Below are 242,995 nucleotides of genomic sequence, written 5' to 3'. Positions count from 1 at the left end.
TGCCTGGAACAGAGCCCAGCACACAGCAAGTGCGCAGTAATTATTTTCAGCGAAGCAAGAAGAGAGGGTGCTCAATTATGTTCACTGTGAATAAATAAAACTGTAAGTAAATAAATGAAGACTTCTCGACAATAGCCCAGTCCACACAGCCCCCCCCCTCTTCTCTCAGGAGGTCTCAGCATTTCCTGCTGACAAAAAAGGCAAGTGTGTGAGTCTGTTTTCTGGTTTATCTCGGCGGCCTTGGCTTTGTCTCTGAAAGCAAGGTGGTTCCACAGCCGCAATGGCTTCCATGCAAAAGGGACTATCAATCACCAAAACATCCCCGTTCGCTTTTTTATGTCTCCCATGCTTTCTACATAAAAGTACTGAACATTTTTTTTTCTGGAAGATTAATTCCTGATGTACACACACGGCAAATTATTAGGGAAAGTTAGAAATGGCTGGTGCCAAATCCTGATTTGGGGGAAAATAATATATGGGTGGATGAAAATTGCCACATTTGGATTTGTGACTTTCGCGTCTCTATTCAATACGAGAGCAGTCTGTAGTTTTCCTTTCTGAGCTCACTGTATTACCACTAAGCAAGGAGATTGTGCATATTTCATAAGATACATTAGGAAGCTTCCATCCTTTTCTCTGCTGTGGAGGAGTCTGCATTTTGGGGTTATCTGTCTCATGAATGTCTGAAATACTCCAGACGTAAACCTACTAGGGCCCGGAGACTTTCTTTGGGGAGGGAACTCTTTGAGAGTTAATGTGTTACTTGGTTTTCTGCTTGTTTTAAAGTCAATTTCAGTAATATAATTTCTTGGAAATTGGAAAGCATTGTGTCCATCCAGATTTTCAATTTTATTAGCCTAGATCTCCACATGGAATCCACTACTAATTTTTAAAACCTTCTCCACGATTACATTCTATTTCCCATTCCTATTGCTGTATGTTTGTTCTTTTCTTCCTTTTTAGATTTTTTAAAAATAGAACCTGAGTTTTCTTTTTAACCTACAAAAAAAGTTAGAATTGTAGTAAAATATACATAACATATAACATATAATTTACCATTCTAACTTTTTTTGTGTGTGGCATACACAACAGAATTATATTTCTCCCAGTTCTGGAGGCTGGCAAGTCCAAGGTCAAGGTGCTGGCTGATTCGATGTCCAGTGAGGACCTGCGTCCTGGGTTACGGATGACCATCTTCCTGCTGTGTCCTCACCTGATGGAAGGACATTCTAGACCATTCTGAAGTGTACCATCCAGAGGCATGAAGGACATTCACATTGTTGTGAAACCACCATCCATCTCTAGAGTATTATCATCTTGCAAAGCTGAAACTCTGTACTCCCTAAACCCTAATTCCCCCTTCTTCCTTCCCGTCAGCTTCTGGCACCCACCGTTCTACTTTCTGTCTCTATGGATTTGTCTACTCTAGGGACCTCACATAAGTGGAATTATACAGTATTTGTCCTTTTGCGTCTGGCTTATTTCACTCAGCATAATAACCTCAAGATTCATCTACATTGTACCAGGTGTCAGAATTTCCTTCCTTTTAATGACTGAATAATATTCCGTTGTGTGGATACACTACATTTTGTTTATCCATCATCTGTCACTGGACTTTTTGGCTCTTGTGAATAATGCTGCTGAGGACACAGGAGCACACATATAGCAGCTCATTTCTGTAGTTCCTGTCATGGGGGTGGAGGGCGCAAACCAAGGAGTTCCCCTCCTGGCTCCTTGCTGGAGGAATCAGGATTAGGGAACCACTGGTTAGCACAGACCTTATTATCTCTTCCACGAGGAGAAAATGAGGCTCAGGGAGGACAAACAATGCACCTGAAGTCACATAGCCAGGAAGTGCAGGAATCAAGGTCTGACTCAGAGCACCAAGCGCTGCTTCCTGGACACCTGACCCCTTTTGCCCATCCCTCCCTGCTGGCGCCTGCTCAGTGACAGGCCTGTCGGTGGCCCAAGGTGATCTCGGAGAGGAGAGAGCTGCCCCTCAGTGCTGGGTGAGCTGGCTGTGGGAGTTTTGAAGCCCATTTTGTTCATTACAAATGAAAAGCAGATGTGATTATAAATGTAGTGCTTTGGCTGCCAGCGCCGAGTGGAACAGGGCCCCTGTGAGCAGTCACACCAAATAAAACATATTATTTAGGAGTGATTGGAAGGCAGACGAGCTGAAAACATTGTGCACGGAAGGGCTGCTGCTATCTGCTCACGAGCATCAAAATCACTTTCCCCAGGCTCGAATGTGGATTCACATTTCGGGCAATTTCCCTCATGGTAGCGCAGCTCCGTCAGTGGGCTCGGCCTCATGGACATGCCATTTCCTGGCCAAGTGACTTCCAGCCCCGGCACAGAGCACAGACTTGGTGGGGTTCGGCTTCCCCAGTCAGCCCCACGGCTGCCTGTGGAGACGCCATCTCAGAAGCAGCACCTCAGCACCTGAGACTTGTCTTCCCAGTTTCTGTTGGGATGAGAATGTGGGAAGAGCCTAGACCACATGCATTGGCTCAGTTCTTACTCTGTGCACCACAACCAGCAGGCTGGGCCTAGGAGCAGCAGAGCTGGAAACTGAGGCTCAGAAAGATTAAGGTGCAAGTCCAAAGTCACATAGCTCCCCCAAGGAGCTCCTAAACATTAGGAAGTGCAGTCCCGTGTGGTACCGGCGCCCCTGGCACAGACGCGTAGAGGGAGGAGGCAGAGTAGCACCCCAGGTTACGGCACATGACCTAGGGAGCTCTCATGCCCTCGGAAGCCAAATCCTAGGAGAGCTCCTTTGACTCCTGCATCAGAGCTCCCGGCCAGGGGTCTGAGGCATGGCTGCATCCTGGGGCCTCCTGCTGTGAGTGCTGGCAAAGCTTCCTTACGCTGTGGGTAGAGGAAGGGCTAAGTCTACAGCTGAAAGGAAAAGGAAAGCTACAGAGGTTAGGAGCCAGCAGCCTGAGGTGTCCCTGACAGGACAGGGAACCCAGCTCTCAGAGACCCAAGGCCAGGAATGGGAACACAGACCCAAACACCAGACACAGGCATTTGACATGCATTTATGAGCACCCAGCATGGACCAGGCCCTTGGAGCTCACGCGAGCAGGATGTTGGTGTGGAACAATGATGACAAATTATTAACCAGGGCTTACTAAGCACCAAGCACTGTGCTGAGCACTTTGGAGAGATTCACGCTTCAGTCCTCGTGAGAGCCCGATGGGGAATGTGTTCATAAGAGCAGGCTAACTACCTTACCAAATAACCCCACGATGAGAACTCATACCTGTTCATATCACAGGCCAGGGGTGTCGGGTGGGGCTCTGCTCCACACAGTCATTCATGGGTCTAGGTCAGAGAGTGGGAAGCATGGTGCCGGCAGTGTTAGGAGTCAGGCCTAGGAGTTGGCATCACTTCCTCCTACATTCTGTTGGCCAGAACTCAGTCACGTCGTACCTATAGGGGAGCCTGGGAAGAAAAGGGAAACGGTATTTGCCACTGGTAGGAACCATTAGTATCCAGTTTTACACTGAGAAAACCAAAGCTCAGAGTGGTCCTGCTGCCTGGCTGGGAGGGGACAGAGCTGGGATTCAGCTGCAGGCACTCTGACTCCAGGAAGCATGTCCCCAACCATCAGGCTACACTGCCTCGCTGGAATTAACACTGAATTAAACAAACTAGGGCCCTCGTGGGGGCCATGTGTGTTGAGAGTGACGGTTCTGGCCTCCACTGCCTGGGGTCATTTCCCTGACTCTGCGTCTTACGAGCTGCGTGACTTTGGGCAGATCATACAACCTCGGGGCCTCAGGTTCTCCTATTCCTGAAGAAGGGTCCTGGCCTTTTCCAGGCCCTTCCCTGCTATCTCCCACGGACAGCAGGGGCAGGAGAGAAAGGTCGGACAACACAGGAGAAAATCAACCAGCACCAGGGAACCTGGGTGGACAAAGGAGGAAGAGGGGGACTGAGAAGTAAGTGCCCAGCTTGCACCTCATCTGTGATGGTCCTCGTCTAGTGACACTGGCACCAAGGTGGCCCTTTCTCCTTCACACACTGGCTGGGGGGGGGGGGTCCCAGGGTGGATATATTGTCACTTGGCTGCCTCAGTTAATGGTGCTCTGTATACCAGGGTGCTCTGTGAGGGCTCTCCGTGGGGGACTAGGAGCTAGTTAACCTGTTTATTCACCCAACAAACTCTGGTTGTGGCCCACAAGGGCAGGCCCTGTCCTGGGCCCCAGAACCCACTGATGAGTAAAGCCAGGCCTGGGCCCCCAGAGGGTATGTGGAAGAGGAAGAGAAAGCAAGGGAATGGGAAGAAAAAGACGTCTAATTCCCTCTGCTGCTTCCTCTGTCACTAGCGTGTGCTTTTAACAAAGCCCATCCCATCCACCCCTCTTGCTCAAAATGCTCTTACGCCCTCCCCCCCCCACTGCCCTCCACATGATGCCCCCAATTCTGCAGGTTCTGGCCCCACTGCACTTCAGCCCCACACTTTTCAAACTCCAAGCACCTACCTTGCTGAATTACATGTGCTTCTCGGAACATGTTGTTTCTCGTCCCCATGTATGTTAGTTGCCAGGGCTGCTGTAACGAAGTCCCACAGACTGCAGACTGAGTGGCTAAAACAACAGAAACGTATTGTCTCCCAGTTCTGGAGATCAAGGTGTCTGCAGGGTGGCTCCTTCTGAGGGCTGTGGCGGAGAACCTGTTCTGATTGTCCCCGATGCTGCTGGCAGTCCTGGGTGCTCTTTGGCTCGTAGATACATTGTTCCCATCTCTGCCTTCATCTTCACATGGCCTCTTCCTCTGTGTGTGTCTTTCTAGTCATATTGGATTAGGGTCCTTTCCTACTCCCGTTTGACCTCATCTTAATTAATTACATCTACAACAATCCTATCTCCAAATAAAGTCATATTCTAAAGTACTTAGGGTTAGGACTGTAACATAGGAATTTGGGGTGGGGTGCGGACACAATTCGACTCATATAGCATCAGCCTTTGCCTGTGTTCTTCCCTCAGCCTGGAACTCCCTTCCTGGAGTTGTCCAGCATGCAAACATCCATTTGCTTCCAGAAGTCAACCTTGGAGAAGGCCTCGCAGTAGCTGAGCTAAAAGGGACTTTCTCTCCCTTGTGCCCCACTGTCCTTGCACAGCTACTGGCCAGCACGTCATACGCTTTGTACCAATCTGTCTGCCTCTCCATCTCCCCAACTCCACTCAATTTTCATCGCCTCAAGCACAAGGATGGTGCCTTACTCTTCTTGGTGTGCCCAGCACCCTGGCAGGACCGGGGCATAGGAGGCGGCCCTGTATCAATGCCCATTGAATTAAGGCATGAATTGAGAAAGAAAAAAAGAAAGATGAAGGAAAAGATGGGAAAGATGGAGAAGTGTGAGGAGTGGGGCAAATCAATGACACTTGCCCGCTCTGGCCTTCCCCTCTACTGGGGAGACGTATGTGGTTCCCCTGGTTCTGCTAAAACCTCACGAATCAACACTGTCTCAGGGCTGGATTTTTCCTAGTGGATGGTCGGGGTGGGGTGGGGGTCCCTGGGGCTCAGGTAGCAGAGGTGGGGGTGGTGCAGTGGCGAAGGGAAGCTGAAAATTGACAAGGCCAGGCCCCGCCTCCCACAGGAACAAACCAGAGTCCTTAAACACTCCCCAAACAAATTGATGATATAAATCTGGTTTTGAAATAATAACAACAATGATAAAGAGTGATCAGATGCAAGAGCGAGGGAAAAGGGGCTCAGCCAGGCCCCTCCCCTGGGACACCAAGGGGGGAGAGCACACGGAAAAATTGAAATTAGTTGTGACAGCTGAAATTCTCTGCTCTGCAGACGACATTTGACAGGGTACTTAAAAAAATAATAAGAAAAGGGAAAGTGGTTTGGGTCGCCCTCAGAAGGGGGAGGACGGGGGATTTCAAGTGACACAAGACGCATAATTCAAGCTTCTTAGATTGCAAAAGCTCTTCTTACCTAAGGGGCCTGCTGCCTTTATTTTTATCCAAATGGCTCAATTACCGCAAAGCCCCACAGAGAAAATTACGGATGTTTGCCTCTATTTTTCTCCTCTTGTCTCGACAACTGTAGATATTTTGTTTTCCTTCTTTCTCTTGCTCTCTCTCTCTTTTTTTTTTTTTTTTTTGGTGGTAGGGGGCTAAAGAGAGAAGGGGAGTGTTCAGATGGGCTAAGGGGCCAAAGGCTTTTGAATTGCTGCTCAAAACCCGCATCTCTCTCTTTCACTCCTCCCCTCACACACACAATCTTCGGCCGTATCACAACTCATCTTTGTGTGTGTGTCCATTTTGACATTTGTCCTTTCTGTCTGCTCTTGCTGTCCCTTTATTTCACTCCAGCCCCCCCTCTACTGGGGTCTTCCTCCCACCTGGAACTCCTGCTTGCTACACTGGTGGTGGCAGCTTCTTTGGGCCTCCCATCTGCCCAGCAGGCAACCCCTCCTTGCAGCTCTCCTTTCATCTCAGCTATTTCCAAACCCTGCAATAGACACAGGGAGATGCAGAAGTGCCCATTTTCCAACCTTCTTATTGGGTCTCTGGGTGTCATTTTCAGAATTGGCGCTCCGGGGAGCCGGGCCCGCAGGCTGCTGTGTTCATACCCTCCCACCTGCCAGGTGACAAGTCTAAGCCTCAGATTCTGCTGTAGGTTCCAGAAAGATCTCTTTGAGGGGCTCTGGGTCTCCAACGAACGGTGTCTGAGTATCAGGCCCCAGGACCATGATGCGTGAGGATAAATGGGGGAGGGACACCTGTCAATTCATTTTATCTCTACTCACCTGTGGGTTTGTGCCTCTCTCCAGCCCACTTCCCTGACCTTGGTCTGGGCCACCCTCACCACCTGTGCCCTGGACAAGGCCTAAGCCCCCCTTCCCACCCAGTTCTCTCTCCCCCTCTGGCCCCTGCGGTCAAGCCAGGCCTCTCCCTTTCCTAGAACTCCTTCTGGCTCATTGATCTTGGGATACAGACTGAATCTCTCCCCCAGGCCTACAAGGCCCTGCAGGTCCAGCCCCACCCTGCCCTCCAGCCTTAGCACAAATTCTCTTACTCCACTCCCAGCTCCTTCTCGCCCTCGGCCTCTGCAACTATTGATCCTTCCACCTGGCTTCCTCTTGGCCTCTCTCTCTTCAACCACCTCTCCCTCAGCCTCAGGTATCACAGAAATGAGCAGCCCTTTCTCAAGGAGCCTTGCAGGTTACTCGACCCCACCCATCAGGCCCGGCCCTGTTCAAAGCGCTCATAGCCCCTGCATGGAGGGTAATATACAAAAATATCGAACAATATGGACCGGGTCCAACCAATCAGAATAGATGCTGGCTGCAGCCCTGCGGGTCTCCCACGTTGGGCAGGCTTTACCCCTGGAGTTGGTGGGCATGCTGAGGCCTGTGCAGTGGGCCCCAGGTGAGGTAAATGGACACAGAAGTATTCCAATAGTTTAACCATCGTTGCTGCCAATGACAATTGGCTTCCCTGTCCCTGTCCTCCACAGGTCTCCACCCACTAGTGTCGATGGAAGAAATGTCCAAACCTGTAGAAAATTTTTATGAGTTTGTTTGAACCAAACTGACACAGGGAGCAAGATTTCAAATGCTCCGGAGAATAACAGCTTTGCAGTTTCTTTTATGTATTTGAAATTAAGGAGGGAACGTAAGGAAGATTAAATGTAGATGGGAGAAGGTGGAGTTGGATTACCGCATTAGAAGGCTCACTCTGAAAGTATTTCAAAGGTGTGTTAACTAGATGCCCAGAAACAATGGACAGGGCTGGCTGGAGAAAAAGATAAGCCTTTTACTAAAGAAGTTATATGCCTGGGGCGGGAACACCCATCAGAACTTGCCCAGTGAGGCATCAAGGATCAGATCACTTAGTGAGGTCACTTTCCATGGAAGCCCTCTTCCGTCAACACTAGTAAGTCTTGGTTTGATGTACGTCACCTCCGCTACCTGCAAGACCCCTGCGGGCAGACTGTGTGTTTCCTGCTCATTGTTGTATCCGCAGGGTGGTGCACATAGAAGAGCTGTGGGCAGACTGAAAGGCCCTTGAGACAGGGCCTTACTGAAGACCCCTGACTTCAGTGCCCTCCTAAGTCGTAACTTAGCCACGTGCAGGCAGCCAGTGGGGTTTGAGTAAAATCCATGTGGACCATGACATTGGTGGGGCACACGCACACACTAGGGTTGTACTTCAAAGGCTTCAGGGTCAAAGGGCCTAGATGCAAATTCCAGCTTCAGTGCGCTCGCGCGCGCGCGCTCTCTCTCTCTCTCTCTCTCTCTCTCTTTCTGTGACCTTGAGCCATTTAGGGAGGTCCTCTGAGCCTCAGTGCCCTCACCTGGAAAAGAAGGGAGGACAAATGCTAATACATGCAAATTACTTGACTCCTTGGGCCTGCATGTGGCATTTTGATTATAGATTTAGCTATTTTTCTTATCCCCTTGCCTTCCATAGTCTAAAGGGACCCCCTGGGTCGATCCCTGCTTGCCCTCCCAATCCACTATCCACATCTCCATTTTCTCAACACATACTTACTGAGTGTCTGTTTTTTTCTGAGTATGAGGACACAGCAGTAGACAAATCAGACCAAAGCCTGACCCCTATAGCTATTGTCCACTGAGCACCTCCGTGGGTTGACAGCTTCCCACAGTGTCTCTCTAACTCCTCGTGTCTCTCAGCAGTAGGAACTATGATGGTCTTCCTCTAACAGCTAAAGAAACTGAGGCTTAGAGGACTTGAGCAATTCTTCCAAGGTCACTCAGTAGCAGAATCTGCACTTGAACTCAGGCCCTTCTGAAGCCAGATCCTGAACTTTCATCTGCTACCGTGTTCCCCCAAAATAAGACCTAGCCACACCATCAGTTCTAAAGCATCTTTTGGAGCAAAAATTAATATGACTGGGTAATATAATACTGGATATAATACCGGATATAATATAATACTGGGTATAACATAATATAATACTGGGTCTTATATTAATTTTTGCTCCAAAAGATGCTTTAGAGCTGATGGTCTGGCTAGGTCTTATTTTGGGGGAAATACGATAATCAGGCTACTCCTTTGCCTAATCCTCCTCAGTAGCTTCCACACTCCTGCAAACCCAAGCATCTTGCAAGTCCTGACTCCACCTTCATCTTCTCCCCCAACTCTCTCCTGTGTCCCTTGAGCCCTTTCTCCCAGGCTTGGTGTTTCCCTCCAGCCACACAGATCCTTCTAGTGCTCTGGGACTGCCTAGCCTCTGCACGTGCTGTTCCCTCCACCCAAAACACCCTTCCCCTCCTTTTGGTGTGGTTAATATTCCCTCTCCTCCTGATCTCAGCCAGGCCCAATCTCCTCAGGGGTGTTCTCCTGTCTCCCCAGGCTCTGAGAAACCTCTCTTCATGCCCTCCTCAGGCAGGGCTTGCCCCATCCTGAGGCTGTTATACTAACCACCTAATTCCCCCACTTCCCTGTGAGTTCTCAAGGCAAGTGGCTTCGTCTTCCTTTTTCAAAATTACATCCTGGGTGCAGAGTGCCAGGGCCTGGCCCACAACAGGAGCTCAACATATATTTGCCGAGTGAACAAATTAACGAAAAATTGCAGAGGTGGCTCACCTGGCTTCCTCTCTCACCCAAGCTGCGAAAGGGAGCAGTAGCCACAGAAACATAGTGGATGTTTTTCATGACAAATGGGCAGCTAAAAGAAGCGGTGATTTTCATAGAAACTGGCCGTATCGAGGGAACACGACTCAAAATGAGCGTTCCACTAGAAAAAGTGTCTAAGGAAATTTTTCCCCCATGAAAAGAAAGATGTGAACAACCCCCACGGAAGATCAACGAGCTCCCTGTGCAAAGAGAACAGTCCATAAAAGCGCCAGTAAGCTCGTGCTTTGTAGAGAGTTTAGAGCTGTGAGGTCCTGCGCTCCTGGACAGTCTCTGATCGTGGGACCCCATGGGGGTGCCTGCTCAGCTTGATCAAATCGGGGCTGCAAACTGATGAGCTCCCCAGTCAGACTTACCAGAACACTGCAAAGCACGCAGCAGCTTGCCTGTGCTAGGGCTGGGGACGCGTTCCCACCGGGGCGGCAGGATATCTCAGAGGTGCCCTGCACAGCGAAGGGAGAAGACTCCAGAGGTTGTCTCGCGGTGGGGGTGAGAGCAGAGATGTGGGGGGAGCACAGGCTTCTCTGGGACCCCCCTCAGCCCAACCACCTCCAGGAAAGGCCACAAACCTCCACGATGGGAGCTGAGGATGGGACTGGGGCTGCTATTGAACTTGCTGGGAGGGAAAGTGGACCCCACAGGCAGAGCCTGAGGTCGGGAGGGCAGCGGGCCTCATGCTGCCCTGGCTCAGCCTCTAGGGCCCACATCCGGGACTGGAAGTGACTGTCCACAGCCAGGGGCAAGGAGATGCCAGCAGACACCCATCAGATCTCAGAGATAGGGCACATGATCGGATCGGGAAGGAGGGACAGCAGGGGTCCCTCCGTGTGGAGTCCCAGGTGTTGAGCTCACCAGATTTTCCTACAGAAGCCAAGATGGGCCGGGACCAGGACAGGGGTCTTGGCCAATCTGTGGGTCGCAGCCTGTAGGTCCCCTGGGCCCCATGGTGGAGTCAAGGGAGTGCCCAAAAGTCTTCTTCTACCTGGCTCCCACCTGTGGACACAAGAGCACCAGCTCCTTCCTCTTCCCTCCAGCACAGCCTTCATCCTTCCCCTTCCTTAGAAAGGCTTCCTGGTCTACCTGAGGAGTTGGGCACCTGGGAGCACACAAGTGGGAGCTGGGGCTTAGGGGTGGGTGGACAAATACCTGGGAATACGCTTCCCAGGTATTCACAGCTGGGAAGCACTCACTGGGAGGGTGGTTGTAAATGCAGGCTCCAGAGCCACAGGCCCTGGGTTTGAGTTCTGCCTCCATTGCTTAGTCGCTGTGTGTTTGGCAGCTGACCTCATTGCTGAGCCTCAGTTCTTCCATCTATAAAAGGGGTGAATGTGAAGATTCAGTGAGATACTGGGTGTGGGGGGCTTGTCACAGAGGAAGTGCTGGGTCTTGGTCTCGGTGGTAGCTTCTGTGGTCATCACGGTTCTTTTTCCAACCTGGGAGACTGTTTTTGGCAGCCACTACCCACTCAGGAGCTGACACCTGCCCTTAAGAGAACTGGCTTAAGGGAACTGAGTAAGGTGATGTCCAGTCTGTGGTCATAAGCATAGATCATGCCCAAGGTCAAGGGCCAGAATTTCCAGACCCGGAGAACGGAGACACTTGTGCAAGTTACAGGTAGAGCTGGGACAAGGACCAACAGATCCTGACCCAGGACCAGGACACAGCATCCAAGATAATGCCAGATGCGTAAGAACTGCTAAACACACCCTCTCCAGAGCCTGGGGCAGGGAGGGTGGAAAGTGGGGCTTAGCCAAGGTTTTTGAACAACAAACGAATCATGAAAATCGGTTATGTCACTCCAGTTGAAAACTGCCCCCAACCTGCAGGAGCGGTTTCAAACATGTTTGCTGCAGAACCATTCACATGAAATCTTACACCGAAAACCTAAACATACAAGCAATGAAAGCTCAGCTGCCCTGTCTGAGACCAGGGTGGGGGCTGGGAGCAGGGCCTGTGCTGGGGCCACCTCCCTTTGGTTTATTTTCCTCCAGGTTGCCAGGGTACCCTAAGGAACCTCTAGAATTCCAGGGAGCTCAGTTTGAATTGTCAGCCTACAGCTCAAGTTGAAAATGGCTGAGCAGAGCGCACAAGGTGTATCATGATGCAGCCAGCTGACCACCCCACTCACCTCACCTCCCAATCTTCCCCTACTGCAACCCCCCAGTCACTCAGCCGAAGCCCTGGTTCTACTGTTCCACCCCAACTGACTCATACCTTTGGCTCCTCCCATAAACAGTTCCCTCTTTTTCCAATGCTTTCCACCATTTCCACCTATCTAAATTGTATGCATTCTTTAAAACTCAGTCAAGTATTACCTCCTCCAGGGAGCCTTCTCAGAACCCTGTGGATGGTTTTACTGTCCTTCCTGTCCTGGGAATACATTGCTGAGAGCCTTTATAACTTTTTTGTATGACCACTGAGTTGTGCAAGGAGGCAGTCTCCTGTACGAGCTCAGAGCTGGGGCCCCAGCCTCCAAGAGCTGGGTTCAAATCCTGGTTCTCAGCTCAACCGCTGTGGTTCCTTGGGCAAGCTTCCTAACCTGTCTGAACTCCGTTTCCTCATCCACAGAGTGAGACTAATAATGCCCACCTCCCAGGGTTGACGTGAGGCTCAGATGAGATGGTGTGCGCAGAGGGCTTGACCCAGTGTTCAGCACATGCCGTGCATAGCAGCTGCCCTTCCTGCAAGGGCCTAGAAAGTCCCACGTGGGACTAGTAAATGTTGGTTTGGGGCTACAAAGAGATAGAAGCTGTGGATCTGCCCTCAAGTTGCCGACAATCCAGGCAAGAGAGCAGAAGTCTAGATGTAGAGCAATTAAATCACACAAGTTAAATGCACGCATACAAGTTAAACACAGGGCAAGTTCATCTGGCGGGGTCACGTGTCTTGGCCGCAAACAAACAGATGCTCAATAATGTTTGTTGACATGAAAAGAATAGAGCTCAATGGCGGGACAGAAGACCTGGGCTGTAGAGGTCTAGGAAACATTTGTGGGGAGCCAGAATCTGAGCTGGGGTTTAGCGGTGGGCAGGATGTGGATGGGTAAGGAAAGGCACCCCTGGGGCTGGGGGCGCTGGAGCTGGGGAATCCAGGCAGTGCTGGGGGCAGGAGGGAAGTGCCCAGTTTTGTAAAGGGGGGGCCTCTTTATTCCAGCTCTGCTACAAACTACCTGCCTGGAGGCTGCTTCAAAGTCCATTCATTGTCTTTCTCTTGTCTCCCCCTTTCTGATTGTGTGGATGTTTTCCATAATGAGCATGTGTTTCTTTGAAAATCAGAAAAAGCAATTAAGTTATTTTCATTTGCAAGATTTTTTCCCCCCCTTTAAATCACATTCACAAAAGACAGTTAAAAATAAAGTTTACAAAGAAAGAACAGAGGAGGCTTCAGAGGCAACTGATGAAGGGGGAGGTAATTACACCAAGAACCTGGGAAGAATGAGTTATTTTGACCAATGGTTCACTTTGACTTTGAACTTCCAAAGACAAAGCTCAAAGGGAAGCGGGCAGACGCAGGAGATGGGGTGATAAAAATAACTCACGCTTTGCAGGGCAGAAAGGCGGAGCTAAGGAAGCCGGAATGGTGACAGCAGCTCCAGTACCCTCTCCATGCCCGCTGGGGAGGTGCCAACACTGTCTTCTCAGAGGAGATGACAGAATCCAGGCTCTGAGGGTCTGAGCATCACATTGGAGGCCCAGGAACAGAAAGCGACAGAGGTGGGCTTCAGACCTGACCTGCTCAGACCCCTGAGCCCATGTATGCCAGCTGTGCCCATGGCTCTCCCACCTGCAGCATGACCAGCAGACTGAGCTGTCCTCAAGTGCAGGAGCAGGAGGGTAAGGACTTGTCACCCTCAGTGCCACCAGCCTGACAGCTGTGACCTGCTGCTGCCTGGGCCTCCTTAATGGAGTCCTGATACAGTGCTCTGGGGTGACAGTTGAGCCCAGAGATAGCAGGGTGCGTGGGCACCTGGGTGACAGAAGGGACAGGCCACCAGCAAACCTGTAATCCTCTGGTTTCTGCGAGGCTGCTGTGCTTAACCCCTGCTTCTCCAGGCTGGGCAGCGCCCACACCAGCTGGGCCAGCAAGTGAAGGAGGGGTTCCCAAGAACCAAAGTTTCCAGAGCAGGGAATACCGGCTTCTCCAACTTTCCATCTGAGGGAGTACTGGTCACTTCTGACACTCAGCCTGTGCCTGTTTGGATGGTCAGAGCAGTGGATGGAGAATTTCCTGCTTCTGCTCTCGACCCCCACCCCCCAACTCCTTCTCCACCTGGAAGCAAGGAAAGGGTCTTTGAAAAAGAGAAATCAAGTGAGATGGCCTTGCCTCTCTTATCCTTTCTGCCTTTAGGAAAAAGCCAAGCTTCTACCATGATGCGAAGGGTCCTTCTGGCACAGCTCTTGCCATTTCTCCTCTGGGCTCTTTCTGGTCCTCCAATTCAGCCCCACCCCAGGGCCTTTGCATGTACCATTCCTGTCAATTGTGATCCTATCCTGCTTCTGCCCATGCCCTGTGCTGGCTCTATTCTGATCTTCCAGGTCTCAGCTGCTCCTACTCTGATTCCTGAGAATGGGTCAGGGTGCCTTGTTTTGGGTCCATCCAGTCTCAGCTCTGGAACACTTCATAAGGCAGCCTTTGGGAGCTGGAAGAGACCTTAGAAGCCAGAGTACAAACGACTCATGGGGTGGATGGGGAAACTGAGGCCTAGAGATGGGCAGTGACCTCCCTGTACAGGGTCCCATAGCAATTTGGTGGGAAGCTAGGAGAGAATCCTGCCCTCCTGGCCATTCTCCTCCCCACTCAGGAGTGCCCCCCATCCAGTGACCGCTGCCTCTTGTCTCCTGGGGGAGCCTCGTGGTGCAGAGGCAGGGGAGGGAGGCAGCTCAGCACCCTTCCCCCAGAGGTAGGCTTTGGCGGGGAGCAGAGGGGCTTCTCCTAGAAGTGCAGCCTAAGGGCCACGTCGGAGGCCGGCCTCCCCTCCCCCAGGCCTCCTGTCAGCTGCTTAAGCACAATTAGCCAACAAGTGGCTGTTTTGCGGGGTTACTGCTGATGTGTTTTAAGTGGCTTTCTGAGTGGGAAATATTCAGAAGGAGAGTCAGACAGACAAAGGGGAGCGAGTGCATTAGGTTTTATCGGTCTGTTTTGCACATATCTGACATCACTCTTTGAAGCAAGTTCCGTTCAGCCCTGGGAAGATGATAAAGAGACAAGAGGGAGAGTGCAGACAGGCAGACACACTCGCCCGCTCGCACGTGCACCATCCAGTCCTCCGAGTGGAAGCATAATGGCCGAAGACATTGGAGCAAACGGTCGGACAGATGGGGCCTGCCCTGCTCCAGAGGGGAGGCTCTGGCGGCAAAGAAAGTCTTCAGGTGAAATAGAATAACTGAATTAGCTCACCATTGTGTGGTGAGAGGGTAATGCGTCTGCCTCTTCCTAATGGCTGCCCAGTTGCCAGAGAATGAAACCTCTTCTGATCACGCAGCCGATCCAAGGACAAAAGTCCTGAGAGAGATGGCAGAGGGAATGGGGAGGAGGGAGGCCAGAGGAGGGAGCCGGCGGAGGGAGCCCCCACCTCAGCTGAGGCTTGGACAAAGGGCTGGGCTCCTCACCAGCCTCAGGCCGGGGAGTTTTGTTCTAGGTTTGGTAAATAGTGAGCAAGGAAGTAGCTACTTCTGGAATGAATGCTGGGGCAGGGCAGGGGGTCCTGCAAGTGGGGAGGAGCGTGGCCAGCCGGGCAACCCACACAAGGGTGGACAGTGGGACATGGCCTGGAGGTAGAGCAGCTTTCCTCAGCCTCAAGTTCAATGCAGCCATCTAAAGAGAAAGTTCCCCTTTCTCTCTAGGCCTCAGTTTCCACTTCCTTAAAGGGAGATTTCATTTAACTCATTGTCCATCCATACATCCATGTATCCATCCATCCACCCACTTCCCATCCAATTATCCATCCATTGAGTCATTCACTTAATAAGTTTGTTTTTGTTTAAGAAAGGTTAAAAATATTGTTTTGCTGTGCATAGGGTTTTGAGTCCCTGAAGCTGACACGTACGCGTACTTTCCTACCTCCACTCCTGTGATCATATTGAGCTAGCGCTCTCCTCGGAAACCCCCATTTCTCCATGCTTGCTGATTGACAGTTTACCTACTTTCTTTGCCTGTGGATCTTGCCAGGGCTTGGTTTTAGGCACCATTAGGGCATGCAGGCTTTACTCTAGGGCATGGCCCTTATTCCTAAGGGGGAAACTCTTTGGATATCAAAGCTGGATGCCCATGACGTTAATGAGGTTTCCTCACTGGCTGGACCAGAACTCCAACGCCCTCTAGCACTGCTTGACCTCTGGTCTCTCTATTCCCCCATAGCAGCTGCTCTCTGGAAAGACCCAAGCAGTCTTGTCCTGAGAATGCGCAGCTCAGAGCTGGACCCACGGCTTGCTTAAAGACCCACCCCTGTGTAGCTTTCTCTTCTCCAGCTCCACAGATTCCAGTTGTTTCAGCAGCAGCACATTCTGACCTCTGCCTCCCCAGCTCAGTGGGATGACTGTTGGGCAGGGACCCCAGCTCTGATCTGTGCTGGGGAAACTGGCGCCAGGCAGAGTGGAGGTGACTGTGGCTCACCTCACTGGTTTCCTTTCTCTCAGGGATTCTAGTCTTGTGCTGCCTGATGACAGCTGCCTCGTGTACTTTGTCCAGCTTTATGGGTGTTTACGGTAGAAGGGCTAGTTGGGTACCCATTACTCTACCATTGCCAGGAGCCGGTGCTCGCCAGCAGCTTTATTCATTTGCTTCTCAAAATAATTGTTCTTTTGGAATCCTCTAGACCTACAGAGAAGTTGCAATGTTACTCCAGAGAGCTCCTCGTTACCCTTTGTCCACTCGTCCCTGTCGTCAATGTGGAAACATGGCATATTTGTCAAAACTGAGAAATTAACAGCGGTATAACATCATTAATTAAACTACAGAATTTAATTGGATTTCACCAGTTTTTCCATTCATGCCCTTTTACTCTTCTAGCATCCAATCCAGAATCCCACATGCTTGCAGCTCTAGTTTCACAGTCAGAAACCAGAAACTCAAATATCTGTCAACAGAGCACGGGTAAATAAACCATGGTAACTTCATGTCATGAAATACTACGCAGCAGGGAAAACAAATGATTGATACGGGCAACAACGTAGGTAAATCTCACAGATGCAGCGTTGAGTGAAAGGAGCCTGAGGGAAAGAGACAGCGTGTGAAGTTCTAACTGATGATGCTATCGGGTCAGAGAGAGACCCTAGGGTGACCCCCTGGCCCTCACACCCTATGTAATCCCCTCCTCCCGAGTGTGGGTGGGTCCAGTGATTTGTGTTTAGGCAACAGAACACTACGAAGTATTGCAGAAGTAAGTCCCAAATCAGTTTGATTTTGAGTTCATCCGAAGGGTAGGCCAGACTTCATCCTGTGGAAGCCTTGAGAGAGTCTCCTGCTGGCTTGAAGAAGCAAGCTTCTGTGGCCAGAGCTGCTGATGAGAAGGTCACATGGCAAAAGGAACTGAGTAGATTCTGCCAAAAGCCATGAGATCTTGAAAGATAGCCCTGCACTCCAGAAAGGAACGCAGCCCAGCTGACATTTGAGCAGAGAAGCCATTAAGCCCAGGCTCCTGACCCAAGACACTGTGAAGTCATAAACCAATGCTGTTTCAAGCTGCTAAGTTTGTGGTCATTTGTTATGCAGCCATAGGTAACTAATGCACCATTGGAGGATGAGAGACTGGGAGGCGGAGTCGGGGGCTCCTGGGATATTCCATACCTGGAGGTGCATGGTGGTTATGCAGGTGTATTAAGTGGTAAAACTTCATCAAGCTGTATAACTTACTGTAGTGCAGACTCTGCTCCTGCTCCCCGCATAAGAATGCAGGACATGGTGAGGCCAAAAAGGAACACCCACGGAGCCATGGATAGGGGAGTCATACCACTATAGTCTCACTGGCAGCTGGGTCAGAGACACAGGAAGCAGGAGCCACACGATCCACAACCTGCCGTCCGCTTCTCTGCCAGCCAACCCCACTTGCTAGCTGCAATCCGCGCTTGCTAGCTCAGCCATGGCCATTATGTCAGTGGTCAATGGCTAACCGGTAACAGCTGATGGCCAGCTAATAACCAAGCCAGCACCTTTCCATGTGCGGTGAGAGCCTGGAAAGTGCTCTCTGGGACTCTGTCCCCACAGTAAACTTCCTCCCTACATAAAGGCTGCTGTTCTTTCTGGGGGTGAAGAGGTCTGAGTGCAGGGTGGCTCCGTGCCTCTGGCCTCTGCCCTGGTGTGTGTTCCAGCTGACCCCAAACTGTCCTGGGATTTGGTTTTGGCTGTACCTGGAGGCAAAGGCAGGGACTTCCACTCTGGTGGCACGCTGGGTCCACAGTGGTGCTGTACGAAGGCTGTGGGAGAGGCAAGCTTGGCCTTCAGAGGTGCCAGTGATACCCCAAATACCATGCCTACCACCTTTGCCTGCAGGAGAGCGCAGAAGTGCTGAGCAGGGAGATAGTGCCCCCAGGGGAAACTGGGGACCTCTTTGAATTGCCTCTGGGACCATGAGGAGCTCCCCAGTCTCGGTTTCCCCATCTGAACCTAGGTGGCTCGACTTAGTAATCCCAGCTCTTGCAGGCTTGTCTCTGAGACATTTTGGTGGAGAGTGGACAGCCCAGAGATGTACTGGGCCCATGTGTGCATGCAGCTCTCACTTCAGTGCCTGTCACAGTGGGATTTTGGGAGAGGGGTCCTTTTCTGCTGTCCTAACTGGCCCACATGGGGCTGCTTTTCACAGCACCATTGATGAGCTAAACCAGGGAGATGCATTACATCTCCTCTTGAGGTCAGGGGTTGGGCAGCCCAGCTGGTAAATCGCCCTCGGGCCGTGTTTTAAATCCTTGCCCTGTGTTTAGGCTGCTTGGGGCCTGGCTTGGGAGCAGTGAGGCTGGGGGGAGGCTGCTGAAGTTTGATATGGCTCTGGGGGCTGGCGGGGGCAAAGGGCTCCAGCCAAGGGAGGGACAAATAGATCGATGGGAAACTGCCATGACCTCATGACCTCAAGGACAGCTTCAAACCATGTTCTTAACATGCCCTAGTAAATCTGGGGGAGAAGGGTGGATCTGCCTTCCCTGGGGGGGCCAGGGCTAAGTGGGAAGTGAGGAAGGGGATGGCAGGGGAGTGAGGGTCCATGGCCCAAGAGGCTAGATGCCCAGCATCCCTTGGCCACCGTGGGTTTGTCTGGTGTCCTTTGTCATCCTATAATGGGGGCACACACATCACTTTACAGTTTGCACTGAACTCCCCATGCCTCGTCCCTGCTGGGCAGCCTCTGACAAGGCAGGTGTCATGGACCCACATAACAGTGGGGAAAGCTAGGTTCAGACATGGCTCAGGTGGCCCAGCTTATTTATTTATTATTATTGTTTTTTTGGCTTAGCTTTTGAGGTGAGCTTTTGAGGAAACACAAATGGGTTAGTCTGTCTGGGGGGATGAAATCGAAGCGGGTCCAGACAGGTGGGGGCAAGGCCACAGAGGTGTCCAGGGACCAGCTTGGTGCCCTAAGGAGCCACAGGTGGGTTTCAGCTCAGCTGGGGGAGGTCGTGACATGATGCAATCTGTGTTCCAGAAAGCTCACACTGGTCACTGTGGGGGCCAGCTTGTGTGGGGCAGTGTGGGCTGGCGTGACGGTGACAGCTTCCCTCCCAGCTCCCACCACCTTCCCAGCCATTCACAGTTCCCGGAGTCTGACAGACCCGGGTTCAAATCCCACCTTTGCTCCTGATTTGCCGGTGGATGTGGGCAAGTGGCTTCGCCTTTCTGAGCCTTTCCCCCATCCTTTCCTCTATGAATGTTGCGGGTTTAGCAGCACCTTGGAGGTCGAGCAGGAAGTATGGCTGCCATTATTGTTCCCCCTGCCTGCGGCCTCAGCTCTCCCGGCCTCCAGGCTTCTCCATCTGCCTTCCGAGGGGGGTGCCAGAAGAAAAGACAGCTCATATGCCTGGTGCCTAACCCAGATGGGCTGAGGGCACAGGCACAATGCAGGGTTTAGGAGCAACTTCCCCTCTGCTCCCCCACTACCCCCACCCTGCGGCATTAACTGTCCTTGTTGGACCCTGCACAGTCCCCTGGGGAGAGGCACATCCAGAGGTGGGCTGGCCCGGGGCTGTCCTGGGCTTTGCTATGACTGGCCCTGCATCCAAGGGCTGCCCCGTCTCTCTGGGCCTCAGTCATTTTGTACAATGATTGGTGTTTTTCAGAAACAACAGGCACACCTGATGGCCACAAGGTGATTTCGGGTTTTGCATATACTAAACAACATGGGACCCACTGTGGTCAATGCCGCTGAATTCTCTTCCTTCCCCTTCTGTCTATGTGGGGAAGACAGCTGGTGTCACTTTGTCTTTAGTGCCTCTTTGAGACTCCCCCTAAACTCATTTTTCTTTTTTGTTTGAACATCAAGCATTTTTTAAAATTGCGGTAAAATACACACAACATCTTTAACCATTTTTAAGTATGCAATTCAGTGGTGTTAATAACTCACTTTTTAACAGAGAGCCAAATCCCTTAAAGGAAAAACGGTAAGCGAGTAATGATAGTAAGTTGGTCCCCTACGGGTGGCAGATGGATGACCAGGTGTTCCTCCCAATTCTTTTTTGGTTAGTAAAGTTGCATAGGTTTCAAGGGTACAGTCCTGCAGCACATATCTACATATCACATTGTGTGCTCACCACGCAGAGGCAGTTCTCCTTCCATCACCACTGTCGTGCGGGGACTCAGCTCCCGCTCCCCGCACAAGGACGCAGGACATGGGGAGGCCAAAAAGGAACACCCACGGAGCCATGGATAGGGGAGTCATACCACTGTATTCTCGATGGCGGCTGGTCGAGACACAAAGCAAACATCCACCAGTACCCAAATGAGGACTCTTCCTGCACCCTAGTCTCGCTGGCGGCCGGGCGAGACCCAGGAAGTAGGATCCACATGACCCGCAAGCCACAATCCGCTTGCTAACCACACTTGCCAGCCACAATCCGCTATCACTTTTCTGCCAACCAACCCACCCATCAGCCTAGCCACGGCAGTTATGTCAGTGGTCAATGGCCAACCAGTTACAGCTGACGGCCACCCAGCCACAGTGGATGGCCATCTGATTACAGCTGACAGCCATCTCATTACCCAGCCAGCACCTTTCTATGGGAGGCCGAGAGCCTGGAAACTGCTCTCTGGGGCTCTGTCCCCACAACAATATATTTCATTCCTCCCAGTTCTTACATCGTTATGTTCAAAGCCAAGGAGAGAGCTGACGTGTCTTTTGCACACACCTGTTGTTGGCAGGTGGGCAGACCCTGTCCAGCTGGGAGGCCTGGCACTTGGGGCCTGGGTTCTAGCATCAGACGTTCCTGGGTTCGAATCCTGGCTCTGCTTCTCACCAACTGGGTGGCTTTAGGCAGCTATTTTAACCTCTTTGGGCCTCTTTCCTGTAAACCGGTTCTGCCACAAAGGGTCAGTGTGGACATTAGAGAGAATCCCCAAGGAGGGGAGGCTGGCATCATCAACATTAAGCAAGACTAAGAAGGGGTGACAACGACCCCACGCACCCCGGAAGAGGTTGCTCAGTAAACACTGGCCTTTCTGATATTTCCTCTTTCTGGTTCTCATTCTCTCCAGTCTGCCCAGTGGTGGCTTAGGGCGTAGGTCTTTCTTGAAGCTCCTTTTCATTTGGAAAGCTGCTCTCCTTGACATTTGTTCCCAGGACCAGAGAAAGGGATTGGGGAGCAGGCCCAGGAGATCTGGTTACAGGTGGTCTGGCCTTACCTGCATCCTTCCTCCCACAGGGCGCGGGCTACACAAAAGGCCATGTCACTGACCACTGCGATTGAGTGGCCAGATTGCAGGGAGGGCGGCTGTGCCTGTGGAGTCCTCTTGTTTTCCTTTGGGGTGGGGCTTTGATCAACTGCTCCCCCAGGGTAACCTTTTGTCCCTGGCCTCTCTCTGTGGCTCCAGGAGTCAGGGCTGTGGCTGCTGCCTGGTCCCGTGTGCCAGCCCTGACCACCCCCTTCCCAGTAATCTGGCTCAGGACACAGATAAAGCCGCCTTTGAGAGCTCCATGCAAGCGGCTGCAGGGGGCCTGGGGAGAAGAGCTGGGATCCTCAGAGCGGCCAGACAAAGAAGCCTTGTTGGCAGGGCTAAGAGGGAGCAGGGACCCCCTCCCTGCTGAGACCATTCCCCTCAGGGGCTTTCAGGGTGCATGGGGCCAGCTGCTCCCAGAACTGGGGCCATTGGCTTCACTGAGCCCCAGACACAGGAGGACAGAGCGTGGGTAAGGCGGAGGGGCCTGGATCCCGAGAGCAGGACTGCTGGGTTTGTGGGTGTCCTAACTGCCTCTCCTCAACCACAGTTACCAGTAGTTTCCTGATACTCTTAGAATAAACCCAAGGTCTGTGACACCTTGGGTAACCTGGCTGTGCCCCCCTTCCCAGGCCCTCAATTCTCATTCTCTCTCCCTCTCCCTCTCTCTCTGTCTCTCTGTCTCTCTGTCTCTCTGTCTCTCTCTCTCTCTCTCTCTCTCTCTCTCTCTCTCATGCCCACTCAGCCTCTTTTGGTTCCTTGAACCTAGCGTCTTACTCATGCTGTTCCCTCTGCCTGGAAAGCCCCCCCAGAGCCTCTCACATGGCTGCCCCCTGCTCACCCTCCCTCACTCCCCGATCCAATGGCCCCCCACCTCAGGTCCCATTTACTTCCCTCAACCTGCCCTCCAGTGCATGGGGGAGCTGTGTGCTTCCTTTACCTCATGTCCCCAGCACCGAGAGCAGTGCTCAGTGCTTGGGACCCATGCAATAAATAACTGTCCAATAAGCGTCCCTGTTCCCCGAGGGGGAGTCACAATGCCAGGGGAAGTACTGGAGCCCACCTGTGTTTTATTGCAAAGCTTTTCTAGAGCCTCATAATCTCTCCCCCACAGTTGTACAGTGTCACCCTTGGGCCACTCCCACCCCAAGAAATGGTGAAGGGGCCCCATACCCCTATCTCTGTCTCATCCCCCCTCACTCATCCTCAGAGTGGTGCCAAAGGGCTGGGGGCTGCCTCCATCAGAGCCAGGGCCCAGGACATCTGTCTTCATGAACAGGGCCTGGCAGGGGCAGGGCAAGGCCCAGGGGAAGACCCGGGAAGACAAATGGGAGATGGGGGCAGGGCCTGTGTGTGTGCGTGTGTCACATGGACATAAATAAATGATCACACCACACGCAAACAGCAGGAGTCCACACAGAGCTTTCCCAAACCTCAGGCAGGAGTCGGGTCAGCAGGTCCCAGATGGAAAGGCCTGTTTCACAGCCACTTCATTACTGTCTTAACTGAGTAGCTGGCTGGGTCCCTGTGAGCCCCAGTGGGGGGTGGTTCATGTCATGATTAGTCACAATTGGTGTCTGCCCCCACCCCAGGGTCAGGGTGTAGGGGAGGGATTGGGGAAGAGAGTGCATGGGCTGCTGGCAGAATCTCCATAACTAGCAATAAAAGAACAACAATTCTCACTTGTGAGCTGTTACCAGGTGCTGGCCCTGCTTTAAGCTCTTTATGCACAGGATTTATTCTTCAGGACAGCCTCCGAAGATAAGTACTAGTATTGGACCCATTTTACAGATAAAGAAACTGAGACTCACCTGAAATGATCGGCTTCAAATCCAGGTCTGCCTGAGTTCTAACGGCTGTGCTCCCAATGTTACTGTGGCTGGGCAGGGTGCCCTCAAGGATCCCGGCAGCTCTGGCCCCCTTCCCCAGGGAGGGTGGTGAATGTGGCTGGTGTGGCCGAGTCTCAGTCCGCACTGCCGAGGTCAAACACAATGCAGGTCCTTAGCCCGTCCAGGTCCTACTGAGGCAGAGTGGGTAACGAGGAACCTTCGTGGGGCCTTTTATCTGGCCTCCCGTTCGGTAATCGGTCTCCATCGCTCCTGTGGTTTTCTTCTGTCAGTGGACATCAGAAACAACCAGGTAGCTTATTAAACAGGTGGATTTCTGCGTCCTAGACTCAGGATCCTTTTAACAAGAAACGCTCCACCCCAGTGCAGACATTTCTCGGTCGTTTCAAAAGTTACTTGGGAAGTCAGCCCAGAGTCTTCTCAGATGGGTCTGCCCAAGTGTGCCTGGAACTCAGACAAGTGGGCTGGAACCACGTCTCAAGTTCTGTGGCTTTCCGCACGAGGAAGATGCTGGAGGGGCTTTTGCAGCCTCACAAGTTGTAAAAAGGACATTTGAAAAAGAAAGGGAACCTGAAGGTCGTTGAGTCCAAGCCCCTTGTTTTACATTTGGGGCAACTAAGGCCCCAAAAGGTTACACAACAAGTAAGTGGTGAGTCAGTTCAGCAACTTCCCCTGACGTCAAGGTGCTTGTGGTAACAGGTGTCTGGGATTCCACCACCAGAGGGTCGGTACTGACTGCCAAGTTCCCAGAAGCACCAAGGAAGGCTTTGTGTTAGCTGGGCTGATGGGTTCCCAGGGCCTGGAATATAGCAGCTGCTCAATAAAGGGTTTTGAAATGTGCCCTAAGCAGTGTCCACAGCAGTGGGAAAGATAGACGCAGCACTTGCTGTCATGGGGTCCATAGCCTGTGCGGTCTCCATGGCCTGTGAGCCAAGACAAGGAAGTCTGGGCCTCACTTCTCCAGGAGAGGAGGCTGGTTGTCTTCCTCTCATCCCACTATGCCGACACCTCTGTTTTACTGATCCAAGGTCAGATAGGTGACGAAATGAGTGAAGCTGGCTGAGTGTGAGGCATTAGGGAGTGGCAGGGACTGTGGCCAACATTGATGGCATTTGAAATCTAGTGTTTTCAAGAAGCATTGAGCCAGCCAACAGAAAACCCTTATAGGCCAAGTTTGGCTCATGGCCATGGGTCTGCCACAGCCAGCATCCTGTGTAGGACTGGACTGGAGACCAGAATTCAGTTGTGGCTCCCTCCCAAACGAGTGTGTGACCTTGGGCAAATCACTGGCTTCAGTCTCCCAGTATGTGCTCCGAAGGATCGGGTCACAGTCGCCTCTGAGGCTTTATGCAGGAAGTTGCTGGGAAACCGGGATGGGCGCCAGCATGCCGTGGCTGCTGTGGCTTTAAAAGTGCCTCGACAGCCCCCGTGGCAGCGGTGAGCCGCACAGGCCACCTGCAGAGCCCGCCACAGCTGGGAAGATTAGTCTCTTCCACTAGACAACACCCATTACAATGTTCCAATAGCTATCACTTCCGCTAGGAGAGCTGCAGATGAGATATCGATTGTGCAGACCCCAGGCGAGCCCTTTCCCCAGCCTGAGAGGCGTGCAGATGAGCTCTGTGGCCGGCCTGGGTGGCCAGGGCCCCGCAGCCTCCTTCCCACAGATCCAGGTGAAGCTGACAGCGGCCCCAGCAGGTGGGCCGGTTTAGGCTGGCCCAGGCCTGGCCTCTGAACCTTTATTCCATGTGCTGTTAGCTTTTAAGAAGGGTAGTTAGAGAGAGGGGTATTTCACATGTGTGTGAAAGTGGGAAAGGATGGTCAGCTTAGAGCCTCTCACAGGGATATCTGGCTGGGCCATGGGGATGGGGGAGAAGCAAGAAGCCAGGCTGCAGTTGGGAGAGGGCAGCCTGATGCCAGCATTTGGGTGGACAGTAGAAGCGTTGGGGTCAGGAAGGAACAGATCTCAACTCCACCCTTGCCCCCTTAAGACCTTGCCTCCTCCCCAGTCAGCCTGCCTGCTGGCAGCTCCTAAGGTCTGCTACTTCTCCCTCTATTCAGGCACTGGAGCACTCAAAATGGGAAGACCTGGGCCCTGGGGGCAGGCTCTGTGAGAGCAGAGGCTGTATCTGTCCCCTCCCTGCCCATGCTGCCATGCTGCCCCCAGCCAGGTCTGTGCACATTGCCCATGTGTAAGCCGGGATACCTTCGTAGAAATCAACTGAGTGAAAGAGCAGAGGCAGGTGCAGCCTCCTCCATTCATTTATTCATTCCTCGCTCAGGAATTGCACAGGTCAGGAAGCAGGCACAGCCCAGAGCTCTCATCAGACAAGCAAGACGCCTTTGCTGGTCACTGCCATCAGAGCTGTGACAGAAAAAGCCCAGGAAGCTTTGAGCTTTCTTATTTGCCCAACATGCCCCCATCAATTTTTTTAAAAAAAGAAGGTGTTTTCCTTCTCTGTTTTAACTCTATGATTGCAAACACTCTCACCATGGCACCAGGGAGCCAGCTTTCTGGTGCACTGCAAAGGTTCCTGTCTTTATCTGAGTGGTGGTTACACAGAGGATCCAGAAGGGAAAATTCATTGAGCTGTCCACCTGAGATTTATGTGTGCACACTGTGTGTACATACCTGTGTATGCGTGTACATGTGTGTATGTGTACATGTGTACATGCATGTTTGTGTGTACGTATTTTGTGCCTCAACAAAAACCCATTCCATCTTCTGCCTTTGAATAGGATTGTTTAGCTTCTTCCAAAGAGGCAGGAGGGGCCTGAAAAGAGGGACCATGATGGCTGGTGGCTGGGGCCCCTCCGCATCTCCCCAGCCCCAGAAAATGAGAGGGGCCTGAGTTAATTTGCTCAGCTTGCCCTGCTGACACCCAGCCTCCCAGTACCTGACTTCTCAGGATCCCGTCCTCTCAGACATGAGAAACCCTGCATCACGCAGACAGGAGCTGGGGAAGAAGGGCATTTAGAAATAATAATAAAATGATAACCAAGATGGGATGAGAGAATCCATTCATTCATTCAACATGATTTCATTGCAAGCCTCTTACCTGCCAAGCCCAGTGCTGAATGCCGGGTGGCACAGCTCTCGGAGCGCCTGTAGTCTGGAAGGTAGATGGAACCCATCGCACGAATGTCCAGGGCTGGGCATTTAGGGAAAGCTGAAGGATGTGGTCCTCCGCCTCGAGGGCCAAGAAAGTGGCCCTTGTCATGGCCGAGGGCTCATCAGCTCAGAGGCAGGGCTGCCGATAATAAAATATACCCAATTGCCAAATTGTCACTTTCTAACAAAAAAGTTGAATTGTCACCCAGGCCAAACTTACATCGACAAAGCACTGTTCCCTTGCAGACAGGTTACACAGGTAGACAAACCATGGTGGGAAGCCAGGAGCCCTGAGGCCCACAGTGGCTGTATAATGAAGGGTCCCTGCAAGGTGGGCACTGCTATTACCCTGATTGTATATAATAGCTGAGGACCTTGAGGCCAATCAGAAATACTTAAGAAGTCATCCCAGGTCACCGGTTAGGAAGAGGCAAGAATACAACTCAAGCTGGCATAGCCTCACCTGCACAAGAAGGGTTCTTCTTCCCCCTTCTTCCTTCACCATGATGGTTGTGCGGCTCCCCGCCTCAGGGAGGGGAAGAAAGGGTCTTTTGAACTGTCCACGCAGGGCACACGTGGAGGGTGTTTTCTTTGCCTGACCAGTTTCTATGACATGCAGTGTCTCTCACGTTGTGGAGCCATGACTGAGACCTGGCTCTGTCTCTGATACGCCTCAGTGGGTCCTCCAGTATCCCTGGGAGGAGGGGCCCGTGATGATCCCATCCTGCAAACGGAGATACTCAAGCTCAGGGGGGTGAAGTCCTTGCCCAGCTTCTCACAGTGAAGGGAAAGTCGCCAGGATTTAGGACAGGTAGCCTAAGTCTGGTCCCTACCTGCCAGCCCCCTTCCCACCTGCCTTCCTTTGCTCCGCTCTGGCTGGATGCCTTCCCCACCCCCTACCCCAGCCTTGCTCCTAATCCATACTCTTCTCAATTTTTCATTTAATATTGGACTTTTTTTTTTTCCATGCTTACATTAAAAAAATTTATCTTAAACTTAAGCTTTATTAAGATATAATTTACATGTCATACAAGATTTACTCATTTTAAGTGTATAATTCGGGTTCGTTATGAAGCCCATCAACAATGTGGAAAATTAATTATGCTATTATGTTAAGTGAAAAAAATGAAACAAACATGAGGGAACACTTTGTAATCAGTTTGCATTACATGCATGAAAACAAAGTTGCATATACAAAAAGGACTAACAGGGAGCATGTGAAAAAACGTATTAACAGAAATATTTTGGTTAGCATGTTGGAGTCAGAAATGAATTTTTTCCCTAAGTTTTTGTAATTTTCAGTATCACTCTGGCTGAGCCCAGGAAACAGTAGGTGGGAGATACCAACACCTGTATCTACACCATGATATCTATTTGCATTTCCTGATTGACTTGAGAGCTGAGAACATGTCTAGAAAAAGACCTCCAATGTTGGGAGTGACCTGATTCAGATATACCCAACCTTCCCTGGTGGTCTGGGGACAAGCAAAGGCGTCTTGCTTGTCCGATGAGAGCTCTGGGCTGTGCCTGCTTCCTTATAGCTTATAGTTAGGGTCTCCCAAGGATAGGATCCACCTGGAGAGAAGGCGGAGCCTGTCCCAATGAGCTAACACACGCAGTAGGATCTGCGAGCTGGAGGACAAGGTGGCTCTAGTGGCACCTAGGGGCGGTTGGATCGCCAACCCAGATCATTTGGCTACACCTGAATGCCCGGGTGGAGGGGGGCTGTGTATACGAAAAGCTGAGGTCTAACATCTCGGTGTGAAAACAACCCTACTGTAGATCCCTTAAGGTGTGCTTTCCTACCCACTTCTCAGTTAGTGGGGTCTGAAGAGCAGGGGCAGTGGCGTGTCAATGTTGTGGGTAGTGGCTGCAGTGATATGACAGGAGTGACCAGGACATGAGTGAAGGCAGGTACCGAACGGCAGCGAGACTGGATTGTAATGGTTCCTGAGTATTGGTGGTCATTCCTTGGGCTTCCAGAGCAGGGGGGCCTCTGAATTGGGGTCAACTTCCATGGTAAATTCTATCAAATATTTAGGAAAGAGACATTACCAATCCTGGACAAGGATAAAACACATCCTTTTCTTACTTTTAATCTTTTAAAAATGGTACTTGACTATCTAAAACAAATATAATAGCAGTGTATTGTGGGGTTTTGTAGAAGTAATATGCATGACAACAGAAACACAATGTGAAATGGTCTAAGATTGTACTGTTTTGAGAGTCTTATATTACATGTGAAGTAGTCTATTAAAGGTAGAGTGTGGTAAGCTAAAAATATGTACTATAAATCTTACCATGTTTCCCCGAAAATAAGAGCTAGCCGGACCATCAGCTCTAATGTGTCCTTTGGAGCAAAAATTAATATAAGACCCGGTCTTATTTTGCTATAAGACCGGGTCTTATATAATAAATATAATACCAGGTCTTACATTGATTTTTGCTCCAAAAGACGCAGTAGAACTGATTGAATGGCTAGGTCTTATTTTTGGGGAAACAGGGTAGAGAAACCACTAAAAAGGCAAAGAGAAGGATAGCTAATAAACCAACTACTGAAAATAACTAGACCAGACAAAAGGCAGGAAAATAATTTAGAATGTGGAAATAATGAAACCTATGAATAGGGAAAGGTTAAGTAAGGGGGTATCAATATAATGGAATATTATGTAGTTGTTGAAAGTGTTTAAGAAGTTTTAATGATGTAGGAAACTGTTTATGATATGTTAAAATTTTAAGAGCAGGGTGTGACACCTGGCTCTAAATTAGTTTAACCTAAGAACTCTGCAAAAATATTTGTAAGTATAAAAAAATATGACTGAAAAGAAATACACTAAGTACAAGCAGTGTTTGAAACTGGGTGGTGAGATGATGGGTGATCATTATATCTATAGGATTGTTATTTTTAAAGAAAGACGCAGCCTAATGCAATGGTTAAGGACATAAAGACATGAGATTTTGGGGGTCAGCCGGGCCAGGGTTTGGTCCTTGGCTCTGCCACTTTCTGAGTGAAGTTGGTAAATCAATTTCTCTGCATCTCAGTTGCCTCCCCTGCAAAATGGAGATAAAAGCGTCTACCTCACAGTATTGTTTTAAAGATTCAATGAGATAGTTTGAATAGGGTGTAGCCATGTGTCTGGCACAAAGCTCATAGTCATTGAGTAATTCATTTTTAACTTTTATAATCAGAGAACGTTTTAAAGACATAACTTTTGAAAGAAATCCTCATTGACAAAGGCAGTGGAGTGGAGGTCAGGAGCAAGGTAGGGACCAGAGCAACCAGCACTCAAGTTTTCCCAGTAAAGACGCTTTGGGTTGCAAGTAGCAGTAACCTTCTCACCAAGCTTAAGGCCTAAATCGTAATTGGTTATGAGAACACCAGGGTGTCTCAGAGAATCCAGGTTAAGAAATGCCACCAGCTTCCATGACACATAAGTAGGATGGGAAGTGGGATTCCAAACCCTGGACCCATTCTCCCCTCTTGCTTCTTTCTTCTTCCTCTGCCTTTTCAGGCACAGGGCATCCCATCATGCCTAAGTTTACTTGTCCTCACTTCTGGCCATTTTTCCAGGTGTAATTCCTGGGAGTGAGATTCTGATGGGCCCAGCTCTGGTCAGGTGTCCAGCCATGGTCCAATCAGATATGCTCCAGGGGGTGGAGTCTTAGTACAAACATGGCTACTTTGGGCCCAATTTAGTGAAGGAGTGATGGAGGAACCGTGTAGGCCAGGTGGACATCCAAAGTGCCCATTAAATTGTGCTCTTTCCTCCTCTCTGCTCAGGTTTCATTCCTTATTGGGGTTCTTGCTCCTCACGTTAGGCTACTTAAGGCCACTCAGCCATGTGGTCAGTCATGGCCACCATTCCTAGGCGTTCACTGTGAGCTGCAGGTAGGACAGCTCCCAAGTACGTCCCCTAAACTCTCCTTGGTTTCCTTGGCACATGTCATAGGGCCACAGTTGGTGACAAATGCCAGGTGGCTGGGCTAGGGTTGGACCCAGGTGGGCACTTCTGGATTCCCTATTTTTTTGCTGGAGGAGAGAGGGGTTGATTCTTCCAGATAAACAGATTCTCTGGCAAAAGGTGGCCTTCGGGATCACTTAAATTAGAAAACACAAAGGTTGGTCTAAGAAAAGCACGATTGACTACACACACACACACACACACACACACTCTTACCCCTGTCTCTGCAGAAATAAAGAAACAAAAGACTCATGTGTCTTTTTTTTTAATTGTCATTTTACAGCTCCCCACTGTATCCACCCCCCACCCTTCCCTTCACTGACCACTTTTGCAGGCTACAGGAGACCAGAGAATAAAGCTGGGGCCTGGCACCCCCACGACGCCGCCAGCCCCGCCCCGGAGAACAAGTCACAATTACAAATTATCACGACAATTAGGGCCTGTACTTGGAGATGGGCAGAGTGAGGAGGCCCAGCTCCTCATTGTCAGCTGGTCTATTTGCCAGTGGCCTTGCTCTGGAGGCGATGATATTCCTTCAGCCTGTAAACCAGAATCAAAACAAAGAAAAATTAACAATAACAACATGCAGTCAGTTCAATTAATTCAGGCAGAGCTGGGGTGGCAGGGCAGCTGTTTGTTAAGATGTGTGTGAAGTTGTCTTTCTTTCTCCCTCTATTCCCTCTCCCGCCCTGGCCCCTCCTGCCCTCCAATCAGGATAATGTAATTAATTTATCTTAGGGGGAAAACATTGCTTGTCATTGATGAAGACAAAGCATTTAACTGGCAATGGGAGAGATGAAGAGGCCATTATGAAAACCCAGTGTGTTTGGAGTCATTTAAAAGGGTTTATAGTCATACAATACAAACAGAGAGCACAGCAGGCCGGGAGGTGGAGGTGACTGTCGGAGGGGAGAGTGCCCGGGAAAAGAGACTGGCTCTGGACGAAGATGGTGGCTGTGTGCCAGGGCAAGTGTCAAGGAGAGCAGAGAGGCTCTCACAACCTTCTTCCCAACCCCAAGCCCCATGAGAAGGAAGTTGGTAATTGAGACCCAGCACTGGACAGACAGCTTTCTGGACTCAGTGCTGCGGCTTCCTAGCTATTTGACTGTGGGCAAGTTACTTAAACACTCTGAGCCTGGTTTTGGAGTTGCAAATTTGTGTAAGAATTAAATGAGACAACTTAGGAGATGCCTGGGAATGGCTTGGTCTACAGTAGCTGCTGGCATAAACGACCGTTTGCTTTTGGTGCATGCCAGCCTCAGGGCCACGCCAGGCTGAATATGTGCCACCAGGCACTGTGCTCTACCTGCATGTTTGGGTCTGGGCCATGTGCTTCCTTTCCACAAACGCATACCAAATTTGCCCTGTACCTATGAGGCGGGTACGGTTAACAGCCCTACGTGGGATTCCCAGATGTTTGGAAGGGGTCTGAGACCACACTGCAGTTAAAATTTGAACCCAGGTCTGAGTGGCTTCAGATGTGTGCCACCCCAATGGGCCATAGAGATCCACGTGGCTAGGATGGTTTCTAGCTAGACCTGTAGCTCAGGTATGGTGACATGAAGGCGGGAGCTCCCAGGTGGTCGTCTGGGAGGTCCTTCTACCTCTCCACCATTTCCCTTTTGAAACTGCCCAGGAAAGGTCTCCTCGTTGAGACCCTGCAGCTGGAGAGGGTGGCAGTGAATGTCAGAGGCTAAGGGAAGGACCCCAAAACCTGGAGCCCCAGTGGCCAGGATCCTTTTGGCTGTCACAAGTGTGCCTTCTGGTCCTGCTGAGAATGGGAGCAGGCTGCGTCCAAAGCAGGCGCTGAGGATGCCATGAGGAGAGGGGCTGGAAGGTGGGGCTTGTCTAGGGCAGGGTAGCTCAGAGTGGCCGAGGCCCCAGCAGAATTTGTTCCCCTAATTTGGGGGGTCTGAGGACCCCCCGGGGCCCAGAGTTTCTCACCTCAGGGCATTGATGTTGATGAAACCAGTGGCATCGATTGGCTCGTAATCGCCCTGCACATTCATGCTGCAAGGAGAGAGTAGAAGTTGGTCAGCATTCTGGGCTTTGCCCTTGGCACCCAAGGGCCCTCTGGGGCCAGGGACAGCTGCTGTATGGATGGGCACGTCAGGTTTCAGCCCAGCCAGTGCTCACTGGGTGGTATCTTCCTATGACCAGAGCACTGCGTAGGTAAACTGAGGACAAACATCTGAGCCATCTCTGCCCTCGGGGCTGTGGGGGCTCCAAGGAGTGATTAGGAACAGCTGATGATGTTCAGTGGCTGAAGGCCCGGGAGGCCAGGGGGTGCACATGGGAACAGTCTTGATTTTTGTCCCTCAGGCTACAGAGCGGCCTCCAACATTCAAGATTTACCCACTGTGTCACCTTTCACCTTGTTTGTCCAAAAAGTGAGACCCTGTCAAATCCCTCCTCAAACCCAGGCACTGTTACTCACATCATTCATTCATTCATTCATTCATTCATTCATTCATTCAATACCTCCTACCTGCCAGGCGCTCAGGAAACAAGAGCAAGACAAGAATGGTGCCCACTGGGGGGAGCAGACATAATCATCCATCTGCCTTCATTAATTACGACTGTGATAAGCTCTTTGGACAAGTTCAGGGCACTGTGGTCTCAGATCTGACACCACAAGGCCACCGTCCATGCCCCCGGAGGAAAGGGGGTTGCTCCCCCGTTTCTCATGGGCCCCTCCTTGCGCCCAGCCTTGAATCAGCCCCTTGTCCTCATGTCTGCCAAACTCCAGCCTCAGGACATAACAGTTTCCAAGGTTCTCGATGACAAGGAGGTGGCCTGTCCCCTCAGGAGCCTTCTCCAGAGAGGTGAGACCGGGGACAGGATGGGGCAGGGCAGAGGGAATTTGCTGTTTTTCAGCTACCCCGAGGCTGTGCTTCTGACTGGCTCTTTGTGGATTGTGGACTTTCTACAACAAATGGGGTCTCTACATCCAGCTGCCCCAAAACTTGCTCAGGACTTGGGCTGCTGCTCCTCCCCTCCACGCCCTCCCCCTGACCTTCATGGGGCCCTGAAGCTGGCGCATGGTATCCCCACACCCTCACCCCGCCTTCCACTCCTCTCCACCTCACTGGCTCCTCCAGTGCTCAGGTAGGTGAGGCCACCAGCAGCCGACCAGCAAGTTTCCTGAAAGGGGACAAGATGTCCGACTTCAGAGGGACTGCCGCTTGAGCTCTCACCGGGCAGAGGAAAGACTGGGCCAAACTAAAACACCGAATCACTTTTACAGACCTTGTTTGGAGTGATAATCCAAGCTTAACCTGACCCCCTTACAAGCACACACAAACCGTGAATCAGCTAAGGACACTGGCCTCTCTCACTGTCTGAATGCCCGGTCCCCTGTGGAAGGGCCCCGCCGGGGAGAAGACAGGAGCCCCTCCCGCCTGTGCATATGTCCTTCCGCCTCCATCTTTCACGTGTCAAAATGAACTCTCCCACCCCCTCCCCAAATGGGCCCTTTTGGACTGCCCCACCAGACTGCAAGGTGAGGCCCACGTTCAGGGACAGACCTGTCCCACGGGCTGCCGAAATGTTTCCAGAGGTGTTTCTCGGGAACTGAAAAACCTCTTTTTAAAACTGGTTTGGGGTTGGGGAGGGGTGGGTGGAAAAAGAGTTTACAATGATTTTTTTTTTTTTTTACCTCCCCTGACGGTCTACAGAAAACCTCTGTGCTTTTATTTTTGTTCATTCGAGTGGCTCTGACCTGCTCTATAATTACGTTACTTTCTACCTACTGTGCCGCGGCATTTCCAGTTCTGCTACCTCTCGCGGCTTCCTCGCTGGTCCCTGTGACGCTGTCACTCAAGGGCTTTCAAGTCAGCGATGTAGAAATCAAAAAGAAAAGGGAAATGGTCGGAGACACAGTGAGAATAAATGCTCCTGCTTTTCTCTCTTTTTTTCCCCTTTCCCTTTTTACTTTATTCATTTAATCTCCCTGAGTGAGACTGTAAGGTTTAATGAAGGGTTGGGCAGATTATTAGAGGCTGTTGATTTGGAGGGGGAGGGAAGAAAGAGCCAGAGAGAGAAAGAGAGAAGATAATTTGACATTTACCCCGACTGATCTAAACGGATTCGGTTATATTTATGGCTTATAAAGTGTTTAGAAAGATTGAAGTGGGGAGAAACTCAACACAGCGAAGAGAGGCAAAGAGAAAAATAATATTGACTGCCAAACAAAACTTGTACTTTAATTCTCAACTGGCCTCCAGGAGGGGAGAGCTGGCCTCAGCCTTGGACTTGAGTCAGTTGTGGCTGTCTGTCCCACAGGGGTCTGTCCCCCACCTCTTGTTTGGCCAGGTGACCTCCAAAGAGACACCTTGCTCCATGGTCAAGGCCACTCTCTCATTCACAATGCAAACACAGGCACAGCTAATAGGCAATTGCTACCTCTGACCCAGCCCACCAGGCCTCTCCTATTCTCCTCGCATCCTTCTCAGTGCCTTGGCCTGGCCCATCAGTGAGGAAGCCCGTCAAGGTTCCCGTCTTTGGCTCTCTATTCATCTCACTGACTCTCCCCTACAGTCTCCTCTCAACTTCAGAAAACATTGAGATGTCCAGCGCTGTCCAATGTCCTCAACCCACATTTTCCTCAACTCTAGACTCCTACATCCAATGAGATAGTTCTCCTAGCCTACCTCAAAGAAATCCCAACCTCAAGAGCATGAGCTTACCTCAAGAACATTCCCTTGGCTCAGTAATTGACACCAAAGTATACCCAGCCGCTCATGCCAAAAAAATCCAGGTGATTCTGGAGCTTTCTATTTCCCTCTACATCAAGCCCTTTTTAGTCCACCTCCTAAATATTTGCCAAATCCATCAACCACCACCTGGTTCAAGCCACCACCACCATGTCCCTGGGAAGCCCTTGTTTCCACCCTTGCCAGCTCCCACCTTGCTCAAACCCATTTTTCAGAGCAGCCAGGACTCTCGAAACACACAGATCCAATCACGTCCTTCCCTTTAAGCTCTGGCTCCAGGACCCTCACACGCTGGACCTTTGTCCCTCAGGTTCTTGTAGTGCCTGGGATGTTCTGGCTTCTTCCAAGGCTCAGAGCCTCTGCACATGACATACTCTTATCTTTTGGGGATCAGCTCAAAGAAGTTTCTCCACACCCCAATTATTATACCCAGCCGGAGTATCCTGTGCCTCCTCATAGCCCGGTGTCACCCTTCCTAATTCTCCATTCAGTTGATCGTTTGATTGGTGCATTTCTCCCAGCTAGCCTGAAGGCTCCCCAAAGGCAGAGGTGGTGTCCACACTCTTCCTGACGGTCCCCCCACTCCCGTGCTCTGCACAGGACCTGACGTGTGCTCAGGCACAGCCTTGTGGAGAACGCCAGTCAGCAGAGCCGCCGGACACGAGGACCTGCACCAGCAGTAAGACAGGTGTGGGGTGCCTACCTCACCAGCTCTTCATTGTAGAGGGACAGTGGGGACTCCCGGCCAAGAATGTACACCTGGCCCTTGAGGACGGACACCTTCACCTTCCCTTCCACATGCTCCTGGGACTTGGCGATGCAGTAGCGGACATACTCACACTCAGGGCTGTGCCAGAATCCTGTGGGGAGAAAAAAGTGAGAGACCTCGGGGGCCACCCTGCTGCTGGCCGCGGGCCGGGCCGTGGGGGGACCGGGGTTCAGGAAAGGCACCAGTGCTACACCCCATCATGGCCTGGGTCTGCCTTGTCCACTGCTGAGTTCCGGCACCATGTGCACTTGTAAACGGCCACATCAAGGAACAAGCCTGAGGACCCCTCCTGTGACCTCGAGGGCTCCTGTGGGTAAGGAGGTGCTCTCCCTTGTCCCTGCCGTCCAGTCAACCCCCCAAGGGACGGGAGGAGGGGCGCTAACTCACTGCTTCAGGCCACAGACATCCAGGGAGCACCAGGGACAGGCGCTGGGGACAGTGGTAAAGGGACCCCGTCCTTTGTCCACAGGGAGCTCAGTTTTACGAGGGCAGCTTTTCTGGGTGAGGAAGTGAGGCTCAGGAAAGTTGAGCAACTTCTCCAAGATCACACAGGCTGCAGTGGGGGGCCTAGGTCTTCAGTTGGCCCAAGTGGAAACAACTCTGCTTCACATGATTACCTTGGAGCTTTCCTGATTATGTTTGGAACATCCCATCGGTGCATGAGGTGCCTGAGACATGGGGTACCTCCCTACCCCCATGCCCTGTCCCCAGCACTGGCAGGCTCAGACCTGTGGACAGCCTGCTCCATTCTAGTCTCTGCTGAGGGGCCGGCGGGCAGGCTGGCCGGGGTTGGGGGAGGGACAGGACTGCACAAGGGGTAGGGTTTCTCTGAAATGGAGCTGGGAAGGTGAGCCCACCTGGGCAGCTGTGGGGCCAGATGGCTTGTGATCTCCTGCCCTGATAAAGGGCTAGGTCAGCCCCAGGTCTGTGGCTATTGTTGGAGGCCCAGGCCTCCAGGGGCACCTGCTGAAGCTCTCCGTGGGAAAGGGGAGCAGACCTCTGGGATGGGGGCTGGTGGCTTGCAGAGGTGGGGGAGGGCCGGGCAGGCAGAGAAGAGTTTGGGTCCTGGCTCTCCGGTGACCTGCCATGTGAGTTCACATCCCAGTTCTACCTTGACAAGCAACCTCTAGGTGCCTCAGTTCCTCATTTACACAGTGTGATAATATACTAACCACTCGCCGGGGGTTGTGTGCATTCAATGAGGACGCAGGCTAAGCTCTGAGCATTTCTCATTTGAGATTTGAACATGGCCTCCATCAGGCCTCACTATATCCAGGGAGACAGACACCCAGAATGGCAAGAGCCTGTCTGAAGCCACTCAGCCAGATCTTAAAGTGCGCAGGTCCAAGCGAGTGCTCCTGACTCCATTCCAGACCCCGTGGGCGGGGACCCTGATGGCCCCCACCTCCCACCGTGACCCTTGTCCTGGGCTTAGCCATCTTTCTGACTAAGTAGGGGTAATTATATTGTTAAGTCCCCAGGCTGGAAGACAGGCAGTAGATGGAGCCAGAGATAGGGGGACAGAGACCCCTGTGGGGGCACCTGGCCTGGGCTTTATCCCAGGATCTCCCACCTCGATCCCTCGGGGGTCTGGAGCTCAGATTTCTTTTCTAAGCAGACGCAGCTTGGGGTGGCGGACAGTGAGTTTCCTGTGCAGACCCTGCGTGTCCCAGGCCTGTGGATGTGCTGTAGGTGGGGCTGGGGCTGGGCCAACCACTGTCCTAATGGGAATGACAACCCTCTGTGTGAGTTGTACATTACACCCATTTTACTGCTGAAGAAACTGAGGCAAGGGGAGAGCAGGTGAGCTGTGCCCACTAAATGAGATGGGTCCTGAAGTTGGGGTCCTGCCAGGATGACCTTGTGGGGGGGCCAGGGTCTCTCAGGATAGAGGCTGCTCCTGGAGGTGGGGAGCCTGTCCAGTCTCCATACAGGTAGACCAGGAAATTTGGGGGTGAGAGGACAGAGGTCACAGTAACCAGGACTGGGCATCTAGGACTGGGGCCAAGGCAGAAAGGCTTCCTTGCTTCAGTGGTCCAATCTGTGCCCCGAGACCACAGGGGGTCCGAGGAAGCCAGGTGTCACGGCAGAGTGACGGTCTATATCACTGAGGAGCTAGACAGACCTGGGAAAAGACTGGTGTCCTTTACAGGAGGGGAAACTGAGGCTCAGGGAGGAGACAGACCTACCCAAGATCATAAACCCAGCCAGAGGCGAGGCCTCTGTCTCCCTCCTCCATGCTTGGAGACCACACCAGGCATCCGTGGTTATTTCACACAAGCTGGACTAGAGTTCCATGCCCGACACTGATCTGGATGCTTTACAAATAATCATGTATTCAGTCCTCACCACAAGACAGGCAGGCTTATGATCCCCACTCTTCAGATGAGGAAACTGAAGCACAGAGAGGTTAAGTAACGTTGTTCAAGCTAACCCGTGACCTATGACATTTATGTGAGAAATCACACCGAGCAGCCCCTCTGAGCTGTGGGGGGACAACAGGCTGCTGCCTGAGGCCGAGGTTGACATCTACGGGGGCCTGGACGTCAGGGGAACCTGGACAAAGTTAGTATTAATAGTAAGTACACAGGATAACCCTCCACCGCCCTCGCTCCATCTCTTCTCCTTCACCCTGAGGTTTTATTTCCTTTGAAACCTCCTAATCACTGTAACAAAGAAGCAACACGGGTGGCCTAGCGTAGAGGCACCGAGCCCATAGCCAGGGTCCAAGCTGTGCCTCAGATACCCGGGGCTCCCCTGTGCATGCTGCCAAGGTCCCTTGATCACCCCTTGTAATGGCCCATATGACCTTCCCTTCCCTTAGGATTTTTTTAAAGTGGCCGAGAAGTTGGCTTTTGAAGCCGGCCTGTCCTGGGCTCACAGCCACCGCTCGGCAGCTATGAAACCTTGGATAAGTGTCTTCACCTGCCTTGGGCTCAATTTCCTCACCTCTGTGCAGCTGAGATTAGGTAACACCCGCCAGTGCCCAGCTCAGGGCCCCACAGCAGGAGAGGTGGCAGCCATGCTACCGTGGGAGGGAGGCTGGCTGCCTGCCCCTGCTCGGCTTCCTTGGACACCTGAGCAGAAGCAGCCCCGCCAGGTGCTGTCCCCTCCATTGCAGCCTGCCATGTCTTAATGACTCTCCCACTTTGTAACCAAAATCCACCTTTCAGCGCTGAAACCCCGTGGAGTAAGAGAGTCCGCAGGAGACAATGGTATTTAAACACCTGTCTGTACCTGGAAAGGGGGACTCTGTTTCAAAGCTGCCGGAAACAATGGGAGGGAGAAGTGACGCCAGCCAATAACCAAGAGTCCTCTTAAAATCCCAAAATGAGTTACCATGATTAGGAGTTTCCAAAGGAAAGAGATCCTCAGGGTGGAGGACAAGGGAACAAGGTGAGGGCAATGGAGGCCAATCTCGGGAGTTATTAACATTAACTTTCCCGGGGAGTTATTAACATTAATTTTCCCGGGTTCCCCTGACGTCCATGCCCCCGATGTCAAGGTCGGCCTCAGGCAGCAGCCTGTTCCCCCAACAGCTCAGAGAGGCTGTTTGATGTGATTTCTCAAATTGGGGAGCTATGACTATTAGAGAGCAGGGTCAGCAAACATTTTCTGGAAAGGCCAGATAGTATTTTGGGCTCTGTGGGTCATGCTGTCTCTCCCATGCGGGGATCGAACCGGCAACCTTCGTGTTATTAGCACTAGGCTCCAACTAACTGAGCCAACCGGCCACCCCCAACGACTAGACTTCTGGGAGCTTAGAAGTAGCCACAGATAACATGTACATGAATGGAGCATGACTGTGCCCCCCAAAACCATCTGTGGACACCGAAATTCGTGTAATTTTCCTGTCATGAAATGGTATTTTTTTTAAAAATTGCCCCCAACCATTTGAACATATAGAAATTAGTCTTAGCTCATGGGCTAAATTATAGGCTGAATTTAGAGACCCCTGTTAGACAAGGTGAGGGATGGATTTGGAGTCAGGAGACCTAAATTCCAACTCTGTGACAATAGGAAAGGCACGGAAGCTCAGTCTCCTCACGTGTCAAATGGGGAGCCACATGCACTGCGTGCTAAGGTCATCCACCAACCATTCCATGCGAGGGCTGGCCATGTGTCTGGCTCATGTACTGCCCAGGCGTGGGGCTGAGTTCTTGGTCATGGCAGCCTTCCCCCTGCTTGAGGGACTTCACATAGTAACTCCAGGTTCTACCTGATCTGGAGTCAAACCCAGTGAGGCCACTTCCCGTTATGTGACTTTGTACAAGCTCCTTCCACGCTGAGCCTGTTTCTTCATCTGTAAAAAGAGCTGGCTGCAGCTCTCTTAGGAAAGTTGGGAGGAGCCCCTGGGATGGCTCGTGTCCCCACAGTGCCTGGCACTGGCACCTGCTGGATAAAGGTTGGTTGCCCGGGGGATGACCCGTGATGCATCTTTAGCCATGCTGCAGTCTTACAGATTGCAGGTGGCAGGTGCAGCGGCCCCTTGGGGGAACGGCGCTTTTCCCTTGACGTCCTGTGAACAGGGTGGGTCCCAGCATCTCCTCCTCGCTTGCTCACCCCGTGTCCCCACTTGACCCCATTCAACCTGCATCTTTTGGGCTCTGGCGGTGGGAGGGATGGAACTGGGGGAAGATGCCGATTGGTTAGGGCGGGGCGGGGGGCAGCTGCGGGGCCTACACACCAGTGTACACCAGCTCGGCGAATTTCAGGCCCAGGCCTTGTTTGATTTTGCGCACTTCCCGGTCCATGGTGAAGGCCTCGATGTCTAAATGAGCGTGGTAAAGGATGGTCCCCGCTGGGGTCTCGTAGATACCTAGCCATTTTTCCAGGCAGGGGGAAAAGGAGAAAAAAGAGAGAAACGCATGAAACCCAAACTGTCAGCAAATGACAAAAAAAAAAAAATAAAAAAAAAAAATAATGACTCGTTTGACAGGAGACAAGCCGGTGGGACCCATTCACTCCCAGCTTGCTGCAAAATGCATCTGTCATTATGTTCATGCTGGGGCCACGACAGTCCACTCTGCGGCTTGTGGAGAAAATGTCTGGATGCCCCCCTTTGAAGAGGCCTGCAGACGTTAGAAAATGACAGGGTTCGGAGCTGCTCCCCCTCCTTCCCAACACGTGCCCACCGGCCTGCGGCTGAAAACCTGTAATTAAACCGACTACGGTGGAGCCCAGGGCCCCAAATATCCCTTCCTTCCTTCCACCGGGGAGCCAGAGGAGGGGCGGCTATGCATACACATACACACATGTGTACACGTGTGCACACGTATGCCGCCTTCACCAGTGGCTCCCCTGCAGCCATGCCTTTGCAGAGAAATCCTGACCGCTGAGGTGGAGGGCTTGCAATCACCTGTGCCGACCCCATTATGCAGGTGGGAAAACTGAGGCCATGAGAAGGATGGAACTGGGACCTGAGCCTAGGCCCCGAGTCCCTGACCAGTGCTGTCTGTGGCACTGTGGGTCAGTGGGTGAAGGGGGCCCAAACCCATGGTCTTGCTGAATACGCCCTCTGTCACCTCAGGTTCAGTTCCTTCATTTGCTAAACAATCTGCCAGGAAGCCGACCTGGAAGGAAGGTCTGAATAGTAGCACCACGTGACATTTGAGGCACCAATTGCCATGCACACACGGCCAGACTCCCTCGTGGCCCAGCAGTGTGGCCTCTTGAAGAAAGTTCAGGTGAGCCCATACAGCTGACCTTGAATAAACCTGCTCCGTACTCGTGTCCTGATGGAGGAGGGGCAATAACTGCCCCCGTCCCCATGAATGCTACAATGAAAGGTTCCTTTCTTTCCACCACATAATGTGACAGCATTAAAGGGACAAGTTTTCAGTTATCCTTAATATGGACCACCATCGTCTTTCCACACTGGTTGCTCTTAAAAAAAACAAACAGAAAAGATCTGCACACCCATGTTCGTGGCCACATTATTCACAACAGCCAAAAGGTAGAAGCAACGAAAATGTTCATCAATAGATGAATGGATAAATAAAATGTGGTATATACACACCATGGAATATTATTCAGCCTAAAAAGAAGGAAATTCTGACACCTCACCAGCATGGAGGACGTTATGCTGAGTGAAATTAGCCAGCCGGAAAAGGACCAATACTATATTCCACTTACATGAGGTCCCTAAAGTAGAGAAATTCAGAAACGGAAAGGAGAATGCTGGTTACCAGGGCCTGGGAGAGGGGAATGGGGACAGAGTGTCAGTTTGGGAAGATGAAAAAAGTTCTGGAGGGATGGTGGGGATGGCTGCACGGCAGTGTAAATGTACCTAATGCCACTGAACAGTACACTTTAAAATGGTTAAAATGGTAAACTTAATGTGACCGGTATTTTACCGCAATTTTAAAGATCCTTTTAAAAAAATGCAAAAACCAGAAAGGAGATTGTTTTCAACTTGAAATCCAAAGGGGACGTGGGCAAGACTGAGTTGGTGTGATGAGCCAGAAATTTCATCCTGACAGCTTTCCGCGTCTCTCACCTCTAAGTCTGGGAACCACAGAAATGTCAGAACTCGAAGGCAAGGCCCGTTAGGATCACCCTAGTGCTGTGTTCTCCAACTTCTGGCTGCAAACCCAGTATTCAAACAGTCGTAGGCAGAAGCCCAGCATATAGAATAGCTAGCTCAGGCCCAACTTGGGGGAGCAGAGGCCCCTCTGTAAACCCTGGGCTCCACCAAGCAGTCCTTAAAAGACTGATCTGGTCCAACATGCCAATTTTACAGATAAGGAGACTGAGGCCCGGGGACGGAAATGACTTGCCCAAGATGCCCAGGACGAGCATATGGGTCTCCCACCTCTGTTCCAGGTTGCCCCTTAGGGCCTTTGGCAAAGGGATCAGGTACTCACTGAAGAATGAAAGGAAGCAAGCAAGTCTGGGGTGCTGTGGCTGGGAGAAAGGGCCTTTTCACTGGGGTTCCGGGGTTCCCTGGTCTCAGGGGACGTATGTGTCAAAGAGACTAGGTGTGGATATGACTACAATGAGCCACAGAAGAGCCTGTCCCATTTCACTTGTACAGCCATGGCTGTTCTGAATCCAGCTGTGACCTTTGGGGGAAATGCCCTCCCCAGCAGGAAAACACACACATCCCCAAGTGTATGCAAGAGACCGAGCCCTAGATTCCCTAGAGTTCCTCAGGCCCTCACTCGGCCTCATCCTTACTCTTATAAACACAGTTCTAATGGGCTCTGTTTCTGCAGAGACGCTCAAAGACATAACCCAAGAAAGGGGTGAGAAAGGCTGATGGAGGTGGAGACGAATGGATGTCTGAGAAAAGCCACTGCTGGCAGCATGAGGGTGGGGGTGGGGGACATGGAAGACCTATGAAAACAAGCAAGAACTCAGCACCGGAGTTGTTGGGGCCACTCTTTGGGGGCAGCATGGCACCACAAACAAGTGGCTCCCGATGGTCCTGGACCACCAAGAGAGGCCCGACTGTTCAGCAGTCTATTTATAAAGACAGGTGTGTGCAGAACATCTAGAAATATCTGCCTCCATAACGGCAGAAATAACTACAATGCTAAAGCGGTCAGTTTTCAACTATCCTAGAAACTATCACCAAGAATAAAATAATCTCCCAAGAGTCACCTATAGCAAGATCATGACAAAGGCCTGCTGGTCTTATCCTGGCACATACTAGGCATTCCGTATTTATTGGATGGGAAATGGATTCGTTTTGCCACATTTTGGAAAAACCCAAAGAAACTTTTAAAGCCCGTCCTTATGTCAACACAGACAATAGCAACAGCAGCATCCAGGGTAGACCAGTAGTAGGAGCCGCCCACCTCACTTGCAGCCCCAGGGGACCTGGCTGCTTCCCTGCTTTCTTGTCCTTGGCTGGGCCAGTTGTGGGGCTGGGTCCAAACTGCATTTGCAGGGCCAGGGATAGGGACCGGAAGTCCCACACAACTTACACCTTTACAGAGAGTGCCCAGCTTTGCTGTGTGACCTGCGCCTGTCACAGCCCCTCTCTGAGCCTGGGCAACCTGTCTGGAAAATGAGAAGATTGCAATTGCCTGCGGCTTGGCCTTCTAACCTCCACCTTCCTGAAGGTAAGCACCCAGACACACTGTCCCCGCGCTGCGGCGTGCAGACTCATGGTTTCATCTCTAAAACACTGTAGCCTACTCCCAGTATCACCTCCCAATCGTCCAGAGAGGGAGCAACACCGGTGGTGTGTAGGGTTCGAGGAAGACATCTGTACTTTCCAGCGAGGAAAGGCTACGGCTTGCCCAAGAGCCTGCTGCTGGCCCCCCAAACTCCGAGAAGAGCAGAGTGCCTGGTGGGCACAGCCAGCTGCCCCCTCAGCCCTCAGAACCAGCCTTGTGGCTGTCAGCCATCCGAGGCAGAAATAGGAGGAGTCGTGGCCCAAGAAGAAAAGCTGCAGCCATGAAACACACCAGCACAATTAATATTCCTGCTCCTTTTTTTAGAAGGTGTTAAAAGTTAATTGTGACTGATCAAAAAGCTTGTTTTCAGGTTGCTGCTGTCGTGTGTGTGTGTGTGTGTGTGTGTGTGTGTGTGCATTTTAAAGATCTTCTCTCTCCTTTCCACAGGGGTAGGGAGTAGATGATTTCTGTGCATTTCTTCTTGGGAAAAAAAAATGACTTAAAAAAAAAACAGTGACAGAAACCTGATGCTAAAAGACTAGGGATTTGGGGCTTTTGACAGTCGGCATACAAACTACTGCGCAAAAAGGAGGAGGAAATGACAGCTGAGTCTCGGTGTCGCTGTGGAAGAGACAACAGACATCTTCGGAGTGACACACACAGCAGCTCCAAGTGTCTATTTTCATCTCCCTGTGTTTACAGGAAAAAGACAGAGGTGTCAGCAGTTCTCAGTGGAGCAGCTTCAATCACACCATAATTACTGCCAAGGGGAGGGGTGGGGAAGAAGGGCAAGGAGCTGGGGGGGGGCGGGGAGAGTGGACCAAACACGAAGAGGTGGGGACCAAACCAGCTGCTGCCGCTGAAATTCTTCTCATGTGTTCCTGAGGCTGTGAGGCTAGCCCGGATTGAGCAATTTGGCAGAATTGAGTGGGTCTGCCAACTCAGCCGGGGGTCACGGGGTGGGGGTGGAATGAGGGCACCTGGACCAGAGGCCCTGGTCCTTTGGGAAAGCAGTGTCCAGAAGGAGGGATTTGGAAAGGCCCGGGGAAGGGAGGTTGGCTGGAGCCCAAGGGCTCCCCTGTTAGGTACAAGGGCCAAGGAGAGAGGTGGTTGCCATGGTGATGGGAAGGCAAGTGATGGTGGGACGCTAACCACCTTCTATGCCCCTGGTGCCCTGCAGGCCCTCGCTGGGAATCAGGGTGAGCCTCTGAGGCTGGCTACCCCAGGCCTCTGGGAGTGTGAATGCTTCTGCTTCACAGGTCTCCCTCCACTTTTCATCTGGAAGGTTCCATTTGTGCAAAGCCTCTGGTGGGTGGGTAGGTGGGTAAATGGGCAGGCACAGCCCTTGTTCCTTCTTAGCTAGAAAGTAGAGAAGTAAGGAGGAAGTAAGAGGGGAGAGGAGAGTGGGAGAGAGTAAAAGGGAGAGTAGAGAGAAGAAGAGGAAGCAGGCTGTGAGGAGGGGGGAGTCAGTGGAGGAAGAGGGCAGCAGGGGCAGAGGTGAGTCCTGAGAGGCCAGACTGGGAGGGGAGGACGGAAGGTGAATGCAGGACGAGGGCTGGCTCGTTCCCTGCTTTCCTCCTGCTTGCCCCCCTTTCCTCCCCACTGATTTCATTTACTTCACTTAATTAGCCCCCCTCCAGAGTTAAAAAGATAATGTGATAATGACGATGTGAACAGCCACAATACAGCGAAAGCTACTCCATCTGCAGCTTCCCCAGCCCCCTGCCCCTCTGACCCCATGGCCTCTAGTGTCACTGAGCCGGCCACCCCAGACCCAGGGCACTAGCACTGCCCAACTCCCTAACCTCCCCCCCGAAAAAAAAACAAGCCCTTAACGAATTTCAATTACGGGCTTTGTAAAATCAATACAAATGACATATTCCCTCGTACACTGAGATACGGACAGACAACAGCACCTTCCTGCTCTGGACTCAATATAATTGGCAATTAATAGCTTCTCCCGTTACTGTGGACTTAATAAAAACCTCTTTGTGGGGGAATCCATAATGCCCCAATGGATTGTCTCACTCTTTACTTTCTTACTATGAATTATTGGGAGTGGAGAAGTAAAAATAAGATATCACCGTAAAATTAGGAAGCGATTTTTCTTCTCTCATCCCCCAACCCACAGCACCTACTGTGGGTCAAGAGCTCTCCGTAGTTGGTCTGCACACAACCCATTTCACAGTGAAGAAGCTGACCCTCAGAGAGGCCAAGCTGCTCTCCCCGTGGTGATGGAGCCAAAACGGGGACTCAAGCCTGGCACCAAAGCCTGGACCCTCTTCACCAGCTTCTCATGCCTCCCCAGGTCTCCAGGGGCTTGGCCCCCATCACACCCGACCCACCACCCAACTGGCTATCCGGGGTGCCTCCTACCTTTTTCTACCACTCCTTTGCCCCACAAAGCTCCTGCTTCACCCTCTGTATTCCACATTCTACCAATCGAAGCCTATGTACTCCTAACACCACCTCCAGGATGTCTTCCCAGAATAGCCCAGTCCAGGCCTTTCGTCACTACCTCCTTCAGTTCAAATTTGGGTGGCTCTCCCCACCAAGCAGAATGCCATTTCACAAAGCGACCTAAGGCCAGTCCTTATCTTTCCAGTAAGGGAAGGCAATTCATTTTCACTGTAAGTGCCACTCCTAATTGATTGGTAGTGACTGCATGCAGCACTGAGACACATCCACAATCAATTTGTGATGTCTGCCACGGGCGGGCGAAGGAGGAAAGACAAGTGCCTTAGCAGACACCTCTGAGCCTCACTGACAGCTCCCAGAGGGTATAGGCTGCCTTTGTCCTTTCAGCACTCCCCTGGGGCCACAGTCATTTATGGGGCACCTCTACGGCACCAGTTCCAGTTATTACACACAGGCTAGCACTGGACCAGCCCACTCCAGACTTAAGCTCTTATCCTCTCTGGGTCTGGAGTCAGTCCTGGTCCTGCCAGGGACGTGCCTGTGACTTTGAACCTCGGTTTCCCAGTCTGTAAAATGAGGATACGGGTCTCTAGCTCCCCCACATCCCTCCCATGTTTGCCTTGGATGCTCTACATTGAGCTGGCTCCCAAGGGCAGACTAAGACAAAGGGACATTTAATCAGATGTTAACAAAGGTAAGAGAGGATAAAAAGGAGCAGCTAATTAGTAATATTGTGCTCGACAAGGCCTTCCCCAGAGTTTCAATTAGGTTGTTTCCATAATAGCTGTGTTGAGAAGAAACACATAAAAGAGGCCAAGGACTGGCTTCCCGTCTCTCCTCCCCACACCTTTTGAGATAAACCCAAACAGGTCAGAGCCTGAAGGATCAACTCTATCCCCCGTGCCTACTATAATGCACTTGGGAAACTGAGGCCCGAGCTGCTAAGTCCAAAGTCATGGGCAGGGCAGGGCAGGGCAAACGTGGGGTGAGAACCACAGCATCTTGCCTCCCGCTCCAACGTCCTTTTCCAAAAGCTGAAATCTGGCCATTGGCTCTCTCTGGATTTTGGAATCTTAGTGAAAACACCCTGAAGGATTATACTTTGGCCTGGTTGTGTTTCGTTGTGTTATCTTTGTAAATTGACCCTAAGCAAAGTGATTTAAACACCTGTCAAAACAGGGGGCCTCAACCCCACCTCCAGTATTTAAAAATTCAAGTGCCCTATTCATGGGCTCTAACTGGTGAAAACTTGTCCCCTCCCTCTTAGAGCTCCCCACATAGCATTGCTATATCATAGAACCACAGGGAGCTGAGATCCCCTGGGGCAGATGGAGAAACTGAGTCCTGGAGGGGAGTGTGCGGTCAAGATGATTTGGGGAGTGATTGACAAAGGGAATCACAGGACTCTGACTAAGAGAAGACAGAGACACCTGCTTGGGGACCAACCTCTCCTCTCTCCTGGCCCAGCCAGAGGCAGACACAGGCCTGGCAGCCTAACCAAGGGGGCAGCCCTTCTACACCCAGGTAGAGTCCTGCCCAGCCCTAGAAAAAGGCCGCCACGCGCTGGGCCATGCCTGACCCTGGGACAGGCCCTCAGGCCCTGGCCACTCACACTGTAGCCCACAGTGCCCACCGCTGGCAGGATTCCCCTGCCAGGCCAGCTCAGCGCAGCCTCCTCAGTGCAGCCCCAATGACCATGACCACAAAACTGGCCCTGCACAGTCTGCCACCAAACCTGGCTGACCCACCCGGGGCACAGCAGAGCATGACCTCCTCTCCTCAGAGCCCTCGGGACAGCTCTTCTCACAAACACTCTCAGAAGCCAGTGGCAAAGGGCCGCCCATCCCCACCGCACAGGAGGGAAACTGAGTCTGGTGGGGTGAAAAGATGCCCAAAGTCACTGTTGTAGCACGGGTGTCACAATGCCCGAGTGGCACAGGGACCTCAGGGGGCTCTGGGAGCCAGCACACCTCGGGGGTGGTGAGCACTCACCTCGGGACTTCATCCCAATGAAGCGGTTCTCCACAATATCAATGCGGCCCACGCCGTGCTTGGCCCTGTGGGGAGGACGGGTCACTCGGAGTCAGGTGCTGCCACAGGCCTGGTGTCAGATGCCACCCACTCGGCTGCCACAATTTGGGCACATCTGTGCTGTGCCCACCCCAGAGCCTCTTGGAGGACACCAGGCACCATCTCAGGATCCAAGACTTAGAGGACATCTGCGCTAGGTCACCTGGTCCAACCACCCATTGTAAAGGTGGGGAAACTAAGGCCCAGACAGGGAAGGGATTGCCCTGGTCACACAGCGAGTTTAATTTACAGCTTCCGTTACCTACGTTCTGGGTCCTTTCGTGGTACTCGCCCTAACCACTGCTCCTCTTTCTTTCTATCCTGGTCTCAGTTCCTTTTTCTTTCTAGCCTGGTCTTAGGAAGCCAAGCCATCTCTAGGGGCAGTGGACCCTCTGGGGCTGTTACCTTCCAGGGCTGAGGGCCACCAGACCTCTCCTAGCAAACCAGGAGACATCACACCTGTGGGCTTGTGCCAAGGCTGCCTGTGGGACGCAGGCCTATACTCCTGGCCGCGAGGCCACAGGCGTGACCATCAGCCGTAATGGGCAGGATCAGTGACAGTGGTTTCTGACTGGAGACTGGTTTCCTAGGAGGCAGGCTGGGCTGAGACACTCACCCGATTTCATTCAGGTACACGAAGAGGTCCATGGACGTGCGGTGGGTGGTGCCATCCGTGATGTTGGTCACCTTCACGGGGACCCCTAGGGTGGTAGGAGAGGGCATTGGGCCTCTGGGCCGGAACTCAGCGGAGGAGACTGTGCCTGCCACCCCGCCCTCGCCCTCCACCCGCAACGCCTTAAATGGATGTGACAGATATGGGCTCCAAATGAGTCCCTGAAAAGCCCTGTGCAGGTTGAGGCCTGCTGGGGGGAGAGAAGGGGCGAGAAAGCCCCCCAGAATGAAAGGGAAAATGCAATAAAAACGCTCTCCCCCACCCTTCCTATTCTCTTTGCCCCTTTTGCATTTAGGGGCTGTGAAATTGGAACCAGGCCCTGAACTAATTGAATTTCACGCTCCACCATTGTCTTATGCCGGGAGCACCTTCTGTCCCACCAGTTACCCGGGGGCCGCCCGGCGGAGGTGCGGCTGAGCTCGCGCACACACGCTCACACACACACACACACACACTCACTCACACACAGCCCCCTGCCACGTCTGTCAGGCGGACCCCCGTGCCCCCGACCCTGTACCCCAGACCCCGCATGCAGCCATCTGATTAATGGGGGTGAAATGGTGCCCGCTCCATGAATTCTGAGAAGTCGGGTCTGGGGTGGCAGGAGGGCAGGAGGGAGGCGGCCGCTTTGGGAGGAAAGGGCCGAGTCAAGGGGAGGGTGGGGGGGCAGTGGGTGGGTTCGGGGTTGACTTTGAATAGCAAGGGGCACTTTCTCGAGCGGTGTGAAATGAGCAATAAATGTATTAGGGGACTAACAAGAGAGCTGTAACAGTGACAAAGAAAGGCTGTTCAAAGTTGGTGGCTAATCCCCCACCCATCTGCCCAGCTCATTACCATGGAGCCAGCGATCGGGTGCCAATCAGGGCTCAATAGCGGCTTTCGAGTCTTTATTAGCCAGGCGCCGCTTGGAGGGGATTCGCTCAAGGTGCTGTCAGCCTCCTCATTCTTAACCCCCATTTCCAGGGGTTTTATAACTTGGTTGTAAATTGCTATTAAATGTAAGTCTGCCCAATAATGAACCATAAGCCCCTCTTGCCACCCCCTGCCTCTCCCCTCCCTTCCTCGCCCGCCCCGGTCCTATTATCGCCTCCTTCCCCGGCCTTGGATGGGGCCTGCCCCAGAAAGGGGCTGACATTGTTGGTGCTGCTGCCAGAGAAAGCCTCTTAGCCTTTAAAATAGTTAATAATTAGATTAAAACTTCAAATAAATTAACTAGAGGATGAATGGAGAGGAGTCAGAGAGGGTTCCTCCCATCCATTTTTTTTCTCCAGACAGTCCTGAAATCATTAAAATGGATCACGTCTCTTCTCTGGCTCAGCCTCGGGGCCACCCTATTCCTGGACCAAAGGCTGCCAGAGCCTGTGTCCAGGACCCGCCATTGCCGCCTGCCCACCTCCCAGCCCTCACTGCTCTCCTGGGCTCCTGGGGGACCTTTGCGGGGAGCTGCCTGGGTCGTCCCACCATCTTCTCAGAGATGATGCCCAAACGGGCCACATGCCCATGAACCAGGCCTGGCTCAGACAGAATGGGCACAAGAGGGACTTAATTCTCTATCTGCCTTTAGGGGCTGAGACCAAGGACACTTAGGTTCCCAAGTGATGTGAAAGGCAAGAGTTTGAACAGATGGGGAGTGATGAAAATGTCCACTGTCTTGGCCAGGCTACTGGGAAGAGGCGGGTCATTAAAGTACAAACAGCCTCCATGCCCTCATGCCTAGTACCACTCCTTCCAGGAAGCCTCCCTGATTTCTGCAGCCTCCTGGAGAGGTCCTATCCTTGCACACCCCGAGCCTGGTCCTGCTCCTCCCATTACCAGGCGTGCCTTGCCTTCCCCTCTATCCTCCAGGGAAGAGGTGCCCCTGGTGCCAGGCTCAAGGCTGGGCACCCAGAACAGGCCAGCAAACACTCCTTGTTGATAGCAGTGAGAATCAGGAAATCAAGACACAAGCAAGAGTGGGGTTTGAACCCCGTGGTGGTGTGGGGTGCAACGGAAAGTAGCTGAGGACTACTGAGGCTTTAGCTGTGGGTTCAGAGGAGCCCCTGAGACCAGCTCTCCAAGTCACCCCATTTACTGAGCACTTCCTGGTGCTAGGGCCAACACTTCCATTTAGATCTCATTCTACACCATGAAAGCACGAGCCAGCAAGTGCTGTGTTATCCCATTTTACAGATGAGAAACTTGAGGCTCAGGCAAGCTGAATGACTTCCACAAAGTGCCAGAGCAGCCAGAAAGTGGCTGCTTGGACTGGAATGCTCAGTCTTTACCTGGTGCCCAGGAACTGGTGGATGGCAGCTGAGGGTGCCTTCCTCCAAGGCCTGGAGGCTTCCATGGGTCTTGCTTTTTGGGGCAGGGTGTGGTGGGGAACGTTTGGAGCCCCTGCCTGAAGTCTGGCCCCCAGGAATGCAAGAGGGATGCAGACGGCTTGTGCCCAGGCTTCTCGGCAAGGAGGCAAAAGGACTCAGGGCCCCAAGAGTCCACTGCCTTGAGTCCAGGTGGGTGGGCACCTACCTTTCTTGAACTCGATCTCCAGAGTGTCAGGGACACTGGGGGCTTTGGCTGGGTCCTGGGTCTTAGTGTAGAGGCCTGGGGGCGCTTGGTTCTGACAAAAGACAGAAAGAGGTTGAGGGCGGGGTGCTTGCTCAGAGCTAAGCAGGGCTATGCCAGTCCCTGGACACCCTGCTCCCCACCTCCTGCAGAGATCTGCAGCCCTCTCCAGAATTGGGGGGCTGCTGGCAGTGCAGGAGGCCTCTTACTCCCCAGCCCATGGCCAGCTCCACTTGCCAGGGGCCTGGAAAACAAAGGGCTCAAGAAATCAGACAATTTTTCCCCTCAACTTGATCTCATCTTTTTCTTTGACGCCCCCACAGCTGGAGGTAGAATAGCAGGAGAGGAACAAGTCAGGCAGGAAAAGTGTGACTTTGGAGGCAGAGAGGCGCGGGCAGCAGCATACGGAGGGCTTTCCGGGAGTGGGCGCACACGCTCTCGCAGACTCCCAGGACTGGGGTTTATTCTGCACGGACCGCAGAGCTAATGACCACACGTGACCAGCAGGTGCTCCAGCGAGCCGAGCCGTCCCCGGGGTCCCCAAGGTTAATACTCACAGGGAGAAAAGGGAAGAGCAAAGCAAAAACCCATTTGAGAACACATCAACCTTTATGTATATTTTTTTCTTGGGCGTGTTGGAAAATGGGCCTCTCGTCTGGATGCAGTGGTGGAGGGGCTGCTGGCTGCCTGGAACGCTCCAAGTTCCTGCCCGCCTTTCCAGCCCCCACCCCACCAGGCCGTGACTTGGCCCCTTGCCACGGTGGGGCCTCTTGGGCCTGACTGCTCAAGTGCCCCCCTGGCCCCCGCCCCGTAGACACCCCAGGCCCAGCTGTTGTCCACCTGCTGATATCCTGGAAAGTGCAGTCCCTAAATCTTTGCTTTCAAAACTCTGCAAATATTCACATGCCACTTCCATCTGCAGTTTCTTTTGCATTCTTAGCAGCCCTGTTTGGTAAGAAGGTCAAGTGCTGTTACCCCATCTACAGACGAAGAAATAGAGGCCGAGGGGCAGGGCCTGTAGCTGCAGCCGTGAATTCTGTGCGGGCGTGGACCACTGGACACAGGGCAGGGGACCCACGAGGCCCTCAACAAACACGTACTGGATTTCAGAGTGATGAAAATTACCCCGAAGTCAGGAGTCAAGACCTTAGGCTGCGGGGCCTTGGGCAAGTGGCTTCACATCCTGGAGCCTCGGTCTCCTCATTTGTAAAGCGACTACCTTACTGTTGTAAGATAGTGCTGTCGACTCGCTTACAATGTCAGTATAGAGACAGGCTTTCTGTTTTTTACCAGACATGAAAATCACCCACGAAAATGCCAGGGAGGCTGGTGCAGGAGGGGAGGACAGCTGGATGGACTTCTGGGGGTGCCCCTCGGGGACCTGAGGGCTGTCAGAAGTGCTGGATCCCTCACCTGTGGTCCCTTTGCCTGTTGGCTGGATGGAGGGGTGGACGACTATCCCAGTCCCTGCATCCCAAAAAAGCCCTCAGTGCTGGGCCCACAGGGACAGTTGGTGCTTCTGGTTCTACTGCTGAGCTCAGACAAGGGCTAGGCTGGAGGCCCCCCACACCTCCAAAGTGCTGTGTGACTTGGGGCCAGCCACATCCCTTCATCTGTTTTTGTTTGTGGGGTGGGAATAAGGACCCAGAACCAACCTCAAAGACAGACCCAAGGAGGAGGAGCGTCTTTAAGGAGGACCCCCACTCTGATGGCTTCATAGACCAGATAGAAAACCAAGGACAAATCAGTGGCTGGTTCAAATCATACTGCCCGACCCCACCAGCATGGGAGCCAGCCCTGGGGACTCTGCATGCCTTGTCCAGCAGTTTTCAAGCCCCTTTAATAAGCTGAGGGCCGAGAAACAGCACATACGATGTGATCAGAGACAGCGCAGCATTAGCCATGGGACAAGCACTGGGGGGTTTCAGAGAAAGGCCCAGCTCCCCAGTCCCCCTGAACCCTTCCAACCACCACATTCCCTGGGCACACATGGGTCCGAGGGCCATCCTCAGCCAAAAGGCAAAGTAAACCTGGGTTTGGGACTTCTGGATGACCGACATGACTTTGCAGCCCCTTCCCCACCTGCCTGGGACTCCTCACTGGTCCCTCAGCCCAGGCTGAGCTCAAACCAGGTGCCAGCGCTGAGCCCCTCCACTCGAGCCGGCCTCCCTCCCACCCCCACCTGCGCTGTGCATGACCCTCCGTTTTCAATTTGGTGCTTGTCACTTTTCTCCTGCCACACTTCTTAAAGAGCCCCAAATGGGATGAGAAGGTTTGCATCTGGAAGAAGAGAGGAGGTGTGAGACCCCACAGGACAGTGTCCCAGCACCAGGAGGCAGCTGTTGGAGACTCCCTCCCGATACCCAGACAGCATCGATTAAATAAAACAACTAAATAGAAATAAAGTGACATTTGCTTTGCATTCCAAGATGGCTGGAGCCTGCCTTTTTCACTCTTCCCCACTAAGAGCCCAGTTCAGGTGACAAATAGTTTGTTGAGTATCAATACCATCTACTTATCTATCCTCACAGGAGGGCTCCCTTCCTGCGTTTCTGGGGGGGGGGTGGTGTTGGGAAGGGAGGGAAGAGAGTGAGAATGTAAGAGAGAGAGAGAGAGAAAGTGAGAGAGAGAGAGAGAGAGAGAGAGAGAGAGAGAGACATACACTGGGGGAGGGGGGGCGAAAGAAAGCATGGAACAGGCCGAAGAGGAGAAATTGGAAGCAAATGGCCCATGAACTGAACCATAATGTAGAGGCATGATCGATGCTGCACATGGTTTATTCATCCATCAGACATGGCGGCCGGCCCTGAATGGACTCCTTCACTGTGGGCCTATGAACTTAAAGCAAGTAAATTTCTATCTTTCTTCGCATTAGCTGCCTCATTGCCCTTCAATCAGCCCTCATGGAGGCAGAAAATGGCTCCACCATCTGCCTTCAAACCCTCCCTTCGGCAGGTCTCGGGGCTTTTTTGGGAGAGGGGGAGGAGGCTTGGTTCCCTTAAGCTCGGTGTCCCCTGCTCCTCGGGGGCTGGGAGGCTCAGGGCTCAGCATTTCTCCTGGGCCCCTAGCTGCTGCCCCTTGGTTCCTGGGCTTGGCGGACAATTGCGCCCCAGAGATGAAAGCCTGGGGGAGCCCCCAGTCGGCACAGGCACCCCCGCCCTGCAGAGGGCAGGCTGGGAAAGAGCGGCTAGACCCTGCGCTCCTAGGCCTGGCCCTGCAATCCTCAGCGGAAATGAGCTTTTCACCCAGCCTAGCCTTTCCTGCAGGATGAGAGGGCACCTTGGCCCCTTCCTCCCAAAGATTCTTAGCAGGCCTGAGGAGGAAGGGCAGGACCCCCAGCTCTATGACAGTGGCCTTGCTTTGTGCCAAGGTCAGGCCAAGTGGCTTTTGATGACCCAAGAGGGAGGTGCTGTGGTTTCCCACTGTGTGCATGAGGAATCGGAGACTCAGAGAGGTTGGGTAACTTGCCCAAGGTTGCAGAGCAATCGAAGCAAAGGTGGGACTCAGACCCAGGTTTCCAATCTCTGGGACCCAAGCACTAAACTTCCCGCCTTCATCGGATGGCAGAATCCTTAAAAAGGCACTCTCTAGCACTTACTTATCCGCCCATAGCCCTCATTAGATAGGAGGCTTGTCAGGGCAGGGGACCTATCATGGTCACACAGGGAGCTGTACCCCAGTACTGCCAAGGGGTGATTTCCCCTCTGGCCTCAGCTCTGCTCCCCCAGTCCTGAGGTGAGAGCCCATAGGCTGCTTGGAGAGGGATGGGGAAAGGTTTCCCAGCATGCTTGGGGCCTGCAGGCCTGAGTCCACCCCACCTTGAAGCTGCTATGCTCTGTTTAGCTTCTCCCGCCCTGCTTGGCGCTGAGTGACTGGCTAATTAGGGGTGGTTGGCCTGAGTGTCTCGGGGTCAGCAGAGCATGAACTGGAAAAACCTGTGGCCAGCAGGCAGCAGCCTCATGGGGCCATCAGCCCCCAGGGGGCAAGGGTGCCGGTTGTCTTGAGTGACACATTTGGGCTGAGGGGGTGAAGGAAGTGGGGGGGGGCATGGGCAATGGGGGAACCACAGAGACTGGAGGGATAGCTCCTGAGATGGGGTAACCTGGGCACTAGCCCTACTTCCTTGCTGGGCCTTGGTTTCCTCACCCATAAAATGAGGATGTTCACAGCCAAGAGCCAAGGACGGTCAGCGGGCGAAAATCCTAAACCCCGGCCTGGGTCCAGAAATGGTCACTGGCACGTGTCATATTATCACCAACACCTACCAAAAGGCCTGGTCCCTGCAAGGAGCCAACCCCAGACCACCGGCAGGGCTCCAGCTCTCCCCACCCTCACCCAAACCACCTTGGCACCCTCCCTCCCCTCCAGCTGGCCTGCTTGGATCCCCAGGCCCAGCTGCCTAGCACCCATCCCCCTGCACACTTCTTCCTTAAAGTCAGACGAGCAGCCCATCCCACCCCCAAACCAGTCACTCACTTGGGTGTGGGGCTGAATCAGGACATGGAGACACATTCCCTCAGGAACAAAGAGATTTTTCTCTTGCCAGGATAGATTTCACCCTGCCTCCCCCATGTCCCACAGTGGGCAGAGGGAGATACAAAGGGAAACCCCCCAGGGAGAGAAATCCTAAACTTCAAAAAGGGCCGAGGCCCAGCCCAGGCGGCTGGGATGGGATGGCCTGCCTTGCAGGCGTGGGGCAGAAACCCAGACAAGTGGGTCCTGAGGCTCTAATCTGTGCTGCCCCCACCCAATTGAGGCAGCAGCCTGAGAGCTGGTGAGCACAGGCTGGGCCCTCCCACAAGTGTCTCATCTGCCTAATTGCTTCTTTATTGTCTCACAATCACACACTCTCTCTCTGCTGCTCTGAAATATTTCCTTCCCCTATTCATCCCAGCAGCAATTAGAAAAAGAGCACAGGGAAGGGGGGAGGATTTTAAAATGCAGCAGCAGCAGCATGGAGTGGGCCGCCGGTGGGAGGCCCTGTGGGGAGGGTCCAGGACACAGGCAGGGCTCAGCCCTAACCCCATGCCCGCCCCCCGTGAAATTTCAAATTAGGCTACAAACACATCAGACAGCATGGGCGCTGAGCAGCTACCACCAAAGGTGGCCTGCTCGGAGGAGGAAACAGAAATTACCTTTGGGTTCTCCAGGATTCCAGCCTCGTAGCTGCAGAGGGAAAGGGAAGACGGGGGGTTAGTAAGGGAGGGGAAGAGAGACACAGCTGTGCCTTGACACACTCACCCCCCAACACAGTCTAGTCTGCCCTTTTCTCTCTGCCAAAGCAACTGCTGCCAACCCTGCCTGAAACATTCTGGACCCAACAGTTGGCTGTGGGAGCTGCAGGTTGCAAAGAAGAGCCTGGGGCTCCACATCTGGAGGGCCTTTGCACATGCTGTTCCCTCTGCTTTAAAAGCTCTTCCCTGTACCCTGGCTGGTCCCTCCTCATCCTTGAAGTTTTAACCTCAAATGACACTTCCTCAGAGAAGCCCTTCCTGATACCCCAGCCAAAGCCAGGTGCCCATTTTCTGCCCCTAGCCCTCAGCAGAGCTTCAATGAGAGCTGTGAATAAGTTGGGTATGACGTGGTCTGTCCTCCCCGAGGCCCCCACTGCATGAAGGCAGGGTACACTGCATCCTGGCCCCATGGAGGCAGGCATTCACCAACGTCGGGCAGAACTGTGGACATCTCTTACCTGATGTGCATGAGGTTCTCGTCCATGCTCCATGGGTTCTTGGGGGTGACTGGGATGGGGATTCCGTGTTGCTGCAGGTAAGGAGACACAGAGCAGGAGTGAGGCAGCTTGAAGCAGACGCGAGGGCCAGGCCCAGCTGCCTTGATTTTCCTTCAAGGTCGCAGATAGCCCCCAACTCTGGGCCCCATGCAGACAAGACCCTGCTGCCACTTGGAAGGCCCACCTTACTCAGCCATTGGGATTAAAGACCAGGCTGGTTCCCTAGGTGACCCCCGGACACCTGACCCCCGCCCCCCGCCTTGGTTGGCATCCAGCACGTTCATTATACCCTGCTCTCCCTTCCCCCCAGCTTCCCAGCACGGAAGGCAGCTCAGAGGTCCAGCCTGGACCCTTTAAACCAGCAAGACTGGATACTGCCCCCCTTTTCAGAACCTCGGAGCTCCTGGCCCATCTGTCCTGATGGGGCTTCTCCCTGACTTGGCTCAGCTTAGCTCATTCCTACGAAGGAGCTGCTGTGTTTCCTTCAAATAAATTAGACTAAAACTCTCGGGGGTTGTTTTTCAAGCTTCACTAGGAGACAACCCACATCCAGTCTAGAATTTGTATGCTCTTCAATTTAAACCACACCGACATATAGGAAGACCTCATTTAGAGGCTGCTCAATGTCAGGGGGCCACTTGTCTCCCCAAAGTTGCCCAGTCAAATCCACACACTCGCCCTGTGCTCTCTCCAGGTAAAGGGGGCCCAGCGTGGGGACCTGTGCAGACCGGGAAGAACCCCGGGTGTCCATGCTCCCTCTTCCCTCCTTTGGCAGCTGGACTGAGAAACCAGTGGCTGGTCCTGGAGCCCGTGTTTGGGGGGGGGGTTGGAAACACTCTTGCCTTCTCTTTCCCACTGGGCCTCTGGCAGAGACGGAAGAAGAGAAAGGAAGGGAAGGGAAGAAAGAAAAAGCAGGAGAGGCAGCCCCTCTCAGCAGGGAGGTACACCCAAAAGCCAAAAATAGCCATAGTCCCTGACCAAAGAGATTTTTGTGTCCCCCTCCCCTCTGTCCTGAGGTCCCTCTTCCTCCGCCCCAAACAGAAAACTCCCCTTGTAATTGAGTACAGAAAATAAAACCACCTTCCACGTGCACACAGGACACTGCCCTGCTTTCTAATGCCCTATCTTATATGCTGGCTTTTTAAAACAAATGTTAAATATAAGGACAGTAAGAAAGACGGGGTGATTCTACGTGTTTTTCCCTTGGACGGAGGACTTGGAGGGAGATGGAAAGTGAAGCGAATGCCTGTTTTTTATGAGGCTCCTACAGCACTTTCTGGCCGTGGCGACAGTCGGGTCTTAAAAGCGGTGGTTTTCAAAGCCTCATTGATTTTTGTCTCAGCTCAATCAGATCCTGCCTGGCTCTGAATTTTGGACAAAGCCTGGCTGCTGCTCAGTTATTCTGGTCATTTCCTGGGTGCAGAAACACCGCCTCGCTCTAGAAAGTGCTGATTCCCCGGAGCTCAAGCCTGACACCAGCCTCCAAGGGAGAGTCAACCGCTGAGGGACCCGAACTGGTTTTCCCCCCTGGCAAACTTTCCTGTCCAAAAGGCGATTTGGGATAGAAGCTGAGTGAAACGCCTTCTCCCCCAAATCAGGGAAGGACAGAAGACACTCCTAAAATTCATCTTTTCTGGGGAGACCAGGAATGGCTTTGTTTGGGAGTTTAATGGTTACGAAGGGCAATGTTTGGGTCAGCCCTGGCCCTCCCTTGAACCTCGACTGCAGGCGTGAGAACGTCGACAGGGCAGAGGTTCCAATTCATTCTTCTTCAAGATGAAATGGGCTCTATATTCTGTATGATCAGGGAAAGGAAGGGGAGGGGGGAAATAGCCTTGCCAACCCCCTTCTCTTAATAGCTCTGCTATTTGACAATTTGTTTGGCAACATATGGGCTTGCTCTTGTGAAGTCCCCTCTTAATAATAAAACAACAGATGGCAGAGGAGTTCTTTCCTTGGAGCACTCCAGGTCTTAATGGGATGCTGGCGGCAGGGCAGGGCTGCGTCCCTGCCTTGTCCCCTGCCACGCGGCACCTTGGCTGCAGCCAGAGCTCACAGCCAGCCCTGGTGACTGCTATTTAAAAACCTGAGCAATTTTCTGGTGTGTGCACCGAGTTGCTTTCCCCCCTCTGATTGAGGCTGTTTGTCAGGGGCTGCCATCGAGTCGCTAAAAAGAAAGGGACCCTGGGGCGAGGCTAAGGATCTTGATGCAAAACTTCTAATATGTTTTATTGCAACTTGTACTTCAAAAGGGCCGGCTCAACACAAGCTTTTGTTGGCCACTGCCGCTCGGAGTGCCTACCTGTTCCTGGGAAAGCACTGGGGACAATTAGCAGCCAGGTAATTGAGGGGCAGAAAACGGACTGCTCAGACCCCAGGCTGTCTCCTGAGTGACACACACAGCAGAGGGAGCAGGAGAATGGGAGGCAGAGGGGGCCCGGAGCCCTCTGGCTGAGGCGTGAGGCAGACTGGGGACTGCCCTCGGAGAGGCCCAGGCAGCAGGTGCCGTAGTGGGGGGGCCAGCCAGGACAGAGGTTCCACCCCCCAGGCATGGCTGCTGGTCCAGACAGCCAAGGAGAGATGTGTCCCGAGGGCAGTAGGCAAGGGCTGGGTGGCGCTGTGGGCTCAGCCTTACCTTCGCATACTCCATCAGGTCGCTGCGGCCCTGGAACCGGTTGTAGAACTCAGGCATTCTCCAGGGGGCAATGACCTACACATGGGGCAGGGAGTCAGGACTGCGGGGCCTGCTGCGGCTTCTCCGCGCCCTACAGCTGCAGCGGTGGCCTCTCTTGTAAGGGTCTGGAGACTCCAACGGTTACCTGGAGGAGTCCCCTGCTGTCCCCCCTCCCCCCCAGAGGATGCAGGCCACGGGGGGGGTGTGGGGGGTGTGGGCGGTGGGCAGTGGGACTCCATTAGGCAGCGAAGGACAGGGCCTACCATACCAGGGGTGGTTTGGAGCTCTATGGTTTAATGGCCATGTGTCTCCAGGCGGGTCCCCAACTGAGACCCGAGGGTTTGAACTAGACAAGCTTTAAGTTTCCCACTAGCACCCCTGGTCAGAGGACCAGCACCCCCTATCACTGGGTCCACAGAGCTACAGATGCCCGGCCTGGCCTTGTTCTGGGATGTAAGGCCCAGAGGCCACATTCATCATCCCCTAACCCACTTTGCTCGTTCATTTCTTCCACGCCCCACAGTTGCTGTAGGTGCGGAAGGGACGGGACCCAGCTCATTCCACCAGCCTGGGTGGGCGGGGGGGGGTGTCAGGAACAGGTCCTCAAGATGAAGAGCCCCTACTCACCCGCAGAGCCAGCCGGGACTCTGCCTCTAACACAACAGCCCAGATGGGGGTGAGATGTCATATAGATGGAGATACTGGTGTGATTTCTGGGCTGTGGAGCTGATGGGGCTGGGGTGGGGTGGGAGAAGGCCCCCCCAGCCCTAGAATGAGCAGCCCTGGACCAGGGCACGGAGAGTGCCCGCTAGCTTCCTCCCAGCTCCCAAAGACCAGCTTGGACCCCTGCCCCCAGCCCCTGGGCTTGGCTTCCTCAGATAAAAACTCAGAAAACGACACCGCCCCCCCATCCCGCCCCAGTCCACCAGCCTGCCACAAGTCAATAAGCAGCTACTGTCCCAGCTATGTCTGAGGGCTTCTCAGCTGCCCAGCGTTTAGGGTCAAAATGGATCATTAGAGCTCATTACTGCTCACCTCCAGGCCACTCTTGCCCCCAAGCAGCCGCTGGCTGGTTAAAAGGGCAGAAAAAGATGGTCCATTTCAGAGAAAAGAAAATGGAAACTTCTGAGAGCTCCTTGGGGGCTTGGGCAGGGACACATCTTCCATAGCTTCAGCCTGAAGCTGCCTCTGAGGAGCTCAGACCCACACCTGTGCTGTCCACTATGGCAGCCACTTGTGGCCACCGAGACCGGAAACGAGGCCGGTCCCAACTGAGAGGCACTGCACGTGTAAAGCACTCACCGGGTCCTTTTAGTACAACAAAGAATGTGAAACACCTCAGTTGTTGTTTTTTCTTTTTTTACGTCAATGAAATGTTGAATAATACCCTTTTGGATATGTAGGATTAAATAAAATATTATTAAAGCAATGTCACCTGTTGCTTTTTATCTTTTTTTTTTTTTAACGTGGCCGCAAGAAAAATTTAAATTACCCTTGGGGCTTGCATTTGTGATACGAATTATATTTCTACTGTTCAGCCTGTGCACTGTGTGCCTGTAGGCTGGCCCAAGGCAGGCCCTGAGTGGGCACTCAGTGAATACTGAATGAATGAATGAATGAATGAATGAATGAATGGAAGGCACGATGAACACAGGCTGGACAGACCCGACATGTGCTCTCATGCCTGGGTGGCATCCAAGGGCAGAGGTGACAATTCCCCAAGATCCTGTGATTCCCATCCCAGGAAAAGATACAAGACATGGGGTGTCAGGTCTCAGGCAGCTGAGAGGAGGCAGGGCCTTAGCTGGGTGGCCCTGGCCAGTCCTCGGAGCGCTGTCAGCAGCCCAGAAATCAGCCGGGCATGTCCCAGAACTGCCCAGGCCTGTACCCAGGAAGCCAGACCCCAGAGCGCCAATAACACTGGCTGAAGGGCAGCAATGTTTTTCTGTCCAGCACCCTAACCTACCCAGACACCTGGACAGCAACTGTGCAAGGACAAATGGAAAGGGAGAGAACTGCATCCCTGTAGCTGGTGTGAGGGAGGGAGCTGTCCACGGGAAAGAAGGGCACCACCCACCTGGACAAGATTCAGGTGCACACTGTTCCCGTCACTGGAACCTCCCAGAACCCTGTGCCCTGCCCCCAGGGGCCTCAGCACCCACTGCCTGAGAGGAGCCACATCTTACCTTAATCTGCGGGGCCAGTGAGTAGCAGGTGAGCTCAAACCGGATCTGGTCATTCCCCTGGAACAAGAAACAGAGGTTGTGAGGAGCCACCGAAGGGGGTGGGGTGGGAGGTGGGGCAGGGGTCGTGCCCGGTGGTCAACAGGATGACGGCTGCCCAGAGCAGGCCTACTGGATAGTTCTCTTCTCACACCTGTGCTCACCTCCAAGCTCACAACCTTCCGAGGTGGCTACTACTATTAGCCTGTTTTAAAGATGAAAATTGGGCTTTCCTGGGAAGCAAACGCCAACTCCTGCCCCACAGGTGTAGTCAGGACCCCTGAGTACAGAGCTGAGCTGTGTGGGCGGGCAGGTGTGAAAAACAGGTTGCCCACGTGCCCAGCATGTGTGGCAAATGCCATGACTTTGTGTGTGCACTTGTGTGTGAACGTGCGCATGTGGGCAAGTGGCAGGGTGTAATGTGTGCACTGTTGAAACACAGCAGAGTGGGGTGTGCGCACATGTATGTGTGGGCATGTGGCAGGATAGGGGTGTGCTTCTCTGGGAACATGGCGGCCATGCACTTATGTCACCATGTATGTGCACACGTGTGCACACGTGTGCAGGGCTGGGGCCTGGCCCCACTGACTCCAGGCCCTTCTCCAGGCAGCCCGGAGCTGCCCACACCTCATCCTCTTCCTGAAGTTTCCCCATCTCCACCTGCCCCAACCCAGAGATCAAGTTCAGGATTTCTGCTCCATGGTGCTGTACACCAACCCAATTCCATCAAACTGGGAATCCTGACTCCTCTCTGAGTCTCAGTTTCCCCATCTATACGATGGCTGGTTGGAGGGAGGGCGTGGAACCAGGTGACCACTGAGGGTCCCTCTGCTCCTCTCTACACAGAGAGGAAAACTGAGGCCCAGAGGTAGCAGGGACTCGTCCAAGGGCACAGAGCCTGGTCCAAGCCCAGGTACTGGGCTCCTTGCCCCACCACCCTGTGTGGGTTGCCCCACCACTCTGCTCCTGTGTCCTCTACAGTAAAGCGACACCGCAGTCAGCTGTGGACATCATCCTAGACACTGCTGATGATGGGGAGGAGGTGGCCCCAGCGCTGGCCTCAGCCACACAGCCCAGACCCTGAGAGACAATGGCTGCCAGAATCCTGCCTGTTTCCCATCAGCTCGGCAGCCCGGAGGGAGACTGAGCGCTGTGGAAATAACACAGGGACCTTTCGCCTACTGTGAAAACTGCACGGGCACAGCGAGCCAGCGGTGGGAATAACATGTTATTTTCCAAAGTCTTGTCAGGCAACGTGGAAATACAGGTTTCAGCCCCTCTCTGCGGGGCCAGGAGCTGAGGGGAGGAGGCAGCTCCTCTCTGATATCTTCCGGGGTCACAGGCTGCACCGGATCAGCCACCCCACTCACCCTCTATCTAATCCCTTCAGTGAGCAGCTACTATGCACTGGCTGTCACGCAGGAGAGCCACCGGGGGCAAGTAGGAGTTTAAACCTATTTTGCAGATGAGGGAAGTGAGGCTCAGAGAAGTGAAGTCACTTGCCCAGGGTCACACCGCCAGGAGGCAACACTAATCCTAATAGCTCACATTCACTCAATAGCTCTGTACAAAACGAACTCATTGAATCCTTACGGCAGGCCCCTGAGGTAGGTTCTATTATCACCCCAGCTTATGGACAGGGAAACTGAGGCACAGGTAACACCTGCCCCGCGGCCCATGGCCAGCACGGTTCCTAGAACAGTGGCGGCTATAATAAAAAGCAGGCTCATTCTGTAAGGCACGTGATCTAGTGTTGCATATCCTGGCGATTTCCCCCACGGCTTCACGTTTCCCCAGAACAATGGCAGTTTGTGCCTCCTCAGACAGGCACCCTTGGCTGGTATCTGCCCATCCGGACCCACCATGGGGACACCCATCTGTTCCAGAGCCAGAGACCCTCGCAGAAGCCAAACAGGTTCCCTTGGTTCAAACTGGGTCCCAGCCAAGGACCGAGGCCTGTCTGGTCCTTTTACTCCCAAATCTCAGGACCCCAGGCCCAGGGCCACCCCTGGCAGTACCCGAGGGTGCCGGGGAGGGGGCAGAGCCGTCACTCACACCGTGTGCGTCCACATGCTGATACGTGTGTAAGTGTGGGTGCGGCACCCGCCAGGAGTGGGAGGGTTGGGGGGTCGCCCATCTGTTCCCAGGCTAGCCATACAGATGGCGCCATTTACAAAACTCCTGCTCCTGTGCCCCTGCCGGAGTCTCAGGCTCATATTTCCCGGCCCCTTCTCCAAAACTGGTGGGAAGGAGGAGGCCGCAGGAGGGCCACCCCAGCTTCTGTGCAGCTCTCTGGTGGGGAGAGGTCAGGGTTTCAGCAGGGCATGGAGCAGTGGACCTCATCTTGAGCTCTGCCAGGTGCCACCGAGGCTGGGCCCTGGGAGGGCCCTCCAGGCCTTGGCACAGGCTGTTCCTGCAGCCTTCTGTACCCTTCCCCCTTGGTGCCACTGGAGAACTCTTGCTTCCCCGATGTCTCCGTGTCACCTATTCCTCACTTCTGCTGGGTCAGGGCTTCCAAGTCTCCGAGCCCATCCCACGCCCAGCTGGACCGCGTCCGCACGCACAGAGGAAAGCAAGTGCTGGACAAATACTTGGTACATGGATCGAATTAACAAATGCATGAAGGTGACATCTGTGAGGCTGGAACAAGAACTCCCGAGGACCTGCTTGCCTCCATGCCCAACTCAGGAGCCAGAAGCTGGGAGAGGCCAGCGGCTGGCTTATTCAGAGGTCAGAAGCTCAGGACTGGCCTTGGAGATCCGTGGCTGCGGGGGCCCCCTGCTGTCTGCTTACGCCCCAGCTCTTTCTCTTCTTTGTGAACCCCTAGACCAAGTTCTGCCACGTGTCCCACTGGGATCTCCCTCTGGGGTTGACAGCCTCCCACAGGCCCAGCCCCACACAGCCCTGGTTCTGCCTTCTGGGGCCACAGGGCCTCATTTGCTTGCTCAACACACCCACCTCCAGATACGTAGTCACTGATGCCAGCCCCCAGCCAGCCAGACCTCCAACCCCTCCCTCCCCGCCATATCCCTGCCTCAGACTTGACAATTCTCTGGACCACAACACAGGCCTTTCTGGTCCTCCCCACTCAAACCCTCAGTTCTGGAAAATTGTCTCCAGAAGCTGTTGGGGGCTTCCTTGGATTCTGTAAATAGGGGGAAATTGAGGCACAGAAGGGGAAACAGGTACAGGTGTATGCCTTGCCCATCAGCCCCTAGACGAGATGGCAGTTCCCAGAGAGCACTGCCTCCACTCCCCTGTGGCACCACCGCTGGTCTTAGAGGTACCCAGTGATGTTTCAAGTCTGACTGCTCCTCCTTTGGACACTGAGCATTAACTGCAGGGACATCCCCACTTCCCAAGGGGCCAAACAACCACCGCAGAGGTTGTTGTGCTCAGAACCACAGCCCTGCAGGAACAGGGAGGGGAACAGAGGACCCTGGGTGGCCATCTCCTTCTCCAGCTGCTTCCTCCAGGGTCAGCCCATGAAGATCTCAAACACGAGTCTCTAGTACCCTCTGGTGGCCAAATGGAGCAGCGCACACGGCTGCTATGGCTGTTACCGCAGCACGTGGGCTATTCTCTCAGTGGATCCCAGGAGCTATTCAAGCCAGGGCCAGACCTAACATATACCCACCCAGTCACCCTACCAGCCCTGAATGCCACCCATCCTCAGTCCTGACGGTACCCTTGGAGGGACCTTCTTCAGGCAGGAGCCCTTCCAGAATCCTGATTTCCTGGTCTCGGCTTGAATACCTCCTGGAACAGGGAGCTCACTGCTCAGCTCATTTTATCATGGATAGATGAGATGGCTCAGAAGCTTCCTTATTCTGTGCTGACATTGATTCTTATAGACCTTCCTCTACCGGCAGGAGCCCTCAGTACAGGTCTGATAATCGTACAATTCGGGCACTAACCTTTCATCGAGCGTTCACTACATATCAGTCCCATGCTGAGCTCTTTATTGGAATTGTCGTACTCATTACTTCTAACTGCACCATGAGCTGGTTCTATTTTACCTCCATTATACAGATGAGGAAATGGAGATACACGGCAGGTGAAGTAATACCATGTGAAAGGGGGAGAAGCCAGGATCTGAAGCAGCTGTATGGGCCCCAAACCTCTGGGTTCTCCTGCCCCCTCTCCTACTATCCTCAAGCAGAAGGCTGCACACACATCTCTGCCCAAACAGCCCAGGTTTGCCCATCTCTCCCATCTGATTTCTCGTCACCCTGCTCAAAATATGCTCACGACTGGGGTGTTAGTGGAAACAACCACCAGTCCCCTTCCATCATAGGCCTTTGCATAGGCGGTTCCCTCTGCCTGGCACACTCTTCCTGGACTCCGTTATTCATTCTCCTAAACTCATCCTTCAGGGCTGTGCTCTGTAAGACAGCCTTCCCACAGCCCCCTGCCCGCTGTCCCCACAGCTCCCCTGGCATGGACACCTCAGCCGTCTTATTATGTACCCATTAGCCTAACCCTTGCTAGGACACAGGTTCCCTGCGGGCAAAGAATAGGCCCAAGAAATTCAACCCCGTTGCCATACCCAGCATGCGCTCCACCACTTGCAGAAACCAGTACAAGCTTGCTGACCTAGTCCCCAAGTGAATGAAGGCATGTGTGAGCTTTCAAAGACACTAACCACCGCAATGGTCATGGCTGTTTGCAAAGCCACCCTCAACTCGTGTCTCCTCCATCATAGTCTTAGCTGCAAGGGGCGCTATGGCTCAGTGAGCCAGGACCTGCTCCCCCTACCACTGCATCGACCAGCCCTGGGGGTGGGGGGGTGCCGGGCTACGGTTAGCACATGTGTGCTGGCGAGGTAGTGAGTTCCCCCTCAGTGGGAGGTTCAGTCTTCTGACTGTGGGGTTGTTAAGCAGCCATACCCTGTACCAGTAGCCACCTCCTGACTTTGAAAGCTCAGGACTCAAAAGTCTTTATGATAACATCGCCTGACGGTTGCCAACATTGTAGGACTCTCGTTTCTTCAGCACTGCCACCCGTGGGACAGCGTGCTGAGGGCTTTCCTGCCTTCTACCTCACAGGCTCCTTCTTCAGCCTGCACTGGTACACGCAAGAGTGTGTTGCAGGGTCAAGTGTGTCCCCACAACAGTTAAGTTGAAGTCCTAGTTCCCAGTACCTGAGAATGTGACCATATTGGAGACAGGCTCTCACAGAGGTAATAAGTTAAGATGAGGCCATCAGGGTGGGCCCTCATCTAGCCTGACTGGTGTCCTTACAAAAAGAAAAATTTGGACACATAACCAGACATGCACAGAGGGAAGGTGACATGAAGGGGCAGGGAGAATGCCATGCGATGACTAGGGACTGGAGGATCGGAGTGCTACTTCTACAGGGGACACCTGAGCTACCGGAAACCAGGAGACAGGCCTGCAACGGTTCCTTCCCTGGAGCCTCCAGAGGGAGCACGGCCCTGCTGGCACCTTGGTTTTGGAGTTCTGGCCTCCAGAGCTGTGTGACAGCACGTCTCCGTTGCTGAAGCTGCCCAGTCTGTGGAGCTTTGTTACAGCAGCCCGGGGAAACTGAGGCTCAGGGAGGGAAAGGGCTTGCCCAAGGCCACACAGCTGGGATTCAAACCCGGTCTGTTTCTGATCCTTGCCACTATATTGCATGGCAACACGCTCTGTGATCTTGGCAGTGGCGATGTCCCCACGGCCCAGCCTCAAATTTGCCAGGTGGGGTGACATTGTTCCGACTGCAAGTGGAACATACACATGGAGTCACTGCTCATGGAGCGCAGAGCGTAGCTGTCACTACCCCCAGATATTCACTAAGACGTACCACTAATATGCCTCTTATTCAGACCGCACAGGCCAGTCTCTCTGCTGTGTACCTGACTGTTCTGGGGGGGATCCTACACCTGCTCGGGGGCCGTCTGCCCATCACTCGGCTGCTTGTGTCCCCCTTCACAGCCCCTGCCTGCTTCTCCCTCCGCCCAGCCCCACCCCCGGCACTGTCCACCCTTTGCCTCACCTTTCCTGTGGCACCGTGGGACACATACTTGGCTCCCTCCCGCTTGGCGATCTCCACTTGTTTACGGGCGATGCAGGGCCTGGCCAGAGAGGTGCCCAGGAGGTAGCGGTCTTCATACCGTGAACTGGATTGAACGGCAGGCCAGATGAACTCCTCCAGAAACTCCTTGCTGACGTCCTCGATGAACACCTATGGGGAGAGGAGCTCGTGGGAGGGAGGCTCAGCAAGGCCAGGCCCAATCAGAAGGCAGAGCCCGCAGGGCCTCAAATGGCCAGTGTCTAAGGCAGACGCTGCTAATGGACCCTGGCAAGCTGTACCCTCCACTCTTCCTCCTGCATCCGTAGTAGACATCGCTAATCAATCCCAGCACACATGATGCTGGACAATTAAGTTCGCGAACTCATCCTAGGAAAAGTTCTACATATGTCATTGCTGAATATCACCACAGTCACCTTTGAAGTCCTCCCCTTGGGAAGCTATGCACCGACACCAGCACTCAGTCCACCCTTCAAAGCAATTTTGGAGCTCTTTTTCTGGAATGGCCACCAGACCTGTCATCGTATTACCTTTGATGTCCTGAAGGTCATCAAAATGTCTTCCTTTCAATATTTCCTTTATCTTTGGGTAAAGAAAGACGTCATTGGGGGCCAGATTAGGTGTGTAGAGAGGGTGTTCCAATACAGTTATTTGTTTACTGGCTAAAAACTCCCTCACAAACAGTGCCGTGTGAGCTGGTGCATTGTCATGATGCAAGAGCCATGAATTGTTGGTGAAAAGTTCAGGTCGTCTAACTTTTTTATGCAGTCTTTTCAGCACTTCCAAATAGTAAACTTGGTTAACTGTTTGTCCAGTTGGTACAAATTCATAATGAATAATCCCTCTGATTTCAAAAATGGTTAGCAACAGCATTGCAACAAGTTCACGAACTTAATTGTCCAACCTCGTACAATTCCATTACTCTCCGTCCTGCACTCAGGGCAGACATCACTAATCAATCGCTAAAACAATCAGCTAAAACTAGATGTGCTTTTTTGTTTGTTTGTTTTTTAATTGGGGAACAATGTGTTTTTCTAGGACCCTTCAGCCCCAAGTCGAGTCGTTGTTCTCAATCTAGTTGTGGAGAGCACAGCTCACTGGCCCATGTGGGAATTGAACTGGCGATGTTGGTGTTATGAGCATTGTGCTCTATCCAACTGAGCCAACTGGCCACCCTAGCTGTGGTCTTTAAGTCCCTCCCAGCACTGCATTCTGGGCCTGAGACGAAACTTAATTGCCACTTAAGTTCTAGAGAGGCAGATGGATGTCATCTGTAAAAGTCAGGTGTGATTTGTTCCTCCAGGGGGCAGCTGGCAACTGAAGATATTTTTTGTTTTCACAACTGGGGGGTTGGGTGAGGGTTCTGTCATCTACTGGGTAGAGGTCAGAGATGCTGCTAAACATCCTACAATGTGCAGGATAGCCAGCTGCATGTCAGTCAACAGTGCCAAAGTTGAGAAACCCTGATCTAGAAGAATGGTTCTCAAAATGTAGAACCCAGGGGTCCCTAAGACCCATTCCGGGAGACTGATCAAAACTTTTTTTTACAATGATACATTCATTATACACAAAAGCAACAATGGGTGAAAAAGTGCTGGCACTTTAGCACAAATGAGCTGTTGTTCTTCATGCCTTGCTTTCACAGTGCTGATTTCATTTAACAACAGTCTTGAAGAAGCAGTAAAAGTGATTACTTTTGTTAAATCTTGACTCTTGAGTAGGAAATGTGCTACATTCCAGAGTGAGTTACAAGTGCCCTGCAGAAGGAACTTGTTCTGACTTGGGTTCCAGGGACATCCCCACAGGAGCTGCTCACATTTTGTACTGTGAGCCCATGTGAGCAGGGCCTGTTCACCATATGGGCCCAGCACCCAGCACGGGGCTTCTCGCCACAGGATTAGATGCTCAGTCATTGCAAGAACTCAGCTGGACTTTCCTGATTCTGTTGAATCGGTGAAAGGATGGGTGGATGGACACAGAGATAAAAGAAGGATAAATGGGTAGGTGGGTGGGTGGGTGGATGGATGGATGGATGGATGGATGAGTGAGTGGGTCAGTGGATGGACAGAGAGATAAATGAGGGATAGACCGGTGGATGGATGGATGGATGAGGAAGAGATGAATGGGGAGGAGGTTGAGTGGCTGGGGAGGCAGGAAGTCGATGGCACTTACACTGAAGGAATTGCTTTCATACTCTTGGAAGCAAGAGGGCCAGTTGGAAGGGACGCACGGGACAAGGAACTTGGGGACAGGGAGGCCCACTGCTGCCTCCACCATGTCAAAACCGCACTTCCAGCCCCAAACCCCACCTCCTATCGGTACCTTCTTGGCCCCAAGCTTCAGTGCCTTCTTCCTGGCTTCTTCAAAGTCTTCCACTTGTCCGATGTTGGCCTGAGGAGCAGAAGCAGAGGCCCAACCAGTCAAGGGGCAGAAAGAAGAGGGTGAGGAGACTGTCACCCTCCCGGGGGGAGCCAGCGCAAGTGCTGTCCACACACACACAGCAACCCTCAAATGAGGGAGGGTCCATTTGATAGCCCAGGTCGCAGTGAGGAGAAAGGGCACAGCCCGGGGTCTAGAGAAGATGGATTGTTTCCAGGAGCTAACACTTGGTGCTGTTGGGAAGCATGCTCAGTGGGTTGAAGAACCAGCTATGTCTGGCCCTGTGAACAGGGCTGCTGGGCCACACATGCGCTGTCATGGCCTTGAAGGCCGAGCCATTCCCTTGAGCCATCTGTCACTTCCTGCAAACTCCCCAAAAGCCAGGACAAAGGTTGGCTTGTCAGAAACTGCCCACCCCCAGCTTGCTTCCCGAGCCAAGTACAGCCACTTGACATCTGAGCAGGCGGGAGGCACAGAGTCCCCTGCCCGGCCCTCCCGGCTGCCTGGCGCTGCAGCCCAACCTCGGGTTCCGAGAGCCCCTGTCTAGACATTGATGTGTTTTCTGCTGGCTGCACCCTGGCCTGCTGCCCAGACCTGGGCCTTGCATTCTGCCCTCCAGACTGTGGAATCCTCCCAGAGCCCAGCTGCCAGTGCTCTTCTGAGGTCACTCAGCTTTTACACCTGCCCGGAAGTAGCCTAGGATCTGTCCCATTGTGCTGCTGACAAGATGATCCCCTGTGGCTCTCTGCATCCACACACAGCTGTGCCTCTCATGCACCAGGTGACTGAGCAAGGTGCTGCCCCTCCCTGGGCCTCACGCTCCCCCACCTGAATGACATGGGGACTGGATGCCGTTAGGTATCGAGTATTGGCTTTAACTTCAAACAAACCACTCTTGGCAACAGCTGCACTTCCACCTGTGCAGAGGACCATCATTACTTCTTCTGGGAACAGAACGTTCTTTCCTGGGACCTCTTTCCATACGGTTGGAGGGGAGCAAATCACATCTCTTTCTCACTGCAGGGGTGGGCCCATGACCCAAGACTAGCCAATCAGAGCCCGCCAAGACACAGCCATCGTGACCAATGCATGGTAGGCCAGTGCGACTAGCCCTGGGCCCTGCTGTCGGAGCCTCTGGGGAAGCTCTCCTTTCTCTGGGAAAGCTACATTCTGATGGTGTGCACCTTGTCTGCTCTGTGGAGAGGCCAAGGCTGAAGCCAAGCACAGATGGAGACAGATCTGGATAAGCACCTGGATTTGGCTTTGCCTGAAGCCATCCTACCCCTGGACTTCTCAGTTACATGAGCCAAGAACTGTCTGTTGTTTTTGTTTGTTTGTTTGTTTTCCCTTAAGCTCCTTTGAGTGGGATTTCTAAAGTTTGCAGCCAGGAGCCCTGAATAGCACCGCCACACGGAGAAAGTTTCTGAGGCTCTGTCCAGCTTCAGCAAAAGTAGAGCTGTTTGGATTAGGGACATCTGTCATGGACCCTGGGTGGGAGAGTGGCTTGATACATAACCTGTGGTCTGTGGCCTGTGACCTGTTTGTCATTCTATAACTAGGTGAGCTCCAAGGGCTCTGCCAGCTCAGCTGCTGTAGGAGTCTACAGTCTGCTGAATTACTGGGGGCTGACTAGGACTCTAGAAAGGTAAAGACGGCTTTCCAAGGTCTCCCGCAGGCCCGACCCCAGGGTCCCTGTCCAGGCAGGGACAAGCTTGCTTCTGCTGTCCCCTTCCCATCACCCGCAGGAGAGCTGGTCTCCTCCATAATCTGGGGACATCCAGGGTGCTCATTTTACAGAAGAAAGTGAGGCAGTACAATGAGCAGCATTTTGCTACAGTTCAAGACAGGCTTGGGAGAGTGACAGTAAGCAGATGGGCAGGCTGGACGGGCAGCAGGTAAAAAGACAGACCAGTGCCCTGGTGGGCACCTGCTCACCAGGTAGGCAATGACGTCATAGCCTTGTTCCTTCAGCCACACGAGAATGCAGGAGGTGTCCAGGCCGCCACTGTAGGCCAGAACCACGGCACCTTTGCTGGACATTGTCTGGAGGGAGTTGGGGAAGAATGTGAGTGACAGGGCAGCCCGTCCCCACCTGCCAGCCTGTGCAAACAGCTCCCTCCTGGCCTGGCCCCCAGCCCCCACCTCAGCCTTGGATAGCCTTATCCCCTGGACAAGCTGCCACTGGGGACAGGGAACAGGATGTTCACCATCATCAGAGCCAGATGAGGAGCCGTTCCTCTCTTCAGCCATACCCCTTCCACCCCACTGTACCTGGGGACCCCGATCATATTGCGCGCGTGCACGCACACACACGCACACGCCACACTGGGGCCTGGGAACGCTGACAGCAGTTTAGAGCTGCCAGCGAGAGGCATGTCTTGGAGCCAGTCCCCCACCACCTAGAGAAGGCGCCTGAGGCTAAGCTGTTTGGCCAAGGCCAGGGCCCGCGGTCCTGAGCCTCCAGCAGCCCACACACCCCAGTAAGAACTGCTCCTTGCTAAGCTCGGACGGTGCCAGGCAAGGCCCTGGCGGCCTTACCTGGGTCACTCTGCACCCCTATTCTAACTCCATGAAGTGGGTGTTGTCAAGCCCGTTGGGGAGGCAGAGACAGGGGCTGAGAGAAGTCAGTGGCAGCTGAAGGTCAGAACACATGTCTGCGTCTGGCTCCAGAACCTGGGCTCTTCCCAGAACGCAGTGCCGCTTAGGTGGACTAGGAAGTGGGGGCAGAACCCCTGCCCCTATGTACCTCTCTCTCCCAGCTGGGGCCCCAGAATACCTTCACACATTGGGATTTGAGGATCTTTTAAAATGCAAGTAGCTCTGAGAGGGGAAACACAGAGCTGAGCACCTCAGTGATCTCAACTCTGAACAGGACCAGGTGGGAGGAGCTCCAAGACCAAGCTTCCAGTGTGCAGAGGGAGAAACCAAGGCCCAGAGAAGGAAGAAGACGGCAGAGGCACAGTGCCTCACTGTGGCCTGCTACAGATGACAGATCTGTCCCTCGGCAGCAGATGTGCCATTTCCCACTCTGTCCCTCTCCTCAACCACAATGAAGCACTTGCTTGAGGTCATATGGTCAGCAGGTGGCAGGGCCAGATTTGGACCCAGGCCATCTGGGTGGGGCCCCAGCATCCCACATTTCCAGGGGATGTGCTTGTGTCTGGTGGGAGCATTTAACTGCAGTCTGGCCAAGGTCAGGGTCCTCGCTGGACACTATTGGGAAAGGCTGTGGCTACCTCTCCACAGATCGACGAGAGCCCAGGAGGGGCACCCCGTCATCACTACCACCATGATGCCGGTGCCTGTATACTGACAACTTTCCATGTGCCCAGAGGTGCAGAGAGGTGAGACCCAGTGGCCCAGCTCTGTGAAGCAGAGCCTGGACAGAGCCCGGCCATGTGATCAGAATACACATCCTCTGTGCAGTCCCTGACATTTCACAGGCACGCCCCCAGGGCCCACACACCCCAACTGCCGTTGGGCTTGGAAGGAAACACCTCTAGGGACAGTGAGGTTGACGGGGGGTGGGGTGCTTCTGATCAGTGGCCACAGCTTTCCCCTCCACTAGCCATTCAACCACCTGCCAGGACCTGTCACTGATGCTGGGCTGCTGGTGACTCACCAGACCCTGCCCTTGGGACCAGCTTACAATGCCCACGGCAACCGCAGCCAAGCAACAGGATGAAGGGAAGGAGGTGGGAGGAAGGCAGGAAGGAGTCAAGGTAGGAAGTACCTGGGGTTGGTTGGAGCTGTGGGTTCCTGGCTTCCGGAATCTGAATCTGTCTTCACTGCTCAACGAACCACTCTGCGGAATCAAAAGCTGCTTAGCTTCCTGGCACAGCAGCACCAGCCTGGTGGTTGGGGGCGGGGGGTGCCAGAGGCCCTGACCCAGCCTATGCAGCTGCTGGAATCCCCTCTGAGCAGCCTGGCTGAGCAGGGAGGTTTGGGGAGGCGTGTTTGGGGGTGGAGCGTGAATCCTGTGGCATATTTTTAAAATAGCTCTATTAAGGTATAATTGACACACACTAAACTGCATGTATTGAGGGTGTCCGATTTACTCAGTTTCAGCGTATGTCTATACCCGTGACACCAAAACCACAATCAAGATAACGAACACGTCCGTGGTAAGCTATCTGCCATTGGTGTCGTCCCCATTTTAGGGACAGGAAAACTGAGGCTCGGGTTAAGGATCTTGCTCAAAGCCTTGCTTGGCTGATAAGTGGTAGAGCCAGGATTGAAACCCAGATCAGCTGGGCTCCCAAGTACAAGGCTACCCCTGTCTAGGAAAGCGCAGGGAAGGGAAGCGCTAGAGCCAGGTGTGGTCTGCGAGACGCAGGTGGTTCTGACACCCCGGGGTGGCTGGGCTGGGCTGGAGACAGCGAGAGATGATGCGGGCCCAAGGTTCACCCAGCTCTTAGAGTCACCCCTGCTCTGCCACCTCCTAAAGGCACCTAGAGCCAAGAGGGTGGGCACCCGAGTCGGGGAGGGGCAGTTCCATGGAGACAGACCCACCACCTGTGCCCGTCCCACCTGCGTCAGTGACCCCACCGTACCTCATAGGTGGCTCATCATAACACGTCACACTGCATTCTAGCTCCCCCGCCCACTGACCCAGAGCCCTAGAGACAGGCAGTGCCTGGCACGTGGCAGGCACTCAGCACAGCACTGCCCATTCTACTGTCTGGAGGCCAGCTCTTCACCTACAAAAAGTGAGGGTTAAAATGCCCTCAAAGCCTGGAGTTGCATGCATGCTCTTGTCCAGAAACTAGTGAGCCCTCCTGTCTGCAGGCTGTGCGCTTGCGTGGGCACGGAGGACCTCAGCCTCCGGGTCTGAGCAGTATGAAAGAATGCATGCACCTGTGAGTGTGTACCTGAGGATGAACGTGTGTATACCAGCACGTGTGTGTGCACACGCATAGCGTGTTTTGGCCTATGTGCATGCACAGAGATTAGCTGGGCGGGTGGCCTGGGAAAATGACGCAATCTGACACTGGCATCGCTCCTGCCCTCCCAGCACCTGGTGAGGCTCCTCCCCCAGCCAGCAAGGCCCCTGCGGCAGAAAGTAAATGAAGGAGGTAGACAGGGAGAAAAAGGGAGATCAGCCCCAGTCCACCATGGGTAAAGCACAGTGCCTGGGTCCTCCAGACCTGGGTTTAACCTACTTGAGCTGCTCATCAGCAAAACAGGGGTGAGAACAGCCCATTCCCCGCAGGACTGTGAGGGCTCAGTGAGATGCTGGGGGAAGGAGCCCAGAGCTGGGTCCCAAGCCTGTGCCCACTGAACTCTCCTACCACTGCCATAGCTGACCTTGGGCAAACCCCTCCCTTGCTCTCCGGGACTCAATCTCACCATCCACACAACAACCTGAAAACCCTTCTGGTTCTGACACTGGGCTGCCTGCTCAGGGGAGGTGTCTAGCATATCCTGGCCGGACTCAGCTTCCCCCGATCCCAGACTTGCCCCGACCCCACCCTCCATGAAGGGCCCAGAGCAGGTTTCCTGAGGTCTCAGTGCCAACCCAGACTTCCTTCACTGAAAGAGAGTTTCTGGGAGGAGGGAAGAAGGTGGCCCCATGCCAAGGTGCCTGCCAGCCGGGCCTGAGTTGGCAAGGCAGGGGGCATTCTCCATGGCCCCAGCCAGAGTCATCCCACCAGCTTCCAGTGGATGGACGTGCCAGGCCTGGGCACTCGCTCAATGCTAAGAAAACGCATGCACTCTAAAACGTCAAAGTGGGGACGATGAGAAAAACAGATACTATGTTCGGAGCCACACATGCGAGACTATAATTACCACTTGAGGCTCAGAAAAGTTAAGTGACTTGTCTAGGCCACAAGCCAGGGGATGGCAGTGCCATCTGAAACCCATGGAACCCAGGCTAACTGCAGAGCACCGGCCCTTTACTGCTCTGTAGCCTATACTCTGACCTCTAGGAGACCACAGATCATCTCCTCCTCGCTTTACACATCTTCCAGAAAACAAAATTCCCCATGAATCATTACAAATCAGTATTCTGTATGTCTATACGTCTGAGCTACAGCCTGGTGAATGCTCTTCTGGAAGCCCTCCCTGACACAGTAACTCAGCTGAGCTAGGCTCATTACAGTTCTTAAAAGCCCTAGCTCTACCCAGGCCACAAGAATTCTCCTGGACTTTGGGGTTTCCCCATTCTAGGATTGTAGCTCCTGCCCTCTTTCGTGTCTGCACAGCTGGGCTGCAATTCCAACTTTGGCCAGGAGGTGCCACTGTCAGGATTCAGCCTGAGCATTTGCTCGACAGACTACACTTGTTTCATCTACCGGTTCTTGGTGAGTCACAGACAGGTTTTCTTCCCAAATGACAGGTGAGGAAGCTGAGGGCAGGAGGCTTGCCTTAGGCTCCACACTGCGCCAGCTTTCAACTGTGATTCCTGGGGCCTGAGAATGAAATCAGGAACACTGGGCTCTCGTAGGGCCACCAGCACTCCAGAAAGCCCCCTCCACCCAAGGTTGAGGGTCAATTGGGGGTCTGCCTTGGCTTAGGAAGGTTGAATCTCCAGTTTCAATGAAAACGCCCTGAGGTAGGTGGTAGGAAGACTAAGTAGATCTCACACGCAAACCCTCTCCTAAGAGCCCTTGCTTATGGGGAGAAGAGTGCATTCATTCCTTTGTTTATTCTAGTAACATTGAAACACCTATGGATGCCTGGCCTATCCCAAGTCTGGGGAGGGATCCCACCCAAAGGAAGGAGGCAGCCAAGGCCTGGAAGATCAACTTTGCCCAAGGTGTTACGGCAGCAATCGGGAGTCTCAGGCCCTGAATTCCCCCAGGTTATTTAGTTCCACATAAGTGCCCACAGGCAAGAAACTGTCTCGGGGGCTTGTGCTCAGGGGGGCTTGTGCTCAGAGGCCGGCATCTGGCTATCCTGGAGCCTCCCAGGACCCGTGGGGCAAAGATAAGATGGGCCAGGGGCGAGTGCGGGCCTGGTCCCCACCAGAGTCGGGCTCCTGGGGCTCTGGGCCCGGGAAAAGGGCTATCATCAGAGCCTACATACTGCACAAGCCCAGAGCGGGCAGGCAGCTGATGGGGTCGCAGGAGAGCTCCGTGGTGAGTAGGGGCCGCCGGGGGCCTCGGGGCTCAGCAGGCAGGAGGCATCATTCATTCCCTAGCAGTTAGCAGAACCACAATGACTTTTCAGCATAGCACACCGGTGGCTCCTCCTGGGACAGCCCCCCCCCCCCCATGGAACGGGAGGGAGTTTAGAATGGAGACTCCTCCGGTTCCAGTCCATCACCAAACTTCCCTTCCCCCGTGTGGCAGCTTCTGCCTCTACCATCTCCCTGCTTCACCAGAACCTAAGGTAAGAGCGCAGGGAACCTGTCTCCTCTTCCTGCCCCAGCCTGGCACCAGCAGGCTAGCCGCTCCCCAGACTCAGTAAGTGAATGGACCCAGGCACTGCTCACAACAGTCTGCAGAGACCTTCCACTGAGCCGCAAGCCTGTGTCAGCTCTGACAGATGGAGAAACTGAGGCTTGGGGAGCTGGGAGGCTGACCCAAGGCCTCACCCAGTGTGCCCACCTTCTGCTGGCCTCCAGAACCTGCCCTCTCTGTCACCCTCTTCAGGCGTGGGCTGGGAGGGAGGGGTCAAAGTCCAGGACCTATTTGATCCGTCCCTGGGGGGAGGACACGTTTGTTCCTGCCCAGATGTGCAGCCAGACCGCGAGGCTCCAGACGAGACGCCCCACTTCGCAGAGGTGTACACTGAGGTGGCGGGGTCGCGGCGCCTCCTCAGGAAAAGCCCAGGCAGGATGGGAGAGGAGTTTCCTCCATTTCACAATGACCCTCCCTCCCTGCAAGGCGCAGCCGCCCTAGGGGCCAAGGACAACAGCCACCCGGACCGCGAACATTTCCTGCGGAGCGGCCCCTCCCACAGCCCCGAGCCCAGCGCCAGCCGGAAACCTGGCACCGCTGCGGGGCGAGGTCACTGGCCCCACCTGGGCAGGGAACGCAAATCCCCTTCAGGAGGCAGAAGGCGACTGACGCCCCCTGCAGGGGAGGGAGCCCTGTCACAGCCCAGGCGCTGGGCGGGCAGCCCCGGTCTAGGAGCCCGTCTGCCCGGGGTAAACTGAGGCTCGCGGCTGTGCGAAGAGCCACGGCGCACAAGCCCCGTGGCACAGGTGGGTGGGACTGTGGTTTCATCCAGAGAAAAAGGCAGAGACAGCGCCAGCGGAGGAGGAAGAGGCGAGAGAATCGGGAATACGCAAATCCAACTGCCAAGGTCTCCATTTGGGGGTTTCGCGCCATAGAGGAAGCTGGATCCGAGAAGGGAAATCCAGAAAGGACTTCGGTCCGCGAAGGGGACAAATAACCGACCTGCTCCCCAGACCTGGGGCTCGGCCCGGGACCCACCCCGTGTCCCAAGGTACCCAGGAATCCAGCCGCCAGACATTTGAGCAACAGGAGCCCGGGCGTCGCACCCCTTCCCTCCCGTTCACGGTAACTCAGCTGCGAGCCCCGGTCCCCTCCGCTTCCTCGGCTCGCTCTCGGTGGGACTGGAGAGAGGGTGACCTAGGCTAGGAGGTGGGACGGGGACTTCTTACCGGAGCCCAGGCAGCGGTGGCAGGTGGTGGAGCAGGGCCGACTGCGGCGCGCATCCCGGGTTATAAGCACAGGGCCGGGGGCAGGGCTCGTGACCCGGGACACGTGGAGGTACGCGCGCGACAGGCCCCGCCCCCGGGCCCGGCCCCCTAGAGGAGCCGCTCAGCGTTCGGGGCCACCGGTGGGTGGGCAGAGCCGGCCTCTCCCACCCTCCTTGCTCCGCGCCCTTTCCCCCTCCTTCCCTCCACCCCACGGGTTACACCTCCCTCCAACGCTTTCCTCTCACTGCTGGCACACCCTTCCGAAGGCGCTAGCGGCGCGAGTCTCCCCACCCTGGCCTGGGGGACAGGCGGCTCCTCTGGGCGCTGCAGGGGCTGGAACCCACACAACTGTCAGGGTGACTGCAGCGGCCCAGCCAGAGACTTGCAGCTGGGCCTGTGGGGAGCATGCAATCGCTGGGAGGCAGGAGTACGGAGTCCCGTACGCCCGTGTGTTTCATGCCCACTTTTGCTCGGTGCTGGTCTTTCTGCAGACCTTGAGCCCCCCCTTACTCCCACACCTGCCCCCGGGGAGGCTGGAGCCGGAGCCCAGTGTATGGGTGGGAACACCAGGGTGGAGGTCTGGGTTTCATCCCAGTACAGGACTGGTTTCTGGCTGTCTCCCCAGAGCCTGGCACCTGACCAAACTCCCGAGGGCACCCAGACGGGCTGGCTGTGGACCCATTGGGCATCAGGGAAAGTTGGGGTTCAAAGAGGTGAAGCTTCTTGCTTCAGAAAGAAACAGGGAGTTGTGACCCGGGGCTGGCCTTCAGAAGGTTTTGTGAGTTAGAAGTTTCCCAGTCTGGCTTACAGGCCGCAGAGCACCGACCACCGCAACCACAGCCCAGTAAAAGCACAGGCCCTGACCGGTCCAAGGCAGTCCCACACTTCTCACTGCCTCCTACTCCCCAGCTTCCCACGTCTTCCCAGCCCTGAACCCCTGGGAGGTGGGATCCCTAAGGACGCACTGCTGGGTTTGTTATTCAGCTATCTTGGAAAAAAGTGTGAGGAGAGGTGCTGCTAAGGTGGCAGCTCTGTCTCAGGCCCTTCCTGCAACCGGGCGGCAACCGGAGATAGGGGCTGAGGCTGCAAGCTGGGGGAACCTTTACTGCCTGCTGCAGAAATGGCTCCAGCCCAGGGGACTGTCGCTTCCTGACACACAACCACTGGTGACATGAGGGGCAACCAGATCCCAGCTCTCCTGAGAGGAAAACAGGGACCCAACTGCCAGCAGGGGCCCTGCCCACTGGGCACCGGGGTGGATGTTTGCCCAGAGGCAGAGATCAAGGTGAGAGTAGACTGGCAGCTCCTGGATGAGCCATTTTCCACCTCACCCCTCCATGTGTCAGGTGGACACCCGCACGCCCCCAGCCCTCACCCTGCAGAGCAGTTCTTGGGCCTAGGGCTGAGGTGAGACCAGAGGGAATCCCCCACCTAGGGCTCAGCCGCCACGGCTTTGCCTTTTACTCATACCTAGGTCAGGGCTCTTCAAGGAGCCTATCCACCTCCCGGGTAAGTGACCTTGGGTGGTACCTCGAAAAGCACCGCAGACCCTGGCCTGAGCAGGTGAAGAAACTGAGGCACTGGAGTCTGAGATGTTCATGTCTTCTAAATATATCCAGTCTGCCCCTTTCCCTCCACCTCCAACTCTTCGGAAGCAAGTCTGCCATCCTCTTATTCAGAGAAACCTTGATAGCCTGCTTCTTCTATGTCCCCCTCCCATCCTTTCTCCCACCGACAGCCAAAGAGTTCTTAAAAACGTGAATCAGAACAAGTCACTCCTTCTTAAAACCCTTTGATGGATCATTTTTCCCCCATATTGATTTCCAGTTGTTCTAGCACCATTAGTTGACGATTTTCCTTTCCCCACTGAATTACGTTGGCATATTTGTTGAAAATTCATTGACCATAGAAATGTGGTCTATTTCCAGTTTTTCTCTTCTGTTCCATTGATCTCTTTATTTATCCTTATGCCAATATCACACTGTCTCGAATACCATAGCTTTATAGGAAGTCTTGAAGCCAGATGATATCTGTCTTCCAACTGTGTTCTGTCTCAAAACTGTTTTGGCTATTCTAGGTCCTTTCATTTCCAAATAAATAGTAGAAGGCTTATCGGTTTATATCAAAAGCCTGTTGAGATTGGGGACAGTAATAAATCTATGTATCAGCTTGCGACAGAATGGATACATTAATAATAGTGTGTTTTTCAATCCATGACATTGGTATAGCTCACCATTTATTTATATCTTTTAAATTTTTCTAGCATTAAAAAGACACTTAAAACTGTTTATTCAAAAGTATTGATTGCTATTTACTTGAGCAATGGGAAAGAAACCCAAACAGTTGGCTCAATCTTGAGTGATCCTCATTTGTGGTGGATTCAGTTTTTCCCTCTAAGATAGTGTTGAAATATATGCCCCTGAGTGTCACAAAACAGCTCCTTTATTTGTTGTGAAATCCCAGATAAGACTGTTTTAAGGATATAGGCTAGCAGAACCCAGAGCAAAAGAGCTGGAGTTCCATTAGGTCCCTGCAGGCGATGAGGGCTTCTAAATGGAGTCGGTGGGGACGGACATGCTCTAGCTGAGGAAGAAGGTGTGGCTGTTATGGGAATGCCCTGGAGTCTGGCATCAGTGTGAACAAGGTGACCTTTCATGCTAGAAGAGATGGGGCTTCTTGGGGTAACAGATATGGCTGCTCCAGAGCCCAGCTTTGAGATGGACATTTTATTGGACACCTTGGATGAATTGGCAGGTGGAGGCCTATTCTCAAGCAAAGGCCTGAGTCTTCTATTTAGAGATGAGGAAGGAGGAAGAGCTGGCAGTTTGGGGCGTCTTTGATGAGTAGTACAAGTCTTCAATTTCAATGGGAGTGCTGAAAGTTCCATCTTGGCTCAGATGTCTGAGCCATGTTTTATAGTTTTTATAGTGTGCAGAGTATAGGTCTTGCCTATCTTTCGTTAAATTTATTTCTAAGTATTTCAAGCTTTTTTGATACTATTGTAAATGAGATTTAAACTTTTTATTTTCCAATTGTTTGTTTCTAGTATATAAATCTACAATTGATTTTTGTATATTGGCCTTCTGTTCTGCAACCTTGCTAAATTTACTGATTAATTCCAGTAGGTTTTTGTAAATACTTTTGGATTTTCTAAGATATTTCTAGACAGTTGTCCATGAATAGAGAAAGTTTTCCTTTTCCTTTTATTATCTTCGTGCTCTTTTTTCCTTGTCTTACTGCAGAGGCAAGGGCCCCCAGTACAAAACTGGTGAGAGTGGATATCCTTGCTTTGTTCAGGATTTTAGGGGAAGTCATTCATTCAGTCTTTCACCATTAAGTACGATGTTAGTTGTAGGTTTTACATAGATGCTTCTCATCAGATAAAGAAGTTCATTTTTATTCTTAGTTTGTTAGAGTTATAATCATAAGTAGGGGCTGAATTTTGTCAAATGCTTTTTCTGCATGTATTGAGATGATCTTATGATTTTCTCCTTTATTTTATAAATGTGGTGAATTACATCAATCTTCAGGTGTTGAACTGACCTTGTATTCCTGGAATAATTATATGTCAATAAAGTTGATTTTTCAATTTGTAAGAAAAAAACGAGGAACTTTGAGTTAAAAGACACATAATCAATCACAATGTGCAGACCTTATTTGGATCCTGATTTTTTTTTTTTTAAGTGTAAAGGAAATATCTTTATGAGCAGTTGGAAGTTTGAACACTGAAAGGATATTTGATAATCAAAGGAATTGCTGTTGATTTTTTAAATGGGTAATATGGTATTGTAGATATGTTTTTTTAAAAAAAAGATTTTTAAAGTTTAGAGATAGATTCTGAAATATTCATGAATTAAAATGATTTTTTAAAAGACTCTATTGGTCGCCCATCACTCTTAGGATCAAACCTGTGGAAGGAAGCCACTGCCCTCACCCACCGCTCTCCAGCTGCACCGGACTGCTTGTAGTTTCTTCAATGTGTTGAGCTCTTTCTTGCCTTACCTTCCTTGCACATAGTGTTCCTTGGAGAGACCGCTCTGACCCCTTCCCCTCCTCTACCAGAGGAGGCCCTTATCATATCCTCTCTCTCATGCTGGCATGAGATGGTAGATGCCTGAAGTTTCCAACAAGAAAGTGGAGGAACATGATGGCTTTTGTCCCTTCTCCCTCTCCCCACTGCTGTTGTCTTAGCTTAGACCACCATCACCTCTCCTCTGGGCCTCTGCAGGATACACCTCACCTGTCTCCTTACCTAGGCTCACCAACGCCTTCAACCCACCCTCCACATTGCAGCCAGGGTGGCTTTTTGAATGGTTGGCTCCGGCTTTTGTGGCCACTTGTCTGAACTGCTGCAGGGGATACTCAATGGATGTGATCTCGTTCAATCCCCAGCAACCTACAGACATAGCTACTGCCTGTGCACCTGAGCGTGGAGGAGGCCCCTCTCAGCCCCCACTTCTCCCCTGTCCTCAAGGCCTGTACACCTGCAGATTGTGGAGGAGCCTGGGTGTGTAGAGACCCCAAACACCTCGCCCTCTCATGGTTGGCACCAGAAGCCACTTTGCCACTGCCCAGGCCTGGGCTCTGGCCCCAGGAACAGAGCGTGTCCTCTCGGCTGGACCCCAGGTTGCCAGTCCCCACCCAGTGGGGACACAGAGTCCAGTCGTTGGGTTCTTGGAAAAGCTGCATCACAGAGTTTAATGAGTGACCCGCAGGCTTGTTTTCCACCTCTGACGGTTCAGAACAGCCTCAGAGGTCAGGTGGCATCAGGGGGCTGGGCGGTTGGACAGGGCCCTGGCCAATAAAGACTGGCAGCTGGGAAAACAGACATGGAAACACCCCTTGAGCTAGCTCCTGTACTGGATGACCGTCCCTGTGGATGTGGGTGGGGTGGGGGGAGCACCAGACTGGGTTCCAGCAGTCTGGATTCAAGGCCAAGTCTGCAACTGGCCTGCCTGCTGCAGGACTTTGAGCAATCACTCCTTTCACAGCCGCTGTAGCAAAGCTTCAAAGGGGGAATTTAGGAGAAGGTGGGGGAGGAGGGAGGCGGGACTGAACAGACACTCCCTTGGCCACGCCCCAGTTCTCCAATCTCCACGGTCCCTCCTCTTCATCCTGTTCCTGGCCCTCCCTCTCTTCCCCATCCTCCTTCCTGAATGCAGGCAGGGCAGCCCAGACCCTAGAGCCCCTGGACTATGGAGTCCTACAGGCCTGGGCTGAGTAATTTCCCCCTCCAGGCTGTGTGACCTTGGACAAGTGGCTCACCTTCTCTGAGCCTGTTCCCTCATCTTTGAAATGAGCATACTATTATTTTTTTCTGGAACTACTGGGGTTCCAGTATGAAATAAATTAAATAAACTCAGGTCCATAAAGTACCAGACATTTAACAAACGGTTGTATTATAAACACAAAGGGCCAGCGAGAGACTGAGGAGAAGGCAGGAAAGAGCAGGGGTGAAAGAGATGTCAGCCCCTCTGCTCTGGAGGTCTCATCTCTGCAGTACCTCAGCTGACTTTCTCCTAGGCTGCAAAGTCCCTGCATCCATAAAAAATTAACAGCCCAGCAAAGGGCAAGGTTCGTAGGTCACGACATGAGTCCTATGGCCCCTAAGGCTGCACAAAGGGGGGGGTTCAGTCCAAGGAAGAGCCTCACAGTTGGGCCTTGGAGGAATGGGTGGGAAGGCCTGGGATGCCCTGTCCCTACTTCTTCCCTTCAATCTCTCCTCCACTCAGCCGAAATTCCACCATTAGTGACTTCTATGGTTTAAACCACCTGTTTTCATAAAACCTGCAAGCTAAGAATAGTTTCTGCATTTGTAAATGGTTGGGGAAAAATCAAAACACTATTCCATGACCCGTGAACATTATATGAACTTGAAATATAAGTGTTCCTAGAGTTTTTTTGGAACAAAGCCTCACACATCCTTTCATGTGCTGACCCGTGGCTCTGGGCTGTACTGGCGAGGGGAGCATTCTCCACAGAGACTGTCCTACGAAGCCCTACATGGTCAGTGTCTGGCCCCATACAGAAAACGTGTGCAGACCCCTGCTGAAGAGAAACCGGCTTTGAACTCAGCCATAAAAAAGAATGAAATCCTACCATTTGTGACCTCATGGATGGACCTAGAGGACATTATACTAAGTGGAAAAAGTCAGAGAGAGAAAGACAAATACCATATGATCTCAGTAATATGTGGAATCTAAAGAACTAAATAAACAAAACAACCAAACAGAAATAGAGTCATAGATACAGTGAACAAGCTGATGGTTTCCAGATGGGAAGAGGGATGGGGAGGGTGGGTGAAAAGTGGGAAGGGATTAAGAAGTACAAATTGGCAGTTACAAAATAGTCATGGGGATATAAAGTAGAGCACCGAGAATATATTCAATAATATTGCAATAACTATGTATAGTGCCGGATGGGTTCCAGACTAATCAGGGGGATCACTGCATAAATTATATAAATGTCTAACCACTACGCTGTACACCTGAAACTGATATAAAATAATATTGAATGTCAACTGTAACTGAAAAAATACAAACAATAAAAATAGAAGAAACCAGCTTTGAAAGTGGAAGCGCACTGGGGAAGATTCAGTTGGGGCTGTTAGAGTGGAGTCAGGCAAGTGGCCAGATCATGTCCCTTCTCTGAGCCTCCCTTTCTCCACCTGTAAAATGGGCACAGCGATTTCTTCTCTCTTTGCCACAGCGTTGCTGGGACCCTCTGATTATCATTCACCCCGACAGGGAAATAACTCAGACAGCAATCTTCGTCATCACCCAATGAGAGAATGGGAATGCTAAGGGGGCAGTTACAGTGTTACACTGAGCAGGGAGGCAGGGAGAAAGGATCCCTCCTCTCCAAAACCACATGCAAAAGAGAGCCTCTTCCTGCCAGAGGCTGTGTCCAGGGGCAACTGGCAAGAGAGCAGTCAGTCGCTGAGGCAGGGGCTGCTGTCCAGCCCACGAGGGCAGGGACAAGAGGAGTGGGAAAAGCAGTGCTGGGCTTCCTGAGTCTGAGACTCAGACCCTGTCCCAGCACCCTGATGGCACGCCACCACACATGGAGATATTCTAATCTTGTCCCTCCCCAGCTTACTTCCGTCAAAGCCAAAGGCCCACAGGATCTGCCCCAACCTGCTTACCTTTCTGATCACACCTCCCTCTTCTTCCCCCCTCCCCCCCTAACTCCCACATCTCCACCTGCAGCAGCCACCCTCCCTCCCCTCCAAACACCTTCCTCCCAGAGGGCCCTGGTATTTGCTGTTTCCTCTGCCGGGAAGGGAACTCTTCCTTCAGATGTCTGCATGGATTCTCCCTCACTTTCTTCAGGTCTTGGCTGAAATACCACCTTTTCATGAGGCCCCCGTGACTGGCCTACTAAAACTCGGCCCCAATTATATTGCGATAGCGTGGTACAGTTTCAGATAGTTGCTGGAATTATTACGGTGATCACCTCTTTAGCTTAGGGAATATAATCAATAATGTAATAACTCTGTATAGTGCCAGGTGGGTACTGTTGAATAATTATGATGTATACCTGAAACTAATATCATATTGTATGTTAGCTGTATTTTAATAAAAATCTTTTTTAAAAAAAGGCCCCTAACCCCTGCTCCCCACATTCCCAACTTGATTTTTCTCCCTTGAACCCCCCTCACTAACTGACAGGTACACATTTCACTCTTCCTTTTCTGTTTATAACACTTTGCCATGAGAATGTGAGGTCCTGAGCGCAGGATTTTCTGTTCACTGCCTGGCACATAAGTAGGACTTAATAAATCTTTGAGGGATGAGTAGTAAATGACTGAATTTAATTAATTCATTAAAAACAATTAAGAATTATTCTTAATTAAGAATGACCTTTGCTACCATATATTGCTATTGATGTAATGCATTTCATTCATTTAATTCTCCCCAAGACTTTATGGGGGGTGCTACTGTCATATTCATATTTTTGGATGAAGAAATTGAGCCCAGAGAGGTACCTGGGCCACCCTACTCACATGAAGCCAGAGTGCTTATCCCCTACTCCAGTGCTCGTGAACCACGGGGGTGGGGGGTGGGGGGAGGGGGGACTGGGGGGGTGTGATGTCCCAGCAACAGCCCCTCCTTACCAAAGCAAAGAATTGGACGAAGAAAATCGAGCTGGTAAAAGAAACGTTTTTATGGTATACATACACACACCGGGTCCAGGATTATAGAGCAGGTGTGGGCAGGTGGCAGCTCCTGCTGTCCCCACTGGGTCTGCCCCTCCCCTTGGGTGTCCTGGGACTCTGTGTCCCAGCCCAGGTCCCTCTGGGACTTGCAGCAAGCCTGAAGGAGCTGGTCAGACATGCAGGCTTCTCCCAGCGCTGCCTGCCGGCTTTGCCACCTATGGGCAGCCTTTGTCACCTGCCCACAGGGAGTAGGGGGGTAGGGTCAAGGCTACGCGCAGAGTCGTGTTTGCTGAAGTCCGGATGACGCACGGAGGTGGGAGAAGATGACGTCCCTTGCCACAGCAGGTGGCGTAAGCAAGGGCAACCCTGTCCCACCAGCAGCCTGGCCTGGGCGGTGAAGGGTTAGTTCGGCTCCTTTCTGACCCGCCTCCCCCCCCAGGTCGCTGGCCCAAAAGCTGCTGCCAATGACCGTGCCTCTCAGTAGGGGTAGGGGGACACGGAGATGAGCAGGACGAAGACACTTTGGTGGCGCGGCGCCATGGCGCGCACAGTGAGCCGATAGAGGCCGGCGCGGGTGAGCGCGCGGCGGGTATAGACCGCGCCTTGGCCCGCGCGCAGAGGCCGCAGAGCGAACGGGCTGCGTGGGTCAGGCTCGAGCACGCCGAGTTTGGTGTGGTTGGTGGGTACGCCGGCCTCGGAGAAGGCAGCCAGGCGGGCCACATCGCGGTGCGCGCGCACGCCCAGCGGCAGCGGCAGCAGCTTGTACTGCAGCGTGGAGGGGCCGCCCGCGCTGCAGTCCTGCGAGCAGCGCCGGAAGCACGTCCTGCAGGAGGGTGGATGCACCATCTCGGGTTGCCATCCCGCGCTGCCCCGCGCGGCAAAAACCGGAATTCACCCCCCGCAGCCCCCGCAGTTCTCCCACCCGCCTCTGTCTCCTAGCACCCCCAAATGCCTTCCCTACAAGCGCTGATGTTAGCCCATTTTAGAGATCAGCAAAGAAGGCCCAAAGAAGCCAGAGGCCCAAAGAAGCCACAGACGGGCACCTTCCCACCGGAGCAGATCCCCACAGCAGCCTTTCCCAGCCCCTCCCTCCCCCCAGGACAGCGAGCACACGCAAGGCAGCATAAAACCTGGAGCCCTCCAGGTGCCCCCAGAACCTCAGGGCTGAGTCACCTGCTCTGCATTTGCGCACTGGGGGCGGGGGAGAAGAGAAAAGGGGGCTCAGCCTTGCAAGGGTGCCCCACCCCCACCCCAGCGCAAAGCCTAGGGCCCAGGATACCCTCCCTAACCGCTGCAGGCCTAGCTCGTGTACCCAACGTCCCCACGTCTGCGTCTTTATGAGGGTCTGTAGCCACAGTGAGTGGTGCGGTGGAAATGTGTTTCTTGTGTATGTGTCTGCGTGTGTCTGGGTCCTGGGGTTCTGTGTGTTTCTGGGTGGCATTTATGTATCTGTGTGCGTGTTTCTCTGTCCGGGGTTTTGTGTGTGTTCATGTGTCCCCATATGTGTACATCTTCCACACCCCAGTCCTCTCCCAGGTCTGGCTTCTCTAGGCCCCCAATGCTCCATGCTCATGCTGACCTATCACGGTGCAGGAAACCTCAGCGCCCAGGCAAGATTACACCCAAGTGGCTGCGGGCAGGTACTCTTCGTGAGGGCACACTGCCCTGTGAGCATAGGGGCCCTGGCCTGGACGTGGCGGAGTGGGCCCCACTGGTCTTAGGAGGGCCTCTGCCTGAGACATGGCCTGGAGGAGGGGTCCAGACACACACGAGCCGGAGTGTAAGCTGCCCAGCTCCCCAAGATAACATGCCACCCTCCCCCACCCCAACTCCGCCCTTACCCTGGGCTGGAGCCCTGCCGGTAGGTGGCAGGACATGGTGTATCCACACACTGGTAGCTGCCTCGGGTGTTAAAGCACATCTGGCCGGGCCCACACTCGATGCCATCTTCCTCACACTCGTTGATGTCTGCGAGGGCAAGGTTGGCAAAGAGAAGGGGGGATGTAAAGATGGAGCAAAGGGAAAGGGCCGAAGGCGGGACTCAGCGAAGGCATGGCGGTGGGATTACGTGGGAGAGAAATGCCTTCTGAGGGTCAGGGTGGTGGGCAGCCCCTCTCTGCTTGTCCCCAGCCAGCCTGACCCATGATGGCCCAGCCAGCAGGCCCCTAGCGCCCCCCCCCCCACTCCCAGGGCGTGGTGTAGGGCCCCCTGGAGACCTCTGAGCTGGGTGGAGAGCCTGGGAGAACTGAGGGCTGCCCTTGGAGCCAGAATGCCCATTGCCCGTGGGCAGAATGCCCTCATCCTTGTCTGCCCCAGTGGACAGCCCACTCTTTTCAGAGGACATTCACTGACCCCCCACGGCAGAGAGTGAGGGAAGGAGACAAGCGAGGCGGGCCTGATTCCCGCCGTCCAGCAGGGGAAGCAGCATGGCCTGCCCAGCCTGGGAGCACATTAGGGAACGCGTGCTGACTTGTGAGTTAGAAGACTTCACTACCACTACAGCCGCCTTGCTGTGAGCGCTGGCTCTGTGCCCACCCTCCACATGTCTCAGCCGGCAGTTTAGGGGAGGACTGTGGTAACTGCATTTCACCAGGAGGCTGAGGCTCACAGAGGTGAAGTAAGTTGCCCAGGGACACAGAGCAGAGCGACGGTCAAGCCCTAGAGCTTTCAGAGGCTGCCCAGGCAATCTCTTAGCTCCTGCTCGGAATGCATGCGGGGCCCAGTCTGGCTGTGGGCACTCCGGTGGGGGGGTGGTTACTTAACCCCTCTGAGCTCATCTTCCTGCCCCGCCCTCACAGGAGACGGTGGAGAAAGGACTGGAGAGAGTGGACTGGGTGAGGGAGGCCACTGCCCACAAAGCCCTGCCCCCGGCCCCTCCGGTGTATGCGCCCCTCACCCTGGCAGTTCTTCCCACTGGGGAGGAGGCGGTAGCCGGTGGGGCAGAGGCACTGGTAGCTGCCCTTGGTGTTTCGGCAGGCATGCTGGCACAGGCTCCGCACATGGCACTCATCCAGGTCTGGCCCCGGGCATTAGTGGGGGAGGGGGTGATGGGGACAGAGATTCGTGCTAAATGACAGACGCCCGGGTCTGTGGGCGTCTGCCTGCCCTGGGGCTCAGCACAGGCCCAGGAAGTCCCTGATTTGAGGGAGCCACCCCTTCTTCCTGCCCTGCCCCACTCAACCCTGGATTTGGGGGTCAGGAGCGTCCCAGGGCTTGAAGAGAGTAGGGAGCTCCGCCCTGCTCACTTCACATTCACCAAAGCCTTGGGGGAGACCCTGCTCCCAGCACAGAGCGCGCTGTCCAGGCGGGAATGCTGAAGCATGTCGGCCCTTGAGCCTATCGCCCCTTCACCTCTCTGCAGCCAGAGGGCTGTCCACCGGGTCTGGAGTCTGTCCCTGGCCCATCGTCCCCATCCCCACCAGTCTCTGTTCTGTCTCATGTCCATCTGGAACAGACTCCTCCCCTCCTGAAAATCTCCCTCTCCTGCTTCACCTCTGGGCAGTGTCCTGAAGTCAAATGGTCGGGAAAACACTCCATCCCGCTCTTAGAAGCCCCTTGCCCATTAACATAGCCAGGGCTCCAAGACTCCGTGTATCAAGGAAGCAACGCCCACCCTGCCTGCGAGCCCCGGATTTCTGAACACTGAGCACGGTGCCCACACACCCATCCCAGGAACCCGAGACGACATAGTGGGATGTGTCCCCAGTGGGTTGGTGGGGACTCAGCCTTACCCGTGCAGACTCCGTTCTGCCGGATGAAGCCAGTGGGGCACCAGGCCCGGCCCATGCTGCTCAGGGCTCTGGGGCCTGGTCGGAGGGAGACCCAGGCGTGGTAGGAGCCATTGGGGATGGGGGCGCGGGGCCGCAGCCAAGGCACCAAGGGGCCCCGGTGGCTGACAATGGTCACATTTGGTCCTCTCTGCTCCAGCGGGGTACAGGCCTTGCCATCTCGGAGGAGGGTGTGGCCGGGCGGGCACAGACAGCGGTAGCTGCCCTGGAGGTTGTGGCATTCGTAGGCACAGGGCCTGGGCAGCTGCAGGCACTCATTAATATCTGGAAGGAGCAGGGGCCAGGCTGCATGTCGGGGTCTCGCTGCAGCTGGCCGGCCTTCCCCAGAATCCAGCTGCCTCACCTGCTGCACGCAGGCCTGCCTCCAAGCCTTCCCTCTCCTGGCACACCCCAGCCTCCTCTCCCACTCCAGCCTCTATTGCTCAAAGAGGCCTCACCCCCTCCCCCAACCCAACTCTGAGCCTCATCCCAGACCTAACTGTGCCTCAGACCCCGCCCTTCAGGGTCCTAGTGAGGCTCATCCTACCTCCTGAGCTTCTCTGAGACCCACCCACTTCTCTCTACCCTCCTTTTGGGCTCCTTAGGAAGGTGACCTTGCAGGGGAGGGGCGAAGTTTGGAGCGGACAGAGCATGGATCCAGGCCCATGGTGAGCATGCAGTCAGCGCTGGCTGCCCTTTGGTTATTCACAGAATATTGCCCTTGTCATAAACACTCCTTGCCCCTGAGCCAGGGGTGCTGGCCAGGGTCCCAACTAGGGGTGGGTGCCCCCATACCTAGGCAGGGCAGGCTGGGGCCCTGGCTCCAGTACCCTCTGGGGCAGCCGCAGTGGTGCCCGCCTGGGGTGTTCTCACAGATCTGGTTGTAGTTACATTCATCCAACTGCTCCAGACACTCATCCACATCTGGGGAGACAGGGGCATGGCAGGGGCAGGGCTGAGCTCAGAGCCCCACCCCCAAGGTGCCTCTCCACCTCTGAGCCTCATCCTGCCCGCCCCCTTCTCCGATGTCAGTGCCACCAGGTGGAACGCCAATGTTTGCCACCACCCTCCCAATTCTATCAGCTTTGCAGGGTAGAAAGGTTTTGGGTCCAAAAGAAGGAAGAGGTTTTGGAGGCAGAGTTCAGGGTATGGACCGAGCTCTGCCACATCTCTTGGTCCTTGAGCAAGTAACTCTATCTCTCAGCCTCAGTTTCCTCATCTGTAAAGAGGGGTCAGGATGGGATCTTTTCATGGGGTTGTGGTGAGAAAACTGGGTCCCGCATGTAAAGGGTCTAGGAGCCTGGGAAGAGCTAAAAAAAAAAAAAACCAATGAAGATGGAAGGGAGGAGAGAAGGAAGGCAGCAGGCGGGAGAGCCCCAGAGTCAGGAGGCTCTGAGGGCCCTGCAGCCACTAAAGCAGGATGACTGCCTGTCCTGAGCTCAAGAGCCACAGTGCTTTTCCCTCTCCATGCAGGGCCTCTCTCGGAGGAATCAGGAAGACCTACGATTGTGAAACCATAGAATATTAGAGCAGGAAGGACCCTACAGGTCACCCATCCAGGGTGGCACCTACCGTGTTTCCCCGAAAATAAGACCTAGCCGGACTATCAGCTCTAATGCGTCTTTTGGAGCAAAAATTAATATAAGACCCAGTATTATATTATATTATATTATATTATATTATATTATATTATATTATATTATAAGACCTGGTCTTATATTATAGTAAAATAAGACCGGGTCTTACATTAATTTTTGCTCCAAAACATGCATTAGAGCTGATGGTCTGGCTAGGTCTTATTTTCAGGGAAACACGTAGATTTCATCTGACAGGTCAGTTGCAACTGATTCCTGGTGGCTGTTGGAGAAGCTGTGTGGAGAAGGATTCAGGGGCCTTCTCTAGGCTGGGCCACGGCCCAGGAGGGGAAACAAGAGAAGTGGCAGATGTGGCATATGGCTGCCATCCCTGACCTGGTCCACCTGCATCAGACAGACGCCCAGCCTGAGGCCCAGAAGGGAGACCGTTGTCAGCGGGACTAAGCTTCCAGCAGCTAGGCCCCCAGGGCTCAGACCTCTTGAGCCCAGCGCAGGCTCTCTCCCTGGCCTCACTGCACTCCTTCTGTCAAGAGAGTGTCCATTTCCCTGACGGCCTAGCGTCCTAGTGACACACAGCACCCCCTCTGCTGAATCCCGCCACCAGCTGGGTTCCCAGGAGTCTGGGCAACCCCACAGTGTGCCCCTGTCACAACCGGCCCTATGAGCGGCCACTCGGAAGCCAGGCCCACAGTCAGGGAGGCAGCGCTGGGCAAAGGCCAGATCCCAGGCACACTCATCCACATCTGGGGACGACGGGGACAGGGGCTACATGGACGCGTGCCCCCAGGCGCCCTCACCACCTGACTCTGGCCCAGCCTCCCCACACAGGTTTTGTCCCCAGGGCCCAGCCCTCCTGCTAGCTCTGTCCACCAGCTCGGGACCCCCAGAAACACAGAGTCCACCCCAAGGGAGCCGAGGGTGGTATCTAATGTGAGCTTGCAGACAATGACCCACGGGCTCCCAACAGAGACGTGGCAGCACCAGGTCCCACTGGTGGGAGTGGAGGGACGCTGACGGGCAGGGGTGGTCAGTGTCTGGACAGTGTCCCAGGGTCAGGTTTCTTGTCTAGCAACTCCACTGAGGGGACGTGTAGACCAGCGGGGCAGATGGGTGTCAGCTCACTTCCAACCCCAGTTGACTAGAAATGGCCGCTGAGTGTAGGGAAAGCTTCTGAGGCTGTGCCTGGGCTCTGCAGCTACGCGGGCCCTGAGTACATGATGGTCTCGTGTACGTCTTTGGGGGTCCCCATCACCCCTCAGTACTTGACCTTTCCCATCTGTGGCCCTCATCACAGGAAGTTCCCAGTGGGAACAGGGCATCAGAACCCCCAGGCTGGCATCCAGTGCCCTCAGGAACAGACTGTTCCCTGAGTGTATGCCCCCCATCCAGGGTCCTGCACACACCTGGGCCAGGCTCAATGTGTCCCCTCCACTGGGCGCTCCCCCCCACCTCTGCAGTTCCTGTCGTCCCTGGCCAGGGCAAAGCCAGCCGGACAGGAGCAGGAGAAGCGGCCAGGTGTGTTATGGCAGGAGTGGGAGCAGGGGCTGGGGCCGCCGGAGCACTCGTCCCTGTCTGGGGGGTGGGGAGAGCTGGTGGTCTGCACGCACAGGACGCTGCCAGCTGGCCTGACAGCTCGTCCATCCCAGGCTGAGAGGCCTCCCTTGTCTATGCCAGGGTGGGGAGAGGGTGCTCACCCACACAAAACTCTCCCTGGGCGTCCAGCTCGAAGCCTTCCGGGCAGCTGCCTTCATTCTCTTCTGCAAGGCAAAGAAGACAGGCCCTAAGGACAGAAGACGCCCGGGGACGAAGAGCAGCCCTGGCCATCACCCACGCTCATTGCTCCCTCCCGCCGGCGTGGCAAGGCTGAGGTCCCCTCCGCCAGGGGCTCAGCCCGTCCTGGGCCTGGCTGGTGCCCAGTGAGTCCATTCCCACCCAGCCCAGTGTGTCAGAGGCTGTGGGTCACGCCATGAGGGGCTCATGGGAGGCCAGCCAGACCATGGATGGTAGACAGGAGAAATCATAGTGACAAGTACAAGGCAGGGGGACCACACATGTAAAACTGTGCTCCTGAGGATCCAGAGAAGTAAACGTGGCCACCAGCTGTGGGTAAGTGAGGGCATCTGACGGGGGCAGCAAGCCCAAGCCAGGGTGGGGGCAGACTGTTCTGGAGATGGGATGGTAGTCAGACTGCCTGAATTATCGGAAGGACGGCACCCTTAATAAAGCATTCACTGGGTGCAGGGTGAGGGTTTCAGAGACAGCACCCTACTCATAACACCCTGCAAGGCAGGCCTGCCATGCCCATGTCAGACGGGCACATGGAGGCTCGAGAGGGCCAGGGCTTTGCCCCCAAGGTCTCACGGCCAGGAAGTGAGGGTCTGCCTGACGACAAAGCTGTGCTTTTACGACTGTCCCATGTTCAATGTTAAAAACATGTTGGCACCTCAAATAACGGTAACAGGCATAATTTTAGCACCCATTGGTTGAGAATATATGGCTTGTTCATGCGAGTCTCCAGGGGTTCCAAGAGTGGCTGCCATCCCCCTAGGTGGGGGCTCTGGTGCAGGTAACCTTAGGAAGAGGGTGGGGTATGAGTCGTCTTGAACATCAGCCTGGGGGACAGGGGTTGAACCTCCCTTTGAGAACCTGCAGAAAAGCTCTGGAGGGTTTGAAGAGGAGTGGCCCAAAGAGCCACGTCCCACTTGGGGTGTGGATGCATGGATGGGAGCAAGGAGGTGAGCTGTCTCAGTCCCGAGTCTCTGTCCGTGATCAGGGGACGCAGGCGTGGGCTGGCACCTGGGCTTTCAGCGGGGCAGTGCGGGGAGGAGACAGGACGGGCCCTCACCGGCTTGCAGGGCTGTGGTGAGCTGGAAGCGCAGGGCCTCCGCCTCGGGGTCGAAGGCCGAGCTGACAGCGGACGCCCGCAGGTGCTGCACCAGCTGGGGCTGGGGGCCGCGGGCCGCGGCGTACTGGATGCTGTGGTTGCAGCGCAGGGACAGCGGTAGGCTGCCTTGCAGGAAGCGCTGCGTGGAGCCCACCAAGAGCCGGCCGGGCCCTGTCTGCACATAGTGCTCCTGGAAATCCTAGAGGAAGAGGAGGAGGGGAGAACATCTGGGTGTCAACTTCCAAATGACCTAGGACTTGGGACCCTGCCCCCTCCCCCCATAGGATGCTGGGGGATGCTGAGGGAGACCTGGTGGGCCTCTCAGCTCTCCCTCCAACCAGCTGGGCGGCTTTGGACGGGTCACTGCCCTGTGGCGTTCTCACCTATGGAGTGGGGAGGACAGGTGTCCCCGAGAGGCTGGGCCCAGGGGATCTTCCCACTAATTCTCCCCGAAGTCCAAGGACAAGCCTGCCCCAGCCCCTGCTGGGGTGCCAGGAAGGAAAGTGGGCCTGGCTCCTAAGGGATCGTTGTGGGCAGGACGTCCCATTCTGTCACCCCAGGGCTCACCCCACACCTGCACTTGAAGATCTGCGTCAGCTAGGTTCTCGGGGACGACACCATTGATCACCACGTCGAGGAGCAGGAGGCCATTGGGATCCAGGCCCCGGGCCACCTGGGTCATCGTGAGCAGCTCCCCTGCAATCCATCCCCGTCCAGCCTGGAGTCACCACCAGGGAGAGGCCCTGGGCTCAGGCCCCGCCCCACCTGGCCCACCTCGGGGGAGACCCCACTCACCTGTGGCAAACTCTATGTGTGACTCCTGCCGGAAGCTGCCACCTGTCAGCGAGTAGCCGTTCAAGGTGTCTCCACTCTCTCCGGCCAGCGCCCAGTAGATTGGGGCAATGGTGACCACGAGCACCCGCATGAGAGGCCCTGGATAGGGTGGGGCACAGGCCAGGTGAGGGCCGGACGCTGACGCAGCCAGTCTCCTGCTGAAGGTCCTTCTGTGGCTCCCTCTTACCCCCCGGAGAGCTCAGCCCTTTCCCTCCTCACCCATGCTCAGTGCCGAGATGACCTGGACCAGCTATTGGATCAGAACCTGCCAAGTGGTAAAGGCCAGTATCTACTTCTTGGAGGAGTTGTGAAAATTAGCAAAATATGTTTATATAAGGAAATGCATGTAACTGGTGGATATTCAACTCAATTCCACAAATATTGAGGGCTACTGGGCGACTACAGAGCCTGGGACGCAAAGACTGTCACTATATCCTCATATGCTGGAGCGAGTTGAAAATAACCAAGTCTCCTGCCTTGCAGACCCCTTCCAGAAGAGCGTGGGAGAAGGAGGAGTGTTCTAAACCACTGACTTTGAAATAAAGAACCCCAAGTTGCCTTGGACATGGATTTTTCAGAATGTCACACAATGCCCAGCCCTCCTCCTGGGGTTGGTGGGGACATTGGACTAAGGAAAGGGAAACCCCACTCGCTTGGGGTCCTGACAGCTGAGCTTCTCAGCTCAACTGCGGGCTCTCGGAAGAGAGATGTCGGAGAACTGAGGTTCAGGGGAGCCAGCTGGGCCCCACACATGGGAGCAGAACCTTCTCAACCTCTCCGCGCCTGTTTCCACTAAACACAGCCTGGCCCACCTGGCTTGGGGCCAGACATTTCTCCACGGCTTCAGCTCCTGTAGCTGGAAGAGGCACCCACATCTGGGCAGCATCTTCCTTCATTCACTCTCTGCTGACAGCCAGCTCTGACTGACCCCCCTACCCCCAGCCAAAGACCGCACACTGTTCACACAGGTTTGTGGACCACGGCAGCCTTGGAGGAGCTGCTTTTAGGAAAGACCCTGCCCTCTCCCTGCTCTGGACCCCCACGAAAGGAAGCAGGGTGCCCTGGGCACGGCGAGGCAGCAGGGTCCATTACGACAGGGTCTGTAACATCCCTCCAGAACATTCCATTTGCTTAGGACATGCTATTTTGTGAATCTGTGTGCAAGTGGACATTTCTTGGTTCTCTGGGCCTTCCAGCTCATTTCACTCTCTCTGTCTCTCCCTTCCGGTCCGTCGTGCCCACCTCCCTTAATCATTACTGGTGATGCCTTCACTTTTCTAACGGTGGAAGAAAACTTCACATAGCAGCCTGTGGCTTCCAGTTCATAACCTGACCTGTGTGCACACAGTGTGGTCATTTCACACGCTCTTGGTCTGAGTTTCAATGCAGTCATTTTGCTTTGTTGGGGGTGTGGGGTGGGGAGGAAGTGGCCTGTCCCCAAATTCACTTTGGCTTGGACTTTGCTCTTAGAGGCGGTTGGATTTCCTCTGGGAATCAGGCCAGGAGCAAGCCTCAGAACACAGGTTTTGTCTCCTCCTGGCTCTAGCACAGGTTGGAGGGTCTCCAGAGATAGGAGACTCTGGTCCACTTACCCACGCTCGCAGGGATGTGGCTGATACTGCTTTTGATGGTGGTGACCCCAGAACGTGCCTCCTGTTGCACACTGGTGTTGAGGGTGGCCATGCCAAGCTCCTGGCCATTGATGACCCCAATCACGCTACCCTGGCCCCCCCGGGGCTCCTCTGGGAGAAAGGAAGAGAATAACAGTGATACTATCCACCTCCATGACCTCAGTATAAGCAGGTACTGTCACCCACTTCACAAAGGAGTAATCTGAAGCTCAGAGAGGCAAAGTAACTTGCCCAAGGGCACACAGCTAATGAGTGATGGCACCAGCTTCGAATTCTGGCCCTGCCATAGCCTTCTTGGAAACTTGGGCGAGTCAGGCCCCCAAGCCACACTTGAGTTGGCTTATCTATAAAACAAAGACGTGGGATCACAGGTACGCCAAAAACCTGTTGGGTTCTAAGATACCAGGAGCCCATGATGGCGGGGGCTGCTGGGAGGACGAGGGTTGAGGGGCAGGGCACCAAGCCAGAAATTGAATGCCACCACCTGAACGACCCCTTTTCCAGCAGTGGCCTTGTGTCCCGCCGTCCTGCAGCTGTCCTGGCTGGGGTGGGCTGGATTTCCAGGAGCCGCCAGGCAGTCTGCAAGCACATGTTCTTGGGCACTAATCAAATGGAGGGCATGGGCTTGGGGGGTTGCTTCCTCTGGCTAATGGGCCAGCTGTCTCATTTGGACAGATGGCATTCCAGGGGGTGAAAGACAGAAGCTAGCCTGCCTCTCCGTTCACTGGCTCTCAGGGGAAATTAGCAACAAACTGCCCAGGATCTGTTGAGAAAAATAACATAGAACATTGTACTGCCAGGACCCTAAATGGATAAATCAAGGGGCTGGTTAATTTTGGATTCCAGGAAGCAATGTCATTTCCTGCAGCCCATAACTGGGGTGTGATGAAATTTGATGCCCATCTGGGATGTCTCTTGTCAATATCTGATGCTCTAGGTTTATGGCAGGGACAGGAAAAGGCCACTGAACCTACCCCTAGCTTTGTAATAAGGGGATGAGTAAGGAATTGGGAGCTGCAGATAAGAAGGCAGCAGCATGGCCCCTGGCAACTTAAGAAGGGGATAAAAAATTGGAGGCCAGGAATGACAAGCCACTGTTGACTTTCTCAGACATGGGGTGACTTGTCTCCCACCAGGTCAGGATGCCCCACCACCAAGGCTGAAGGTAAAGGAGGGAGAGAGATAAGTCCATAGTTAGGGGGCCTCAAAACTTTTACACACCTTCTACCTGGCAATGCACCTGGAATTTACCCTACAGAAATATTCAGGCCAGCACACAAAGATATGTGCTACAGCGTGGTTTTGAAGGGGGAACTGGAAAAAAACCCTGTTGCATATTTAACAAATCCAACAACAATTAAGTTTTAAAAATGTTCCTATGGAGTGATATGAAACCATTAAAGAAGTATGGACTAGGTTTATGGCCATGGAAGGTTGTCTGAGACAGAGTAAGTAAGAATGGCAGGTTGTAAAGACAACCTATAAATTCAATCTCATTTGTAAAAAGAAAAATGTGTACCTCTTTACACTCAAATAAAAAAAGTGCAGAAAGATATACCACAAATCATAATTGCCAAAGCTATTTCTGATAATTGAATCATGGGAAGTAATTGATAATTACTTTTTCTTCACAGATTTTTCTAAATGATCTGGCCTTTCTACAAATAACATACATGAAGTAAAAAATAATTGTTTCCATTTAAAAAGTAAGAAGGCCGCTAATGTTTTTAGGGGTGTCCCCCTAAAAAGAGATGCAGAAGTCCTAATCCCTGGACTACAGACTATGACCTTATTTGAAGATTGAGTCTGTACAGAGGTAACTAAGTTAACGTGAAATCAGGAGGGTGGGCCCTAAGCTAAAATGATGGGTGTCCTAAAAAGCGGGGAGTTTGGACACACACATGCACACAGGAAATGCCACATGAACATGAAGACAGAGATGAGTGATTATTTTGTAAGCCAAGGAAAACCAAACAGCAAACCACCAAAGCTAGGGGAGAAGCATGGAATAGATTCTCTATCACAGACCTCAGAAGGAACCGACCCTGCCGACACCTTGATCTTAGATTTCCAGCCTCCAGAACCATGAGACAATAAATTGCTGTTGCTTAAGCCACCCAGTCTGTGGCACTTGTTATGGCAGCCACAGGAAATGAACACAACGGCCATGTTCAGAGCTCTGTGGTTTGGGTTGGGGGCTTTTCAATGGAAGAGGGTAAGAAGTGGCGCCAAGCTCTGAAATGAAGGGAGGGTCTACTCCGACCTGCTCCAGAGACAGCATCTGTGGTTGGGTGTCAGAGGACCACTGAATTTCCAGAGTTGCATGTGTTCGTGTTCTAGCCCTGCCTACAGGACAGGAGGAGACCAGGGGCCAGAAAGGGTCCCACAGTTGGTTGGTAGTGCATTTCAAGTGGGGTTTCAAGTGACAGAGTGTCAAGTCCCAGTTCCAATTAGTCCCAAGGTGCTGCCTGGAAAAGGGTTCTACGGAGAAGGAATCTGATGTTGTGTGCGGTGATAGATTAGTGATGTCTGCCGTGGACAGGGATGGAGACACAAAGTCACAAATATGGAGTATTTACTTCATAGAGGCACAGAAATAATATTCAGTGACTTTCCGCTAGTCAGTGTGAGTCACTTTACTGTGGTTTCTCAGGATAATCGTTTTCTCAATTTTAATGTTCGGTCTGACCCAAGGGAGAAGGGAACTGATTGAGGAAACCCGAGATGACAGGGGTTAGTAACAGTAATCAGCACCCACCACAGCCAGGAAAGCTTGGGACAAGCACTAAGCCACAGACTTTTCATAGCAACCTCATGGAGTCCCCTGTTTCACTCTGCCTACTTCACAGAGCTGTGGAGTGTCCACAGGGAGGACACATATCTGTGCCAGGTAAGCTGGAAGAGCCAGGGTCCCCTGCCCAACACAAGCTGCAAACACTTAGCATCTCAGAGCCTCAGATTCCCAATGGTATAGAGCAGGTTCAATAAGATGATGATGAATGAGCCCCTCCCAGCTCGTTCATTTGAAGTTTGTGACTCTAAGTAAAGAGAAGACTCAAGGAGCTGGCAGGGCAGTGGGCCAGGTCCCACACAAACAAAACTCAAATCCCCATTTTGCAAGTGATCCATCCTCTGTCCAGAAAGGTCTGGGCAGGGATGCCCCATACCTCTCACAGCCAGGAAAGCCCGGGCTGTGGCAGCGCCCAGGAGGTTGTGAGCGACGCATTCATATGTGCCTGCGTCGCTAGTCTCCACTCGCTGCAGCCACAGGCTCCCATCTGGCAGGGTCTGGAGCCGCCGGCTGGCCTGCAAGGGCTGGCCTGCACGCAGCCATTCCACCGTGGGCACTGGCTGTCCAGTGGCCTGGCACCGCAGGGACACATCATCCCCGGATCTCACTGTCACATCCTGAGGCTTCACCTGGAACACCGGGCCACCTGTGGGTAGCCCCAGGGCAGTTTTTAGGAACATTTTATTATTTTTGTATATTTAAGTGGTACATGTTCACTTAGACAAATTAAAAAATATAGAGGCAGAAAGGAGTATGTATGCATGTTCACCAACAGACAAGCATAAGATGTCACCGCATACCTTCCCCTCACTGGAGACTAACCTACAGCGGAATATATAAATACACTTTGGTATAATCCCCATAGTGGAAAAGCATACGGCGACGCGCATGAATAAATGAATTCCACGTACAATCTCCCCAAAAATGACATGCTCCAGGAGCCTGACACAGAGCACGTAACACAGGATTCCATTTAAGTGCAAGTCAAAGATCATTCGCCCATGTCAGCTTCCCTCAAAAAACAAGCACAGCAATTGACAACACTGTCAAAACCAACAGTGCCGGGGCTCTAGAAATCAACTAAAGGGAAACAAACAGAACCATTTAACCATGAAGACTTCTGGGAATTTGGGTAAGTGTGGGGTCTTCCTGCCAGGGCTGCTCCCCGCGCCCGCCCCACCCCACCTTGGTCATCACAGCAGTTTTGCTCTCACAAGGGACCGACTTGATTTGCAGTAGCGGATGGAAGTGTACTCTGAGAGACCAGGGTGTTGTCAGGGAAAGGAGCAGGACCAGTTGGAAGCACACGGGGAACTGGCACTTCTGCCGGCTTGAGGTGGTGGCCCTGGGTGAGGAGACCAGGGGGCCCACCAGAAAGTGAATGAGAATCTAAAAATGAGGGAGCTGTGGACGATTTGAAAATTGCCTGAAGTTTTTTTTTTTTTAAACATCTATCATACCTCAAAAAAGTGGTTTGAAAAGCCAATCTTAATGAATAGTAAAAGTTTGAAAGCAATTATAATTGGTGGCATTTATTGATTGCTTACTACCGTGTTTCCCCGAAAATAAGACCTAGCCAGACAATCAGCTCTAATGCGTTTTTTGGAGCAAAAATTAATGTAAGACCCAGTCTTATTTTACTATAATATCGGGTCTTATAATATATAATATAATATAATTAATATGAATAATATAATATAATATAATATAATATAATACTGGGTCTTATATTAATTTTTGCTCCAAAAGACGCATTAGAGCTGACTGTCTGGCTAGGTCTTATTTTCGGGAAACACGGTATGTGCCAGGCACTGTGTGCTAAGCATTTCAGCCTCACAACTTCTTCTGACGCCTGTTCTATCATTAGGCCTATGATATAGATAAGAAAACGTAAGTACTACAGAAAAGAATTAAACGATTTGCCTAAGTTCACAGAGCAGATGGCCGATCCAATAACAGTCCCAAGTGGACTGAGTCTGGAACCTTCCCTCTTAAGCACAGGATTGAAGCGCGTGTGGCTCCTTGCTGTGTCAGAGCCTTTGCACTTGCTGTTCTTCCTGCTTTAAACAAATTCACCCAGATTGTCGTCGGATGCCTCCTTCTCAGCAGTCAGACCTCAACTTAAATGTCACCACATCAGCAAGGCCTTTCCTGATCACCCCCCAAAATTGCCTGACCTGTGAATTACTGCACAGTCACACTCAGAGGCATGGATGGGGCCTTGTTTTCTTTGTCTTTAATTTTCAGCGAGTTTTGTTGTGATGTGTCTGGGTGCAGACTTCTTGCAGTTTATCTCAGCTGTTTGAGTTTTGCTCAGCTTCTTGGATTTGTAGGCTTATGTCTTTTGTGAAATATTTGGCTACTCTGAGTGTCAGAGAGTGCTTTGTAAACTACAAGCTGCTGGGCAGATCCAAGAGCTGTTACTATGATCTCAACGATAGGTTTGAGTTTTGAATAAATGGTCTCCCCAGACCTGGTTGTTGGCTCTCAGGTGGTCATTAACCCCGAGCTGAGTCCCCTTATACCCTAGGAAACTTTGCACAGGACTTCAATTCTGTGTTCTGAATATGTATTTGCAAAAGGATTCCAAGTCCCCAACCAGCCCTGCCTCGCTGTCCTCTGTTCTTATCAGATAGCCTGGGTGGCTGAAGCCATAGCTCTCCCCTAAGCACCCACTTCACACTGTCCCCATGCAGGGCCCGGGAGAGGGGAGGGAGACTTACTCTGCAGCATGACCACCAGCACTTTTTCCACTGTGCCCAGCTCATTCTCTGCCAGGCACTGGTACTGTCCCGCATCGTCCATCTGCAAGTAGGCATAGGAGGGGGAATGCAGTGCTCAGGAGAGGAGAACGAAGGGGAAGGGAGCAGCTCGGGACAGCTGGACAGAAGGGCGGCTGGAGCAAGACCCATTTCACAGGAAGCGCTCAGAGCCTAAAGTAGCCAGGGGCTCGTGGCCTCCTCACAAGGGCTCATCAGAAGGGCCTCGTGGCCACTTGTCAGCAGACGTCCAGAGAGAATTCAGTCCCTTTCACACCAGGAATCTGGAGGTGGTGGCGACTAAGGGCATGGACTCGCTGCCCTACGTGGAGTCGCACGCTGCTAAAGCGTGATTTAGACCTGTCTCTTCCGAACTGTGCACATTGAAGTGTTATTGCTCCAAGGCACCTTATTTGGGAGTCCTTGAAATAAGGGTTCATGATTGAAAAGCGTGAGAAACACCGAGGTAGACAGCAGGTATCTGAATGGCACGCTTTCCCAGGCCTTTTACTGGGCCTGTGTGCACCGCCAGTCTCCGGAAGAGAGATGGTTTGCAGCATTTCCCCAGCCTAGTGAGAGGCAAGCTGTTTCCCCAGGCTATCCGTGACGTGGACAGTCACGAGACTCAGGAGGAACACTGGCTCAGATTCACTTCAGAGGGGCAGCGCTGCCATGAGCTGGAGCTGGGGGCAGCCTGAGGCCACTACCATCCACACCCAGATGACATCCTGGGAGCTGCTCCCAAGGGACCATCAGGGGGCAGCAGCATGCCAATGTAGATTTGGGGGTCAGACCCATATAACACTGAATCTCGGCTCCACTGTGTACCATACTGAACCCATTACTAGGACATCATCATGTTTCTGGAGCCTCAGTTTCCCCATCTCTAAAATGGGGATAATAACTGCTAGGATTATTGTAAGCATCAAATGAAATCATACTCATTGAGTGTGAGGCCCAGAGCCTGGTCCACGGTAAATCCTCAGGTCACAGCTGCCATTATTATTGCTGCTATTACTACCATTCCTATGATCATTACTATGTAGAGACAGGCTCCCAAACGGGCACCGTCAAGGACCCCTAACACGAGCTCGACAGCACCGAATTGTGGATGTCTGTATGACCAGTGGGACTTGGGACATAGAAAGGCAGGTGAGTGGGGGTTGCCGCAGTGCCCAAGGAAAGAGCATGAAGTGGGAGTCAGGAGAGCTGGGGTGCAGTCCTGCCTGGGTTCTTACTGTTTGTGGGCCTCTCTGAGCCTCAGTGTCTTCCTCTAGAAAATGGGGCACTCTTACCTGTCCGCCTTGCCCTTGGGATTGTTATTAAAAACATTGACTGGCATTACCCAGGGGCCAGTTACTCTTAAATACCTGGTATGGGGTCATCTCACTGATTTCTCACTGTAAACTAGTGAGGTAGAAACAATTAGTAGCCTCGCTGAATGCATGGTGTAATTGAGGCAGAGAGGTTAGGTCACTGGCTGGAGGTCACCCTAGTTAGTGCCGGGCGTCTCTGGGTAACAGGCAGGAAAGGGCTCTGCAGACTGTAGAGGGTGGTGCCAACCTAAAGAACCCTCTTGAGCAATCACAAGAAGCCTAGGGTTGTCCCAGAGGGCCCCACCCAAGGTGCCAGGCCCCTCCTTGCCTCTGTCCTGCGGATGGTCAGCGAGCCATTCTGCAGCCGGTGCCGGAGATGGCTGCCCTGCAGTGGGAGGCCATCTTTGATCCAGCGGATGTTGGGCACTGGGTCTCCATGGACCACACAGTCCAGTCGGATGCTGCCCCCCACAGGTCCCACCAGGTAGGAGAAGGCTTCTCCTTGGAGGACAGGAGCCTCTGCACAAGGTGACATCAGACAAGGGGTCAGAAAGGAAGTGCCCTTCAGGCTCAGCCTCCCGTAATCCTGTCACCAAAGGCCAGCCTGCCAGACCCCAGGGGCCTACAGAGGCTCCTGCTGGCCCAGCATGGCTGTGTATAGCCAATGCATCATGGATGGCAAATAGCTGCCATGTCGTGGGTCAAGTGAAACAGACTGGCAGCAGCTGCCAGGAATACTGTGCTGAGAAGGATTTGAAGCTGAGTGGGAACAGTGCTGTGATTGATTAGTGATGCCTGAGACAGGCACGGAGGGAAAGCTGTGTTCTGAGTGTCATAGTGTCTGAATGTCATACACCCGCTGTCATAGATTATCTAGCTGCAGAGTACTTGCTGGGGACTTTGGATAACAAGGAATCCGTGATCATTAGAACACGTCCGTTGCACACAGCAACCCTAAGATGTCCCTGATCCTCACATCATGCAAAGCTCAAACCACGCTTGGATTCCTGCACCAGTTTCCATCCTTCTTGCTTTCCTGAGGCTGACTCTACCAACAGCTGCACTGGTGTCCTGGTGCCTGTGGCTGCTCATTGCCCTCAATCAAACCCCACCCCACCCATTCCCGACGTCGAGCAAACTGAGTCATGGTGTCATCCACCGAGGGTTACTGTGCTGCTCCTGACTGAGCAGGGGACAATGGGTGGGCTGGCAAGCTTCATACATTTTTCTGCCAGAGTGCCCTGGCCCTCAGGCCCACCTCCCACACTGGTACCGTCCAGATGACAGCAGAGCTGTAAGCTGATCTGTCAGATCTCAATTCTACCTGTCGCTGGGTCACGTGGGGAGTATAAAAAATACTGATGCTGGGGTCCACCTCAGAGAAGCAGGTTTACTGAGTCAGGGCAGAACCTGGGCCTCAGTATTTTAGAAAGTCCCAGAAGATTCTAACGCAAAGCCAGGGTGGAGAAGTACTAGTTCCGAAATCAGGAGGCCAGTTTCACAAACTTTCAAAGAAAACCCAATAGACTGAGTTCACGAGAGAAAGGCCACGTGGCTCACGCCCTACCCTTCACATGGACAAAGCTGACCGCCTGCACGCGGCCCACTCTGTTCTCGGCCCAGCAGGCGTAGGTCCCACTGTCTTCTCTGGTGACTGACTCCCGCTGCAGCGTGCTGCCCCCGTCCTGTTCAGATACCCCCTCTGTGGCGGAGAAAGAGACATCCCAGGGGGCTCTGAGCCCAGAGTGCCAGGGACCTCCTGCCCGGAGTACTTAGCAGGTGCTAAGTACTCAGGTGCTGAGTACTCAGACTTGAGGACCCAGCAGGTGCTTAACAAAGACACAGAAAACAGGTGGCTCTTCTCCCTAGTGAAAGCCTAACCCAGGGGAGGCACAGGCCATATTGGAGGATATGGTTGAAGAACCTGTCCTTTTTCATTTTCAGGTCCACATCGTGAGTCTGATGAGTGGACAAGGGTTGGCTTGGGGGGCCTGTTAACACGCGCGTCCTAATGAAAGCATCCTGCCCATAGGACCCCTGTTATCTCCATTTTAACATGAAGAAGCTGCGCTCAGAGAAGCTGAGTCGTTCACCCGCACTCCCTCCCCACGAAATACGGGGGGAAAGCCTTCTCATGGCGTTAGGAGGGCCTGAAAAGATCATTTTGCAGTGATTTTTTGGTTTAGTGATTCAGCAGACATTTATTGAGCACCTACTATATACCCTGCAGGTCCTGTGCCTCCCTAAATATTATCTGGGGCCCAGATGGAGAGACAGAGCCCTCAGGAAAGAAGTTTGCTGAGGGGCCCACAATGGGAACAGCAATGCCGGGCCGGAATTCAGGCCCCTCTCCTGGTCCTGATGTCTCCAGGGTTGAGTCTCTTTTGCAGGTGGCTTCTTACCAGGTCTGATACGCGACTGGTCACATTATGGCCACATGTGGGTTTGCACAGGGCCAAGCCTGGAGACCCAGAACCCAAAGCACCGACTAAAACCCACTTCCTCTCCACTAGGTTGGGGGGTCCCCACCGGCCTACCCTCCTCTACCTCTCAGGGTCCCAGGTGCCCATCCACCGGCCCTCCAGCAGTCTCAGACCTGTGACTGGCCAGTCATTGACAGTCCAGCCAATGCGGGGGGTAGGGCTGCCCCGGGCGGCACAGCGAAGCCACAGCCTGTCCCCGAGGCTCAGGCTGCGGTCCCCAGGCAGGGTGGTGAAGACAGGCAGTGCCAGGATGGTGAGGTGTACACGGCGGTGGGCACGGCCCACAGGGTTCTCAGCTGTGCAGGTGTAGGTACCAGCGTCCTGGCTCTGCAAGCAAAGGGAGGGGTCAGCCTGAGAATTGCCCCCACCCCCGGCATGGCCCAGAATGCTCCCGGGGACCCACTCTCCTGTAGGTTCCCATGGAGCAGCCAGCCCAGGGAGGTGAAGTGACTCGCCCAAGGTCACACAGCTAGCATACAGCCTGGCTTCACCATTGTACCACTGCCTCTCCCACAGCCTTCCTGTGGCTCTGCAGCTTCATAATCTCAGCCCTGACCACGCCACTGTAACAGGTATCATTTAACGAGCACCGACTGTGTGCCCGGCCCTGCGCCAGCTCATCCATGCTCACAGCATCCTGGAGGCAGCTCCTGCTTCTGGTGCCTTCTCTGACAGGAGAAGTTCCACGGTGCTTTCCAGCAGGGCCAGTGCACTCACCACTCCACTACCTGGCCTCCTGTGCGGCAGGGTCCCAGGTCCCTGTGACCCCCTCCAGGTGAGCCCACTGAGCAGCTGCACGTCTGTCTAGAGAGTGGCCCGTTTTGTAATCACAGAATCTGATCATTGCTGACGGGGACTGGGGTTGGCGGGCCCAGGTCGACATCAACATGAAGTTGAGAACAGCCGGGTGCAATCTGGGATCACAAGGTTGTTGCCATACCCCTGCCCCGGTCCAGCTCCCTCCCTCCCCCTGGAACTAGTCATGAAGGTGCAGGTTCAAATCTTGGGTCTGCCTCTTGGGAACAGCGTGTCTTGGGAACACTGGGTATACTCTGAGGCTCAGTTTCCTCATCTGTGCTTTGGGACAATAACACCTATTTCCCCAGGTTCCTGGGATTCAAAGCACTCGGCACAGAGCATGACAAACGGGGTGCTCAGTAGATGTTTGCTGTGTTACCACTCGTATGATTCCCCTCTGTGCTCTGCGGGGCTGGGGCCTCACCTCCGAGTTCTTCACCAGCAGCTCCCCGGAAGGCTGGATGGCGAACTTGCCCTTAGCTCCCGACACAGGCTGGCCATCTTTTTCCCAGGTGATGTCAGGCTTGGGACTGCCACTGGCCATGCAGGGCAAGAGGGCGTGGGAGCCTTCGGTGGCAGACAGGTCGGGGAGACCAGCCTTGATCATGGGAGGGACTGTGGTGACAGGGAGGGCCACTCAGGGATTGGGGCTGGCGTGGGGTGGGCTGCCCCGGCTCCCATGCCTTTGGCACTTGGCACGCCCTTCAGCCCCTTCTTCTACCCCTGTCTGCTGCTCCCAACAACTCCCTGGTTTGGACAATTGGGGGACTCCTGAGTTTGGTGAAGCTGTGACAGGGTGACACCACTGCACACACGTGTACACACACACACACACACGCACACGCACACACACGCACACGGCTAAAGCTTCGGGAGAGCCCTCCCTAACCAGGCTCCTGTTGGGCAGCCTCCAGACCACAAAGCTCGTGTGCTTCCCTGCTCAGGGGATGAGCTCCACGGAGGCAGAGCGCAGGTCACTGGAGGGACAGACTTGGTGACCAGCAGCGATGCTCAGGCCACAGGGAAGAGGCGCCCACTGGACAAGGAGGCCCGGGAGGAGGCACGGAGCCAGGAGCCCTTCTGGACTCGTAGCTCAAGTCCAACCCTGCTGTACATGGCCGCCTGCAGGGACGGCCACTGAGACACGCACCAGAGCAGGCCCTGGGGTCAAAGCAGGTCTGAATATTGCAGGACACCTTGCAGATTTGGGGCCAGTCTTCTTTTTCTCTGGGGATAATGATTGGTCAAACTAAGGGAAGAACATGTTTAGCTATGTGTGTGTGCAGAAGGGACAGAAATGGCTATTGCTACTGGAACGCCAAAATGAAGGTAGGATGACCAGAATAGTGTCCCACAAGGGGCCGGGAGAGGCAGACAGGGCTGGAGTTGTTGTCCAAAGCCAGACCTCTGCACAGAATGATGATGATTGTCCCTCAATTCCTTGCCGAACCACAAGCAGTGCTGGGGGAGGGGAAGACGCAGGGACATGCCCCACCTGGGCACAGAGCCAGGCAGAGAAGAGAGGCTCTCGGGAGCCTCAAAGCCCCTGGCTCACTGGGTCCGCCTCAGCCCCCTCCCCCCCACAGGGCCCACCTTGTACCACCAGCCGAGTTTTGCCCACGGCGTTGCCTGCGCTGTTCTGGGCGATGCAGAAGTAGTTTCCAGCATCCTCTGGGCTGGCATGGAGAATCCGCAGCTGTCCACTGGGTAGGACCTGGGCACTGGCTCCTGGATTGGGTGGAAGGAAACCGGGAGCCAATGGCTGGGAGGACAGGACCCCCGAGAAGGGCAGGGGGCCTTCTTGGGCTATTCTGTCTGATCGGGCAGCAGGGGACTCGCTGTGGTCACAGGGTGTTGAGGGGACAGAGTGAGCGCAAAAGCAGGACTCAGAGCCCAGCCCGGCTGTCCCCTCCCCGACCTCCGAACCCAGCCACCGAGTGCTCAGGTAGACTCGGGCTCTGGGTGGTGAAAGGAGGCAGAAGGTGAAGAGGGCGCAGGGGCCTCCTGGACCTCCCAGCAGGAAGGAGGCCCCCAGGCCCGCAGGCGCTGGCTCAGCAGAGACTCACCCGTGGGGATGCTGAGCCCCTCCTTCTGCCAGGTGATGCTTGGCCGGGGGACGCCTGAGGCCTCACAAGGCAGCACCACCTCTTCTTCCGCCAAGGTCCGCACCACGCTGGGCAGTGGCTTCACCATGGGGGAGGCTACAAAGGAACGGGGCTGCAGAGGTTCCTGGGCACGCCTTAGCACCCAGGCTCCTTGAACCAGGGGCCCTACGAGCGCTAAAGGGAACGGGGCTTCTGGACACCTAGGCACAGAAGATGCAGGTTGGCTGATTCTTCTCTTCCAGAGTCCCATCAGGGAGTGAGCTCAGAGGCAGGCTGGGCATCTGGAACCCCAGTCTTCACCTCGCTCCCCAGCTCCACCTGCCTCTAGCTCTCCACCCACTCCCCTGCCCCAAGGGCCATGGCTGTCTGGACCAGAGGACCCGGGGACCCTTACCTTGCACGGTGAGGACCACATGCTTTCGGGCCATGCCTGCAGAGTTGCGGGCTGTGCAGGTGTAGTGGCCGGCGTGGATGGGGAGGGCCTGCCTGATCTCCAGAGCACCTGTGGGTGAGAAAGGGGCATGAAGAGGGGTCAAGGGATCAGGGACAGACGTCCTCAGTGATGAAGCTGGCAGGGCTCTTACACCCTGGTGCCTCTGGTCCAGGCCACTCAGTCTGCCTCCCGGCCCATTTGTAAGCAGCATGGGGAAAGCTGGGTTCTAGGCCTGCCTCTGCTCCCTGCCCAGAGCATAACTGTGGGCAAGACCCATCCACTCCGAGGGCCTCGGTTCCCCATGTGCATAATGAGGAATCAGACAAGATGGTCTTTAGACCCTTCTAGCTGTGATGTTCCCCAATCTGCCACTGCCCCGCCTGGAATCCCTGGCCCACCCATCACTCCCCAGGCCTCATCCTGCTCTTCTTGCCATGCTCTGCTCAAAACTCGCCTCCTCCAGGAAGCCCCCTGGATTACTGCTGCCTCTGTCCTCCTTTTGCCCTCTGTCCTTTGGCCTTGGGTGCTCAAAGAACACCATTTTAGCCTTCCCAGACCACAGGATGCTTCTGAGCAGTTAAGTAAAGTGGTTTCTGAACTGTCCTCCGGGGAGCCCTGAGGGCCTGCTAGGTGGGCAGGGGAGGGAGGCCCACTGGACTCTGGACTATCCCACAGTCCCCATCCCAGCCCCAGATCCGTCTGGAAACTCAGCTGTTTTACATGTTGGGACTCCCCATAACCACTTGTCAGAAGGAAGATTTCTACTGCTTCAGAAGCATTTGAAAAATGTAAGTCTGGTCCGTGGTCATCAGACATTAGGATTTCACTAACTAACCAACAAATAAGTTCAATTTGACTCCTCATGAAGTTGCCAGCTTTTATTTTGATAAACAAAGACATTTTAAAAGTCACCATCTACTATCACCTTAATTTTGTAAAAGAAACTTTCAACACCAAAATATAAGAAAAGCACAATTTCAGCACAAAGGACAATCCTTCTAATGAGATAAAACTCGCTTTATGGAAACCCACACACAGCTATTATTTCTCTCACCTTGCCACAAAGCAGCCCTGATTTGCCAACTAGCATCAGGGAACCACTAAAGGGTATCAACATTCTAGTGCCTGGATGGGGGTACAGTGGCCCAGAGAGGGCAAGGGGGCGCTCCCAGGTCACACAACAAGGGAATGGCGGAGCCAGGCCTGAACTTTCCTCTTGCTCTACCACGTGGCCCCAGTGGGCTGCTTTCACTCGTCTACCCAGTTCCCTTAGTCTGCCTTCAGCAGCAGCTCTCTGTGGTTCCCCCTTACTTACCGGAAGGTGAGACACGATAGCCGTTCCCCCGCACCCCCAGCTGGGTGCCCGCCTTGCTCCAGGACACTACCGGGGCCGGCACGCCCATGCTATGGCATGTGAGGACCACAGGCGCCATCTTGGTCACAGTGAAGTCCGTCTGGTCATCGGCAATGGTGGGAGGCACTGAAACGCAAGACCAGGCTGAGGCCCCAGAGAGGTCCTCTGGGGAACACAGAGCCACGGGCCAGGCAGATGAAAGCCATAAACAGTGACTGAGACCCAAGGTGACATTAGTGACAAAGGCCCAGGGAGGGAGGTGCCACAGAGAGAGAAGTCATATTCGTTCACTGAGGAAACGGTTTTTGCTGGGCATGGGGATAGTTGTGAACTGCTGTCTGTAGTGATCCTGCCAGGCAGCCCAGGGAGCATTTCACTGAGAAGGGAGCTGGTGGGAGCTTAGAGTGGGAGGGGGGCATTTAACCTGAAATCTGAAGAAGCAGGTCATTAGCTGGGTGAAGGGTGAAGGAAGAGTGTTCATGGCAGAAGGAACAGCATGTGTGAAGGCCCAAAGGTGAAGAACAAAAAGCTAAACAGTGCGACTGGATCCCGGAGCGGGGCAGGCCATGGGGTGAGCTGAACCTGGGTGGGGGTCACTGGAGCCAGCCCATAGGCTACCTTGTGGGCCCAGGTGACACCCTGCATTCTATCCTGAGGGCAGTGGGCAGTGGAGGGAGGGATTTCAACCAGGGTGATGACAGATATGGGGTCAGATATGGATTAAGAACATTCTGGATTGGGAAGGGGCCTCTCTTTCAAGTTCCTATGTGCCAGGAACTGTCCAGGAGCCTGGGTTATGTCTGCGTGGGTGGGGCAGGATCAGAGAGGGCCTCTTGGAGGAGGTGGTCCATGCAACACAGCAAGGCTGAGAGGAACCAGCTCAAGTCCTTACAGGTGGAGACAGCCCAGGAAAGGAGGGTGCTGCCCACATCCCAGCTTCCTCCTCTGTCTCCCGCCCCAACTCACCGTGGATGGTCACCCGGTACAGCCTGCGGGCCTCGCCCACCTCATTGCTCACCACGCACTCAAACTGGGCTGAGTCCTGGGGGCTGGGGTTTGCAAGGAGGAGGGCATTGGAGGGCAGGAACCTGGGATGGACGGACAGACGGTTGGTTATTAAGTGTCTGACCTGGGCTGACCTGAGACCAGCCAGCCATGGCCTCCTTGCCTGGGGAATCTGGAAGTAGTCTCATGACTACTTCTCTTTCCTGTATCTGGCCCCCAGCCCTGACTCTAGATGTTTCTTCTAGAAGTTTCCACCTCCAAAGTTCTAGCTGTGGAGTTTGAGGGAGATTTGCATTTTTGTCCCTGTTTCTCTATGACCCTGCATGTGTCCCGTTCTCACCATCTACGACAACTTCGCTAACGGCAACCATATCCAAATCCCTAATCAGAACCCACTGCGTCCACTGGATATGTGCATTAACCATAAAACTCCACGATGACCTGGCACCTAACACAGCAAATATGTGGTGACTTCACTGGTGAACTGACTCCTTTAACGCTCCCCAGTGACCGTTCCATGATCAGCTGCATTTGAGAAGCGGGGAGACAGAGTCTGCTGCAGGGGCCAGGGGTCCCGGCTCAGCCAGCATGAACTTGAGCTTCCACGTATGTTTTTAAACAGTGACTGTAATGGTTCTGAAGACCATACATTTTCTGTTTGGCTGTGTGTCCCAAATGTCCCCACCCCCTGTCGGGCATCTCAGTGGCCCACAGAGGTCGGGATGCAAGTTCTGGTGCTGGCTTTGCTGACAGCCCCAAGTACGTTCCTGCCTTGTTTCTGACCTGGGTCCCCCTCTGTGAGATGGGCGTGCCCTTCCACACCCCAGGTGTCTCATAATACTACTGGAAGGACCAGCTCAGTACCGGTAGGCGCCCTGCTGCAGGCGGAAGTCCAGCTTCTGTCCGTCCTTCCACCAGACCACGAGGGGCTTGGGGGAGCCGCTGGCCTCACAGGGCAGTGAGGCAGCGGTGTGGGCGGTCAGCGTCAGGTTGGAGGGGCCGGGGGTAATGGTGGGAGGCTCTGGGGAGACAGCAGGGGTAAGGAGACAGGATGTGGGACGGGGGCCAGGCCAGGGATACTCCCCCCACCTTCAACCCACCCCCAAAGAAGCAGAGGAGAGGAGGCAGGAGAAACTTCCCGAGGGGATACCCATAGGCTCCCAAATGTGGGGCAATGGGGCCTCTGCTCACTCCTGAGGCTGGTGTCCCCCTAACCACCTCTCCTGGAATGAAGTCTTCCAGGGCAGAACTCCCCATCAAGCTGCCCGAGGCCAGGGTTCCCCAGGCGGCCTCCACCCACGTAATGGGTTGGAGTGGGAAAAGCAGACTGGAGCGCTTGGTTCAGTGATTCTGAAGCTTGTCCTCCTTTCAAGCTTTTTACATTGTTTGCTTATTTTATCACTCAGTCAATATACCAGTATAGTAGTAAGTAGATGTAATGTTTGCATAAAAAATAAACATGCGTCTTTTGAGTATGATGTTGAAAACTTTTTACTAATGGGCTTCCTGTCAAAACCATTTGGAGACCATTGCTCTTGGCTCCTGATAACTAGAATGAGCCAGAAACTAAGCAGAGCCCATCCCAGACAGGGGGTAGATGCTGAAAGCAAGGCAAAAACCTTCCCTCATTCACCTACCGAAGACCCGGAGGTCACGGCCTTGCCGATCGGAGCCCGCAGAGTTGGAAGCCAGGCAGAGGTAGTGTCCAGCGTCCTGGGCGAGAACTGGCTGGATCCTCAGGGAACCCTCGGGCAGCATCTGCAACCTGGAATGGAGGGAGGGTTTGCCATGGAGGCTGCAGACCAGGAAACCTTGCAAGGGGGCTGGGCCCCTGGTGGTGTCTCCAGCAAGACTCTCCCTTCTGCTTCTGGCTCTCCCAGCAAGAAGCTGCTAACTCAGGAGTCCCGTATCCATGAGGCAGAGGTCAGCGGGGTGACTGCCATAGGCAGCAACCCGCACCCCAACCCAGCATCAGAAAGGGCAAGAGGGGCTGCTTCGGCCTCCCATGTTCCTACCTGGGCCCAGCCTCTCCCCAGGAGGCAGCAGCGCCCCTACCTTTCCGAGAATGGCCCCTGGATCTGAGAACTGCGCCTTTCCAAAGGTCCTGTCTGTTCTGTGTAACCTAACCCCCAGCCACAGCCGTTTGAACTGGGGAGGAACACGTCACTCAGGCTGGGCCAATGGAATTCTCTGACCTGGGAATTTGGAACTGGGGTTCACAGACAGCTCTCTAGGTTCTGCAGGTTGTGTGAACTGAGGAGCTCTGACCTGGGGTGCCAGCGGTGGTGGGGCATCTCTGGTGCAGAGAAAGAAGTTGTAGAAAATTGGTGTGTGTGTGTGTGTGTGTGTGTGTGTGTGTGAGAGAGAGAGAGAGAGAGAGAGAGAGAGAGAGAGAGAGAGAGAGAGAGAGAGAGAGAGCCATAAAGCCCATATACACAGAAACACAGATTAGCAGCCAAGAGTCAAGCCAGCCAGACAGACAAGACAGCCAGCCAGCCACCAGGGCTTCTCAATGGCCTTATCAGGTAGGCATGCCTGCCCTTGGGCACCGAGAAGGCCCACGTCCAGATAACAGTCACCTTCCGCCCCACTGCCCGGGTGGGTTCCTGTTTACCCCTGCAAAGAGGTACGTGAGGCCCTGCCCAATGCCCTCCCCTTCCAGGCCTTACCTGGGGCCCCCAGGATGCAGGGCGACCCCGTCCTTCCGCCAGCTCACCAGGGGCCGGGGTGCACCATCCACCTGGCAGGGCAGCAGGGCTGTCTGGTTCACAGAGGCATTTACTGTGGGTGGTCCCGACTGGATGGTGGGCACGGCTGAAAGAAGAGCACAGAGGGAGTGGGTGTTGGGAGGCTGTCGCTCTGAGGGGGGTGGGCAGGGTGAGTGGGAGGGGGCCCACTCACTGTGGATCTCCACATGGAAGGCCATACTGGTGCTGCCCGCGGCGTTGCGGGCTGTGCAGCTGTAGTCACCGCCATCGGCCATGCTCAGGGCCTGCAGCTGGAGGAACCTGCCTTGCTCTGGGAACTGGGTGTGGGCATCTGCCTGCAGAGCTCCCCAGGTTGGAGAGACCCTCATCAGCACTGGGCTGGGCCAGGCCAGTTCCCAGGCACCAGCCGAGGAGGACCAAGGAACTCATGGGGCTGGACGGTGGCCTCTGCCCCATTGCGGGCTGGCCTGCAGCCTCCACTGGATTGAGGACCCTCCCAGGGAGTAGGTCCCTGTGGGCGGGAGGGAGCACCCTGCCTGGAGCTCTGCCTGTCGGGGAGGTTGCAGAACGGCCTTATGCTCAGGTCAGGAACTAGAGCTTCCACTAGGAGGTCTGCAGTCCTCGGGTCCATGGCAGCAAACTTCCCATTTCAGGGTGAGCACAGAGAACCCCAGTCACTGGCCCCGGGTCACACAGCCACTAAGTGTAGCTCGAAGTAATAACGGGAAGAACACAGGTATGTATCAGAAGTCCTCCGTGCAAATCTTAGCCTTGCCTCAGTGTCCCCATCCATTATATGGGGTGGTAACAATAGGGGTGCAGAACACCAGGAGAGCAGGTGTGTAAAGTGCTGACACAGAGCAGGCCCTCAGCAGCTGGGATAGTCTGGTCAGGATCTGGGGCCTGACAGGGACAGAAGGAGATGTCCCTGGGTCCCCAGCCTGGCACCTACCTGCAGCAGGATGCCATCTCGGTGCCACTCAATCTCGGGGGCTGGATCTGCTTCCACCGAGCACTCCAGAACCAGCTGCCCTGGGGCCAGGCCAACCACAGAGCGGGGGCCTCGGGGCCCAATAATGTTTGGAGGGGCTGGGTGGGGGGAGGGCAGAGAGGGCATGAGAGATGCACTCACCCCTGCAGGTCCCATCCTGTCTCCCTCTCTTCCCCCACCCTGACACCCCTACCTTGAACCCTGACCCGGAAGCTCTTCTCAACTTCGCCAGCAGGGCTCTGGGCCAGGCAAGTGTATAGCCCAGCATCGCCCACCTGGGGATGGAGCAGGGTGAGCAGCTGCCTCTGGCCCCAACCTGCCCACCTCCTGACCTGGTTTGCTTCCTTCACAACTAAGGACCCTGCTGAGTCTGCCATCCTGATTTTCTAACCATCCCTTCTGTGGGATGTTTCTTCTCTACCTCTGTCTCACCCTTGCTTTAGGAATAGGGCAAAGCCTACCTCCTCCAGGAAGTCCCCCCTGACTGCACCAGCTCTCCTCTGGCAGGGTAGGAAAGTTATCTGGTTTCTGCATCAGTCTTGGCTCTGACTTGGCTGGGAGTTCCCAAGGGCATTTCCCAGGTGGGTCATTTCCACATCCTTACCCCACACAAAGGAGGAGATTGGCCAAACCTTGCCAGGTGTTGCTGGGCCCTTCCCTCCACTCCCCCAGACTCACCCCACAGTGGGCTAGACAGCAGTACCTGCACGGCCTCCACCTGGAGCCGCCGCCCAGCCCCTCTGGGCTCCTGGCTGTTCAGGACCTGCCCGTCCTTATGCCAGGTGATGTTGGGCGAGGGGGTGCCTCGGGCATCACAGTGGAGCTCCAAGGGGGTGCCAGGGGTCAGCGACAGCTCTGCAGGCTGGCCTGAGTCCTCGATATGGGGAGGATCTGTGAAACACCCCACCCTGAGTCAGCTGTGGGGGCTAAAGCTGGGATTCTTCCCTCCTCCACCATCCAAATGCTGACAGTGGCAGGGCGACAAATAGGCAGGTGAGGGTTGTGTAGGAGGGTCCCCAAAAAGAGAAACTTGGGGCCCACCTGCCTGGGAAAATGATATCTGCTTTTAAACCAACAAGGACACACTATGGAGAAAGGGCACAATTGACACAAATCTTTCTGATACATACAACGCTTGCAAAATCTTGTGCTCAAGACTTAGGGCTCTGCTCCCAGATTTCAGTGGCTCTTGTCCCATGGTTTGGGAGACAAGACTGAGGGGTACAGCCCCAGGAAAATGAAACATCCCAGCTGCGAGTTCCCCAGCCCAGGCTTCCAGGGCACTCACCTCCTTCAAAGTCTTCCACAGTGCCCCCCCAGAGGCAGCCCTCCCCTCCATGGCCAGGGAAGCTGGTGTGGGGGCAGATGACCCACCCATCACTGTCAGCTGAAAATGCCTCCTTGCTTCCCCTGCCTCGCTCCTGGCCACGCAAGAGTAGGTCCCTGAGTCCCCGGCTCCTGCTGTCTCCAGCTTCAGGCCTGGCCCATGTTCAAGGCTCTGGGGCAACAAGGGCTCCCCATTCTTCATCCATGACACTAGGGGCAAAGGGCTGCCCCGGGCGTCACAGGGGAGGACCACCAGGGAGCCACGGACCACTGCCACATCATTCTGGAACTCCACGGGCTCCAGGACTGGGGGTACTGTGCAGGGCCGAAGAGTGGGCACAAGTCACGTCATTCCATTCCACGCAGGCAGGCCTCACCCCTGGACCTTTGTACCTGGACATTTCCTTCTCATCTGGAATCCTCAGCTGAGCCCTCACCACCTCCTCCAGCAAGCCTTAACCTGATTCCCCAAGGCCAGATGAGGCACCCTCTCCTTCCTCTGGTAGCACTAGTCACCTGGAATTGTGATTATCTCTTTACAGAGTTGTTTCTTGCACTGACCTCCTGGTGGCAGGGGCCATCTCTGCTTCCTGACCTATCCTGGTGTCTGACAAAGCCCTGGGACACCAGACTCCAACGACTACTTGTGAGATGAACAAATAAGCAACTGAATAAATCAGACTGAGTCACCATGTTCACCCAAAGGGCCTTGATTTTCATACCCTAAGGCCAAAGGTCAGGATTATCCCCCCCATTCCCCACCCTTCCCCTCATAACCCCCCACTCCGCCCCACCCCGGCTTCTTACCTTGTACGTGCAAGGTGAAGTTTCTGTCAGCCACACCAGCTGGGCTTGCAGCAACACAGGTGAAGATGCCAGAATCTGCCACCTGCACCTGGGAAATCCTGAACCCCTCAAGAGAAGGGACAGACAGAGGAGAGAGAGGAAGACGGGCTCAGTGGAAAAGGTCCCTCCCTTTTCCATCCTGTTTCTCAAAGGCTGGCCGTCCAGAGGAGCAGCTCTGAAATGCAAACTTGAACAAATGCAGCCTCTGCTTAACCCCCTTTCCTGGCTCCCCAGTGCCCCCAGAATAAAGCCCCAGACTCCCTGTCCCTGCCCTGCTGCTTTCTCTGACCCATCTCAAACCGCAGCCAGACTTTCTGCTTCCCCAATTCTGGAAGCTCCACTGTCCCATCCGAGGACAGCCTGCCTATGTTCCCCGCCCTCTCATTCTTCTAGACAATTCTTCCTTGTCTTCAGGACAGCAGAGTCATCTCTACTCACTGTCTCCACTGCCTGTCCTAACTTTCACCTCAACCACTCCTCCTGAGCTGCCTTTGTCAATGGCCGCAGTGACCCTGAACCATATTTTACACAGGCTGGGGGCTGCAGTCTGTCCTCGCCCCAATACCAGCCGTTTGCTGACAATCCCCAAATATCCATCTCCTGTACTCCTGAGCGGAGTAACAAATGCCTGGGTGCCATCTTGTCTGGATGTCTGAGAGCCTCTCAAACCCCACGTGTTCAAACAGAACTCGGTCTCTCCTGTCAACTTGTCCCTCCCACAGGGGACCCATGTCAGAAAACGAGGACCTCAGCCTTCCAGGTGCCCGGACAAAAGCCTCAGAGTCATGCTCAACGCTTCCCTGTCTCTCCCCTCTGATCACCTCTGCAACATCCACCCCTGGCTCTGATCCCGGCCATATTATGTCTCACCTGGACTCTTTGCCGAAGTCCCTAACTGCCCTCCCTGCCCTTGGCCCCACAGTCTCTTGTTCACACGGCAGCCAGAAGGATGGTCTAAAAACCTGAGTCATAACCCAAACGAATTGAAAGCAAAGATTCAAACAGGTAGTTGTACACCAAATTCACAGCAGCACTATTACAATGACCAAAAGGTGGAAGCAGTCCAACTCTCCATCAGTAAATGGTGGATAAGCAAACTGGTCCTTCCACACCATGGACTAGTATTCAGCCTTAAAGAGGAAGGACACCCTGACCCCTGCTCCAACATGGATGGACCATGAGGACATTACGTGGAGTGAAATACGCCAGACACAAAAGGACAAACAGTGTATGATCCCATTTATATGAGGTCCCTAGAATAGACAAAGCCATAGAAACAGGAAGTAGAACTGTGGGTGCTGGGGGCTGGGGGCTGGGGGAGGGATTGGGAGTTCGTGTTTAACGGGGACAGAGTTTCAGTTTAGGAAGATGAAAAAGTCCTGGAGATGGATGGAGGTGATGATTGCACAACAGTGTGAATGTTCTTAATGCCACTCTATATTTAAAATTGTTTAAAACTGTTAACATTAAAAATAGTTAAAATGGTAAATTTTACATTATGTGTATTTTACGGTGATAAGAAAAAGATGTAAGTCACATCATGATGCTTTTTTGCTGAAAACTCTCCAAGGGTGTTCTGTCTCTCTTTAGGAAAACCCAAGTCTTTCCAAGGACTTACAAGGTCCTATGTCATCTGACACCCGCCCCCCCCAACACACACACACACACACACACACACACACCCCTCCCTTCCTCACTCTATTCCTTGCATACACAGCCATATAATGACCTCAGGGCCTTTGAACCTGCTGTTCCCTCTGCCTGGATGCTGTCCCCCACAAAAACCATCACCTTACCTTCTCTCCTCCTTCAGTATCTGCTCATGCCACCTTATCTGAGTGCCTATTACTGACCATTCTAAAATACCGTGTTTCCCCCCAAATAAGACCTAGCTGGACAATCAGCTCTAACGCATCTTTTGGAGCAAAACTTAATATAAGACCCGGTCTTACTTTACTACATCGTATCGTATCGTATCGTATCGTATCATATCATACCATACCGGTTCTTATATTAATTTTTGCTCCAAAAGATGCATTAAAGCGACTGCCCGGCTAGGTCTTATTTTTGGAGAAACACGGTAGCACTCTCTGCTACCACCAACCATCCCTCACCCTACTTTATTTTTCAGAGCACATATCCCTTGTGAAATTTCTTTTTTTTTTTTTTCCAAAGATTTTATTGGGGAAGGGGAACCGTGTGTACTTCCAGGCCTTTTTTCCAAGTCAAGTTGTTGTCCTTTCAGTCTTAGTTGTGGAGGGCGCAGCTCAGCTCCAGGTCCAGTTGCCGTTTCTCGTTGCGGGGGGCGCAGCCCACCATCCCTTGCGGGAATCGAACCAGCAACCTTGTGGTTGAGAGGATGCACTCCAACCAACTGAGCCATCCGGGAGGCAGCTCAGCTCAAGGTGCTGTGTTTAATCTTAGTTGCAGGGGGCGCTGCCCACCATCCCTTGTGGGACTCGAGGAATTGAACTGTCAACCTTGTGGTTGAGAGGACACGCTCCAACCAACTGAGCCATCCGGGAGGCAGCTCAGCTCAAGGTGCTGTGTTTAATCTTAGTTGCAGGGGGTGCTGCCCACCATCCCTTGCAAGACTCGAGGAGTTGAACTGGCAACCTTGTGGCTGAGAGCCCACTGGCCCATGTGGGAATTGAACGGGCAGCCTTCGGAGTTAGGAGCACAGAGCTCTAACCACCTGAGCCACCGGTCCGGCCCCGTGAAATTTCATTTTTATATCTATTTATTGTCCATCCCCCTCCCTCCCCTCAGCTGCAGGGGCAGAGGCTTCATCTCGCTCACTGCTCTATCTCAGTTTCTGGAACTGCAGCTGGAACAGTAAGCACCCAAAAGTGTTGCTGAATGCACGAATACTTTGCTTATGCACCTTCTTCCAGGAAGCCTTCCCGGATTTCCTCTACCCCAGGTCAGGCTGAGTCAGGTGCAACCAGATGTTATCCCCTGGATCTGTGCCTCCTCCACTGGACTGTCAGAGCCTAAGGGCAGAAGCCCCTTTCACCTCCGGAGTTCCATTTGGGGGTGGAACTTTCTCCATCATAAACCTCTGTATGTTTATATTATTTTTATTCTAAAAACCATTCAGAACTATTTTTAAGCCTGTAAGCAATAATATAAATGGAGCCACTTAAAAAAATTTTTTTAATTGCCTTATTTATGAAGGGGGCTAGTCCTCAGAAGTATCTGGTATGTGGCAAAGTGATGTATTTTACTTACTTACTTACTTACTTATTTATTTATTTATTTAGGAGGGCACAGCTCACAGTGGCCCATATGTGGATCGAACCAGCAACCTTGGTGTTATTAGCACCATGCTCGAACCAACTGAGCTAACTGGCTGCCCCAGATGGAGCCACTTTAAAATGGAGTTGGAGCTACCATCCCAGCGGAACCACCGTGTACATCTTATGTCTCATATTTTTGGAATGTTAAAACAGGGCAAAGTAACCTTTGTTCTGGGCCTAGGGCAACACTGTGCCCAAAAGAACAGTTTGCAAAGATAACAAGAAAGCAGTTATTATGACTATTGGACTGAAAATAAAAACATCGTTTAGAATTAACATCACTATATTATGTTATCTGTGCCAATAGAAACCCCTTCCTTCTAGGATGTAATTGTTCCCCTTTCCTTTCTCATAAATGCTCCTTGCCTTTGTCTTCTAATCGAAACACTATTTGGGCTTCTGCCTGAATTGATGATTCCCAAATAGCTGTTCTTACTGATCTCAATAAATGCTTGTTGCCTCTCTCTCGGAAAGCCTTTTATTTTTAGGTTAACAAACCCAAGCTGCCTGAAGAGTGTGTCTGGGCGTGTGAGCCACTGGCCAGCGGGCCTGGGAGCTGCTCCCTTACCTGAGGATGCGGCCAGAGCCGTGGAGGTGGGTGCGCTGGGAGAGTGGAAGGGGCAGGCCGTCCTTGAGCCAGCTCATGTGGATAGGTGGAGAGCCCCGGACAGGGCACGACATGCTCACCAGCTCCCCAGACCTGTGCAGCAGGGTCCCCGTGCCCTCTGACCCTTGCTCAATGGTGGGAGGCACTGGTGGTGGGAATACAGAAAAAAAAGGAACAGTGAGAGGGTCTGGGGAAGGGCCCTGAGGAGGGAAGGAGTCTTCTCTGAGGGAAGTTCCAGGAAAGTCACTGCATGGGGAGCACAGCCTCCCCCGTGGCTCCTTCCTCATCTCCTTTATCTCTGACTCTCCCGCTGCATCCCTGGGCTGCAGTGGTGGTGCCTCTAGTCTGAGGATGGAGCAGAGGCCCAGAGAGGTCACCCCGAGGCCGGGCCCAGTGTGGGCATGGCTGGGCCTTGAACCAGGCCTCCGCACCCGCCCTCATCACCCTCCAGGCTCCCCAGGGGAGGCCCTATGAGGGCCAGGCTGCTGCAGTTCTGGGGCGGTGAGGCCGCTCGCTTCTCCTTGTCCCTCGTCCCTTGTAACTCACCCAGCACATTCACAGTGTGCAGCCTGGCGTCCTCCCCGGCCGCGTTCTGGGCCACGCAGGTGTATGCGCCCGAGTCCGAGGCCGTCAGGCCCTTCAGCACCAGGGAGCTGCCGTCCACGTAGAACCTGCCGCAGGGAGGGAGAGCCAAGGGCAGGTGCGTGAGAGCCAGGTAGGCCCTGCTCCTGGGCCGGGGAGTGCACAGGCCAGGACTTACCTGAGGTGGGGGCCCACACCCTGGCCCAGTGGGCCACCGTCCTTCAGCCAGGCCACCTCGGGTGGTGGCTGCCCATCGGCTTCGCAGTCCAGCCGCACCTCCTGCCCCTCCAGGACACTGTGCTCCTGCGTGGCACCCAAGCTCCGGATCCTGGGGGCCACTGTGGCAGGGGCTGTGGTGAGGCCCAGGGCAGTGACAGGGGCCGGAATGGGGGGTACACAGGGGAGGGTGCAGGGCACAGACGTACCCAGAACAGCCACCATGAAGTCCTTTCGGGCCTCGGCCTGGGCGTTCTCAGCCACGCAAGTATAAGTGCCAGCCTGGGCTGGCTGCAGGCGACTTAGCTGGAGGCGACCTCCCCGGGAGACCACGCCATGGGCCACACTGCTCTCTGTGGGACGGATGGGCGTGCCAGGACGTCACCGGTACAGACCCACTGCCCAACGGGCCACCACTGGGCCGAGACACGAAAGTCCTGGGATTCCCTGAGGAGGTCCTTCCCCACACACAAAGCTGGAAAGACCCCAGGAACCTTGGATCATGCACGCCCTTCTGATGCTCGTAGGGAAACTGAGGCCCAGGCAGAGGCTGGGCCTCTTGCCATCTACATCACGACCTTCCTCAGCCTGGTCTTTGTTCTGTTCCTTACAACCCTTTTCTATTTCCTTCCACTGGGACATTTCTTTCCAAGGGACCCCACTCCCTTTAGTATCTAGGACTTGGTCCTCTTTCTGTCACCTCTCAGGTTGACCTCACCCCCTCCCACCCCGACCCCCTCCCACAGATCAAGGTGAACCAGCCACTTACTGACCCTGAGGCAGGTCAGCCAGGGGCTCGCCCGGGGCCCTGCTCAGGCTGCACGCCCACCCCCAGCCTATAACACCTCCCCCTTCATTCTCTGCAGCTGCACTGCGGCTCCGAAGCCTTCTCTACCTGTAGCAGCCCAGGCTGCTCTGCCCTCACCCAGATGCTCATCCGTCCATCCAGCCCTTCAACACAAAACTGAGTAACTACTACACATCTTCCCATGAGCTAGGAAATGAAAGATGAGCGAAAACACAGTGCCTGTCCTCAAGGAGTTCCAAACTCATCAGAGACTGAAACAGGCACGATCCTGTGAAACGAGTCCTGGGAAGCCCCTGACGGAGCCAGGGGTCATTGGGCAAGACTTCTGGAGGAGGTGAGTCTCACCTGAGACTCACAGGTGAGTACGTATCAGCCAGGTGAAAGTGGAGGTGGTCAGGGGAGTCCCGGCTGGGTGTTTCAAGGAGGAAACAGTGTGCCAAGAGGCGGAGGCTGGAGAGAACTGGGCCCAGGGCCACTCCACTTCCAGGTGTAAACCAGAGAGAAAGGAAAGCAGACGCCACATGGACCTTGTACACAGATGTTCACAGCACATTGCTCATCAAGGCCAAAGGCAGAAACAGCCCAGAGGCACATCAACTGACAAAGGGATGAAGAAAGTGTGATACAGCCACAAAATGGAATATTCGGCCATAAAAAAGACTGGAAAGAAAGAATTTAACTTAAAAAAGGAATGAAGCACTGACACACGCTACAACATGGATGGGCCTTGAAAACACGATGTTAACGGGAAGGAGCCAGTCACAAAAGGCCACATAGTGTGTGACTCCACTTATATGAAATGTGCAGAAGAAGTAAATCCATAGAGACAGAAAGTAGGCTAGTGGCTGCCTAGGGCTGAGGTGCGGGGGTGGAGGTTTGGGGGAAAATGGGGAGTAAAGGGAAATGGGTATGGGGTTTCCTCTGGGGTGATAATGATGTTCTAGAATTGATTGTGGGGATGGTCTGTGAACATACTAAAAATAACTGAATTATACGATTTAAATGAATTATATTCTCAATAAAGCTGTTATTGATGGGGGCAGGGGCGGGGGTGCAGACACATGCATGAGGAGCCAGGAACAGCTGGGTCTGACTGGAGCACGCGTGGAGTGGGCAGGGAGAGGTGGGCTGGCCCCTGGCCCCTCAACACACAAATGACACACTCAAAGCTGCACTTTGAGGTCCCTTCCGCCCTGTGCGGGGCCTGCACTGGAGGCATGGAATGGGCCCAGGGGACCAGTGTGGGGGCTGCTGCCCTCATCCAGGGGCTGACAGTGGTGGCTGGCACGGGAAAGGTGGTGGGTGGAGAGCAGTGGGCTGGCACCAGAGGCGTTTAGCAGCTGATGAGACCAGAGATCTGCTGACCAACCATCAGGAAGAGAGAGGGATAAGGGCGAAGGCCTGAATGGGGGACCAAGGGCCTGACCGGCACGGAGCTGAATGACTGGAGAAGGAGCAGCTTTGGGGGACAATGCCAAGCCGAGAGGTGGGCCGCTTGAGCTCTCAGCACCCATGCTGCGTTTCTGACCTGAGGGAGCTAAGGGTACACACACAAGGAACCTTTGGGCCCATGGAAGTGCTTCCCGATGAGGGGATTTCAAGGGCCAATAATGTTGAAAGACAAATAGGGGGTGGGACCAACATGGCCCTGCCAGCCTTTGATTTGGCCAAGTAAGAACAGTTAACAACCAACAACTCCCATTGTCATTTCATTAAATAAAGGAATATTTAGCACTGAAAAAATAAGAAGGACCCAATGCACTCACCAACGGGCATTCTATCCTTCAGCCAAGTGACAGTGGGTGCAGGGACCCCGGTCACATCACAGGTCAGGACCAGGGGGCTCCCAGCCACTTGGCTCACTGTCTCCGTCTTGGGGTTCTCAAATGTTGGGGGCACTGCAGGAGAGAAGCCAGATTCCCAGAATCTTAAGACTCTGCTTCCACTTCCTTCCTCTCAGGCAGATCAGGGATGTTTGAGAAAACCCTTCCCTGTGGCTAAGAATTGACATTTATGCTTTGCCATTGATGAAGATATGTATTGCTGTATTTACAAATAGAACCAGCAGCTGGCTGTTTCAAAACATCTACAAAGCAGAGTCAAGGAGAGGTCCACTTAGCCCAAGGACGGTAAATGCATGGCTCAGGCACCAGCAGTTCTTAGCCTATGCCAGGACAGACATCACTAATCAATCCCAACACTCTCTCCTGCCCCACCAGGATGAAGTCATGCACCCCAGGCAATGGTATTCAATATGGCCCAGGGTAGGATCCTTCCACTGTTCGCCTGGTGGGGGGGCTACTGCTTTGCCATTTGTGGTCAACAGCTGGGATCCCTCCAACCTGTCACGCCCCCATCTTGCACAGCAATTTTAGTTGTGTGCAAGCCAGTCACTCATGTAGAAATTACATTTCCCAGGTTCCCTTGCAGCCTGCTGTGGTCAATTGCCCAAGTTCTCACTAAATGGGAAACAAGCAGAAGGGACAATACAACTTCTGCATCACTCATTTAAATTTAAAATGCTTGCCTTCTACTTCTGCTCTTTTCTGCTTTCTGTGGGCTGGGACAGGATGCATCGTGTCCCCGCTTCAACCACGTGAGCAGGGACAACACTCTAGGGGATGGGAGATCAGCAAGATGGAAGGATCCCGGGTCCCTGAACCTCCACCTGGAGCCGAGCTATCCGCCAGCCTAGACACTCACCTCTGGGTTTATGGATGAGAGAGATAAACTTCTCTCTCATTTAATCCACTATGTTTTGGGGTCTCTTTGTTACACAGCTAAGTCTATGCCCTAAATGACACAACATCTGACCCCAAGAAAATCCAGCCAAGGCTTCATCCTTTGGTTCCCTAGGGAGCTCCAACAGGTTCCCCCCAGCCCCCAGCTTGAGCCACACCCAATCAAATGCCATCTATGTTCCATCCTTGGGCTGATGGGACTGGCCCCTCAGGACTCACGACCAAGGTGACATGGCCCTAGGCTGCCCAAGTGCCTGATCTCTCTGGGCTCCCATCCTAGTGCTCACATGCCAGGCCCTGTGCCCAGCCCTTCGGGGACACAGTCATGACAGTGCATTGATTGAGGGTTTCCTGTGTGCCTAGCAGGCAGGTGCTGCTTCCAGCATCTTTTACGGAAGATAAACCTGTGGCTCAAAGGAACAAAGTCATTCTGAGCCCCACACAGCGAGTTCTATTCAAATCCTGGTCTTTTTCATTCCAGATCTTGTGCGACCCCGCCTCTTTCCAGCCACTGCCCTTCCCATCCCTGGCAGCCTTGGGTGCTGGTAGGTGTCCCATGGCAATGCTCGCAGGCTGGTCCCCGGCTTACCCTGGATAAGGAGGACGAATGTCCGCATGGCTTCCCCGGCCGCATTGTTGACTTTACAGCTATATAGACCTTTATCTGACACCTGGGAAAGAAAACACATAGTGACAGTGTATACGTGGCTGGGGTATCTAGGGCTCCCCCAAAACATCCAGGTCCCAGAACCTTCCAGAGCAGGGACTCCCCAAATATGCTGGTCCTGCTGGGAACCAAGGGGAGACCCGACACTCTGGCCTTTCCCAAGAGCCTCAAGAAGCAGGAGGGCTTCTTGAAAAGTGAGTGCACAGGCTCCAGGCCCCCACCCTCCCCTGGGCTGCATGGCAGCTGAGCCTGGAGGGGAGGCCCCCTCGTTGTTGGGAGGGAGCTGAGCCAGGAGGGACGGGCCGAGGATGCGTTTCCAGAGGAGCGGCAAATATCCAACAGATACGTGCAAGTGTCTAACCCAGACCAGGGAGGGAGGGCTGACTCCCAGGCAGTCACCACTAGAAGGGCCTAGAATAAGCTTCTAGATCCTGGGGAAGCTGAGGCACGTGGCAGAGAAAGGACCGCTCAAGGTCGTTCCATGAGTCCGTATGGAGCCCTGTGCCCTTCCTGTTCTCCCGCCCCAGAAGTTTGGGGTCTCGCAGGCTGAGAAGGCAGCAGCCCCTACACCTTGCCATTTAGCCACCCACCTCCCCCAGGTTCACCAGGGCCAGGAGGCGACATTCCCAAGGCCTCACGTGGCTGCCCATGCTGCCGGATCACTCACCTGGGTGTCCAGGATTTCCAGCCTCTGCCCACCTTGAAGAGCGTGGGTCCGCGGTGCTAGGACTAGAGGTTGCCCATCCTTGTACCAGGTCACGGCTGGCTCGGGGAGCGAGTCTGTCTCACAGCTAAGGACGGCCTTGTCCCCTGCCCTCACCGCAAACGCAGCCTGGGGGCCACTGGGAGCCTGCCTGAAGGTGGGGGGAACTGGGACAGGGGACAAGCAGAGTGAGGTGCCTTTCCCATGTTCCTCCCCAGCCCCAGTCACAGGTAAACAGCCTCCAGAGGCCCACGGGGGTCCCACAGTGCACCCCCACCTGGAGGATGGCACAGACCCAGGCCAGCTTGCCAAGGACCTGCTGGGTGACCTGGGAAAAGCCTCCCGCCCTCTCTGGGCCTCTACCTCCTCGATGAGGGAGGTGCTCTTACCCTCCTGGGCTCTTTCCTATACAGGGTGGGTCCCACAGGGTTAGAGCCCTCCATGGGGTCTGCACAGCCCCCTGTCTTCCCAGTAAACCAATTTAGAAGCACCCTCCCCCCCTCAGCTGTGAACCCACAGGATCCATCACACAGTAGATGAACACGCACAAACGAATGAACCAGCCCAGGGCTAGAAAGAACCTTCCAGTGAGTCCTGGCTCATGACATTTTAGGCCAGCTCTTCCTCAAGAGGATTCTGAAGACCAAGGGCCCCGAAACAGGCTCCATGCAGAGAACCACGTGAGCAATCAGGCTTGGGAAGGGGCCTTCCCTTCTTCAGCTTCAGAGCTCGCTACCCACCAGGCACTGAGCTAAGCGCCCCTATACCATCATTTAATCCTTATACCAACTGTCACCCACAGATGAGAGACCTGAGGCTCAGAGAGGTGGAGTGACTTGCTAAAGGTCACAGAGCAAGGAAGTGCACAGCTGAATTTCAAACCCAAGTGCGTCCAACTCTATAGACCATGACGTAGGCCACCACACTGCCTGGACACCGTCGCTGAGGGAGGGCGAGGGGCATCCAGGCTCCCCCGGGGCCTCCCTTGGCTGCGCCGCCTGAGGGCTGTGGGGCTGAGGGGCTGCATGATGGAGCCGGGGGCATACAGACAGGACGTACCCAGCACGCTAAGCCGCACCAGCTTCTGATCTCGGCCGGCAGCATTGAGGGCCTCACACATGTAGATCCCAGAGTCCGATGGCTGTGCCCGCGCCAGCTGCAGTGTGTGGGTACCTGCCGTAGGGGGGTGGGGAGCCAGCCCCTCGCACCAGCAAACGCACCAGCCCCCAGGTCCACGCCCTCCCAGACTCACGGCCCGGTCCCAGGCTTGGGGAAGCAACTCTGGCTCCCCACAGAGCTGGGTCCCAAGCCTCAGTTTACCCACCAGGCAGGAAGAAGACCTCTTCTCCCAGGGCGAGGGCGCGGCTGTCCTTGTACCATGTGACATCGGGGCTCGGGTGAGCATGGACATCACAGGGGAGGGAGACACTGCTGTTGAGGATGGCTGTCACCTGTTCTGAGTTCAGGCCTGCGATTCGTGGTGGCACTGTCCCCATGTACCAGGATAAAGAAAGACTTTTGAGAATACGTCCTGGCAGAGGAGCAGAGAGCTACAGAGTGAGGCACAAGGCCTTTGCGATCTCCTGGCTCTTCAGAAGCAGCTGCAAACACCTCTGTGCAGCAGCCCCTATTTGTCATAACTATGTCACAGATGAAAAAGCAGGAGCTTGGAGATCAGAGAGGTAGAATCACTTCTCCAAGGCCACTCAGCTGCTCAGTGGCAGAGCCAAAATATCAATCCATATTTGAGTCTTAGACCTTCATTCCTGAGGCCACAGCTGCCCCACATTTGGAGGCAGAGCTCACGGCCACTGAGATGCATGTGTCACAAGAGAGCAGAGGTGGAGAAGGCCGCCTTTGGGGCGGTGAGACCCACACTGAGTGACCCTCTGAGTTTGTTTCCATAGCTGCAAGATCGGGCTAACCTCCTACCTCTGCTGGAAGGAGTCAGCCCCATGCCAGGTACACAGTAAGTGCTTTATAATGGTGCTATAGGGCCTTAGAAGAGCCGTTCCCTGACTGTCCCCTAGTGGGGTTAACCCTTAGTGATCAGGGTTCCCCAAAAGCTCTCTGTCCAGGCCAGGAACCCCAGAACTCTAGGTGCAGCCCTGGGGCCTCGGTGGGGGTACGAGTGGAAGCACCGAGGTGGGGCCTGACTGGGAGGGACCAGGTGCTGTGTCTGCCTGAACAGTTACCTCATGGAGCATGCAGAGCTCCTCCTCGGCTGGGGAGCCCTGGGGGCTGCCTGCTGGGCCCAGCTCACCTTGTACCCGGAGGGTGAAGAGCTTCTCCGCGGAGCCTGCCGGGTTCTCGGCCACACACATGTAGCTGGCAGCATCGGCCACCTCTGCTGTGGAAACCTGTGGGTATAGGGAGGTGGTGCCTGGGCCACATCACAGGCCTGATGGCTCTGGGTCCCCTCCACAGGAACTGCTGCGAAGGCTCCCTCCCACCACACCAGGCACCAGGGGGACCCCCTCAGAAGGCCACCTTTGTCTACAGAGAGCAGAGCTTAGGGGCTCCACTGATGGGCACACATACCCCATACTCATCTAGGGCTTTCTGTGACACTTGGGGGTGTGGGGTTGATGCTGAGTGATACCCTGTAGCAAACTAGATGGCGACCACGTGTCCCCCAGCCCCGAGGAGGGCTGCTCTGTGCTGTGTTGCGCATCAGGGGTCCCGTGCAGCTGTGTTTGGACACCGGGTGGCCGAGGGTGCTGCCCGAGGGCCTAGGTGCTGGGCACGGCTGTGTTAGATGTCACTCCCACAGAACGCTGCGTGTGTGGCATTGGGCTGTAGGTGTGGCCGGCAGACACGTCCTTTTCAGGCATCACCAGAATTTCTAGGTGTTTCTGTGAAGCCCTGTGCCTGCCAGCGAGGCATACTATGGCAGGCTGAATTACATCCCAGGGCCTCCACAGAGGCAAAGAACCTCATGTGGCACAGATAATGGCAGCTCCTTGGTTCCCAGACAAGCAGTACTCAGATGCGGCCTTTCAGCTGCACCTCAGAATGCCCTTACCTGCAAGACCTGCCCGTCCTCCAGGACCTGTAGCTGTGGGCTCGGGGAGACAGGCAGCCCGTTCTGGAGCCACGAGATGGTGGGCACGGGGTTGCCCAGGGCGGGACATTGTAGGCTGACAGTGCTGCTGGCATTGACGGTCACCTCTTCTACCAGCTCCTCCGTGTCACCCAGGATCACAGGTGGGGCTGGGGTCGGGGAGAAGAGAGTGAGGAGCAGGCAACCTCACTGGGAAAGGTCCCTGGGGAAGGGTGTAGGCATGGAGGCGAGAGTAGCACTTGGTGCCAGGCGCTGGCTAGGGCTCCTTGTGCCCTACTCACCACCCCCTCCCAGGCTCTGATGCAGCTAAGGATTCTGGGGCACAGAGAGGGCTGTGAACTGCTCAAGGTCATACAGCTAGGAAGCAGCTGACTTGGGATTCGACCCCATTCCTGTCTGGTTTCAGAGCTCAGGCTCGTAACCCCTGTTATCAACATCCAAGAACAGCTGGACTGAACATGCTCTCCACTATGACCCCTTTCAGGGGAGGCTCTTATGGTGCCTGCAGACCCGAGCCCCCTGTCCCCAGGCCGGCCACTCACTCAGCACCACCAGCTCATAGTGCAGCCAGTCCTCTCCCACCTCATTGGAGGCCTTGCACGAGTACCTCCCGGCGTCTTCTGCACGTACCAGGGGGATCTGCAGGACCCGGCCTCCTGTGGGGACAGGGGCACCGTGGCCTGAGCAAGGGCCAGGAGAGGACCTGGGACATAGCACTGCCCCCCACCTGTGAAATGGAGAGAATCACCCAGGTCATGGGGTGAGGAGGTCAAATAAAGCACAGGAAGGCTGCTGTGTGCCAGGCCTGGCTGAGCATTTCCTGCTCTCTGACTGTGTGCTGTAAACACTCCCATGTTACAGATGGAAAAGCTGAGGCTTCCCAAGGGTATCCAGCAGTGCTGAGCCCAGTTCCCTGATGAGGGCAGAGGGAAGGCCAGAGAGCTGGGCAGGGGCTCTTAGGAGGCAAAGAGGCAGCTCCGGGCTGTGGTGGTTGGGGGTGGGGGGTGTTACATGGGACCCTCCGTGATCCAGAGTCAGCCAGGGCCAGACCCTCGTATTTCTAGGGGCTGGAGTTGGTCTCAAGCAGGGGCCAGGTTAGAGTTGTGGTGTGCTTACATTCTGAGGTGGGAGGATTGTTGGCCCAGGCTGTGGTGGGCTTCTGACCAGGGTTAGAACCAGGGGCCCAGAACCAGGGGACAGTGGTTGGGATTAAGGAGGGAGTGGCCGTGGCTGAGGGTCATTTGATGGGTGAGGTTAATCTATGTGCTCAGGATTAGGAGTCCGTGGCCAGGGTCAGAGGTCCATGGTGGGGTTGGGGGTTAATGGCTAGGCCTGGGGGTCAGTGGCTGTGGCCAGGGTTCAGTTGATGGCTGGGATTAATCTGCGGTCAGCGTTTGAACCAGGGGTCAGCACGTGACTGAGATCACTGTGTACCCGGGATTTGGGTCAATGTCCACATCACAGGGCAGTTTAAGGCGTCAGTCCAGGGGCTCCTGACTGGAGCAAACAGCCTTCAGTAAACGTTGCTTCTCTCAGATCTCCAAGAGGCCACCTTCTTTTGCAAGCTCCAAAGTACAAACCCTGGGCTGACCCTGCTCCTTCACAGGCCTGTACAACCCACCTTAGCTCCCCTCCCCACCCCTGCCCGACGGCCCCGCCATTGGCCCAAGCCTGGCAGGACACGGGGGATCCTGAGCCGCGAGACCGCCGAATCCCCCGCGACAGGGCTCCGTGCCTGGAATTCTTCCCAGTTCTGGTCCAGCCAGGGGGCGGAACCAGCACCCAGTGAAGCCAGACGTTGCTAAGCCCCACACCAGAGCCTTTTAATTCAAAATTGTCCACGAAAATCTATTCTAAAAAGGATGGTTATAAAAGGCTAAAATACTTAAAGAAACAAATATTTAAAGCAGTTTAAAAAAAAAGTCACATGAGCCATGAGCTTGGACCCCAGTGTGGTCCTGGGCCAAGTGAGGTTCTTTCACATTAGGGTCAGATGCAAATAAGGGGAATGGCTCCCCCTCTGGAGAAAGACGCTAGCTTTGGCCAGTTGTTTCGGGACATCACAGATCTTGAAGCCCACAGGTGGGCACAGCCCAGGTAAGAACTTCTGCTCTAAAACCGGAGAACTCTAGCCCCGGTTTATAAAAAGCAGCTTAGGTCCAACGTGGTCACGGGCCCTGCCCCAGGTCCCACAGCACGCAGCACACAGGAGAGCTCAGAAGACTCGTAGGAAGGCGGCTGTGGGACCGGCTCTGAGGTGAGTATGCCCCTGGTTCCTGCCTGCAAATGCGCCCCCTTCTCTGAGCAGCTCTGGCCTACCTTGCAGAACAGACACCCCGTCCATGGCGGAGAGGGGCTGGTCCTCCCTGTACCAGGTGAACTCCGGGGGCGGCATGGCGTTTGTGTCACAGTGCAGGTATGCGGGGTTGTTCTCCACAATCTCCCGGTATTCTGTCACCCTACCCTGGGCCTCCTCCTCCTGGGACAGGAACTCAGAGGCTGCACTGGCATCACCCACCTTCTGGAACATGGGGGGCACTGGGGGGTACAAAGCCATTAGGACACACAGCTGAGGGATGGGAAAGCACCTCTGCTCGAAGAGCCACCCCCAGCCACCCCCCAGGACTAGAAATCCCACCGTGCGAGCCAATTCCTTAGGTGAAGGTGTTTTTAAAATTCACTCACTCCTTCAACCAGTGTTTACAGAGCGATTACTGTGCTTGGAACCAGGATAAGGTCCCTGCCCTCTACTCAAGTCTAATGGGCTCAAAAGACTTCTCGTGACACGGTGTTATTTTTCAGGGGAGGAAGGCAGATGCTAAGCTTTAGCTGGTTTGTTGACTGGAGCATAGAGGCACAAAATCATCAGCTTTTAGAACTGGAGGGGCCCCTCAAGGCCGCCAGACTTGATCACCCCCATTTTACAAAGGCAAAACCAAGGCCTAGGGGGCAAGGATGTCCCCAGGTCATGAAGCCAGTTAATGAAAGAGCCCAGGCCAGGGGCCTGGGGGCCAGACCCGCCAGACGGCAGTGAGAAGGCGTCCAGGCAGCCCGGAACAGCATCGTCCTGCCGGGCTACTCCAGAAGCACCGACACTGCCCACCGCCGCCGTGCCACCCCCAGTCCCACACCCCCCTCCGGGCCCTGTTGGCCCCCACACACCCTGGATGAGCACGTGGAACTCCTGGTCATCCTCTCCAACCACATTGGTGGCCACGCACAGGTAGCGCCCCGAATCGGAGACCTGCGTGGGCTGGATCTGAAGCAGCCGCCCGTCACCCAGGATGTAGCGCCGCTCATTGGGGGTCACAGGCTGGGGGCAGGGAAGAGGGGACACAGGGATCACAAGGAGGGGCAGAAAGCACCCACACAAGTGTACTTAGATTTTAATAAAGTTTTAAAAAGACAACAAAATGGCAGGGCACCCTGATAACTTAGTAAAACCAAGTTCATTTAACTTAAAAATTGGAAGAGAATTGAATGGGTGGATACAGGGTTCACTGTTGATGACATTTGCTCCCTATTCCCTAAAAGAGTAGGATTTCTGATTAAAATGTAAAGGGTGAGACAGGGCCCAGGCCAGCTCTGGGGCCAGGTGCTTTGACTGTCTTTTCTGGAAGATTCCAAGCAGAACCGGGGGACCCAGAGGTCGCCCAGGGAGTCCTGCACTCACCCGTCCGTCCTTGTACCAGCTGATGGTGGGCGGAGGTGTGGCCCAGCATTCACATTCCAGGCTCAACGTACTGTTCACCTTGGTCTTCACTTCCTTCACACCAACCTCCCCCGCGGGGTCGTCCTTGGAGATGGAAGGGGGGACTGAAAACCACAAGGGGGTCTGAGGAGCAGGTCTGGGGAGGGGGTGCTGAGAGCCTGCGCTCACCGGGTCCCATGGCAGTCCCAGGAATGGGGTGCCGGCTCTGGAGGGTAGAGACCTGGAGACCAATCTACTCTTGGGGCTGTTCCCTTAGGGGCGAGAGCGTTTGTCAGCAATGGTTACGGGACAGTGCAGATCTGAGGCAGGGGGATTCCTGGGGTGACCTCTGGGGCCCTTCGGGGGGTCCCAGGTCTTAAGCTGTGGAGCCTCTGGTTGCACCACAGAACAAGTGGCAGAAGGAAGCCAGGATGGGTGTGGGCCTGGGCATCCACGTGGCCCAAGTCCTAACTCACTGGCCCCTCCTCCTGGTGTCCTTGGCCCTAAAATGGGGACTGACCCAGCCAGCCCAGCTGCCTGCTGACTGTCAAAGAAGACAAGTCACATAAAGGCGCCCGGAGTGCCCAGTGTGGCCCAGGTGCCAGGGCTCCAGAGGTCCTGCTGCCCACCCAGCCAGTGCCCCACAGGTCTCAACTCACTGAGGACTTCCACGTGGTAGTTCTTCATGGCCTCTCCGAGCTCATTGGTGACCACGCAAGTGTACTGGCCAGCGTCTTCCTTTTGGGCATTCAGGATCTGCAGCCCGTGGGTACCTGCTTGAGGGGCAGGGCTAGGGTCACCCCCAGGCATGAGCTCAGGCTCACCAGTCCCTTCCTCTGACCCAGTCCATAATGTGTCACCTCTTCCCTCCCTCCTCCCCCCAGAGGGCATCACCTGGGAGCAGCTGGATGTTGTTCGAGGCCTCAAATGGGGTCCCATCCTTCATCCAGGTGATGGTGGGGGAGGGGAAGGCCAGTGCCTCACAGATCAGAGAAATGGGGTTGTTGATGGTGACGGTCACCTCCTCATCTGCAGTGCCTTTGGTCACCCCCAGGATGGTGGGAACCACTGTGGTGGGGGGTAGAGAGGGTACTTGTGAACAGAGATCCCCAACCCCGGCCTGAGGATCCAGGAAAGTCGGAGACCCTGATGTTTAGCTGTGGTGCTTTGGCTATTTGCATTACACAGATGGGAAACAGGCTCAGAGGAGCCCGGGCACCGTGCAGTCAGATGTGAATTCAGGCCTGGGTAACCCAGAGCCCCGACTCTCCACCACTAAGCAATACCATAGGGGGAAGCTGGACAATTTCTGCCTCAATTTCCCCAATAGCCTCTTTTTTAAAATTTTATTGGGGAATATTGGGGAGCAGTGTGGTTCTCCAGGCCTCATCAGCTCCAAGTCGTTGTCCTTCAATCTAGTTGTGGAGGGCGCAGCTCAGCTCCAAGTGCAGTGGTTGTTTTCAATCTTTAGTTGCAGGGGGCGCGGCCCACCATCCCATGTGAGAACTGAACCAGCAACCTTGTTAAGAGCTCGTGCTCTAACCAGCGGAGCCCTCTGACCACCCTCCCCATAGCCTCTTAACATCTAGGTTATCTAATGTAACATCTAGATTACCTAATTAACTAAGGTAACCAGAGCCTTCTCAATTGTTTGTGTTTCCAATTTGTGCGGCTTCCTGAGTGGAGGGCAGAATGGGCAGTGGAGTTTTGTGTCCTGCTGAGAATAACTGTTTTCATTGGTCCTAAAATGTCCTCTTTCAGCCCCTTCAGGCGACTCTCCCTTTTACCATCTGCACTTTTAGAAACAGATTTTACAAAACCAGTCTGTCCCTCTCATTTGCTAGATCCCTTTTTCTCCAGCCTAATACCACAGTTGGTGCTGCATTGCCCTCGGGACACGGGCGGCCTGGAAGGCATCTCATCACCTTTCTAAGCCTCAGAGCTTCACCAGTGACATGGGAACAAACACATTATCCATCTCCTAGAGTTGTTGTGAAGATTCCAACCAATCAGGCCTGTCCAAATGCCTGGCTTATGATAAATGTTCAACCAATATAGCCGCTCTTATCATTTTTGTTGTTGTTGTTGAACTTGGAGAAGTGGAAGGAAATATAGTAGAGTGCTTTGTAGGAAGCTGTATGTCAGGAGCTGGTCACCTTGGTTCTTTCTCCTGCCAGCATCCAGTGTAGACAGAGACGCCCAGCACTTACCCAGGACACTCAGCTGGAAGTGTTTGGTCTTCTCCCCCACGGCGTTGGCTGCAATGCAGGAGTACTGGCCGGCACTGGACAGGTTGGCCTGGAGGACCTGCAGGAGGGCTCCATCTGGAGAAATGTGGTAGGCCCCTCCACCAGCCAGCGGCCGGCCATCTTTGAACCACATGACCTTGGGCTGTGGGTGGCCTGTAAGCAGAGGAAGCAGGCAGGTGAGGGCTCAGCAGGATTTGATCAGGTCGGCCTAGAGGTTGGAGGCTGCTCCAGGAAGGGGCAGGGGACATGGATTCTCCATCTCAGTCCAGAGGCCCATACACCAGGGCAAGACACAGAAGCAACCCCCAAGCTTGTCCTGGGCCCTTTCCGAAGTGGTTTGATTGCCTTTTCCTTACCGAGGAGTGGGCAGAGATGGCTTGGTACAGACAGGCAAGAAGAAAAGCAAATTATTCTTTCTATCCATCCATGCACCTATCCATCCGTCCATCCGTCCTTCCATTCATCCATCCATCCAGCCACTCATCCATCCAGCCCAGCCCACATGCATTAATGGGAGCCTACTGTGCCAGGCACTGGGGGGACCACAGTGACAAGGTAGCCCTTGGGTCCTCAAGGAGCTCACAGCCTAGCTGCGGTACACAGATGTCACAAGGAGACTATGGTCCAGTGTGCTCAGTGCTGGCATGGGGAAGCACTGGGGCCTGCGGGAGACCAGTGAAGGTCGCCAACCATGTCCGAGGAGTCAGCCAAGGACTCCTTGTGGAGAGACCTGGGGGCTGAGACCTGGAGTCAGGTGAGGAGTGGGAAAGAGTGCTTGGGGCAGGGGCCCAGCGAGTGCGAAGACGAGCAGGAATGTGGTGCCAATTAAGATGTAGAGAAAAGCTCTGTGGGGAGCAGCGGGGCTGGGAGTCGGCAGGCCGGATCCCCCGCCTCCCTCCTTTGAGCTGCCTTCTCACCCTTCTCCCAGCCCCACCGTGTGTGGCCCTTACCTGTGGCATTGCACGCCAAGTGGGCTGTCTGTCCCTCGGGGACCTTAAATGCCTCCTCCAGATCCTCGTTCTCGATACTGGGAGGAACTGGGAGAAGCAGGGAGACAGACGATTACTGAATGAGGTTGGTCCACTTTGGCTGAACAACGATTGAGCAGGAAACCAAGAGCCCACAGCACCTTCAGTTTCCTGTGTCTTGTTTTCCCCATCCCCTCATGCTTGCTTCCACAGGGCAGTGAGCTTAATAAACATTTGCTGTTGGCTGAGGGAAGCACCAGTGCTATTGGGTGGTATTGAAAATATTTGTCCCCTTCCACTTTGGGTTAGTCCCTGCTATTTCTGGAAAGGTCCATGGCGGCCTCAGAGCAGAGACTGCTGATATGGCAAAGAAAACAAGCCTGGGCCTCTCCCTCCTTCCTGGGCTGGGCCCCCTACCACAGCCCCAGCCCTTAGCCCCGGGCCTCACCCCTAGAAGCTCCCAGGCGGGAGGAAAAGGATTCATGGACTGCCCATGAGAATGGGGCTGTGACATACCCAGGACCTCCACACTGAAGTTCCTCCGCGCCACCCCAGCCTCGCTGCTTGCCACGCACGAGTAGAGGCCTCTGTCTCGCTCCTGTGTCCGGGTCACCTTCAGCATCCAGCCACCTGGGGTTGGAGGGGAGTGAGCTCCAAGCACAACTAGGAGCAGCCTTCTGTTCCAAACTGAGCTCAGGCTGCACACTAGGAGTAATAATTTGATGTGTATGTGTCGGTCTGTCCCAGCATTCCATTTCTTAGATGGGAAAACTGAGGCCCAGGAGGGTAAATGGATGGAGCCCCCTGGACATTAGGGTAAGCTTTGAGACCCTGTTCTGATAAGGAGGATCTGTCACCTGGCTGGGGCTAAAAGGACAGCAATGGGCTATGCAGTTCTGGCCCAGGTCAGACTGCCCGGTACTACTCTGATGGACTCTGTAAAAGGCCACTTCCTCCCAAGGACCTCTCAGAGGCAAGCCAGCTTCTCTCAGACGAACCCAAGGATCTTCGAAGACCAGCTCAGAGAAGGCACATACACTGGACACAAGTTATTACTGCTGTTCCTGCACCCAGGGCAGACATCGCTAATTGAGCGCCTTTCTTCTTTGTGCTGGGCCCACAATGCACCTGGAGTCCCAACTGAGTGCTCAGAAGCGATACACAAGTGGAAGTTTATTTTCCATCCCAGCTTTGGAACAAATGAAACATCTGTGTGTGGAACGACTGATGGGTCACTGAGACTGAGCTTCAAGGCGCCTTGAAGTCCTTGCAAGATTTGGATGGGACACTGCCTCTTGGGCCTCAGTTTCCCCATTTGTATACCAGCAAGAACCATCACAAACCAACTTTGTGAGGAAGATAAATATCCAGAGGAGAAGGTGCTTAGATCAGTATTTCCAAAAACTAGTTCCCATCCTGTGAGATGATATATAAGTGCCATGAGAATTTCTGCTGCAGGACTTATCAGAACCTTGACCACGCAAATGGTCACTGTGACTCTCTAGGAGGAGAGCAGAGCAGAAAGCCTTTTGCAAACTTAATTAAATCCTTTTTTTTCTGGAGCACATCACCTGACCAGTGTTTTGAGGTGGACTCTTGGGGAAACCAACAGCTGAAATGTTTATCTCAACCAGGCCTGGAAGCTCAGGGTCAGAGGTTATGTGATGGACAGAGGCAAAAGCCGAGGGCCAGACCTGATGACCAGATACTCCCCTGGCTGGCACCTTACCTGCTAAGAGGTAGGTGTCCTCCCCGGAGCCAATGGGCTCCTCCCCTCGGAACCAGCGGACCTCCGGAGGAGGGATGCCTGTCGCTTCACAGAGCAGCGTCAAGGGGCTGTGTAAGGCAGCGGTGACGTTGGTCAGTGGGCTCAAGTCTCCCACAAGCTCTGGGGGCACTGAACACAGAGGAAAAGCCTCATTCAGGACGCAAGGGGCTGTATGCCCCTTCCTCGACCCCTCACCGACTGCCCTCCCTGAGGACCCCCACTCCTGTCAGGAGAGTCTGAGAAGCAGAGCTACTCCCACTGAAGGGAGTGAGTGGCGGTGGCCACAGGCTGGGCTTTGGCATCAGGCAGACACTTTGGGCTTCAGTTTCCCCAACCCTTTGGAGGGATGCCAGAATTCAACAAGCACGTGTGTAAAGCGCTTAGCACAGTGCCTGGTATGGAGCCACTGTTGAGCAAGCGAGAATGGAATTAGAGCAAAAGTGAACACAGATGTGTTCCCGAAACCCACACATCAGAGGTAAGTGGCTACTCTGCAGTTTCTAAAGGATCCAGTCACAAACGACGCCACACTCTATCAGGCAGGGCTGAGTAGGGTCCCAGCCACACTGGAGGAATGAGGAGAGGGGCCTCCCTCCAGTGACCCCTTCCCACTTCTCCCAATTTGCCACTCCCTGCCTCCACCCGGAAGCGTACAGTAGGAGCTCAACAAAAGATTGAAATCACGAGGCTGTGTCACCCCTCCAGGCCTCCGGGGAGTCTGTTCCTTCGGCCTGGCACACTTCTCCCCTCACCCCAGCACCTCGTTAACCCCTGCTCAGCTTTTACATTTCAGCTAAAAGGTCACCTCCTACAGGGGACTGCCCTGCCCTGACTTCCCACGACAGTGTTCGGGGTCGTCCTGGTCTCTTGGGCCCCGGAACTGCCCCAACATGTATGACTCATGCAGGAGAGACACTAATCAGAGGCTGGAACAGAGGAGGGAACAGAAAACAATGGAGAGCGGGAGGAACAGAGGGACGGTAGCAGGGCTGTGTGAAGCCAGTCCTGATTTGAGAGCAGCGCTGGACGCTTCCCCCAACAGCAGCCCTCACCAGAGACCTGACTCCTGGAAGAACAAGGTGTGACACCAGGACACAAGAGTGCACCAGGGCTGTGCCTGGAGATGGAACTGGCCTTGCCTTCTCCAATCCGGCCCCCCTCCCTGCTCTCCTCCAGCAGGCCTCCAGTCCTCACCCAACACGGAGAGCGCAAATCTCCTCTCGGCCCTCCCGGCCACATTCTCGGCCACACAGCTGTAGCGTCCGGCGTGGGCAGCCTGTGCCTGTTCCACATACAGGCTTTGATTCTGGTTCTGCAGCCGCAGGCCAGGCTCGGCTCCCACTGGCTGGCCATCCCGCTCCCACGTCACCCTGGGTGGGGGCTTCCCTGTGACGTTGCATTCCAGGGAGGCCTCCCTGTCCTGGACCACAGAGACCTGTGTGTGGGGCTCCTGGGGGCCAGTGATCTGAGGGGGAACTGGGGTGGGGGGAAAGCATGTTAAGGAAAGCTGCTGCAGCTGCAGGGCCCCAAGCACTCATGCCAAGCTCCTGGCTGGCTCCCACTTGTTCCCCTTAGCCAGGTGACCTCACCTCTCTGGGCCTCCATTTTCCATCCCTATAATGGGGTCATAACAGTACCCCCACGGTCCCCTCTCCCCTTCTCCCCCACCCTGGGAATACCATGGTGGGGGCCTGCTGTTTGGAGAACAAGCTCACGGTACAGTCCTTAAGATTTGTGAGGGGTTTTCTTCCTCAGAAGCCAGACGTTTCCTGGAGCTTAGACAGCCACTGGGACTGGCTGGGGTGGGGGGTTCTTCTCCCCCAAAATGCTTTTCTTGGTTTTATTTTCTAGAATGATTTTTATAAGGCTGGGATATTTCATCACTGCAGGAGACTTAGGTTTCTATTATATATAGGAGCTTCATAGAAAGTTTATATTTCTTTCAATTTCCAACTGCTTCAAGATGTGTTTTGTTCCCTCTGGGCCATTGGGGGTTACTTGGGATCACATCACACACCCACACACACACCCCACACACACACACAGTCGTGCTTGGGTCAGGAGCCGCAGGAAGCTGACCGGGAGGGACAGTTAATAAAACGCCGGTAATCCAAGAGGCACCGTGGAAGTGTTCTCATATTCCTGTTTCTGTCTAGGCTCAGATTCCGGGGGGTGAGGTCTGCCCTGCCAGGGTGCCTGGTTGGCCACCCTTCTGGCCCCTTCCGCCTGGCTCAGGTCACCCCAGCCCAGCTCACCATGCACCTCCAGCTGCTGGTCCTGGCTGCTATTTCCTGCCACGTTGCTGCACTCACAGGTGTACGTTCCCTCCTGGGCCGGCTGGGCCTGTCCCAGGTACAGCAGCCGCCCCACAGCCGACACCTGCTCGAGGCCGGCCCCCTCCCCGGGCACTGGCTGACCTGGAAGCAGCAAACAAAAGCCCTTGGTTCCCTGTCTTTCCACTTGGAACATGTGTCCTCCCACCATCCTGGCCAACTCCTACTCACCCTTCCACGGAGACATCACCTCTGCCAGGAAGCTTCTTCCCTGAGCACCAGATCTGATCCTGGCACTCTTCTGAGCTCTCACCACCCTGAGCTTCTCCCCATCCACAGGTTTGCCTGCAGGTGTCCCATGTGAATCCCGCCCCACACTGGGCCCTCTGGGAGACCAGAGCCTGCCTCACTTTCCCCCTGGGATCTTTAGGAGGCTCAGGGCCTGACACATAGTAGGGCTCAATGAAGGCTACTGAGCGACCCATCCATCCAGCTAGTGGCCTGGGGAGGAATGCCAAGCAGTGGGGACCCCTAGCAGCAAGAAGACCCTGATGCAGGAGGATTTTGTGAGCCTCAGGGCCCGGGATTCAACACTACCCTGTCGTCCTGTACCAGTCCTCTAGGGCAGTCACCCATCAACTAGTGTTCCAGCAAAGGGGAGCCCTTTGGCCACATGCTTCCGCCCTCACGCTCTCTTCTCTGCTCACGCTTTCTCCCTTGGTGGCCTCAGCCTGTCCTGCCCTGCCCACCAGGCCTCTCCTCTGAGCTCCAGCACCCACCTCTGACTGCCCACTAGGCGTCTCAGAGGACGTCTAACAGTCATCTTGAAATGAACCTGCCCCAAACTCTGAGTCTGCCCTCCAGACCTGCCCCCTACCCTACAGCCTCTCCATTTCGGTGATGGCGGTACCACTCATCAGGCCCAGACCCCACGTCAGCCCTGCTCCCTCTCCTTCCCAGTCCCCTCTCCACCCCTCAGGAAATCCTGCCCAGCCCCACCCTCATTGCCCCACACAAGGAGGCTGCTCCCTGCCCTTGCTGGGTGCCCCCACCCCAGAGCCTAGCGACATGGAGATGGGTGGGCTTATGGCCCTTCTCTGCTCAGCTCCCAAGACTGCTGGGCGCCCCAGGCCCTTCCCAGCCCACAACTCTACCGTCCTTCCTCCAGGAGATCTTGGGGAAAGGGACACCCCGACATTCGCAGGACAGCCTGGTGGGGTGCCCCTGGATCACAGTCAAGGGGCCGGGCTCCCGAGAGGGGAATCCTGGAGGGACTGAGTAAGAGAAGAGAGAGTGTGAAGTGAGTGGTGGAGCATGAGAGCCAGCCTCTCCTGCTGGCTCATGCTGGAGGGGCAGATGGAGGGACCCCAGCCCAGCCCAGGAGACCCTCACCCCAGACATTCAGGTTGTAGTGCTTCTCCGAGTGGCCTGCCTGGTTCAGTGCCTCACAGGTATAGCGACCTGCATCCCGTACCTCGGCTCTGCTCACCTGACAGAGAGCAAGACAACCCATCAGCAGGGGCAGCACAGAGATGTGGTTACCCCTGGACAGACTGTGCGACCGTCGGCATGTCACTTCACCTCGCTGTGTCCCAACCTCCCCACCTGGAACGTGGGGGCAATGGTAGCACCTCCCGGACTTCCTACATCGTGAAGTCTCCAGAAGCCCGTGCCTGTGGTGGCCTGACATGGGCCAGGGACATGGAAGGGGCTCCCTAAATGGCAGCCCTGCCAACCTCACCCCGCTTCACATCCATAGCCCAGCTCTGTTCTAGCAGAACAGCCCAGAAGACAAAGTGCAGAATGAGGAAGGGTGCGTGGAAGGGACCCTGTCCTCAGGGGTCAGCCCCGGACATGGTGGCTAATGGAGCTGGGCTGCGGCTTTGAAGAATAAAGGGAAGAAGAGGCAGGCATTCCGGGCAGAGGAAACCAAGCGGAGGTGCTCAGAGTTGAGAATGATCTTATCACAAGGTGTAGAAGGGTGGGAGAAGGAGCAGGCTGGAGGGAAAGATTCTCCCCAACAGCTGGAGAGGCACCTCACAGGCATTCTCTCCAAGAATTCTCCCAGCCACCCCAGAAGAAAGGTGCCAATGTGTTGACGGGGAGAGACCTGAGGTCAGTGTGGTCAGGACATTGCCTAAGGTGGCACAGCCAGAGGAGGCGGAGCTAAAACTTAAATCCAGGCTTAACCCACAATCCCTGACCCTAGTTACCCAGCCTTCCTGGGCCAGATGCCCGATAAAGGGCCTTAAACGGACAAGGGCAAAGAGGCTTCAGAACAAGGAGTGAACAGTACTTGTTCTGAGAAAGAGAACAGCTCAGCTTCGCGGCGGTGGGAGGGACCTTAAGGGAGGCACTGAGGGCTCACTCCTGGGGCTACACCCTCTGTCCCCATTTGGCTGGAAGTAGCTCCGACCCTGAGCGGGCCAGGAGGACGTGCTCTGGCGTAGGGCTGTGGAGCAAACTGATGCGGCCCTGCTGCCCGGGCCTCAGCTCCGCTCCGTGGAGGCCCTCAGAGGCTGCACACCTCCAGCAAGGCCTTGTCTGCAGAGAGGTGGACTCCAGGCCGCGGCTCCAGGGGGCGGCCATCCTTCCGCCAGCTCAACACAGGAGGGGGCACAGCTTGGCTCCGGCACTCCAGGGCCACCGACTCGTTGGCCACCACAGACACGTTCAACTCTTCTCCGAGGATGCTGGGAGGCACTGAGGAGGGGACAGGAGAGGCTGTCTCAGCAGGTGACGTGGGGCGGGGCCAGCCACACGCAGCAGCTGGAGCCAACCCAGGGGATGGTGAGGGATGGGGTCGGCGCCCTGAGCTGCAGCCCTCTAATCCTCCCCTCAGCGACCTCTGAGATAATATACAGTTATCTCAGCATCTATTAAAAATTACTAATATTTTAATTTTTTAAAAGGTTTTTAAAAAGCTGGTTCCCCCAGCCACCGTTTCCCCTGAGATAAAAATAACCCATGCAGCAGAGGGGTGAAGAAGGCAGGGCCCAGAGTCAGAGCTCTGGGATGGAGCCCTGCGTTCCACCATACGGTCACTGTGTGAGGCCCTGGGGACGTTACTCAGCCTATCTGGGGGTGACAAAAGTACCCACCTTGTTAGGCTGCTGGAAGAGTAAATGCAATGACACAGGTGAGTGCTTGGGCGCACAACACTGTTAACTATTATCGACTCCCGCATCGGGAAAGAGCTGGGAGTGAACGTTTCCTCACCTCTGCTACCTGAGACTCCACATTTCCCAGAGTTCCCTCGTGCGCCTCCAGAGATCCCCACAAAATCCCATACGAGGAACGAGCTTGCTGAGTGTAGTGAATCTCATGACAACTTAATGCCATCTTTGTCCATTTCGCAAATAAATTGAGGCAAGGTGACTAGCGCAAGGTCACGGAGGTAGGAAGTGGTGCAGGCAGGATTTGAATCCTAGGTCGGTGACACTCCGGAGCCGGTGTTCCTGACCACTACCCCACACCACCTTTCCCAGATGGACTATTGCCTCCCTTTGACCCAGCAAATCATGTTCCTTCCACCTGTTCCCTGAACTTGGCACTCCTGGCTGTGTGGGGCCGCCCGCCTGCCCACCTCTTTACGATGTGGGGCTGACACTCCCACTGATCCCACATGAAGGTGGCCACAGTCTCAATACCCAATCACCCCCTCTCCCTCTGGATATGGCCGGGGATGTGCCCCGCCCCATCTCCTTGAGCCACTGGCCTGGACCAGGTGGCCTCCCCAGCCTGAGACTCACTGTGGATGTGGAGGATGGCGTCCCGGCGGTCCTCACCCACTGCACTCACGGCCACGCAGGAGTAGCGGCCAGAATCGGAGGCCCGGGCACTGGCCAGCATGAGGACCCGGCCCCCCGGGAAGACCTGTGCCCCCAGAAGGAAGCCCACAGGAGCTGAAGCACCTCAAGGGTCAGCACCCACACCTTCCCCAGCTGGCCCTGCTGCCAGGCACGTGAGGGCAGTCTGCTCCAGACCCCAGGGCCGCCCAATGCAGGGGAACTGGGAGTGGTACCCAGACCTCGGGACCTCTGACAGCTGGAGGGCGATTACATCGGTTCTCCAGAAAGGTCCTCGAGAGCTTTACTGTGGCTAGTGAGCCGCTGAAATGGGGCTGGTCTCCAAGTGTAACATACGCAACAGATGTCAGAGAGTTAGTACAAAAAATTGATACTTTTTGGATATACTGGGTTAATGTATTGTTGGATATATTGGGTTAAAATGTATTATTGAAATTGGTTTCTTAGGGCAGCCAGATGGCTTGGTCGGTTAGAGCGCAAGCTCTAAACAACAGGGTTGCCGGTTCGATTCCCACATGGGCCAGTGAGCTGCGCCCTCCACAACTAGATTGAAGGACAACTACTTGGAGCTGATGGGCCCTGGAGAAACACACCGCTCCCCAATATTCCCCAATAAAATTTATAAATATTGAAGAAAAAAAAAGAGTTTGTCCTTTAAAAAAAAAAGAAACTGGTTTCTTTTTACTCATTTTAATGCAGCTACTTGAAAATTTGATATCATGTATATGGCTCACATTTGAGGCATGCATTACGTTTCTGGAGACCATGTGCTCTAGACTCTCCACTCTGCAGCTCTCCTACCCACTGCCCTTGGCGTTCTCTGCTCCTTCCTCACCTTGGAACTCCCAGGGCCTGACCGCGGCTCCCAGCACCCCCTGAGGCACCAGGGCGTGGAGGAGGGGCCACCCAATCACTGACCTGGAGGCCAGAGGCCCCTGCAGTGGACACGGGGTTTCCATCCTTCAGCCATATCAGTGTGGGGCTGGGGGTTCCGGTGGCATTACAGGTTAGCCGGACGGGGGCGTTGAGCAGCACGGGGCCTGGCAGGTTGGGTGGCAGCGTGATGCGTGGAGGCACTGAGGGTGGGGACAAAAGAACACAGGCTGAGCCCCACTGAGGGTGAAACAGGGAGGGCCCCTGGCTGTGCACCCCCACAGGCCACCAGCAAGAGCACAGGGACAGCCACTCTCAACATGGCATGCCACTCCACAGTTCTCAAGGCTGCTCATCTCATCCTTTCAAGACCATCCGGAGGCCTCTACAGATGGGAAACAGGCTCAGAGAGGGCAAGTCACCTGCCCAAGGTTGAACAGCTAGGAAGTGACAGAAGTGAATTTGGGCCTTCTGGTCAGCATGAGGTCATTACCATGGGGGTGGTGTGGGGTAAGAAGAGTTGAGGACCCCTGGGAAGGTTTTGTGTTTCACCTCAGAGGTATCAGATGAAACTCTATCCTGCAGACAGCCCCTTGTGGACAGAAAATTACCAGAAGATTCCATCGTATCTGCGAGACATGAGCCACAGTGCCCAGGGTTCCCGTCTTCTGCCCAGCTACCCTCTGTTCTTAGGGTAAAGACCCGACCCCTCCAGCTTCCATCTGGCCAAAGCCCACCTGGACCCTCTCCCCTTGTTCTGTGAACTCCAGGCCCCCAGCCTCCTGTCAGTTCCTCAAATTCACCAGGTCTCTGCAGCCTCAGGCCTTGGAAGGTAGTCTCTATGAAGGCATCCAGCTCTCAAAGACGCCTCCCAGAGTCCCCAGGCCAGGCCAGTGCCCGGTTCCAGGCACTCAGTTGTACCTCAACTATACCAGCTCTTATCCCAATTGTCAGGAAACAGTACTCTGGGTAATTGTCTGTTTACTACAGAAAGCTCCTGGGTCTGTCTTGCACAGGACTGCAGCCCCAGGGTCTGCTCCAGAGCATGTCCTCAATAAACATGGTTGGACAGATGAAGGAATAGATGGTTGAGTGGATGGATAGGTGGGTGGGTGGACAGAAGGATAGTTAGATGGGTGGATGAATAGGCAGAGGATTAGATGGATGGTTAGGTCAATGGATGGACATTTGGCTGTTCCCATGCATAGATGAAGGAGGGATGATGAAAAATGGAAGGAAGGAAGGAAGGAAGGAAGGAAGGAAGGAAGGAAGGAAGGAAGGAAGGAAGGAAGGAAGGAAGGAAGGAAGATGGATAGATGATGAATGGAAGGAAAAATAGATAGCTGCATAAGTGGATGGTAGATGGATGGATGAATGGATGATGGATGGATAGAAAATGGAAAGGAAGGAAGGATTGATAAATGAATGGACGATGGATGGATGATGAAAGAAAGGAAGGATGGATGGATAATGGATGAATGGAAAGAAGGAAGGAAGGAAGGAAGGAAGGAAGGAAGGAAGGAAGGAAGGAAGGAAGGAAGGAAGGAAGGAAAGAAGGAAAGAAGGAAAGAAGGAAAGATGGTTGGGTGGATAACAAATGAATGGATGATGGATGGAAGGAAGGAAGGACAGATGGATGGATGGATGATGGATGAATAGACTGCCAGACCAACTGATGAAAGACAACTTTTGGAACTTTAGTTCCAGGGCAGCTCACCATTGACCCGCAGGCCATACTGCAGCTCTGTGTCACCTGCCTCATTGGATGCCACACAGCGGTAGCTCCCAGCATCAGAAAGCCGGGCTCGCTCAATGAGGAGAACTCTCCCGTCAGCGGACACCGTCACTCCCTTGCGAGCAGAGACAGGCTGGCGGCCCTTGAACCAGGAGATAGCTAGGAGACAGAAGAGAGATACAAGGGGTCCTGCCAGCCTTTCAGAGAGTGCCTGTGTAACGGGCCTCTAAGAGAGGCTTTCAGGGTAGCCACGTGTGTGCCTTAATTTCAGGCACTGGAGAAAGCCAGAGTTCTTCAGAAACGGGGCGGAGGCAGAACTGAGGGCAGGGAGGAAGCCCCAGGGAGTGGAGGCTGTGGCAGCCGGAAGCAAGGAGACTTAAAGCCAGCCTGGCCCCTGCCAAGAGACTACTCATGAGGGAGAGCATTAGAGAAGAGCCTGGTGTACCCCAAAACAGCAGCTTCATGAGTATGGACCAATTGGAACTTCAGTTTCCTTATATGCGGCCAGGGCCCATCCCAGAACAGGGTCCCCCCTCAATGGGAGGCAGCAAGTGCCTCCAGGGCTTACTACCCCAGCAAAGCTAGGTGGACCTGGTTCAGATGGGGGACAGGAGATGGACCCCCCTCCTGGGCTTATCCTGACTGTCGAACACACACCTCGCCCCAAGCTCCCAGCCTTTTCCTCAGTTGCCGTTCTAGAGAAGAGGCCCAGATGGACAGCTGCTTAGAGGGCCTGGTCCTCACCCCCAGCCCCAGGGCAGCCCTGTGAAGTTAAGCTCTGAACAGAAGCCCTGCAGGTTTGCTTCTGACTGCAGTACAAAGGCTCTGGGCCCTGGAGGTGACTGGACATAATAGGCACTGGGTAAACAGCTGCTGAGAAGGAAGAGAGGAAACGCATGAAGCAGGGAGAAGAGCCTGCTGACTTCATCCTGCTTTGTCCACGGCCAGAGCGGTACCTAGAGCACTGACCAGCCTCACTGATGGGGAACTGGGGCCAGCGAGAGGCAGCTTCAGCCAAGAGAGGGGTCTTACCGGGAGGCGGCACGCCTGAAGCCAGACACTCCAAGGTCACTGAGGCATTTTCCAGCACTGCCTTGTTGGCCGGGCCAGGCTCAATGTTGGGGGGCACTAAGGGAGACAAGCAGCACCCTAGTTTGGTGGGTATGGGCTCCAGTAGCTCAAATCTCAGTCATCCCAGATGCCCCTCCCCAGTCTTCCTAAAGGGTCCTGGGCAACAAGAGCCCCCAAACGGCTCATGCCCTCCGACCAAGGAACCTCACTCCTGAACCAAGGGCAAGAAAAAAGGCACTGGGCTGTAATCTTCATTGCAAATGTACAACAAGGACCACCCCAGTGCCCACCCCCAAGAACAGCCGACACCCCGTATGGCAGGGAGGCAGAACCCCAGACAGCCACGAAAAGTGACAAGCACAGGGATTTGCCCACCCTGCAAAGACGTGAGGAAACCCCCAAAACAAATAAAATAAGCAAAGGCAAATATGAGTGTAGACAAGGGTGTCCTCTACAAATCCTGCAGAAAATATCCAAAAGGGGCCACAGAGCAAATGAGTTTCTACTTCTAAAGTCAGGTACGTGACTGATTTTTTTTTTTTTTTTTTTAAGGAGGATGCAGCTCCCAGTGGCCTGTGTGGGGGTTGAACCGGCAACCATGGTGCCTTCAGCTCCAACCAACGGAGCTAACTGGCCACCCCGTGCCTGACTGAGTTTACAACCCCATCTCTCCCCCACGGTCCCCCACGGCAGTCCCGAGGGCCCTGAAGGGACCACCCCCATCCAGCGCCCGTGTCCTCACCCATAACCTTGAGCAGCACGTCCCTCTTGCTCTCTCCAGCCAGGTTTGTGGCAGCACAAGTGTAGACACCTTCGTCCCTCAGGTCCACCTTCTCAATCTAGGGCCGGGAGGAGGAAGGGCAGTGTATCATGGGGATCTGGGGGGTGGGGACACGGGGCCTGGAACTGGAGGGCAGTCAGAGAGATGTTAGGACATGGCGACATGGCGAGGGGCTGCTGCTGGCCCCAGGGGCAGGAGAAGTGAGACACGGGGACAAGTTTGGCTCCGGGGGTGGAGTTTTGAGCCATGCATGGAGATTCCAGAAAATCCCTCTGATCATGGGGATACTCCCCTTCCCTCCTCTGTCTCCCTCTGACGGCTGAAGCTCTGGGCCAGGCCTAGGCTAAGGGCTCCGTCCCCTCTTCAGGCCCCAGACCATTTTCCCAGGCTGAGTACTCGTCCTGTCTCCAGGCCGCCAGGGCCCCACTGGGGTCTCCAGGGCCCCTAAAAAGCGGCCCTCCCCCTGTGCAAGGTTGCCCCACCAGCCCTAGGACCCCTGCACGTACCTGTAGGTTCCCCCCCGAGGATGCCAGGGCCACCCCATCCTTCCACCAGCGGAGGCTTGGGGTAGGCACCCCAGTCCCTGCACATTGGAGGGTCACAGGCTGCAGGAAAGGGGCTGTGATGTTCTCACCCCCAATGATGACCACAGATGGGAGCTCTGGGCAGGGGAGAGGCAGGGAGGGCCGAGTCAAGGCCAGGAGGGGTGCAGTGGGCACCCAGTAACCCCCTCATTGCCTGGGGAGTAGGGAGTGGCCTTGCAGGGCTGCCCTCTAATGTCCCCCAATCAAGCCCCTAGACACCTGGCTTCAGGGAAGAGCGCCAGACTGGGAGCCAGTAGGGCAGGTCTTTCCTTTCTTTAAAAACTCTCCCTCCCGTCCATCCATCCACTGAGCTTCTACTCTGTGCCTCGAACTGTATGGTGCCCACTGTGTATCCTTCTTAGAGCTCCCAGAGCTGGGCTGCAGAGATGGACAACCAAACAAGCACTCCCAATACAGTAGGTGGTGAGCTATAGCCAGGAGAGGGTACGCAGTGCGGATTAGAACCATAGTGGAATCCAGGAGGGCTCCCTGGAGGAAGGGGTGGTTTAGGACCGACCTGAAAGACAGGGAGGAACTAGCAGACAAAGAGGGAGACTGTTCCAGGCAGGGAAACAGCATTTGCAGGCTTGGAGGTGAGAGAGCTAATGTACTGAAGGAGCTGAATGAAGTTTGTTGTGGTCAGCGTGGAGAGAGGAAAGGCTGGGGAGGAAAATGAGGGCTGGACAGATAACAAGTGTGGCAAACAGGTAACACCGCCCTCTCATCCTACATCTCTTTGGGGAGCTGGGAAGTCCAGCCCAGAAGCACTGTCCCGAGAAGACCAGCCCCTGTCCTTCCCAGGTGCACCAGGCCTGCCAGAGGCTCAGACGCATAAGACCCTCTGGCCCCACCCACCCTGGCCTGTCAGGCTGCCCATGCCCCTCACCGTGCACTGACAGCTCCACCTCGGCCCCGGCAGTGCCTGCTTCGTTGGTGGCCTGGCAGGAGAAGAGGCCCGCGTGGCCTGGCTCCACATGGTTGATGTGCAGTGTGGTCCCCTGGGAGGCTACCTGCACCCCCGACAGCTCCTCAGCTGGGCGGCCATTCTGCAGCCATCTAAGGTGGGTGGGGAGCGGGACAGGTCGGCCTGAGCCCAGGGAAGGCAGGGCCGGCAGGACAAGCCAGGAGGCCTGGCAGCTTCTCCTGCCTGCTCGCACAGCCCTGGCTTCTGTCATACTCCTGAGAAGGGGCAGTGTCTCCTGTCCCCATGCACCCCCAAAGCATGTGCTCTCTGCCCACAACCTCCAGCCCAGCCCTGGTCTCTACCACCCCATACGCACTGGATAGTGGGCACCGGGGAGCCTGAAGCCTGGCAGGGAATTTGCAGCGGCTGTCCCACGAGGGTGGTCACCTGGCCCAAGCCTTCAGCCACCAGGAGTTGTGGGGGCACTGCAGGCAGGAGCCCCTCATTGAGTGCTTGGAGGTAAGCAAATCCCAGTCTAAAGCCCTCCCAAGTCCCCAATGCCCCCAGAGCAAGGCCCAAGCCTCACCTCACCCTTCAAGTTCCCCCATAAATGGTCCCTCCTCCAGGAGGCCTTCCAGGACCACCCAAGGCCTGGGCCCCCTGGCCTCCCCTCAGGCTTGTCCTGTTTATTCAATGTCTGTCTCCCCACCAGACCCAGGGCTCCGGAGTCCTACCTGCTTTGTTCCCTGCCTTATCTCCAACACCACACGGGCCAGAATTAATGACTGAGAAATGTCTGTCCAATGGGAGAGAGCAGGGGAAGGCCCCACCCCACCATCCCCAGGACTACTGCCCACAACCCGGCTTTGGGCCTCAGGGAGTTCTCGATAAATGTCCATCCTATTGATGGGAAGCGACTCCTGAAAGGCAGAGGGCTGTGGGGGCCGGCACAAAGTAGGTGTGGGAGGAGGGCTCCACAGTCCTGGTGACTCGGGTGGGACGGGCCCGGGCTCACCCTGCACGTCCACGGCGTATTGCAGCATGGCCTCCCCAGCGGGGCTGCTGGCCACGCAGCTGTACAGGCCTCCAGATGCCTCCCCCACGCTCTCCAGGCTCAGTAGGCCACCGCTCGCCTCCAGCCACGTCCCGTTGCTCTCCGCCACGGGCAGTCCCTCATGGTGCCAGGAGAGGGTGGGGGGTGGGTGGCCTCTGGCCACACACTCCAGCGCCAAGGGCCTCCCAGCCATGGCTTTCACCAAGTGAGGCCCTGCGCCAGCGCCCTCGATGGTGGGTGGGACTGGGGGAGAGGCACGGGGCTGCTCAGGGACCCGAGTGTGACACCCGGCCCTGGTTAAGCCCCTGGCCAACCCCACGACACGTGACAACCTCTTCCCCCACCTCCACTAGCTGAAACCCTCCGTTCAAATATCAGCTCCAGGAAGCCTGACCCAGGCCCCTGGTTAGAAGTACTCTCCCCCTCTCCAGCACCGCTTACATCTTCTCTCCATCCCCTGCCACCCTGTGGGCTCATCACAGGCAAAACAACAGCTTGTCTGGGTCAGAGGCCCCAAGCTGGCGGCTGGGCTCATCCTCAGAAGCTGCCCACAGACGCCTCACAGCCCAACTTCCCTTTGGGGTCCTCGGGGCTCCAGCACCCAAGCCCTCTGCATCTTTGGGGGTCAGAGCTCCTGAGCCGACTCAGCTTTAAGGGACAGGAGGACCCCAGTAGCCTGCATTCTGCCCTCCAAACCTCACTAGGCCCTGCTCAGACCCCATTCCTGCCACCTACACACACATTTTCCTCCGAGTTCTCTGCAGGGCCTCAGAGCCAAGCCCTGGAGACAGCCAACGCCAAGGTTAACAGGGCACGACTGATGGTGAAAGCCCCGGGTCCCATCACCTCCCAGCAGGGTGCCCCGGGCAGCCTCTGCAGCCCCAGAGCCCACTATGCTCATCTGTAAGTGCGGACACCAAGGCCCAAGGCCCTCCAGCCAATTAAAGGGGCTGATCTGCGAAGGGCTCTCGGGGATTTGGCTCATGGTGATTAAGAGCAGTTAATTCTTAGCAGTGGTCATGGGGGTCTGGGTGTGGTTTCGTAAAAAGCCCTAAGTCATGAGAGGAAACCTGTTCTACTCTGCCCTGTCTGGGCTCCTAAATAGGCCCTTCCATTCCTGGCCTGTTTTCTCGTCTACAGGAGGAAAGTTAGATGAGATGAGATGACCCTTCTCCCTCGCTAACTCCTTAGTCCCATTGTCCTGGACCTCTGGCCACTCGCCTCCCTGACCTGTGGAGACAGGCGGAGGCCATCTTGCCCAGAGTCCCTCCCTCTGCCCATCCTGGCTGACCAATGCTCGATGCTGTGACCCCAGCCACTCACCGTAAACCTCCAGCCTCGTGGCCTTCTCCATGACCCCCACAGGATTGCTGGCCTTGCAGGTGTAGATGCCAGCATCCGAGACCTGGGCCCTCCCCAGCTGCAGCTGCCGGCCACCCCTGGTGTAGACAGCCTCAGGGCTGGGCTGGACCAGGGCCCCGTCCTTGAACCAGGTGACGTCTGGAGCCGGCACTCCTCGGGCCTCACACAGGAACCACACCGGGTGGCCCTCCATGACGGCCACCTCGCTCGTCTCGTTGGAGCCCCAGATGGTGGGAGGTGCTGAAGACAATGGGGGGCGGTTACAGGGAACCCCCCAAAGCAGCCAGTGTCCCAACCCCCAGAGTTCCATACACATGCCTGTGAGCCACAAGCACTTCACGTGTCACACGCTCCTACTGCAGGGGAGAGGTGGAGAGTCTGGGACAGATGGGAGAGACCAACTTGGGACATGTTGACATGGAAAGAAAGCCAGGTCATCTGAAGAGGTACAGAAGGTGGGGTGGTCACAGCTGGGGCTCTGGACAGACCCCACTCTGCCTCTGACTGGCTGCATGACCCCGGTGGGTCACCTCCCCTCTCTGGGCCCATCTCCCCATCTATAAAACGAGGGGCTGAACTAGATCAGGGTTCCCATGGGGCAGGTCACACCCTGCCAGTGGCACCAAGGTGACACTCAGGGGGTCAGGGCACACAGTATGAAATAACACTGCATCTCACAGCGGAACAGCTACGCCCCTTCCAAATCTCCTTCCACCCTGATTACAATAAAGGAAAGGCTCTGTTTGTATGGCTATGTACTCAACCTTTCCAGCACTTTCTCCTCAGCCCTTTCCCACAGAGAGCAGACACAGCTCAGCACCCTGAGGCAGCTCCCTCCTGAGCATTTTCCACCTGGCTTTCTTTCATTGCATTTGATCTCACAGCTTCCTCCCAGGAGGGCCAAATGGCCCTGGTTTTCCACTTACAGTTGGGATATTAAATATCCTTTTAAATAAATGTGTTTCAGTATAAAGAAAAAGTTAACGAAGCAATCACCCCAAGTGGCATCAGGAATATAAAGCTTGTGAAGCTGGGATAAGGACCATGGGATTTGGAAGACGGTGGCCAGGTTCCCTCTGTCCCTCCCTCCAGCTTTATGGACTGGGGGCTCACTCCTCGAGCTCCCCATTCTGTCCTCGTTCTCCCTCCATGCAGTGGGCAGCAGAGGGAAGCTTGGTGAGGGCCCAGGGTGGGCGCTGGGCAGAGGCCGGGCTCACAGTGGATTCTGAGCTGGAAGTCCTTTGCCTGCTGGCCCGCTGGGCTGAAGGCCACGCACTGGTACCGCCCCTCGTCCCCCAGGTGACTGCTGGTGATTCTGAGAACCTGGCCATCCTCCTGGAGCTGGATATGAGGGTCTCCCGGAAGGACAGGCCTGCAAAGATGGTCAGGAGAACAGCACCAGTCAGGCCGAGGCGGTGGCAGGGGCCGGCTGCTCTCAGGACAAGCAGGGCTGAGAGATTCAGTCGCCGAAAGCTGTAGACAGTCCACGTGCCCATCGACAGTGAATGGATAAACCAAGTGGTCCCTACAGTGGAATATTATTCAGCCGTTTAGAGGAAGTGCTGACATATGCTACAGCACAGGAGAACCTCGGAAACTGGTAAGTGAAAGAAGCCGGACACAAAAGGCTACAGATTGTGTGACTGCATAAAATGTACATGAAATACAGGTAAATCTACAGAGACAAAAAGCAGACTGGTGGTTGCCAGGGGCTGGGGGGAAAGGAGCCGAGGCAGTGACGGCTGATGGGTATGGGGTCTCCTTTGGGGTGATGAAATGTTCTGGAACTAGACAGAAGTGATGGTTGTGCAACACTGTAGGTGTGCTAAATGCCACGAAATTGTGTACGTTACAGTGGTTAATTTCAGGTGATGTGGATTTTACCTCAAAAACATATATTTAAAAGAAAAAAAAGGAAGGCTGAGTGAAGAGAAAACCCTGCTGGGTGAGAACAGCATCTCACCTGGGGGGTCCCAGGCTGGGTGGGAGGGGCCCACACTGCCCTCTGCCTGTGCCCTGGTGGCACGTGCAATGCCTGTCAAAGCCCCACAGAGTCCCCCATCTACTGGGCCCAGGTCTGGGCACTACCCCCACGCCATTTGCCAGGGTTGCCACTCACTGCCTGTCTTTGGTCCATTCCACCTGGGGTGTGGGGACCCCTGAGGTCCGGCACTGCAGCTCCACCTCAGCACCAAGCAGGCCCAGCACCTCCTGGGCAGCCCCAGCTCCGAGCAGGGAAGGTGGGACTGGGGCGAGAAGGGGTAGCGGTGAGACTGCTCGAACCCTGCAAACCCTGCCCACTGCAGGGCCTTTGCCTGGGCAGGTCCCCCCTGCCCGCTGCACCCGTCCCTTCTGCCACCAGCCCTGGGAAGCTCCCCGATGACCCTGGCTGGACTGGGCCCTGGTTTTTCTTCCTCTGCAGCCTGCACTACTTTCTTGCAGCTTATGACACAATAGTCATTACTTGGGTAATTATGTGATTGTCTAATGTCTGCCCTGATAGCTCTGTGGGGACGACCACTGGGTCTGGTGTGGGCCCTTCTGTGGCCCTGCTCTCAGCAGACAGTCTCCCGTTTCCCCTCACCTACCCCAAAGGGTAGGGGCTGCAGGGTCAGACAAACTTAAGAGCTGTGCGGGTTCCAGCCTCACTCACTGAGGACGAGGAGATCGAAATCCTTCTGGGCAGTCCCCGCCTGGTTCTCCGCCCGGCAGGAGTAGAGGCCAGAATCGTCCTCCTGGATCCTGGGGAAGTGGAGCGCCCGGGCCCCGTCCAGGAGCCGGTGGCTACCCACCTTGGGTATCTGGGCAGAAGAGGCCAGATGGAGGTGGTGAGTAGGGTCTGGCCACTTCCTAGCATCAGCAACAAGGAAACTGAGGCCCAGGGAGCTAGCTAGTGGTGACAGGAACCTGGGGCTTCTGACTCCCCAACCAGTCCCGTGCCCTCTCCACCATGCAGTCCCCCAGGCTTCATCATGGGACCAAGTCCTCACGTGCCCCGGGCTCCAGTGCATCCCTAAAGACACCTGTCACATCTCCCTGCCACACCTTGGCACATGCAGGGAGCTGTCCAGAAGGCCTATATCCTTTCTACATTCCCACCAGCAGCTAGGCCGCCCCAGAGGACACCTACCAGCTGCCCGTCCTTGAGCCACACGATCTCAGGGGTTGGAAAGCCGTTCACGTCACACTCCAGTGTGAGGGACTGCCCCGCCATGCCTGACACGTTGGCCCTGTATCCATCCTCCCGGATGTTGGGGGGCACTGGGAGCAAGAAGAGGCACAGGAGCTTTCCCCCCTCCTGGAGAGCCACAGCTGCCTGGGCTCGTCTGGCCGCTTTGCCTGGCCTGGACAGGCAGCCCCAGATTCTGGGGTCCCAGCCCCCCACTTGGGACCCGCACACCCGGGGCGTGCCCGGGATCAGGTGATGCTCTTTCACAATCAGATTCGCTAGATCCACCCAGTTCTACACTCAACCTGCTGTCATGGTCATCTGTGAGGGTCTCGAGTCAGAATCTCTGAAGTGGGGCCTGGGTTGTCTTTGGAACAAACTTGCCAGGCAAGTCATGACATGGCAAGCCAAGGTGGCTGGTCGCAGGGAGGTGGAAGGCGGCCCATTAGTGGCAGATAAAACCACTTCTCCCATCCACCTCCAGGATGGCCAAGTGGAGGGGAAGGGCCCCCTCCCTCTGCACACAGCCTGTGGATGGGGGCTGGGGAGCTCTAGGGAGCTGACAGAGAAGATAGGTGTTCGGGTCACTTTAACTAGCTTTCAGTGGAGGCAGGCCATCTGTGCTCACTTTAAAATGAAGTCACCTACGAGAGTATTTTAAAGCCACTGATGGAGTTCCAGGTTCCTTCCCTCACAGTCTGCATGGGGTCTGAGGAACGGGGTGCCCGTGTACCCTGCCGCTCTCCCAATGACATCTTTAGGCCCCCCATCCGCACCCTAAGCACAGGGTAGCCTGCAGACTCCCCTGCGGAGCCCTTGGGTCCTGGGCATGCTGGGGCACCAGCTGCCCAAGCTCGGGGGACCCTGCTCACCATAGACCACCAGCTTGACTCTCCTGGAGGCGGAGCCCGCCTCGTTGGTGGCCTGGCACTCGTAGTCTCCGCCATCGGTGGGAGACACTGAAGCCAGGAACAGAGAGCCTCCGTCCAGCACTGCCAGGCCCGGCCGGCCACTCAGGGGCTCCGAGGACGGACCCTTCCGCCACGTGACCTGTGGCTTGGGGTTCCCTGGCCGGGCACACACAGTCATCAGCATGAACACCCCCCCACACCTACACTGTCCCCTGTGGCCATGTCGCTGACCCTGCCCAACCAATGCTGCGTGTCCATACTTGAGGGCCACAGGCACAGGGGCTAAGAGCTCCTTTCTGGTTCCTTCTCAGAGGCCCCACCTCCTATGGAATTGTACCCCACTGGCACTCCCAAGACCCTGGCCTGCCCTGAGTTTTCCTTTGTACCATCACCTCCAACTTTCTCACCGATGTAAACACAATAGTTAGGTTTCTTTGTCTATTGTCTGTCTTCCCACAAGAGCAGGGGTCTTTGTTTTCTTCCCTGATGCCCCCCCAGCTGAAAACCCAGTACCTGGCACATAGTAGGTCAGCACCCTGCATCACCGCCATCCATATCCTCTGCCACCACTACTCATTGGGCCTCGCGACCATTGCTAATTCTATCATTGCTAATACTATCTTCAACAATGCCCCCTGCTTTATCTGCCACCCCCTAGCAGGGTGGGTTCCCTTTGGAAACACACTTGCTCTGTCTACAGGAAGGGCTGTTGGAGGGCGGGGTGGGCCGCCCCATGTGGGTGGGCTTGGGGGGTGGGATCACCATGTGGCACACCCAAGGCACCCTCAGTGTCATCTTTCAGGAGGGTCCCTGGCCCCATTCTACCTTGTACTGGTCACTTCTTAAAGTGCTGGGGACCTTGCCTGCTGGCCGTGACAGAAAGGAAGTGCCCTCTGCCGGCTACCCCCTCTGTGTACCTTTGGGCAAGCTACTTAATCCCACCCCAAGGGCTGTTTCCTTTGAGGTTTCCTGTCCGGGTGTCCCACTGCCAGGGCCTGCTCCCCTACTATGGGGACATATGCATGCGCGTGCGCACACACACACACACACACACACACACACACACCACATAGGACACATAGGACACACACAGACGGACCACAAGCCCCCCCAAGCTCCTCCAGCTTCTCTGAGAGCCCGACCCACTCCCATCCCCTCATCGCCCAGGGGGCCAGGACTTCAGAGCTGCTGGCCTGGAGGGGCATTGGGTTTTGAACTCTGGAACTTTTTTTTCTCATTAATTTAGTTATTGATTTATTTTTATTTATTTCTTTGATCCAGTCTTACAGAGGCTAGAGGACCCATGGAGCACACCAGAAAGGCAACCTTTGGAGAGCTAGAGGGACGGCTGGTTAGAGGATGGAGATGAGAGGGTGGGGAAGAAGAGCTTTTATTCTTAACACAAAAAAATCTAACCTGTAAGAGAGCTCTAACCACAGGGCAGCACTGCAGCTCTGCAGGGGGAAGATTTGGGGGACTCAGAGCTGTCCCTGAAAATACCTCACCTCACCTCCCCACTCCCATTTCACAGGGACCAAGAGAGGAGCAATGACGTCTCAGCATCACCAGCAAGTTGGTGGCCAGGCTTGTGGGCACTGTCCCACGCCACAAGGAGGAGGCAGATGGTGTCACCCATAGCAGGTGCCAGGGCTCCCACATTCCAGCGCTAGGCTGGACACTTTCTCCTTTCACCCTCTGAACTCACCAAGCCCAAGGTCACGTGGCTGGTGAGTGCCAGGGCCCAACATTGCCCATCAGGCAGCCACCTGCTTGAGAAAGAAGGCCAAGGGCAGCCAGGGTCAGGCGCTGGCCAGGGCAAGGCAGTGTTTGTTGGAGGGGCTTGGCTTATGCTGGCGAGGCTGAAGTCTGGCCCAGAGGACTGGCCCCTGAATGCGGGCAGCCCTGAGACACCAAGGGCAGGAGGCAGGGCTGCGTGGGTCCCACCTCCTGACAGCGCAGAACGGCTGCTTGCTGTCACCAGATACCGACGCAAGATGGCGCCATGGTCAAGGGCCGGGGCTTCAGGCCCCTCCAGGGGGCAGTTCTGCAGACTGGACCCCACAGGCTCCCACAGCTCCCACCCAGTGCCTGCCTCCTACCTGCCTCTCCTTCAGTCCTGGTCCAGGGACTTCCCTGGGCGCTGTGGTGCCAGGAAGCACAGCTGCGACTGGAACCAGCTACTCAGTTCCTCCGAGGCTTTGGTAAGCAGCCCCTGGCTGCTCAGACGCCCAAACACCTGGCCTTCTAGAGAGCGCCATCCACACACAGGGCACACAGCGCGTCCTCTCAGCACTCACAGAAAAGCCCAAAGCCAAAAGAAGCAACTCAGACGGGAGTGGATCCGCCAGGTGTGGCAGGGTAAATCATTCATTCACTCAACATTCATTGACTCAGCCCATTTCCCCGAGGCCCCTGCTATGTGCCAGGCACAGTGCTGGGACCTAAAACTCGTGCTGTCCCACTGAACCCTCACAGCAGCCCTGCGTGGAGGGACTGGGGTGACGCCACTCTACAGATAAGAAAACGGAGGCTCTGGAAGGAGGCATCAAGTGCCCCAGCCTGGGAGGGCCAAAGCAGGGTTCAATGCTGGACAGCTGACCACAGAGGTAGCTATCTCAGCCCCACAGTATGCTGCCACCCCTAAGGGGGCCTCTGAAGGCTGGTTTGTCTAGGACCACGTGAATCCATCCTCCATGAGAAAGTCTGGGGTGTGGGGAAAAGGCAGAGGCCACTGAGCTCCAATCCATAAGGACCATGGGGCCTTCCCCGGACCCAGCTGTTACAGTCCCAGGCACAGAGGGGCCCAGGGTTAACAGGCTCTTGGGGCTGGGGTCGAACCTCACCCCACTTTGTGAGTCACCTTCCCGGCAAGCTGCTTAACTATGCCTGGATTGCCCCTAATGAAAAAGAGCTAATACTAATCCCCAGCCTCTAGAGTGTCGATGGGATGAAGTACTTGGCATGGCCCTGGCTAGAAGTCAGGACCCCATAACCTGGCATAACCCATGGCACTGCCCACAGTATGTGACCCAGGGTGCTGGAATGTGGGCGAGAGGCTCCTCCCCAGCCTGGCCCACCCCAGGCCCAGCCTCACCTCTGGCAGGGCAGGGCAGGCTGGCATTCTCTCCCGCCACTCTCTCCAGCAAGCCGTTGGTCTCATCGGTCCCCCAGTGTGGTGGCTCTGGTGGGAGGCGATGTGGCCATACTCACACCCCAGAGCCCAAAGATTGGCCTCATTCACACCCCCAGAGCCCAGGGACCCAGAGCCAGCGAGGAGGGTGCCCCCACCAGAGCCCTAGCCGGGCATAAGGCTGCTGTTGGGGACGGGGGAGTGGTGAGTTCTCGGGTTCAGAGACTCACCCAGCACCTTGAGCTCCAGCTCCCAGCTGTCCTCCCCAGCGTTATTGGAGGCCTCACAGCGGTACATGCCAGCATCGGAGGTTTGGATGGCTGCGAAGTGGATGGAGCCCTCAGGCCCCCCACCTTGCAGGGCCACCCCGTCCTTGGACCAGGTGAACTTGGGCTCTGGGGTGCCTTCAGCCACGCAATTCAGGTCCAGAGCTTCGCCTGCCAGGACCTTCAGGACCCGTGGGCCTGGCTGCACCTGGGGGGGGACTGACAAGGCCACAGGGAGGGTTGTCAAGGTGGGGGCCTGGGGATGGCTAGAGGTCACACAGCCAGCAGGTGGCAGGATTCAACCCAGCCCTGCTCATCACCCTGCCCCTGGTTGCTGTGTCTCTCTCATGTGCTCATGCAAACCTCAGCAAACCTTTGAGCCCCCTTCCTCTCGGAGCCTCAGCCTGTCCACCTGTAAAATGGGGAGTTAACTTAGATCGGGGGTCAAATTTTTCTGTAAAGGGCCAGATAGTAAATACTTTAGGCTTTGCAGGCCAGATGGTCTATCTCAACTACCCAACACTGTCAATACAGCGTGCAAGCAGATGAAACATAAATGAATGTGTGTAGCTGTGTTCCAACACAACTTGTATTTACGAACACTGAATCTTAAATTTCATATAATTTTCACGTCACAAGATATTAGTCTTCCCCACCCCCCCCAATCATTTAAAATGTGGACACCATTCTTCACTCGTGGGCCATATGAAAACAGGACGTGGGCCAGATGTGGCCTGACGGCCATATTTGACTAAGCCTAACCTGATTGCTCGGGGCTCTTGGAGATGAAAAGCTCCCTGTTTCTTTGGTGGCGTGACTCCACCGGCTGGCTTCTGTAAATGGGATCTAAGTCCCCAGACGGGCTGAGGTCCCCCTCCTGACCCTCAAGTCCCCCCACTGCCCTAGGCCCCTGCCAGCTTAGCCCTCTGTGCTCAGGGGGCCACTGAAGTGTCTTCAGGCCCCAAACAAAGGGTATAAGAGAGTGGGAGAAAAGGGGGAGAAGGAGATCCAGCTTGAGGAAGACAGGAAGTAGGGGTGACGGAGGAAGTGCTAGAGCCATGAAGAGGTGACAGAGTTGGCATGTGGAGACTGGGGAGGGCACTGAGAAAAACAGAAGGAAGGGCAGGACAATAGGTATGACAGAAGCCACAGCTTGGGCCCTACCTTGTACCCCAAGAATATAGTGCCGGGAGGCAGACCCCGCAGGGTTACTGGCTGTGCATTCGTAGAGACCGCTGTCACCGGCCTGGGCCTGGGCCAGACGCAGGGACCCCGACGGGAGGAGGTGATGTCTATAGGAATGAGGGGCACTGGTGAGATCCCAACTGACCCCTGCCTGCAGGAAACACCTCAAGACCCAACTCAGACCAGCCATCTCCCCCAGGAAGCCTGCCAGGACTGACGCAGTGCCCACCACCCACCCTTTATCCCTGTCCCCTGCTCCACCTCCACTTCCCAGACCTCTAGGCCAACTGGTGAAACAGAGAGAGGACTGGATTAGGAGTCAGCCAGCTTGGGTTCAAGTCCAAACTCTGAACCCTTCCTAGTTCAGTGAAGCAAGTCACTTCTCCTCTTGGAGCCTCCATTTCCTCATCTGCAAAATGGGCTTACGAAGAGGACCTGTGTCTGGAGCTGGTGAGCAGACTCCACATGGGCTGAGCCCAGGGCCCGGCACCTGTGCAGACTGGATACCTGCTGATTCCGCCTCCTCGAACACATCTGCCATTCCTTTCCCTGGCTCGGAGGAAGTGAGTGTGGGGGGGATGTTCTATTTGGAAGCCCTTCCATGTGGGGGAGAAGCTGCCAGCCCAGAGGCCCTCTGCGTCTAAGTGCCAGGGCCAGCCAGGCTCCGAATCCAGCGCATTGCCATGTTCTGTTGCCCAGCACTGGGTTGGGCCTTAGGTGGAAGCTGTGGAGGCTCCCGTCACTGCCCTCCCAGGTCTGACCCACCTTGCTGAAATCACCTGGCTCCATCCCACAGGGATCCGGAACCGCCAGCCAGCCTTCTGCAGCTGGGCTGGACCCAGGGGCCCCCGCAACATGATGTCATTGCCCATATGTTTTGGCTCCTCGCAGCCTCTGCCCCCATAAAACAGGGGAGCTGCGGCCACTGGCCCTGGCTGGCCCCAAGTGCAAGTTCACCTGGACAACATCTGCTCAAACCTCGATACTTAGATATCACCTCCTCCAGGAAGGCTGCCTTGATGCTCCAAGGCTGGTCAGTACAGCCTGCGGACTCCCACAGCTGCCCGGGCTTCCCCCATCGCAGCCCTCACCACACTGGCTTGTGACCCAGCTCTCCCTCCACTTTCCCAGCAGCTTCTGCAGATTTGGAGACTGCAGCCCAGGGGTAGGTTCAGGGGAGGAGAGAGGTGGGAGGAAGTGGGGAGGACACTGTCACTGTGTGCATATGGTGTAACTAGTGGCAGCCACTCCATGGTGGTGTGAGTGGCCAGATGGCTCCGTGTGGCGCCCAGATGAGAACAGGGGAAGCTTTGCGGGGAATTTCCTGTTTATGACATCCATCGGGCTTGAGCCTTCATGGTCGGCTTCAAGATTCACACAGCCATGCAGATGGCGGGGTGTGGATCTGAGAGGGATCCTGCAAGCTCCAAGGGGGACCCACCGTCCTAGAGAGACCAAAGGGCTCCCAACAGAAAGAGCTCAGAATCACGCAAATCCCCAGGCCACCCTAGTACACACATTTGCTGCCACCCGCCCCCCCGCCCAGAGGTCACCTTTTTTGGCCCCCCTCATCCTTTGTGGCTCAGGGAAGCCACCGCTGCTGCCCCAGATAATGCCCTGCTCCCGGTTACACGCACCTGGAGTCATTATGGCATTTATCACACCTGTGACCACTTGTCACTGTCAGATGGCTCCATGACAGGAGAGGCCAGGGGTGCGCAGGTTCCTGCTGTGTCCCAGCCTTTAACATAGGTCCTGACTCACAGTAGTTACTCAATAAATCTTTGACGACAAATCCCAGCAGTCCACGGACGCGCACTCCCCTTCCCACCTTCGCTTACATTGCTTCCTGCCCGTGACCCCATCTCAAGGCCACTCTCCCGCCCTCCAGACGCCCTTCACTGGCTTTTCCCTTACAAATCCAGGCAGGTTACACTTTCCCAGTTCTGCGCTGCATGGAGCCCAGTTCAGCCAATTGCTCGTCCGCCCATCCGCCCATCCATCCATCCATCCATCCGTCCGCCCATCCATCCATCCATCCATCATCCATCTGACAAAGAACACTTGGGTGGGCTGGCTGCCACAGGCGTTGAAGACACGCTCCTGTCCTCAGGTTGCTCTGAGCCCGGTGGTCTGTCTGCGTCTACTCCCTCTGGCTGTATCCCATGTTGTCTGTCCTGCTGCCCCATTTTTAAAGGACCCATCGGCAACCTCACTGCGCGAACACAGGAGGAGGGTCAATGGCTGTGGCTGCAAAGCCCTTCCTGCAGTCACCCAGCCCGCCAGAGAACTGACCCTCATCCACAGACGCCCACTGTGTGCCAGTGTATGCCAGGCCCATGTGTCCTGGGGCCAGAGCGGGGTCTGAGCCTGGGCAGGGCAAGGGCCCACCCACTAGCACCAGTCAGCTGGGACCTTCACCCACCAATGGCTGCTCTGAACCTCATCTCCTTGCTGGGGCCTCACCCATACCATAGACCCTTGTAAGGAAGCCCCACATGATAAACCAAGCAGGAGAATTCAGGAAGAGGGACACAATACCCACCAAAGGGCCAAGCACAATATATGACAGAGAGGGAGAAGGTGCTGTCCCTGTGGACCCGTAAAACATACACCCAGACATGCTAATGGGTGGCTGTCAACTATCAAGTACTTCCTGTGTGCCGCCACACAGCTGAGTGCCCTCCCTGGGGGAGTACAGCAGGCAGGTCCCACTGTCATCACCCATTTTGCAGAGGAGAAAACTGAGACCAGAGAGATGGAGGCCTGCTGTCCAAGCCCACCCAGCTGGTCAGGGCAGACCTAGGACGCGCCCTGCAGACCGCTACGGCACTGCCAACCATTGCGGTGATCGAAACGTCCAGCTCAGAAGTTTAGTTCACTAAAGGTTCTCCAGAGAGAGCCGCTGGCTGTAGGCTGACATAACCAGACCTTGGAGCCACCAGGCCAGGAAGCAGCATGAGATATGAGACCCACCAAGATGAAGTCCCCACCAGGGGCCTCTAGACAGTCCAAGCCATGCCACTGAGGGAGCAGGTTGTCTCCTGGGTCACCAGTACCCCAGCTGAAGCCCCCATCTCTGCACCATGGAGTAACTGGACCAGAGAGTGGGTGGAGTGCCGACTGCTCATCCTCTCACTGTCCTCTCCTCGCCAGCTGCCCCCTCCTTACCCCCCTGATGCGGCTGGATTTGGCCCCATGTGGGACCCTGGCCAGCTGCCCCCGGGAGCCTCAGCTGGGCCAGGAGCACTCGCAGCTGTCCCAGCCACACATCAGAACCACAAACAAACATTGTTGCCTAGAAACACCGCCTCGCCCCAGCATTCCCGGGTGGGTGGAATCATGGGACCAGAGCCGGAGGCGCTCGCTGGCCATCATCGCCTGTCCAACCCTTTCATTTCTCAGACAGGAAGACTGAGGCTCACAGAGTCAGGAAGGGTCTTGCTCAAGTTCACGCAGGTCTTTGCCCCTGATCTCATGCTCAGCAGAGCTCGTGTCTTCTCTCCCCAGTGTGGTTTCTGCACCGTCCTGGGCACACGAGTTACTCAAGGAATCCTGCTGCCTTCCATTGTGAATTCACAGCCCATGGGGGCTTTTCACAAACATCTGTCCCTCCGGGTCAGAAGCACTCAGTGACCATTCCCATCCTTGGACACAGTCGTTTGCTTTCGGGACTATCCCCCAAGGAAACGATCAGAAGATAAAGAGAAGCATTTGTGTAAAGATTTCCAACAGTCCCATTTATTACTGCTGAAAACTGGCAACAGGGCTCATGCCCCAAACAGAGGAACCGCTTAGCAACAATGGCAGATGAACGCCCTGGAATGTTATTTTGTTCTTTAAATGAAAAGCAAGTAACGTGGGTCAGGATGAATCAAGAAAATAGGTAAATGAGGAAAAAATATCCCTGATGAGGGCAGAATAGAAGATGCACTCAGCTTAATTCTATGAAAGCATCTACAGGAACCAATTGGAAGGGGTCGTGGACACAGCAGGTGGTTTATATGTCATGGCTACTCAAACTCCCACTATGTTTTCTTTCTACTAGGACTTTTTGACTTGGGGGTCAAAGGTCCTTGAGAGCTCAGAAGACTCTAGACCCTCCAGAGAGAGCGGTGGCCCACCTGACCTTGGTCCAGAAACCTGGTGTGTGTGGCTGTGTGTATCTCAGCCACATTATAGTTATTATTAACCTGACTACACCACAGAGTTACCGGGGACAGTAGGAAGGGGCCACCACCGATGAGGGGGCAGCTCAACCAGGTGGAAGGAGCATAAGGCCCAGACTAAGGGGAAAAGAAGGGGAAGTGTGGTCAGTAGCTGGCACCTCCCATCGAGAGGGAGTGAGCTGGAGCCTGGAGGGTGGACAAACACCTAAGATTCATTGACTTGCTGGAGTAAGTTCTCAAGCTTCCAGACTGGCAGCTTTGAAGCTGAGTCTTGCGACTCCCTCAGAGGAGGAAGAAAAGCAGGAGGAAGAAAAGCAGGAGGAGGAGCAGGCAGACAGCACTCCACTCCCGCCCTGCCTCCCCCACCACAGCACCACCAGCCCTCAAGTGTGTGTTCTCTGGGGGTTTTTTCAAATCTCCACTTTCTGGCTGAATGACCCTGGGACTGCGGGAGCTGTGTGTCTGTGAGAAAGCTGAACTTTGCTCTGTGTGGGGAAGCTGTCAGAACGCGCCAGGGAGGCCCCGGAAACCCGGGACCCAGAGCCCCCGGCTGAAGTTTGAATAGTTTAAATACAATTCAAAGTCGGAGAGGTTACCCACAATTGCCAGCAAGGGGCAACAACCCAAATGGCATCAGCTGGTGAATGGAGAAACAAAAGGAGGTCTATCCACACAGTGGAATATTATTCAGCCGCCAAAAGGAATGGAGTCTGACACACGTTACAGCGAGGATGAACCTAACAAACCGGATATTAAGTGAAAGGAGCTAGACACATAGAGCCACATACAGTGTGATTCCATGTATACGAAACGTCCAGAAGAGAGAGATCCAAAGACAGAAAGGAGACTGGTGGCTCCAGGGGCCGGGGTGGGGTGGGGCAGGAATGAGCGCGGGGTTTCGGGGGGCAGTCCGGAAATATTCTAAAGTCGGTTGTGGTGACGACTCTGAATATACTAAAAAAAACCCTAGACTTGTACAGCATGTGAATGATATCTCAATAAAACTTTCATATTTAAAAAGTGGGTGAGAATGAAGTGGGATAACAGATGTGATCTTGTTCAAAAGCTGGAAATGCTGCTTCAGTTCATGAAGAGCAGCAAAGAAATGATGCGAAGGGGAGCAATTTTCAGGAGCTTACGACACACTATGCATGGCACATCCATCACGGTGTCACAGAAGCATTATGTGAACAATGTCCACGCTACAGATGGAGCAACAGGCCAAAGAGGAGCCAGCGGCCCTCTGAGGCCACAGGACAAAGATGGAACCAGTGGGGACCTGCACTCATGGCTGACGGGCACCAGGGTCTGAGCACTTCACCCCGGTCCCAGGCTCAGGCCTATCTTCCTCCTCATTTAGAGAAACTCCCGGAATCGCATAAATCTCCAGAGAAAGCTGGAAGCCAGCAAGAAGCGGAGAGGGCGAGAACAAAACTCTAGGATTGCAAAAGCGGCTCTCACAGATTTATGGCTCCCGCTCGATCGCTTCAAATATCACAAGAAGAGGTGAGCCTGTGGGAATTGTGGTGCCCCACTTCGGTAACAAGTCATCAATAAATAAGCACGTGGCTGCCGGCCACCGCCCAGCATACAAGCTGCAATGAGCAGGCTTTCCGGGGAGAGACGCAGGCTCCCACGCCCCCATCCCCACCCACGACACGGAGCTGCACAGACACCAGCAGGGCATGGGGTGGCGGCACTGCAGACCCAGCCCAGGCACAGGACCCCAGCCCGTTCAGATGTGCAGCCTTCATGGTTTGGAAGTTCTCACCAAACAGATGTTCTGAGATTCAGACTCACGTGTGGGTGTCAGGGGGGTGGGAGCGGTACAGCAGACTGCTCAGAGACCTTCTCAGTCTGGAACTTCTCAAAGACATTGCCAGGACTGATGTCATTGGCCAGAGACGCAGCCTTCCCCCCACCCCCAAGGGTCAAGGACCCCAGGAGTTTCGAGGCCCTCTTGTCTGGAACCACCATCCCCCACACCCCTGCAGTAGGAATGGAGGGGGCGGGGGCGGGGTACAGCCTGGCTTTGAAGGACACCCAATCCAGCCTCCTCCCACTCCCAAGATACCTGCCGGTTGGAGAGAAGCTAAGTCAGAAAGCCCGGCCGCCAGACACATGCTCTGTAGAGCAGGCAAGGACGTACATGCACACGTCCCAGTCAGGACGCCGTCCTGACCATTGCATTGCTTTCCATGACCACCCGCAGCTCATCCCACTTCTCTGAGCCTCAGTTCAGCTCAGATACCAAGGGCTGCTGTGCAGATTACAGGAGAGTCTGCACCAGCTGCCAGAGGCTGGTGAGTGAAACGTTGGGTGTGTGTTATTTCAGAGGGGTCTCACCCTGGGTGTCCATGGACTTTTTAGAGGTCTGCTGAGAGGCTTCAGGGGACCCGGGACGAAAGTGCTGTGTGCAGAAGTGAATGCACACCCAGCTGGGCGTGTTCACAGGGCCCCTCACACCGCCTGGGCCACTGGCCACTTGGGGGCCAATTTTCCCTCAAACATCGGCTCTGCCTCTTCCCCACGTCGAGGCCGTGCAGGCGGGGTTACCTGTCAGTGACAGGCAGTGCAGGGCGGGAGTCCTTCATCCAGGTGACCAGTGGGGGTGGGGACCCCTCGGCCTCACAGTCCAGAGTCACCTCATCACCGGCCTTGGCTGTGACGCTCAGAGGCTTGGCTGCATCATGGGAGCCGTTCACGTGGATTCTGGGCTTGGCTGTTGGTGGAAGCAGTTAGAAACTGTAAGCAGGTCAGGGAGCTATGGGGTGGGGCCCAGAGGGGCCAGGACGGCCCCCCAGGAAGCAGAGGGGGTACTGCCACCCGGGCGGTGCCAAAGATAGGTATGGCTGTCCAAATGGGAGAGCGCAGGTGTTGGGATGGGCTCAGACCTGATGATTTCCCCAGCACTCCCCCCCCCCACCACTCTCCCTCTGGAAGCTCGTCCTCCTGCGAGGACACTGCGATGACACTGATGGTTGCTCCTCTAGCTCCTTTCCATCCTGGGGACGTTCGGGCAGGTCTGGCCCTCCTCCTCTTCTCTCTCTACCTGGTTCCCGTGATCATCCCACTATTCCCAGGGCATCAGCCACCAGGGGACGCCTGATCTCCCTCCGCTTTCTCAAACCCCATCGGGGTTTATATTATTCTGTGTACAATGCCTCACTCTCCTGTTAAGCCAAAGGCTCCTGATGGCAGAGATTACCCCAGACTCCACCTTCCTCATGCCCCCCTACATTTCCAGCCAGGTACACATACACTGAGGGCACCCATAACTAAACAAGCCCACCAGCCAGGGACATCAAGACCCATGTAGCCCTCATGGGGACACCTGATATATCACGAGTCAGACAGAAGTCCCCCCACTAACAAAAAAAATGTTTCCAATATGAAAATATTGGCTCGAAGTATAAGACAGAAGATTGGCTGGGCATCTCCTCAGTCATCCAGACGTCTACTGAGTGCCCAGCTCTGTGGTGACTGCTGGAAAACAGGTCCTGCCCCCTCCTCACAGCACGTAGGGCCCACAGAGAACAGTGGTACCAGACAGCTCATACACAGCTAATTATTTACTCACAGTTGTGATAGGTGCTATGGAGGGGATTTTCCACCTTCCCTAGCAAGGTGACTTGACCCAACCCAAGGGATCAAGGAGAGCTGAGAGCTGATGGATGGGAGAAGTCATTTGAGCCAAGAGCTGGGGGAAGGGCATTTTAAATAGAAGAAACTGCACATGCAAAGGCCCTGAATCAGGAGGAACCATTCAAGAAATTGAAAGGAGATCAAAGGATCTGGGGCACAAAGAATCAGAGAGGAAGGCGGGCAAGGGGCTGCCAAGGTGGGGAGGTCCAGTGTAGGGTCGTGTGTCTTTCCAAGGCTTGTTAATTTGTTACAAAGGACTGAGTTGGAACCAGTAGAGCACGCCCACACTACTGGGGACAGTGATCTGAGAGAGGATAGCTTTGGCCTACATGTCCTTCACATGGGAAGAATTTCGAGGCAGGGTACAGGGAAGATGCAGGAAGGTCAGATTGTCCATGCCCCTGCCTCCATGCCTGCCAAGCCCACTCCCAGGACAGGGGCTGCCATCACTCACTGTTGACAGAAAGTCGCATCTCCTGGCTGGAGAAGCCCACAGCATTGGTGGCCGTGCAGACATAGGCCCCTGCATCCCGGGTGGATGGCTGGGCAATGACCAAGGTGCCATCTTTGCTCACATTGTAGTGGGGACCACTGGAAGCCAGGGCATTGGTTTCCTGTGAGAGTCACAGATGACATCAGCAGAGCCCACACCCCGTGGCAACATGCGTCATTCCCCTCCCCATGATGCACTGGGCCTGGCCCTCTGGTTACCCTCACGGTAACAGGCTCCACCGACCTTGGTCCAGGTGATGGTGGGGGTGGGAACTCCTGACGCGACACAGGGGAGAGAGGCTGGAACCCCTTCATTGGTGACATGGTGGGTGGCAGTGGACTGGATTCTAGGTGGCACTTTTAAAAACAAACCAATTTCATAAGTCAAAGTTCATAGCAACATTACTTACAGTAGCCAAAAGGTGGAAACAATCCAAACACCCATCAAGGATGACGGATAAACAAAATGTGGTGTGTACATGTAGAATATTATTCAGCCCTGAAAAGGGATAAAAGTCTGATGCCTACTGCAACTTGCTCAACGTGAAAACACGCTCGATGAGATAGGCCAGACACAGAAGGACAAATACTGAATGATTCCACTTACATGAGGTCCCTGGAGTAGTCAAGTTTATAGAGACAGGAAGTAGAATGGTGGGTGCCGGGGGCTGGGGGAGGGGATGGGGAGTTTGGCTTTGACGGAGACAGAGTTTCAATTTGGGAAGCTAAGAAAGTTTCCGAGATGGATGGTGGAGATGGTGACACAACAATGTGATTGCCCCTGGACTGTGCACTTAAAAATGGTTAAAATGGTCATTTTAATGTCGTGTATATTTTACCACACACACAAAAACAATTTCAACGGAATACAAATGGAGTAGTATCCACAGCCATCACTGCTATAAATTCCGGGCCCAGACAAAGGGCAGCCTGTGCCTGAGAACCCACTGGGCCATTTCTTTGCTCTAGACTTTAAACCACTTAATCTTTGGGCACCCATATTCCTTGATCAGCAAAAAAGCCGAGTGAACCTCAATCCGTTCCCCAATCTCTGGGGATGGACAGATGAGAAATGGCAGGAAATAGTATTCACAGAACACAGTGAACTTGCAAACAAGTGCCAGATCCATTCTAGGTACCATGCAGCTTTGCGGTCTCCAGGAGGAGTGGGGGTGGGGGGAACTGGGTGTGGACAAGTCAGGAGGGGAAGCAGAACAACAGAGCTGTTCACCCACCCCCGCAGGAGAGGCTGTGCCAGCACAGTGGGCAATCAGGGGGTGACACAGTCTGCAGAGCAGCCTGGTCTGCTGATCCTGTGGCTTTGTCCAGTTACTCCCGTCTCTGAGCCTCAGCTTCCTTAACTTCTCGGGGGCTCTTTAAATACCATCTCTGGATGTAGTTATGAAAATGAAGTGAAACATACATAGGACCCCATAGAGGTCTCCAACCCTTGATCGCTATGGTTAATTGGAATTATGGGGAAACAAGACACCTGGGCTCCAGACCCAGCCTCCTCTTGGACTTTGGTTTTCCCCTAAAAAATGGGGAACAAAGTGTTCTTCCCGCTCATCCCTTGGGGATTTTATAAAATAAATTTAAAAACAAAAAGGATATTAACATACTGGGTAAATTGCAAGATGTTACCAAACTTCCTTTAAATTTCTCGTCTTACATTAAAAAGAACGGCAGTTCCTGGTTGGGTGGGTGAAGGGGAACAGGGATTCTCCAACGCTGTGGGTGGGAGAGTAATTGGGCAAAATGTATGAAAAGTCAAACTGTCACTCTCCACGACCCCTACTCAATTCCACATTAAAGGGTTTATGCTAAGGAAGCAATCCATGACGTGGGCAAAGTTGCCACAGGACATTTCTGCCCAGGGTATTCATGCTGGTGAGAAATTGGACACGAGGGGACAGGTTAGGTACTTGTGGCTCATCCATGCGGGACACGCCATCTTAAACCGATGCTTCTGGGAATGTTCTGATAGAAACAGTCATCACATATTGTCTTGAGAAACACTCAGGTTGCGAGACCGTAATATAACGTTCCCAGCTTGGTTTTAAAATATTTATCTATATGTGTTTATAAAGAATTTATAGATAGATGGATAGAAGTATAGATACATATATAATACATAAAGACTATATCGTATAAATATGATTTATATACAACTTATGTAAAGCATATATATAATTTATAATATATACAGTTTATTATATATATATATATAGGAGCTGTGTGTGCAGACAGTATGAAAGATACACACCAAAATGTAAAATGATTCTGGTTCTTCTCAGCTATTAGTATTACAGGAGTATTTTTTTTTTTACTTGTCCAATCTCTACATTTCCTACAATGAATATGTACTATTTTCGCAATGTTTTTAAACACAGGTATTCAAGATCAAGTTCCCCCACCAGGCTTCCTCCATCCTCTCCAGTCCCCACCCCCACCCCTACCACCGTGGGGCCCCAGGACTCACCCTGGACAACCAGCTCCACATGCCTATGCTGAGAGCCAGCTGTGTTGGTGACCACACAGCTGTACCTCCCTGCGTCTTCCTGCAGGGCCCGGTCAAGGTGGAGACTGCCGTCGGCTCGGACGGCATGCCGGCTGCCAGGTGGGAGCTGGTAAGGGTGAGGAAGCACCAGATTGGACCACAGGCCCATTCCAAGCCAGCTAAGAGAGAGCCCTCAGAGACCGCACTGCCCGCCAGGCCAGCAGGGAGCAGGTTGGACGACTGAGAAGGGGGCGGAGCTCGTGGGGGGGTGATGCCATGACTGCCCAGCCCCAAGCCCCCTCCCCTGAGACCCGTCCACCCCCACAGACCCTCAAGGACTGGAGGGCCAGATCCCCGGCATAGCCCTGACCCCACGCTCCCATGGCCAACTGGACCAGGGCAAGACGCCTGACCCAAGCCGGGCTGACGGGGGCCTCTCCTGGGAGTGTGGGGTTGGGACCAGAGCCTTTACTGAGTAGAGGCTGGGGCTCCAGGGCCCTTCCCTTCCACTCTGAGGCCACAGAGAGGAGGGACAACCTATCTTCAGGGAGAGAACAGCCATGCAGGGCAGAGCAGAGGTGTGGCCACATCAGGTGTGGTCCCAGAGAGAGGCAGGGACAGTGGCTCCAGGTGGCTGCCCAGGCACATCAGCACCAGGAGGGGAGTGCTGGTCCAGAATGGGCCCTCCATGAAGATGTGCAGCCAGTCGGTCCATCCTTGGTGAGGGGCCTGGCCCCTCTGCCAGCCTGTCTCATGAGCCTGACTGCACATCTGCTCTCAAGTTCAGGAGACGCTCCTGGATGTCTCAGTACCAGGCCCTTTCAGGCTGAGCAAGCTTGAGGGCATTTCTGCTCCTGGCACTCGGCAGCTGAGCAGGCAGGGCTCCCCTCAGTGTCCCTTCATCTCCAGCCACTCCCTGACCTGGCATCAGCGAGGCCCACAGCCACTCCTTCCCCCATGCCCATCGGACTCTACTCAGGAAGGCTCCTCACCACCCAGCCCACGCTCCCGACACGGTCCTGCTCGGGTCATGTCCAAGTACACAGGCTGACAGTGAGTCACCGTCACCATCAGCCTCTGCAAAGCCTGCACGCTCGGCGAGCAGCACGCTGTCTGCCTCGTGCGAGGGGCAGGGACGGCGGGAACAGACGACCACGCGGTCACTGCCTCTCTAGGTGTCCAGCGTCTGCCCGTCTGCTGGTGCTTTGAAGTCAAATGGGGGGTGAGGGCCCCTCTTTATAGCCTCAAGGGCATAAGGAACCCAGTGTATCTGAGGGCAGGGCAGAAGAATTGAGGGGGAGGGACGCTAAGGTATGAACAGGAGAGGGGAATAGAAGACAAGGAGAAAACCAAATCCACACGAGAGGATAAAGCGGCCACTGCGTGCCCGGCACTGGGCTAGGTAGTCAGGCACACGTTCAGCTGCGCAGGTCACATCTCTGCTCTGGGTCCCTCAGAACAGGGTGACCAATGTATCGCGTCTGTGCCTCCACCAAATTCCTGCTCCCCAGCCCTCTGCACTAATGGAGGCCAGACCCTCCTGCTAAGCTCCAAGGAGGCCGGCAGCCACATCGAGCCTTGGCAGGACTTTAGAGGGTGATGATGCTACAGCAACTTACCAAAGAAGGTTCTGGAAAGAGGCCGCAAAGAGAGGGAGGAAAGAAGAGGACATTCCAAAATAGGGGAACAGCAACGTAGAGACCAAGGTGTGAATGTGACAGTCCCCTTGGTCCCCAGGAGCCACTGCCCACCATGCCCGGAGGAGCCCAGCACTCACCGGCAGACCGGCCTTGAGCCAGCGCCTCTCTGGGAGGGGCCTCCCGGCCAGGATGACACAGGGCAGGGACACAGGCTGTCTCTCCAGCACCCGGACGGTGGAGGCACTGCTGGCGATCTGTGGGGGAGCTGTGGGGAGAGGAGACAGTGCTGAGCACACTAGATTCCTGTGGGTAGTTATCTGGGGGACAGAGGCCCCCGCTTTTCCCCACAGGAACCCCAACGGGTCAAAGGGCACATTTCCTGAGGCACACTGCCTAGCAAGCAGGAACCCAGATGCTCCTCTCGGAGAACCTAGCTGTGGACACATCTGTCCAAAGGATGGGTCACCATTGGGGGGCCTCCCTGGGGGTGCCCCCGCCTCCCCAACTCCCCCGCCTCTCCAGGTCCACCAGCGAACCATGTCCAGTCACCACAAGCCGGGCCTCCACCTGGACCTTCCCAAAGATATTTTGAGCTTCACAGACATACAGGGCCTGGTCTTCAGGGACCACACCTGAGGGGCAGAAAAGAAGGATGCCTGACTGCTGGGGCACACCAGGGCTCCAGGCCCCACAGGCTCCGCTCCCCAGTGCAGAGGGAGCCCTCAGCACAGCCTGGCCCTGCAGAGGTTAGGTGGGAGGGCTGGGATGGCAGAGAGGAGAGGGAAGGGGCATGCAGCTGGGACGTGTGAGGGTGAGAAGGCCTCAGTTTGCTCATCTGTAGAATGGGCATAATTTATCAATACATGTATCTTATAGTGTGATTGAGGGGATCAATAAGATGATGTGACTACTGCCCAGCATCCAGAGTAGCACATTATACATAGGAACAGTAGCTTTAGTAGTAGTGACGATGGGGATGACGATGGGGATGACGATGGCTAACACATATGTGTCAGGAACTGTGCTAAGCACTTCATGTGTATTACCCACACGACAACCCCTTAAGGTAACCTGTTATTAAACCCAGGTAGTAGTACTGCCGTTATCATTATTACGGCCTGTTCAATTTACTGAAATGACTTGACGAGAGTCACCCAGCCAAACATGACTCTGCATTACCCATGGTCAGTGCTGGGGCTCGGTCCTGTTCCCAGCCACCCAGCCTACAGGCTCAGGGTGTTGGAAGCCATCCTGTCTCCCCTGCCCACCTTCCTCCAGCCCCAATCTCCTACTTTCAAAGAACAGCACTCCTGAATGGGGCTGCCCGGTCCTGCTGCCCCGCCTGGGCTCCAGCAGCTGGCCGTCTCCACGGCGCCAGGTGACTGTCGGGGGAGGGCGGCCCACAGCTCGACATGCCAGGAGGGCACTCCTGCCCAGCTCCACAGTGACATCCCGGGGCAGCTCCATCAGCTGGGGAGCGTCTGCAGGAGGTGACCAATCAGCCATGCCTGGCGGCTTCACCCACCCAGCCCCCAGGGGACTGTTCCCAACGCCTGCCTCCCCTCCCGTCACTGGGAGGTTCCCCCTCTTCCAGCCTGGCCCTCGTGAACCTGGGAGCTGACTCATATCCAGGGCTCTGAGGTCAACCTGAGCTTTGCGGGGTCCGCCCCTGGAGAACTCTCAGGGATGAGGCGGAGGGAGCAGCTTTTGGTGGCGTGAAACTGCCGACACGCCTTATAAGCCTTGGGGTCACGGGGACCTCGCTCTGCCCGGACGTGTAGGGGAGCCACACACATGCTCCTGGCAGGGACTTTCTAGAGCCCACCTCCAACGGGCTGCAAGTCACACTCTGCCCCCTCGCCCTTCTCCTGGGCCAAGGATGCTTCCTCGTGCAGGTGTCCTGGATTTGGGCAACCATTTCCACGGCCCCTTCTGCGTACGCCACCCCAGAAAGCCAAGTTCATGGGGAGTTGATAGGCCATCTTTAATCTCTTCTCTACATCTTTCTCTGTTGCTGAACTTTTTGTAATGAGCATATAAAGTACTATTACAAAAGCAAAGCATGCTTATTACACAGAATGTGACCTTACACTTTATGGTCCAAACGGGGACACTGGAGAGTGAAAAGGGCCATATTAATAATTACACCAGGACAATAAGCCTGAAGAAGGCTGCCCTGCTCACCTGAGTTATAAAAGAATTAAACACACACCATAGTGTATTTCCCTAATTTTTGCTCCACAGGTCCCCAGATCCCATGCCCCTGCCCAAGGTCACCACTGCTAATAGTTTGTAGTGTTTCTTCCAAACTTTTCTTGTTAGCATTGTCTTCCTTTTATAACCAGGGAGGAAAGATAAGTTATTTCCCCAGACAGACTCTCATGATCCTTTCAGCCCTTCGGCAGGCCAGGAGCAGGTCAGCCTCCAGACAGGCCCAGACCCTGTCCTCTGCAGCCTCTGGGCGCTGTCCTCGGGTTCCCATCCCAGACCCAGGGCCAGGAAGGTCCCCCGGCCTTCATTAACGCTTAGCATGCAGCTCCATGGAAGATCCTCCTCTTTGTTCTTTCCATCTCTCTCCAGAAATCAACCCCCATCCATCCAAATCATGACATCAAATTTCCCTCCAGGCCTCAGGGATTAGGGAAGTTCCAGGGAGATATAAACAGAACTTGGAAAATCACTACACAGAGGAAGGCAGTCTTGGACCCAACCTCAGACACCACCCGCACGCCTCTTCTTTTTCATCGGGGCCTGGCAGCTGCCGCGGTTCAGAATCCCAGAAAGCCTCTGCTCGCAGCTCGCCTCAGACAGGGGTACTCGTCCTGCAGAGCCCTGGACCCTGGGACACAGCTCTGCCATCACCCCCACCCTGGGCAGAGCTGTGGCTCAACACCAGGGCCAGGTACCCTCAACGCCTGCCTTCCCCGCTCCACCCAGCCCGCCTGTGGGGCCCAGCTCACACCTCCCTCCTCCAGGCAGGCCTCCGCTCCCCTGTCTCTCTCAGATTGCTTCCTGACCCCCTCCCTCCTTAGCCCCCAAACAGCCCAGCTTTGGTCCCTGACTCTGGGCTGTCGCAAAGCACACTCTCTTCCCCCATCATCCTCCCAGGCCTGAACTTCCCCCCGAGAAGAGAAGGACCCTCACAATAATAAGCAAATAATAAGTATAAAGGGTGGCATCTGGAATGCCTACTAAGTGATGAGCATGGAGGTGGTGCTTTTAGGCGCATCATTTCATGAATGGTCTCCATAACCTGATGAAATGATAGCATTACAATCCTATTGTACTGATAGTAATACAATAGTATTACAATTTTACAGATGAGGAAACTGAGGGTCAGGGAGATTAAGGAACCTGCCCAAGGGCACAGCTCAAAATCTATGGCAGAGCTGGACTCAGAGCCCAGGTCTGGCTGCTGCTAAGGCCCAGGCTCTCCACCACCACACCCCTGAGTCCCCCTATGTACTCGCCCCAGCCAGAGCCGCACCCAGCTCTTCCATCCTGTCTCAGGGTGAATCCCACAGCAGCCAGATCTGAGACTCAGACCCTGCCCAGAAAACTGCCTCAGCCTCCTCTGCAGTCATCCCCCCCTCCCTCACCTGGAGTCCCCAGATAATGTGGGACCCCAGAACCCTCACAGAGCTGAAGGTCCTCTGGTCCCTTTGTTGGCCAGAAGAGGGGGCAGGACAGTCCTAAGGGCTGCAGCACATGGGGGGTGGGGGGCCGGGCTTTCAGCCCAGTGTTCTTCCTAGAGCGCCATCCTCGGGGCTCAGCCACTTCTGCTTTCAGTCTCCCAGGGAGCCCCCCCTCACAGTCTCCCAGGTGACCTTCTGCAGTAACCCCAGGAGGGACCTCAAGCTGGCTCTGCCTGTCTGCTTTCCCCAGGAACAGCCCTTTCATCTTGGCCTGAAACTGCAAATGCCCACAGACAGCTGGATGTCACAGCAGCTGCCAGCGCTCCCTGGAGAGGCCCAGGTCTCATCAGTTGAGGCTGCAGCGACGTTGTTTGTGGGGAATCTGGAGTACCCAGAAAAATGGCCCCTCCGAAGCATGCTGGCCACCAGCCTGGAAGGGGCAGAACAGGAGCATCTGGCCACCTCGGATGCTGCTTCTGCCTTCCCCCATGCCCTTGTCATCAGAGGAGCTGGGGATGGGGTGAACTGGATCCAGCAGGTTGAGCCATACTCCCCCCAACCCCAAGGCCCCCATGGATTCTAACAGCTGCAGCCAAGTGGCCATAACAAAGGTACCAGCTTCCCTTCCACCTACTTGGTCCCTAGGGCCAGGGGCACCAGCCTCAAGGCCCACAGCCTGGGCAGGGGTTCCCACTCTGCCTCTGCCCCACTGGGCACCCCCGGATGAACCCCTTCACTACTCTGGACCTCAGTTTCCCCATCCAGAGAGGTAACCCTATTCACCCCGGTTCCAATACCTTAAGGTTCCAGACCCTGCAGCCCCCCAGTCTCCTCTACCACCCCCCCACCCCAGCGCGTGCCCGTTCCTGTGGCTCAGAGCCCTGGGGGCAGGGCTGGCGGGGATGAGCCAGCTCAGGAAGGAGAGCTCGGTCAGCCTTGACTCAGTTTAGCCAGGAGCAGGGAAGCAGTCTCAGACCCAAAGACTGCGTGGGTGGGCAAGGCGACCACAGGACAGGCCACCCGCAGGCCCAACCCTGCATTCAGAGGGAACCCCAGGGTGACTGAGACCGAGTCAGGCTGGGGGAGAAGGGCTTCTGTACCCCAAGGACTCCTTTCTCCATATAAAGATAGTGCAATTGGGCCCGGAGCCTCAGTCCACTAGCCAGGGCTGCAGGATGACTTTCATGGGTCTCTTCCTCCAAAAAAAAATATTAAAAATTACATTTTATGACTGCATTGGTACAAAAACTAACACAATCCGGCTGGATTCATTTTTATCTAATCATTGTCTTTCATTCTTTTCTTCTGATTTTAAAAACATCAAAATCAGAGTTTATCCCGGGCCCCTAAAAGTACTGCAGGCCCTGGGCCCGCTGTACCTGGTGGGGAAGCCCCCCAATACGATCAGAGCCCAGTTCTGCTTCTCTCCTGCTCCCCCACGCTGGCCAGAGGATCCTTGTACCCACAAAAGCATCCCCCCTGCTCCCCTGTTGTCCTCTCAGCAACCAGGGTCTTCCAGGCTGGGGACAGGAAGCAGGGACTGAAATGAGAGAGGGTGGACGGCCATCCATTCAGACAGACATCCAGCAGGGTGCTCAGGGCCATTTTTAAACAGAAATGGCACGGAACTCGGGGAGGGGTGTCTGCCACAGAGTCCAGTCACCAGCCATGGGATAAATCACGCCACCTCCCTCAGCCTCAACGGGCCCTTGTCAGCCTGGCCCCGCCTACTGGCTGCAGGTGGACTGAGTACTGAGCCATGCGAGGCCTGAATGAAACACATTATCTCATTACATCTCTCAAGGACCCTATGAGCAAGGCTCTACTATTACCATCCCCATTTCACAGATGAGGAAAGCGAGGCTCAGAGACGTAAATAACTTAGCTGAATAAGCCGCAGGACCTAGACAATGATCCAGGACTCAGCTGCCAAATGCCAGGTCCAGGTCCACACAAAAGCCCCTTGCAGGCTGGTCTACAAACGCTGTCCTACAGGAGGAGGCTGTTCTCCTTCCAAATGCCACCAGGAAGCCAGCTCTCAGCTCAACTGCAGAAAGGGGCACTGCACCCATCCTTTCCTGGCTCTGGAAAGCTCTGCCAGCCTGGCCAGGAAGGCTGGGCCACAGCTGCCACCCAGATGGGCAGGAAATTCAATTTCCCACCACTGCTGCCAGGCCGACTTGCCCCCGACACACAGGTGCTGGGCTATTGTCCACCCATTCCCGTGACCTAAAAGCCAGAGGCCACGGTGGCCCAGTGACCCCAGAAGCCCACCTTTAGGATGTGAGACACCTCTACCTCTGACATGAGGAGATGGCCCCAAGACCAACGCTTTATAGGTGAAGAAGCAGGACCAGGTAGCCCATCAGCCTGGGCCCACGGAAATAAGGCTTCACTGAAAATAAATCAGATGTGGAGCAAAGGATGACTGCCCGTGAGAATGCAGCCCGCCCCGGGCATCCTCTGCTCACCCAGAACCTACCGATAGTGGCACTGAGCGCAGCCCAGGGTTCCAGGCCTTTTTTATGTCCCACTCACACATCTTAGCTGAGGAGCCTGAGGCTCAGAGTGGACAAGGAACGTCCCAGCTCACCCTGCTGGTGAGCGATAGGGTCGAGTCCAGGGGCTAAAGGCCAGGACTCTGGGTTCAGATCTCAGCTCTGCCCACTTGCCAGCTGTGTGACCTTGGGCAAGTCACTTAACCTCTCTGTGCCGCGTTTTCCCCAGCTATAAAGGGGATCACCCCCAAAGCGTTGTGAGGATTTCATGTCAGCACGTGAACCCTGCTTACAGCTGGCCCTGGCACTTAGCAACTTCACGGAAGTGTTAGCTTGTTTTCATTATTATCAGGCTCTAAGCCCATGGCTTTCCACGCCCACCCAGCCCCACCCAAGAGGCCAGCCACGCCCTGCACCCCCTCTAGGGAAAGCCTGAGCACACTCAGACCTCCTTAGAACCTCTCACCACCCCACAGGACAAAGCCCAGACTCGGTGCAGCTCCGGAGGCCAGGCCAGGAGTGACCCAGAGCAGGTAGCAGCCACCTCGGCACCCTTCTCCCCACCCTCTCTGTGTCTCACTCCCTGCAGCACTTCTCTTGCCACCGGGGGATCTGCACAGGCTGTTCCCTTTGCCTGAACACTCATCCCCAGCTTGTCATCTGACTGACTGTTTCTGGATTCAGCTGGGACAGCACTTCCTCGAAGGAGCCTTCCCGCACCTCCAGCGTTGGGTTAGGCTCCTTCCCTGGGCACCCACAGCCCCCGAGGATGCCACTTCCAGATACCCGGCACACTGAGTATTCTCAATGACCCCACCAGCAACGCAAAGGCAGATGCCAAGTCTCGCCTGCCGTTGTGGCCCTAACACAGGGCCTGGCCTGGAGCACAGGGCCTGGTCACCCAGCGACCACTTGTTGGAGGAATGGCTAATGGAATAAATGAATAAAGGCTGAGGGACCCCAAGCCTGGGAGGATCCCAACCCTGAGATGGCGCCGTCGCCCCAGGGCCAGACCCTCCTCACTGGGCCTACTCCACCTAGGGCTCGCCTCCTTAGGGCACCCCAGGGCCATCCCCCCCAGACCAGACAAGCACATTCTCGATTCTCTGCACTTCCCCAGAAGCCCAGCACCTGTCTCTCCGGCCGAGGCTGCAGCAAACCCTCCGAGCCCAATCTGTCCCAGCTCAGCGTGCCAAGAAGCTGTGCCCACAAGGTCCGAGCAGTTCCCAGTACCCGGGATCCAGGCCTGGAACTTAGACGTCAGGGGAACTCACAGCCAAGGCCCACACCGCCTGCAGGAGAATCCTGGCTCCCTGCCTGTGAGAGAGGGACAGTCGCCCCTCGTTTGCTAAGCACTCATGATGGGTCAGACCCTGTGCTAAGCATTATGTGTCTGATGTCACTGAGCCCTCACAGCTGCCTAATAAGGGAAGTGGCATGGTTAGCCCCATTTCACAGTTGGGGAAACTGAAGGTCAATCATTTGACCAAAGCACACAGATGGTAAGGGATGGAGACGGGACGGGAGCTTGAGTCTCGGGGTGACAATGCCCAAACTTGTCCCTGGGGCAGGCAGCCTCCAGGATGGTCCCAATGACTCCTGCCTCCTCGTAGTTACAGATTGGTGTAGCCGCCTCCATCCTCATGTACCAGGACTGGTCTGTGACCAATTGAACATAACTGGCAGAAGTGATGGCATCTCACTTCCAAGACTGCAGCTGGCTGTAAAGACTCAGATTCTCTCTCTCTCTCTCTCTCTCTGTCTCTCTCTCTCTCTGTCTCTCTCTCTCTCTCTCTCTCTCTCTCTCTCTCTCTCTCTCTCTCTCTCTCTCTCTCTCTCTCTCTCTCGGCCCCTTGCAGTCACGAGAAGCCCACATGGTGAGGAAGTGAGGCCTCCTGCCAGCAGCCACGTGAATGAGCTTAGGGTGGACCCCTCGCCCCAGTCAGGCCTTCCGATCACGCAGCTCCAGCCAACATACAACCTGTAATCCCGTGAGACCCTGAGCCAGAATCACCCAGCTGAGCCACTCCCAGAATCCTAACCCTCCAGGACTGAGAGATAATAAACGCCTATTGCTTTAACAATAGTAAATACTTAGCATTTGGGGCAATTTGTGACCCGGCAAGAGGCATGCATACACCATCTCCCTTTGCCCTCCGTTGTCTCCAGTGCAGGACCCACGTGACGTAAACTCCACAGTGGCCAGCTACCTGGTAGAGTTCTTTCATCTCTGCTCAGAGACGGGCAAAGGGTGGGGCAGGGCAGGTGGCGACAGGGGTACACTCACGTCCAACCTCCAGTAGGATTTCCGCAGAGGCGTCACCCAACTCATTGACAGCTTGGCACGTGTAGATGCCTGCATCCCGCTCCTGAGCGGCTGGGATCCTCAGTGTCCCAGAGCTGGAGGCCTCAGAGGCCAGAATCATTTCCAGACCTCCTGGATCAAAGATAAGAGACATCAGGCAAATGTCCATGGTCACCATGGGGGGCTAGGGGCTCAGGCTGCCCCCTGACCCTGGGCTCCTGCAACTCACAAGGCTGGGGCCTGGGGGCCGTGGGGGAAAAGAGCTTTGGAGATGCCGGTGGTGATGGTTGTACAACAATGTGACTGTACCTAATGCCACTGAACTGTGCACCTACAAATAGTTCAGATGGTAAATTTTATGTTATGTGTATTTTATCACAAATAAAAAAATTAAACTAAAATTTGAAAAGGGGTTCAGAATCAGGGGAGTCAGTCACAGAATATTTCTACTTTTTCAAACTGAACTCTGCCCCCATGAAATACGAATGCCCCCTTCCTCTCCCCCAGCCCCCCGCACCCACCATTCTCCTTCCTGTCTCTATGAATTTGCACATTCTAGGTATTTCATACAGGTGGAATTGGATAGCATTTGTCCTTCTGTGTCTGGCTTATTTCACTTAGCATCATGTTTTTAAAGTTCATCCATGTTGTATCAGAATTTCATTCCTTTTTTTCAAATTAAAAATTTATTGTGATAAAAAAACATAAAACATTTACCATCCTAACCACTTTTAAGTGTACAGTTCAGCGGTGTTAAGTATATTCACATTTCGTACAACTTAAATTGCATTCTTTTTCAAGGGTAAATAATATTCTATTGCAAGGTACCTTTTATGAAAAGGGATTCAGGTCTGGGCTGGTAGGGTTCTCAGCCAGAGGATACAGTGACACAAGCACTGAATAAGGGGTCCCAAGACTTCTGCCACTCACTAGCTTGTGTTCTTGGACACAATGCTCATACTTGGAGCTAATACTGCCTGCCAGCACTCTGAGTTAATACCTGCCTTTCTCAAAGTCAAGGTGAGGCTCTGAAAAGATCACAGACTGGTATTGCAAAGGATGGAGTATATCTAGGTGGGAGGGAGCCACATTGGTGACCCTGGCTGATACATGACAAAGAGCCCTGCATTCTGCTCCTAGAAAAACTGGAGTGACAGCCCCAGCACCCACGTCCACCGGTGTGGGCGCAAGAACAACTCTGGCCAATCAAACTCCATCTCGGTGATCAGCATAGAGAAAACACTCTATAGTCGTTAACTCAAAAGCACCTCAGGGGCGGCCGTATGGCTCAGTTGGTTAGAGCAAGGTTGCCGGTTCAATTCCCGCATGGCATGGTGGGCTGCGCCCCCTGCAACCAAGATTGAAAACGGCAACTGGACTTGGAGCTGAGCTGCGCCCTCCACAACTAGACTGAAGGACAATGACTTGGAGCTGATGGGCCCTGGAGAAACACACTGTCCCCCAGTATTCCCCATAAAAAAAGTAAAAATGTAAGAATGGGTGAAATATTAATGTATTAAAGAAACAAAGCGCCTCTGGAGAACCCTATTGCTACTAGTCCCGATGCTCAGGAAATCACATCACTACGTCCAGCATCACGAAGAACGCGGAGCCCAGCCCGTGTGCCGGGCTTGTTCTAGACACCTCACATACGTGGACTCAGTTAATTCTCACCCAACCAACTTTGATTTTCCCCTTTTTCCAGAGAAGGAAGCCGGCTCAGAGAGGCCAGCTCACTTGCCCAAGATCACCCAGGGGAGCCGGTTTTCAACCTTGCTCCTAACTCCTGAGCCGTCCTGCGTCAGCTGCGTGGACTCGGGTGGGGGAGCAGGGGTGCTGCTGGGGTGGGCCATTTCTCCGCCACCCCATTCAGAGTGTGCCCCTGGTAACCATTCTGGGAGGCCGACCCTCCACGGCCCAGCTGGACAGTTCCACAGGCCCCTCTGTACCCACGTACCTCGATACCAGATGACCCGGGGCGGGGGTACCCCCGACGCCTCACACATCAGCACAGCCTCCTCGCCGACAGCAGCGAGCACCACGGCACTGACGGCGGAGACCGACGGTGGATCTGTGTGGGGAACAGGTGGGGAACCTGGGACCAACCCACAGACTCCCTAGGATGAGAAAGTGGCTTTCCACAGCTGCGGATGGGGGCGGGGGGATACAGGTGGAGCTGAGTACTCCACTCCTCCCATCCCCCACCAATCAGGGACAGTCACCCAGAAAGATCTGGCCACAGGTGGTTTTTAAGAAACTTCCTATCCAGTCACTCCTGGGACTAAAGCTTCCTTATTGTTCCACATTGAACTTGCCATAAAAATGGAAACACTACAAGGTCCTAAAATGTCCTACATGGGCTGCCCGCCCCTCCCCTGCCCTTCCCTCCACCCGACTCTCTCCACGCAGCCTCCTGGCAGTCCCTTGAGCACCCCAGGCTCATTCCGGCCCCAGGGCCATTGTCCCACCAGTCCCTCTGCCTGTAGTGCTGTCCCATTCCGGTCTGTCACAGAGGCCTTGGCTGGCCCTGTGTATGGCAGCCACTGCCCTCTCGCCCCACCTGCACATTACCCATCATACCACCCTCGCCATCCAAACATGCTTCGTTAGTCTGCTTGCATTTGTTTTGTGCCTCCCACTGAATACAAGCCCCACCTGGACAGGCAGCATACGATCACTGCTGCGTCCCCAACGCCTGTCCCACAGGAGACGCTCAGTTGGTATTTGTGGATGGGAGAGAGGGAGGAAGGTCCCTCTGCTGAGACGCCTGTGGCCCGAGTACCTGTATAGTAGAGGGTGACCGTCTCCTCGTCTGTGCCGACCTCATTAGCAGCCTGGCAGCTGTAATTCCCAGTATCCTCTGGGGCCACTTCCTGAATGACCAGGGTTCCCTGGGCATCCACATGGATCCTGCAGTCAGGCCATAAAACAAGATGTTCAACAGCAAGGGGCTGGTTGGGTCGGGGCACACACGGCTCGCTCCAGTCATCAATAATAACAAACGAATTCACAGCGCCACCAGTGACCACCATCCTACACTGACTGCTTGCTCTGTGCTGGGCTGTGTGCTCAGCACTTTACATGGTCTTTTCTCACTCATGAGGCTCAGACAAAAGCAAGGTGACTTGCCGAAGGTCCCACGGCCTGAATGGCAGAGGCGGGATTCAACCACAGGTCTGCTGGATTCTGCAGCCGTAGCTCCTGACCCCAGAGCCACACTGAGGTATCATTACATTTCCAAAGTGATCGCATTCCTGAGTCTCACATGATCCCAGGAGGAAGGCGGGGCACGTGCTACACCCCCACTGACAGGTAAGAAGGCCCAGGCAGGGAGCGGTCCCCTGGGAATTCTTGTCCCCTTGCTCCCCGTCCCAGAGCCCCAAGCGCTGGGCCCCTCACCTGTCGTCCTCTTGCACAGTATGACCGTCACGGCTCCAGGAGATGCGGGGCACAGGGTACCCAGAGGCTGAGCAGCTGACCCTCACTGCCATGCCTTGGGAGAAGCGCTGGGACCGGGTGTGGATGCTGACCTGGGGGGCCTCTGTAGTTCAAAGAATGGACAGGCGGGGAAGAGCCTGTCAGAGCAGCCGTGCACCCCAGGCCCCCAGCCTTGGACCCCCATCCCCTACCACAGCCACAGGCGGCAGAGACATAGAAACTGAAGGCCCTGAAGAGGCTGAATCCCCAGAAGGGGCTTCCTTGGGGGCTGGGTTGACCAGGCAGCCGCCCAGCTACATCCCCAGAGCACATGGGGAGCTGATTCCCCAAAGCCCCCGGGGGGAGCCTCAAGTTCCCTGGAGTTCAGCTCTGGGCTGAGCAGCCCAGAGAGGCGTAGGGAGATGTCGGGCAGATGCCAGGGCCCATGACCATGAGGGGACCCCAAGGCCTGCACAAATATTGGCCCCAAACTTAGGTTCTGTCCTGGCCCTCAGAAAGCTCACAGTACTACAGACTTGTCGGGCTCAGACAGACCTCATGGGCTACCTCATCTGGAAACAGTACACACGCCCCTTCCACCCCAGTGGCCTAGATATGGCCTCAGAATCCTTCTCCACACACCGCAGGCAGCCAGTCAGGGGAGAACGCTCGTCTCAATACACTCACTTTTACACTTGGGGCCATAGCAGCTCGGGGGGTACATCTGTCTAAATCCTGGTGGACCCGAGGCCACGTCTAAGTCCTCAAACTCCCAGGTGGGTCTCTTCCCCATCTGGTCAGTGCTGCCCAACCCCTGACAAGCACATCTGATGACTGGGCTTTCGGAAGTTTCCAGTACTCCATCCCTGTCCTACCCCATCCCTGTCCTACGTAATGGCAGGGGGTGGACAACGGAGGTGCTCAATGGCACAGGAAAAGGACACGATATAATGAAATGGGCTTGGCCTATAGCAGTAGAAATTTAGGTTAGCTATGAGGATGAACTTCCCCACAGTGAGAACCACTGGACTTAGGCCAGAAGGCGACAGACTCCTCTTTCTCTGAAGGTCCAGAAACACTGGAAGGGCTGATGCTGCCTGGCGGAGGGGATGTCTGGGCAGGGGGATGGATCGATGGGCTTTTGGGGTAAACGTCAAGTAGTACATGGAATTGGGGGGACAGCAGTGGCCGGAAGAACCTCACCTCGCACCAGGAGCCAGACAGACGCCCTTGTGACCCCGTTGGCATTGCTGGCCATGCATTGGTACCGCCCGCCGTCACTGGGGACGATGTCTCTGACCTCCAGGGACAGGTTGGCCAGCTGAGCGACTCTGCCTGTCGAGGCCGATAGGACCCGCCAGTCCCGCACCCATGTCAGGTTGTAGGGGGCCTCTCCCAGGACCTGGCAGGATAGGACGGCGGTCTCCCCCGGCGACACGGTCACGTTGGGGGCAGGAATCAGCTGCGGCGGGGGGTCTGCGGGGACGTGAGCACAGGAGGCGCTGAGGGGATGTCACGGAGGAGGGCCTCATCCCATAGACCCCGGTGGTGTCTAGATGCCGGAACCCAGCATGGGTCCCTCGGGACACTTGGGCCAGCAGAGCGGTTAGCCAGCATCTGCTCACCATCCCAGAAGGGTGCCACCTGGGGCCATTCTCCCCCAGCCATCACATACAGCTGCCGAGGACTGTGTGAGGTCTGCGTACTTGACACACAACAGCCAAGTGCAAAGTTTAACAAGAGCTGCATCACTGTTCCCACCCTTTGAGCCCATATTTCCACCCCGGGGAATAAAGCCCAGATTTTAAAATAACCCTCAAGAGGGAAAGAGTAAAGAGTACAGAGCTATTCTCTGCACAAACAATAGGCCTCTTATAACTTCCAAATGGAGAACGAAGGCCTCTGCCCCAAAGGAGGGAAGAGCAAAGAAAACCGCGATCTCGACCAGCAAAAGCCACAAGAAGTGACAGGATCAGAGACGGTCTAACGAGGGACGTGGCCTGAAAACCTGCAGGGGGAACGCTGGAGCCACAGAGGCCACACGTGCCAATGGGTGTGGCGCGCAGGTGCACGCGTGCTCAAGAAGAGCGTCTGACCTCCGCGGCCTCTGAGAACAACACAGAAACCAACCGGAAATGACACTCGGGGGCAAATGGGGAAATGTGACTGTGGACCACATTAAATGGCACTAAGGCATCACTTCATTTTATTAGGTGTGATCATAGGTCTTTTGTTATACAGGAAAATCTACTTTTTAAAGTTGAGATAAATCCTGAAATATATTTTATCTCCTTAAATACATTTACACCAGTGTACCCCAATCTGCATATTGGGTAGTGGCGTGTTGGGGGGAGGCCTGTAGTCGAAGCTGATTGTGGTACATTAGACGATGACAGGATTTGGAGTCTCAAGCTCTGAGTTTGAGTTTAAAAGAGTTTAGCCAAAAAGTGAAAAAGAAGAGATGGTAAATGATTAGCAACTTTTATGTCTAAGTAATGGGCGGACAAGTTTCCTTACACTGTACTACTTCTCTGTGGTTTATAAAAAGTAAGCTTTTGCTAATTCATGCCATAAGCCTATTTGCTGACACGCTCTATTGTCAGATGACAAAAAACCAGGTTGCTATATGTTTTTATAGCCTTCTCCCATTTTTGTTAAAATGCACACAGAGAAAAAGGTCTGAGAGGAAGTAAAGAAATCAAAGAGCTCTCGCGGTCATCTTCACGGCGGAGGGAATACAGGTCATCTCTATCCTCTTTGCTTGTTCATGGTTCCCAGTCTGCCGATGGGAAGCATTGTGCTTTTGTGTAAGATTAGAGAATGCAGACGGCCTAATCTTCACGTGCCTGTTGGGCTTCTTTTCTTCTCTTCAAGACAGATGACTTTCAGAGTTTAAAAAAGAAAGCCAATTTCATTTTGAGACAGTCAGTAGCATTTCCGACCTTCTTGAGCTGGATGACCTTCTTGATGGAGGCATAAGGGATTGGGACTGCGAGATGGACAGTGGCCTCTGGGAGGGCCTGGGGGCTGGTCAAGCCCTGAAGGCCAGGCCAAGAAGCCAGGGGTGGGGCCAAGGCTGGGAGGGGCAGCACGGTGGCCCGAGTGAAGGTTCTCAACCTGCCTCCAGCGGAGACCCACAGGCCATCCTGGGTGAGACAGCCCAAACGGGGGGCCAGCAGCAGGGGGTGGCGTGGGCAGCCAGACTCGGGACGATGGACAGTTTCCAGCCCCGCTGGCTGGCATGGTCCCCCACAGAAGGAGACCCCCTGGGAGGAAATCCTAGAGGGAAAAGTCAGGAAGAGGGTCAGACCTGTGACGACAATCTGGGTCTCTGCTCGTCCAGTCCCAGCCCTGCTGACCGCTGTGCACTCATACGTGCCTTCCTCGGCCTTGGAGGCCTGTGGGATTTCCCAGCTGCTATTTCCTGACTCCCTGTGAACATACCACAGTTGGAGACACACATCACACTGACCCCACTCAGGGTCCCCCAGCCTCATCGGGCCCTCAGGAGGCTCACTGTCCTGAATCCTGCCCAGAGGGGAGGCCCAAATCCTCTTGGAGTCTTGGTAAGAAGAGGCAGGCAGCCAAGGACATGCAAATTCCATGTTATGCTGTGTGAGTCTGAGCAAGTTCCTTCACCTCTCTGAGCTCTGGACTTATGAAGCCATCCATTAAGGAGGAGGATCTCAGAGGGTCTTGCCTGCCATGACTCCCATGGAGCCAGGCCCTGCACAGGTTGAGTTTTTTGGAAACTAAGGAAGACCCACGGCTCCTTCACGGGTGCTGACCCAGCAGTGGTGGGAGCCTATGGGGACCACCCTTCCCTATCCCTGGCCACCCTGGGAGGTGCCCAGGCTGGGCTGCCCTGGAAGGCAGTATAACTGAGACCAAGGTCTCTCTTCTGCCACATACTCCCCTCAGATCCCTCCAGGGCATCAGGACCCCAGGAGCCCTGTGGCTGGGGACAAAGGCCGGCCATCGGCCACTCACTGAAAGTGCCTCTCCTCGCCCAGCTTGGCTCCTTTCCGCCACAGCTGTAGCCGGAAGGGGAGGGCGCTGTGCACAGAGCAGGAAACAAGCAGCGGCTGGTGCATGTAGCCATGGATCCTGGGGGGCATGCTGACCAGGGGGGCACCTAGAGGCAAAGACCAGCACTCAGGAGCCTGCCCTGTCGCCCCCACAGCCTGCCCTAGCCACACCCAGCAAAACAGAGACCCATAGGGATGAGCCAGGAGCCAGAAAGCCAGATTCAACCCCTGGCTCCACCGTCGCTGGTCACTGAGAGCAGGTGGCGTCACTTCTCCAAGCCTCAGTTTCCACCTCTGTAAAGTGGGGTTAATTGCAGTACTGACCTCATTGTGTTGTCATGAGGAACAGATGAGAGGTGGTGTGTGGAAAGCATGTGGCATGCGAACAGGGCATGGCAAGCCCATCAATTAAAGCTGGTGCTCTCTTTATGGTTTGTGTGAAGACTGCCCCCCATGGTCCAGTCTGTGCCACCATTTTAGCAATTGTATCAGACAGAGAAGTTGGACCAGTCCTGAAATCTGATGAAATGCTCCCCAGACTGGGCTCCCCGGGGGTGGGGGTGGGTCTGCTTGGAGGGTCAGTTCTACCCAAAGATGTTGGCAGAAAGCCTTTTTTATTTAAAAATAAGGATAGTTGGAGCATGGCTGTCATCAGTGCAAAATTCACATGAATTTTTGAGATAAAATAAGAGACTTCAATGAAATCTCACAGCTTGTGATGAGCCCCTTGGGGCCTCCATCAGATGACACTGCCCCTCCCTCTCCTGACCCTGGTCTTTGGGTGACACATTCTCTCCTTGGCTATAGGAGCTACTTCCATGGAAATGTCTGAGAACTGCCCCCCAGGGTCAGTGGCAGCACGTCAGTGTCTCGCTGGGTGATCGTGGGAGTGTCCTCAGCCCTGTATTGCCCTCTCCCTCATCCCCACCAGAGATTCTCTGAGGGTGAGACAACGTGCCAGACCTCCTCTGAGCACAAAGCTGAGGGTGGGAGGGTGGCGGGTGACATCATGCTATAGGCTTCCCGCCACCTCCCAGGGGACAGGGATGTTGGACCATCCGATCACGTCCTCAGCTGTGTGCAAAACAGCCCAGACCTCACCGCCCCCCATGTCTCCAAACCCAGAGCCTCCTGTTCTCAGCCAAGCTCCCAGCTTCCCGAACCTGGAAGATAGGGGAGGAAGCAAAAACCCAAACCACACCCCTCCCCCACTCCGCACATACACTTTAATCGCGAGCTGAGATGGAGACCAAAAGCCAGAGCTACACTCCCAACTCTTGGATCCATCTGAACGCACAGGGGAGAGAGAAAGAGGCTGTTATTCCCCTGAGGAAATTCTTTCCTGAAAATTCCTCTCAAAGCTGCAAAGGCCAACGAGAGGGGACCACGGTGATCGGGGAATGGAGGGCAGAAGGCTAGAAAGAAGCATCCTCAAGTCCTTCTTTGGCACCTCGGTGCCATCCTAGCACCCCGACTGAAGTGGACAGCATCGTTTGCCCCTTGCTGAGATCCCCATGTCAGTGACATCCACCTCTGTGAGCTCCTCCCAGGCCACCACCATGGCAAAGGGGGGAGGGGGCAGGAGGAGAGAATGGAGCCCAACGACCAGTGAACTCAGACACCCCAGCTAGGACCAGAGGCAGCTGGAAAGCCAGAGACTCCACCCGCCCCTCTGGGAGCTTCTGGCCTGGACGTGAGACCTCAGGGACACACCAGAAACCAGCAAAAAGCCAACACACGGGGGAACCAAAGATGATACAACAAAATAACCTGTGCCCACATGGCATAACAGTAACAGTAGCTGTCACCTGTGGAGGGCCTTGGTCCATAATTCTTACACCCAGGGCATAGCCTGGGAGCTGTCTTATTATGCGCAAAGCAACCTGGTGAGGTGGGGGGCCTCAGTCTCCTTACCTATAAAATGGGGACTCACCTCAGAACTGCTATAAGCATTCAGTTAGCTAAGGCATGGCAAGTGCTTGGCCCAGGACTGTCCCATAGGGAGCGATCACCATGATTATGATTATGATGCTGATTATGATAACGGAAGATCATACCCATACCCACAGCCTGCCCGGCTGCTGTGTCTACAGTGCCTAGCACTATGACTGACACAAAATAAATGTTGGATGAACAGGTGGATGGATATTTAGATGGATGGGTGGGTGGATGGGGGGGTGGATAGATGGATGGATGGATGGATGGATGATGGTGGATGGATGATGGATGGATGGATGCATGAGTAGATGGATATTTGGATGGATGAGTGGGTGGGTGGGTGGGTGGGTGGATGGATGACTTTGTACTAAATCTTTGAGCTGAGGGCTCAAAGTTGACATTTGAAGCACCTCAATACTTAGCATACCTTGCAGAGCTTGCTGTCCACAGAAGTTTAATGAAAAACATTCCTAATCTACTCTAATCTAATCTGGAAGGCTTCCTGGCAGAAATGGGTCTCCAAGTTAGCTAGAAATCTGGGGATCATACGACCCAATCACTCACCTGGGGCCACCCCACTATAGGCAACTCCAGAGACACGGAGGAGGGGGTTCCCCTCATGGTCCTTGCCCTTCACCTTGAGGTAGAAGCGCTCCTGGGGGGCATGGAAGGGCGGTCCGCTCCACAGCTGATGGGTGGATCCGTTGGAGAGGGGCTGCGTGGGCAGAGTCAGGAGGGGCCGCCCTGAGCTGTGTGAGAGCTCCACCGAGTCCACGCGGCCAGGGGCCTGCAGGCCCGTGGAGTTGATCACCAGGGAGATGGGCACCCCTGCAGATGGAAGGGCGAGGAAGGAGATACTGGTATCAGTGCCCGGCATTCGTGCTCCATGATCCTCCCCAAGAAGGGACCCTAGGACCACAGGTCAGGACCAGCCTGCTTGGCTCTCCTTCACCCACTCCGGCTCCCTCACCTTCTTTTCCCTGTGACAATTAATGCTGGGGGTGGGATTAGGAAAGGGGATGGGGGAGCTTGTTACTGTCCATGGTCCTGAAAACCACTGTCGATCTAAGCCACGGCTTCCCATGGGAGCATCAGCTCCATTCAGCAGACGTGGACTCTCATGGAGTAGAACTGGGAAGAGGCGCTCCCCCACCCCCACCCACTAACTCTGGTGTGGGCCATCATCAGGCAGGCTGTGGGCTCGACCTAGATGCCCTAGTTAGGGAATTCTGACTCTCTGACTCCTACCTCATCCCCGCTGCCCGTGCTCAGCTTTTGTTTGGTTTTCTTCTCTATCTTGTTGGAAATGGACTTTTCACACTATCCCAGAGAACACAGAACTGGACTTGGGTTTCATGATTGTCTTCGTTAAGTTGGGACATTCTGTCTGGTCTCTTCCTTTTCAGACAGTTATTAATTTTTTTTTCTCAGACATCATAAACTGGGGACCAATGGGTGATTGGTGTGATCCATAATATGCCTTAACATTTTTGAAGAAACATGGAACACTCTGGAAAGGGCACATAAAAATCTACAAGTCCAGATTCCTCTCAAAAATCAAGCGTGTCAATGCCGGGTCCCCACAATCGGCCAAAGGCCTGGCAGCGGCTCTCCCTGGGGTTCAGGCACCCACTGTCCAGTTACCCACAGCCTCCCCCTCCCTGAAGCTCTTGGCACTGGGACCAAGTGCCAAACGCCATTTATCATTTGCAATTGCCTTGATCTTTCTCTTAAAAAAAAAATGCCTTGGACTCACTTCTTTATCAAAAGCAGAAACCCAAGAGGGTCACTTGTGATCCCCATCCCCTGTTCCATGGGGGACTAGCCCTGGCGATCATTTAGTTTTCCGCCCCGTCTAGCACTCCACTAAGGATTTCTTTTCTCACCTGGCTTTAAAATAGGAACTGAGTTTCCCCGCCTGTCCCCCTTCCTGTTACTGACAAAAACAAACACAAAAGGAGTGAGCAGCCCCTCTTTTAAGATGTTACTGCTGATCCTGTCAGGGAAACCCACAGCGCTGTGAAGAAGGACAAACAGGAGAGGAGGTACCGATTCGCAAAAAGCGCTAAGCGTCTGGCACGCACCATGTTTGCTCCCTAGTCAGCGGTCCAGCACTTGCCCGAGCTGCTCTAGGTCCCTCCCCATCTCTCTTCTGAGCTGGTCACAGCAAAACCCTCCGAATAGCCGCATGACGAGGGAACATATTTTCCAAACTATAAGTTAGGACCCCTGCCCTGGCCAGCAGATGGTATTTTCTGGCGTGGAGCTCTGGCAACCTGAGCCAGATCCCCTGCCTGGTCCAGATGGAGTCGTGATGAGGCACGTCGGCCACCTGCGGTTGGAAAACTGACCCTGTGCCTCCAGTGCCAACAGGCCCCCAGGCTGCCAACCCTTGTCAGCCTCTAGGGCATCGAAACGTCCACCAGGACATTCCTTTCTCCGAGTAAGACCCCGTTCTCCTGTTCCCGGAAGCTGTCAACTCACTTGTACCTATTAGTTTATTGGACAAGCCTGACGTTCACTGGAAAACTGAAGAAGTGGGGTTATAGACAAACAAGTTTTGATAAAGAGAAAAGGGAAGGTGTGAACTCAGTAGTAACAGGGACAGCATAAGGTCCTGAAGGCCTTCGGGAGCAGGGATCCATGTTCTAAAGGTAGTGGTCCCAGTGTCCCCTGGGCTGAGGCCACGGGAGAGCGTGCTGGCTCTGGGGCTCAGTTCACTGTGCTGTGGGAGAATGGCTGCACCCACACTCACGGTTGGGCCCCCAGAGCTCCCACAGTTTCCCAGAGAGGAGCCCCCCCGCCAGAAGGCAGCTCCAGGAGCACGGTACCTTGCAGGGGCCACTCAATAGTGTGGTTGAGATCCAGGGAGGGCTGAGTGGAGAAGCCGGCTCGGAAGTTGATGTGGCTCACTCCCGTGATTCTCACCGAATGGCGGCCGCTGCTATAGACCTAGCACAGGCCCGGGCCCACATCACTGCAGCGTTCCACCCCAGCGTCCCAGCTCGGGACAGGAGGCGGCCCGCCTGACCAGGCCCCAGCTCGGGACAGGAGGCGGCCCGCCTGACCCAGCCCCATGTCAGAGCCTGGATTTTTCACACCTTTGCGGATATGTGGGCAACTTACCTACTACTCCTTGGGGGTCCAGCCAGACGCTCCCCAAATGAAGTAAAAGAAGCCCCAGCTACAGCACTGTTCTAAGTAGGACTCGTGAGGCCATCCTGCCTTTCCAGCTCCACCCCCAACACTCGCAGGGCCTGTCTGTTCCCCATTCTCATCCAACCCCTGCCTTGCCTCCCCCACTAACATTACAGATCTTGGCTCAGTGAAGGGCAGGGAGCGATGCTGCCACTTCCCCTGTGGCGCTGAGCACAGAGCCTGGCACCCTGTAGGTGCTCCCTCAGTGTGCGCCGATTAGCAGGAGCTCACGTCCTTCCAAGGCAGCGGCGTGCCCCATCCCAGGACAGTGTCGGAGTCCAGCCTGCCTCCAGCACCTTGCATATCAGAGCAGGCCCCCCTCCCCCTGCCGGCTCTATCCCGCTGAGCCATGCCCCCAGGGTCACCCTTGATTCTTTTGTACCTTCTTCACTGGACAGGGTTCTGAACCACAAGCTGGCTCGGTCACCCACCGCGGGACACTCAGATCGTTTCTCCAAGTCCTTCTTAAAAGTTCCCTAATTAACCTCAAACCACTGTACCTCCTCTTGCTCGTGCAAAGCAGCATACTGCCCCGCTGTTCTTGACCCTTTGCTTCCATTGCTACGCCCACACCACCACCCACGCGCCAGCCCTCGGCTCCCCAGGGCAGGCAGGAGGGAGATGGCGTCTCAGCGACCGGAAACTGGCCTCCCCCCGCCCGGGACCCAGGGCCCCCACCTTGATGGACCACAGCCCGGGACGCGCAGGCTTGAAGGCCACGACCTTCGCCGAGTCGGGGATGTTGAGAAGCACGTTGAGGCCCTCGTCCTTCTGCAGGATCCTCCCTGTGGAAGCCCCAAGGACTGCTCAGCCCCTGAGCCCTTCCTGGGGGGACAGAGGCCCCACCCTGCCCCCCAAGAATCCATGGCTCTTCCAACACCAGTCTCAGGCTTCCCAGAGAAACTGACAAGATGCCTTTGGCAGTGCGCAGGCCTCCACCGCACGCTGCACTCCCTCCCCACGCGTGAGCTGTACACCTGGCCTCTAAACTGGGGTACTCGTGACGTCCTCGGAGCACCATGGAGCCAGGTGGTCAGGGCCAAGGCACACTGACCCTGGGTGACCCTGACAGGTCACTCCACCTCCCAGAAGCCCAGTATCCCATCTCTAATTCCTACCCTGACTGACCCACCAGGCCACTGTTGGGACCCTATGAGAGCGTGGGGGAGACAGCATGGGAGCCTCGCATGCCGAGGATTGTCCTTATTTTATTTCCCCCCACTCAGCTTCTACAGGGCCCCTCTCCCACCACAGGCATCGCCCACCCTCCTTGCTGCCCGAGCCCCTCTCCTTGTTCCATCCTGACTTCCAGCTCAGTCTCGGGGCCAAAGAAGAGGCCAGCCCTGGGGTGCACATACCCAGCGGGTCTCGGACTTCGATCTCAGGCCCAGGGCCACTCAGGGAGATGGTGACCTCCTTCAGGCTGGAGTCGAAGGGGATCCTCCATGTGTGCTCGCCCTCCTCCCCATGGTCCGTGGACAGCAGGTGCACTTTGGAGGCCTGGATTGCTGACTCCACCCACTTTAGCACCTGAGAGGTGAGAAGCACGTGTGAGAAGCAGATGCCAACAGGTGCCGTGATGTCTTGCTTGTGTCTGGGCCACCCAAGGCAGGTCCCTAACCGGCTGCCAGCTGTGTGCAGAATCTGCCCTCCCCCCCCCATGGGTTTTAGGCAGCATATAGGCTGTCCGGGTCACCTGAGGTCACCCCACAACCCCCTGGGCCACACCAGGCCCAATTCACACATCTTTACCCTCCTGGCCTGTGGGCTTGGAGCTGTGACACCTGAATTGAGGCATCCAGAAGACTCAGCTCAGAGGGAAGGAGCAACGAGTGCCCTTGTGCTGGAAAGGCTTCCCTCCTTCTTCACCTGGTCAGCTTCTATGGCACCAACCACTTCCTCCAGGAAGCCCTCCTGTGCTTCCTACACATGGACAAACCCTGGAGATCTGGAACCTCCCCCAGACCAATGTAGTCCACCATCACCCCAATATTGTGATCCTTTTTACAATATTGAGAAATCATAAATCCTTGGTTTCTATAATTGCTTATTCATTCTAAAATCTTATATGGTTTAGGTGGATCCCATTGAAAACAAGGTAACAGGTAAGAACTCTCTGCAGAATACCATACCACTTAAATACACATTTAGAGTATGATTTTAGGGGGTTCTCCAACTCCCTCAAAGACGGTCCCCCATGAGTGCATGGACCTCATGTTTACAACCCTGGATCCAGTCTAAGATGATATGTCATTAAGTACAAAATTATTTAGTTTCTCCAAATCCTTACCATGGCCTCTAAGAGCCTGTGTTCTGTGGTTCACCTGTCCAGCCTGACCCAAGGCCACTGTGGTCCTGACTGTCCCCATGCTTGCTGGGCTGGACCCTCATGCCTCCCTGGGGAGCGCTCATCACACACATGTTCCCTTTGCATAAATGCCCCACCCCCTGCCCCCATCAACCAACTCCTGGTTATTCTTCACCTCTCAGCTTGAAGAGGTTGCTCCAGTCCCAAACAGGTGCAGTTCCCTGGTAAATGTCTACACGTCTTGAAGTAATCTGTACCCCAATTATTCATATTTACTAGATGCAGGCCTGTCTCCTCTATTAGCATGGGAGCCCCACGTAGGCAGAGACTCTGCTGAGCCCGAAATCAGTGGCTGGCGCGCAGTGGGTCTTCAGGAAGCATTTGTTCCCTGTGTGTGATACAGCAGGACACACACCTCCTGAAAACAGTCACAAGGCTCGTCTCACACACAGACGCCTCACTCAATTCACCAGCCCCCAACCCCAGCACACGCTTCTCCTTGGCAACAGCTAAGCCTCTCAGGTTCCAATATGAAAACCAGGAAAGAGGGAGAGGAGTGGGCCCCTCCAGTCGAAACCTCTCTTTCCAGGCCAAGTTACTTCAGGAAGCATCCTGTGCAAACCCGGAAACTGAAACAAAATGAAACATGAACCTGACTGTATGACAAATTGGTACCATCACCACAGAGAGAAAAGAATAACTCCTGGTGAATTGAAAACCCAGGGTTTCAACTGTACTTTCTCAGTGGGAGGCTCCCTGAGGACACAAAGAACAACAAGGAAACCTTCAGTTAGTGGTTTGAAGTTGGGAAAACTATCTGTATTGTGATTATGAAACTGTTTTACGTATCTTGTAGGATAAAGCAAAGAAGTAAGGACGGGAATGTTTTCTGAACCAAGATTTTCTCTTATAGCCATGTGTAAAAGAGAGCTACTGGTATTTTATTTATATGTAAATTCACTCCAAGTAAATTTAGAACCCAGTGGTTTCTTAATACCACTCCCCAGTAGGGTTCCTTGGAGAAATGGCTTATTCCAGGTCTGGGGCAGGTAAGCCTAAAACAACTGGTAATTCCATAAAGTAAGGAAGTTCTCAAAGACTAATGGGGACATATCCAAAGGACACAGAAACCAGGTTGGAAAAGCTCCCGTTGGCTAAATTTGGGACAATGTGAGCCCAAAATAGAATAGTGACTGTAGTCAATTGAAACACGTTGAATTGTGCAATCCATGTGCCCATAATAATGCTCAAAAAAGAAATGCAAAGTTCACAGCAATAACACCTCACTTGCTACCAATGAAGGCAACGTCTTAATTAAAGAGAAAAGGACGAAGTGTGATCCCTGCCTTTTCAATAGGAATTGTGCTTCACCCCTTTTGATGAGCTCAAGCTCTTCTCCACAGAAGAATGCCCACTGACAAATGTGGAAGGAATGATGCAACTAGGAAATCATCATTTTGCAACTTCCAATGAAATAAGTGTTTCAGGCAAACATCCTCAGCGGATGCTAAAACCGTTACATGAAAAGTTGCTGGGGAACTGGATGTCCACATGCATGGCTTTCCAATGCAGACGGCTGGCTGTCATCAACTCAACCCTGTAATCAAACTTATCATCACTAATAGTAGGACAATCAGACATTATTCGCCTCCTGGTGTGATGTAATAGAAAATACACACAGCACCAACTATGAAATATTCCTGCCAAAAGTCGTGGCCTCCATCTAATCAGTCATTAGAGTTAATTCCCAGTTTAGGGGAAATATGGGGGACAGAGGAACAAGTTAATAACACCATAAGGAAACAATCTGATGAATCTGGAACATGGGACACTGTATAATCAATGCCTCTTCAACAAATTAGTGGCATATAAAAAAGGATAGATGGCTCCAGATGTATCAAAAAGACTTAATAGTCATAACAACCAAATAAAATGTACCTCCTTTGATTAAATCCCGATTTGACAAAAAACGGTTATAAAAGACATTCCAAGGACAATGAGAAAAATTTGAATATGAACTCAGCATCAGATGATACTAGCAAAGTACTATTAATGAGATGATAATGTAGGTTATGTTGGAAACTATCTTTAAAAAAAAAAATCCATGCTGAATTATTTATGGATAAGATGTCATGATTCAGCAAAAAAGGATAAAAAGAGAGAGATGGAGCAAAAATATAAATTGCTAAATCTAACTGGTACATATGTTCTTTTTACTTTTCTATTTCTTTGACATTTTTCATAGCCATTTTTTAAGTAAAAGTCACTTAAAAAGAACATGCACATGACTTTAATATATACCTCAGTGATCATAGTGGCATCTTGTTGCTTGGCAACTAACCAACTGGAAGTGGCTTCCTGGAATACTGTTTGAGGAAGAAATGAGAAGCCACGTTCCATCTCAATTAGAAAACATTCTGTGATTGATTAGCAATGTCTGCCACGGATATGGGATTAGCATGTGGTGCCCTGAATGCTACATTTTGGCCATTCTTGCTCTAAATCATTGTCCTTCAACTCTGCTTACCATGTGATCTTCCATGGAAGGGAAAGGAAAAGAAGGGAATTGGAAGAATTGCCCAAAATTTAGAAAATGTATATGTTTTGCTCAGACTGAGCTGGAACATATGTGCCTAGATTTTGTAGCCGGGTCTCAGTCATCACAGGATAAGAATTCTCTGTTCCGAAAACTCGTCTGTTTTTATACTTGGAGCTACTTCATTCTTCTGCTTTGCCTGGCTTTCTAAGTAATGTTTTGCCTGAAAATGGCCCACCTGTCTTCACCAAGGAATGGGAACAAGATTCTTCATCCATGTCGCTTGGACTGGAAGCAGTAGCCAAGGCTCCTGGCTGGACAGCAGCTCACAAAACAAGAGAAGCAACTCCCCCAACTGCAAAGCAACAGCTCTGTGACCGCTGTCCTCTTCCCCCGGGGCCAGGCCTTGTCAGGGGTCGGAGGAAATCATAACTGAGCAGAGCTGCCAAGAGGTGGTGGCAACACCAGTTGACAATTACCCAGACAAATTACACCGCTACTGTGTTACAACTGTCATAAACTCATGCTACAATGCTGTGATGGAGGGAACAGGCCCAAGCGTTTAGGCTACTGAACACGGGGAGGGCTAAGATGGGACAAGATGCCAGTGACCTCACCAGAAGGTAGCCTGCCCATGGGGCCTGCCCTGTAAACACATCACCGCTTGGGGGCGGGGGGGCTGACCCCTATAGGGGCCAAGCCCTTATAATCCCAGGCTTGGGGGCAAGGCCTTCCGGCCCCTGCAATGCCCCCAGGGCCCAGAGTGGAATCCAGGGAGCTTTTCGAGCAGCGAGCCTTCATCAAGCAAGCTTAGTGTTTATTTGGTGAAAGCAATGACTTCCAGATGTTAGCCGGGACGGGGACGGGGGTGGGGGGTGTGCTGGGAGCCAGCAATGTATTGGGGCTTATCTCTCTGTCGCTGATGGGGAAAGAATGAAAGAATCTGGCGCTGCTGCCCCAGCCAGATGGCTGCCACTCAGCCGTTCGCGGAAGATAAATCATTCCATGAGGCTCCTCCCAGGACACTTGACAGCCAGGGAGGCTGAGGAAGCAAAGAGGCGAAGCCAGGGCCCAAATGGGCCTCAGAACTGCAGATCAGAAAACTGAAGGCCGGATCCCAGATGCTGTGTCAGGAAGCTCATGGGAGCTGATAGAGAACAGTAGCCCTTGCCAGCTGGGCAACCCAGGCACTGGTCCCAGGCTCTACCCTCCTGAGAACCTTTCCCACACACAGCTCTTACCCTTTGGGGGCTTTGCTGGAGCCACAGGGTGTATTCTGGGCTCCCCACCAAAGCTGAGGCTGGAGTCACGGCCACAGCCCACCCTCACCAGGGGCTCCCAGGGCCCATCCTTACACTGAGGGCTTCCCACACACTGTTTCCTTTCACCCTCACTGCCGTCTTTCAAGGCAGGGGCTCTCATAACCCAACTGTGCACACGAGGAAGCGGGCGCCCAGAGAGGTCGACACTGAGCTCAAGGTCACAGAGCAGGCAGGTGGCAGGGCTGGGATCTGAAGCCGGCATGTGGCCCTAACCCTTCCCACACCTCCTCCTCTGGGAAGGGTCCAGGATGAGGTCATCTCCCAAGCCTGTGCCGCCTGGCCTGTTAATCAGAACCACCTGGTCAGACCTCCCTCCCCCTTACTGTCTTAGAAGGCGGTTCACCTTTCCCCTAGTTGATGCACAAAATCTGGGCAATTTGCCATATTTGTACCTGCTGGTGCTAGATAGGGAAAGGGTCTGAGATCCCAGAACAGGACTTCCCAGGACCCAGGAAGGCTGCAGAGTGAGGGGGCTTTCCCAGCAATTCTGACCCATTCCCCTGGGGCTGGTGACAATACACTGAGCTGGGAAGAAGCCCGTGGAACAGCCGTGCTGGGGCAAGGGGATTCTTGGACCTAGCTAAGTCTTAATCAAAACTGCACACCTCAGGACAGGCCTCAGGGACTGTGCTGCCTGCCCCCCCATCTGCTGAAGGATGGCAAAAACTCCAAATTACCCCCACCAGGGAGAGGGGGGTCTTCATTTTCCTTGAGTTACCCTGGAACCAATGAGGTCAACCCCACAACTAGAAGAAGTGCAATACGTAAAAGCACTGGGACGTGAGCTTGATGGGTCGTCCCTCTGCTGCCTGGCACAGCTGGTGCTCAATAAAAGACAGGACGGCAGGTAAAAGGAGTAACCACACAGGCACGGTTTGGGGACTTCTGCAACTTCTGAGGACTTCTTCAGCTGAAGCCCCTCGGCTGGGGCAATGGTACCGTTTCCTCTCCTGGAAGGATGACCACAGCCCCGGCTACCCGGGCCACTTTCCCAGGCATGTCGAACGTCTGGGAACATCTGGAAGGGGCCAGGTCCAAGGCATTAAGCTAACAAATGACAGAGCTGTGTCCAGGAAGGAAAGGGCTCCAGGCCCTTACCCGGAGGCGGCCAATCCTGGCCAGTGGAGGTCTCACTGAGTCAGACACATACTGTCCAGCCAGGCTCCCAGGGCAGAAGGCCGCCACCAGGGCCAGGAGCCAGTGCATGCCCCCACTCTCCCTGCCTCAAGGGAAAGAACAGGGGAGCCCAGCCGCACACCTGGGCAAGCCGCCCTCCACCGAGTCGCCCAGTGTCCCTGCCATCTTATTTGACCCTTCCAGGAACCCAGTTCCTATGCAATTGCCCAAATAGGTCTCTCTCTCTCTCTCTCTCTCTCTCTCTCTCTCTCTCTCTCTCTCTCTCTCACACACACACACACACACACACACACACACACACACACACAAGGACAGGATTAAGCCATCCCTGTGCTCTGAAATGCTTTCTCCGCTCACTTGGCCGGCTCAGGGCCAGAATAGGCAGACATGCCAAAAAGTAAAGCCTAATGTGTCACAGAGAACCATAAACGCCATCTGTCAACAGGGAGTTAAGGCACGCTAATCTAAACATGGCCTGGACCGTTCTCTTCAGTCCATAAATATACAACTCACGAATCTCTCTTCAGGAGGTAAGAGCAGGGCTGGCTCCCGGCCGGGCCCTCTCTTGCCTTCCTCTTCCCAGGGACTCAGGCACAAGGGACCCTGTGTTGTCCACGCACCGGTTATTTACCAAGCACCTGCTATGTGCTGGTGGCTGTGAGAGTTGTGGGGATACAGTAGCAAACGGGAACCATAATGGCCGGGCACTGAGGGAGCTCCCAGCCTAGTGACATTAAATAATTGCACAATTGTAAAATTACCGTTATGTAGAGGAGCTAGGAGAGGATATGAAAGGAGACTCAGTCCTCATGGGAAATCAAGGAAGGTGACCCTGAGGGCACATTTCAGCTAAGACTGGGAAGATGAGAAGCAGCCAGGGGAGACGGGGCGGGAAAACAAGCCGCATGAGCAAAGGCCCTGGGGTAGGAAAGGCATGGGACACGGAAGACACAGCAAAGAGGCCAACAGAGTGGCAGCAGTGTGCAAGGGGGAGGACACAGGCCATGGGACCAGAGAGGCAGAGGTCAGGTCAGGGTCTGGACCTTCTCCATAAGGTGACGGGAGGGACACGGTCACATTTGTTTCAGGAGGATCCCGTGGGATGCTAGCGCCAGCTCATTCAGGCTCAAGAAAGTCGGCTTCCCAACCCTGCTCAGTGAGCTCATGATGGCAGCTTGAAATCAGCCAAGGTAGGAGTATTTACGCCATGGAAATGAGCGATGTTGTTCTTTCTAGTGAGATGGCTGTGAAACCTTTACTAGCCCTTCCCTGGAAGGATGCCTGTAGCTCCTGAGAAGGAAAGGACATGTAGGGCAGAAAGAAAGTGGGCAGAGCCCTGAGGGAGTGGCCAATGGAGCCTGGAGGAGAAGAAGGGCAGGCCCTGGTACAAGAACAAGGTAAGGTCAGCGCAGGGCTGAGCAAATGCAGACCATCACCAGCCCTGCACACTGGGCCACAGGGCCAAGCAAGCCCCACCCTGCAAGTCCCTAAGCAGGATTTCCTGTCCCGGCAACACAGCCTGAAGCTGGCGGCTGCCAGTGCTCCTCCAGCCATGCCTGCCTTCCCTGACTCTGTGGAGAAGCTCACTCCATACCCCAGTTCTGCCAAATTTGCTAGGTCCATCCTGCCAGCCGGACCAGCTAAAACCCAGGCTAAAACCCAGGGTGCTTCTACAAGCCCCAGCCTCTTTGCCTGCAAAATCAAGAAACCCGTAGCACCTGTCTTTGGGGTGGGTAGGAGGGTAGGACGGTTTGGTGAGATGGTGTCATAAAGCCTTGAGCACAACGCTTCCTGCGTCTGCCCCAGGGTGATCACTCAGCACTGCTCCTCTGTCACAGTGACCCAGTCACCATGAGATGCAGAACGGTTGGGTCGGTTAAGGCTCACCTCGGTCACCTGCTGCTTGTCCAGGTGGAACACCTGCCCAGAGCTGGTGGCAGCGATCTCCTCGTAGGCCAGGTAGCCAGGATGCGTGCGGTCACCACAGTCCCCCGTCAGCACAAAGACCACCTGGAAAAAGGATATGCAGCCTGGCTCAGGGCTTCCCGGCTACGAGTCAGGTGTGAGTGGCAAGGACGAAACCAAGGAAGGGTGACCGCGGCGAGCCCTTTCCTGCCTCTGGGCTCAGCTGACTCATCTGTAAAACGGGAATAAGAAGACCCACCCCGTGGGGATCAGGACTGGTGCAGGTCAAAGGGTCAGCAGAGGACCAGGAATACAGTAGGTGCTCAATAAATGGAGCTGTTGTTAAATCTTCAAGAAGGGAGTGGAAATCAGCCCTGCTCCGAGTGGCGCCTGGAGGCTGCAGAGTCTAAAGAACTGAGTCTGTTCTAGACGGGAGAACAGAGAAGCTATGCCTGCCCTTGAGATCTTATCATAGGATGTCCAACGGACAGCCTTCTCCCTTCCCCAGGCACATCCCTTCCCCCACCCCTCCCAGGAAAGCAAAAGCCCCAGCGCGTCTTCCTGAGACAACAGAAAAAGGGTGACGTGTGTCTGCAGCAGAGACGGGGCGCAGAGGGGGCGCAGAGGTGATGGCAGGAGGAAGAGAAATTGCAGGGACGCTGACAGGGTGAAAGGCGAGGACGGTGTGGTCGGTATCAAAACAGCCTCCCCAGGGAGGAGAGAGCCCTGGTCGGCGGGGCCCTGGAGCATGAGGACACATTCGGAACTCCCCAGACCAGCTGGCGGCTGAGGGCTGGCCCCCAGAGGGGGAGTGAGAAGCACCAGCCTCCGCTCCCCAGCTAGGGGCTCGGGGCTGCCTGCGCTGGGAACCCCAGCTTCCTCAGGCCCCCGGAGGCCCCCACACTAAGACCCCACGGTGGGGTCGCTCACCTGCGACTGTTTAAGCTGCAGGAGCCGTAGCAGCTCGTCCTTCTTGTGGTAATCCTTGGCGCGGGCATCCGAGAAGACGTAGATGAAGGAGCCCGGGTTGGCAACCTCCACGGCAGCCTTGACGGCCCCCACACTCATCTCGGGGCAGTCACCGCCTCCCTGGAAAACAGGGGCGTGTCAGTGGCTGCAGCCCACCTCGGGCAGGGGCGCCCACCCAGGGATTCCCCAAAACCTGCAGGAAGGAGGCCATCTCCTTGCGCTGCCCCTGTCCTGCCCATCCAGGGCTCAGGCCAGGGCCCAGCCACGGCTTTCCCTGAGACACACTGCGGCATCCAACCCACTTCAGCTTTAGATGAGCCGCACAGTTCCTTCACTCACCCATCCAGACTGACAGCGCCTCCGTGGGGTCTAGTATGGGAGGCGGACTCTCTATTAGCAAGTATAGCACGATGATTTAATTACCATTGCGATGAGTGTTATGACTGGGGGAGGAGGGGAGGGAGGGGGGTGTAACAGATGCCCCAAAGAAGCCACGTGCCGGCCGAGGCGCGGAGGATTGAGGGATCGACGGGCGACCAGGAGAAGGAAGAGTGGGCTCTGGGCAGAGGAAAGCATTCAAAGCCCCCTCCCCAAATGCCTTGGAGTGGATCCCAAATAAACACACGTGTTCCCCTCCCTGCCCAGCAGCAGGGAGCTCTTTGCGAGCAGAGAGCCTGCCCCGTCTCTCCCAGGCTTGTACACTCGTACACTCGGCACCTGCAGCAGGATCTACACGTGGTACCTTTTCAGTAAACGCCTCTGTCCTGGGTTCACTCACGTGCCCCACACTCACCCTGTCTGTGCTGGGCCCCGTTCTGGGCCTTGGGGGACCTGGCAGTGAACTAGACCAACAGGTGGGGTCTTTGCCTTCAAGAAGCCGCTGGTCTCAGGGGCCGAAGGCCCCGGGGGAAGGATGCTGAACCAGAGTGGTCAATGTGGCCATGGGGTGTCTGACCCAGTCTCGGGCCTGGTTTTCGGGGTCTGAACTGAACCCTCTCACACCTCCCGCAGCCACCACATCCTCCTTCTGCCCCCATCCGTTCACTAAATCATAAGCACCTACTATGTGCCGGTCACAGGGGCTCCTGTACGTACTTGGTTTACTGAATAAAGGAGGGAACCCCAGGAAGTACAGAATCTCCAGGACCCCGAGGCTGGGCTGCAGGCCACAGGCAGAGCTGGGGACCAAGTACTGGCAGTTGCAGGAAGCCACCGCCTTGGCCCCTGGTGGAGCAAAGACCTTGGCCTCTGGCAGGCACTGGGAAGAAGGCCCAGAGGGCCAGCAGCCAGGGGCGGGACAGCCCACCTGCACGAAGAGTTCTCTCAGCTCCCTCTGAAACACCGCTGGGTCCGCCGTGAGGGTCACTGGGCCAATATCTGTAGGGGAGACAGACGGGTCTGGGTGGGTTTGGACTCCCAGGTGCATGGCGTCCATGGGCTGGGGCAGCAGCTATACGATGTGCTGCCACCAGAGATGAGAGGAGCTGAAGCCTGGGCCCAGAGAACCCCACAAAACAGGCAGTGGTTAGGGAGAAGCTTCCAGGCCTGCCAGGCTCAGGCCTGTAAGGGAGGTCAGGCCACTCGGCCCCTGCCCTGCTCCAAAGGAACCCAGAGCTCCAGGGCAGTGCAGCGGTGAGCCAGAGGGCAAAGTCCCGGCTCCACCCTTAGCACGGAAGTTCCCCATCTTTTGTGACCCTGGCTCCCTGAGGAACCTCCCTGGGAAGGGAATTCTGGGACGACAGACAGACAATCAAGCAAATAATGTTTTGGGCTTCACAGCAACTGGACACCAGACTGATGGATCAACAAGAGTAAACTCTTCCAGAAACGCCCCCCATATATTAGCTCATTTAAAAAGAGTAGAATTAAATGACCAAGGTTGACTACACCAAAAGTTGGCGACAATACAGAGCCACTGGAACCTTCATCCACTGCTTGTGGGAATGCAAAATGGTTCAACGACTTCGGAAGACAAATGTAAATTTCCAAAAAGTTAAACGTGCATCTACCATATGACCCAGTCCTTCCACCCCGAGGTATTTACCCAAGAGAAATGAAAACATATGTCCACGCTAAGACTTGTGCTCAAATGTTCAACAGTTGTATTCATAATAGCCCAGAGCTGGAAAGAAGCCAGCTGTCCATCACTGGTGAACGAATAAATAAACTCTGGTATACTCATATAATCAAATACTACTCACAAGGAAACAGGACAAGCTACCAAGACAGACATCACATGGACGAATCTCATAGACGTCACGCTGCAAGAGAGAAGCCAGACACCAGAGCGCACGCTATGTGGTTCCATTTATAGGAAGTTCTGGAACAGGCAGAATTCCCCGAAGGTGAAAACAACCAGAGCGGAGGTTGTCTGGAGGACAGGGAAATGCAAAGGAACCGTCTGAGACAGCAGAGGTGTTCTGTATTGTGATAGGAACGTGGTGGGTTCCACGGGTGTACCCGTTTGTCAGAAATGTGAAGATGTGTGCATTTCAATGTATGTAAATTTCACCTCAGAAGAAAAGAACTATACAAATGAGTGGGGAGTGGCAGGTGGGAGGAGGTATAGATGAAAGCGGAATGGCAGCATGTTTTTGCTGGGTAATGGGTACGTGGGAATTCATTCTACCGTTCTGCTTACTTTGTATATATTTGAAATGTTTTCTAGTAAAAAGTCCTTTTTTCTTTAATAGCAGTAATTGAAAGCCACAGCTACGTAACACAAGACTGAAAACGGGGCTAAATTTCCAACTCACCATGTGGACATGTGCATATGGGGGGTTTGCAAGATGTGTGGACATCAGGTTGCTTAGGAAAATAGTCCATTTCAGTCTCTGGTGAACGCTATCTAGTAATGGACTATTTTTAGTTCAAGAATTCCAAATTCCAGTCACCCTAAAAGAAATTCCCAAACTTGGCAACTGGTCAGTGGGCCTGGATCCTTCTCAGAAAGGGCATCCGTGGAATTCTTCAGCAATCATCCACAACTATCAAGGAATAGAGCCTCGACACCAGTTTCTCTGCCATATGCTTGAAAAGCCACCTGCTGGCGACCCCAGCCTCTCTGTTCTATATTTATTTATCACGTCCTACACCCCCTTTGCCTGCTCTGGACTCTAGCAAGCCTTCCTCATGGCCCCCCTTCTCTGAACTCTGCAGCAATGAATTCAGCCAAACTCTCAGCCTTTGACCTCAGACAGATCTGTTTGGAATCCTGGCTCCATCCTTCACCAGCCATGGGCCTCTCAGAGCTTACTTCACTGTCCCGAGCTTCAGTTTCTCCATCTGTCATACGAGGCATACAGCACCAGCTCTCCTAGCCGAGAACCATCACTGTGAGAATTCAGTGAAGCCAGGCAGGGAAATACCTCGCAGGGAGCTTGGCACCGAGCGAAGGCTCAGAGAATGGGAGCCAGCACTGCTGATATGAACACGCATTGTCTGTGCTCCAACCAGCGGTCTCACACGGCACAGACAGGCAAAGACAGCCTTGCTGCAATATGAGGTCCTCAGATTCTGGTTTGACTGAGAAGAGCAATAATTTTACTCAACATTTGTTATTTGTTTATTACATAATAATACATGTTCATTGTAAAAACATATACAGAGTGTGCCCAAAAAATGTATACACATTTTAAGAAAGGAAAAAACTATTATAATTGTAATACTCAGTATATACCAATAACAAAAGATGAATACAAGTCACGTTTGACTTCTGCAATGACAAGAGGTGCACAAAGTGGTTACCATCAGCGTCCAGACACTTCTGATTACGGCAAACTACTGCTTGAGCTACGTTGACCAAAGTGTCCACTTGCATACATTTTTTTGGCAGCCCCATATATGACATTAGAGATACATTTACTAAGCACTTACTAAGTACCAGGCCATGTGCTGAGATGCTTCCTGAGTATTATTATTAGCTCACTGAATCCTTCCTGGCACTGGTGGGTCCAAGTCTTGGGAACATTTTACAGAGGAGAAAAATGGGAGCCCAGATAGGTTAAGTAACTTGCCCAAAGACACATAGCCAGTAACCAGAAGAGCCTAGGTCTATACAACTCCAGAATCTGAGGTCTTGACAACTGCTCCCCGTGAACTGTACACAGAAATGCCTGACGGGCAGAAACAGAAGGGGATTCTACCAACCAAAAATGATCATTTTAATTTCTATATATAACCTTCAAAGCTTTTATGTGTGTTTGTAAACATATAAGTACATCTTACATAAATGCAAAATATTATAAGCAGGATTTCTACTTAAGTATAAATAAATACTATTTTTAACTTGATTCTTTTCACTGAACCACATACTGTGCACGTCTCTCCAGAAGGTCAAATACTCCATTCAAAATCATTTTTAATGGCTACAAAGTATCTGCTTTGTATAAATCTCTAATAATGGACTTGCCCAATCCATCTTGTGTTGTTTCCAATTTTTATAATGAACAATGTTACTCAGAACGTCTTTATATCCATTAGATGTAAGCACTACTTCATTTCCTTGGATACATTCCCATAAGCAGAATGGCTGGGTCAAAGGCAAAGCCATTTGTAAAGACTTTGGATGCAAAATCAGTAACTCCATAACTATCCTCTTATCCCCAGATGTTCCTGCCTCTAATCCGACTACGTGCCAATGGGGAGCCGCAGCCCCTCGAGCCTGGTTTTGCTCACGTGGCCCCTACTCAAGAATCAACAGTGACTACTTGTGGCCTGGAAACTGAGGGAGGCGTCCACGGTGCCCAGTTGTGAATCTGTCCCCCTACGTCATGCTCTGTCAGCGATGTCAGCCAACCCCAATAGCCCCCAACGCTGGACCAGTGCTAGGCTGACCGTGTGTTGTCCCCCTCACAGCAATAGCAGAAAATGAAGTTGGTAAAACAGGTTATCATAAGTGAAAGGTGCTGCAGTTGGAGGACTGTCCTTCTACGACCTATGTACTTTCTCCTTGGGGAAGTGGGGATTGAGGATGGTGCTTTGTTTCATGAGAGGACAAGGATAGTCAAAGGGAGTTGATTCTGGTCACGGTTCTGGCTGGCAAGATAAAAGGTTCCTTGACTCGTACAAACATTATCATTCCAATTCCGCTGGTTGTCACAGGGCCCTCTCCCTGGGCCTGTCTCTGTTTCTTCTCTTCTCATGAGGACACCCGTCGTATCGGCCCACCCCACTCCAGTATAACCTCATCTTAATTAATCACTGCTTCAACGGCCCTATTTCCAAATACGGTCCCATTCTGAGACTCCAGGAAGGACGCGAATTTTGTGAGGACGCCGTGCAACCTAGAACAGTGTCCAAATGCACATGCTTGGCTCCAAAGCCTGTGCCCTTTGCCACTAGCTACACTGCTGCTAAACACAATGGTGACGATGACGGTGGTGGTGGTGGTGGTGATGATGATGGCAGCTACCATTATTTTAATATTTACTAAGCTAATATGTTCTATGCACTTGGCATACATTCACTCAGAAAAACCTTACAGCAACCTATGAAGTCTATTATTTATTATCCCCATTTTATAGATGAGAATTTGAGGCCCAGGGAGGTAAATGACCTGCCCAAGGTCTTACGACAAGGAAGCAGCAGAGATGGGATTCAAACCTGGGTCCGTCTGACCCCGCGTCCAAGCTCTCCACCACCCAGGAAGCTGCAGCTGCTGGGAACTTGTACCCGTCCCTCATTCCTGATCCTGGAGGGGAGGGGGGCTTCGTGACTGGAGGTGGGCACTTGCCAAACAGCTGGGCAGATGTAGCGTGCAGTCCCTCAGCACAGAGCCCGCTGGCCACAGCAATGACTAAACCCATGACCTTGACTCCATTTCTGCCACCCTCAAGCATATGAGCTCCAGAAGCCTGGCCTGAAATCATCTTTCAGAGGGAGATTTTTTCCATCCAACGAAAGGAAGATGGAGATGGAGTCTCAGGGACATATGAGAACCACACATACGCGGCACCACCCAGCCCCTCACCCAGCCTCATGTGGTGGCCCAATGGAGTTGGTCAAGACCACAGCCAGGAACTAGGGGTCCAGTCTCGGAAATACCTCCCATCGAGGACTGTTCCCAGGGCCTGCCCTTCCCTCTCCTTCTCAGAAATGGGGCTTGGATCCCGGGGCCACCTCTGAATACATGCATACGTCCTCCTCCAGCAGCACTGGTCCCGGGCAGGGTCCCACAATCTGCCACCATTGTGGGCAAACTGCATCCCCTCTCCAGAACTCAGTTCTCCCATTTCTAAAAGACAGGGGCTGGAGAAAATGAAGTCCAGCCAGTTCCCAGCACAGGTCTGGGGGATTCCCCTGAAGACATTCCCAAGGGCAGACATGGTGGGGCAGGAAAACCAACCGCGCAAGTGGCTCTGTCCAAAGAGCCACGATGGCCCCAGAACCTTCTTCAGCCTCCTCCTTGGAGCCCAGGAGTCCAGAACCTGCGTCTCTGTGCACCTCCTCATAAGGGCCTCTTGCCCTGAACATCCAGTGGACTCTGGCTCCGCCTAGAATGTCAATGTCAGCCAGTCCTCCCTTTTTCCAAGAACATGTTCCCACCCACGTTCCTGCCAGCCTCAGAGCCACCGCTTCTGCTGTTCCCTCTGCCCACCTCCCCGTCTTGTACAGACCCTCTCCCACCCACCCAGTTTCTCTCCAGCTCAACTCAAATGTCACCTCTATCTCCCCACCTTTCAGAGCAGCATGGGACCACACTGTGGCTAATGAACTTGGCCCTTGGCTGTGGCCTGGCTACTGAAGGGGCCATGGCAGGCTGGCACCGTGCCCGGCCATGGTAATCTCTCAAGAGGTGCCTACTGAGTGAGTCAATAATGGGGTCTACCATGATGGATAGATTCATAATGTAAAGACGACCCAACACACCCAGCCCACCCCAGCCTCTTCGGGCAGCCTCTACCCTCCCACCCACTATGTCCTTACCTTGCTGCTCTTCTCAAAAGCACCCCAGCCTGTCTCCCCTCACACCCCTGCCCTGCACAGACTCATGCCTGGAAAGCCCAGGCAGGAATGTTGCCCTTTGATGAGCTGTCATTACAGTGACAGAGGTGCCTAATCCAGCCTCCAAGCCTCCTAGCCTCCAAGAAGAGAAGCACCGGGGCCCGGCCAAAGGCTGCATTTGCCCCTCAGAGCAAGATGGATCTTATCTAGTTCATGATGAGAGGCTGGTTCCTGACAATACCACTCCAAGGTGACAGTAAACACACACAGCAAAGAACGCAGCTGGAGGCAGAGCCACCCTAGCTCACAGGGGAGTCCCGCCGGCATCCTCACTCCCGGCCGACTAACAGCACCTGTAACCTGAGGAAAGCTGATGGTGTACATCGGGACCCAGACAGGACGCTCAAACTCACCCACGATCAAACACATGCAGATTAAAATGGGTCATCATTTCTCACCGATCAGTTGAGCAAAAAAGGGAAGAGTGATGTCCCCAGATGCCAGCAAGGGTGTAGGAAAATGCCATCTCATACTCTGTTGGTGGAGGGTGAGATGGTACAGCATTCTTGGAGGACAGTTGGTGATATCTACCAAAATGGAAGATGCTCTTATGCTTTAATAAGGCAATTACATTTCTGAGAACCTAGCCTATAAGTACCGGGGGTACCAAAAAAGTACGTACACATTTTAAGAGATGTCAGCTATGCATTACTTTTCCAAGTTGAACTGAATTACAGCAGCAATGTGTAATTGCAGAAGTCAAACATCACTTGTATCCATCTTTTGTTATCGGCATATATTATTATAATTTTAATAGTTTTTTCTTTTTTCATTTCTTAAAATGTGTATACATTTTTGGGCACCCTCTGTATGTTTGCAAATGTACAGAAAACTGAAGACCTGTTTATTATTGTAAAGAAACTGAAAGCAACCTATGTTCTACAATATGGGAATGACTGGATAATTCAAGATAAGATTAAGATAAATTGAGATTCCTCTTGTAGCATCTTATGTAGTCATTAAAAGTAGTGAGGCGGACCTGTATTGCCTGACATGGAAACAGACCTACAGTTTATTGTGGGGGGGCAAGGGGGAAGCAAGCTGCAAACAGTGTTCATAGCATAATCCCATTTTTTACATAATAAAAAAAGTATGCGTATAAATGTATATGAGGGAATTACACACACGGTCTGGAAGGACACAAAATTATTAAAAGTGTTTGCATCTCTTGAGAGTAGCATTATTAGAATATTTTACAGCATGTATTAATTTTGCAAGTTTGGGAGGAAACTTAATAATTTATTAACTGAAAGAGCTGAGCCCTGATGCTAAAACTTACAAAAAAGTACAAAGCAAGAGTCACTTACTGATCATACATACTGCAAAACTCCTAAACAAAACACTAGCAAATAGAATCCAGCTGTATCTGAAAGAAACATCCATGGAGACCCAGCAGGGCTTATGCAAGGAATGTGGAAAGAGTTCAGCACAAGGAATCCCGCCAATGGGTCAACAGGAGAAAGACCTAAGGAACATCTCAACAAAGCCAGAAAGTCAATGGCTAAAATTCAGCACCCATCCCTGTTTGGGTTTGTTATGTTTTTGGATTTCGGGGTGTTTTTTTTTTCCCAACCTTTAGTAAATGAGGAATGAAAGCATCTTCCTTCACCTGATGAAGAAACGCACAAACAAGAGCCCACATCATCCAACAGTATACAATCAGAAGCAAGACAAGAATGGCTGCAGCCACCATGGATTAGCAGTGTCCGGGAAATCCTAGCTCATGAACACCATGTCCCATTTCAAACCAGTGATATCTTTGAAAGAGGAGACAATACCGGTGATGCCAAAAGAAATGTATACACATGACTTGTATTCATCTTTTGTTATCAGTATATAGTATGTATTACAATTTTAATATAGTTTTTTCCTTTCTTAAAATGTGTATACATTATTTTTGGCACTCTCTACATTATAATTTGGACAGGCTGAGCTTGTCGACCTAGAAAACTCAAGACATCACCCCCAAAATTAGAACTAGTTAAAAAAAATAAAAAACTTCAGTAGGAAAGTTGGAAGCAAAATAAATATATGAAACTGAATTGCTTTCCAACATACTAGCAATAGTCATTTGCAAAAAATGTAATGGAAAAGAAATTCCTGGTCAAAATAGTAACAAAAAAACCCAAAATATTTAGAAATGATTTTAAAAAGAAATGAGCGGAGAAAAAAAAACACATCTATAAATCTTTACTGAAGGAAATAAATATATGAACAAAGGAAGAAGCGTGGGTCCTAGGTGGAAACAATTGAAATTTTTTTAATGACAGTTTTTCCCAAAATCAAGACTTAACACAACTCCAAGCAAAATCATGATAGGAAATTTTTTCTGGAATTTGATTACATTTTTCTGTTTGTCATTGGATACAAGAAATGTTCAAGAGTGTTTTGAAAATGAAGAAGTTGAATAAAAAAATATGAATAAATAAATCCTGGGGAATCTAATGTACAGAATACTGCATCAGAAACTTAAATGTGGCCAAATGCCGGCCTAAGTAACTCTGGAAATGAGTAGAGTCCGTAAGACGCAAGATGACAGAACTGCACTCCAGTTAAAACGTTGTTTCTCAGGCGGCGTGGTGGATGGGGGAAGCCAGGTTTGTCACTGTCAGATTGGAAAGTGATCGATAAGCCAGGGTAGGAGGGGGGAATGACCCACCTCGTAATCAATTAGACACCAGTGTAAATTCATGTTCAGGTTAATACAGATGGTTACATATAGAAATATTTATGGATATAGGTATACGAGTACACACAGGTTACACATACCACATACATCTCCTTGCTCTGCCAGCCAAGACTCTAGAAATTCTAACACCTGAGTAGCAACAAGAATTCTAGCACTCAGATCCTGGTTTCTAACACCATTTTTCAATGAAAGGAACCAGGGCTCCTTAGAGGAATTGCTAATTCTAGGACTAGGGCAGGAAATAGATGAATCTGGAACATCTAGTCATGTCAGAAAATAGACAGTGTTTTTTAAAAAATACACTACAATGAAGGTGCGTCAAAGGCACACAGGAGCCAACTGAAAGAGCTTCCAAAGACCAAAGTTGGAAAATTTTGAGCAACAAAATAAAGTGGTATTGAATTATAACCCAAAGTATACAATAAATGTCCACAAGTCCATAGTAATATACATATAAAGAATTGACTAAACAAATAAATGGGAGAAGAGACAAGTTTCTCAGGCAAAAGAATTCTAAAAAAGTTGTAGAGATACTCTCCCCTCAATAAATGGTCTACTTCTTACGTGTGGGCTGCACAGAGTTCTTCCACAGAGGACGGTGTGTAAAGGGAGAAAGTAGAGTCACCTCAGAGTAGAGACACCTGACCATCTCAGCCAGGTGATCAAGGTCAATATCACAGTGGTAAATCCGACTGATGGCATGTACCTTTGACAGGACATGAGAATGGCATCGTTCCTCTCTGGTCTTCCTCCCATTACCCAACTGGAGAAAAACATCAGACAAATCACAACAGAGGGAAAACATATCTCAGCAATACTGGGCAAAACTGTCAAAGTCATCAAAACAAAAGTCTGAAAAACCAAGAGGAGCCTAAGGGGACATGAGAACTAAATGTAATCTGGGATTCTGGATGGGATCCTGGAACACAAAAAGGATACCGTGTTTCCCCGAAAATAAAACCTAGCCGGACAATCAGCTCTAATTCGTCTTTCGGAGCAAAAATTAATATAAGACCTGGTATTATTTTCCTATAATATAAAACCGGGTATAATCTAATCTAGTCTAATCTAATCTAATACTGGATCTTATATTAATTTTTGCTCCAAAAGACACATTAGAGCTGATTGTCGGGCTAGGTCTTATTCTTGGGGAAACACGGTATTAAGAAAAAACTGAGGAAATGTGAATACGTTATGAACTTTAGTTAGTAAAAACATATCTATATTGGTTGTTTGTGATAAATGTACCATAATAACGTAAGATGTTGGTCACGGAAAACTGGGTGTTGGGGATATGGGAACTTTCTGTGCTATCTTTGCAATAATTCTGTAAATCTAAAGCTGTTTTAAAATTAAGTTTATTTTTTAAAAATTTAACCATCGACTGATGAATGGATAAAGAAGAGGTGGTACATATACACAATGGAATATTATTCAGCCAGAAGAAAGGACATCCTGCTGCTTACAACTCGGATGGACCTTGAGGGCATTATGCTGAGTGAAATAAGTCAGACAGAGAAAGACAAACACTGTATGATCTCATTTATATGTGGAGTCTAAAAAAAAAACCAAACTCAGAGAAACAGTGAGTAGAATGGTGGTTACCAGGGCTGGGGAGAAATGGGGAGATTTGGTTAAAGGGTACAAGCTTCTGATTATAAGATAAATAAATCCTGGGGAATCTAATGTACAGAATACGGATTATCGTTAGTAATACTGCATCAGAAACTTAAATGTGGCCAAGAGAGTCAATCTTAAATATTCTCATCACAAAAAGGAAATATGAATTATGTGTGATGAAGGGGTTAATTAACCCTATGGTGGTAATCATTTTACAGTTTATAAGTCTATCAAGTCAGCACTTACAAACTTAAGCAAACCCAATAGTATGTGTCAATCACATCTCAATACAGCTGGGAAAATTTTTTTTAAGGAAAAAGAATATGAGGAAGGGTTTGCCTCATTAGTACATATGCTGAAGACAGATAATAAAATATAATGTGTTCCTGGGGGAAGAACTGTCATACAGGGGGACAAAATAGAAAGCCCAGATAAATTCTTAACAAAGTAATTTGGGATGACGGCAGGGTCCAAATGAATAAAAAAGAATTACTCAATAAAATGCACTGGAACGATTAATTATCCCATTCTAGAAGAATCACATTAGATGACTTTTCTACCTCATGCACCAATTTTTAAAAAAAGTTTCCAGGTTAAAAAGAGGGGAAAAAAAGGAAAACCTAGAACATGTATGTACTTAACTGATTTTGTGATAGAAAAAAAAAAGAATCTAAGCATAAAAGTGAAGAAATTACAAAGGGAGAAAGTCATAAACGTTTAAAACTTCAGAATACCAGGAATCACAAACAATACTAAAAAGCCAACAACCAGGGAAAAAACTAACCAAATAACAAAACCCAGTTAATACCATCAATATAAAGTCCTCATAGTGACTGATAAGAAAACAATTACAACCACAGTGGAAAAATGAGCAAATGAACTGACAATTTACAAAGAAGAAATTCACAGCCCCTCCAAAATAATCCACTGACACTAGAAAATGTACTGAACCTCATTAGCAATTAAAACAAGAAGATACATTTTCCATCTGAGTGTGTGGCGGGGGGAGAGTTTATATCCTAATTCGCAGTGTTAGGAGCAGCTTCTCTGAAATGAGCCCTTCAGATGCCTCTAGTAGAAGTTTAAACTCCCAAAACATTTTGAAAAGTAATTTGAAGAGTCGCCCACCCCACTCCGTGTATTAAAAATGTCCTAGGAATTCCACTTTGGGAAACTTAATCCTACGGAAAAACCAATCAAAAACACAAAGATTTACACACAAGGGTGCCTTTTGTAACATTTTAATCGAGAAAAACTGAAAACAACCTAAATTTTCGGCCAAAATAAAACCATTAGCAAAATTCTAATTTCCAGTTTGGGAATATTCCACTTTTTTTATTTAAACACTTTAAAAACTATTTCCAAAGCACAGGTCCTGGTTTATCTCCAAGCATGTGTTGTTCAGAACCCCTGATGTTTGCCCGGCAAAGATTGGTCCTTGGGGTGTAGGATAGGGCTTTCCTTTCAGAAGGCCCTCCCAGCAGGCAGTCCTGGGGGGCCTGAACCATCAGCTGAAACCCCTGTTTCTCAGGCTCCTCTTCCAGTAAAGGGAATTCCACTGGCTGATTCAAAAGACACAGTCAAACCTAAACCACAGCTCCAGTCCCCGCTCACAGCCCATAGAAGGAAATCTGAGTGTTCTAAAGCCTCGTAGCCTGGACCCATCTGGCCCCTCCCTATTTTCCCATGTCACTCTTCCTCCGCCCTGGCTCCCACACACACCTGTCCCTACATATCAGCCACCACCCATGGAGCACAGGGAGACCTCCACCCCAAAGGGTCACGGGCTGATAAACATTCACTCCAGTTCTTCAAGCCCTGCTCCAAGGCTGCTCCCTCTGAGAGCCTTCAGTTAGCCCCTCCCTCGCTGACCGCTGTCAGGAGCTGGTATCTGAGCCAGCAGGTGACACTTTGTACTCTCCCCTGCCCTGGCCCCAGCAGGCTACTAGGTCCTGGGTGTGAACCCTGCCCCCTTCACACTGGGAGCCTCACAGGGCTGTGCACACAGCAGGGGTTCAATTAATGCTGGGGTCCCCTCCATGCCCGGACCTGGGGGTGTCTGTAGGGAAATGGGGAGGAGGATAAGGTTTTTTGTTTCCTAGAGGATGGAGTGAAAGTTAAGCACACTCGTTCAGCGCCCAGAGAAGACAGGAGAGGTTGGGGGCTGGAAAGAGGGCTTTTGGAAGCTGATGGGACGAAACGGGGATGATGAAGAGGGCCCTCAGGTGCCCCAGCCTGGGCCCCAGGACACCACGTCTGGTTCCAACAGGCTGCTATGCTGCCCTGCAACTGCAGCCAAGCGTTTTAGAAACAAATACGGGTTATGAATCAGAAATTACATCACCCTGGCAGGTGGCCCTGAGTAAGTCCCATCCATGTCCTGAGCCTCAGTTTCTCCAGTTGTAAGAGGGGGTAGATTAGATGGTTTCTAGGCTCTCTCAGTGTGATGTCGCTGGACGTTCAAGAATCATCCAGAAACGGAGAGAGTTGGAGGGAGAAAAGGACTGCCAGTGTTTCAGCTGAAGCCCTGGGGCAGACTTCACACCCCCTGGCTTCACAACTCCCCCAACCTTGCTGACCCCCGACCCTAAGATGGGAGCTGTTTTTTTGATGTTCCCAGAAACCTTTTCATAGCCCCTGGCTTCTGGGCTTTGAGCTGCAGAGCCCTAAGGAACCCAGACCTCCTGGAAGCTGAAGGACCTCCAGACTCAGCTTGAGGACCGCCTGGGAGTGTCACACCCACCGATGCCCACTTTTAAATATCTGTGATGCAGTCGTGATGAATAAAGACAAATTCCTCTAAAAGGACTGACCATCTCATAGAGCCTTGGGCCACTGCATTTCCTCAGCAAAGAACACCTGTCTGTACGATTTGGCAAGGAATCTGCCATTTTTATTTCCTTTTTTGGCTTTATGAAGCTATCCTTCTGGAGAGAAAGGTGGAGAGATGGCAAGATATGTGACAAAGCCGAGTAAAATAGTAATCATAGGTTCTAGACCACGGACAGAAATAGACCACAAGGTGTTCATTGTGCTATATAACTCTGAATTTTGTCATTAAAAAATGTTAGAGAAAATGTGCTGCTACTCAGAAGCTTAGGAATCATACTCAGCAGCTGTTTGTCCGAAACTCCCCACAACGGGGTCTCCCAGGAACCCTTTTCAAGCGTATGCCTCTAATACAGAGCTGAAAAATTAGGAGGTGCTGCCTGCAGGGGAGGAGGTGCTGCCTGCAGGGGAGAAGCGTGAGGCTGGGGGCGCGGGGGTGGGGGTGGGGGTGGGGGGGCGGCAGTGAGAACGGAGCAGGGGGAGACAACCCGGCGGCCCAGGCACCTGCTGTTTGCCTAGGGAGGAGAACCGAGGGGGCCCGCGCGGCAGGGGTGAGTCCGTCTGCCTTGGCGGGCTCTTTCGGCCTCCGAAGCCCAGGCTGAGAGCGAGTTCTAAGAATGAAGAAAAGGTCAAAATGCGAACCCCCCAAAGGCTCACGCGCGTCAGGCCCTGGACGCGAGGCCTCCTTTCAAGGTCTCAGCAAGTCTGGGAGGCAGTTCTCGGCCCGTGTCATCACCTGGGAAGGGGAGACTTAGGAAGGTGAGGGCGCCCGCTGACGTCGCACAGCCCGGAGGTGCCTGCACGGCATTTGAATCCAACTCCCGTCCCTCGCCGGACCGGGCCGGCGAGCGGCGCGGGACACAGGACAGCAGGTTCCCGGGGAGGGACGGGCGGCCGCCAGGCCCGCCAGGTGTCTGGGTGGCGCAGCGCGAGCGGAGAAGGCGCCCCCGCCCGGCCGCCGCGCAGCCCTCGGGCGTCCAGGTGACCCGGGCGCCACCGCGGGCGGCCGGGCGGGGGCGCCGCGACGGGGCGCCAGCGGGGCCGCGGGGACGCTACCTGGGTCGTGGAAGGGCACGAGCGCGTAGTTGACGATGGCCTGGCCGCGGCGGCTCAGGCTGCGCTCCAGAATGCGCGAGGCGCCGTCCATCACCTGCATCAGGTCGTCCCACATGGAGCCGGTGACGTCGAAGACGATGGCCAGGGTGGCGTCCCCCGCGGTCCGGGGCAGCGCCGTGTCCGGCTCGCCGGCCGCCGCCGCCGCCGAGACCGCCAGCAGCACGCGCAGCAGCAGCTCCCGGGACGCCATGCTGAGCGCCGCCGACCGGCTTCGGCCGCCGCGGTGCAGGCGCAGGCCGTGGCGGGCGCGACCGTCCGACGCCCCGCGGCCACCCAGCGCGCAGCTGCGGCGCCGCGCTCCGCTCCGTCGGGCAGCGGCCGGCGCGCTCCGGGCGGGGCGCGCGCGGGGTCCCCCTGCTGGGAGCCCGAGGCGGGTCCTAGAGCCCACCGCGTTCAGGGCCACGGGCCCCGCCTCCTCCGCTCCCCCCACTGTGACTCAAACTCTCTGGCCCCGCGGCTCGTCCGTCCAGACCCGAGGTTAGGGGAGGACGCGGGGCGGACGGCAGAAGGGAGCTGAGGCCGCGGCCAAGGCGGTGAGGAATGGGGACGCACGGGATGCGGCGGACACCTGTCCTGCTCGGCGCGCGCACTGCAGCTGGGGCCGGAGAGGGAGGGGGAACCGCGCTGGCCACTGACCCTGAGGCTTGGCCACAGTGGGGCCCTGGCTTTTGTTGCTCCCTCCACCAGCTCCCTAAACCCCCCAGCCTCACCACACACACGAATTCCAACTCCTTTTCTTTCCACAGGGGCCTGTGCTTCCCAGTTGCAGTTAGTACTGTTTCTAAATCAAGCACTGTTATGTTGAGCACCTATGTGCTAAGCGTTTTCACATCGTTGTCATTTCTTCCAATACTCGCTGCAGCCCTAGAAGCAGGCACTAACACTAAACCCATTTTACAGGTGAGCAAACTGAGGCTGTCATTTACAAACAGGGGAAGTCATTTGCCTAAAGTCACTCAACTCTAAAGTGATGGAGACAGGAATAGAAGCCAGATCTAGAAAGATCCCAAAGCCCCTGGCCTCTGCTGCCTCCCCTAAGTGCCGTAAGACATTGTCACAGGTCATCTGATGACTCCAGAAGATGGGGAATGTGTGAAGGTTCTGTTGATGCTGCCTGGGTTGGGTTTAGCCATCCCCACCCTAACAAAGCTGCCTTCCGCCATCATTGCTCATCTCAGGCTGTGCTCTCATGGCTTATTTCTACATAGGCTTCTCTCACCATTGGCTATGAGCCCTTTGAGGACAGGACTTTGTCTTGGTTCCCCCAATCAGCCCCCAGTTCCCAGCCCAGGCCCTGGCACATGGTGGGGACTTCACCAAATGATGCCTGCATGAATAAAGAAGCTTTTGTGGGCCCGCCTGGTTTGGAGAACCATGGGAGGGAGGGCAGCTTGCCCTGCCTTGTGAGTCCCTCCTCTGAGAAGACCAGGCTCCCAGGACCCCATGAACATAGCTGTGGACTCTGGGTCTGTGATTGGAGGTGAGGGAGGAGACTTCTCCAGCCCTTGCCCCTCCAGAGCCCCAACAAGGAAGAAGGCCCCCACTTCATACCTCTTCCCTCCCCTTCAGCCTCAGTTCACACCTCACCTCTGGGGCGGCTTCGCCACCTTACCCTTTGACCCCACAGCCTCTTTTCTGACCCCTCATCCTAGCGCTGATCACATGATCACCACTGTCATCTCTTTAGGGCTCCCACTCCCACCCCAACTGTAAGCTCTAGGGCAGCAGAGACTGGTGCTTGGCACATGGTAGGCGCCCAAGGAAGGATTGCCACATGAATGGGTCAGCAGGTGTCCAAGAGGCCTGGTAGCTAGGCATTGGGCATTTGGGCAAGGGGCGGAGGGCACACACATCCTCAGGGATTCTGCTCTAGACCAGGGCAAGGCTCTGGTAGAAGGAGGCCTGGGGTCCGGAGGAAATGGTCTATGGAACTGCCTGTCTCCTGGGATAAGAAGAAAGCCAAGTACTCAGCCAGGTGAGAGTAGAACTCACAGCCAATCTCATGCGAAGTTCAATCACCTGAACTTGTGGACACTGGCTCTTTAAATCTCCCTGGGCTAAGGCTGTGATTGGCCCCAGGGCTTGGGCAGGGCTGGAGGGTTGGAGAGAGAAGAGCAGCCCCAGCTGTGGAATGCAAGGGTGAACAGGAGCCAGGAACCAGGCAGAGGTCACAGACGGTGACATTTCAGGCACAGTACAGGGGACATTCAGGGACAAACAAGTCCTTCAGTCATTCACTGCACAAACATTAGCGGAGCTTAAGCTGGGTGTCAGGCACTCTGCTAGGCAATGTTGGGGGACGAGGGCGTACAGATGTGCAAAAAAATGCTTTCTACCCTGGGGAGAAGACACACGTAAACAAACAATCCTAAGCCAATGACATAAGTGCTAATAAAGGAATTACCAAGAGCTCTGGGAGCTCAGAGGAAGGAGTGTCTGAGCCTAACGGGTCAGAGGAGGCCATGGAGTGAGCCTGAGAAACCTTCATGAACGAGAGGGGAAGGGCATGTGACGAGCAGGAACAGCATGTGCAAAGGCACAGAGACACCAGTGACCTACTACTAGCGCCGTGCAACTGGAGGGTGATGGCACAGGAGACGGCATAAGCCAGATCTTGAAGGACCATAAATGCCTTTGTGAAAGGTGTGGGATTTCTCAAAAAACACCGAGGAGCTATTGAATTTCAGAAAGGTTACAGTGGCAGAAGTTCAGAGGGTAAATCTTGTAGACACCAAGAAGCCACAAACCTACTACCTAAGGACGTAAGAGCAGAGCTGGCCCCAAAGAAAGCGGGATGCTTCTCCTCGAGCTGATCCTGAAGGCAGGTTGATTATGGATTTGAGTCCTGACATAGCCTTGTGAGCTTGAGCAAAGCCCTCCCCTCTCTGGCCCTTAGTTTCCCCATTTGTAGAATTATTTGAGATGAGAGGGGCTAACAAGATGAACTCTGATGGTTCTTGCAGCCGCACCACTCTAGAACCACGACCAGAGGTCCCTTGGAGACACAGACAGGATGTGAGAGACCATCTGAGCTCATCATGACAAAGCCTCCCCCAGATGCATGGAAGGGCACCCTTATCCCATCCAGGGTGGCCAGGGGTGCTGCCCCAAGTGTGGGCCTCTCCTGGTGCTCAGTGCTCCCCAAGAATGTAACCGTGGTAGCACCGAGCACGAGCGCAGAAGGCACAGAGAAAACACAACCAATCAATCAATCATCAGTCAATCTCCATCCCACCGCCTTGACTTTCCAGGCCGCCTGGGAGCCGCATATTTTTAATTCAAAATAATTCACATTGCTTCGCTATTTCCAGAAGGAGCAGTCTCAGTGGAGTTGTTTGTTTCCTAACATGCCACATGTTTGCTATAAAGAACACCGTGGGCCTGGGCGGGTCATGCCGTCTTATTGTTCACACCACCGTTCACAGCCTTGGCCTGGAAATCCCGCCTGTCCGCTGTGTCTACACTGGGGATCTGAGACCAGCTGAGGAGCTGGATCAGGACCCAGGGCTCTGGATACTTGGCTGGTCAAAGAAAAGGGGGCTCCTCCCAGCCAGTGGGCCTTTCTTACCCTTCCTTATGCCCCACTCCCTAAATGCATCCTGGTCTCAGCCATATTGGACCCTCTGTGCTTCTAACAAACACCCCCCACCTCGTGCCACCCAGCCCTCTTCCTGACGGAATGCGCTCGGTTCCTCGGAAAGAGTAAAAATACTGATGGTGGAGAGCATCTGCCCAGTCCTTCCTGAGGGCCAGCCTCACTGCTGAACACTTTCTCATTTGCTCCCCTCGAACAGCCGCTAAGGTCAATAGTCACTTTTCACATGACAGGCGAGGAAACTGAGGCAGAGAAGTGCAGTCCTGTGTCCAGGCTGGACTCTGCATCTGCTTTTCTGAAGAGCCTGTGATCCGCTCCACCACTCCACGCTGCCTCAGACACGTCGGGGGAGGTGGGACCGGCTTTCCAGCGGCAGAACTTCTAGAACAAATGTGGGGCTTGGAGAGCAGTACCTCAGGCTGGACTCGGATTCAACTTTCAGACAGTTAGCACCTTTGAAATGCTGAAAACTCATCTCCTACCCATATTTAACCAAACTGCCGGGCGAAATGAGAGGAGAGAGAGACAGACAACCATGTAGGTAGCAGGTGACTCTGCCCATCAATCCATGGGCACACACCAGGGCCTGAGAAGTGGAACCAGTCTCAAAGCCTGTTTCTCTCCTCTAGAAAGGAATTGAAGAATTAAGTAAGGGCCCTGGGGGGCTGGAAGAGCAGGGATTCAAAGGAACTGACAAACAACTCTGGAGGATGAAGCTACTGAGGATAATGGGGAGGGGCCAGAAGTTAGCAGAACTGCCAGAGCTCCGAGCAGCCAGGCACTTGAGTGATTTACTGCTGAAGCCAATCCCTCGATGGAACCAGCCTCCAAATCACATGTACCATAAGGAATGGTTTGAGACCGTGCCAAGGAATAGTTGAGCAGCTCAAGAGACACAGGAACGGCTGCCCATCCCATGTTTTCGAAAACAAACAATGAAATGAGCTCAACCAGATCCAGCAGCTAAGACTCTCTCCCCACCCCCAGACCTGGCCCATTGCGCCTCGGATGGAGCTCTTGTGTCACTGAGCCTCTGAGGCTGTGTTCGGTGGAGAAGGGGACGACCTCATTAGCAGGGGTCATAGCTCACTGTGCTGTATACTAAGCCTTGTTGTCATTTATGGCCACAATGTCACCTTTATCACTGTTACCGGTGGCTGACAAGAATATCCAAGTTTACTGTCTGTTCTCTCTCTCTCTCTCTCTCTCTCTCTCTCATTAAAACTTCCACTGAACCGCTTTGTACATTTTGGCAGACCTTGATGGCTTCTTACCCTAAAGCCTTTCCCCCCTGCTTCCTGGAGAGCATGGCTTTGCCCCCGCTTTCTGGTTCAGGTGTCACTCTTGTTCCATATGACTTGAGGAAGGGTGACTCTTTCCCCTCTCCAAGGTTAGTCCTGATGGGCCAGGTGACACTTGTGGGTGGGGAATGGGCCCTTGATGCAGTTCTGGCCCATGGGACACAAAGGAACGTGTGCTAGTGTATCTCCCGAAGAGACACAGAAGAACGAAGTCGGAGGACTTCCATGCCCTGATTTGAAGCCTTACTCTAAAGCAAGAGTAACTATAACGGTGTGGTATAGGCATAAAGAGAGATGAACAGGCCTCTAGAACCGGAAGGAGAGTCTAGAAATAGATCTGCACATCCATGAGCAATTGATTCTTGACAGAGGTACAAATGGGGAAAGAAAAGTCTTTTTCAGCTAATGGTGTTGGAACAACTGTTTTTCCTATATGGAAAAACAGTGAACCTGGATCCCTACCTCATACCATACCCAGAAATTAATTTGAGATGATTCATTCACAGGCCTAAGTGTAAAAGCTAAACTCTAAAGCCTCTAGAAAAAGAGGCACAAGGAAGAAAGAGCTCTTCTTCTTTCATTTGATGTGGCTGCATAGGGTCTCTGGAACTTTGCAGCCCAAAACCATGACAAAGCCAGCCTGACGAGGAAAGAAGCTGAAAGAGAAGAGAGCTTTTGGAGCTGCCCTACGATGGCTTTCTCGTCATGCGCGATAATGCATTTTCCTTCATAGTGTAGCCAGGTGTGTTGCGTTCTCTGTCACTTGCAGCCAAAAGCATTCTCGCCAAGACATGCCTATCCTTTTGTGTTTCCCTCAGTTGGTGTACAGCTTTACACACCTGTTTCTACTCGGGCAGCAAACAAAAACCCAAGCACAGTTCTCCTCATGTGTCGTTGAAGAGATTATCAAACATTTTTTTCTATACCTAGATTTCTTATGTGTTGACTTTGGAATCCAACCCCCTAGGCAGATGCCGAGGTACCTGAGGAAAGAGCTGTGATTGTCCACTGCAGAAAGTGAACCATGAGAAAGAGTCCCCAAAGAACAGAGACCACACAACTCAGTGTCGTTCATGTCCCCACGCCCTAGCCCAGCACCTGGCACATAGTAGGAGCTCAGTAACTAAGGGTTGTGTGAATGGATGGACAGAACAAGAAAATCCAAGCCCTTTTAGTCATTGTTTTGTAAACCCACAAATGTAATCAGTACAATTAAAATACCACAAGCACTGTCCTAGTTCCTTTAGTAATTCAGCTTAATTTACACTCTCCTGTTACCTGAATAATTTTCCCCAGGTGTTTGAAGAACATGGTCAGAACTGGGCAGTCTTTGTCTTGGGGACAGGGTCATTAGAGCCAGTGTCCTCAAATAGAAGGCCCATGTGTCCCCGAATCAGGACCCCTCCTGTCCCAGCTCTGGTTCCCCTCCTATGGGGCACCACTTCCTCTGTGTTAAGTGGCAAAGAGGAAAGGACTCACTCCAGAAGCCCCTGAGATGCAGGTAAGACGTCCCTAGCCCTTTCCCATCGTACATTAGCTTGGACCATTCAGCAGACTGGCTCTTGTTAACCAGAAGATTCTGACAGCCTGTCTCCAAGATAATGGAAGGGAAGCATGACAGCCAAGAAAAAACACCATGAAGCATTTAGAGAAGCCAGGTCAAGAAGAGTAGGGCAGTGGGAACGGAAGATGGGGCAGCCGCCGTGAACAATAGTTTGGTGGTTCCTCAAAAATTAAACAGAATTACTGTACAGTCCAGCAATTCCACTCCCAGGTATATACCCCCAAGAATTAAAAACAGGTATTCAAACAAAAACTTTTACACCAAGGTTCACAGCAGCATTATTCACAACAGCTAAAAGGTGGAAACAACCTAAATGTCCATCACAGATGACGGATAAACAAACTGTGGTCTATCCATACAATAGAATATTATTCAGCCATAGAAAGGAATGGCACCTGCTACAACATGGATGAACCTTAAAAGCATTATGCTAAGTGAAAGAAGCCAGATACAAAAGGCCACATAATGGATCTGGAAAGACCCAGAATATGAAAGAGGCAAATCCATAGAGATAGAAAGCAGATTAGTGGTTGCTTAGGGCTGGGGGGTAGGAGGGAGTGGGGAGTGAGTGCTTAGTGGGTACAGGGTTTCCTTTTGGGTGATAAAAATGTTCTGGAACTAGATAGAGATGATGGTTGCACAACATTGTGAATGTACTAAATGTCACTGAATTGTACACGTTAAAATAATTTAAATGGTGGATATTACGTTATGTGTATTTCCCTACAAAAAGGCAAGACCCGGCTGCCAGAGGAGTGTGGGTGCAAAACCAGAGTAAGGCCTTCCCAATGACCAAGGGATCTGGGGAGGCCAGCTGGGGCCTGCCTCTGCCTCTGAGAGAGGCTGAGCCCCCTGCAGTGGGGGTGATGGATTCTTCCACCCCCTAGTTTCCTTTAACTTCCTGCCAATTCAATTTCCTCTCAGGAGATGTCCACAGAAGGATCCAGCACCACCAAGAGGACGTGAATCAAGGAAACAGATCGAGCCTGACAACGGCATCCTGACGGCTGACCTTTGATGAAAGCAGAGGATTGCAAAAGAAATTAAAGATGTTTAAATTCATGGTGATTGGAGCTGCTTCCCAAAAAACCCCGTTTGGAAAATCTGAAAGAGAAAAATGCTGCTCCCCGGCCCAGCCACCAGGTCGTGACCTTCTGAGCATAAAGAGGCGCTGCTTGCCAAATGCCAAGATTTATGGGGTGGACTCCGTTATAAGAGGAGATCTGATTACTTCTCGTTTGACATTTAATAGAAACAGGCCTGCATCGCAGGAACATAGCAGTTAGTGGTTGTTGTACAAATTGTACAATATATACCCTGTCGTGTACATTTGCTGAGTTTGGGCCACCCAAAATGCTAAAGTGCCAGCTACCCAATGTCCTGTGCCCCCTTGCCGCTGAGGGTGTGTGGGCTCTGCTCATCAACACACTCGTGCTGGCCTTTGGGTCCAACACCTGACACACAGAAGATGGTGGCTCCTTGGTGGCAGTGGCAGAGAGATCAAGTTCTGGCGTGGCAGGGGCTATGGTACCAGCCACATTTTCTTGTCCTCAGACTAGGGCTGTGATGGCTTTGGGGCTTGTTTCCACCTGGTTGTCACCAAGCATAATTCTCAAGCTCACGTGTGAGCACCCAGTAGAGCTGCTTAAATCTGCAAAAGTTAGCTTCTGTTGCCTACGATTAAGAATGCTGCTCTGTTCCTTCTGGTAATGGATTCCAACAAGACTTCTTCCATCCAAAGAATGGTCATGTGACCCAAGCTGAACTAATCCCATCTCATCAGCTACAATGATTGGTCTAGAGATAGCCATGTGACCCAAACAGAGCCAAACGTCCTTCCCTGGGATGTTTTTACTGGGGAAGAGCCTCTCTTGCTTCTGGGGTGATGGGACCCAAAGGCTATGAATAGGGGGATATCAGCAGCCATGTCTCCCACCCCCAGGGAGGAGACCATCTGCAATAGGCAAGTAGGAAGCCAGCAGAGACTTCAAAACTAGTCAATAACAAAACTAGTCAATAGAGAATCAGCAAGGATACAGAATAACTAAGCATATCATCAACCACCTGACATTTACAGAACATTCCACTCAACAAAATCAGAATACACATTTTTTTTCTATTGCGACTGGAACAGTCATCAAGACAGACCACGCCTGGGTCATAACAAATCTTAACAGATTTTTAAAAATTAAAATATACTAAGTATGTTCCCTGACCATAGTGGAATTCAACTAGAAATCAATCAGGAAGATACAAAGACAATCTATCAAAATATTTGGGATGCAGGTAAAGTGGTGCTTAGGGGAAAGTTTATAGCAATTAATGCTCATATTAGAAAAGAAAGGTCTCAAGTTAATAACCTAGGCTTCTACTTTAAGAAAATAGAAAAAGAAGACAAAAATAAAATCCAAACCATATGGAAGAAAACAAAGATAAGAGCTGAAATCAGAAAAAATATAGAGAAAATCAGTGAAACCAAAAGCTGGTTCTTTGAAAATGTAATTAAAATTAATAAACTTCTAGCAAGACTGGCAGAGAAAAATTACCAATATCAGGAATGAAAAGGATAACACTACAGACCATATAGACATTAAAGGGATAGAAAGGGAATGATCAGAACAACTCTATGCACATAAACCCAATAATTCTGAGAAATGGACAAATTTCTCCCAAAACTGCATAGTACCAAAACTCATCCAAGATGAAATAGATAACCTATTAGATATCTTCCTATATAATAAGAAATTGAATTTATAGTTTAAAACATTCCAAAAAGGAAGACGGTTTGGCCCCGACAATTCACTAGTAAATTATACAAATTTTTAAATGGGGACAAAATTCTACCCAATAAAAAGAAGGGAACACTCTGTACTCATTTTACGAGACCAGTATTAATTACCCTGATACCAAAACCAGATAAAGACATACAATGAAAGAAAGCCACAGACCAATATTTCTCATGAACATAGACACCAAAAATCCTCAAAAAAATAGTAGCAACCCAAATTTAGAAACATCTAAAAGGAATAATACACCAAGACCAAATGGGGTTTGTCCCAGGAATGCAAGGCTATTTCAATATTCGAAAGTAATCAGTGTGATCCACCATGTGAATGACCTAAAGAAAAGCCACATGATCGTAGCAATTGATTCAGAGACAGAATTAGGGAGAATTAACTATCCGTTCACGAAAAAAACCCTCAGCAAATAGGAATGGATGGGAATTCATTCAACCTCATGAATGGCATCTACAAAAAAAAGTGACAGCAAACATTGTACTTAATGGTGAGAAATTGAATACTTTCCCCCTAAGACTGGGAACAAGGAAACCACCCCTTTGCAACATCATATCAGAAGTCCTAGTCAGTGAAATAAGACAAGAAGGAAGGGGGCCATACTGATTGGAAAGGAAGAAATAAAACCGTCTCTCTTTTCAGAGGAGATAATTGGCACAATAGAAAGTTCCAGTGAATTTACCCCCCAAAATCTCAGCACTAGTCAGTGAGTTTACCAAGGTGGCCGGACCTAGGTCAGCACACAAACATCCATTTTACTCCTACATAGTAATGAACAATTGGAAATAAAAAAAGATTTATATTACTAACACGATTTTACAGTAGCTCCCCAAAATGGGGTACTTAGGTATAAATCTAACAAAACACCCTCAAGATCCATACACGGAAAAAAAACACAAAGTGCTGCTGACAGGAAACAAAGAAAACCTAAAGAATGGAAAGAAATGCTGGTTTACAGATTGGGAAACACAACAAAGTAAAGACGTCAATTCTCCTGGATTGATCTGAGCATTTAATGCAATTCCAATCCGAATCCCAGCAGGCTTTAAGGTACAAACAAACCGATACTAAAATTTATACTGAGAGGCAAAGGAGCTTACAATAGCCGACACAATTTGGTAAAAAAAAAAGAACAAAGTGGGAGAAATCATGCTCCTGAATTTTAAGACTTACCGTATAGCATCGGTTATCAATCAACACAGTGTGGTACTGGTGTAGAAACAGCTACATAGATCCATGGAACAGAACAGAAAGTCCAGAAATACGTAGACGCAAATGATTATGGCCAGTTGATTTTTGACAAAGGTGCAAAGGCAATTCGATGGGGAAAGGATACTCCTTTCAACGAATGGCCTTGGAACAACTGGAAATACATATGCAAAAACCAACAATTAAAAAGGAACCTTGACCTAAACCTCACACCTTATATGAAAATCAACTCAAATGGGTCACAGACCTAAATATGACAAAACACAAAACTACGAAACTTGTAGAAAAAAAGTAGAAGCTATTCATGGGGATAGGCAATGAGGCCTTAGCCGTGCCACCCAAAACACAACTCATAAAAAAAAAACTGACAAACTGAACTTCATCAAAATTAAAAATGTTTGCTTCGTGAAAGACATTGTAAAGAGAATGAAAAGACAAGCTACAGACTGTGAGAAAATCTTGGCAAATCACCCATCCGACAAAGGCCTTGTATCCAGAACAGACACAGAACTGTCCAAACCCAACAGTGAGAAAACAAACACTCCCATGAGGACGTCTGGAGGGCCAGTGTGCAGTGTGTCCTGTGTCATTCGCCATCGGGGAAACGCACACTTAAGCCGTTGTGCTACCTACGGCAAATGGAAAAAACACCTGAGAATACTCAACGCTGTGAGGATGTGGAGAAGCCAGAACTCTCACTCAGTGCGGGTGGAAACGCAACACGGTAGGTACGGCCACTCAGAAAAACAGTTCGGCGGTTCTTCATAAAGTTAAATACACACTTGCCATATGACCCAACCGCCCCGCTCCTCGGTATTTGCCTTCGGGAGATGAACATGTATGTCCAGACAAGAACTTACACGTAAATGTTGACAGCAGCTCTATTCATAAGCACCCCAAACTGGAAATGAACCCAAATGTCCTTCAACAGGTGAGTGGAGAAACAAACCACGGTGCAGCCATACCACTATAGGACAGAGAGGAATGACCACGGATACAAGCAACAACCTACAGGGACATTAAAGGCATTAGGCTGAAAGCCAGCCTCAGAAAGTTGCACACTGCATGACGGTTAGCACACCTGAGAGCTTGCCAGGTGAAATCTGAAACTGGCCCAGTATAGCCTCTCAGCCTCCCCTGTGGCCTTGACACCTCCCCCACCCCACAAAGCCCCCTTCTCTGTCACAGCCCTGTCCACTGTCTGTGTTGATTCACAAACTGGCCCCTGCACACGGAGAGCAAGGAGAAACCGAAGAAAGAGGCAGCCTCTCCAGATTGGTAGGTGGCAGGTTTAATAAGCCAAGGAGGGAACTTCCTTACGGGGCTTGTCTTGGGCGCTACAAGACGAGTAGCTCTCCACACGCTCCCGCCAGAATCTTAAAGTTTATAGAGGCCTTCATGGGGCTCAGTCACGTGTTCAGTCCAGATGGTCTCACACCACAGTGCTCTCTTGGAGCTGCGAACCTGACAACCACTCCCACTGTGGGAATGGTGGGCAGAGCAAACCTTTAAGGACAGGAGAGAAGGTGAGGAGGCTCCAAAGGCCTGGGCCCAGCTCGAGGGTCAACTGGTCGTCACGTCCTCTCAGTGGTTTCCCCCAACACTGAATGCTTCCATTTATGTGACATTCTCAAAAAGAAAGTCATAATAATATAGTGACAAGAACAGATGAGTGCTTGCTGCGGGTTAGGAGGGGAAAGTGTGACTACGAAGGAATAGCAGAAAGGGATTTTTCCGAGGTGATGGGACTGTTTAGTGGGGGTCATGGTGGTTGAACACATTTATACAAAGGTTAAAATTCTTTACCCCCCAAACAGTCAGTTTTGCTGTATTTAAATTCAAAACAATGAAGTTAAAAAACACAGAAACCTAAAAAGAATAATGTAGAATAGTAAGAGCTATCGATATACAGTTCTGAAAAGAACTTAACATACACGTTTTTAAACAAAGATATTTTTCTTGCCATCAGAATGAGACATGTGCATTACAGAAACTTAGAACACATGATGAAAATGTGAAATAGTCCTTAAGCCCGTTTCCCAGGGTGACCACTGTTATTATCTTGGTGACTATAAAACTTCAGGCCTCTGCTTTTGCCTTGGGTCTTAGTCTGTTCAGGCTGCTATAACAAAAACACTATAAACTGTGCAGCTTATAAACAACAGACGTTTATTTCTCACAGTTCTGGAGGCTGGAAGTCCAAGGTCACACTCCCAGTAGACTCAGTGTCTGGAAAGGGCTACTTCCTGGTTCAGAGACAGCCTTCATCTCACTGTGTCTGCACGTGGCAGAAGGGCCGAGGGAGCTCCCTGGAGGCTCTTTATAAGGGCACTAATCCCATTCACGGGGACCCCACCCTCATGACCTAATCACCTCCCAAAGGCCTCACCTCCTAATACTGTCCCCTTGGGAGTTAGGTTTTAACACATGAATTTAGGGGAGACACAAATATTCAGTTCATAGCACCTTGTTTTTAGCACAAATGACATCATCCTGAGCCTATAGTTCTGGAGTCTGCTTTTTTACTTACAAATGTCATTAAAGGGTTTGCTATGACCTGATTTTTTAGTGGCTGCTTTATAAGCCATTGTACCATGCGCAGTATACCATTCTCCATTTAGCCAATGCCCTATGTAACCAGACATTTGGGTTCTGTCCTAGCTTTCAGATTACATGTATGAGAACAAAATTTTCAAGATGATAAAAGCATACTTCTCCTACCAAGAAATAGTGTTACGTGGCCAAGTTCATGAGCAAAGGACTCAGCAGAGTGACAAAGTTGGCTCAAAGAGCATATGAAGAAGACTGGGGTTGTCTGTCGTCGTGAAAGAAGGACTGCCAACATAGATTGCTAAAGTACATGTGACACTGGGATTATTTTTGAGGTTACTTCCTACCTGGCAGAAAAGAAAATCTTTGTACCTTGTCAGTCGTCTACAAATTAGCCTCCAACTTCACAGAACCATTTTGATACCTAACTGATGGGGATTAGAAAGTCAGAGGAAGTTACAACGCCTCTGAGAATCAGTTGACCCTCAGGCAGGCTTGTTAGAAAATGCCCTAGCATCACGGTAAAAGGATGTGCAGTGTCCTCTTGGCACCTCGAGTGGCACCTGTAGGTAGGGCAGAAGCCATGTTAGCACAGAAGAGCTTCCCTCCACTACTGACTGGTTCAGCAGGGGCTCCAAACTCCAGTATTTCTGTCTTGTATTCAGCTCAAGACCTTGCATTCAGTCTTGCCAATGTCCAAAGTGGTGAGAAATAAAAGCTCAGAGCCATAGCACTGGAGCAAAATTGGACCAAATGAAAGGGCAGTGACGTTGGGGCAGGGAGAAACGGGTAATAACAGTAATATGAAAGGCTTCCATTTACGAAAGGCCTTCAGACATATTTCATTGATGCTTGCTGACAATCCTATGAGAAATGTGCTCCTATTATTCCCACTTTGAAGATGAGGAAACTGAGGCTCAGACAGGTTCATCATATTCAGTAGCACCACAGAACCCACAGCTGGTCAGGGTGCAGCCAGCACTGGAATCCAGGTTCAAACGTAACTGTGTTATGCTGGTGAGATGGGAAACTTTGGGAGAAGGGAATCCCACCCCCTCCATGGTATTTAATTTACAGCCAGATGACAACAGCAAGTGGGGTGGCTTGGAGATACTGTGAAACCAGCCAAAAATGCCTAAGAGTTCGGGCTTTCCCAGGCCTCGCCCTGTCCCTGGAATTCCAGGTCTTCCCAGGCCACCCAGTGGTCAATCAGATCCCTCCTGTGGGAAAAACCCTTCTCCCATCCCAAGACTGGTGGGAGGGAAAGGACGGGGGTCCCAGGAGGTGGCTGGCTCCTTTGCTTCCAGGGTAGAGAGAATGACTCAAGCAGCCAAGGGCACTCAGCTGGGGGACAGCGGTTCCAGGCAACGGAGGGTCTGACCTGTCTTTACATCAAGAAGATGACATTTCTTCACATGAGGGTGTAGTGCTGTGGCCTGGTGGAAAACAACAGACTCTGCGAAGTGCCAGTTCTCGGTGACCTGAGAGGGGGACACCAGGCAATAGGTGATATATCACAGTGGTAGCTACTGCACTGGTTCCAGTAGGACTGGCCTGGAATCCTGGCTCTCCATTTAGTCGCTGTGTGACCCGAGGCCAGTCACTGAACCTCTCTGGGACTCAGTTTCCTCATCTGAAAATGGGGATAATGACAGTAGCTACCTCATTGGGCGTCAGGGGATAGCACCCAGGTGCAGTGGTGACAGAGCCCCAGGTGAGGGGGAGCTGAGAGCGAGCCAGGGCACTAGCCATTGTCACAGCAGCAGCAGTATCTGTATGTGGGCACCTCCTGAGAGCCCAGCACCAGCCACGCACCTTCCTGTCCACGGTCACGTGATGCTACCACAGCGCTCTGCAAGGTGAGCCCCACAATCAACCCCACGTTACAGCTCCAGGCCTGCCCAGGAGGGGCCTGGGACTCTGGCCAGGCTTGCCCTCCATTTCTGCACCAGTGAGTCCCCACATTCAGGCAGGACCCTCCTCCCAGGGCCCAGCCCCTGACCCTGTCTCTGTTCCTTTCATCCCCCATCCTGCCTCTGAGCTTCTTCTCCCTCCAGACACAGGGACCCGTGCTGATGGGCCCCAGCTGCGCAGGCCCCCTCCCCTGCAGACTTCACCTCCCCATGTACCAGGCTTCTGGGAGACCAGTGGCGACCGGCCGCAGCCCAGATCTGGCCTTAACAGAAGCTGCCTCCCCGACCCCCTGCCTCTGGCCAAAGGCAGTTTGATTGGAGCCTGGAAGCCCCTGACAGACTCAGACTGGACAGGCCACTTCCCCTCTGGGCCTCAGTAGCCTTGTCTATAAGCTGTGGGATGATAATAGTGGGACCAGCCGCAAGGGGGCGCTGCCACAAGGATTCCACGAGATGGTGCAGGTGAACGTAGCACACGGGGAGCATGTTAGGTATTGTCATTATTATGCTCTATAGTGTCGTGATCATTTGGCTAATAGTTAAAATGGACAAGGTACAGAGAAGAGCCGTTAGGCAAGGCTTTCCGAAAAGCACAGAAAGAGGGCTTCAGGGAGAAAGCTCAGACTGCCCAGGCCTGAGTTGGTGCCAACTCTTGGAAGATGGTCCATGTTTCTTCTTTATGGGTTCATATCCTAGAAAAGTCTGATGTGTCATTAACATAGAGGCACCTGCCATTAGCTCCATTTGCTTTCCTTTCTTCTCCCAGTTTGTCTACCTCCTACAATACTACCTCTGCACCGTTGCACCTGCTGTTCCCTGCCTGGAATGCCCTTCCCTGTCCTCCGCACCCATCTAGACTCTGTTATTCTTTCAGGCCAGCCCAGGTCCCTCTTCATCCAGGAGGCCTCTGGCGACTGCAGGTGGGGAGAATGACTCAACACCCCCCTGTACTAAGTGACTCGCTTGGCATTGCCCACCTGTGGCGGGTGTTTCTGTGGGGTGTGTCCTGCTTCTGGAGCCACCTTCATTAAAAGCCTGACCACCCAGCATATTGAAGGGGAGCTGAATGTGCCACCCCAAAACATACCTCTTTGGCATAGGGATTATTCAGAACTGGTTGTTTTCGAGAAAGAGCAGACACAGGAGAAGCTCTCAAAACAGAGTAGGAGGGAAATCTACATTTATAAAGGAGATTTCCATTAAAAAGGGTACCTGTACCAGGAAGACAGGTACTACCAGAGGTAACTTTTTTTCTTTCCCCTGAGACACTTAGCTACAAAGCAAGGCAATCTTTGTTTCCCATACATTTCTTCCATTCAACTTCCCTTACATGGCCGCCTCCCTACCGAGAAGGCCCAAGTCCCTACCTCTTTCCTTAGATCAGGATGGTACATAAGTCAATCAGTCATCTGGCTGCCTTTTGAGTCTCATATCTTATTGTAACTCCCATTCATACCTACATTTTTTTTTTCCTCCTGGTTATCTGTGTTATGTCAATTTAATTCTTAGACCAGCTACAAAACCTAGAAGTTGTAGAAGAGACAATTTTTCTTCCCCTGTAGCTCACATACCAGACTCATTCATCCCTGCAGAAGCTGGTGAAGGACTCTGGTTAGCTTGAAATCACTTAGAGGGCTGGCCCGGTGGCTCAGGCGGTTGGAGCTCCATGCTCCTAACTCCGAAGGCTGCCAGTACGACTCCCACATGGGCCAGTGGGCTCTCAGCCACAAGGTTGCCGGTTCAACTCCTCGAGTCCCGCAAGGGATGGTGGGCAGTGCCCCCTGTAACTAAAATTGAACAGGGCACCTTGAGCTGAGCTGCAGCTGAGCTCCCGGATGGCTCAGTTGGTTGGAGCGTGTCCTCTCAACCACAAGGTTGCCGGTTGGACTCCTGCAAGGGATGGTGGGCTGTGCCCCCTGCAACTAGCAATGGCAACTGGACCTGGAGCTGAGCTGCGCCCTCCACAACTAAGACTGAAAGGACAACAACTTGACTTGGAAAAAAGTCCTGGGAGTACACACTGTTCCCCAATAAAGTCCTGTTCCCCTTCCCCAATAAAATCTTAAAAACAAACAAAGAAATCACTTAGACAAAAAAATCCAGCGTTGGGTCAGTTGATGTGCTGCATGAGCTCTGGTGTAGAATGTAAATGTCAGGGTGGGTTGGAGATTTTCCCTCACTCTGATTCCCTCCCAGTGACAGGGACCCCCCTCCCTTCTTCTCCCAGGCTGGCCACTGCACCCTCACCCCCAGGCCCCATTCTGGCCTCTGTGTGACATTGCACAAACCTCCTTCTAGAGCAAGAAGGCCTTTTGACACATATTAATTTGGGTCTTTAGAATCCTAAAAAATGAAAGTGGGCCCCTCACAATATCAAAGACTTCCCCTCACCTCTGAGGGAACCGAGAGCTCAGGGACTAGCATAGGACCCAGCCTCGCTCAGATGACAGTGGTACAAGGCGACTCTTCCCCGCCCTTCCCCCCACTCTCCGAACAATGCTGTTTTACTCTTCACATTTGTTACCTCTAAGATCTGTTTGTGCGGCGGCTGATTTCAGGTCTCTGGGGAAAGGGCAGTTTCTGAGGCAGGAGTTTGAAGAGACCGCGAGGAGTTCTGGTCGCCCTGTCCCAAGGTCCCCGGCAAAGTCCTTCCTGAGCCCGAGGTGAGGCCAGCCTGCCCAGGACCCTCACTGTGGCTTCCCAGGGAAAACCCACCGGCCTTGTCTCCCGGCGCCTCCCAGCTTATCCCGGCCTCCGCCCCAGCCTCCAGGTCCCTAGTCCTTCAGCAAAAGGAAGCCCGCGCCCAGGAGTCCTTACCACGGGGACCCACGGTCCCCGGAGCCCGTGGAAGAGGGCACAGTGGGAAAGAGGGAGAGCGGAAGGTGTGAGTGACAAGAGGCAACACGGGGGGCACGTCACACGCTACAGGTTTTTACCACGTCCCTTTGGCAAACATTGAGAGTTTAGGTGAAACATACATAGGTGGCACCTGGTTATTTAAAATGACCCAGTGGACCACTCAGTAATTAGGTAGAACACAATTTGGCTGTGGACACAAAGACCCAGGGCGGCTTAAACAGCTCAGGGGTGTTTCTCTCCCTTCTAACAGTACCAGTGAAAATGGCCCAGGGCTGGTGTGGCGGCTCCACAAGGTCAAGGACCCAGGTTCCAGGAAAGCTGGTTTTGGAGTCCCTGGTTCTGTCGCAGGGAAGGGGGAAGAGGAAGGCAAGTTGTTCTTATTGCTCTCATTCCATTGGTCAGAACTGAGTCACGTGGCCATGCTCAGCTACATGGGAGGATGGGAAATGTAGTCCTTTATTCCTTGCAGCCAGGTGCGTGGCTAAAACGGGGTAAAGAGATGGGGACAAGTAGAAGGTTCTACCATACCTATGGGAGCTCACATTTTCTGAATCAGGTGGCCTTCAAAGCCCCTTCCCATGTCACCGCCCTGACCAGGCTCCTCCAGACCAGGGACAGTGGAGGATATAAAGTTTCTATCCCAGGATGTGAGCTGGGGTACTGTTACCAAGGGGCAGGACAGGCTGTAGAGGGCCCGCGCCAGGAAGATGTCAGAGCAGGGGTCTGCATCGTGTTCCTCACCCCCACCCCCATCCCCAGCACACACTCTTCTCTTTTCTCCTCCTCTCTATGCTTGATGATGCCCTGAGCAGAGATCTGGGGAATGACACTTAGGGAGATACTTTCTGACATGCAGATGTGAGTTTGGGGATTAGGAGGGTAGAGGGGACAGAGTGGATGGCTTGCAGCATGGATAAACTGGGCCATCCAGGGGGTTCACCCATCCTATCATACCCGGTGAACAGCAGCCAGTCTGAGGCATCCCAGCAAAGCAGGCAGGCCAGATGGGTGTGGGGCTCACCCCACAGTGAGCTGCTCAGGGTCGGCTGGGCCAGTGGCAGGTGAGTGCAGACCTCAGCCTGACCCAAAGCAAGAGACTAGGACCATCATGTGCCCAGAGCAGTAGGGCTCTGAACCCTGTCCCCGTAGACACCTCCCAAGGCTGTCTGGAAAAGACTGAGCCACCTCTAGTGACAGCTAACACCCGCTGTGAGCTCACCATATGTGGAGCCATTGCTCCAGCTACCTTCACATGGGTCCTTGGAGCCAGAACCTGGTCTTCCCAGGGAGAGATGCCCTGAACACTCATTTACTTCCAATGCTTTGTGGAATGGAATGTGTGTGCATGTATATTACCTCCAATCTCCACCTCAGAGACAGTCCCTTAGTATTTGAAATACCCTACTCAGGAATCTGCTCTCCAAATCTGCTCTCCGAAGGGGTCACATTAGCATTTTAAATAGATATTAAAATCTACTCTACAGAGTTTGTTCATTAGCAAAAGGATGTAGAAATCATTTTCATAGAAGTGTGAGGTGATGCAGATAAATGGTTGGCTGAAAAGATTTGGGGGAGCTCGGTGTGTTTGCACCAACAGGAAATAGAGCTCAGCAACCTGAGGCGTTCGGAGCTGTGCTCTGGGGCAGGGCCCCTGGTTCCTGGTCCCTCCACTCCTTGGACAGACAGGTACAGGTGTATGACTGCTTTCATACCTGCTTGCTAGTAAATATTTGGACATTTGGCAGAATGAGACCTGCGTTTGTTGTTACTTTCCATCTGGTGGCAAGGTTGTTGGAGGGAGTGGGGGTGGACCATTTCCTGCCTCTAATTAAGGTCCACATTTTTACCAGGAAACCCTGTTAGTTAGAACACATGCCCAGTGTCAGGTGGTGTTGCTGGCTGGGAAATAAATCTGATTCTGGACCCTGTGCCCCTAACTACTATCCCACACTGCCTTCCCACATTGCCTTTGATTCACCTCTGGGTGTCTCAGCCTTGCCAGAGTGAGTGCCCAGCATGGCCATAGAGGAGGCCATCTTTGCACCCCTTTTTCAGTGGCTGCTTTGGCCCTGAAGTGGAGTTGGGCTCCCCAGCTTTGTCTCACAGATAGTGGTGTTGGGCTGACAATGCCTTTCGTGAAACTAACTCAGAAACATGACTCGTTTGTGTAGGTGGTGGCTCTTTCTAACGTTGGCCGCTTGATCTCATCAACCTACACATTCACATGTCTGTCAATAGAGTAATATATTTCTAACCGGCAGTTACGCCCTTGAGGTGACATTGCCTTTTCTTGTTCTCCAAATTAATGTTTCTTCAGCAAGCTCCGGGAAGCAGGGGCCATACCTCCTCTCCCCAAACACCCAGCACAGGGCAGGGCCCCTGCGTACTGAGCAAACCCGTGGTTACTTGACTACAGGGGACAGAGGAGGCCCCACCAAGATCCCAGGTTCCAGGCCCATGAGACCGTGGTAGAGGGCAGCCACACGGACTGCTGAGTCATGGGTGCCTTTCTGAGAGCTCCCACAGGAGCTACTCGACTACCCTCCTCTCTCCCAATGCACCCCTCCACGTGGTGAGAAATGAATCTCTGGGTCGCCAGAGCCTGGTGCATCACGAGCGCAAGTCACATCCAGGTAAATGAATGGTTAGCCTGAACCCTGGGCCAATAGAGACAGGTCTCCTCTTT

At 53.6% G+C, this 242,995-nt stretch overlaps 2 protein-coding genes across 3 annotated transcripts; both read right to left on the bottom strand.

Annotated features, from left to right (window-relative positions):
- Positions 1-30,667: 30,667 nt before the first annotated feature.
- Positions 30,668-79,570, bottom strand: ASS1 (argininosuccinate synthase 1). Of its 2 annotated transcripts, none has more exons than XM_081066659.1 (16): positions 79,330-79,570; positions 74,488-74,559; positions 72,690-72,797; positions 70,698-70,766; positions 68,340-68,528; positions 62,307-62,363; positions 60,082-60,156; positions 57,408-57,478; positions 56,851-56,881; positions 51,680-51,770; positions 49,115-49,199; positions 48,421-48,485; positions 40,572-40,703; positions 35,819-35,975; positions 32,345-32,410; positions 30,668-30,940 (listed from the first exon to the last, which is right to left on the bottom strand). In XM_081066659.1, the coding sequence occupies exons 1-16, from the start codon at positions 79,381-79,383 to the stop codon at positions 30,895-30,897; spliced, it is 1,368 nt and encodes a 455-aa protein (XP_080922785.1). In that variant the 5' UTR covers positions 79,384-79,570; the 3' UTR covers positions 30,668-30,894. The 2 variants fall into 2 exon arrangements, with proteins under 2 accessions (XP_080922785.1, XP_080922786.1); XM_081066660.1 differs by lacking the exon at positions 79,330-79,570 and adding an exon at positions 78,308-78,581.
- A 7,940-nt stretch (positions 79,571-87,510) lies between these two features.
- On the bottom strand, positions 87,511-222,720 carry HMCN2 (hemicentin 2). Its single transcript, XM_081065560.1, has 96 exons — positions 222,464-222,720; positions 208,571-208,641; positions 207,226-207,384; positions 206,278-206,400; positions 198,446-198,617; positions 197,766-197,872; positions 196,721-196,841; positions 194,454-194,717; positions 191,914-192,058; positions 191,234-191,355; positions 189,127-189,399; positions 187,906-188,047; positions 187,289-187,416; positions 186,464-186,577; positions 184,489-184,638; positions 177,361-177,549; positions 176,605-176,700; positions 176,206-176,333; positions 174,411-174,555; positions 172,173-172,285; positions 171,891-172,050; positions 170,348-170,513; positions 163,602-163,729; positions 162,402-162,656; positions 162,136-162,222; positions 159,003-159,197; positions 158,092-158,222; positions 157,615-157,762; positions 157,081-157,207; positions 156,179-156,333; positions 154,923-155,201; positions 153,561-153,842; positions 152,922-153,030; positions 152,528-152,697; positions 151,564-151,718; positions 151,019-151,115; positions 150,238-150,333; positions 149,188-149,364; positions 147,516-147,673; positions 146,541-146,664; positions 145,316-145,491; positions 144,181-144,277; positions 143,943-144,062; positions 142,771-142,932; positions 141,710-141,991; positions 140,477-140,644; positions 139,264-139,377; positions 138,730-138,816; positions 137,741-137,932; positions 136,425-136,598; positions 136,190-136,303; positions 135,513-135,655; positions 135,002-135,152; positions 134,159-134,377; positions 132,382-132,495; positions 131,801-131,988; positions 131,039-131,135; positions 130,100-130,261; positions 129,835-129,948; positions 128,740-128,942; positions 127,995-128,076; positions 126,431-126,562; positions 124,066-124,209; positions 123,819-123,978; positions 123,605-123,729; positions 123,020-123,203; positions 119,114-119,211; positions 118,355-118,621; positions 117,684-117,871; positions 117,174-117,255; positions 116,942-117,078; positions 116,183-116,324; positions 115,951-116,095; positions 114,919-115,046; positions 114,146-114,302; positions 113,243-113,364; positions 112,238-112,402; positions 110,884-110,991; positions 110,451-110,585; positions 109,978-110,112; positions 108,809-108,999; positions 107,700-107,913; positions 106,671-106,805; positions 105,432-105,622; positions 103,752-103,833; positions 101,405-101,674; positions 98,199-98,348; positions 96,568-96,705; positions 96,347-96,468; positions 95,734-95,971; positions 94,583-94,645; positions 92,089-92,217; positions 91,258-91,578; positions 90,423-90,542; positions 89,368-89,494; positions 87,511-88,349 (listed from the first exon to the last, which is right to left on the bottom strand). The coding sequence occupies exons 1-96, from the start codon at positions 222,711-222,713 to the stop codon at positions 88,004-88,006; spliced, it is 14,961 nt and encodes a 4,986-aa protein (XP_080921686.1). The 5' UTR covers positions 222,714-222,720; the 3' UTR covers positions 87,511-88,003.
- Positions 222,721-242,995: the final 20,275 nt, after the last annotated feature.

This window comes from Rhinolophus hipposideros (assembly GCF_964194185.1).
Source record: "Rhinolophus hipposideros genome assembly, chromosome: 11".
In the NCBI taxonomy this organism is placed as follows: Eukaryota; Metazoa; Chordata; class Mammalia; order Chiroptera; family Rhinolophidae; genus Rhinolophus; species Rhinolophus hipposideros.
This window is presented reverse-complemented; position numbering and strand designations above follow the sequence as displayed.

What these genes read in the sequence shown, in the direction of transcription:
- HMCN2 (XM_081065560.1), bottom strand. Translation starts at nt 222,713, where the DNA reads ATGGCGTCCCGGGAGCTGCTGCTGCGCGTGCTGCTGGCGGTCTCGGCG. An exon ending in CCACCATCACCTGGACCAAG is followed by an intron (nt 172,051 to 172,172) that starts GTCGGTGGAGCC and finishes TGACTCTCACAG; the next exon opens with GAAACCAATGCCCTGGCTTC. An exon ending in GTTCCACGTGCTCATCCAGG is followed by an intron (nt 134,378 to 135,001) that starts GTGTGTGGGGGC and finishes TGTACCCCCCAG; the next exon opens with TGCCCCCCATGTTCCAGAAG.
- ASS1 (XM_081066659.1), bottom strand. Translation starts at nt 79,383, where the DNA reads ATGCGCGCCGCAGTCGGCCCTGCTCCACCACCTGCCACCGCTGCCTGG. An exon ending in ACCTGATGGAGTATGCGAAG is followed by an intron (nt 57,479 to 60,081) that starts GTAAGGCTGAGC and finishes CCTTACCTGCAG; the next exon opens with CAACACGGAATCCCCATCCC. An exon ending in CATTGGGATGAAGTCCCGAG is followed by an intron (nt 40,704 to 48,420) that starts GTGAGTGCTCAC and finishes AAAAATGGCTAG; the next exon opens with GTATCTACGAGACCCCAGCG.